A 224,231-nucleotide genomic window follows, 5' to 3' on the forward strand; every position below is an offset into this window, starting at 1 on the left:
TACAGTGGTAATATGCAGCTGGCCCTATAAATCATACAGCACTCTGACTATACAATCAATCCACAGCTCAGCGTTGACTCAATCTGTCACCTCCGTGCTGCACGACAACACATCCCAACGTAGCGGCAGTGGAAGTTCTGTTTGTGTGCAGTTTGTAAAGTTCACATCAATATTCACAACTGCAATAAAGCACTTCTATCATGCGTTCGGTTATTAGTGTAAAAGTCATTCTCACGTTTGTATGATAGCTCTTGGCCCTTTACGTGGTTTGAATGCGCTCGAGCTAAGTTGCTTTGCCGCAATCTACCAAATGAATGTAATGTAATGTCAAGTCAATTTACAGGGGTGTCCTAATGGCCGAGTGCATTCACGCATTCCATAATTGCAACGTCCACACTTTGATTTCAGGGCCAGAGACCTTTGTGTTCCTCTCCCTCCCTCCCTCCCTCCCTCCCTCTGTCTAATCGAGCAAACTTTCAGGTAACAAAATCCTGAAGTACAAAAGTCACTTTCAAAGTTGTGGTGAGTCCTAACCCCGGTCACCTCGGTGATGTCACTGGAGGTAACAGACAGGAGTATTAGGTCTAATGACATTACAGGAGGTGTGGGATCCAGCGTTTTTGGAGCATGACCTATATTACATCATTTTTGACCATTAATCAAGTCTCCCAACTTTATGGAAGAGTGAGTACTTTAACATTAAAATTCAAGTAGTCCAATATCTAGGTGGTCTGCATTTGCCTCTACTTTTTTTTGTCTGAGGCAACAACTACTTAATACATTCCATGTAAAAACCAAATAGATATCTAACGCATTTATTCAGATTAGGGTTAAACTACCGAGCTACATTCATCCTGCCGTCCATACAGCTGTGTGACAGTGAAGTATCGATGGCTATCTATCATGCAAACGTTGATAAATGGGACAAACATTTAGTTTAAGGTGGCTCTACAAATCTAGTCACTGAGGCAAAAACCTAAATCTTTTGAGCTCAGCTTTTGTGATGAGTTGTAGGCTGGCTTTGCGAGGTTGCTTTAAATTAATCCGTGGTGTAAATGCTCCGAGCGAGATGTTAGAATCGTTCCCTTACTCTCCAAAGTAAGAGCCATAAAACTCTGGCAGCACTGTTACAAACCTGACCATAAGTCTGTCAGACGTAAATCTTTATTCACAACACAACTCCCAATAAAAAACCCTAACTCAATTTGCTTTGCATCTCTCAAACAATGCTGACAGCAGACAGCAAGAAAACAACTTTGAAGAACTCCGACTTCAATAGGGTTGGAATTTGACACAAAATTACAAAACAAACAATATCATTCAAACTGCATTCAAATGTATTTAACACGTTGCTTGAATATTAAACAAAGTTTTCTCCCATAATTCCAGTTAAACTTTACAGCTAAGTGTTAAGGCGGGTCCACACCTCACCGACTGCCCGACTCGCGTCGGTAAATGAAGTCGGGCTACTTAATATGGCCGACTCGAATGGCGGATTACACATTTGAATCGGCTGAAATGAACGCCGACGTGGGCCGATTCGAGCGACCACACCAAGGAGACTCATGTCACGGACGCCGACTCTCTCAAAGACGCCGATTTTCGGTCCGGTGTGGACCCGCCTTTAAGCTAATTGCATTGATAGCGACGGTAGCAACGCTGTGGTGTACAGCTAAATGAACATCATGCTGTATTGAAGAAGACTTTGAAATCAACAGTTGAGACCATAAACTCATGTTGACTATGTTTACTGGGATAATAAATCAAGTGAGACGTATAAATTATGAGAAAATCAACTGGCAGACAAGTCAGTGAACAAAGAGAATAAACAAGTGGAAGACATTTGTGAGGAGACGGTGAAGACTTGTGTATCAGGCTGCTGTCTGGCTCAGTGTGACCGTCTGCTCCGCTAATGACAGGATGCCGACATTACTGCTCCACGCGAGATTTGATTGGCCGTACTGAAGTAAGGTCTCCTACGCATCCTGTTAAATTAGGCAAAACTACTTGTGCTACTCCACCAGCTAATGCTGACTTCATTAGATAACAAGACATCGGCCATCGAAACCTTCCACTTCCCAAAACTATAGTGACTCTGATCTGGAAGCCAACTTTTCTTTCCCGGAGAACTCAAGCCCCAGTGTTTCCATTCGTTTAACAGCCACCTATCCCCATGTGGACATTCCTTAAACACAATGTGTGTCTGTTTGCCTGCCTACGACAGAGTCGGAGAGGGGAGGTGAACATCAGACGGAGAATAACACAGGAACTATTGATACCGAGCCTTTCAAAATGTGGTTTAATTCTGCCCACGGTAACACGACCCTTTGGAAAGTCAGCTGTCAGCGAGGAAACACTGCGGCGGAGATTGCCAACGCGGTACTGTTCTCTGCCCTCGGGACGGTTCTAGAGGAGAACGCAGCGCTAATGGATCGCAGCACACAAGCTTGGACTCAGTCAAACTGTGCAGCCGCTCTGGTTTGAAATATTCAAGCCAACGCTCTCGCCCGTCTATTAATATTTACTTCCGCAATCGCTACACACAGTCTGCTCGCGGCGCTCTGGGGACGCATGTGACTTTGTTGGCTCGCCGAGAATCAAGATGGCTGCGAGAAAAAACAAAAGGTACAGTATTTGTAGTCCATTCAGTCAGATACAGTAGATGCTGAATGGTTTACACTAGTCTTTGGGTAGTTTTCTTTTTGTTTTTTATTAGCATTTTTTTTAACAGTAAATACACAATATACTCAACAAACACAATATCCAACAAAAAACAAAAAGTGAACAACATAAAATGACAACAAATACACATAAAAATAAGACTATAGCTATGACAATAAGTCGCAAATCGTATATTACAGTTTCCAAGGTAACAAATCATGCTGCAGGAGAACACAATGTCACATGTTCATCCACAACAGAAAAAAATATAAAAAATAAGAGCTTTACTTATGTTATATATATATATATATATATATATATATATATATATATATATATATATATATATATATATATAATCCATTTCTTCCATCTTTCTTCAAGTAAATGCATTTGATTTCTAATCCTTATGGAGTCATTTTTCAACCAGCTTCTTGTGTTAACTATTGCTTCCCTCATCGTTAGACACAAGTGGAAGTCTTTCTTCTGAATTTCATCTGAACAGCATGTTATTGCATTAAAAGGTGCCAGAATGGATTCTGACTTTACAGATACAGTATTGGCTCAAAAGTCCGGAATAGGAATCCAGTTTTGAACTGTAACTCCCAGACTCTGAAAACGGAGGCTCCGGGTTACCTGGCAGCACTTTTGGACTGCCGTTCTCACTCCCATTATGCTGACATGGGTGACAGATGCCAGCTCTCCTGCCAAAGGCCGCATCACTCCTTGCACCCCCCCCTCCCACCCTACTGCCAACCACTCATTACTGCTGCTGAAAATGCAGCACACATGAATCACGCCACAGCTGTCACAGCTCCCTGGCCCCAACCTAATTAAACAATTAGGGCATTTGGTTAACAATCCGTCACCGTCAAAGGACAATGTACGCTAAACGGAGCCAGTCATACGGCGGTGCGGAGAGCGAGCGGAAATGAGTTCAGATGATAGGAGTCCGGGAGAAAAGAGGTCAAACGTGTGGGCTCCTTTTTTGACAATCTGACAATCTGACAATGTGACAATGTGACAATGTGACAGTGATGTTGCCGCGAAGAACCAAACTAATGGCTGGGATGTTGAACGGGATGAAAGCATTGTCACATCTGAAGTAAGTCTTAAACTATTTGCACACTGTTCCAACCACTAGAAAATTGATGTAAAAAAATGGGGGACACAGATTTCTGAAGAGGAACAGACTGTTTGAAATAAAACCCTTTTAGACAAGAAAGAAGAGGGCAATCTTCCTCGTTAGTCAATACACTCAGAGTCAACATTGTGCCTTACAAATGAGAGAAACAGTTACACCTAAGCAGCCAAAATGTGCCCGGATGGTATAAGGGAAGGTCACATGGTCACCAAAACCATCTAGTTCCTTCCTGCCGGGAACACAGAGGTCTACAACAAAGAGCGTGTGCTTCCGACTGAGGGGTCAGGAGATACTCTAACTTGAAAATTGAAATGCTGGACTGGTGGGAAGGTCGCCGAAAATCAATATGTTTCTTTTTGTCAGGAGCTCGAATGTACATGGCACATTTTGGACCAATCAAACCGCAAGTTTTTTTGGAAATATCCTCGTCACGGTCAAATAAAACACAGAAAGGCTGAGCCGCTGCTCCCTGACTGAATAAATCCAATAACACAGACATGCCATTTGACATAAAAAGAAGAGGAAAAAAACGCTTTGCAATTATTTGGTGTGACTTTCAGTTCAAGACAGTTACGAGGGTTTTAACCAGACTGTTGCACTGACTACATGGACTCGAACCCAGTGACCCATGTTTCCCTGTGTGTAGGTCACTAGAGGTAGAGAGTGGGAGAGAATGAGAATGACTACGGAGGCAGAGTGGCAAGCAGCGATGGTGTGGGAGGGCGAGAGACAGTCAGGGAGAGAGAGGGAGAGAGTGAGAAAGACACAGATACAGACAGAGAGAGATTTTTTTTTATTTTTTTTTTTACTGCAAACAGGCCTGGGGGGATTTAATCACAGTAAAACACTGAACTCTTATTGGGGGTATCAAAACATTTTATGGGAGCAGCTGTGCCAAACTGTAGCACCACAACTGTGTCCCAGTCCAAGATAAATCAGCCGGAGTCCTCCAGACTCACCTTATGTGCCTCATTTAAAACCCAAACTGTGCAGCCGGCAAGTAATGCTTTGCCGTACATGAAGAATCAGTTACAGCCTAGAACGGCGTGGGTAAATACTACCTCATTTACTGAAATCAAGTTTATTTACAGCCCAAAGAACAACGGTAGAATCTACGATGACATCCTCTGTCCGTAGACTCTCCATTGGGATCAGGAAAGACTCCTCGTGTAAATGAAGAATATGGATTTAATGGAGATAACCTTCTCTCCACCACCGCGAAGACCTGGAAGGAAGACGGACTACACGAAAAGAAACAAAACTCAAGGGCCGTCCATGCAAAGTGAGAGCGACGCAAAGGGTGAGGCTGAAGATCCTGATCCAAAATGTCTGGAATGAGGCTCAGACAGTCACGAGAAAACGAGAGTGAGGCGTCCCAGAGGCACGGAAGTCTGCAACGAAAAAACTCCAACAGCAATATGGCTTTTCAGAATCATTGTTATGGTTACAGTAGATTGTTCACAGATCTCACTGTGAACGATTTTCAGTGGACAAAGAAAAACTGTTCACAGTGCGTTGGGAAGATTATCAATGGTGACACTTTTCTAGAATTGCTGAATTCTTTGCTGCACATCTTTCTTTTTTTTCTTTTTTTTTTTTAAATGCTGTGAGCACAAAAGCAGGTGGCAGTTTCTTCATTTCTGGGCGAATAAAACCCAAAATGACCCTGACCCTTTAAACTGTAGTGTTACCAACGCTCGTGCCATTTGAGCGCTGTCGCTACTCTCTAAAACGATGGCATCGCGTTAACATTCTGTGCTTACGACAAACCGCATTCGCAATAGATAAGTAAAATTTCCAACACTAACCCGAAGCTTCCAACAAGGTTCCAGGGCCAAACTTCAGATGGACAGATATGAAATGAGCAACAGATGGCCAGAATTGATGAGGAGAGGAAAACGACACTATTGAGTGGAGCCGAAGAGGCGTTTGGGCGGCGTTCAGCCCTCTTGTCTCCCTCATAATAAACCATTCATTTCAGCGCTCAGAGGAGAGCGCTCCTTATAAAACACAAGAGCCAATATCTGCTCATCGCGGAGAGATTAGCCACAGATCATACATCCTTATGACTATATATGGTCCACTCTGTGTTGTGTAGGGAATGATTCACCCGGCACAGTTTGGCTCTGTGGAAGCTCACAGCAGAGACCATGAGGAGACCCGTTACCTAGCAACCGCTGTGATTGTCTCATGCTTCAGGTGTAACTTCCGCGAAGAAGGTAGCCCCATGTGAACCGAGCAGGCACTACGCTATTTGAAACCCTGTTATTCTTGTATATCAAGAAAACAGCGGAGAACAAAAGGATGCCGAACGCACACACGCACACACACACACACACACACACACACACACACACACACACTGTAAAAAAAAAAACGAAGCAGCTGGTGAGCTCCAAGGTTTAAGAGAGAATATCATGAAGCTCAAGCGGTTCTCCCTGGTATCACATTGACTCATCAATCAGGCTTAACTGAGTCTCTCCCTCCACACGTTCACATTCCGTGATCAATGTTGTAATTAATCAAACAGCACCCGATCAATCTTATTGCTTACTGTAAGCTTCACACCAGACATCTTTACAACAAAGCAACAGTCATTTAGGCAGGAACATGTAATATGCTTCCCTCCCTCTGTACTCGTGTAACATTCAAAATAGAGAATTCTATAATGTATTTAGTAAACACATCTCTGTGCTTTAGGAATAGTCAGGGATCTGCACCACATTTTGCAAACGCAGGCCTTTAATGTAGTTAAAGCTGTATTTCTCTGCGACCTTGAGTACCCATCACTAAATGTTCAACAATCCTTTGTTAAAGTTTTGGACAAAACATCCATTTAAATGTATCTATTTGAGTTAAACGGTCGTAAATGGAGCTAATCGGTTTCCTCGGGACTGTGTAGGTGTTGTTTGGTCAGCGTTGATTGACAGCCGCCCAGCAATAGAAGCAGACAACAACCCAACTGTCATCACATTCTCTATTATTACATCTAAAAAAACAAAACAATGAGTGTCCTGCTTACATCGGAGGGACGTCCTTGGTAGTCTTGCAGTTGGAAAAACATCTGAGTAAAAATTCCTTTATTAAATAAGAATAAAACAACCTTACTGGGCCCTCCAATGTGAAACTAGTAATAATGGACCCCTAAATGTCTTAGCTGCTGCCGTATCCTTGAAGAGCGCTTGATTCGTTTACATCAGCATTACAAACACCTAGCCCAGCATTTCCTACACCTATATATATATATATATATATATATATAAAACCTGAAACCTGTCTTCACTGCGACATCTTTCTCATACCCATAATGCAAGATTCACACATTTACTGCATATCTATCTGCAATCTAACCTTGCGTTGACGCCTTATATTGTGACCACCACCATCTGCCTCAAACACTTCTCCTCTCCTCAGCTATATTTCCATACAATAAGCAGCCATGTCTGATTCCCGGGAGGATTCTGCTCCCAGTAGCTCCAGGTGTACTTCGGCCAAGAGTTTGTTCAACATTTTAGTGAAGCGGGTTCTAGACGGAACAACTATAGGCTCCCAGGAGAGGAAGGATATAGAGAGAGAGAGGGATTTTGAAGGGGTACTTCCAGGGTTGAGGACCAAGACCTGGGAAACACTGCCATCTATTGATTCTACTTCCTGCCTGCTGTAACGCCGCCGCCGCGGTGCTGGTGGGGGTTTAACACTCATCCCACAGTCGACACAACCTTTCTCTCCACGGCCATCACGTATGTACGTGTCTCCCCGCGTGTTATTCCTCGCAGACACAAGCCTCACTCAATATTTAGAAACTTCCTGCAAATACTGTAATGCGGCTTCGCTGAGCATTGATGAATATTGATGAGTAGCTGGAGGTATATGCAGTCTACACCTGTCAGAAAAGGTTGACTTACTTCTTTTTTTGTGCTGTTCTTTGTTTATTGTGGATTATTACTATTTCATGAAGGTGTTTTTTAGCCATTCACCATCTGTTATGTGTTACATTTTGTGTTTTGTGTCTATGCGATGCCTTGATACATACAATTTTCCAATCTGGTGTACATTTAAGTATGTATTCTCTTCTATGAAGGTAACGTGGGTCTAATTTATCCATCTCATAATTGTATGTGGCAGCATTAAGATTCAAATCTTTTCATGTAACTGTTTTACAGGGCTAGTTCTGCTCATTTCATAGCAATATACTGTATATTACTATTTCTAAACACTGTTTAAACAATAAAAATAATCTGTATAACACCCATTAATGTAGTTGTACGTCGGTGTTAGCACATTTTAAAGTATTAAGTAATGCATAGTATTCATCGACGGTTCTAAATACCCTATGAAGACGTATTCATTGTTCATTATTACAACTGTGTGTCTGTGTTAGCCAGCATCTGATTCTACACCAGCCTCCACCTATGGGTGCACACAGGAGGAGTTATAGTTGTTGACAAATACATTCGTACGCACTTAATTCTGCTAACAACTACTTAGAATGTGTGGATTTCCAAAAACCTGCACCACGACTCACCTCAACTGACCCTAAATCAGATTTTAAGTCTGTAATGTTGCTGTAAACAGAACTCTATAGGATACAATCACCGATTCAACAGCCTTGTAGTGATATAATTTTTTGCCTATTTTGGAATGAGAGAGTTTTTTAATGAATCCAAAGAATAAAACAGTTAAATGATGGAGATAGGATCGTTTTAGCAGGTCAGCTCCTCCTTTTAAAGACCTTGAGCAAAATGTGTCATCAATGCAAAAGCACACAGTGACTGCACCTCTTGAATTATCGCCGTGACGATCCACTACTGCATCACGAGGTTTAGAGGGCCTTTCAATCCGACAGCTGTACACTCAACTCTCGTGGGAGCGTGGACTCGCAGAGCGGCTCTGACATCACGGCGGTCTGTAGGAGTCTGTGACAAGATCACATGAGCGTATTCACCAGCACCGTGGTTGATATTCACAGTGAAAGACAACCGTCAATGCCCAACTGCTCACAATGCTAATGCGTGACGCATCTCTGGCAGTTTGTATGCCGGTGCAACCGTGCATCATAGTTCACATCGGGTAGCCGTTACATACAAGGTGGTAATGGCGCAGTTGGGACTTGAGCCACCGCCATGTAAAGACGCAGTGCTCTCCACACAGATTGTTGAACATAGAATACAAATTCATATTGCAGGTTTGTGTCTGATCTTCTGAAACGTATCACCATCATGGAAACACCACCTGTTTTTAGCTTTACAACCATGTATATTTCAGATGGGTTCTTAAAGGGTGTATTTAGTCTAAGCAGTAGGTTTTTTTTCACAACCTGGCAACATAGAATTTTCTTTCATCAATAGCTTATAATGGATATGTACTCATTGGATGGAAATTATGAAGGTTGCCTCACTATAAAGTAGTAGCAACGTGTCTTATGTCTGCTTTTTTAGACTGAAAACCTTTATGTTCACCATAGCGTTCTGCTAAATCTTTTAACGTCTGCACTGTTTTTTATTATTGCAAATATCTTTTTATTCTTCTTGTCTTTCCGTAATGCATTTTAATTTTGCCTTTATTTTCTTTAAATTCTATTTTTTCAATTTATTGTATGACATGTTATGATGTGAAGCACTTTGAGTCTGCCTTGTATATGAAATGTGCTATACAAATAAAGCCTTCATTTTGCATTAAAAGACAAAAATATACGCATTTAGCATCAAGTATTTTCACCATTCTAGCATCATGGACACTGAAATGTGAGTGCTCTCTGGCAAGGCAGCATGTGCAGTCCTTGGGATGGGTTGGTACATGCAGCTCCTCCCAGCGACGAGGCCACAGGGCCTGAGATTCCTCTGAGGAGGAACAGGACGTCTTGGATGAGATCAGGCCCGAGCAATGCCTTGCTCTGACACGTGTCAGCCTCCATTAGTTTTTGCTTTTCAATGCAATGACCTCTCCGACTGTATTCTACCGGTACCGGCTCTGACAGATTAACAGTGCTATTAATGTCTCGAGGTTGTTTTTGGCCTCTGGACAGGAGTCAGAGATGATGTTATTGATCAGAGATGTGTGTCTCTCTCCTGTCAGAGCTTCTCAGTGAGAGAGGTGTGTTTCATGTCAGGTCGAGGCCAGAGGCTGTACTGGCATACAAGCATGGTGGTGGTTTGAAGGTGGATGATTTGACAGAAAACAGATGTAATAAATGCCTCGATGTTGTCTTACAGTTATTGCAAACTCGCTGACTTAAATGAAACGATCTACTTTAATTGGTTTTCTTCTTCTTCTTTTTTTTTACCAGACATTCAGCTCCCTCTTCCTGCAGTCTGCTCATCCCTGCAAGCCGACTCGACTGTGCTGCATCCTGGACTTTCCCCTGACGGTAGAGAGATTACTTTTCCTCTCCAGTCATCCCCACTTTCCTTTTGGAGTCTGAAAATTCATCTCTTCATGAAATACCTCGTCATCCTCACCTCGCTGAATCATTTCCCCACACTCTAGCCTCTTCCTCCTATACGCTCCAATTTATTCCTCAAAACAGAATCCCTTCCTCTTCTCCTTTGCGGTTCTTTTTTTATTTCTATTCCCGTTGCCTCTCTCCCACATTAATATTATTATGAGGTCGCTGTAGAGGAAGTATGACGCTGAATCATGCCCTCCATGCTGATGGTTAATAAGGTGGTGTGGGGTTTGGTGGGCATTATTCTGATGCATCCCTTTAACAAGTCAGCTGAAGCCTCTTTACCTGAAGTATATGTAAAAAAGAAATCCAATGGTACAGATATTTAATATGCAAAATAACCCAATTTCTAGTGAGCAGTGCAGCTGCAGGGAACGGTAGGTGTAAGAGCCCCATCTAGTGGTCAGACATGCAAAGTGGTGTTGAAAAGTACTGTTATAATAATAATTTTTTCATTCATCTAAGGTTGCCAACCACATTTATTACTTTTTGCCCCAAACTAATTGGTTGGGTTTTTAGAATTCCAATTTGAAAGATATAAATGCACAATAATAATCTGCTACAATTGCAGTCACTCCAAAAAATAAATAAATGAGCCTGGTAAAAGTTCAGCTCCATGCAGTTTATTATAAAATTATTAAAAAAATAGACTCACAGACTTCAATTATGACCAAAAGTGAGGAGAATGAGACTGAAACCATTTCTTCTGTAAGCTCCACATTAACAGTTTTAGCCAAAACATGTCAAATAATCCACGTCTCTGATGCCACAGTATATTGGAAATGGACTGAGGGATCCATGCTGTTACTATATATCTAAATACTACTGGCAAGACGGGGTGATGCAGCCTCTGCTCACTTGCAGCATCATGCTAGCTGAGCTGGCAGCCATAGCGGGTACTCTACCTTTAACAGAATGTGAGAGAACTGGGTCATTGTGGGGAAACCTGGCCTCTCAGAGTCACCGCTGCCAAACGGTGTAAAACCTGAAGTGACCTGCTGTAATTCAATTTGTCTGGAAAGGAGTGCTGGGTTCATTTTTCATTTCATCAGGTTTCTAACTGTGGCTGGCCCACATTGTCTGGCACCTGTAATACACTTGTCTTTGATCACACCGAGGCTTATGAATCCTCGCTGTGTGCTTTTTGTTGCTGTGGGCAAACTACCTGGTAAAGAATAAAAGTAGAAAATGTAGCCTGGTTGGTCATTTTCTGTCGTGGAGATTTACTTGATTACAGTGACTCGTTTGAAAGTCATGAAAATCAGACAATATAGTCCTATTTCAAGCTGGTTGGATCTATGGAAAGTAGCCAAACCTTCAATATTATGACAAACATGAGACAAAAATGTATTCTGTTAGAACCGGACCTTCAGTCATGTGGGAAACTGCTGACTTTTACGTCAAAACTCAAGGGAGTTTTCGTTGTTTTAATTGCAGTTTGTGCTTTGGTGATTTGTTATTTTTTATTTCCTTTCTACATACACATAACACAGGAGTCAGAATCGCCTAAATCCTGGTACTTTACAATCCTGCTAATTGGCTTTTGTCCTGTGGATTTCCTCTGCACCACTCTGAGAATCACCACCTTGTTATAGTGAAGAGGTTCCCATGGCCCTGTGATCCTGGGAGCAGTGTTGTCAGCAGCCACTCCTGTGATGGTTTCTGAAGGTGATGTGGTCTCCAGGTGAGGGCCAGACTACAAGCATGCCGGCCCCCCTCACAGAGCCAAGCCCAGGCAGGTGACGCTGGGAGAGTACCGCTCCATAGTTGTGCTTTTGGGTGACGAGTTGACTAAGAAACTTGGCTGGATCTGAACATATGTGGTGTTGTAATACAGGACTTCTTCTATCTGACTTCTGCTGTTGTTAAAAAGTAAGGATCTTCATAATCTCACATAATACCAGAACATCAAATAGCAAAGATCACCTCTGTAGTGTGGTCGTCAACACTTGGTGTGTTGAGTCAAAGGAGGATGTTGCCATACCCCAGACTGAGGAGCAACCTATACTCCGTCTATATGTGCATTCTGGACTTTTTACTACATTCTACAAGGTGTTTCATGCAGGGTGCTACTGCGATATGTGATTCCTGGGTCGTTGACATGTAGCCACCCAGTCTTGTGTAACTGTAGTAATAGCTGTGTCATTGCCTTTGGGCTCCATGGGGAGCAACGTTGTCACCAATTCTGTTTGTGATTTTCACGGGCAGAATCTCAAGGTGCAGCCAGGAGTGGAGAGTATCTGGCTGGGTGACCTCAGGGTTGCATGGCTGCTTTCTGACAATAATATAGTTATATTGCCTTCATATATATATATATAAACATATAAAAATATACTGAAGCCAAATCAGCTCTTCACTGTTACATGATTCCCCACAAGTCTTTCTTAAAACTGTCTGAGGTTTGCTCCTCTGAACAATCATCTTTGACACCTCACCTTTTTAGTTGCAAATTTTCACACAGCCATCATTTTATATTCTGCTATATATTCTGGGTTTATATATCATAGCAAATGCAAAATCAGTTGGGTGTTCAGCAGTGAACACCAGAGGGCGTTGGAGTATTTTTTATTTTTTTTAAATTCTCTTTCAACTTCACTAGATCAGACAGAAATTACTTTGAGAAGCAAAGAGAATGTAAAATTGCGACTGCTCTCGGTTGTGGAGAAGGTCAATTCCAAGTGAATAAAAGGTGCTCTTGAAGTCAAAATAGTCAACTGGAGTCAAAGGGAAGCCTCTGGGCTTACTTCAGGCGCACTCCCACTGAGCCAAGGATTAAGTTGAAATATCTTTAGTTTAGGGCATATCAAAGGTTAAAAAGCACGATCAGAGAACAGGTCTTCCTGTCCCAGAGGAAGACCCGTGCCCCGGGGCTTCCTGGGGGCATGAGTCCAGAAATGAAATGTAATAGTATATTCATAAAGCTTGTGATTTTAGCAGCTTTGTAACTGATCACATTTGCATTGTTTCCTTAAGAGTGGATTGTTTTTGCTAAGTGATTTTCATACAAATGCTTGAGGAGAATTATGTCCCAAATCCCTCATAAACTGCATTCTATTAGTCGCTGAGCAAAGGTACTAGAAGAATCAGTCAGAGGAGGCTTAAGCCTTATCACCAACCCGATTGTTATTTTAAATTAAGAGAGTGGGATTCTTAGCGACGAGGGATTTTCTGCTTTGTCATTCTGTACAGGATTTCCCTCCGCCGGGGGAAGAGTGTTTCCTATTTGCTTTCTGCCGAGTGACTTCCTCAGGCTGCTCAGACAATACATCTAACACAGCTGGGTTTCACTGAAGAATCCCCAGGATGTTTCCACAAACTCTTTGGTGGTATTTATATAGATTTGAATGAAATGAGTGAATAAAAAAAAATGAAAGCATTAAAAAGAAACTTGGACAATGGACAGATGAAATTTCTCTTTACTCAAAAACTAGTTTCCTTCCTCAAATACACAATCTGTAATGACGAACCACCAAAATACAAGAATCCCACCTGGTATCTCTCCTACATTGACTGATACCTATTCATGTTTATTACCTCTGATTTACTGATATTTATGCTAGGCTTGTTTTTGGTTTATTGATACTGTGTGATTTTATATTGTTTTGTATTTTTTATCGTTGTTTAGTTTGTGTGCACACCAGAAAGACTATCAGACATTTGATGGAAGCAAATTGGGTTAAAAATTAATATTAAAAAAATGTACTAAAACTAAAACGTTACAGTTGTTCATTTAAGGGTGTTGTTAAAGGTTTATTTACGTTGGTCATGTTTGTAAAAACAGGGTAAAAGTGTCTTGTATTTTAAATTCAGGTTTAGAAAGTGCTGGTTTGGTCACTTATGAGAGAGCTCTTCTATGTGACTTGTGGATTTTATAGTCACAAAGTTACTGATTGGCCTTTAGAAAATGTTCCTGTCCCTAATGAGTGCTTGTAAAATATGACAGATAGACCTTTGCTGCAGCTTCCAGCAGGAACCCACCAGGTGGTGAGAGGAACCAGGTATTGACCTTTATAATCCAGCCTCACTATTTGCTGAACTCTGCCGCCTAAGACACAAACAAATCAAACTCGTACGTATACAGTGTATTATTCTATGTCTTCTATCTTTGAGTGTAATTCATCTCTCTTATCAGCTGGCTCTTCAAACACTTTTCTTTAGTAATGAAAACATGAAACCGACTAAATAATGTGTAACAGTTTAGTCATAAATAATAGCTCAATTTTGCCCGGATACATGTAATCTATAAATTACAAAAAAATGCTTAAATTTGATGGTGTATCTGACACATCTTAAAGGTGCAGTGTGTACAGAACAACAGCACCACTGTGTGAAAGATGCTGTAAAGGCCAACTTGTTCATTTAATTTTAATTTTAATTGTGTTAAGCTCGCCATATCGTTCTGCACCTATTTGCTTCAAATCATATTGATGATATCATATAAATAAATACAAATAAAAAAACAACTTTGGACTAAAGTCTGCCATATGAATGACGTTAAACGTAATATTAATAGTCATTATTTCACATTGACTAATGACTGTAGGGGTATGTATCATATCCAAGAAAAACCTTTTATGTTATTGTTACAGTTTGAACACATTCAGGTCAGGGACGGCGCGTGCAAACTTCATTGTTTACGTCGTGAATATATTAGCTGAATGGGAGGGGCTTTAGGACCCGGGGGCGGGCGGGGCTCCCTCCTCCTCTCTCCCATCATCCACTGGTTTGACAGCTCGGGCGAGCGACCAGTCAGAGGAAGGATGCGAGGTGGAGGAGGAGGCGGCCTGCGGTCTTCGGTCCCAACTTTTGTAAATGCCAAGTTGCCAACCGGCAGCAACGTCTGTCAGGCACAGCTGCTGCTCACGGGCAACGTGTAGCTTAGAGCTAGCGCCCTCCTGCTGTCAACCAATCAATCAATCAATCGGATTCATTCGCGTGAGTGACGTCTCGGCGTTTGGACTTGTGGTGCTGTGCGCGCGGACTGGAAGTGGAGGCTGGGAACGCGCGCGCGTGTGTGTCCTCCCTTCCCTCCCGCTGCCGGGACGCATCGACATTGATGCACTCTGAGAGAAAAGTTGCGTTGCTGTTTTTAAACCGGGCGACATGTCGCTGAGCAGAAGCATCGAGTTCGAACACTTCGAGGAGCGCGAGAAGCCGCACCGGACCCCGAGGACCAACTCGGGCTCCGGGTCCCAGTCGGGCTTACGAGGCAACGGTCTGGTCCCGAGCCCGGCGCACAGCGCGCACTGTAGCTTCTACCGCACGCGCACCCTGCAGTCGCTCACGTCCGAGAAGAAAGCCAGGAAGGTGCGCTTCTACCGCAATGGAGACCGGTACTTCAAAGGGCTGGTGTACGCGGTGTCCGGGGACCGGTTCCGGTCTCTGGACGCTCTGCTCATGGAGCTCACAAGGTCCCTGTCGGACAATGTCAACCTTCCTCAAGGAGTCCGGACGCTGTACGCGCTGGACGGAGGCAGGAGGATCACCAGCCTGGATGACTTGGTAGAGGGTAAGGGATTTAACAACCAGCAACTCACGTGACCAAAAATAATGATTTCAGTGATTGAAAAAGTGCATTGATTCAGACATGTGATTGATTTTTATAAAAGCTAGGTTTTGGCTTAATGGGCTGTGCAGATACACACTGATGTAACCTCAGGCCTTATGGCAGAAGTTTAAAAGGTTACTCATATTCACACTGTAAAGGGATGCTGATGCTGTATATATTGCTTCATCCTTCATCTCTCCTTGTGCTTCAATCCATCAAATTATCTCTATAGGACATTACGGTATGATGGCTGCAGAGCATCACTGACATAACTGCTCTGACATGTTTGACCCACTGCCTTGCATGCAGAAACGCAGACCCCCTCCCCTCCCCTTCCTCTGTGCTGCTTTAGTTCTGCAGGCTGCTGCTAATGCACATCGGTGTCCATTGATCCCAGCTGGACTCTTTCACTAGCTCCCCTTCTTTAGTGTGTGTGTGTGTGTTTGGAAGATGAGTGTGTGCAGGCTTGAATGTTCCTCGTGTATCGGCCTCTTAAGTGCGATCCTAGCTGGGAGTGAATGCGTGATGAATGTGAATGCTGTTGCCAGGTTCCATTGACTGCTCTCTTAAATTGATCTCACCCTCGGGGCTTGAAAGATGGGAGTTTCTCCCTCCCCCCCCCCATCCTGTATCTGTGCAGTGCTTGAAGTGTAGCCGTGAAATAGTGTTTAATACTGGAAATGTGATTTTTAAAAAGTTGGAAAAATACGATAAAGGCATTATTTACGGGATGAATTAAAGTGGAATTTAAAATGTAATAGTGAATGTCCCCAACACACACAGATATCAATTTTGTCATTTTGGCAAGAAGCTGGAGGACAGTTCATAAACAAATTTAGCTTACTGCCTTAGCATAAAAGTTAACAATATTATTTTTAAGTTTTAAAACATCCTGTCAAAGGCAGTCACTGCAGTCTCTTTCACTTTCTGACGCGTTCATCGTCACCCTGCAGGGACACTGACCTCTCAGTAATAGGTTAATCTCCATGTTCAGCCCTGGTGTGTGTCTGTCTGCACCATGACCTGTCTGCAATCCTATTTAACAGGAGAGGTCATGGCTCTGCACACACACACACACACACACACACACACACACACATGCACACACACGCACACACACACACACTCAGGAGGATCCACCGACCTCTCACTGCAGTCATTATTCTGGTATACTGGTCTATTTTCATCTCACATGCTCCTAAAACTTTGTGCTCCACTCGTTTCCTCTGCCCCATCCCCTGAGTGACCGGGGAAGATTTAGGCCAGCGCCTGATCTGAATTCTGCAGCAATTTCAGCAAAAGTTGTTTTTGGTGCATTGGATGTAATACAAAGGGTTCTGCCACTGATCTTCATCACCTGCATGTGCAGGAGGAGAGTGTTGCTGTGTGAGGATCAGGGGCATACAGATTCTTTAGCAACTCATTTTGTCAGCACTTTCATTGTTTTTAAGGGTCGAGTCACTTGTACCTTTGAGTATTGTCAGGGAATGCAGATTATTGTTTTGAATTTAAGTTTTTAGATGCCTGCAGCTGATGTCATGGAAAAGTGGGAAAATCACTTTTTGGGAAGCTTCATATGACACGAACATGAGACTTGCTGCTTCTCCTAAAGAAGGATGGATGGAATTTGGTGATAAAAAGACTGAGAAATTACCTAAAACTATCAGCAACAATGTGTTTTCCTTCAGAAACAATGCCTCCAGATGCTTTGGATAATTCATGGACCTCAGTTTTTTTCCATTTCTGACCTTCATTGCAAAATACTGCTGTTGATTTTTCTGAGTAACCGGGATTTTGTTTCTGGAAAGTCCCAATGACGGACTTGTAGAATTAGGTTTCTTTTTAATCCAACTGTATTGTTGGAGTTTCCAAGACACATATCTGAAAATCTCAGCTGATGACATGAGGAGTACACTCCACTGCAGGTGGTCCGAGCACCAGTGTCTTGTTCTTGTTTACTCGGCCATCTAATGGACAGACAGAGGGAACGTTTCTGCACAGCTCAGCAGTCTGCGTCTGCTGGTTGGAGCCTGCTGGGGCTCTTTTGTGTGGAAACCCAACAAGCACCGTTCACATGTGTGTCCCTCATGGCTGGATGGGATTACTTAGCCAAGCAGTCAACTGTTGGGGGTTTTCACGTAGCAGGGGAAGTAGCCGCGCCAAGCCGCAAGTGGCCTCCAGCAGTCGAGCCGCGCTGGCAAGGTGCGAGTGTGTTTTCCAGCGCTCAGCACGGCAAGGTAAAGCTGTTTACCTGGATGAAGTGTCGGAGGTGTGTGCTCGACACAAACCACGGGAACAACCTGTCGTCTGAGGCCCGTACAGCTCATTGTGGCTGTTTGTGTTTGTACGACTCCCCACTGGAACATTTAAACTGGACTGCTGACGACGTAGAATAGGTCCATATGCTTTTAATGAGCACTGGTTGCATCAGCAGCAACATACCACAGCTTCAAAACAACCGAAAGCAGAAGTAAACAGTAAATAAATAGGCCGATATCTGCTGTGCTGGTGGAAAACCAAACAGAGAGGTAGCAGATCCTGAACTGGATTCAGAAAGAGCTTTGTAGTTTACAGTGTGGGGTACATCGCATGCTGACATAGAGATTCTAGTGGAGGTGGCAGGCCAAAGGGTGTATGAGCACCATCTGGTGACATGAAGGTTCAAAGAGGATGAGTATCCAACCATGACATAATCAAGGCTATTCTCTCAGACTTTAAAAAGCTTCCTCCACAGCCACAGAAGACGTAATACTCCTCATAAACTCGTGAATTGATCTTTGTACATAAAAGCTCTGTCTCTTTAAAAAATGATACAGCCCTTTTGGGATCCATATCCCCATCTGTGTCCCAAATCACTCACTTCTCACTATAAAGTCCACTATAGTTGTAAGTGAGAATTATTATACCTCGTATAGTGGACCCCAAAGCATCCCGATACGACTGATGGTCACTAACCGGTCATTATATACCATCATGCATTGCGCTGACGGAAAAAAATGAGAGCTTAATACAACAAATTACCATACAATATGTATTTATTACAAAAAAATAACAAGGCGTTTTTAATGGAGCAGCTCAGTGCTGCCGCTAACAGCCAGATACGATGTTGCTTCAGTCTTTACTCCCATAAATATCATTGTAATAATGCCTCCAGGGTTGGCTGACCATTAAACTCTTTGTTTGGATGAGTTTTAAACCCTTTTAATTTAGATTATCTGTAATGATTAAACTCACAGGTTTAGGAGCCACTCTGCCAGGGGTGTGGCTGCAGGCTAACACTGAGCTGCATCATGAATACATGCTTGATGGATAGATTGTTAGTGCCATTCACACATTTGTCATTTTATTTTTGTATAATCTTTGCTAAGTGATTAAGACCATCAAACATGTCCAATGACCGTCTATAAGATCTGGTTCATGTCTGCTCAGAGACACACTGGTCCAATTTTCCTTTACTACAGTGGTGAATATTATGTCAGCGGAGTAAAAGGTCGCGAACTCTGGGAATATCATCGGATCACGGGGTCACCTCACTGCTTTGGTGATGAGAAGTTTTATGTTGCTTTAATATAAACATTGTTTAATGATTCCCATGCTAGTGCTTGGGCTTCGGGATTAGTCACAGATGTGAAACCACTCCAGCTGCTGCACCGGTTAGACAGCTCTGTTCAGGCTCATCTGTCGTCCACGCGAGAGCAGCAGTGGCGGCTGGTTGGGCCTCCCATCACATTACCCGGGGATGTTGCACCTGAGATCTCTGCACCTCGGGGGAATAGACTTGTCACCAGTCACCATCTGAGGGCGTTTCAGTATTCTGTCACCGTCCCTCGGATGAATAACAGCCCCAGTTATGTGATGCTTTAGTTTTTTGGCGGTAGCTCACATCCCCCAGCTGTGTCCTAGCCTTTTAATTAGCCTTTGGTTAATTGCAGGCTTAATAAACCAGGTATCATGGGACACGCTGTCTCATATGGCCTTCTTTCCCTTTTTCTTGACACACATCAGATTCATAGATTGTATTTGATACTGTCAGTGAAATTGAAGTGCCAAAATTTACTGAAACCTTACCCAGAAGTTGTAAACAAATACATTTATGGTATATCTAGAATGCTTTTTATTCCCCGGCCAGCCTCGGTGTCATACAGTTCTCCCGTCACCCAGAGATACAGTCTATTTGTGCATGCCATTGTTGTCTTCTTTTCCCACTCACCCTGCAAATATCTTCACTGAGAGACATATATTTGTTTATTTACTGTAAATGTTCTATTGTTGGAAATATGTACTTGGTTATTTATAATTACCCAGTTGTCTATAAGGGGTAGGGTTAAATAAGCTTTTGCTTTTTCTTTCTTCTTTCCGGACATGATAATGTATTATTGTTTTTATTGCTTTAACTTACTCACATATTTTATATCAAACCTTCATGCATTCATATCTAGGATATTTGCTAGAACATAATTTACAGTATATTAAGTAGAAGTATGTGGAGTGTCTGCTAAGCACAAGATGAATTCTGAGATTCCACATATTTGAATTCTTCACATCGTGTTATAAATATGCATAGCGACCGCCCCGTTGGCTTGAAACACGGCTGTCGCAATTGAATGCTGCTATTAGGGCCGATGCTCGACCTTCAAAGCCGACTCCACACATTCTTGCTGCGGTATCCGTTCATCGTCCTCGTCACATGACTTTGTTCTTAAGGGGGAAACGTCTGCGTGTTAACCGTTGGAATGGAATGCTGGCAGATAAAACGAAATGCTTTGCTTTGGAGGAAGGCCAGTGCAGCAGCTCAACAGCTGAAAGGGAGGGAGCGAGGGCGGCGTCACACCGGCCTGGCCTCTCAATGTGCCTTTTTGTTTCAACGGAGGAATGTTAACTCTTTCTCTGTGCCGATGAGTCGGCTATGCTACATGACATATATGTCAGGTGGATGTTTCTGGTTTTGATGGTCAAATCTGATTTCTTTCCCCAGGTGAGAGTTACGTGTGTGCTTCCAATGAGCCCTTCAGACGCGTGGACTACACCAAGAACGTCAACCCCAACTGGGCGGTGGGCTGCAAGACGGGCACGTCGCGCTCCCTCTCCTCCCTCAACCTGCTGAAGGGCGAGCTGCAGCGCGAGTCCAAGGACTTCATCAAGCCCAAGCTGGTCACGGTGATCCGCAGCGGCGTCAAACCCCGCAAGGCGGTGCGCATCCTGCTCAACAAGAAGACGGCGCACTCCTTCGACCAGGTGCTCACCGACATCACGGAGGCCATCAAGCTGGACTCCGGCGCCGTGAGGAGACTGTACACTCTGGAGGGCAAGCAGGTGAGCCCTGTTGTGATGCACGCTTTTGTCGTTGTACTTTCAAGGACGGGGCGATGGTTGACGCTCCGGTAACCGCCGAGCCAACTGGTGCCGGAGCAGCAGGAGGAGGGAGTGAACCGTGTTGTTTTCAGAGAGATGAGGTGACGTGCTTATGAAAACCAGATGGAACTGCTTGGCTGAACTTTTTAGCCAAATGTTTTATCTCCAAAAAGCACTGCAAGGCTTCAGCTGTGTCAGCAGTCTAGGTAATTACACCCCATTTAATCATCCATACATAATTACACGCCATGATTATTTCAACAAGACACTAATGAATACACTCAGGCTTTTAGCCATATCCATCAGTATAGTTTCCTCCCTAACTTACACCCCCCCTCCCCCCCATTTAGCCATGTGAGACTGTTTTAGCTATAATCCTATCCATCTGGGACCATCTATATAGTAATAATTCTCAATGCAGGTCCCTGGTGTTGTGAGATTGAACACATGGTGCCCCTAATCAAAAAGATTTATATGACGTCGTCTCAGCTGGGAGAGGTCTGGAATAATCTCCATAGAATTATTTAACTTTAAAGTGGTTTAAAGTAAGTAACAAAACAAAAGAACAGGGTCAAAATAAACAATACTTAAAGATATGGGGTTAGGGATGATGCATTTAAAAAATCATCACACGAAAGTAAGTCTACATAAATGAAGTCCATGAAGACATTTTTGTAAAGTTTGAGCTGGAACGGGAAGGTCGGGTACCTGACACCTTACACTGTTGGGTTGGTAATAAAGTAAATTGATGTGGTTTTCAGCCGTTTCAGAAGTTAAGCAAAGATCGTAAACAGACCGATGACAGATTTAAGGTGTTTAAGGATGTCTGCCAAGAACACGCAACATGGAAGTGGTCTGAATCATGTTGTCTAGACTAGTGAATTAGTGATTAGTTGCTCCTGAACATTAGCTGTTATTGCACAAATAATATTATGTTCATTCATAAAATCCAGAAAACATAGCAGGCCAAAAAGAGAGTGGATACTTTATTTTTGCTTCGATTTTTAGAAATGTTGATTATCGATAAAACAAATACCCTGATTTTATTATTAATAATCACTAATTGGGGTTTTAGGGTTACTTTAAACAGTCTTTACAGGTTTAGTTACGTAGCTTTAACCACCGGATGTGATAAACGACAATCTCCTGTCATCAAATGTTCAAACATCTCCCGTCTGACACCCACACCAGCTGATGTTTGCTTCCTGTGAGCCGACAGGAAGCTTTCTAGGCTGACAGTCCCGACAAATGACTCAGCACAGTCACCTGTGACAGGGCCAGCGCAGCATCCTTCCTGTCTAGTCAGCACTGTACAGGAACACCGTTTCTACTGACTTGGGATTATGATGTAGTATGCAGTACCTCATCTTTATTTACATGATCATAGCTCAGTTTCCTGTGGTGTGACGGTCAAGAAGCCAATAGCAAAGACGGTTATCTTCTAAGGCTTGTAATTAGTTGAATTATTGAGGAGGAGATACTACTTTTCATCTTTGTTTACAGTAAAGTAACCAATTATACAAGAGTTGGGTGTGGGAGGCATGACTTCACACATCTAAGATGGCCAATAACGGGACTAAAATATCGCCGTCCACAGCTGTGCACATTCATACATCTCGTAAGAATCCGGTTGGATTCTCCCCCGTCATTAATTCAGGCCCATATCTGTCACATAAACCCTTCATGTGTCTCTATTTCCAGCTCTTAGTAAATTCCAACCAGATCAGCTGTGCACAGCAGCTGTTCTCTCCAAGCATTTCACGCTCTGCGTCGCCGTAATGAATGTCGCGATGGACTTTATGGGGTGCATTTAATGACTGTGACTTCCGCTGCTTGTGATACGTTTGCGAAGCCCACCGTGTCTGACTATCCAGATGTTGCCCCTGTCGAGTCGACGTCTTGACTCATCGTTTGAAGTGAGAGGAGCCGACGGACTGAGAGGGAGCACCCTTCCTTTTAACCTCCTTTTCTAGAGAGATACTTTCCCTGCCAGGCAGATACAGGCTTGTTAAAAGGCTGTAAAGTCTCTGGGAATGAACTTGTCAAATGAAAATAAACCCCCCAAAAAGATGAGCTCCAGATCCGTCATGATGGAGTGTCTTTCAGTGTAGTTTTTACTTTTCTCAAAATCTCAAACCACGCATGAACGTAGGCCTGTTGACGTTCTATTATTGGATGGAAGATGGATGCGAGCCAGTTCATCCGCCAACATAACACCAACGTGTGTGGTACACTGAAATCAGTCAGTCTTTGTATTTAAAATCACAAATCAGTCATTTTGAGTAGTGATTTAGGGCATGTGGCTCTTTAATACAGTTCAGGTGACACATTACATCGATTGAGCTTCCTCAGACGTTTTCTATTGATAAGCACATCACCATAGTTTACTTGTTTAGCTTCCTTTTGGTCCACGACTCATTTCACCTGCTGGAAAATCAATCAGTCCATCCATCACTGTAAAGTTCTCCACCGTTGTATGGACATTTATTGTTTTCTGCCAGCAGATATCATGTTGGAAATATTCAGAATTATTGTATTGAATTCTTTTTAACTTTCACTAAATTCACACTCGCCCTTAAATTCCAGCCACAGGACAGAGTGAGTGTTCTTGCCATAATATCCGATTCACTTGGACTATTTCAGACCCGTCTTACTCTATTGGCTTCAACAGGACGGTCTCAGAATTGAATTAAGAGTCTAATTCGAACGGTTTAGTCCATTAAGCCTGTAACGTGATCCCGAGACCAGAGCTGGACACCTGACAATATCCTCCATGATCAAATAATTCAATGTTGAGTGCGTTCTTTAAAATGGGCTGAAGCCCCTAAATTCCCACTGCAAGATAAATTATTACATCCAACAGCATTTTCAATGTTTTATGTATTCATCAATGTTCACAAATCATGAAATGATGCTTGAAATACTGTGTAGGGTATTAGTGCTTTGTTTAAGGTGTATATTATCAAATAGACATTTTATTAAATGAGCATAAAAAAAAGCTTTACTTTTCTCTTTAAAAAGTAAAGCTCTTCACTCAGTCACTTACACACACACACACACACACACACACACACACACACACAGACACACACACACACACACACACACACACACACACACACAGACACACACACACACACACACACACACACACACACACACACACACACAGACACACACACACACACACACACACACACACACACGAACACACACACACACACACACACACACACACACACACACACACACACACACACACACACACACACACACTCTCCAAACGCCTTCCAGCAGCAGCCATCTGCTCCTCCAAAAATCAAATCACAGGTCCCAGCCCCCCTCCCGCTGATGCACGCACACACTCAGAGGCCCCCCGCCGGGCCCCCGGCCACCACCGGATAATTAGACCTATAAGCTGGAAGGCAGGGTTAAAGTGCAGCTGTCAGGTGTGTGTGTGTGTGTTTGTGTGTTTGGGCACAATACATCTCTGTCCACTCTCCTCCCTTGATTCAAAGATGCTCCTCAGACTGAATGTTAATTGTTGATCGTGGTGATCGGGGCCAGCAGAATCAGCTGCTGCTTTTCAGAGAAACCCCTGTTTTACATCTCAAAGCTGAAGGGCGGCTGGAAAATAGGATTTTCCTATTTTGTATTGTCTAATCGAGGCATTCATTCATTTGGAGAAGAGTTAGCGGTCCAGAACTTGCTAGGTTGTCTTTTTTTTTATTTTATTTTTTTATTATACTGTAGTAATGGAAGGTCCATCTGATAACACAAAAGGAGGAAGTTTGGAGGCTCATTTCCAACCTCCACAGCTGGCCAATTACAGCTTGTTACAGTAATGGTCGGACACAACCTCCCCCCGATATGACCTTACAAAGCCTCAACGAGCAGTTCTGACGATCCCTCTGTACACTCGATTATCCAAGTACTGACCACAACCAATAAGCTGCATCTGACCTGTCCACACGTCGTCACATCGACACCCCCATCGGCTCTTTGACTGAGAAATTGTTGACAAAAGACAGAAGGTGGGAAGGGCAGAAGAAGGGGGTGCTTCCTCACAACCCCACTATTTCTCCCACTGTGCAGAGCAGCTGACAGCCGCTTCTGTTTGCCATCGTCGCATACAAAACCCTTCAGTTCAGGAAATGTCCACACACTCAGGCTATGTTCACATTATAAGCATGCGTGGCCCATTTCATGATCAGATCCAGAGTCTGCTCCATCAAGAGACAGTCTATGAACAGATAACTGGGGTTCCATTTAGTGGCGTTTGTTTTTTTACACCAACTGGATCCTGTCCAGGGTTTCTGACCGCCTTTTACCCAAAATGTAGCCTCAAACGCCTCAAACCCCCTCTGACCCAGACATGTTATAAGTGTCAGTCAGCGTGTGGCGCTGCTATTTAAAACATTAGAGGTCGATGTGGTACAGAGCAATAAGCGGAAATAAGAGGAATAAATACATAGTTGGGTGGTGTGAGGGAATAATCAATACTTTAGTCTGACATTCAGGGAAGGTGACATCTTCAATGCAAAAATGACACAACTCATGATAAATGGAAAAATAAGTATTAATTCAGGGATGTATTATTCCACAATAAATTGTTATTTTTAATAAATCTCCAAATTAAAGTGTTTTTATGACTAATTTATAAAAATCAGCGAGGTGAGGTGTCCATCCAAGTATTCTGATGTACATTTAGTAGTAGAAACCTCACAATAACTCTACCACCTTGATCCTACAAGTCCTGCAATTTGAAAAAAGTGTTTCTGTTATATTTGGAAGACAAAGTCTGCAAAGTTGCTTTTAGCCAGCGTTCATCCTGTGGTTGAATAAGAGCTTGTCACACTCAATTTTATCATCAATTACTGTAAATTTTAATTGGCATCACGTGAGCATTCATCAAGTAATTCTTTTTTTTTTTCCAGAAAACACACGTGTATACATAAGTTTACAAGTTGAACATTGATTTTCTATCTAAAAATGCTGAGATACGTTTGCCTTTCACGAGCCTTTTCACTCGGTGATGTTATCAGGTTGACAGCCAGTCTGCCCATTAACCAGCGGCTGCAGACAGACCTGGGCCAGTTATGCTGCGAGGCTGTGAGGGCAGAAATGCTCGTCTCTCCGAAATCTATAAAGGCCTTTTCACTTCAGCAAGCTGAGGAATGAAAGAGGAAATGGAAGTCTGCTCTGATAATTGGACAGGATGCTCAAATGCAATGTCTTTGTTTGTGCACGGCTTTCCATTAGTTAAGTGGGCGGAGTGTATCCTCCATGATGCATTGAAGACAGTAATATATCTTTAAAAATCTACATAATAAGTAGCAACATTGTCAGTGTTTTTCTTTGAATAGATGTAAGTGCATTAGAGCTTGTTCATGCTCACAGTGTGCATTACAGAACTTGACGGTCACTTGCAGCAGTTCATCAGGGCATGAAACGAGAGAAACTCCACTCCCTGATTAGATGACAGTAACGTATATGGATAGGGAATGGAAAAAAATACAGACCAGAACATCCATTATCCATATTGACGTTCCCCTGTCTGTGAGCATGCACCGTGATAGCAGAGACAAAGAATCCATAACTTTTTACTCACCAACAAAATGCACTTAAATGTGTTTTTGCACCTAGAAAACACTTGTCTGTGTTTGTGTCAATCTCATGTGATTGAATTGAAAATAGCTCAAAATCTTCAGGTGGAAAAATAGACTCTGCGTAGGACGCCCAACTCACATAGACTGAATTGCCCTAAAAGAAGACACCAAAACACTTATAAATAAATAAAACCAGCTTCATATCCACGATTAATTATTCAAGTGGGTTCAACTTTATAAAGGCCTTCAAAGAGATACACCAGCATATGCAGAAGCACAACAACATATGAAAACAAATCAATGAAGCCATAGAAAAGCACCCAACTAAAGATCATTAATAACTTAGTAGATGGATAACAAGAGGGGATAAAGGATGTAAATCCTGTTGCTTTTCCAAATAGATTGATGTCCTGAAGGCAGCGGTGAAAACATTCTCTATAATATCTCCTCATTTTGGCTTGGCATGTTCGTCAGGTTCCTTGTTTTTTGTCGGTGTCGAAAGAAACTATTTAGCAACCTGATGCGAAAGGTTGTTTATTTAATATGATGAACTGTAAGAATGAAGCTTATGTTTCATTGGAATGAGTAACTTAAGAGTAACTCTTTGCTTGGACGACCCGTTCTCACTTCCAAGGCGTTAAATACTGCAGCACGGTCATTCCGCCTTGGCATCTGACACCGAAGCTCTTATTGCATCCAAGTGTGTGTTTTTGACGCAGGGAGGGGAGGACGAGTCAAATAAACACAAGACTTTGGTCCAATGTGTTCTGCTCTCCGTGATGTGAAACTCCATGAACCTGTGAAGACGGAACTTTATTTTGAAAAGACACGATACGAGTTGGATGCATTGGACTGAGGAGGCGTTGTTGGAACATAAGAAGTACTCAAAGTAGTGATGAGATACCATTTTTATTTGTGAATACAGCAGTAAGAATACAGCTTTGATTACCAACACGTCATAAACACAATGGCTCATGCTGCATGGGTTTCTGGGTTTTGGGGGCACACACATTAGCATGAGAGGGGAGGAGGATGTTGGTTAGCTTGACACTGATGAACTGTGGCATCCTTTCAGATGACACGCTTCTAACGATGCCGTCTTCTGGTCCCTGATACTATATTCCTAGGCAGGATGGTGAAACATGCTGGCAGTTACAGACAGATTAGTCAGAACCGTCTCCCCGTGCGACGAGCTCGGGGTCACGGCCAGACACCGTTTTCATCTGATTGTCAGGCATGAGCTGTTTTCAGGGCCAAGTCTGGATTAAACGCCGCCATTTAGGTCAACAGCCATGAAATCTGCATTCCCAGTCCACGTATTGTTCTGTGCTGAATTAGCATACGGCACCAGCTGACACCAGCGCAATGACGCCAATCAGCCCGGAATATTCTCAGATGTGTTCAGTGAGATGATGTTGAAATGCCGATTCAAGCTTTTACCTTCTGGATTCTCACTGCCAGCACTGCATGTGAGTGCTGCACCGTTAGCTGCCAGCCACCGGCTCAGCCGACGGCATGTTGAGAGCCATGTGGAGAGATAGATATGCTATGAAATCAGGTATTGAGAACATTTTTCATCTATCAAAATTCCACTATGCAATGTTTTTTCCCCTTTTGTTCTGTAGTTTTTCTATTACCCAGTGTCTCAGAACATGGGGTACATTACACGTACTGTGTACTTTATTACTTTTTTAAGCTCAACAATCAGAGACTTAAGCTCTGTAAGTCAAAAAGATGAAATGTTGGCGCAACATTGTCACTATCCTTAAAATCTAGAAAGTCCTAGCAGATGGTGCACACACACACACACACACACACACACACACACACACACACAACCAGTTCTTTCCCCCCTTACAAACACACTTCATCGTATTTATAAAGCAAAAGTGTCTGACCCACGTTTCACAAGTGCTGGCATGATACCGTGCAATGACGAACGGCAGGAAAACAAAAGCCGGCAGACGACAAAGAGGGGGAGGGGTCGGGGCATTGTGTGCTGTGTGATCTCAACTAGTTGTTTTGTTTGTCCAAGCCTGGCTCGCATCCATTCTTTGCAGCAGGCCTTTCACTCTCCCTACAGGAGAGTTGACATCATGATACTCACACACCAGCCCACACACACTATTGTTTGTCCGCTTGGGTTTGAGCCCAGGTCGCCTCAGCAACTTCTGTCAGGTTGCTGTGATGGATATTTTTGCACAGGGCGGATCAGGAGCTGCATGTCTGAGTGATCCTGACAACTGTAGCAGGTCTCTGATGCCGACGGTGGGGTTTCCGTTTGCACATCAAACGGTGTCTTTTTTTAGTTGTTTGAGATGTCCTGGCCTAACAAAAGTTTTGGTGTTTATTTATTGGACAGTTTTCCTTCTTTGTTTATTATTCATTCATGTGAAGAGTGGAAACATGGAATGCTAGTTATCATTCCGAGAGATATTAACGTGGGTCTTTAGAGACTTCTGCCAGACATTTTTGAGCGTTATTGCCTCGTAGCCACTTTGCAGTAATGTTGGCTTTTTAATTGAAGAATGTTATGTGAACTGGCAACAAAAACAACAACAACATTTTATGCATCTCTTGTGGCTCCCTGAGCACCCGAGCAATTCTGCAAGTCTCACTTTCTAAATGAGCTGGGTAATCTACTGAGGCTCATTTCAGCTAGAAAGTTGTGTGTGTGTGTGTTAGGGTTTTACACTCTCCAACAGCTCCATTTGCGTATATGCTCATGCACATGAAAGCAGCCGGTGGTTATGTACAGTACTGTCTCTCTGTCTGCGTATGAATATGACTTGGAGGAGAGTGAGAGCCAGACAGCTGTGAAATGTGGCTGGTGTGAGACAGAGTTCATACGCTGCCTTGGGGTTTCCCTCACATCGGTTGACAAATGTAGGGAACTGACAATTTCAAGGATTTTGTTCTGAAGTACATTTGCCTTTCAGTATCAGAACCATGCGTCTCCACCGGGAGGATCATGCGACCGTTCGTCTGTGAGTGAGTGAGAGTACGCCTCTCTGTCTGTCTCCAGCTAATCTTGCATTGCGCTGCAGCAGACTGCATTATATTCTGCTTTCTCACACCGTTTTATTGCTTGCTTTTACTGCCATCGATTACCTGCCCACACCTCACCCACTACTCTTAAGGGGCCACAAGTGATAACAGCTGAGTGCATCTCCGACCCTCCATCCACAACTCTGCCCCCCCCACCCTTATATTGCACGGTGTGTTTGGCTAACGACTAGCAGACACAAGAACTGCCAGTACACACTAACACCCTCTCAGACGCTGCTAAGCGGGCAGCTTGGAGAGTTTAATTTTGTTTTTGGCCATATTGTATGACTTGACTTCAAGACGTCGTAGTCTTAATGACGCATGTGTCAAACAAAAACCTTTCATTAATAGTCTCTCAGCAGGGGGGGTTAGCCAATCGTAGGTTGTGTTCAATGCACAATAAAGCAGTGGTTGCACTGAACCTTTCTAGTTTATCAGTAATGGTCTGTTGGTTCCTCTAATGTGGTTGCTATTTTAGAGATTGAAAGCAAAAAAAAAGCAAGTATTTAATAGATAATGAAGCTAATGTAGTGAATCCAGAGTTGGGAGTTAATGATGGGCTTAGATTTCTCATTGCTCATTTTTTTTTTGTGCTGCCGCCTTGTCTTGGCTGTTACACGTGTCTGAGATTTATTGCCTTAATCCAACGGAGATAAACCTTCTCGGGAGGAAGAGTTCAAACGGCGTTAAGAACCGGGTTGGCTTTAGCTTAAGCGTCGCCCACTTTAATAGGCATCTAGCCGTCTGCATGTTCTCAAGTAAGTAGCAGTGTGAGAGTGAGAGTTAAAGCCTGTGAATGAATGAAGAACGCACATCTAGTTGACCATGAACGGCTCTTTTGTTTTGTGACATTAAGAGTAGCAGACTTTGTTTTCAGGGTGATGAGAAGCACTCAGGGGTTTGGAAGTAAATAGGGTTGATGGTACCAAATGATTAGCGTGATCATTGTCCTGGAGATTCAGCCATTTACCGCCTTTTTCCACTGAGCTAAATCCTTAACTCCCGCTGTGACATTTGCTTCTGGAACAAAGCCCTTACTAAAGAGCAACCCTCTTATATTTGTTGAATCACATATTGGGGTTATTTTCACGTTCAATAGACGGATCCCCTTCTGTTACTTTCGTATGCACACACACTTGAAGCCCTCGGCTTGTGTTTCCTCTGTTGCCGAGCGAAGCAGGGCAGAAAGTACAGCGGGAGACGAGGGTGGCACAGACTGATGGTGAGGGCAGGAGAAGGTCAGACATATGAGAGGGGAGGGGGGTTGTCGCATCTCGTAGGGCAAATTTCAGTTTAGCCCCTCAAGAAACTTCTCCCAGCCAATACAGAACCCCCACAAACGGTTCGCTTCACTGATTGGTCGAGACGAGCCCGAGCAGGACGGGGCTGGACAGTTTGTCCTGGCAGTGGTTGACAAGCACAAAGAGAAACAAGGACAATGCAGTCTGACATAAATGCACTCCTTTACTTCTTTGCTCCAAATAATCTGCTGCAGGGAGTTTGGCATTTTTCAGGAAAACTTTTATACTTTGACTTTGCAGAACCTTTTCCAACAGGGACGTAATAATGATTTATCAAACAATTTATTCTTTATTCTACCTTTAGATATATACAACTATTTCAATTAGGGAATTCAAATGGTGCAGTTTATTTAAAGTGCATTTAATTTCATAGACATTGTCATTCAACATAATTCCTCAACCTCTGGGCCTCCTTTACTTCCTGCCTGTTTTAAACATCTATATGGGCACCATTTGTCTCCATTTCCCTGAATTTCTCTGGACATCTCCGGCTAGCTGAAAAGTACTTTATCACAGGCCGCAGCAGTGCTAGCCTTGCAGAGAGAGAGGTGTGTGTAGAGGAGAAAGTAAATGAGAATACAGCCGAGGGCCTTCTCGACAAAATCATATTCCAGTTCCTTTTCTCCCCAATAACCTGATGCCTCAGGTGGTGCTGGGACAAGCCTGTCCTCGGGCAACGAAGAGAGCCTGGCCTGCTGGAGCATGCAGGTGTACAACTTAGTTTAGTCAACGTGTGTGTCATTATTTATTAGGTGAAAATGCAGAGCCTTGTTTGGAATCATCTGACAATCATCAGAGTTACATGACTTGACATTTTGGGAGATACTAGGGGTGGGTAAAAATATCGATACGGCAATATATCGTGATACTTTGCTGCCCAATACAATATCGGTTTTTCAACTCCAAAGATCGATTTAAAAAACAATGTCATGTTTAGACGCGTTGTGAATGCAGTACTTTATCCTTTTTCATTTTTTCATTTGTCCTCTGATCAATATCATCTGATGTACATTTACAGGTACTTGTGTTTTCCTCTTTATTTATATTGAAATATCATGATATCGTGACCAAAGTATCGTGATACGTATCGTATCGTGAGGTTCTTGCCAATACTCACCCCTATGAGATACGCTCATTTATTTTCTTTTTTCTAGTGGTTGAATGAGGAAATCAATACCACATTTTGTTTGATCCCACATAGAAACATTGAATATAAATCACATGGAAGAAATATAAAATACAAAATTCATCACTTTGTTTTATATATTAGTGTTAAAAAATGACTGTATAGTTTATGCTTTATTTTATATTTTAAGTATGAGCAACAGTTTCTATTTAATTTATTGTCGCTGTATAATTAACATTTTAAGAATAAATATTAGGCAACCAGGGACTCGCTAAAGTTGCGGTGCCTGACTTATAAATAACTGGTACATAAAACAGCAAATTGACTTTTTTTACACTTAATGTTTTGTCTGGATCCAGGAAACTAAAAAATAAGTGAGCTTTAGAGGTGCATGTAGGCAGATTTAGTAACCGTCTCATTTCCAGTCTTTGTGCTAAGCTAAGCTAACAGACTGCTGGCTGGCCCGCTATGTTTAGCAAATCTATATCTAATCTAAATCTCTGCCAGAAAGTAATTAAGTGCATGTCCGTCCCTTTGAGGTCTGACTCTGAGGAAACTGCTCACTTCAGCAGTCACCTGTGTTGCTGTCTCATGTTGTCCTCTAACAAATGACCACCGCTCTACAACAACGCCTCCGCTGAGTGGATGGAAAAATACAGGGGAGTGTTCCCATCGATGTCTACATCAGAGGAAGTGGTGCGGGGAGTCGGGGTCAATGACAAAGGTCATCTCCCTTCTGCATTATTTGTTTTATATACAAATGAGTGCCGGAGCCAACGTGTGGGGCGACATATAATCAAATTAGCTGGTGAGTCTGTCATGGTGTCCTTGCCCAGCGGAGCCGACCGTCATCATGGTGCTGTAGTAGGAACTCACCAACATCAGCATTAATGTGTCCAAAACAAAAGAGATGCACGTATATTTCATTAATTATTACACCATTAGAAATATCTCTGCACTTTTACTGATGACAAGCTTTCCTCGACATGGAGGCCATGAAATACTGCCTTTGATTATTCATGAGCGTGTCATGGATACTGCGTCCTGTTTCATTTTTAATAGACACCGTGTGAATGTAGGACATGCAGCAGTGTCATGTGAAGTGTCTCGTTTATTATTAACATACTCGGGCCTCTTGTAATCATATGTATTTGTAGGTTTTAAATACTTCACCGTTACTCATTTTACTGTGGGGATTGTTTGTGCTCTTTAGTAGGCGTCATTTAGCTTTTCCGGACCACCAGTTCTTCTGATACCCATCTTATGCACACACACACACACACACACACACACACACACACAACACACACACACAGAGTTTCCCCCACTGTTTCCGCCCCCAATCACCCCTAGAGGATCCATCTGCCCACAATCTTATGCCATCTTGTGCTCCTCCTCCTTACTCTTGTTTCAAGTGTGTGTATCTGTGTGTGTGTGTGTCTTTGTGTGTCTTTGTGTGCGTTTCCATGCATACAGTACATAATCCTGGCAGTTTGTGCTGCATTTGTGTGTGTGAGTGGGATAATGAATGGATCTCTTGCTCCTTTGTCTTCCTACTTGTCCACCTACAGCAACAGAGGGATTGTGTGTGTTGTGTGTGTGTGTGTGTGTGTGTGTGTGTGTGTGTGTGTGTGTGTGTGTGTGTGTGTGTGTGTGTGTGTGTGTGTGTGTGTGTGTGTGTGTGTGTGTGTGTGTGTGTGTGTGTGTGTGTGTGTGTGTGTGTGTGTGTGGTGCTGTGCATAAAATGAAAAATGCTCTGAGCTGCAGAGAAAATGGCGATCACATTAAGAGACCCTCTGAAAGCTCTGACCCTGCATGTAAACTCTCATGACCTCTAGCTACTAAGCTACTAAGAGTGACCGCCACATCTGAATATCTAACCAAGTTAATGAGCATGATCTCCTCCTGAACATCCTCCATCTTCTCCTCACCCCTTCTTCTTCTTCCAGATTATCTGCCTGCAGGACTTCTTCGGGGACGATGAGGTGTTCATAGCGTGCGGCCCGGAGAAGCACCGCTATGCCCAGGACGACTTTGTGTTGGATCACAGTGGTAAGGCTTCCACAGCCTTTATGACTGGTAGGCCTGACTAAGACTAACTAAACACCATTCTGTGTGTGTGTGTGTGTGTGTGTGTGTGTGTGTGTGTGTGTCCTCTCACCATTCTCCCGTCACTCGTGCATGCAACATGCTTTTCCTTTAGGAAGTTGACAGCAGGATACACACACATTCTTGGGCGTGAGGAAACCAGGCTGCCCTCCTGTCTGAGTGGAATTTCATTCTTGTGCTTCTGTGAATGCCTTTGTGTTCATTTGCGTTGTACAAACGGTTTATTATGCACGTCCCCTGATGAGGATCGACCCTTTTATCTTGTAGAAAAACACACAAGGCAGGATGTGAGCTCCTTTAAACCAGCAGATCCATTCACTGTCAGAGCTCTGGAGGACTTAAGCCAACACTGTGGGAGGATAGTTTATTATAGTAAGGGTCCAAAGTATTGACAGTATTGGTCTCCTTCGTCCTCTCACAAGGGCAGGCTGGACCCTACAGTGACTCACTATCGCCCCTCAAGGAACAAGTGGTATTACAAGACAGGACCGACTGTTTAGCATGCTCATTTAAAAGAGTCTGCAAAACAATATATATACACGTCTGTGACATCAACAACCTCTTTACATTCTGGTCATATATGATGTCAGTTCCATTTTTTTTTATGTTTTTAAACAAAAATTCAGGCCATATCTTACACATTACAACTTCAGCTGTTAACTGAGGATGAGTGATGTTGTATTCGGTCGTATTCGGAAATAGTTTGGAGCTTTTGTCCCACTTACACTCCCGTGCTCCACTTTTAAGAAATAGGTCTTTGAGAGAACAAAAAAAAAGTGTTACTCTCTGCTGAAGGTACAAAAGCTGCTGTTCCTTTTGCAAAATGGGACCATGACACATGACACACTCTCCTGTTGAGACATGGAAAGAATAATGTGTGAGAGATCATGCAAAAAGGCACAACAATGTATGTTGTAATGGTGTAATCAGGAAAAAAAACAGATCATAAATCTTCTTTTCTCCTCTAGAATGTTTCTTGTTGTACAGAAAGGTTTGGTTTAATGGGTTTCTATCAGCCGCTTTGTAATCAGTCAGTGAAATATGTATCTGGTGATAAATAGCATTGGGGAGGTATTAGAATGCACTGTGGGTGTTTTTTTTATAATGTGTCTGTCATCCCATAATACCTCTCACCGCCGCCACCCTCATTAATACAAACATGACAAGTTTAACACAACATCTTATAAAAAAACACCGTCCTCGTGTATTCATGGTGTTCAGTGATCAATTCTCCCTAATTGCTTTATTCCAGAGGAAAACACAAGCTGTGAAATTGCTTTGCTCCGGCAGTAAGAGACATCGCTTGAGTTTTTATTTTTAACAAATCAACAATGACTGTCATTTATTTTTGCCAGCTGCTGTAAATACTGCAGGTGATTCGGTGTCGGGGGGCTCTTTATCAGACAAGATGTGCTATTGTCAGGTCATTTACAAATCATTTGATATTCAACAAAATACTAGTATACTTGATTTTAGAGAGCAATTGTACGCATATTAAATCCATTTCTTTTTATGGCGAAATATCCCATTTTTCCTTATAGTTCTAGGGGGAATTATTCAAAATTACATTTTTGTGGACCTTCTTTTTTGATTACCGGCATGTCGTGTTATGTGCCTGTAGAGACTAGTCATGTGTCTCATGTTGAAAGTTACCTGCTCATGTTTGTAGTCTTGATTATTCATCCTTTAATCTGGTTTTTGAAGCGTTTCTTGTACGGCATCTTAGTTTAGAGAATATTTAACAATGGAGACGTTTGGCTTCCTGTCAGAAGAAAACCAGGTCATAGAACAGAGTATAGTGTTTATATCGGTTCAGAAACGTCAGGTGTTGTTGTGGTATTGGGACCGATAATGCTGAATCTTTTTAACCTTATTTGACTAAACACCATTGTGTGACTGTGCTGCTTTCCAGGGTCGTTTCTCTGCTGCAGCAGCTTGCTGGGCATAAGCGTGTCACATTAACTCTGCCCGGGAAAAAAGAGCAGCTCTGTGTTTAGAGGAAGGGTAATATATGCGATGGTGACCCTGAGCCTGTTCTCCCCGTAGAATGCAGAGTGCTGAAGACGTCGCACGCCCGCTCCGCTACTCCGAACCGGACCACTAAGAGCCCCGGACTTTCACGACGCAGCAAGTCCCCCGGTGCAGGTCAGAACCACGACTGTAACGCATAGATCTGTTTACTATCTCTTCAGTGGAGCATCTGAAAGGTCAAATTATTACATTAAATGTGTAGAAATGCCTTTCATCTGATGCCAAAGTGACATTCAGGTCATTTCTGGGTGACGGGCTGCGTAACAGCCTTTTTTTTTTATTTAGCAGCCTCAACCTGAACCCTGAGTTGTGACAGAATGACTTGGCAATTTGTGCGGTGCAGTGAGAGATGGTGACATTCTGCTGAGTAATGAGTTTTCCACAAACCATTACACCAGCTTAAGGAAGAGTTTACAGTCCTGTGGAAATACCAAACATCTACAATGTCATGGTATGTGATTTTTATGTGATGACGTCTGCCTGACTAATCGTTATTTCTGTTTCCGCCCGCTGCAGCAAGACAGCATGTCCACTACTCCACCAGCCAGTCTCCAATCAAGTCTCCAGGTGAGGCTCTTGATGATGTCACACAGTTTACCTCATCAGACACCTGCCATATCCGTTCACTATCTGTCCAAAACCGGATCGGACATTCAGTCATGGTCCGCAGATTCTGAAATGATGTTGTTTAATCAGATTTGTTTTGTCGCCTCCCAAGAGATCATAGTGTCCATCTTTCTAACACTTCTTCTTAACAGGAAAGGTCTAAAAATAAAGTGTTATTAATGCTAAGATTTCCTGCTTATATGGTAAATATCACACATCCTCAAAGTTACATGCAAACGTGCAACAGTTTAGCATGTTAACAAGTCGTGCATATATAAGATTTTTGACAGCTACAATATCTTCCATTTGCCATAAAGAAATACATGAACAAATAATGAGTTCATTACTGGCAGTCACATCTTAATTACATTCAAGAATGAGAAAGAATATTATAATTTGGAGCGTATCTGCATCACAGGGCGGAAACACAAATCATTTTACATTTTTTATTTTTTAGAATATTGCAAAACGGGGCATCTTTCCCTCCTTTCCTCTCGCCCAGACAAGACGTCGGGGGGGCAACGGTTAAATCTACCTAATTTAATGCCATCTGCTCCAGAATCCACTGATTCAACGCCATGAACTGATTAGACTCTTCAGCTGTGTTAAGCCTCCTCATCTGTAACAGCTGAGGTGCTCACAAGTTCAACTACACTTTTAAAGCTGATGCCATGTTTGAGATTTCCCTAAGTAGCTCTTCAAAAGCATCTTCATAAAAAACACAAGATAGACACCCTGAAGAAATGGGGAAAAAAACCTCCGATTGCTTGTTTGTTGAGTTGCGTGAGATGATTTATCCTCGGCTCAGATGTGTTTATGCAGATGAAGTGAAACCAAGAGAGAGGTTGGCAGGAATAGTCTGTTCTTGAGAGAATGAATCACTGAGGCAATAAAAGCTCCCTCGTCCCTGCTGCGGTCCTTGTGTCACACAATAAAGTTTATTATGGATAAGTGTTGCATCCTAATAGAGAGGAATCAACAGCTGTGTGTCTCTGATTGTAGTTGTGACGCTGTGAGTGTCGGGAGCTGCTGTTTGTTGTTTCTTTGTTGTGGAGATCATTATTATAGTTTTTCAGTTTAACAGATGGCAAAAATGTTGATTGTGAAACCTTAAAAACACACAAAAGAAACAGAAAAAGTTAAAAAGCAGTTGTAACACCAGTTGCTTGCAGGTCACTCAACCAGCCTTTTACTACAACTTTCTATGACATGCTATACTTTTTATGGTAATATTTATTGCATACTACACGATGACTTTCATGACGTACGATATTGCACTGTTTTATGACTTTGTTATGACTCTATGGCATGCTGATGGCAGTATCTGCACATGCATGTGTGTGTATATTGTACGAACCTCGTCAAACAACTATTGTACTCACAATCATAATAAATCTTTTTGCATATTTACTTCCTGTTTTTCTCCACATAGTAAACAGCGTCTCAAGCAGCCAGATCTCAACTCCAAAGTCCACCAAGTCCTCCACCCCGTCTCCCACCAGCCCCCGACCCATCTCCAGTTTTAAGGTGAGGTATATCACGTTCATTTGCATGCCTGTTTTCATTGGTTAATGCATTTTATCTGACCTGGATCCACACAAACTCTTCAGTAGGACAACTGGAGCCCGACCATACCCGTCGATGTCCATGTTTGGAGACAAGATGCCAGCCGTCTTATGTCCAAACATGTTGCCCCGAGCTGCAGCTCTATGATGTGTTTTTGGTCGAGTTAGGGACACTAATCTGATTTATTGATGGATTCTTCTGTAAGCTCCGTGTTAGTCCCAAACTACAGAGTGTCTAACTGCTGCAGCCAGCTGGCAAACCTCCTCCACATCGCCACCGTCCCTCTCTAAGCCCAGTCAAAGACTTTTCTATCCACATTCATCTGCAGGATCCAAGACTCCTTCAGATGAAGACGCAGATATTTTGAAAAATAGGATTTCAGTGACACAGTCGCTAACTCAGCCAAATAAAGCCACCTAAAGACAGTATAGGGGGGAAAAGCTTTTCTATGTATCCAGTTGTAAAAAGAGACTTTGAAGGTGTTCCATTCCTACTTTTCAACTAAATAATAGATCCTCACTGTAAGGTGATGTGCATTATGGTGCAGAACACTACTGTGCATAACGGAGAAGATCAGCGGTCTTATTTTAATGCTGCATTTGTAAATCATAAATCTCCCTGTCGTGGGACTAATCAAGAATAATCTTACCTTATTTATGGCCGACATTTAAAAAAAATATCACCATAAGATGTTGAAATTGCCGCCGCTGTGCTCCGCAGAAACGATGCTCTTAAGGAATGAATCATTCATTTGGAGCCATAACGGGTTTTATGTGCAGTGATGAGAAGTGGATAATGGAGGAGGCGATATGTTCCAGGAGCTCTGGCACCTTGTCCGTTCTGAAGGGCGAGCTTCATTTAGCCCTCGGTCACCATTTCAATCATGTGATTATTCTACTGGTTGCACGGCCGATAGTGTAACGTCAAAACCACATGAATTCCATATTCTATGAGTTTGGTGGGTGTAGGGCTGTTCGATTTTGCCCAAAAATAAAATCCAGATTTTCTTCTCTCAAAATCCGATTTTTGATTATTTTGTGAAATGACAAAAGGCAAAGAAATTATTTCAAATATGCTGTTTTTTATTGAACATTTTGCAAATAATGTCCCCATTGGGATTTGAGTGCAAACCTTGCTCTTATTAAACATAAAATCCCTCAAGGGATTAATATAAAGAACAATTAATGAACTTTTGCCATCTGGCTTTGCTCCATGTTATCTTCTTGTAAACAAAAAAAAAACAATCCCTTTGGGATTAAGAGGAAAACCTCACTTTCACATGTATCTTAAAGTTGTTAAGGCGTGTCCATTAAACAAAAATTAATGAATAAAGTGCAGAACTTTAACTTTTTTAAAAATCGATTTTCACGTTTTTAACATCGTCCTAACTACATAATCACGATTACGATTTAAAATCAATTAATCGAACAGGCCTAGGTGGAAGCTTCAAATCCCTAAAGTTGCCATGGTGATGTATCTATGGGTTACGTCTGAGGCCAGGCGCTCATTGTTTTTGTTGTTGCGTCCTGCAGGTCCCGCCGTCGCAGCACATCGAGTCGTCAAATGTAAATGGCTCGTTGAACAACCACCAGGAGCAAACGAGTCCGGAGGGTACGTCCTCTCCTTTCTCCTTCCCTCTCCTTCAGCTGACCTGCCAACGGAGACACCACCTCACCCTTACCCTCACCCTCACCCTCACCCTCTAACATGGAGACATTACATCGACTACTCCATCAAATTGATCTTCATCTTTTCCCATCCGGGGCACATTTTACAATTTGCTTACCCAACCAAAGTGTCCAAGAGTAATCCTCGAGTGGAGGATTAACAGCATGAGCAGATACCTATCTAATGATTTTAGGAAATAATATTACTGCTCCGTTCACTAATGACCCCAGGTGGACCAGGTTAGCTGTGCATCTTGTGTTGCACAGCGTGTGGTCCCTTACTTCAGTCTTGAGAACTGGTTTCTGCCGGTTAGTATCTGTTGCCCGTGGTAACCGCTGTCTCCCTTCAGCAGTTAACGGGAACCGCTACCCGCCTACCACCACCATCTTGGAAAAATACAAGATCGGCAAGGTCATCGGAGACGGCAACTTCGCTGTGGTCAAAGAGTGCGTGGAGAGGTAGGAGGAACACGGTGATGGCACCGCAGGGGGGGCAGCTTAATGAGACGGGCATCACGTGTGGTAACCGCCCCATCGGGGTTTCTAAGTCCTGATCACAGGCGTTGTGGAGACGTAAATATCCCAAGGATTAATCCCAGCGGTGATTTCACTTCATTAGCCTTTTAATCTCTGAGTCAACGCACTGCTCAGGCAGAGATTATGATGATGAGGAGGCTGTGTTCTCATAATCTGATGCTGCGTCCTAGAGAGTACTTTGAGGGTGTTGCAGGGACAGTGCAAGTATTTCTTACCCGTATCCCCACAATAACCTAATGTCCACTTCCAGTTCTAGCTCTCTGAGTCGGCCCTCAGTCAGCGTCTTATGGTCTAGAATGGAGAACATGCAGCATAGTTGAGTTATTGTGTTTGTAAAGGTGCAGAATGAAAATCTCTCCTGTGAGCACGACATTTGAGTTACACACACTGTTCTATTGACGGCCCTGTACTCTTTCTGTTCAGGTCTACGGGAAAAGAGTTTGCACTGAAGATCATCGACAAGACCAAGTGCAGTGGAAAGGTCTCTTTTTTTCTCCCTCCCTTTTCTTCTTTGTGTAAAGGAAAGGAAAGGTCATATGTTCCACTGTGCATCACAAACACCCACACACATTCAGATTCAATCCACAAGCGTCTGATGAGCATGACTGCCTCGGTTTAAACCCCCGTGTACCGGAGCGTGCATCACCTTGGCTCATCTGTCTCGTTGTTTCCAGGAGCACCTCATCGAGAACGAGGTTGCGGTGCTGCGGAAGGTGAAACACCCCAACATCATCATGCTGATGGAGGAGGTGGACACTCCATCTGAACTCTACCTGGTCATGGAGCTGGTCAAGGTACAGCAGAGGCTAATAGGGGGGGCGGTGTTAGTGCACAGTGGACGTTTCTCTGTGCCGTCTGAGCTTGTTTTTTATCGATGTTGACGCAGGGAGGAGATTTATTTGATGCCATCACCTCCTCGGCCAAATACACGGAGAGAGACGCCGGGGTCATGGTGTATAATCTGGCCGGGGCTCTGAAGTACCTGCACAGCATGAACATCGTCCACAGGGACATTAAACCCGAGAACTTGCTGGTAAATATTTACACCGGAGTCTTTTTCCGACAAGTCCAGCTGCTCAGTGGGCTTTAACTGGGCGTGTGTTGTGTTTTTAAGGTCTTTGAGTATCCAGATGGCACCAAGTCGGTGAAACTGGGGGACTTCGGCTTGGCCACAGTGGTGGAGGGACCTCTGTATACCGTGTGTGGAACTCCTACGTATGTGGCTCCAGAAATCATCTCTGAGTCTGGGTAAGCTTGATTTTTATTGTTATTATTGTATATATTTTTATTGTGGGTGGGGGCTTTCCATACTTTAGATCTTTAGTTTTCACTTGTGAAGGTGCTAATTCTAGAGAAACATCTAGAGGTGTGCCTCTGTGATACCAGTGTTTTGTAATTAGCTGATTAGAGGCAGACGGGTATTTTTTTTTTGACATAAATGCGTATTGTGGTATAAGTACCTCCATGTCATTGTTGTAGACAGATTGAAAACTATTGTTTTCTGTCCAGTCAGTCAGCCATCTGTCTGTTTGTCTGTAAGCTATTTAGCTGCAGTTAATCCTTAACTGACCCTTTGTCCCTCTCTTCCCACAGTTATGGTCTGAAGGTGGATATCTGGGCTGCAGGCGTCATCACATACATCCTCCTGTGTGGCTTCCCTCCCTTTAGAAGGTACTCCTCCACGTTCACTCCTGGATATTATGTGCATGATATTAAGTTCAGTCACGTTATCATTATCTTACCTGGACTAACAGTGATGAGTCATCATGTTATGGATTCCCTCATAGTGTGGGAGGGATTTGACTTAATGTGTTTCATCCATAGTGCTTCACAGTTATTAGAATAAGCACATAATTAAAGGTTAAGTTACAGGTGAGGCTGTTTAGGATTATTTAAGGTGAAGTTCAGGTGAGAGTTTGTGTGTCTCTTTCTGTTTAGTGACAGTAACCTGCAGGAGGACCTGTTTGACCAGATCCTTCTGGGGCGACTGGACTTTCCAACCCCTTACTGGGACAACATCACCGACTCAGCCAAGGTTGGGACCGCACACGCACACACGCACGCACACACGCACACACACACACACACACACACACACACACACACACACACACACACACACACACACACACACACACACACACACACACACACACACACACACACACACACACACACACACACACACACACACACGATAAGTAGGAAGACAAGGGCACACAAAAGATATTCATTCATCACTCTTAATGACATTACACTGGATTTCCTGGAGGATTTCGCTCACCAACGCGTGGTTTAATCCAAACCCTTATATAACTGGAATTAGGCTGGAAAATATTTTTGCAATAAACTTTCACACAATCCAGGTACCTGAGGTGGAGTTTAAAAAAAAAGTTTTATCTTTGATGTCGTCCTAAACTGCGTTTTCTTGCAGGAGCTGATTGGAAAGATGCTGCAGGTCAACGCGGAGGCTCGCTTCACAGCTCAAGACATCCTCTCCCACCCTTGGGTCACGGTATCTCACAGCCTCCTGTTCTCTCTCTGTGTACGTGGAGCTTCTTGACCCACCTTCTTGGCCTGATTGGGTGTGTATGTGTGTGTGTGTGCAGGACGACGCCGTCATCGAGAACAACATGAAGATGGAGGTCTCAGGTAAACTGAAGACGCACTTTAACACCGTGCCGAAGCACAACAACACCACGGCCGGCGTGTCCGTCATCATGGTAAGCAACGTTTGATTCTGAGATTTAGAGGGAAATCCTTTTGACACGGGTTTAATCGTAATCGACGAGGTGTCTGAAGCAGCTTGGGCCCTTTTCCAAACATTCACTGCATGGCGGTGAAAGTCTGACCCAAATACAGATTGAACTCCTTCTTATTCACTTCATATGAATCTTACACCCACTTAATCGCCCGGCTGAGAATATCTGACCTCAATCATCGTCCAAGAGGACGTTAGAGACGCAACAACGTGTGCTGCTGCAAACATGACATGATTTTAGATCAAAAAGAATAAGCTCATTCCTGTAGCGGTCACATCCTTCCTTACTTGTCTGTTCCAAGTCTCGCATCATTTCCTGTTGTGCAGTTTGACTTCCTCCACTCCTCATCTCATCGGGGTCACACCACCCATCAGTCCAACTCTCTTCAGTCTGTCTGAACGCAGGGAAGGGGTCGCAGGGAACGTGTCTGAACTAGAAATGACATTCGATCTTCGCTGCAAAGAGCCTCATTTCTTGTTGTAAATCTCATTTGACAGTTTGAGGTGTAAAACGCGGACCCTGGCCTCGGCCCTTCCTCCTCCTCTCCATCCTCTTCCTCCTCCCTCCTCCTCACCCCTCCCTCACACCCGACCCAGGACCAAAGGGGACGCCTGGAGCTGAGAGCCGGGTACACACTTCACCCCCTCCTCCTCCTCCTGCTCCCTTCATCCTCTCAAGCCATCGCCCTTCCCTTCACCCCCTCCATCTAGAACGACTCCCCCTTGCTCTCCCTTTCCCTTCCTTCCTGTCTCTCTCTCAGGCCCTCTGCCCCTCTTCTCCAACGCCAGCTGCAGTAACTGCTTCCGTAACCAAGCTGATGTGGACCTCACTCACCCAACATGCACTCTGTCCTCACCCCTCTTGTTGTCATACTCATCATTCTGCTCCCTCCATGTTTATCAATCACAAACTTCTACGGGTGTGAAAATAAGCGTCTGTGTTTTGAAGGATGTGTTTGTTTAATCACGTTGCCGTCGAGGGTATTTAGCATGTTTACAGAGCTAATGCAAGCTAACGCAAGAGCATTTTCATTTGCCTCCCTCTCTGCTGTTTGAATGGGATGTTATTCAGAAAAGCTCCTTAAAATCAACTTTCTGTAATCTCAGCACTGTTCCATGTTCATAGTACTCTGCTGCCACCTTGTGGAAAAGAATAAGAACTGTGCTGGCAGAATTATGTAGCTTCAATTCGCAGAGATGGATGCAAACCAATGTGGCTTTATTGCCTTGGATACAGTATGCCCTGCCCAGTTTAAAGGACAAGGCTGACGTTATTCTATATTTATTCTTGTCAACAAATCCGACTAAAAGTCAAAACCTACATGTATGTATCTCAGTACTTTCTGTGACACTCAGCCAAAAAGACATTTGGCTCCTGTGGAAGATATAATCAATGAACTTGGGGAACAAAGCCAGGAGGGAAATTCTTCAAAATATTTTTGTTAAACTTCAACATATTGCAATTACCTTTTTTAAAAAAAAGTCATAGTGTAGTATATCAAAATAAGTGAGAAAAAAAATAGTACGTTGAAAAAAGTCAGTATAGTACGTTGAAAAAGTGAGAAAAAAAAGTCAGTATAGTATGTTGAAAAAAGTCAGTATAGTATGTTGAAAAAAGTCAGTATAGTATGTTGAAAAAAGTCAGTATAGTATGTTGAAAAAAGTCAGTATAGTACGTTGAAAAAGTGAGAAAAAAGTCAGTATAGTATGTTGAAAAAAGTCAGTATAGTATGTTGAAAAAAGTCAGTATAGTACGTTGAAAAAGTGAGAAAAAAGTCAGTATAGTATGTTGAAAAAAGTCAGTATAGTACGTTGAAAAAGTGAGAAAAAAGTCAGTATAGTATGTTGAAAAAGTCAGCATGTCAACGGTGATGTGATTGGTTGTTGGTGGTTAAAGGTCACTGTGACCTCACAAAACATGTTTTTTTTAGCCATGACTCAGCTATTCCTTTGCTACTTGCTACAATTTCTATGTTTCTACTGGTATAAAATAATTGATGACCTGGTCAGACGTGGATGTAATCTGCAGCTCGACTGGTTAGCGGAGGCAAACAACCACCAGACGGTAATTAGTTCTAAAAGGCTCAAATAAAAATAGCTGCTGTGCACGTTTTCAGTAAATATTACTCAAACTGAGAGAAAATTGAAATAGCTTTTGTTCAGGACTTTTCAACAGGGGATTAATTCAATAGAGCTCTATGACTCAGGAGAATAAGCTCTATCAGGCTAAACAGGCAAATATTAATTATTGGGTTTTATTCTTTTCGTGAATTTTGTTGACAATAAAAAATATGTAATAACGTTAATCCTATCTTTTAAACTAGAATAATAAAAAACCCTCCTTTCCAGTGCGATGTTTGATACTAACAGACCTGCGTTTCTACCCTGAATTAGTCACTTATAGAAAGACGATTTGTTCCAGCTCAGCCTTCTCAAATCCAAAAGCTTCATTTGGTCCAAACCGAGCTCCAATGATCTGAAACGTGTGATTAGCGCTGAGCTGGAACAACAGCCGTCCGCAGGCCGCCATGCTTGTTGTGTTGACTTGGTTTTGTGAAGCTGTGAGTAAGACTAGTCTCCCTTTTTGCTTCTCCCCTCTCCCTGCATTACGTCCCTCCGAATTAGCTCCAAGGCAATGGTATGTACTAACACCTAACGCTACGCCTCGTTTCAGCTCAAGGGCAAATGAGGAACCTGATATCTACTAGTTTTCTGTCCCACGTTTGAACACATCATTGGCTTCACTCGAGACAAAAGCGACGCGCTGAAAGTGAACGGTTCCTTTCTCATTTGCCCTTTTCTCTGCACGTAACATTGGCAGAGATGATCTGAAGGAAGAAAATACTCGTTATGTTTGATCACCTTTCAGTTATTTATGTCCATTTCCATTAGCTTCTTTCATCGTGTGTTGTTCATTCATAGAGATCAGTAAAAAAAGACAGCAGTTAAAGATTGTAGGGATAAATAGAAAACTAGAGCTAATTCAAAGGAAATCACTTATCAATTACTATGTAGAGGATCTCTCTGTGTTCTGATTGGTATTTGGTTGGATTCAGTATGAAGCTGATGGTCTTTGTTTCTCCAGAGGACCCCTCTAGATAAGGAGACCCTCCAGCTACGTCCACCTCCTCCACCAGCATCGGCCGACCACAGAGTCCCATCAGCCCTTCCAGTCAAACCAGCCTCACCCACAAAGTCCGGACCGGCTTCTCCCAACAAACGGGCGGCACGCGCCAAAGAACCCAAACCCACCACGCTAGCGTCGCCCACTAAGACCAAACCTCTCAAGGCACCCAAGGGTGCTGCTACTGCTACATCCCCCTGCTCCGTCCCTCCTCCTGCTCCCATCTTGCTCCACTCCTCCCCCTCTGCTGAGACTCTCCCCGTCGCCTCCTTGCCCGTTTCCTCCGATCCTGAATTAGGAACATCGCCCTCCGCTGCTCCCTGCTTTGCTCTTGAGACTCCCTCCCCCTGTGCTCCTCCTGCTGTTTTCACCTCCTGCCCTTCCCCATCACCTCCCACCCAAACCTCCTCCTCCTCCTCTCCGATCAAAGAGGCAACATCCCCATCTTCCTCTCCCACAAAACAGGCCCCGCTGTCCCCCGTCTCCCCCGTCAAACCTGTCGTATTCTTCCCCTTCTCTTCCCCAACCAAAGGAGAACCTCCCTCCCCGTCTCCCATCCACCCAACCCTGTTTCCCTCTCCTCCCTCTACACCTCCCAGGTCGACGAGCCCGCCCTCTCCCGCTGGCCCTCCCTCTCCCAGCCCTCTACCTGCCGAGGAGCTCACGGAGGAGCTTTAAACCTCCTCCTCACATGCGTGTCAGAGAACGTGGGATGAGGAGGTGGCGTCTGCACCTCGAGCGTTTCAGCTGTAAACTGAGCCAATGACTGCTGCGTCCGAATACAAGGCATTTTCTAAGAGTCTGTCCACTGTATATATGTGTGTATTTATTAATGGAGGATGTGGAGAAAGGGAATGACGTGAATGCATCACCGTTACGAGTGGTTTCGTCTGTAGAAGTCATGCATTATTAGATCACTTTCATGTGAATTATTTTATTTATTATCCCATTCTGTAAATAGTTATCCATTATAAACACACTCTTATTGCTTTAGTATCTCAGCATATCAGACATCTGAGCTTGCTAACCTAGCGACCTGTAGTGTGATCCAACTGTAACCGTCAGTCATAGACCTCTGACTCCTACCAAGTGTTACTATACAGCACGATGGGTTGATCAAATAAAGGTTTTAACGAGTAGCTAATAACGAGTAAGGCCACGCTTTGTTTTACAGCTTCAGCTCCACTGGGAATCATGCTGCTGTTTACATTCAGTCTTCATCCAAATTACAGACCTTTATAAGATATCGTGGACGTTTCTGTCGCCACCAAAATACAACGGAGGATATTTTTTGTTTGTGGCTCTTGCAAGATATTTTAAATGATTCCAAAAATCTATATCTAAGTTTACGTTTCCAATTTATTTTGTGAGGATCTCTATGAAAAACTGTGAGATCTGCATTTCTCCGGCGTTACCATGACAACGAGACCCTTTAACACGACATCCAGTGCATCTTGTAATTAGTCAGTTTGGTAGATTCCTTTGTGACGTTCATCCACATACTGTGTTGTTCTATGTGAACACTAGTTGTACATGCTGTGACGAACCGTCGGCGTCCACCTGAAACTTGAAGGTTTGTTTTTTTTTGCCTGCGTGCGTCTGGGCAGCTGATGGCCTGAATGAATAACTGCTGTGTAAGAAAATAGATCCAACAAGCATGAAACCAAATTGCAGGTTTGTTTTCGAAAAACTGGGAACTACTTTCTGCTACAGAGAAAGAGACATAAAATGGGTTTTTATGTTTGGTTTGTGGGTTGCATGAGATTGTTTCTTGGTTTTTGATCTGTTGGATTTCTATGAATGAATGTGTTGTCAAGGTGACGGGTTTGTGCCTAACCATTAGCTAACAGCTCATAACTTAACGATGCCTTTATCAACTCCAGCTCGGCTGATAAATGTGGTTCCAAGTCGTGCATCAGACTCAGATCTGAGTGATTTTTTTGTAGTTTGGTAGCCGTTAACCTCGCAGCGTTTCATCCCAGCTGGTTACTACGACGACGATCTCAACATGCCGGTTTACCGTCAGGACTTCCAGCTGCATGCATCCTCCATTCCCAGAGCCTTCACACAAACACAGTCAAGTTGGTACATCATGTCATTTAGCTTCCTCTTATGTATACGTAGTTAAAAGTAGACTTTCATATGCAGTTTGTAAACGGGACATTTGTATGAAAAGACGGTTTTCAAAACAGGTTTATCGCCTGTCAAACTGAAGCAATGGTTTTTATGAGTGGCTGCTTTTAATATCCTACTGTTTGGAAATAGAATAACAAAAATGCAATAAAGACTTCACATGAATGTTTACTTGTCAATATTTGTGTGTGAGTGAGATGGCAGCAGTTGGCCACATCATATTGTTAAAAAAAAGGTCATGCTATAGCATGTCGAAAATTCACGAAAAAGTCAGTCAGAATATATTCATAAAAAAATATTTAAAATTGTTAAAGAGTCATAAAAATCGCTTGACGCGCCTAGTCTCAGTGTAGTGAGTCCAAAACAGCCATAAAAAGCCATGATCAATTTTTTCAGGAAAAAAAAAGTCATATATAGCATGTCGAAAAAAAAAGTGAAAAATCGACAAAATTCATAAAATGTTGTAAAAATGATGTAAAAGTCCTAACATATGCTTCTATATCGCGTGTCAATCAAAATCTGAGTGTAGTGAGTGCAAAATAGTTATAAAAAGGCTTAGTCATATTCCCCCCCCCCCCCCCCCCCAAAAAAAAAGTCATACTATAGCACGTTGAAAATTCACGAAAAAGTCAGTCAGGATATATTCATAAAAAAATATTTAAAATTGTTAAAAAGGCATAAAAATCGCTCATCTCGCTTGACGCGCCTAGTCTCAGTGTAGTGAGTCCAAAACAGCCATAAAAAGCCATGGTCAACTTTTTCAGGGAAAAAAAAAGTCTTACTATATATAGCATGTCGAAAAAAAAGTGAAAAATCGACTAAATTCATAAAATGTTGTAAAAATGATGTAAAAGTCCTCACATATGCTTCTATATCGCGTGTCAATCAAAATCTGAGTGTAGTGAGTGCAAAACAGTCATAAATAGGCTTATTCATGGCAGGCAGGTGGTTGAGTGGTTAGAGTGCATGCCATTTACCCATGTCTGCATATATGCAGCAGCCTCAGGTTCGAATCCCGGCTGGAGATCCTTTGATACATGTCACATCCCCCTCTCTCTCCCATGTGAAAAGTGCGGAGTTCAACAGCACCACCACGTCACGTCGTAACGGCATTCAGGCAGCTGCGATGACAACTGTCACTGATCTGGGTTCATTAACAGACTGTACTGTCCGTACGTAAACGTCACTCATGTGAGCCCGCTTTTAGTGTATGCTCGACACAGAGACAGCAGGCTACTAGTTTGTAAGCTACCTGGCTCTAGCAGTTAGCGTTAGCAGCTTATAGTCACTCACGTTAAGTTAACGTTAGTAAGCTGGTCAAATTTATCATGGATACATTTGTTTTTAAACGTCGTCGGACGGAACAACAGATGGCGGTGGCGGGCGTGTTGGATCAAACTACGGACGCACCGTTGACACCTGCAGGGGAAGATGACCACTCGGGTCCCGGCTGTTAACGTAACTATTCACGTTTCACTGTCTCTGTCTCTCTCTCTCACTGTGTGCGTGATTATAGCTGCGGGAGGGTGTTGTCAGCGCCGCCGCCAGGATTCAATTTCAATGTACGCACAGAAACGGCAAATACAACAACAAATGGAAAAATACTTTTTTAAGACAACATCTAATGTTTTCAGTATCAGTGAAATCAGTAGTGTATATCATGGTGATAGGCCCCGGTGCAAATCGTTTTTTTCTCCATCCCCGACCTAAACACAAGCGCGTAATTGCGCACACACGCGCGATCGTCCTCTCAAATGCGGCTGCATCCGGCCCGGTTCAGCAGCATCAAATTTTTTTTCCCACCTTCAAAAAAAGTCCTCCCAGTGCGTACTGGATTCCTGCTGGCAGCGCCACTGGGTGTTGTTATATATTCACATTGAAATTCTGACATTGATTTGAGCCCCACCGTCGTATGAGTTTCTATGAATGAATGTGTTGTCAAGGTGACGGGTTTGTGCCTAACCATTAGCTAACAGCTCATAACTTAACGATGCCTTTATCAACTCCAGCTCGGCTGATAAATGTGGTTCCAAGTCGTGCATCAGACTCAGATCTGAGTGATTTTTTTGTAGTTTCGTAGCCGTTAACCGTCACAGCGTTTCATCCCAGCTGGTTACTACGACGACGAGCTCAACAGCTGCATGCATCCTCCATTCCCAGAGCCTTCACACAAACACAGTCAAGTTGGTACATCATGTCATTTAGCTTCCTCTTATGTATACGTAGTTAAAAGTAGACTTTCATATGCAGTTTGTAAACGGGACATTTGTATGAAAAGACGGTTTTCAAAACCGGTTTATCGCCTGTCAAACTGGAGCAATGGTTTTTATGAGTGGCTGCTTTTAATATCCTACTGTTTGGAAATAGAATAACAAAAATGCAATAAAGACTTCACATGAATGTTTGCTTGTCAATATTTGTGTGTGAGTGAGATGGCAGCAGTTGGCCACTAGAGGGTGCTGTGCATTCGTAGTCATTCCTCGTGAGAAGGACGATTAAAGTTATAAAATTCCATTTTATTGTCAGAACTCAGCACACAAAACACTCAAATGATTGCAAAAAAAAAATATTGGATGATAGATAACAGCAGTTCTTGTATAGCTGGAGATGCAAACCACATCAAAAGCACAAACATTAAAGGAATGTTTCCCCCCAAAAATCAAAGAGACACAAGTGGACGTTTATCTTAGCGAGGACAAGAGGACTATGTCTCCGTGACGTTTTAGTGCTGAATCACATGATCATAATCGCTCATCCTGTGATGAATAAAGGAGAAACTGAAATATAGAAAGTCCTTCCCGTCATTGCTCATCTCACTCTGCTGGTAGAGGACACAGGACTCAAAGAGGACTTTAAAGACGAGGCTCCTGCTGCCATGAGCCTTTCCTTACTCAGTCTTTCCATCACAGACAAAAAAATAATATGAACCGTTTACTTATTCAGTCATTTATGAAAGAAATGTAAAAGCAAAACCTCTTTGACATGGTTTTCCTGACATCCTCCTCCACATAAAGCTCATCTTTAACATCGCTGAGAGGGACGCTGGAAGTATTGAAGGATAGGCCTGCACCAAGGTGTTGTATATGAGTAGTGAGCCATGCACAGAAACGCAATCTCTTAGTAAGCACGGGGGTAAAGAGGGAATGGACACTTTAAATATGGAGGACTACATTTAAACAGAATATATAGATATTTATATATATGTATTTTCCCTCTTAGTTTATCCTTCTGTCCAATACATTAATTATTTATTGAAACATTTCCTATATACTGGCTGTGTTGCCAAAAAAGCAAAGTTAAAAGTGAATGATTGCTTAATAATTATTCCCCACGTACACACCTAGAGGAAGAAAGAAAATCACTCACCCTAAATTACACAAATATTTGGATTTTTAAGTCACGAGAAAAGGTTCTCACTAGTTCCCCACAAACCCAGCTTTTATTTTCCGGAGGAGATGAAAATAGACTCTTACAGCTAAAAATAGATCTGTTTTTAACCGTACAGTAACATAACCCCCACCCTGTGATTTATATGAAAGATTTCTATCTGATCTACAAAATATAGCAATGCCCTTTTTAAAAATAGTTTTGATTCTTCTACTACGACAGGACAGTTTTCTTCTTCTTTTGTTTTTTTTTTTTCCATTGAGGTACATTCAGGACATCAGGATAGAGACAGAATAGTGCCTTTGACCAGAGTTCACACTTGCAGCCGTTTGGATCTCCGTCGGTGTCCGACGTCGACGTCGTCGTCGTCGTCGAGTTGCTGCCGTTGTCGAGTTGCTGCCGTTGCCGGCTCAGTACCTGGTCTGGTACTCGTGGTGCCATCTGTTGAAGTCGTTGTAGAAGAGCACGATGCTTCCAGAGGCCATGCCGGTTATGATGCACCTTGGAGGAATGAGGAGGAAGAGTTTAGTGTTTTTTTTTACTGTGAAATCCAATTTAATACGAGGTATCTCTAACGAAACATGTACTTTAACAACTGCCAGAATGTTCTCTTTACTCCTTCATATTTACCTGAACTATAGTTACTTTATAGCTTTAGATTTTACATACAGAACACGTAATCAGCTGTTAAATATGATGAAACTACAGCATGAAGTAATTATTATCTGCTTCCCCTACAGCAGTAAAATACGTTTTAATGCACCAGAAACTAATCTTATCCTGTAATGACACAAAAGGACTGCGGCTAAAATCGGTTTTGTCTCAAAAAAAATAAGAAATGGAGGGAAAATACCATCACAATCTCTGCAACAAAAACTTTTATATCAGTGTACTTTAATATCTTTTTTCGGACTGTTGATTGAGAGAGAATCCTCACATTTTGGAGGAACAAACCAGGCATTAATACTTTAATTATGTTACATGTTACATTACCAGTCTAAGACATCGCAGTGCAAAAAGGACACATTATTGTTTTGATAGTAAGTCCCACTTTTTACATGCTGCTGTCACGATCCTCTAAAAAAATTATGTGTTTTATAAAAACGATGACCTTCAGCAGTAAAATGACATTAGATTCTTCCTCTCGGAGAGATATGGTACAGTGGCGTCCTTTGTTACCTTTGGTCATGTGACATGGTCATGGAGCGGATCCCTGCGTCGCAGCCCGGGTAGGTGAACAGCTGTTTGAGGTCGTGGACCTGCCAGACTGACACCACGCCTCCATCCCCGCCGGTCAGCAGATACTGGCCGTCCCGGCTCAGATACATGGCCTGGAAGGAGGAAGTGTTTCTCATCAATCACCACAGCTTTTAGCGTCATGTCACATGTGAAATAGAAGTATGTTGCAAACAAAAAAAACTTCATCATTCAACATCAACCTGGAACAACATGCATACATAGCCTCTGAATAGGCCTGCTGATCTGGGACCAGACCCTCTCTTGTGTCTGCGAGGTCATGTGACCCGAGGAAAGCCCCCCAGGTCAGCGCCGGAGGCTTTCTGTACACAAGCTCAACGAGGATGACTCCCCACAGCGAAAGGCTCGGAGATTTACTCGTCTCATCTGCTTTTCCTGCAAACTGTAACAGCCGAACGGTTCCCCCGGGGCTCGGCCGAGCACAAATCAAGCCTCGTGTTGCAGTCTATCGAGTGAAACTGAAAGAGTCGGAGCATCAATCAGCCAGCAGCCGTAGCCGATGAAATGACGAGGTCTAAAAGCAGCAAAATGACACTAATTTAGAGCTTTTCCTCCTCTGTGGTTTTATGACACCGAACCGGTCCGTCTCCGTCCGCTTCGCTGAGATCCTTCAGTCAGACGCAGCATGTGTGTTGAATCAGGTTCAGAGTCATTTTCAGGAACTTGACTTGGTGAAGGAAAACATAAATAAGCCTTCAACAGTGATGTGCAGCGGATGGACGTGGACAGATCGCAGCCTAAATTAGGCAAATGTTTTGCATAAAAAATGTGGAATTTCCGAGCAAACCGACTTAAACGAGTTCTGTTTCTCATTCTGACCGCGCACGTCAGATACACAAAGCCCTGCGCGTGAGGGCGGGAGACCCCGGGAATCAATCCAGCCTAATTGCCGCGTTAAGATGGCGGGGAGTGGAGCGTGACTGGTTGGATGGCGGCGGCGTGGCTCTGTCGCAGTAACCGTCTTGTGTATCAACAGAGTTAATCTGACAGCGATGATGAAGATGAAGCTCCGTTCAGCCGTGATCGATGCCGTTAAAGACCGAAGTGAACAAGAACGCGGGGAAACATCGGGACTCACGACACCTACTACTTCAACTCAACATTTAAAAGCAGCGTGGGTTGATTTTTGGCCACTGGGGGGCAGCAGAAGGCGACGCACAACTTTATAAGAACACGTTAACAAAGTTATTTATTCATACGACCAGCAGAAATAATATTAATGTCCACGTGTTAAATAGAAGTCCTTTAAACTGCTAAATGCTTCACTGTGTTAGCTCGTTGCTAACCCCGCCTGCTGTTTGATGCTAAGAAAGTAGCACGCGGTGGATTCACGGAGCTTTTTTTGGAGAAAATAAACGATGCAGGAGCTGAGAGGGAACTAAAATAGAGAAGCTGAGTAACGTTAAACAAAAACAATGAGCAGAAACGCCTTCTTTGTTAGTCATTAAATCCTGATAATATAAATATATAAACATATTCACTGGTGCAGCTTTAAATGTGATGATTTTAATAAGAACTCACAGCACGTTGTGTATTAACAACATTCTGCAAGAACAGACGACAAACAATAATATGGAAAAGAATATAATAAGATATAATAAATTACCTAAATGTAAATAATAAGAGTTACTGTGTCCCACTAACGGAGTCCTGAGAGGTTTTTATATTTATTACATTTAATTTGAGGCATCATAATGTCACATTTTGTTCAACCAACTCAAGCTTTTACTTAGAGAATATTTAAAGTAAATATTTCTATTCAGCTGCATTTCAGAAAGCCAAATGTACTTTTTATACTTGACTACTTTTTAATATTTATCCAACATCTATAGAAACTTTATAGCTTCAGACTTTACATCATCAAAACTACAGCATGAAAGATAGAATCTGCTTCACCTCCAACATTAAAATATTGTTTACATATTAATGCATCCTTTTTTGTGTTGCAGTCAGTGATGATATAAAAAGGCAGCTTTAAATTTGACGAGTGTATTTAATAAGCACAGCTTGTTGTGTAGCAACGTGGACAGATGATATAGTGGCGCTCTCCCCCGGTTTACTGCGTGGGATTAATGTACCTGCGTGTCTCCTAATGGAGCCCGTGACCTGCCTGGAGCCCAGCAGGAGGCCGCAGCGCTGGCAGACATGTCAGCCGGCCAGGTAGGAGGCTGCAGACAGACCTTATAAATCAGCCCTTCGCCACTGGGCGGCCAAACAAGATGGCCGACGGCTCTGCGGGAGCTAAGATGGCTACCCGGGCTCGGATGACTAAAAAAATGACTCCAGCAGAAACACGTGCACTTTTAATGCCCATTTTTCCTCCTCCTTTTGGGGGGAGCGGCGGGCGGATGGCGAGGCCGGGGAAGGTAAGACGCTGGATTTATGGTGCCGTTAATCCCCCCGTTACACGGACGAAGACAGCGGAGGAACCGCGGGAGTGGCTCCACGGCCTGAGTTATACCCGCACTTAAAAGGCCGTAATCCATCCAGTATGGCTCCTGTCACTCGATTCTGCTATTAGACGAGGATGCCGACTGTTAGCCTGTCATCTAACCTCTGACTCCAGACCTTTAGAAATTTACAGTGCAAATATTCTCCTCCTCTCTCCGCCGTTCTAAGTGGATGCTGCCGGCCAGGACAAACACTTATTTATCCCGGAGTCCAACCGCGCGGAGGCTCCGAGGGCCGGGGAGATTGATTCTGGTATGAACACAAGTGCACTAAATACTGCTGGAGTCTCAGACCTAGAGGGGGGGGGGGGGGGGGGGGTCTCACAGCCTCACAGCCTCGCTCCGAGATGTTAGGACTTCTCTAATGCCGTCTGACATGGCTGGAATTTACAACAGCAGAGGAGAGCTGACAAGGCCGGCAGCGGCACCGATATCCAAGTCACAGCTTCGCCGCTTTGCAAGGAACTCTGGGAAACTCCACACGCATCTAAAACCATCATTAGTTTCTCTTAAAGCAACAATAAAGTATTCCAGCGAACCTGGACGCTTGCATCTTTTCCCTGTGATGTTCAAGACAATCCATCAGCGTTTGTCCGCGTGTGCTCATTAAATCACGTCTTCTACACGGTATATTCGCGGGCTTAGTGTAGGAGCGGGCCGCCTGGACAGTGTGGAGGCCTGGACCGGGAGGTAATGGGAAACAGGCGTGCGGCTGTCTGTCAGAGCCGGCTTACATTTCCCAGGCCAAACCGGAAACAAAAGGTCGGGGAACCAAAGGCAGTAGCCGCTATCTCGTGTCACTCTAACCGCCGGGGAGGAAATGTGGGAAATGGGGAATGTGTCGTCTTGTGCTGCAGGGTAGTTAATGGTGTCGGTGTCCAGAGCTGACCACTCCCCTGGAATGTTCTCTACCACCGTCGCCGAGGCAATCGGACCTGACATCGCGGGCCGCGGATCAAAAGGAGCGTTTCCTCGCCGCGTGCGTGTGAAAGGGGATAAAGGAGACGTGAAGCGGCGGTTTGCCTCGAGGCGTGCAGACCTTTTACTTCCTCAGATCTCAACCCGTAAGAAAGCCTTTAATCAGACGGTCGGCACTGATGTGGTGCAGACGCACACGTGCACGCCCCCCCGTGCACGCTCACGCAGGTATCACGTTTCCTCACCTTGATGCTGTCCTCCACCTCCATGTGTCCGAGCAGTTTGCCGTTGATGCTGAAGTGACAGAAGAGTCCCCTGTCGTAGTAGATCACGCAGTGTCCTTCGGTGGACGACTGGATGAGACGGGGCCGCAGGCAGCGCTCGGGGCCCTCCAGGGTCCGCAGCAGGTCCCCATTCATGGAATGGATCAGACAAGGACCCTCTGAAATACACAACAATAACTCAAGTTAGGGAAGCGGGGAGGAAACGGGCTCGGTTATTCAATCTGTCTGAAAGGAAACACCTTCTCCACACTTGTGTTTACTTGGGAACTAAAATCTTGGTGTCATCAAAGGAAATTCTGTAATATTGCAAAGAAAACCGTGTGGAAGACAGAGATGTCAGGCTACATGTTATAACATGGACATCCATTGATCATCTTTACATGTAATTTTCCCTCCCTTCTCTCACTGGAGTGTGTGATGATGGTCATCTCTAGTTAAACACTTCATGTCCTGTATTGTGTTTCTTTCCCTCCGTTTGTCCTTGAATACGAACGTATACGTCGGGATCCGTCTCACCTTTGCAGCCGCTGATGACGAGGCCGAGCTCGGCACACACACTTGCACACGTGACCTCACAGTCGTGGCCCGTTAGGATGGCCCGCGGCGTGACGAACTCTGCTGCAGGACACAAACAACACAGTGCTTATTATATACAGACAACAGAGACACACAAGGAATCATCAAATACCACTTTCAGTCACTAGAGGGAGCAACATGCAACACATTGGAATGGACAAGTGAATGCTGAGGAATAAGTTTGGCATTAGAGGATGAAAGCAGTCGATTTAGTTAAAAAAAAAAACATTTTGAACAAGCGTATAAAAGCCCAAATAAACAGCAATGAATGAAATTAAATCCATGATGATTTCAGCTCAGAAGGAAATGTTTTTATACGTTTCTATGTGGCTGCAGCCGTACTGTAGTTAGTTACACAGCCTCTCCTCTCATTCACTCCCCCTCTCTAGCACTTGTCTATCTTTAACCCCCCCCCTTCACTGGATCCAGATGTTTCTACACTATACAGAGAGAGAGAGAGAGAGACAGATGGAAGGAGGGTAAGACACGGTCCAGGTCATGAAGCTTGTGTGATTTTGTTTTGGTTCGAGTTGTCAGGGCAACAAAACGCCAAAATAAAATGCTCCTTTACTTCTCCGTCTCTGAGCTAATATGTGGAAAACATAACATTTATATATAATAATAATATAACACTAGTTTGTTTTTGTTGTTGTTTTTCTTGCGGTGACTGTATTATAAAAGTTTAAAACTAATACTTCAATCAAAACATGATTCTACCAATGACACTCAGGAACAAACCTTAAGAAAACAAATATATTAAGATATAAAGTATATATAAATGGACAGATAATGTAAATGTATTGTGATTCCTCTGGAGTTACTAGGCAACCAGGGTGTGAGCAAAAATATTTGGCAAAAAGTCTGTTTTCTCACACAATATCTTCATTCTTACATTAAGTGTTTTGAGTAGTTTTTGGAAAAGGTCGTGTAATTCCTCGTTGACTGAGCTTCACTAATAACACAGCTTCACTAATAAGACTCCCAGAAGCCACAGCTGCTGTTAAACCTTAATTCGATGAGGCAGGAAGGGTTTCAAACCTACAATTTAAAGTTCATAATAACACTTTTTTTCCCGTTGCAGTTTATCGTTTTAACTCCCGCCGTCTGGCTCTTCTGCCCAAACTCTGGTCACGCCAGGTCGGCAGCCTAAACATCTACATTTCATTTAGTTAACTGGCTAACATCGTCAGCGTCACTAAAAGCTGAATTATGACCTACAAGCTGGTGGATTAAAGCATGATGTTGGATTGTGCTCGGAGAAGATCAATAAAGCTGATATATTGGTGTATCAGTTAACCTTTCCAGCCTCGACCTGCCATTTGGTTTGAATTAGCGCCACATCTGATTACAATCTCATACCTGTATACGACTAAAGCTGGGACACTGAGGAGGGTATCGGCTATCTGGACATGTGTGGACAAGGTGTGTGTGTGTGTGTGTGTGTGTGTGTGTGTGTGTGTGTGTGTGTGTGTGTGTGTGTGTGTGTGTCTGCATAGAGAAACTGGATCCAAAAGCCAGCTCCATTTCAGATCCTGTTCAAAAATAGCCACATGAGTGATGTGCAGAGCATTTGGGTAGCTGTTTAGCTACGAAGCTAATGTCTAAGAATAGAGTTATAAGAATATTACGATATATTAAGTATTTTAGTGTAAATAATCAGGTTTTAGTCATTAATGTTCAGTATTTTAGGACATTTGTTGCTCAAAAGCTCAAATTTGCTAAAGGAATAATAAAGATTCCAGATTTGATAGGATATTTATAAATGTTGTTAAATGTTTATAAATATAGATAATGGTATATATGGTGGTGTGTGAATATTTACACAAGCTGTCAAACATCAGTGTCCATGTCATTTAAATCAAAAAGTATAATTCATTATTACTACACTACTACTAAACAGACGTCTCTATGAGCCGGTGTCCCCTCTGTGACCAGCAGGTGGCGCTGGTGTCTGCAGAATCTCTCTGCGTCTGCAGCAGGAACCAAGTGTGTGCAGGTCAATGTGTACATGTGCAGATCAGCCATTCAGAGGCTTTGTGTCGAGCTTATGAAGTGTTTGGGATGTTCGCAGAGCATTATCCATGAGAAGGAATGTGTGTGTGTGTGTGTGTGTGTGTGTGTGTGTGTGTGTGTGTGTGTGTGTGTGTGTGTGTGTGTACGCATGTGCTCTCATTCCCGTAGATGGAGACTTTAGCTGGAAAGTGTTTCGTTCTTGGAAGGGGAATAAAGAAAAGTGTGCTGTCTGTATGTGTTTTGTCAGTGTGTGTGTGTGTGTGTGTGCATGTGTGTGTGTGTGTATGTGTGTGCATGTGTGTGTGTGTGTGTGTGTGTCTGGGAGAGCCTCCTGCGGTTCGGAGCAATGGAGCATCACATTGTGGCGGTGAGGGTTTGGGATGACGACTGCAGTTCAGTAACTGGAGGTTATACCGACACACACACACACACACACACACACACACACACACACACACACACACACACACACACACACACACACACACACACACACACACACACACACACACACACACACACACACACACACACACACACACACACCTACATGTACAGCACATGCATCTGGATGAACACACACGACCCCTTCAGGCATGCAATTATTAATACCACGAAACAATACAGTCTTGGAAAATAGCAGTTAAAGCACTAAACACAGGACGGATATCATGATTTGTGTCGGTGAATCTAAATCCTCACGTAACCTCCCAACATGCTTTGTTTGAAGAAAATGGGAATTAATGATTTAAAAAAGGTTCTTAAAGAAGGTCAGCTAACAGAAAATAATCTAAGTGGGGAAAGTGCTTCATTTAAAATGGCCCTTTTTTTATCATCATGTTCTTATCGTTAGGTTCACCGTTGAGTGAAATTAAAGCCACCAAACAGAGAAAAACAGGAAATAAACTGAAAACAGAGAATGGAGATCTGGTTTATGTTCAACTCAAACATCTGAGAGTCGCTGTGATTTCACTTGTGGCAATAAGAAGATTTTTTCTGTTCTGGATTCTCCCACATGTGTGTGTGTGTGTGTGTATGAGGTAAGTGACAAACAATCATCCGCGTCTCCAAAAGCCAACGTGCTTTATTAACCATTTGTCATAAATTTCAGCCCATTTGTAATGGATCACTTAACAACATGTACGCCAATCTAAGCTGACCAAATTAGCACCGGGCAGGCTGAGCAGTGTGTAGCGCGAGGCTTTGATCATGGCTAATGCCATATGTTATGGTAACGGAGGAGAGGCCCATGACATTTTTCACTTTTATCGACTAGCGTGACCCCGCGACCCTCGGATGGTGGTGAACTTTCATGTGCTGGCCGACGACCCCCAACATCACATTTAGCATCTCTAAGTGGCCCTCACTTTCACTCACATTAAAGACAGATTCCCTCACACACACACACACACACACACACACACACACACACACACACACACACACACACACACACACACAGAATATCTGGTCTCACACACACAATCTCAAACACATTATGGAAAGCTGTTCCTGCTGCAACAGCGCCGCGAAATCCAATCTGTATGCAGGAGGCCTGGCCTGGTCACACGAAACTAGTTGTTACTCTACAGAGGGAGGCCGTAAATCACACAGTCACAACTGTCGGGGAGAGAGAGAGCACTCACAGAATGTGTGTGTGTGTGTGTGTGTGTGTGTGTACTTACTGCCCGGGCTTTCTCCGATGCTGTTGTACTTGCCGTTCCAGTACCACAGCAGCAGGGTGGCATCTCTGGAGCCCGACAGGATGTAGCAGTCGCCTCCGATGTAGGACTCGGAGCGAGCCAGACACGTCACCACGTCACGATGCCCGAACACGATCTGAGTCAGCTTGCCTGCAAAAAGTAGGCAAATAAACGCACGAGAATCAGCATTCTGATCATCTGTAGACGAGACGGGAATACGGCATTTATAAATACAGAATATCAGCTGCAGAATAAAATGCTGCACTTAAGTAGCAAAAAACCCCAGTATGAATGTACTGCTGCGATGTTTGTTGATCATCTGTCTGCTTGGCTAGTAGCTGAGATCCACACGAGATCAGACATCCACTAATTCCCAGACGAGCATAAATATTTGCCCCGACTCCATGTGTATATATAAAGAGGCTAATTGCTGTCAGATTTCCAGACCACAGCTCCACTGTCTAGCTGTCTTAATCCTCATTACGCTCCTCACACTGACCTCTGCAGTCAAACCCGTGGATAGTTTTTGCAACACATGACATTTTCTGCCCGGGTGTCAAAAATCACTGCGAGTCCCAACAATTAAGCTGCATCTCGGCACAAAAGACTGTTCTTGAAACCCAGCGGGTCGCCGACTCAAGTTCCGAGGAGGGAAGGAGACATCAAAGATGTAAAATGTTTGACATCTCTATAAACACTGGAAATAAGTAATGATGGCTGCAGCAATAATGGCTACCATGCAGCTCTTCTTGAACACACACACACAGACGGAATAAATTGGATGTGTGTGCACGCAGGCGTACGAGGCGGTGTGTTGAGTGCACGTGTACCAATCAGGCCTTGTAATTGATAAAACCCCTCCGTTCTTTAACCTGGGGGCTTCGGGGAGCTCGGCGGCAGCTGTTGAGTGTGTGCGATTAAACCGTGTTCACGTTCCAGTCGCACACCTCGGTGGCAGTCGCACAATAGAGCCATCTCCGTGCTCCGCGGCCCTCCTTCCCTCCCCTCCCTCCATCAAACACAGGGAGGCCCCCGGCCCCGGCACGCAGAAATTGAATCGGGAGTGTGTTGTGTTGGATGTGTGCAGCGTTGTGAATGGGCCATCGGGAGGGAGAGAGAGTGCAGAGATGACGCTTCAGACAGTTTCATTTAGGACCCCTGACCTGATGGCGCCTCTGTGGGAGTGTGTGCGTACAGCAGGAATATCTGGATCGCACGTGTGCATGCAAGTAGTAGCAGAAAGTCAGGGGTATTCAGGCAGAGACAATCACACTGTGGAGGACTGGACGCTCTATGTGCAGACATATACAGGGAGACTGATGTAAACATTATTTATGCAATAGATTTTACCATCGTTTACAGGTTATATAATAGAAGAAATCACTGAAGTACACTTAATCAAAACACCTGCAAACAGAGATTTGTGCTTTCAAGCATGCCTTGAACTGTGGCTAGTAACTATATATATATATATATATTACTTGTTTAGAGTCATAGCAGTTTTTCTGGTACAGCTACAAAGTAAAGCAACCCATCTGGCTCACAGCAAACAGCTGAGACTATATTGTTTACACCTCTGAGAATCGAACTAGCGGCTGCTAGAGGCTGAAATGTTCACAGCACTCTTTAATACAAGACAAAATAAAAAAAACACACACACTGATGATTTTTTTGTGTCTTTCTTCAGAGTGTTAACAGCAGTGGAGCGAAACACATAAGAGGTTTGTCCTGAGGATGGTGCTAGAGGAAAGGCCAAGGTGTTTAATGACATTAAGACGTGTGTTCCTCCCACAGCATGAATGCATTCATCACATCTCATGGCCGTTTTTTGCTTCAGAGACATCTTATGTTCAGAGATGACATTTTGGCTTCAGGGCAAAAAGTGGAAAGTTGTTATAAAGTGTCTAAATGACAGAGAGGTCCTCCTCTGGGGAGCAGGAATGTCCTCGGTAGGATCCAAGGCCATGTGCATATTAGGGTTTAATATTAGTGCAAGAATTAAATTTGATATAAATCCACCCTGACGTTGCTCATTATGTGCCAGGCAACGAGTTTTACAGTAAAATCATTGTGTTTTTATTTATTCTCTGCTGAGAGTGAGACATTAAATACTAAAGATCTGTACGTACAGCATGTAAATGATTTAAATATCCCGCTCCTAAAGAAGCTGCAGTGTGTGTTGTGATCCTGATGATATGAAGGCCGAGGGGGTAAAGCGGACAGTAAATATAAAGTACCTGAGTCCGTGGAGTAGACCCGGAAGCTCTTGTCCCAGAAGCCGCACAGGAGGATGAAGCGGTTGTCGGCGGTGATGACGAAACACTGCGAGCTGATCTGAATGCTTTGATCCAGCAGGTCTGAGATCTGCCGGCGGTGACTGCCCACGTTACTGGCTGGGGAGGGACATGAAGGAAATAAAATACAGATGTAAACAAACCTCAGAGTGTGAAGAAGATTTGTGAGGGAATTCATAAAACACGGTGGACGTTTACGGGACTTCGCGTTGTCCGTGAGAGTGGAGGAGTTATGAAGGAGCAAACGCAGCACACCACTTCAGATTCATCTTTAAGCTTTAAGCTTTAATCATTAAGCTTGTATAGAAAGCTAATTTAGTATTCTCTCTTCCACAAGTGGTCCGTTGTGAAGTATTTCTTATTTGCTGGGGTCACCGTCGCTGGAAAACAGGTGTCGGAGAAGATCGCCCGCACGGAAAAACTGAGAAAGTCCAGCATAGCTGCTCCCAACGATATTTCAACCCTTTTTTTTTTTTTTACATTTCCCGAAGCCGTAGTCGGCTCAACACTCATCCTCAATTTAGTGTGTTTAGCTCAGACTTCTCCTGGAATGCAAACAGTGTAAATATATTAGTGACAAGCACAGAAACACCCTCTACCTCCCCTGAAACGCACGCCATGCATTATTTATGCTTTAGTCGTTAGAAACGTTGACAAAAATGTGGGAGAGGGTGAAAAAAACACAATGTCGAGGAAAATATTAAAGATGTATTAAAACATGTAATATAAACACTGATGCACACACAAGGATTTCTTTTATCCAGCGAGGCGTGAAGGGGACGCACTGTACAGATAAAGATGAATGTGTGACTAAATAAATTATTTTCAGTAGTGTTGGGAGAAAGGGATGGTCTGCTGAGAGTAAGAGTGACCCCTCCCCCCCTGCAGAGGGCGACTGCGAAGGCGAAGACGAAGGTGGAGCAGATAGAAGTGGCTCGTCTCCCCGGCTGCACCGCTGCATCCCATACATCACCGCCGCTCGGCACTCCTCTCCCGCTCATCAACAAGTCGTGAAGGATGAGAGGCGCCCATATTGTCCTGACAGCCGTCCGCCGTGCATTCTCAATCACACATTATTACCACATTCATATTCATTCCCATTGACACGCGTCCTTTCCCTCCGCTCAAATTAAACCAAAGAGGATGCAGAAGAGGGGAGGGAGGGAAGGGGACGACGGGGAGAGGGAGAGAGAGAGGGGGGGGGAGTTGATGATGAAATGCCGGCCTAGGCCACAGCTCATTGCATTCCAATTTGCATGCAAATGGTTTAGTGTGAGAGCAGGGCCTATATCATGAGGAGTGAACCGGGGCAGAGGCTGAGAAACAACTCTAATCTACTGTCCAGGGACACGACACTGAGTCACCAAGACGCCAGCCATTCATACAAAAAATAACTATTTCATGCACACATATATATATATATATATATATATATATAGCTCACACTATGCAGAGAACATGCATGTGTGTGGAGTCGTCCTACAGTCATGAATGACAGCGTACCTATCAGAGGGTCGATTTCCACAGGAAGTTGGTACTGCTGGTCCTGCACCGTTGAGCTCTGATGACCTGACAAGAAGAAGACAGATTGGATTAATATTGTAATCGTATGGCCTTGTGAAGTAGACGCCGGCGTCCGCTTCATTATAACCGCGCTGGAAATTATAACCATAAAGTCACAGTGTCACCCGCTGGCCCAAGAGTTCTCCACATTACACATCAATTATGTGTCAAAGTGCTGCCGAGGCCACGGAGAATGTGACTCTTTATGTGAACTCCACGCAACAAAAAGTATTTCTTTGCTCGACCGAAACTCTATGAACGGATATCAGCGTATGAATGTTGAATCTACAACGGAACTAGATATTAGTGACAGAATCTAGTCTATGATCACGTTTCAGCAGGATTCAACGATTCCACTGAGAAATGCCTTCAGTTCCAGTATTAGGTGGTAACACACCATCGCCACCATTGTTGTTTTGAACATTCGCCTCTCTGTGACGTCTCACACACAGCTAAGCCCCGCCCACAGCTGCCAGGATGCTGATTGGTCTGAGCTTACTGGAGACGAATGCATGATTCTATTTCATGTGATATGTGATCCCTCGATTCTCACATGATCATGTGACCATCACTGTTATCGTCTGATGATTATTTGTTAGAATGACTGATAATGATGATCAAATTGCTCATTTTTGCTGGATCAATAGTCCAAAACCCAATAATAATCGATTTACAAATATATAAAACAGAGTTAAATCAAACGTTTGAGAAGCCGACCATTGCAACCATTACCCAAAGTGTTCATCTATGTTAAAAGTAAAAAATTAAACGTGAATAATAACGCCTGCAAGCGTTCCAACATGCTCGTGAACAAATTGATCATGTTTATTGTTGAAAAGAGAATTTACAGTGAGCACATTTTACATTCTTATCTCCTCTCACAGCCACACGGAGACATTAATGAACTACTTCTGGACGCCTCACGTCTTGTTTATTACACCAGCTCACTAAACCAATTAGGTTCATCAGTCGGGTCTGTGGTGCGCATGGATGACGCTGTGATCGCTCTTCCATCCTCGTAAAATTCACACATATCAAATTTAATGTTTCTCCCGGAGGCCGGATCGGACACTTGAGTAAATAAGGTTGGGTGAAGTGAGAGGCTGATGTATGGAGGTGGACGTGGGACCAAACGCTGGCTGCTGCATGTGTCACATTCGATACTGCGATCCGGGAGACACAGTCAACTGTCTCCCGGATCAACGTCCATCTATAGAGAGGAGATTCTTGACTCGGATACATCAGACTCCCGGTATGGAGGGAAATGTGAAAACGAGCAGAGGGAGTAAAAGATTCCCTGCATCCTGCAACCTTGAGGGTCATTTGATGCACAATCACAATGGCGTAAAATCTAATTAATTCAATTAAACGCACCTGTTAAGCCGTGCCACTTGTTGACGGCGAAGATGCGGTTGGCGGTGACGGTGATGATGGCGGGCGCCGTCAGACCGGCCTGGGTGTTGGCCGCCACGTGGGTCACGGGAGAGTTGGACGGGAACTTCAGCACCATGATGACGTCCTGCTGCATCTGCTCCGTGAACATCATCGGCGTCTGCAGGAGAAGATACTGTTCAGGAACCCGGGACGGACAACGGGGACGGCGGGGGAAGAGATCGGAGACGGGCAGCGAAGACGGAAAGAAAGAGGGAGGGAAGCCGCCGGCGTTAGCGAGGAGAAAGAAGAGAGGGAGAGGGAGGACAAGAGGACAGAGAAAAGGTTAGGAAGCTTGAGCAGAACGGCACGAAGCAGCAATTAGGTAGTGCAGGTTTGACACAGAGTCAGACAGGAGATCGCTTTTCAAACAGCAGGAAAAAGAGGAATGTAAAGAATCTCAAAGAGGAAGAAGCATTTTTTATATTTTTCAACTGGAATAAAAAAAAGAAAGTTCCAAAAGATTCTCAGAAAATGTGTGAAATGTGAGTTTGGGTGAAGCTTGATTTTGTGACATCACAACTACTTTGGAAGCCAATCATGGTTCAGTATTCAACTTAAAATAAAATGTAATATCCTCCAGGCCACAAACACTACATACACACAGTTTATAGTCTGGTATATAGTGAAGGGGTCCGCCATGACTCTACAGTAGCCCAGAACCAAAACAAACACCGTCTCTAGAGAGGGCCAACGTAGCTCTCTGACACGCTTGGAAAGGGGAGGGGTCTGCAACCTCACCACTAGATGCCACTAAATCTTACACACTGTTCCTTTAAAACGATGAATCACTCATCAAGAATGCAGTCGATTCATTTTCTGTCAACTGACTGAATATAAAAATCAAATATTCATTTCAGCGCTACTTTATTATGTTTTACTACTTTATGCTTTTACTCATTACGTATCAAATATGCATGAAGTCGATGTTGCATTCGATGGAACGTGTAACTCATACGTACACAGCGCAGGAAGCAGACTACGGTGCAGTCATAACAAAAACGGAAATTCATTGAGCCATCAGATGGTTCCCTTGGTTACGCAGGAGCTCGTATAGAAACATTCGGGACGTGTTTGTACTAAAGCAGCGCTAACACGGAGCCGTTTCCCTCCTCGCGTGTAACGAAGAGAACATCGGTGTTAACATCAGGAAGAGACCCGAGTAAATCCGGTGCGTCTGACAGCGAACCAGACGCACTGACAGTATCATTACCAGCGGCATGGCCGACACTGACAACACACTCGCATGAGGGAGGGAGGAGGGAAGGTAGAGTAGAGGGAGGGAGCACATGCAAAGACAACAGGGCACTCTGAAGGAACACAGAGGGTTAGAAACGGGTTTGAATTACGGCGTCTGAATATTATGTTTGAAAACCATATATGTGGTGGAGTAAAAATATAAACACATTTCATAGGAATTTCATAGGTTCAAAGCCGTGGGCTGAGTCTGTATGAGTGCATGTGTGCGCTGGGTGGTGGTCTACAGCCAGCTGTCAGCGCCACAGGGACACCACGCTAATAGGGACTCATGGGGCCTTGGTCCATCACACACCGACTGCACTCGCTGGCCCTTAAAAAGCCGTCACTTCACTGCTGCCGTTCTTTGCTCCTCCGCTCGCAGCTCAGGTAGAGAAAAGTCTGGCTCGGACCCAGGTTTCCAGCGCAAAAGCACACCGCTTACTAAACACACGGGCACGCAAACGCTTGTGATCTTTCCCTTTCACACACACCTCCCTAATGATGAGAGGGGAGATGCTTTCAAAAGCCCACGACTTCATTTTCCCACAGTCGTAGACGGACGGAGAGGAGGTAAACGGAGGATGAAAAGAGTCAAAACATTAAGTGGAAGAGTTGCATGAAGCAAAGCAGAGTGCTCATGGGAAGTCAGACGGCATTAAAGGGCAGCGTGACGGTGGACGCCGCGGCCCAGTTAGCTACCGACCCCGTTATATTATAGTACACATTATAGTATTTTCAGACTGAAGGATTAGACTTAAAGTGGTTTTATGTGGGTTTCAAAAACGATGTGTTTGCCTGCACTGTGTGTGCATCACTCACCACTTGCATGGCTGAGCTTCGGGGTGGGTGTGGCTCGATGAGCAACTGGCAGGGGGTCTGTCCGAAACTCCTGATTTGAGACTCCACAGCCTGAGGGGGGGGGGGGGGGGGGGGGGAACAGAAGAGGAAGTCATTATTTCATCGTTGTGCCTCAGAGTTTAACAGCCAAATACAAGTTGCATAACGTAACAATAACGCCTCGGTAAAGAGGTGTGAAAAGATCATTTTACACATCATACTAAGGCCGGGCAATTTGGAAGACGTTTTCTATCACCTCAAAATTGCAAGATAATGTCAAACAGTAACGTTGAGATTATTGGATAGAAGATTACATGGTGTGTGTTTGGCCTGAAAAAAACACTCACATTGTTTATTTACATCAGAGATATTAAAAGGACAGATACCTCTGTAACTAAGACAAAAAACAACTTCTACTATCTCAGTTTATATAACATCATATATCATATAATATCATAAAACTCAACAATTCCAGAGTCTCAACAAAAATAAAACAAAGATGAATACGAAGGTCAACGCAGCGTGGGGAAAACGCACTGCTGTTCATGCACACATGTCATTCATATAAACATACTTTCTCACTGTTTGACACACTCACACACACACACACACACACTTACACACCGAACACACACACACAGCAATTTATCCTCCCCAACCACACACAGGATCGGAGGAGGGCTGGGACAGGCGGGCTTGTAGGCTGGTTAGGTGGTGTTAATGAAGAGGTATAGGACCATAAATGTCAGAGCAGACGCCGGCCGAGCGGCCTCTGGACATCATCACACAGCTCACTGTCAGGCCAACTAGCACGGGATGGAGCACGCCGACGTTTCCCAGCATGCTACACCGCCACACACATCATCCACGCCTGTGTTTCCATTTGGATTCATCCGTTTATTAGCTTTTAAAGTGGTTAATAGTTAAATAGTGAAAATGACACGGACCAAAACGCTGATTATGTCCGACCAACAGTCCAAACTTTACAATGACATAAAAAAAGCTCCCATAGGAAGCAGAAATTCATCAAATCAATACAAAACATTTGAAAAAATTAAAATAAAAACATGTAAAAAATAAAGGAAAAAAAGAATACAATAAGAGGTGTCCGTGGGAATTTGAACATCACCATAGAGTCCAAAAGATAGTTAATTAAAAGAACGTCGAGAGAGAAAATGGCAAACCCAACCGGATGACAGACCTGTCAGTATGTTGCTGTGCACGATGACTGGCTGTGTGGGAGTGACAGCTTGTGTGTGTGTGTGTGTGTGTGTGTGTGTGTGTGTGTGTGTGTGTGTGCAGGCTGAGACGTTTGAGCCTGACTTGGCGAGGCCTGTGAGAATGAGCTCATGGTTGAGGCCTGCATATGGTATTTCCATGAGAAAAAAGGTTGGGAAGCTAGTCTGCTCGTAGCCATTGTCTGAGACTAACCAGAGACCAGAGAGGCGTAGGGAAGGAGCCGCTTCAACTGTCTATTACTGCTGAGAATCACCCAAAAAGTTATTCTACAGTTCAGAAAGATGCTTTCAAATCAATCATTTGTGTAGACTTTCTTCATTCTGGCAGCACTTTGTTTTTGCTTCGCCTCCTTTATTCGTTCAATAATCGGTTTTGCTTTTTTGAGCAGAATCATGTGTTAAAAATGGTAGAAATTTAGATACATGATAAGTTCTCTCTATGAGAGGCGAGATGAAATTACTTGATTGCCTAAAAGTAAAGTCAGCTGTGAGGTTGGTGTGCTGACTCAACAGATTGGAAACCTTTCCAAGAGATCTAAAAAGCGTCTCCTTGTTGGCAGGAGTGTCTGTGGTTCTACATGTACCGTCTGTTGACCTGAAGACATGCATGTGTGAACGCAGGCTAGCTCTGATCGCTGTGTAACACACATTAACATGTTTTAAATAGAAGCCATTCTGTTCATTCAATGACATCAGAGAGCACCTTAGCGCATGACCTCATCACTGATCCTGACAGAGACCCTTAACACGTCCCATCCCATCCCCGGTTAGCTGCTAGTGAGAGGACCTCAGTGCATCATTCAAGGTCAGAGTGGCTTCCCACTCCTCTGCCTACGCGGCGCAGCATTTTGCTTAAGCTAATGTGAGGAAGAGACTCCGTAAAGCCACTCAACCTATCTTCATTAAGTCCAGCGCTGACATTTACGAGGCTGTGGAACATTGGAAAGTGGCCGAGTCTAGGTCAGCATGTCCTACCCCCCTATATGCCAATGCAATGCTCAGGTGATTATATGAGGGGCCATCCGCAAGGCCAATCTCTTTTGGGTGCGCCGGCCCGTGTCTGATGAAGGTTTTCTATATTCTATACATTTAAATGGCCGAGACGCCCTCGGCTCGGATGTCCCGACCCGCCCTTTGATTTACTCAGCCACTTGACAAGACGGATCTCCATGTAAAACACGCTGCTTTTATGCAAATGGCCCGCTCACTCTATGAATATAATAAAGGGAATAACTACAACGGCCTTGCGTTGTTGACAAGCGGCATTGTGGGATACTCTGTATGGTTTTATGTTCATTCTGTAAAGAAATGTGACACACTCTCCAAAGAAAACAGCCCAGCGGGCCTTGTGTTTGGTGTCAAAGCAGGTTCACTCGCGTGGGTACATTTCCCGTCTTCTGCCGAATTACGCAAACGCTGTACGATTCAGACGTGGGTTCTGCGTTTTGTCGCAGGAGTGAGAGGCAGTGGGGTTTTCCATAATCACATGTGAAAGAGGGGAAGCCCTGTACAACGACGAGGAGGCAACGCAGGATGTGTTTGTCTTTATGCACCGAGAGGCAACGCAGATGTGTGTGTGTGTGTGTGTGTGTGTGTGTGTGTGTGTGTGTGAGAGAGAGAGAGTACGTTTTGACTTGCGGTGGAGGCAGGACAGGAAGTAATCATGGGTTTTTTTGAAAAACACAGCAGTGGCCTCCACAACATTCCCTAATCTGTGCTGAGATATTCCAAACTCGCTCCCAGAACAGATACGTACACACAACCGTGTGCATTTATGCTGATGAGCACACATAAATATACAAGAGTACACACACGCCGATGGATGCATGCATACATACACAAGTGTATGTACAAACACACCGAGGTACAAGTGTGTGTGTGTGTGTGTGTGTGGGGCAGGGAAACAGAACTCTCCCCAGTCTCCTGCCCGACCCAAACACAAACCCACAAACACACACATCTGTGACCCCGTCCTGACGATGAACAGCCACCGGGCCGGTCCCAGAGCAGCCCGGCCCAGACCACAGCTCGGGCTCAAACTGTTGTCACTCAGTAATGACAGACTCTGGGGACGTTTTCAGACCCAAAGCCTTCAGTGTCAAAGCTGCCGTAGGCCTCAGCCACCCCCAGCGCCCGCCGTGACGAGGGCCAGGCCTGGAACTCTGTTTCCACCTTCTGCACAGACAGGCACGCTTCCTTCCGTACAAACAGGGCTGAAGGAGAGCCTTGGCTTGGCTCACAGCGACAAACACTGCTTTGGTTTATTTAACTAATTAAAACGCTCAGACTGCGGGGGTGTTTTTTTTTTTTTTTTTTGGAGAAGTGAAAGCCAGCAGATTGGACTCCCAGCATCAGAGGGGGGAGGAGAAAACAACAAACTGGCTTTTCATCTCTGGGGAGTGGAACAAACTTTGCTGCTTTACAAATATTTTACACATGAATGCTGGAAAATATTTATTCAATCCAAATAAACAGATATTTTTGGGGATCATGTAAACAAACAACCCTATGTTTTTCATAAAAGTCACACTGTATAGTCGATGCCTCCTGTGTAATAAGTTAACACGGCTTCATTTAAATGGAGAAACAACACTTTTAACACCAATCTTATTTGTGTCGGCCTAGTTTATTTACTATATCTATTCTTAATGTCCAAAAAATATTTTTTTATTTATTATGTATTAAAAATAAGAACTCAAGACCATATATTCTGAAGCACGCATGTTCCTGCAGTCATAAGGAAGAGCTGCTTTGTAATCCCTGTGCATGTGTGTGGATTAATCGAGCCCACTGTCACTGGAGCAGTTTGGCAGGAATAGTGGTCGACCAGCGGTCTCATTTTGTGGCTGTATTATCCGGAAGAATGGGTTGAGTGTGGAAATAGCTGGTGCTTCCAGGTAATGAATCTGCATGTGTGTGTGTGTGTGTGTGTGTATGTGTGTGTGTGTGTGTGTGTAGCTAAAGGCCAAAGCACATCTGGATGGGAATTAGGGTGAATGGGGTGATAAATCAATGATCTACCCCCGGTGTCCGTGATGCTGCAACCACTGAGCATGAAGGGCAGCAGAACAGTGGAGGCAAAAGGCTGCTCCCTCGCTCGCTACACCCTGAACTCATCTCCATTCAGACATCCATGCTATGACGACCTAAAGGATAGATCTATATGGTGCGTTACAACTTGGTTTTGTCCAGATAATCAGACCTACTTTCATAAGAAACAAGTTGGAATAAAATGGAATGATCAGTTAGGAGAAATCCTGTTTAAAGCTCTGAGAATAAAAAATAGAGTGTGTGCTCCTTTTTTGCAAAACAACTTGTCAAACAAAAGGGCTGATGGGAGCGGGGTCAAGCTGCTGGCGAGCTGCCTTCTGCACCAGATTGGTGAAGTTGTCAGTGTTTGGCTGTGGGCGAGCTAGCTGAGCTTGTTACTTCTTTTCAGGTCTGTGTTTTGTGCGGTTGCTTTCCGGCAGGCCAGTGTAGCCTCGTGTGTGTGTGTGTGTGTGTGTGTGTGTGTGTGTGTGTGTGTGCAGCTCAAAGCGAGGCGGGATGAATAATGAATGGAAGCCAAGGAGGAGGCTTTAAGGCGTTAAAGTGGAACACTTGGTGGAGTGCTTTCAGAGGTATCACACAGGGGGAAACGCTTTGCTCAGCAATACCTGGTGGTAGACTGTTAGCTTAGCTCTCCCCCACGCCATCCTGCAACCAATCTAACATGGCTGATGGCATCAACAATATCACCGCCATACAGATGCACTGAATGGACGGCAGCTTTTATAACATAGTCAGATTAAGCATCCATTTGAGAACGCTCAAGTGTACTTACTGTAATATGCTGTGTTTTTTTCCCCTGACTCAGCATGATCTGCCAAGGGAGTTAAATCAGCAGTACGTACAGCAAATGCATATTAAAATGTGTATGTGGTGTGTGTTTCTCTCTTCATTTAAGACTTAAAACACATTCTTATAGCCTAGACTTCCTGTGAGCTTTTCTTCCCGCACCATTCATTTTCATCTTAAATGTAGAAATGTGTTCATTTTTATGAATTAATGGTCGTTTTAACCCTGTAAAACCTTTGTATTATTGTTATGACTGTATCAGCCTCACCTCTCGGAGCATGGGGTCGCTGATGGAGCTGAGGTTGACTGCACCTTCGTAGGTCAGATAGTAGAACACATTCAGGGCTCTGGTGGCTTCGGGTCCCTGCTGCTTGTAGCCGAAGATCAGATCGATCCACTGGTGGAGCTGGCAGGACACGAACTCGCTCTCCAGAGCCTGCGAATGAAGGGGAGCACAGGAGTGATGCACAACAATTACACGCCGCACTATAACCAAATGCTACAAGTTCCTCATCCCATTACTGAGCAGCAGTTATCACTAATGCCCCCCTCAAAGACGAATCCCCTCAGAGGAAAGCAGAATATCCGTCTAATTGCTCCTGTGACGGAATCTGCCAATGATTTCTATAATGAGTAAAAAAAAGCGGCGTAAATCCATATCTGATCATATGGGAACATCAAAACATTAGAGAACTCTTGCAGTTCATTAGGGAGCCATTCCAGCCGCCGTCTTTGTTCTTCCCTCCGCTGCTCCTGGGCGGATACGAGCACAGTGTTGCTCTCCTGCAGACGCACCGCCATAACGCTGAGATACAAGCCCTTTCCTCTCCTCATTAGCCGCCAAAGGAGGGAAAAAACATTTATGGTTTCCTCATAAAAACAGGCAATTGTGTTAATTTGTGTAAAGCTGTCGCCTCACAAAAGCCCTCTAAACACGACCAAATTAGAATGAGGCAGCCCTTGATTGTCATTGCTGCCTTGTGTCACATTAATTTGTGACAAAACATTAGCCTGTGCTTCACTTAAATGGCAATTTATATCATTTAGATTTTTACTGCAGAGACCAACACATCCCTCACTTAAATGTGACTTTCTGACAGCTCATCCTGCATCTAATTCCTCCCGACTCTCTTAATTACAACTTTCAATCAGGGAGGAGAGCCGGCGTTAAAAGACGGAGACTTGAAGTATGATAATGGTTTTAGTGAACTTGAGTATGGACGTCTTGTGCCGTCACAGATTCATAATCTGAACTGATGAGAAGCGTAACAATATAAGCGCCGTGGGTAATACAAGGAGAGGAACCATAACATTGGATATGAAAAGGAAAGGGAATAACATGCCAATTTTGTTATCAACCGAATCATGTCTTTAGCCTCGTGCAGAAGGAGTGGAATTATTTGCACATTTGAAAACTGATTTGTGTCCATAACTGTCTAAAGTCTTGCTGATGATAAAAAAAAATATCAATAGAAAAACATAATGCCTATTTTATGTCCTAGCTGCACTCTCTGGTGCTGAGAAATAAAGCCAACATGGAAGTGTCAAAAGCTGCAGTTCCTCAAAGGACCACTTGAGGCTCCTCATAGAGCCCCAATGTTAAATCCCCGACTTCACAGCAGGAATAAACAAATTTGCAGACTGGTAGAAAAAAGGTTTTGGTCTCTAGAGCTAAAATCCCTGTTCATGACACCTGCTCAGGTGCTCTGAGGTTGAATTCCTTAAAAACTCACCGTTATGTCAAGGCTTAAAGTTAGACGTAATTAAGGGCGTGGCCTCTTTGAGAGACAGGCGGGTGCTGTCGTAGGCGACACCAAGATGGGCGGAGTCACCCATGTTGAGCTTAACTACGGCTCTTCAGAAACCTACATATGATGTCACGGAGTAAATAAATATTACAATGTACATATTGATGTACTTTTGACTGAGTTTTTATTGCATATCAGCCTATAAGATCCAACTGGGATGAAAGTGTTTTTGTCCATCCAAGTAAACTCATTGACAGTCACTCTGCAGCATCAAAAATCATCAAGTTACAAAAGCTAAAACATCATAAGTTCATGCCAATTATACTCATTAACACTTCGACTCAATCACTGCTGACAGATACAGAGAAAATCAGCAGATGGAGAGATCTAGTCATTTCCACTTTGTTAACGACTGGACACTACGGGGTGATGATACAACTAAACTCAGCTAACATTCAGTATTTAGATGAAACAATGCCTCTGGAGTCTGACGTTCTAGACTTGGTGTCCGTCTTGTAGCAATCGGTTTTATTAATATTACATTATAAGCCAGGGACACCCTCTTTATTTAAACTCACTATAATAGCAGGCAGACAGGGGTTCAGTTGTGTGTGTGTGTGTGTGTGTGTGTGTGTGTGTGTGTGAGAGAGAGAGAGAGATCAGTTCATTATGTGCCTGGATTGACCTTTGACGGGCCCTGCTCCCCTGTTTCTCAAACTAAAGCCGGGCCTGATGGGCATTTAATGTGCACTGCAATCTACTGTCAATCAGCACGCGGAAACAAAGAGCAGCCATGTTGTTGCAGCTCCCTCTCCCGAGGCCCGCCTTTATGGAAATCACTCGCTGGTACCAACTGGAGAGGGAGAGACGGAATAAGTAAGAGTGTGTGTGTGTGTGTGTGTGTGTGTGTGTGTGTGTGTGTGTGTGTGTGTGTGTGTGTGTAAGTGTAACTGTATTTGTTTGGTCTTTCTGACAAAAGGCTCAGCAGGACTGTGAGACTGAAGTCTAGGAGTGGGAATTTAACCGCAGCAGATATCAGATATTCAAAAGAATATCAACCTCCGCCTGAGGGGATACAGGAAAGTGCCGTGAGCGTGGATCTTCAAAGCTCTTTCAAGAAGAAGAAAAAAAAATGCACAGTGTTATCTCACGACTCAGACAACAATCGGGATGAGATGGAAGTGGAAACAGAGCGATGGTCTGAAAGAAAGGATCAAATGTGGTCTGTTTATTGGAGAAGTTTTGACTTGCTACCGAGTTATATTTCGGAGATACCTTAAAAAAAAGGTATCAAATACAGGCATATCAAACGTGACTGAAAATAGTCCTCAACAGATACACTAGTTCCTCTGTTTGTGTCGCTCAGCTGCTTCGAGAAATGACTTTCTAATAGAGCCCGACCGATTTATCGGCGGGTCGATATTAGGCATTTTCCAAACTATCGGTATCGGCATTTATAATGGCCGATAAATGAATATTTTAAAAATTAAATAAAAACGTAAGAAACACCCTGATAGAACTTAACAGAATTTGTCTCCAGTCTTGTTCGAAGTTATATTTATGAAGCTTACCAAGTCTTTTAATACTGGTAACTTTGTGTTTGGTTGTTGTTGTTATTGTGTTTTTGTTCAGGACTTTAAGTTTTATATCTTAAGTTTGTATTTTTATACATTTTATTTATCAGAATTTTAATATATTTTGATGTTCCGTTGTGACAATAAAATAAACAAGTTTATTTTTAAACCGCATTATCATATTATTTTAGTGAAGACTCATAAATAACTACAAATAACCAATGTTAGGGAAATCTGTTAATGTTTTGTTACGCGTTTCTGAAATAAAAAAGAAAAATATTGGCCGATATATCGGAATATCGGATTTTTAAAACATTTGTATCGGTATCGGCCTTCAAAGTCCTTTATCGGTCGGGCTCTACTTTCTAATGAAATTGCCGTTTTCAAATATGAGTTTCATACCTGGAAGTTAGTTTTTGTGGTATTAGCTTAAAAACAATATCATACTATGTCGACGACATACTTTTCTATTATAAACACTTGTTTTACAGTGAAATATCCGGCTACTTGAGGGGCAGAAAAGGGGCGTGTCCAGACGAAGCCATTAACAAGGTTTCAGGTGAGCAGGTGTGGAGACGTCTGCTTCTGGAGTTCCACACTGTGGAGGCGGCGTGGCAGAAGGTTGGGGCAGATAGCGGATTCCTGAGGTGGGATCTGCTGCCACTTCAAGAGAAGCATGCGGGATTATTGATGGGCCAATTAGCAGCCAGTGTGTGTGTCATCCCCGTCCACAGGGGACTCTCTGATAATTAATGAATAATTTAGCATGCCTTTATGTAAATGCTGATAGGGGGTAGAAGTCACTGGAATCCCACATTTCTATTGTTATGGATTTGACAAAGTACACCTTTGAAGCACAGGGGGTCCCCTTTGTTGTGACTTTTCCAATAGCGACAATAATTTGGAATATTCTCCTATGTATGAAAATGTAATCCTTTAACTTAATCCGTTTTTTGCCCTTCAAAGCAACCGCGTAATTAAATATATTTCTAATGTCTCTTCTTGAATGCGATGCTTGCTTTGGCTCTGATAATTAACGTGCCTTTACCGTCTCACATTACTTTAATTCTTTCTTTTTTCAGAAACATCTGTAGCTGGAGTGTGAATTTAAAGCCTCAAGAACGCCACAAAAACATTCAAACGGGGACAGTTTGACTACGTGTCTGTCAACGTGTTACTCTTTAGAGGCAGATAGACTCGGAGACATGCTATCCTTATTTGAGACATCAGACCGGAGACACCAAATGATTGCAATTAAGCAGCTGGTGGACATTAAACCGGGATTACTCAGGAGTCCTGAGGAGCCAAACCCCGAACCGTCTGATCTCAGCTACTCCACACGGCCTCATCTTGGAATGCTTTTCTGCAAGTGGGTGTGATTTATTTTCACCCCTTTTCCTCTTTGCTCGAGATTTCTTTTAGCCATTCCTTTCCCTCAGAAGTCAAAGTGTGCATGCTACAGGTCTGCAGGAGTTGCACCGGGGCCTATCAGTTAGGTTTCTGTGCCTCGCTGTGGTTTGCGGTCAGCTTTATGGTCTGGATTGAGCTGGATTTCACTTCGGGCTTTAACGAGGTGACACTGAATGCTCTCCTCCTTCCCTCATTGGCCCTAAAAAACCCTTTTAAGGACTTATGGAGAGCTGTCTGTAAGGATGTTAAAATGTCACTTAACAAATCAATCCGCTCATTTGCATGCCAACGGTGACACACACACACATGTGCCCGTGTGTGTGTGTGTGTGTGTGTGTCACCGATGGTGTGGGTGTGTAATGGAATACACATGTTTATGCAAAGTGTTGTCAGCGGCGGACTGTTTTCTTTTGTATCGATTACGGATGAATAAAGCAAACACTTGTCAGCTTTGTATATAGTAAAACGACTGTTTAAGACCGAGCTGTCTAAAACATCCTGTAAACCAGATTCGGAGTGTGTGACAGTGAAACATTGTGCACTTTCACATGAAAGAAATTACGCAGCCTAACCACAGAAGGGCTACGTTCTGTTTAGTCCTCTTGTATCCTTATTGTGCGTTTTATTAAATCCCACCGAGTGCTGCCAAGTACGACACACATCATCGGTCTGTTCTCCTCACCTTAACACGAGTTTATTATCTCTCCTTTTCGATTCTCTTTTCTTCCTCCAAGTTCAACAGCCTCCTTTTATTTTCCCCTTTCTACTTATTCGCTCACTCTAAGCACAGCTCCCTCCCTCCCTCCCTCCTGCTCTTACTTCCAGTCATCTGATCCTTTGGATCAACTCCTCTGGAGTTGCCTTGCCCCGAGGTTGACAAGCACTCTGATTAAAGGGCTTATTAGCTCGCTGTAAATGAGAAGCCGATTGTCATTTTGAAGCAGGCAGAGGAAGCCTGTTGCCAGCCAGGGGAGGGAGAGAGAGAGAGAGAGAGAGAGAGAGAGAGAGAGAGAGAGAGAGAGAGAGCCTCCCCCCAACATGGAAGAGGAAAGAAGGAAAAAAGAAAAGCAACGGGGTGACGTAAGGAATGAGAGCCTCGGAGCAGCCGCACAGCTAACAAACCATTTCCTTTATTCCCATATTCACACACACCGGGAACCCCAGATGGGTTGTGTGCATTGCTTCAGCCCCCCCCCCCCCTCCCCCTTCCTGCTCTGCTAATTAGATAGGTCACAACTGTGAGAGTTCTGGCTACGGGTCAACGGAGGCACTCGCTGGCAAGTGGAACCTGAAACTCTAACCCCGACTCCCTCACTCACACCGCCCCGTCTCTCTTATTATCCCTCACCCGCTTGAAAAGCCAGAATATCATGTTATGGGGGGGTGAAAAGAGGCAGAATGAGCAGTGATTGGGGAAAGTATCTCTCCAAAACAAACATGTCATGGTGGATTTGGTCTCAGTCAGACAAATGGTGGCGTGTAGACAATTTACAGCACAGACAATGGAGTAAACGATGCTGATTGAGAAGTAAATGGATGAAACGGTGCCGACTCAAACCCAGAAGGCAGTCACGCTGGAGTTGTCTTCTCTTTTTAGTTATATTTGATCATGACAAAGAGTAATCTGTAGAAGTGGAAATATAAATAAAATACTGGAGAAAACGACTGCTCTTTAACAACCGTCTCCTATGATCTCAACAACAGCTAACAAGCACCTGCAGAGGGTCCGACCATCTGCCCGCCTCCGTACAGACAGGCTAACAAGCTAGCCGATACATCACCAGGGCCACAAGGAACAGCCACAATAGGATGAAGTGGGCAAACGCTAAGTCAACAGTCGGAGCTGATTAAACACTGAAGAGGAGGCTTCAGAGCTATTTGGATAGCTGTTGAGAGCAGCGTAGTCCTGGATGATTATAGAGTCTGCTGGAGGACTGGACGTCTCTCCGTCTGGATGAAGGTGGAGGCGATGAGGATGAATGACTCAGCTCCAGTGTACTTACCCCTCCAGGAGAGAGTTATTAGGGGGTTGGCCTAAGTGGAGCCGCAGCATGTTGCATCTCAAATAATTCCAAACTACAAATGTGAGATTTCACTGCTTTTCTTGGTCTTGCACGACAGAAAATGTTATATTTCAGGGTATTTTTCTAACCGATTATGAATAAAAAATGTGCAGATGTCACCTTGTACTCCTTAATATTGTGATATATTATATATATATATATAATATATTTTTTTTTAAATAAAGGTGCATTAATATGTTTGTGTTAATATGTTTTTAATTGCAGCCTTGATAATGTCAGTAATAAATACATTCTAGTTGTACATAAATGTTAAAAACAAAGAGTTAATGTGATCTCATAAAGGGCGAGGGAATAAATAAATAGAATTTATCAACTTCCTGTCGTAACTACAAGTAATCCAAATAGTTGTTTGTGAAGTTTTAGTTTTTATTGCTTTTGCATCACGTATTTGTATTTTAAATTATCCATTAATCTGTAACATTTCGATATCAGAAAACATCCTGATAAATATGATAATGCTCTTTCTACCACGTAGCAAAGCTCTTCTATGATGTAAACTTGCAGTTACGCGCTTATTGATAGAGGGTTGTACATTATGTGCATTTCTGTGTCGCCTTGCAGAAATCTATAAAAAACAAGAGCTGCTGTTAATACTCGACTGGACACATTAGCTTGGGAGGCAACGACAAATGCTTAAATACAGCAAAGATGAAAACACAAGGCATCCAGTGGCGGAGTGAAGGAGTATGAAAATAGACTAATACTGCAAAAAACAAAAAAGCATCTCAGGAGACCTATGCAGAAGTCAAATGAGAGAGTGGAGGAGTGCAGGAAAAGGGAGAAGGACAACATTAGTGAGTGAGTATGTCAGCAGCAGTAGATCATCCCATTTCTCAGGCTCTCATCGGCCTCCTCCATTACGTCATTGAAGAGGAGGACGAAGAAGAGGAGGAGGAGGGGGGGGGACAGCTCGTAAAACACTGAGCACACAGTAAACATGTCTGCCCTTATGCATGACAATACCCCTACAGTGAGCGCTGTGTGACATTAGCCAGATAACCTCCCGTTCCCATCCGACAACAAGGCCTTCAGACGAGACACCGGGGGAATAGATTAGCGCCGGGCTAACATGCTAAACTGTGTTCTGTTACATGAGGCCTAGACGACATTAAGATTTTCACTCACTCAGTCATTCACAAGTGCTTAAGTATATCTTAGTGGTTAGTGACTGGTCCTCGCAGTGGTTTACCTCAGCTCACACATGAGTTCCCGCGGGGATAAAGCGTGCAGGCTGGTGGGAACGGCACTATGTGCGTCCCATCAGACGGCGCGGTGCAGATGAGAGGCGAGCGTAAACAGCCGTGATCTTTGACTTGGTGTAGCTGGTGGTCTGAGCCGGGGACCAGCGAGGCCGGCTGTGTGACCTTCGTCTTCTGTACGCAGCTCTGCCTCGCATTTTGTACAGCCGCTGGACAATTCTGCTTTATGACACGCACATATTTTATGTTTTGAGCAGCAGCCTTGTCTAATCATCTTATCAGGTGGCACCCCAAAACACCCTTTCACCTTCCTTGATCATAACCCGGCAGGATAATGGACTTGTCTGCCATGTTGACACAGTCTCGGTACGTGTGAACGGCTGTCAGCGTATAAAAGTGACAAACTTCAGAAAAGGCCTTTCAAAGACTCTGATAGTGTGAGTAGTATACGGGGCTTTAGGGGGGGGTAAAGGTATTAATATGACATATGTCTGTTAGCACCGAGCGGGAGATGTTTCCCTCCGCAGGCGGGATTATTGTGGGGTGACCACATTAACAGCTGTAGGATCAAGCGTGCGGGTCCGTGAAGGAGATCACTCAGAATCTGAATTAGCGGAGTGGATTCAGAGAGAGCTTCTGTCTGAAGTTCAAAGCTGCATGAGGTAAGTTTGGGACCATTAGGGAGCAAAAGAGAAGAAACATGAAACAAAAACTCATTTTAGTTGTCGTAGATTGAAAAACACACTTGTGAAGCAGAACAACGAGCAGAGAGCTTCTTAGACTGATAAAGTCTGGTGTTGAGTCCCAGTGGGAGCAGCAGTGATAACCATTACACACAACAGGGAGGATTTGATTCACTATATCGTGTCCAAATTGCACCAAATCCAACAGTGTACTCCCTTGGATCCCCAGCAAGACACTCCCCAACTGGGAAGAAGCTCACATCAACGGTTGTTAGATACGCAAAGGTCATACAGGCAAACTGCTTCATAGTGGTCAGATCCTTTTCCAGGAAAGGTTTATTCAATGAAGATTGCAGTTTGGGCAAATGTCAAACTCCAATGTGTATCATACTAACATATGACACCTCTATTATTCCACTCATATGGAGATTCACGCACACAACGGCGGCATCACGGACTCTTATTGTGGTTCCTTAAGGCTCAGAATTCTACCTACAGCAGCAGCAGGACTATTCTCTATAATATACTTCATAGCATACCACTCAAGGGAGTCCAGTGTCCCACATCCAAAGAGCAGGAAGAGGCGGGTGCTTACAGTGAGGGTTTACCACCTGTGGAGGTGACCCGTGGTCAAACCCTCTCAGCATCCACTTCTGACCCATCGCTCAGTCGGCTCGGCCCATTCGACAAGAGGAGAGTCTCACTCATTCTGCGAGGGCCAGTTCAACTGATGCCTCTGTCAGGGCTCTGAGTGAGCAGTTGCTTTATAAGGGGGGGGGGGGGGGGAAGTAATGTGCTGCCTGTGTTTCCCATGTGTGTGGTTCACAGGTCTGTCAGCAGCACTACGAGAGCACAGATGACTGAAGGGAACCAAACATGTGAACTACGGAGGGGCAAAAGGGCCCTGAAGGGTTCAAATGGGTTGGATGGTGATCGCAACCCACCCAGCACAGAAGGATCAGTTATGATTGGACGAATCACTGATGGGAAGAATAAAGATACCTGTTGCTCTGGCGGAAGATGTTAAAAAAAGTGAACTCCCATCATTTATTTGTTTGATTACAAATATTTAATTATTGGTGTTATAGCTTAAAATAAATTAAAAGCATAGATTTAATGTGTAAATCACAGCACAAATCTTAACTACGATTATCGCTGCAGTCTGAACACATGGCAGGACAGGTAAACAAGCACACACACACACACACACACACACACACACACGATCACCTGCTATGGCACTAATGGTTAGCAGACGCGAGGAGTGAGAGGTGGTCATATATAGTGGAATGTCAGAGAGGGCTGACAGTGCCCAGAGACATGTAGTTATCTGGTGGAGGAGGGATCAAGTTCTTAACCTCTCCCTCGACCCCCTGGTAAAAACAACAAGAAGCCCCTGATCTCTGCGGCATGCCGCCTTAAGACCCGCTGTCTCTGCGCGTATACGTGTGTGTGTGTGTGTGTGTGTGCGATGGCTTAAGAAAAAGGGAGTGTGCCTTTACAAGCAGGCATTTAAGTTTACTGTAGACACTTTGGTGTGGTGAAGGTGCACGCTTGACTTATGGAGGTGCTTCGCCTCCAGAAGGTCTGTCTACAATCCAACGGGTTCCGAAACCCACGGTTTTTCCTTCCAGCCTCCAGTGTTGTGTGAGCCAGAGGTTAAACAACAAATCCGCGTGGGCACACACTTGCACTTAATGCGTTACCACGCAACACACTCCCTCGCTAAACGTTAGCGATGAACTATGACACCTCCAGAGCCGGAGCAACATAAACCAGACTACAGCTGATGTAATATTTATATCTTCTGCTGGATTTCTGCTTTTTTCTCCTCTCTTTTATTTTTTTTTTATTATAACCAGCCATGCACCCCCTTTATCCACAACAGCAACACCAAAAAAAAAAAAAACTCGCCGTTTTGCACAACAGCACAATCCTTTACTGTGAGAGGCTTTTAATGGCCTTTTCCAGATTGGGCCCTAATTAGCTGTTAATCATCTAGGGCTCATAACCAGAGTGGAGACAGCAGGCATGTGTGTGTTGGTGAGCGCGCGTGCATTCTGCGTGTGTTTGCGTGTTCTCCCCTGCTGTCGATCCTTGTGTTGCGAGGCCATTAGCCGCAGACATGCTAAAGAGAGCCAAACAGCCCATTAACTCCTTCAGTCGGACTCTCTCTCCTCCGCCGTGCTCATCTCTCTCCCAACAGTGCCACAGTTGCCAGCTGACACCCCCTAATGCCAGCTATCTGTCATGACCAGAGACCTGTCCACCCACACATCCCTCCCTCTACCTTGTCCGTGGCCCATTTCCCCCTTTTATTCCTCCTTTCCTCCCTCCTGTACTCCGTCTCTCTGCACAACCGAGTCTTTTAAAGAGGAAATGTTACAGTTATCTCACAAAACACACAACCCACATGCAGTTTTTTGCATGACAAATTAACACGACTATGTCTGACCACCATGGGAACCAACATCTTCCAAGTCTTGTAACAGAATCATGAACTGAGGCTCATTGATCAGCACGTTGACAAACTAACAGTTCATGCCTATGTGGTTATGAAGCAGATATTATTATAACACTATACTTATTAAACACCAGCTAGCTACTCCTTCCTTTTTTTCCCCTCCACAGAGCCGGTTATGTTTCCGTGCACCTCCACCTGCCTGCTGGGCTCAGCTGCTCGCCGGATCAATAGCTCAATTTGCACACAGTAGAGAAAGAAAAACCGCAGACTGAAACCGTATCAGCCCGAGAGCGGTAACTAGCAGGTAGCTGTGCATGAGCGTGGACCGTTTGGATAAGTCTAAATTGCCTCCGCAGTGCTAAATTGGGCACAAAGGAAAGGAGCAGAGGAAATTGAGGGAGCAGAGGTAGATGAGACTGCCGCACTTAAACTGGCAATGAAAAGCCGCTTTGTGCTCGCAGCAGCACAAAGCACATTAACACACGGACGCTTCAAGTGGCTTCCTCCGGCGTTACTGCTTTGACTGATTTTTAGTGTATGCGGTAATATTATCCAAATTAGGAATATACTAAAGGATGAGTATGTTCTACTTCTGTATATTAAATATTTACACAGGAGAGCAGCGTGTCAGATCTACTGCAAAGAGAATGGTAGACCAGTAGTACAATGACAGAGATGCAAATAACAATTAGTCATCAATTCATCTTTTAATCCTTTTTTTATCTAATTCACCAGTTAGTCTATTAAATGTCTGAAATCTACAAAGAAAGCCATCACACGTTCTGAGATCCTGTGGTATTATCAGATTACTTTCTTTTTACAGTCCAAAAGACAGCAATTATAAGAGATAGAAAAGCAACAAATCCTATTTTAGAAGATATCACTTCTTTTTTAAATTGTTTCAGCATTTAATGACTGCAGCCATGTCTCCAAGTTCTCTTTACAGGAGGATCAAAAAAGCATCAAGTCCTTGGCTTGGCAGCTAGATGTCAGTATTATAGCTCACTGGAAGTGATTCGGGGGGTTTGATTTTATTGTTTTGTTTATATGCTGATGTTTAAATACACTCATACTTCATATAATTTCTCTTGAACAAACAGCTAAAATAAATACAAATATTTTGATTTAAAAAAATAAAAAATAATATTCCTTCTTTAGCCCAAATTCAACACTGGAAAGCAGCAACACCACATGCTTACCCGACACATCCACCTTGGCCTCGGCCACGCTGACAGCCACAGAGGGAGAAGTGTGTGATTAATGATAGGGGCCTGGTCATATCAGCAGGCTGGTTAACAGACCCCACCACAGGACTACACAGGTCACAGAGCACACCCAGCCTCATCAGCACTCATTACTACTGTGGGCACACATCACACAGGAAGCTCGCTTCATCCCAAACATTGTGGCCCGCAAATTAAATTCAATTAAAGCATCAAAAATCAGAAATTATTCGCATTACGACCTATGATTTGGTTTTGTATATCCTTGTTTTCTTCCTGAATTTTAACCTGTTTATGCAGAAAACCACAGACAAGGACAGCGTGGCCTTTGAGTATCAGCACAACTAAACTAAAGTCAAGAAGCTTTTGTAGTTGAAAGAGTAAAAGTACCAATGACAAACTATTCCTGGAGAAATAATAAATCTATCTGGTGCTTTTTGACCTTCTAGAGCAGAGCAAGGTAATCTGATCCAAAGAGTTATCTTAGTTTTACAGCCCAGTGTGTGTGTGTGTGTGTGTGTGTGTGTGTGTGTAAGAAGAGAGAGCATCTACAATGAAAATATGACGGTAAGTCTGACAACATCCGAGATGCATATACACTGAATATTTCTGCTTTGGGCTGCGCGGGCGGGAAGGGGGGATCAGAAACAGGATACTGCATCATCTCCCTACACACACACACAGACACACACACACACAGACACACACACACACAGACACACACACACACAGACACACACACACACAGACAGACACACACACAGACAGACACACACACACACACAGACACACACAGACACACACAGACACACACAGACACACACAGACACACACACACACACACACACACACACCAGATTTGTGAGGACAGAGTGCGAGCAGACAGAGAGAGGGCGAGATGGAGAGGGATAGGAGGTGATGTGATGTTGGATCACTTTGCCAACACGGCAATGCGAGAGCCGGGGCATGTCGGAGTAGCGGGAGGCTCGGGTAACAGGAAGAGCTGCGAGATGATCAGGAAATAACACTGTCTCTTTGAATTAGCTTTTCCAGCTAAAATAGGAGAGGCAGAAACCTCTGGACTTCAGTGTGTCTGGGTCATGTGACATACGAGTCAGAGGCAGGAATGTGCGAGGGCATTTACAATGTGGACTTATAGATATTATGAGTAATGTTTGTATTAACACACACGCAGATGAACGTGCATTCGTCTGGCCGTGTTTCCTACCAGGCGATTGATGCGGACGAACTCCTCCGGGCTCTTGGCCCACGGTGGCAGCTCCACGTTGGAGACCACGGTGCTGTCCTCCATCACTCCCAGGTTGTAACTGTTGGCGTTGACAAACATCTCGGGGAGGTAGTAGAACTCTGGGATCAGCTCCTGCATGGAAACAACACAGAGACACAGTCTTAAATAGACTGAAGAATACCTCTGAAACTACGGAAAGCTCGGGGAAATCACCCGCCAGCCCTGGAACCAGGGTCGGATTTGGAAAGGTGTGATCTGAAAACGTCTAAAAGTATTAAGCTGAAGAAATAGGTTGAATCAGAAGAAAAACAGACATATATAATATTCTGAACTGGAAATGATTTAGTGATTGCTTTGTGTGTATGACTGTTACAAAAGTTGAGCAGTGGAGTTTACCAAATTGTACAATTATTCATGGTAATTACATTTCTGACTGCTTGTCTGCCGCCGGCGTTTGTGCTTTGGCCGCTATAGAAGATGTCAAAAACGTCTGAGCGTGCACTCGGTTGTGGTTTCTCCCTACTCACTACTCGTTTGCTTCGTCTCTATCTCAGCAGCAGATAAAGTTCCCCTCCTCCCACCTCCTCCCACAACAACAGGAAAACTCATAGCCGGCCAAATTCTTTCCTAACTATGATGATTTTATTTGGCTGTCCCAAACAACAAAAAGTATTTTCAATCGGAGGGGAAATGCAGTTATGACATGAGATGTAAGCCCATGTGTTTAGCCATTCGTCATTCTTAACAAAGCAGAACTTGCCACACTGACTGTAAACACTGAGATTGAGTTTGAGCTGAAAAACAAGGAAATACATCCATACGTTCCTTCAGGCTTAAACGGTGACGTTATTGTTGTGAGTTTGTCTCGCTGATTCTGAATAAATAGAAAAAACAAAAAGAGCATGGCATGTATATGCTAATGTACGTGTTTTCCTATCATCTTAATATGTACTTAATAACACAAAACAACTTAAAGTACAATAACAGCAATTTTCAGTCGAATAAAATTATATTATCTCTCCTTATTTCATGGTATTCCTTTTGGGGTTTCGATGGTAGCCCAGCTGTCTGCGAACAAAGCTTGTGTGTCTACACGCGATGACTGGAGCTCTCAAGAAAGAGACAAAGATACAAATATGTTGACAGTGTGACATCGGAGCTCCGCAAGCATCAAGCTGACGAACGAGCAGCAACGATGACAGCGTGGCAGCATCCGAATACTGCATGCTCCAACCTGAGCCGAGTAGCAGGTTTGGGCTACAGACGTCCAAGAGCCTGGTCACATGATCCCTAAACGTTACAACTATACTCAAACAATAACATGACCTTTTCTCTTTTTTTTTTTAAAGATTAGCTGCACAATGCATCCACCCTCTCATCAATGGGGTGAAAACATCCAATCAAATGAGCAAGCAAACACGCAGGTTTAAAACAACACGGCACTTCCTCACTTCTGAAATCTCTTCACTCCACAAAAACCCGACCTAAAACTAAAAGGTCAACCTCTTAACGAGGCCTCCGGCTCACCCAGGTTCACTGGCTGCAGCCTGCTGTAAATTTGAGCTGGAGGTGGCAGGATGCACGCACACACACACACATACACACACACACACACCCTAACAAAACCTTGAGGGCTTCGCTCCCTAACACTCCAGCCTGCCTTGCATGGACCATTATGTGCAGTGGCCCCTTTGCTCCGGCCTGGTCAGAGGCCAGCCCCTCTGATCCCCAATCCTGTCCTGTCATGGGTCACTGGAAGGGGCTCTGGCCCCTGGGCTCCTCTGCTACACTTCCACTGTTGCTACCTCTAACCCCTCCGCTCCTCTCTCTCCCCCTTCTGATGCCTTCGGGCGGAGGCTAGGGGTCAAAGGATTGGGGACTGGAGGTCATGCTAGCGTCACCCAGGCTAGAGACACATTGAATCTGGGTGTTGTAACCCATTATCACCCCTTCTTTACCAGCGGGGTATGAAAACACTGAGGCTTTTTGCCCTCTGGCAGGGACAGAGGGTTGCTATCAATGGCTCCAATGCTAAAGCTAAATGGCATACTTAGCATACTAAATTGATACATCTCGTCCCTAATTCCTCTTTTGCCTGAACATGAATGTGTGCGTCCGAGTGGATGAAGTCGATGGACTCTCATTCAAAATATGCTAAAAATCCAAACTGAACATGGAAACAAAGTGATCTGGTCCAGATTTCCCCCTTTATTTTGATGTGAGGCTGAGCTCTCACAGTTTGATCCACACTGACAGGTCTAGACCGGGAGAGCAAACGAGGGCTCGCGTTGGGCTTTCGCAATCAAGCGTTGGCCAGCGACGTGGTAACACAATCCATATGTTTTATCGGCGGGATGAGAGGGGGGTGGTAAACGCAATCAAGCGTTAAAAAAAAAAAAAAACCCAACACCACTGCTGCCCCCCCTCCACCCATCCAGTGACCCGGTGCCAGGAGACCAAGCACAACCCAGCTTTGACATAGAATGTCTGACTGTACTCGTAAATGTTTTAGGAGTGCAGTTAAAGTGTGCACTGGGGGTTCGAGGGCCTTCAGTATGAGAATGACCTGTGTTGTTACAGGGCAGATCCAACAGCTCCGTAGTGTTTGGGGGCCCGGTGGGCAGGGACTCAAGTCCAGGTTATAGCTGGCTGAATCTGAGACAGACGGCTGGGACAGATGAGGATTAGTCCAACGCTTTGATCAGAAGACCAGGAAGCTTTCATTGCAGAGGGACAATGATTACTAGTGACTGGCCATTACTCTTTTGAAACCTTTTTCTTCTGTGTCTGTAAAGATGCTGGGCGGGGATTTATCCTCTTGGAGTGCTCAGTTCTTTATCTCTTCTAATTTCTAACCTTCTTACAAAGTGTGTGAGTACCTTAACATCAGAGGTGTCTCTCTGGCAGTTCCTCCAGGCCCGGGACACTGAGGAGAAGGTGCGGTCAGCGTGGTCGAACTTCCCTCCTTGGAAGTTTAGGAAAAACGTGGTGAAGGGTTCCTGTTGATGAGGAAAGATATGCTTTAAAACGGAGCTCTGGGTTCTGCTGGACTGAACGTCTCTATTGCCATAAAAACATGCGGTAAAAGACAGATTTGAACCAGAATCTACTCTTTTTACACTCCCCCAACAAACTGGAATCCCAAAATGAATAACTGGAATAATCCCAGTGAGCTACTAAAGCCAATACACTCATGTTACTGATGCATTTCTAATCATGTATAATCTTGTTAGGGCGGATCAATAGCTGTCTCTCTGACGCAATGGGCCCCAAGTGACACGGACACAATATGACCGGGCCACAGCCACAAACTAATACTGTAGATGGCTAATTAAGTTGGGCCCGAAATGACGTACGCCTCATTTGTTTAAAAGGCGTGAGGGTTTAACCACATTGTGTCTCATTGTGTAGTTAAAACAACAGGACGGGATTACACTGGAAGGTCGAGAGTAAACACATCATACATCAAAAACAGCTCACACTGGATGCACAAGCAGTTTTCAGTGATGAGTCGTAAGTGAGGGTTTCTGGTAAAGTGGCTTTAGAGTAAGCCTGCTAATGATGTGCAGGGATCAATGACGTAACTCTACTGGGAGTCGCTGAGGCAGTGAGCTACTGGGACAATAACGTCGGAGAAACTTAGGAACGTCCCTCTCCCTCGAGTGCAGTAGGAAAAGATTGATGGCGTCCATTCAACCAAAAGGCACCGAAACAAGAGGTGCACAATGTATGCATACACGCTTCAAAAACACATATCTGATTTTTTTTCCATTTAATTGCACAGTTATTGTAGTTGTTTTAATATTATACCACATACAACATACAGTAGAATTAATTATATGCAACAATAAATACGGGGCGATGCGGGTGTTGCAATATTTAGCATACATATACTCTCAATTTGATATGAATGCATTTGTTTCTGGGAAATAAGCGTCTAGTTAAGAATGAATTAATGATAATATTAAACTCCAAAGGGAAACAATGAACACAAATTTAAAAATACATTATAAATAGTTTGACGTATAAGATATATGCATACTGCTATAGCTATACTTTAAAAAACTTCCACCTATACATGGAAAAGGAATATATTGTTACACACATGCATCCAAAAAATGATATCTCTGTATGGGTGAGCCACTTTAATAAAGGCTGTTTAATATATCCTTGCTCACTGTTCTAAGATGGAGCGTCTGGACTTCCTCTTATCGATGGAGGCTCAGGGGAGAACGATGAGTCTATCATGGTTTTCTTGGCTGCAGTTTAACCAATAAATGTGATTTTTCTAGGGGCTGCATATCATTATTTTTATGACAAGCAGCAACTAAGAATGCTGCAAAAAACTTTATATATATATATATGATGTATCTTTATATATAGACAGCACTTACGATACGCAGCAGCCACATCATGGTGAAGCTGGAGGTGGAATAGTGGGTACCGTAGTGGAACTTCGGCACCTGATCGTCCTCCCACGACTCATATCGGTCTGAAAAGAACGCCGCCCTCTTGGGGTTCAGAGCACCAATGGGCTGTGGAGAAATTCAAACGTAAAACATGTTTTGTCAACAAGTGGAGAAATAAACCTTTAACTGCTGCGTGACGTGACATGACAGTAACAAACATGTGGGCTTGATAACCAGGAGGAACGTAGGAAAGGACTGCTGTGGATACATTCTCCGACCACTCTTTGCAGACTAACCAAGGCAAATGAAGCTGGTAACCTTTGTGCAATTTCAAATGAATATTAGATGATGTTTCCCTTCAGACAGAGATCAATCCTTTCCCACAGAGTGCTTTTTAGAGGCTGTGAAACAGAGCCCCTGCAGCTGTAGTCTGTCAGAGAAAACTAATGCACTCCAATGAAAGAGTGCCTACGAGGAATATCAATAACAAGGCAGCGGGTTCCTTTAATTTCAGATTTTATTAATCTGTAACTAATACACTGGTCACCAGCCCTATTTGGAGTCTAGAAAAAAAAATAGTTAGGTTGCATTAATTTTCCATCGCTCTGCAAAACCAATAACCCCTCGCTGCTCGGCAATTATTTAAATACTCATTTATAGAAATCACTTTCAGGCTGGTTCAATTTTTATTAGTCTTCTGCTGGCTGTGCCTCGTTCCCTCAAACCCCCCCTTCATATCACACACACACACACACACACACACACACACACACACACACAGCCAGCGGATCAATGGTAATGGAATGATGGCCTTTTGAGGATGAGGGCCTAGCAGGGCGTGGATCAATTGGATCTCTTTCATATCATAGGGTGTCTGTCACAGCAAGACTCATCCAGGGCCCGGCCCGGATATCGATCCGCGCAATGGTTACTGTTTTGTGTCGGTGCAATGGGGCGTGCTTGTGTTCATGTATTTGGGTGGAGTGGGAGGGATGCATGCAGGATTACTGCTCTGTTTTTCAGTTTGGTGTGTAGATATATTTTTGTCATTTTGCAGCGAGTGTGTGCAGATTTACACGGCGAACAAAAAAAAGAAAAGAAAAAAGCCTCGTGCCACCAAACTGTGTAGCTGTGCGTTGACAGTGATACACTGCGGGCTTCCTCAGGGCCACTGGGGGGTGGGTGAGTACACACAGTGAATTATACATCAGGCCCATTGCTCTGATTTATAGCCCTAATAACAGTCGGCTCATTAAAAAAAGAAAAGGGAGAGGAGGCATATAAAATAAAAAAAGACTGAAAGTGCCACAGTGACAGAGCGAGAGGGAGAATTGTGTGTGTGAGTGTGTGTGTGTGGGGGGGAGGGGCTGTTGGTTTGCACGAGCCCGACATTGTTTACTGCTGTAAATTACTGTGGGGCTGGCGCTCTCGGCTTACAGTAGCTACAACAGCGCGGCGGTGACGGCGCCGTACATCAGGGCAGAGCGCCCCGGCATTGTGCTGATGGAACGCCTGCTGCCGCCCCGCCACACATTGGCCTAATATGTTTGTGGCGAAGAATGGCTCTCTGATGAGGACTCGGATAAATGAACCAATCTCGTAGTTTTAATTAGAGTAGAGAGGACGAAGATGAGCCGGCGCTTCGGAGGGGAAAGAGTCGGAGAAATTAATCTTGGATTAGTTCTAATCACTTCTTCATCAACAGTGGAGAGGGTGATGGTGTTGCAAAAGCCATTTAAAGCTGCTGTGAGAAACATGTCACGAGAAATAATTGTAGCTACCAAAACTGGACCTGTTTTCTCCTCCATTTATGATCGCACTTATCTTTAAAACAGCCAAACAGCTGCTTCATGCAGGGACAAGAGTCAGAATATGACAGGATATACTAACTAACTAATAATAAAGATTATACAGAAAGCTTCCTGCACTACCTTCTATCCTCCACGATGAATTGATCCAATAAGACGCCCAAATGATCCTCAGGTTGTGAGCACATATAAACACGTGCATGTTTACTCAAAAGAGAAAACACCGCCTCACACAACAACGTGGATCTCCCGTCCAACTATTAAACGAACATCATCCAGTGCTACTTTGCTTTTAAAACAATAATGGCTCACCGGTGATGAAGTATAATGGCATACCGGCGATTTGAGCATCACTTGGGCTTTGAGTCATAAATCAAAAGAGCCTTTTGAAAGGAGTGTTTATGTATAATGTCCTATTTAAACAGTGAAAATGGTGTGGAGGGCCTGGGGGATAAACATATGGGGCGCGTATGGTGAAATCAATACACCATTAGCTGATGTGGCTTTGAGTAGTAGGTTACAGCACAAAGGTAGAGGGGACGCTCGATAAATCCTCACTATTTCTGTTGCTATGTAAATGTAGACTACCTAATCTCCGGTTCGGGGGTTAACAATTCTTTTAATTGTGTGCTGTGCTTCATTAAAGCGCTACGGCAACAGGAATGCTATTTCAGCTTCGGTAGAATTATATGACCCCATTGACCAGTTCCAACCGTCCTCCAGATATCTATATGCTGGACAAGTGTATTGTTTGTGGGGGGGATGTGTGCAGAAGGGCAGAGGAGAGTTACAACACTTGCAGTCGGGTCTAGTGTGGGCTTATCGTGACTACAATGTTATCTCGGGGGTCGACGTTTGATGTCAGGTTGAGGTTAGAGTTTATGATAAGAAAGTCCCCGGGGTCAGAACGGCTCTGGCAGCGGGGAACATAAATTCTGTGTGGCCTCTGTGGTGCTGGGGATGATGACAGTGTGTGACACACACACACACACACACGTTCATGGCAATTTGGCTTCTCAATGTCACTGGAGGTTTCTCAGATGACCCGTTTCAATACGAGACGACCAACTAACATGACATACAGTAAAAGGGGGTGAAGAAGAGGGATGTAGATGGCGAGGAAGGAGAGGCAAACGGGAGGAGGAACTAAGAAATGTGTTGAATGACACGCAGCAAAAAAAAAAAAAACATCAAAGCTCAAAAAACATTAGGGTGCAAAGAAATGAAACGTGGAGCATAAAAGAGTGCCGAGGCAGAAATGGGGAGGGGGTGGGATTGATTTGGGGGGCTGCTTGCCCTTTTCCAGACACTGCAGTCTGCCACGGTCCAGTAGTCATACACTGATACCACACGTGTGTCAACAACATGAATAAAACAGATGTAATAAAGATTGCCCTCCCCTCCTCCCTGCTGTTATTCTGCTCTCTGAGGAGAGAAGAAGTGCAAGGATAGCAAATAATGTTGTTCTCTGCTCCCCTTTCTTTCCCTCTCAGATTGTCTCTCTGTTTCTCCTCCTTTCACCCATCGCCCCTTCATTGGCTCCGGGGCCACTGGGCTCGGATGTGCACACACAGGCTGAGCCGTCCAAACTCCAGGGGAGTGCAAAGGAACGAGCTGGGAAGCTGAGGGAGGGCTGCATTGTTTGTGTGTGTGTGTGTTTGGCCAGTACAACTGTCACATTTCAGCCTACTGGGCAACATGAAGCCAGATAAACAGAAGAATTATGCAGCTTCAAACAGAGGGGGAAAGCTACACTGGGAGGGATAAAAAAAAAACCAGAGGATGGAGACACAGAGGAGCAGATGGGAGGTGAAAGCAGGACCGTGGAGAACCGCAGGGAAAGGTGTTGACTGAGGAGTGTTTGAGTCTGTATGACAGGGCGGCGTGAAAGAATGGAAGTGTGAGAGGATGGCTCACGTGTTTGTAGTGGATGTGCTGTATCGGACTGGATGATAGCAGGAGTTTAATATATAGTTTAATGCATTTTAATGAATGTTTGACTGTCACACCCGAATTTGTAGCATCGGAATTATGAGTTAAGATTCACTACATCAATGGAATCAACGCCGTCGGTGAATTAGCTTGCAGAGGCAAAGTAAAGTTGCATTGCGATTCTGTGGGGAGTTCAACCTGGCTTCAAAATCCTCAAATTTCTCAACATTGATTAACTGGAAACTTCTGTAATCTCTGACTTTTAGAGTAATAAACAGAACCAGAGGCAACACTGGAGGTAGCTATTAAATTAGCTCCGTGACAGGAGATATATGTCAGACAAAAGCACTGTATAAAATGTTTTTTTTAAATGTCAACAGGGACGACAACACAGAGGCCCCCTGCAGCAAAAACTCAACTTTGCCAAAAATGCATCATTATGGAAAATGCTGTATTCGATTGTTGTAAACATACATTCCTATTGGGTTACTTAACAAAAGCACATACATCCAGATGAGGGGTGAGTATTGGCAAGAACCTCACGATACGATACGTATCATGATACTTTGGTCACGATACGATACATATCACGATACTTTGGTCACAATACGATACATATCACCATATCACGATATTGTGATATAAATAAAGATGAAAACACAAGTACCTGTATATGTACATCAGATGATATTGATCAGAGGACAAATTGAGTCAAAACTATTTCATTCAAAACAGCCTCTCCATTTTATTAATTCCCATGAAATTCACTGGAATAAATATTGAAATTTTTTATAAATCGATCTTTGGAGTTGAAAAATCAATATTGTATTGGGCAGCAAAGTATCATGATATATTGCCGTATCGATATTTTTACCCACCCCTAATCCAGACAATAAATACTGATAAATGCCGGTGCAGAACAGAAATAGCATGGAAAACCACAAGCTTCAAGCTCTTCTTCATTTCTATTTGACTCCATTATTCTTCATCTTTTACTTTGTAACAGAAATCATAATGCAACCATTACTTACAATAGTCCAGACGAAAGATAAAAGCCCTTCAGCAGTAAGAAATCTCAAATCTCACAGTATTCTAAACTATTAAAACTCCTGGTTGCATCACAGAAAGCTGGAGTTCCTGAATATTTGATTGGTTCGCCCCAAAACTACAGCAACTTCCCCACACCATCACAGCCCCCTGGGTTTGTATTTAACACAATGCTATTTTTCATTTCAACCCTCCTCACTGTAATAACTTCCCTTCTGTCTCACTAGACGAGCACCTCCACCTCTCCATCACCCTGCGTGAACATGGGATGCTCTCAGGACCCAAACAAATGCCCTCCAATGGAACTCTGAAACGCATTCCCTCCAGCACATCCCTGTCCATTAACGCATGCCTTTTTGTTTCCATGGCTGATTTATTCAGTCATTCTGGTTCCAGCAGCTCGACAGTCGCTCAATCATTTCACTCGGAAGCTAATCCTCTGTCCTCCCACCACTGGACAACATTACCCACGGCTGAGGTTTTTGAGCCTTTTTTTCCCCTCCTGTGTGTGTGTCTGTCTGTGGAAAAGAAAGGGAGTTCACGCAAGTAAATAACTGCATGTCTACTTACAACATGGGGGAGAATATTTTAAGGCGTTTCAGCGATGAGAGTGTGTGTATTTATGTGCCGGGGAGCATCTCAGGGCAGGTCCCATTGTTTTAAGCCCAATCATGTGATGGCTGTACCTGCTAGGGAGTATTACTTCACTTCCCGGGGTGTTGCAGAAGGTCAGACTTGAAAGAATTCAATTATGAAGTTTGAATTATGGACAGGAGATGATAGCTAAAGCAGAAAATGGGAGTCACAAAGAGAAGAGCAAGTGCAGTTTAAATCTGCTCAGACAGCAGCGACGCAGGGCTGTCTCAACTAACACAAGTTAGCAACTAATCACACAGCTGATATGCAATGTATATCACTCACACACTTGGGAACTGTCACAGTGTTACCCCAAGGAATCCGGATTTCACCACATACAGTAGATTAATAGGCAATTCCAAAGAGAGACAAAAAGAAAAAATAAATAAAACAAAGTGGAATAATATCAACAATACTGACAATAACCAAGGTAAATCGAAATAAAACTAAAAATAGGTTTCATACAAGTTCACCTTCCATATTCAGTCCAGTGTCCAGTGGTGTCCATCTTTCTATATAAAGATCTCTCTGTAATACTTTGTTCTTTAAATACTTTTTAGATTGTCAACCACTCAACAAAGTTGCGTTGGATCCTGTTTAAACCATCTTGTTGTAATTGCTTCTTTGTTGCTGTTTATATTTGTAATACATCCTTTTCCTTCTGTGGAATATATACGGTTTTATGCAGTAACTTTTAGTCTTCCAACACCTAAATAACCAAATTATTGATCAATTGATCGAGGACAGAGCTACATCTGTGTAGAGATAGCAATCAGCCACCAGTGATTAAAGAGCTGGTGCACTAAAATATGATCAATGGCAATTACAAGGCAACTAAATGGACTTTAGAAACTACACCCCCCCACACACACACACACACACACACACCAAATATTTCCTCTCCCCTCTGTGCTCTTTAGGAATAAGAGACAACGATGACGGCTCGAGTGTCTTACCTTGGACAGATCTCTGAAGTTGCTGGGCAGAGTGAGGTCAAGTTCCTCCGAGTCGTAATTGGTGATAACCCAGGGGAAGACCGGGTACTGGTTTAGGTCATTATAGGTCCGACCTGGAGGACAGAAGGAAAGTGAGAAAAGAGACCGTGACAAAGATATGGTATCAAGTACCAGAAACAAAAGCTCAGAATCCCCTTCCTCTACGCCCCAACCCGTCCTCACCAGAGATGGTGTTGAGAAAGATGAGGTAATCAAAGTTGGAGATCTCGCGGCGTTGCCAGCGCTGGGTCATGTTGGACGCCTTGAATAGTTGCTTTGGTGTGGCCAGAGAGATGCGTCTGCAAAGAAAGAGACGATCTAAACACTTGTAGCCATTAAAGTCTTCCTCGCCTTGGTAACACATACAATAATTAATTAATTGGAAAAAAAGTAAAACAGAGACAGAGTCAGTCACCACATCACAGGAACAGCAATTAGCAGACAGAGGGAAAAAACCTTGAGCTTATTAGAGTTCTGCAACACCAATGTCATTATATGAAATATCTTCTGAACTTACAGGCTTGCTAATTAAGAAGACAAATATGCAATAAATTGGTTTGAGTACAGATATGTGCTAGCATGTGCGCACACACAGAGCCCAGGGCATGATGTATGCAGTAGGACGAAAACAAATGACCCCCAATCCAATTAAAACAAAGGAAAATGATGGAATTAATCACTGTCAGGGTGTGAGATTATAGTCATTAGGCCTCTCAAAGGTGAAAATACGACTGGAAACACAAGCGTGCCACGAGACAAACTAGTCTTTATGTTCTCTATGGTCACTGATATTCTCTATGTACGTTTCTAGATTATCTCTGGTAGATCACATCACGATTAAATGGAAACATATAGAGAGGAGAAAAGACAGAAGGTGGTCGATATTGGTTTTAAAAGCAGTCGGGTTGTTTCCAATTATGAGCGACATCGTTAAAGGGATAACGAAGTGCGGTTGCCTGATTATTGGTGTGGCACTCTGGACAGGAAATAACATGCTGAGCTCTCTGTATAAGGTGTGTGTGTGTGTGTGTGTGTGTGTGTGTGTGTGTGTGCACTCACCTGTACAGCTGTTCAGGAGAGACGAGGTGTAACCTGGCCTGCAAACTAGCTTGATTAATGAGCCCAACACAAACACACACATTCTGTGTCCGTGTGTGTGCATTTTATATATATATATATATATATATATATATATATATATTCCTAGCTCTGATTACACAGCCGTCAGTGCTCATTGTTTCAGTCGCTACATGCTGTTTTTTTTGTTTCCCTGATATTGAGATATAATATTATTTTCCATAGATGCTTAATCTTCCCGTCTCGTACCTCGACTCCCCCAAATATTCACGTTTCCCACCAGACACCATCTGTCACAGCTCAGATTAAAACAATAAACCTTTCACAAGATGCAGAGTGAAACTGAAACAAATCCCTGAGGAAAAGATTCATATTTTACTTTGGATTTGGTTCATACTCTCCAGTGTTGGAGAAACAAACTATTACTATGTATGTTTTTACCTACAACACAACACACTCATTAGGTGTATTACTTCCTTTCCCCTTGTTACCCTAAATTAAGCGTTTAAGGAAAGAACGTGACATATGCTTTATGTATTGTAAAGTCCTTTGGGGCAAATTTGTGATTTCTGGCTATATAAATAAAACTTAATTGTTCACCCTTCACAAATTAATGTATCAAACTAAAAACTGTGGCACGCTGCATCAGGTAATTACAGTGGACCATAAAGGCACCACACAGCCAGACTTCCTGTGGACTTTCTCTCCGTTTCCATAGGAACGTATACTGGGAACACACATGCCAGCAGATGGGTTGGGTTTTGGCTTCAGCACTTACGGACCGAGCAGGCATGAAGTGAGTGAAGGTGAGGGAGGGTGAGGGAGGGTAAGGGAGGGTAAGGGAGAGTGAGGGAGGGGGAGGGAGGGTGAGGGAGGGTGTGTGCCCTGCAGGCTTACAAGCAACTACTTGCTTCACACTGATGGAAATAAATAAATGAACTGGACTGTGTTTGTGTGAAGCCAATTATGTTTTTGAGGGTGGGGGGTTGAAGTTGACCAAGGGAGGGAGAAAACCTTGTTTGGACGTCGTAACAACAATGTGAACGTTTGGTAATCCTGAACTCCCTCCGACATCCACAACCTTTCACTGGCTTTAATATTCTGATCTGTACAGAATATATGTATTTCTGTGCTTGGCTGTGTCTCACCTGGTCTGTGGAAGGCCAAAGTTCGTGCCCACCCCGACGCGAGGAAGACTGTGGACGACCTTCTTGACCGTGGCGGCATCGGGGAAGTTGAACATGACTGCCGCTGTAGACGAGAAACATCCATTTATTACGACAAGGATTATCTTCATTTGCTTTTATGGCATAAACTCATCACACTGCCACTCAAATCATGATGAGAACATCTCCATTATCACTACACCAGGAAATGTGGATTTAAATTAGATTCAGTTCATCTAAAGAATACACAATGTATAGAATCAGGACATTTTGCTGCTGTTTTTTGTTTTTAATTAAAAAAACTAAGATAGCATAATAATATAAGGCTGTACGTTTCCATGTGAAGGTTATAGAAGGAGCAGAAGTACAACTAGACTGTGAGTGCCCTGTTACTGTTACAAACAGACTAATATGACTAATTAAGCCCTTATGTATACCCATCAGTGGTTGTTTTCACATTCTAAGGTCACAATCAGGTGCCGTCTTACTTCTGTTGGCCATGAAGATTTCCAGAGCCGTATTCTGCAGTAGGTAGCGTCTGGAAAAGATGGCTCGGATCTCTGTGAACAGCCATTTTCCATGAAGACCTTCTGTATAGGCTAGAATCTGAGAGCAAGGAAGGAGAGGGGGGGGGGGGGGGGGGAAGGAAATTATAAAAAGAGAAAGAGAGAGAAGGACATAAGAGATGGGAGGAAGGGAAGGGAAGAGGAGCAGACAGAAGGCCGGGTTAGTTCATTTTTCACACAGTGATGTCCCGACGGCCTGAGCAGCACGATTAATGTCTTATATTGATCAGCCTCAATGAAAAAGAGATCCCTTCAGCAGGAGAATGGGCGCTATTCAGCTGGAAGGAGTGAAGGAAGTGTTCAGTTCACTAAATGATAATCCATATTACAACATACAGGTGACTTTTCAGAAACATGTATATCCATCTTTAGCCATCTATATCCATCTATACATATATGCATATGGAGAACAGACAGAGTGTTTAAAGGTTTGATGTGACATGAATGAGGTCAAGAGCCTATTTTATGCTCAGCATCCGAGGAGACACTACATTTCCACACTGACACAGGGGTCAACAATATTATGTTTGCTACCTCCAGATTTAAAAAATGAGCTTAATCTGTCCCCACGGAGACTCGGGCGGCTGTCAGAGTGACTTGTCCTGATGGCTGCAGACCCAGATGCTCGGCCCCGCCCCTGTTATTCGCACTCCTACTAATCCAGCGTTTAGATTTTTCTACTAACCTACTTAGCACTGCTTTGTTAACTAGGCTTCGGTTTCAACCTTTTAGCTTCAAAGGCGTTCGCCGACAAGGAGCGCACAGGGATGCGGTGGAAAGGTAAAAAAAGAAAGAAGAAGGGGGACACTTCAGGTTGTCAGAGGACAGTTCAGAGGCGGCATTATTAATCAAAAATATTCAAATGTGAGCCGGCGCGCTAGGTCTAGTGTTAAGTTAAAGGAGCTCATTAAAGGCCGTGGAGGAAGGAGGCAGCAGAGGGGACCAGCTGAGGCCTTCCCCAGCCAGCTGAGGACAGACTCTCCTCCGCTGACTCTATGAGGAATAAGATCTGGCTGCATCACCGACTCACTTCAAAGTCTCTGGAGTTCAATTAAATGTGGATTAGTGGCTTGGAGAAGCTGGCTGGGGCTGCCAGTGCCTGCCTCCTATCTTCCTTAACGGGGGCTCAGGATGACTATAGGAGTCACCGGCAGCCTGTAGACAAGCCATTACCAGGATGCAGCCGAGCACTACAGCAAAACAGTTTATTATCAGTCAGGAAGGCTAAAATACTTTAAAAAGAAATCCTCAGGTTCATTACAACTATTTGCACTAAGTTAGTGTAACAGCCATTCTTTCTATTACTTATATTATATTATATTTTTTTATTGTATTTAGAAAGCTTATTTATTAAAGAGTTAATTAGGAACTGAATTAAACATTCTCTATTTGACAACACGCAAAATATGGATATGTCTTTTGAGATATGGTCGTATTATATTATTATTTTTAAGTCATATAATAGATACATAAAAATTAATTGAAATGTTTTAATATGAGGACATTTTCCACGTTTTTTTTTTTTTTTTTGAAAGCTACATTTTGTAACAGGGCCATAATGAATCACATCGTCTCATTTCTCCCTTACAAGCTTGACTTTTGATGACAAATAGGCGAAGACGCCTGATTACTTTTCTGCACCGACAGACATGATGGCTATCAAATAACCGTGCCAAGAAGCCCACACAAATTGAAGTGCGTCATCTTCATTCATTTATTTCTTTTTAAATCAGCTTCTCTGCTTGTATCTGATCATAAATGAAATCCCTGTTTTTCAGGTGAACGATGAGCGAACGCTTGGAGGGTAACCTTTCACCTCCAAAAGGGAGCGGTTGACTCATCTCATCCCCAGGAGTACACTCATACAGCTCCAGATGGATGTCAGGAACATGCCAGGGATGCCTGCAGTGATAAAGTTGCAGTCTCTGATTCCAGATAGATATGACAGTAGCGGAGGCAGCCAGATATCATATTTGTGCCCGGACCGATGAATCTCCTGGAACGCTGTAAATAGCACCCTGTGTTCCCCGAGATCATTGTCCCCATCGGCGGCGCCCTTCCCTCGCAGATGAAAAAGCTGAGCGGGTGACAAGAAGCGTGACAAACTATCGGCGCTGTAATGTTCTCCCCCCGTTACGACCACGTCTGGACAGATTACAATAGTGTGGAAGTCCAATCCTCCGTGAGGAAGAGTGAGAGTGGATCAGAGAGATGAGAACGCCACAGAAGCTGAAGAAGAATTTTTTACACCACATTTATATTTTACGATCTGAACAAAGTTTCAGTTTAAAAACGATAAAAACAAAATGATGGAGGTCGGAGGAGACAGTAGATGCAGGACAGGGAGCATAAAAAAGGATCAAAAGCTCATACGTCAACACGACCGGCTGGGAATAAAGCAGTTTTATTGATGTTCCATTTCAAGTGGAACATTATCCACGGATTCAGGTCTGGCGTGTCCCCGAGATCAATTTCAAAGCGTCACGCGAGAGGACACAGCCAAACAGAAAACAAAGGAACTAGTCTTGATTGCAAACGCTTTCTCCCCGTCTCTCCCTCCTCCTCTTTCAACCTGTTTGTGCTGCCGGGCTGCTGCTCATTTCTGAAGCACTGTCGTTTGTCTCTGTCAAGATGCCCAAAAGACTCGGGAATGAAGAGGGACACATGAAGAGGGGCCGGGGCCGGCTGTGGAACCACGCATGCACAGAGAAACCGTCACCGCCGGGTCTCGCCAGTAAACCTCCTTCACCAACCACCGCCTCGACGGGAACGTGGGCAAAGTCAGGAGTGGCGACATCGTGACACCGCAGATGAAATTTCATAGAAAGCGCACTCAATTAGTGGAGAGTTGGAGGAGCAACAAACTATCAGCAGCGTTGGTTCAAGATAGATGAGGCTCTCAACTCCGCTGTCGCCAGGCGGAGGCTGTGTGTGTTTGGGGGCTGATAAGACACTCGAGGTGAAGCACACACAAGCCACCGCCAATTACTAATAAAGTAAATGCGAATTTGGGACAAAATATTTCTTGAAAAATCAGTTTCAACACCAACACGGGCGATATAAATAAATAAACTGCACATAAATGGGGTTTGATAAGTGGCGTGTGCATATTTGCTCGTTGTGTTTAATGTGCTGCTGCATCGTTGAAGGAAAATGAGGTGATTGAAGTTCAATTTGTTGCCTGTTATTAAGTATTTCCGCATGGCTGCCTCAGTTAAAGGATAATGGATGAGGGATTTATTATTACCTTTTGGTCAAATGAAGTGGTGTGGGAGATAAGGTGATGAAATTAATGAGCGGGAGGAAGAGTGGTGATCCATCAACATCAAAAGACGGAGACGAGGGACAAGCGGTGTTGGGAGAACTAGTTAGAATTCATACAAAATAAATACATTTTTTTTTTAAAAACTGTGGACTTATCAGCATGTAGCGGTTGCTTTTCATTTCCCCATGAAAAACACAAACTGACTTTTAAATACACACAATGGACCAAGGCTGCAGACTTCACTTAAATGAGACTCTACTTTTCTTGTTCAAGCAACCCGCTACGTATAGTTACATCAGAGCTATGCCGTTTGTGACTCTTCCTCACTCGACTGACCGCAGGATCGAGCCATCGCCAACAAGCGAGACGCTGACGCAGCAGTTTTACTGCAAGCGGCAAACGAGAAAGAAATCACAAACACAAGCTGACATTTAAGGGCTTTTTGATCCTCTCGCCTGGTGCATCCACAAACGTATACTTTACATGTCTCATAATCCTACCCTCTGTATTCCTTACCCATAGTCCTCCTCTTCTCCACCCCCTCCTCCACCCCCACCATCCTCTGTTCCACGCTGGTAAACGAGGCCTTGTCACTCCCCATCAGTAAATGAGTTCATCGGACTAACGAGCAAGCAAAGGGCCCCGACATCACTAACAAGGGTCTGTTGGCTGCCTGTGCCTCTGGACCAATCAGGACCCTCATCACCGTTGACACAAAGCCTCCAAGAGCCCTCTGGAGCCAATTAAGACAGATTTTGCTTTTGAGATTGAGTGATGGCCAGAAAAAAAAATAGATCGGGAGGAGGGAGTAGGAGGGACGGAGAGTACTGTACCGGAAAGAGGGACGGAGAGAGGCGTCAATATATTTGTTGGTAAAGATGCACCTCGTGGTTCAATCAGATTACAGGTCGACGTGTGTGGTTGGGGAGTCGCTGCTTGGAGGCCGAGCTCGGGGTGAAAACAGGCGAGTCATTCAAGAGGAAATCAATGCTCGCTCACCGTAAGAACCTGGAATCATATGACTTTGAGACAGTGCAGCCACATGACTCTACTTTCACACTCCAGCAGTTCTCCTGTAGCCTTTGTGCCTCAGCAAGAGCGTGATTTCACCAGCCGGCCTCGACGCCGCCTCCGTTTAAGTCATGTGACTGTTGAGCTGTGGCAGCGGCGTCGCAGGGCGAGCAGCAATACTCAAATGTAGAAAAAGTTCTAGACCTTAATGAAGACAAATGAGCAGCCAAAAATCACTTTTTGAAAAATTCTTTGGGAAATGTTTACCTCATTGATGATGAAAAGATTGATACCACCTTCATTGGTCATTTTTATACTCTGGTTTTGGTACCGATTAAAAAAATGTAGCTCGTTAATTAATACGTTTTGTAAGTGCATTTTGTTACCTTTGAACAAAGCCAGTGGTAGCAGTCATGCTAAGCTATGCTAATTAGCTGAATATTGATATTAATAATAACAAAAATAATGTACTTGATTGGTCCTCTTGGGGAAATTATTTTCTTTCATTCCGTTATTTTTTCTTGATTAACACAAACAAACGCACACATGCATCAGCGGTTCAATTCCTAGCTCAAGGGCACCTCAGCAGCTCCGAGGATGTGAACTGGCAGCTCTACAGCTTCACACCTGGTCCGTGCAGGACCTGAACCGGCTCCAAAAGCCAAGTCCCTCCAGACGGAGAGTGGTATTTATCTTCTAATCTAATTCTGAGCAAATAAGTGAATAAGCAGATTTCCCAAAATGTCAAACTTATGTTTTAATAACAATAATAAGCAGTCCCAAAAGTATATTCTCCATTATTCATAGCATGTTTCTACAAGTAAGAGCAGACAATGCTGACAGGATATTGGATGCATTATCAACAGGCTTCAATAAAAGTAGCCAAGACAGCCACAAATGTTCAACCAGCATGTAACTAATTCAAGATGTAATCAGTGGTCACATGTAAGACCTGTTTGCCTGCAGGGAAGTCAAACAAACTACAAGGTAAAAAGAAATAAACACAACTAAGAAGCTGTGCTGGAGTGTGAGAGAACTAAAGCAAAAATAAACAAGCCCAGCTTGCAGCAAGCGCAGGTTATGAAACCTCAAGGCTCAAAGCACTCGGTCCTAAACGTCCCCCCCGTAAGAGTTTGCACTCGCTGAAGAAAGTCCCCTTTGAGAGGATCAGTGGGGCCACTTAGTCTGAATTCAGCCTAATGAGGATTAAACCCCTCTTTCGGCCCTATTCAGTGTTTGCTAACAGGTTAGCCTTTTCTCCTTCCCTTTCCTCCACTGCTTAGCCTTTTTGAAGTGGGAACAATGAGAGGTCTGTGTGGATTTAGGGAAATGCTGCAGTGGTCGCCGGGTTAATTGGTAGAGAAGTTAAGATTCAGTGAATTAACTCATTAAACATTCAGCCTTTGGGCATTAAGCGATAAGGACCAAAGCCTCGGAAGGCCCCCGACACAATATGAGATACTGGAGCGGCAACACTAAACACTAATGGTGTCAGTAGAAGGCAAACACACAAACATGGAATTCATTAATTACAATATGACATAACCTCAGTAAATAAGCCTTTTTCAACACAAAAGTGTTGTATTTTGGCTGAGATAGCATTCTCAGATGCCAAAGTATATACTATGGCTCTGCCTGTTATATATATTCAAGATCAGGGCTTCCTATTTTTTTACCCCATCACAGCTTAGACCGGGCCCACAAAGGGCAGAGTTAGAGGCTCAAAGGTGATGGGGAACAAAGGCTGGATAAGGCCACATGAGAGAAGGGAAGAGGGCTGTGAAATGCAGCAGACGTCCCCAAATCGAGGAGATCCTCTCCGCTGTCTTTGCGTTATCCCGATGCACGTTGGAAACCTTTAACTGGGACATAGTGCACAATATAAAAAGCACTCCTCAGACACCGGTAGCTACACACGGTATAAGACCTTCATAGTGCTGCAGGGCACCTGCACTGAAAGGGCTTAAATACATTCCTTGGTTCGTCATGCTCATCAGCAAACACTCGCACATCAGGAAAAGAGTAAAAGACTATATATGCTTTTCACCGACATTCAGAAAATCAATGAGACAGCCCAGAGCTGCCGCTGAAGCGCAGGAGGTGTTTTTAGCCCCGCTGCTATTGGCCCTCCACTCCCCCTATAAGCCGCCACGGCAAACATCACACAGGTTAAGATCGCTGACCGGCTCCTATCGCATTCTCCCCGCTTTCCTTCAATCTCTCATTTTGCCATTTAGTGATGGATAGGCTTTTTTGAGGGGGGGGGGGTTTGGTGCGGGGCTTCGCTGAAGTAAATTCTTTTCTAATCCGGCTATTGTCACCAGCTTAAGTGGGTGTGGGGTGAAAAGTACACCCTCTCTTGGGGAGTTGGGGTTTGGTTGTCCCGACTAAAAGAAGAGGGAGAGAATGGGTCTCAAAGGAATGGCTGCGGAGACTTTGGAGGATTGGAAGGTGACTCAATTGGAGCTACAGGTTTATCAGAGACGAGCGTTTTGAGTTACGACTGTAATACAGTGGATTCAATGACTGAGATTCTTCATTACTCTGAAGGCAGATCCATTGAGAAGCAATTCAACTAGTACAGCAGGATTCACGTAGATGTGTTTGGTAGATAACTATCTATTATCTATGCCCTTTGTGGTTGTAGAGAAGATACTTCCTGATTGTTTGGGGGATGGAGTTTATCCATCAGAGGCTAGAGGGTGTCGTATATACAGACTGTAATTTCTGCCTTTCAGCTACATATATTAAACTGACTTGACATGACTAAAGGCAGAAATTATTGATTTCTTTAGGCAGAACAAGCTCTAAAAGCAAACTTTGACATATCACCTTATAAAGTTGGTAAACATAAATGTAAAATAAAGTTATATACACATCCAGTAAACATTGAACAGTATTATTATTAATTTGCAGTTGTGCTTTGGCCACATGATGAATGGAAGTTTAATATTGGGTCTCCTAGAAGCTCATTTTTGGTCTGAAAATCTCCGTCTCTCACACTGCGGAATGTTAACAGGCTTCAGCCAGTTTCAGTCCACAATGTAGTGCTGGGCGGACAGTGAGCAGTGTGTTTATAATAGAATACACAATGACCCGCCTGCTGCATTTGGAAAGGATGCTGATTAAAGAGGGGTGAGAACTCAACGTTTAAAAGCAAAACAATTAGCTGAAAGAAGCTAAAACAGAGTTGGTGATAATTATGTAGCTCACTATAATTACAATTTGAAGCGCATCATCTTTTATCGTTATTGCAATCAGCGGTTTAGAGAAGTTAGGCCATGAAAGGTGTATTTACTCTTCGATTTGACTTCATCATCTGTTCATTCAAACGGCATCCATTCCTCCAGTCTTGCGTCTCCGGAGCCGAAACAAAGCTCGGTTGTGCTGATGTCTGCTACAAAAGGAGTCTTGGATGAGTAAGTAATCTGCAGAATGTCCCCATGGATGCGCCATTTCAACCAGACTGGATGGGTCATTAACCATAATGGCGATGGAGGCAGAAGAATTCAGCGATGTAACATTCTGCTCTCTGAGATGTCTTTACACAGAGGACGCATCAATGCTATCTTCTTTCTTTATTAAATCCAATACATCTGGTTAGAATCACTCTTGATTTCTTGAGAATTAACAGCTATGATACACATGATATCCTGTCATTGTACCTTTGTATTTATGAGGCATTCTACAATTAGAAACACAGATAAAAGGAAGCCCAACAAGGCACATATTTTCTGGAAGTCTTCGACATGTGGATCTAGTTTTATCATCTGAAATGCAGCGCGGACCTTTCTGACAAAACAAGACCACATTTACAATTCCAATTTCCAAAAAGCCGGGCCGGGCATCGATCTTTCAATTGGAGCTGGGTGTTTCTCTGACCTCGGCTGAATAAGCGAGGCTTGTGTGAACAGCAGGTACACAGGTGCTGATTGTAATATCAGTAGCCTACCAGGCAGACTGGCATCCATAAACAGGTCTATCCATCAGGCTGGTGTGTTGCCTTTGACACTCCGTGTCAGAGGCAGACGAAGGGAATAAATGATGGAGAGAGGGGATCAATCAAAGGGAGGGAGGGGAGGCACCTGCCCCCCTGACTGCCCCAGTCAAGCCCAGAGATGGAGCATGATGGAGGGGCTAGGCTCAGGTGCAAAGAGGGGGTGGCAGCTCTTTGTCTGGAGGTGCTTGGTTAAGTGTGGGCCAGGTCTCGGGCCGTGGTCGTGTTAAGGTCCAAAGTCAGGTCACAAACAGGGGGATAGAGGGAGGCCACGCATGTTTATAAGTGAGGAGAGACGGGCTTGTTGTTTGGGTGCTTGCGTCTGAGGGGAGAGCAGTTGAAAGGGAGACATTAGTCATCATTAGGTGGCAGGATGACAGTGTCTAATGGTTCTTTATGTGATTGCCAATGTGGCAATCGTCTTTCCTCGACCTGTCCTACCTGGTTACCGTCGCTGCAGAGGTTCATCAGGCTGCTCTGCACACGGTTCACCTCTCATCGAGGGTAAAAAAAAAAAAGAAGGTCTAACAAGGTATAATGTCTGCCATGCTAACCATCTTAGCTGAGCATGTTAGCACGCTAGCATTTGTTCATTTGAACCAAAAGTACAGCCGAGGCTGAAGAGAATGTCATTTGTTTTGAAGAAGCAAAATATTGGATACATTCAAATGTTGGCCTGATGATGGCGCTACATTTAAAAAAAGTTAAAGGGACAATTCGTCTGAAAATCATAAATAAATATTTTTCATCTTACCGTACTTTTCTGGTAATAAATCTAGGTTGTTTTGGTGTTGGGTTGGCTCGTTTTTAGCCTCAGAGACGTCTGCCTTCTCTACGATATAACCGACTATATTACATATATTGCTCGAAGCACAAAAAAGTCAACAGTAATCTTTCTGTGTCAGTCTGAGAATGGCCAAACACCAGAGGATATCTGACAAATAAAGAGTACAACAGATACGGGCCAGAAGCAAAAAGGATGAGTCAGTATCTTGGTTGCTTCAAAGCTCTGAGGCCCATTATTAACATGTCTTCCTCCATCATTCTTAAACACCCAACATCTGGCCAGGAGACCGCTGACCTCATCCCTACAGAATGAGTTAATCATCGCTGATATAACCTCACTCAAACAACTGGAGTGTAATATGAGAGACTATATCACGACCATCAATGTGGTCTGAGGGTCAGAAGTGAGAGGAGGTAGTGTGCATATGCATTTCCCGTTAGGGAGGCAGAGAGAGCGATAGATAAAGAGACCGTAAAGAAGGTAACGTGACTTTACGGCTCTACTGGGGAACAGAAACTCACTTCAGGAAGCCTTAAACCTTTATTTGGACTCATCTCCTCTAATTGGCTTAAATAATTTGTAATTGTTTGCACATGTCTTTACGTCGAGCTCGGACTGTGACTTGACATAAGCGGCGAGGCAAATCGAGGGGAGCGGCATGATAATAATTGGGTTTCCTGATGACTGGATGGGTCAAAGTGGGCTGTGGGGAATGATGCTGGAGATTAAACTGACCCTGGATGTTTAGGATTCCAGGAAATGGGGAAAATCCTAGAGGAACACGTGACGGCCCTGATGCTAACGAGTCCGTCTCCCGTTAAGGAAATGGTCTTGTGTCTCACAGGTGCTATAATTACTGTACCTGGCAAGCGAGGGGGAAGGGGGGCAGACAGTGAAAGAGTGAAGGAAAGAGGGGAAAGAAAGAGAGAAGGTCATCCCAACCCATCACTCCGCCCGCTGTTGTTGTGGTGCGGCTGAGCGATTTATTGACCATCCCAGGATGCACTCTGTCAGAGCGGACAAGGAGAGCGGCGGGAACGCGTGGCGGAGCGGCATGAAGGAGAGGGACGAGGGAGCGAAGGAGGCCGATATGAATGAGTGAGAGAGAGGGCATCCGTTTCCTTGGGCTCATAGATAATGACATACCTGCTTGGGCTGTCCGTTAGTCTTATAGCACACACTACTTAGGCTCTAACTGGAAAATCAATAGGCTCCTCTCTCGGAGACCCCTCGCTGCCATGGCTCTTTGTGATTGGCAGCAGCAGCCGAAGGTCGTCCCTGGTGACCATGAGAGTTTGGCGGAGCAAGCGGGAGGAGGAGGAGGAGGAGAGGGGTGCGGGCCCGGCAGTTTGACACTCTAGGGGGAGCTTAACGATATGGGACTGGTTGCTACATAACACCAGGGTGGTTTTCTTTGACTGAGTGACCGTCCATTCAGCCACTCCGGCTCGCCCCAAGGAGCCGTCACCACCCCGCTAATTAGTGTTACCAATGTCTTTTCAATGGGGGGTTCATCATTGCATAGTCCCATGTTGGACACTGACCTTTAGGGACAATTTACTGATATTCTTCCCCAAATACTTTTTCTGTCTGGCCTTTGGCTGAAACCTTTTTTTGGAAACTGTGGATTCAGACCAACTTGCATCAATTACAGTGAGTGTTGCATACAAGAAAACCAGGGGGTTGGAATTCTAACACGGCCTGATATTTACATTTAAATATACTTATTGCATCAGTTATACTGTATATCGATGCAACATACTATTGCATGATTTTTTAAAGTCATTTAAACATGCTTTGCTAGTCCAATAAAATGACCTGTTGACATTAAGATGCAATTTTAATAAATAAATTATTTTTTCTCCATCCATTGGTTTTTCCCTAAATGTGTCCCAGCAGCAAACTTTACACTAATACTATAAATAATAAGTAAACATCATGTACTTTATTTTATACCGACATGAGTACACAAGTTGTGAGCAAACCTATACCTACAACTTTGAAAAAACTTATTTTGTATTTCTTTATCTGTTGCTTAGACAGTCACACCATCCTCTTCAATATTTTTCATTTTTTGTTCTTGCCGTTAGCAGCTTTTTTATTTTCCGTGTGTGATGGATTGACTTTAATGTGCATTCCTGCTTTTTTTTTCTAGTATATATATATATTTTTGCCACTGTGAATAAACTACATACTCAAACCACAGTTAGAGTGAGTAAATAGTTTGCTACCAGGACACAGGAATAGTTTATAGCACACTCAAGAGTGCAACAGAGAGCTATGGGACGGTTCCTCCAATCAGATTAATGCTGCCATTTCTTTTAACCAATCAGCTGCAAGCAAAGCGAATTTCACTTCCTCATTCATGCAATATTAGTAGTCTCTAGAACTGGCTGTGCAACAATAACTCCACATGCAATATTGATGGCTTGCGTCTAAACACAGAGAGGGAGCTGCTAAACACGCACACAAGTACATACACACATCTGCTCCTCGACTTCATCGGTTCTGCTATCTGCCGAGCAGATGCAGGGGCCTTCCGGGCAATTAGTTGCCTGCGATGATTTTCTTTGAGCCCTTTATGGGGGGAGCAGCTGGGTCCGTCGGGGTTTGGGGAGGCAGCAAACAAAAATGTGTGAACAAAAGCATGAAAAAAAACATGTGCCCATGACGCTGGATGTGTGCGAGGTTTTGTTAGGTAGTGAGACGCTTTCCCCAGCACCTATCGTGTTTCCAGAGGAAGGAAAAGGCAAAAAGAACACTACCTAAAAATGCTTGGACACCGCCCTCCCCCCTCCCTTATCACTTGGAATTACAAAGTACACCAGCTCACGAAGACACAGCGAGGAAACTGTTGCACATTCTGCTTCAACACACCCGTTCTTTCTATTGTCTTCTTCAAATATCATGCCGACGAGCAGCCATTACATTTAGAGATGCATTACGAGCACCAAGGTCGGTGTTAATGTGGCTTTCTGCAGCTATGTTGTGAATCACATCAGGAGACTCGCAATCCAGATTAAAGATTCAACAAGTAGATCGACCACAAACATTTTACATTCACCATAAAACGACCAAATATGTTGGTACGTAGGTTGTTTTGCTAATTGTGAACCGCGTTAAGGAAAGAGCAGAGTGCACACAGCAATGAGCCACCTGGGGGTACTCAGCGTAATCTGGTAGGAGAGCGGAGGGAAAAGAAGAATAAAAGACGGACGGAGCAAGGACAGAAGAAGAGGAAAAACAAAAGATAAGAGGCATTGAGGTTAGTCATCAGCTGGCAGAGATTTGCACAGGCATGGACACTGTTTTGTGCTGGTGAGGGGATCACTGTGGAGTCGTCACACAGACTCAGATCAAAGAGCTCTCTGACAGGCCCCTGATCTTCCCTCCAGTCAATATAAACCAGGGGGGAACTCTTTAGGATCCATTCGGAACGTTTTCAGGAGATAAAGGGCACAAAGAAGTAGCAGTGGATGAATAAGTGAGGTGACTTTTGTCATTAAATATTTATAAATACTCTTACTATGGGGTGAAATCATGGGAAAACATACATATAAATACATTACAAAAACAAGATAATATTCCAAATACTCCTAAAAGTTGCTCCCAGATGTCCTTTTCCACCTATGAACGGTACGGCACATGAAACTTACACACACATGCAGTTTACTGAGGTCCTTCAATTTAAACGGGCAGAATGGACAGGGTGAATTAAATCCTCTGTTTCCAGTCCTTTCTAAATTGTAATACAAAATGAATACGGACGCTGAGATTCACAGATGCGCCAAAACAGATTCACGACGTCTCTATAAAAGCCTGCGTGGTCATTAAACTACTGTTAGCACGTCCTTCATAATATTTGGACACTTGCTCTCCAAGTAGCGTCAATTCATCTCTCTGGAGCGGTGAGCTTGATAACAAACAGTCACGGAGAAAATCAAAGAGCCGGACAATTATTAATCATTTATTGTCCGTCTGCTAAATAACGTTTCATTTGCGCATGATAGGGAGCGAAGGAACGCCAAATGTCAGTTAAACGTTTCTTTAAAATTTCCCAATAAGTCGAGGCTGCCAAGTGAGCTGTTGCTCGTCTTGCCACAGTTCTCTCCACACTCCGTTTCCAGGGAGAAAATCCAAAAAGAAGCTGCGTGTTCATTTAGTGGCTTGTGCATTAAATTCACATGAGAAAGAAGCAACTTATGTTTCCCTGTGAATGTTTTTCCTCTGTGGAGACTCAGAGGTAATTTTATTATTCTAGATGGGCAAACAAACCCTGCAGAGTCGAACCTGTGCAGAATATTACATCCTTGTCAAACGGTTTAAAATACAATATATAAAAAGAACAAATATGATGCAATCCCATGTAAATCTGATTTAATGCCTTTTAACTTGTTGACATCGGCTCAAATATTCAGCAGGTCCTCCAAACTGAACTGAATAATAAATTCTACATTGTTTTATCATAACTTACTCGACACTCCTTAAAGTCTCATCATGGCTTGCAAAAAAAAGGCAACATGATGAAGTCCAGAAGATGTGGTAACTATGGGTGGGGGGGGGTCATTCATCTTTGCCTTTTCTGAAATGTTTGTGGCTCACTTCCCTCGCATACTTGGCTACTCCATATCAGTAAATGGGTTTCTGGAAATCACGGCTGAATCAATAGTCTCCATTATGTTGAATTATTTCTGTAACAAGTGTCATGCATATTTTATTTGCATAGAAATAGCCCGGTCGTCTGAAATGAGGTTGCAGAGAAAATATGGCGACATTTTTTCCATAAGGCACCTATAGGCGAACTTATCCTCTCATATATAGGCCGATTTCTTTTTCTAAAATTACAGGAATTTTTGAACGACATAGACATTATGTCGCCATGCTATGTGGAATGAATAAGTGACGGGTTTGGAAATTAAAAGGCGTATTTAGCTGAAGTCTGGAGAGCAGAAAATGCCCAATTAGCGCCGTGTAATTTTGCGCCAAACGTCCAGAACGAGCGCGACCTCGTTAAGTGCGGACGCGTGTTAAAAGGCTGCAAACAGGCAGCAACAACACTCCGCACAAACATTTCACACTGCGGGTTTTTTTATATAAATATATATTTATTCCCAGCATGCCTCCATGTCTGAATGTGTCTCGCGCCGCAGCCGCGTGTCTGCGGGAGAAAGTAATGGCTTCTTCAGCCCTCCAACATGAAGTCTGGGTGACAACGCGACTTCAATTACAACGTCGGAGAGACCCGCGCTTCAATTATTCAGCATGGACAAGGTTCCCGGCGATGAACCCGCGGGCAAAGCAGTGCGCGCGTGAGCGCGTGCGCGTGTGTGTGTGAGAGAGAGAGAAGCCGCGGACACACGCCTAGTTTACAATTATTTGACCCGATCCAAAATATCGACTGTGAACATTAAATGTTCAACAAAATGTAAATATATTATATTATTTAAAGCTCATCAGGTGGATCTCAGTGACGTTCATTTGTCTGATGTTTTCACTCATAATTCAAGCTCGTCTGAGCCTATAAGCTGCAGGTGCACGCGACACATTCACCATTTTAAATACGCATTAACATAATTATAAAAAAAACACATTCAACAGCATTTTATAGTTTAGAAAAATACATATAATTTCACAGGGATATGATATAAACACAATCACCAACAATGATTTCCCCCTGAATAAACATAGAACTGGTCTTAAATAGGGAGAGTTAGTTAAAATAAGACTGGCATGAGTTGAGTTCGGTTTTTCCAGTTTTTAATTTAATTTACGAATAATGTCAGCCGACCTCGTCGTAGAAGTCTAACTGAAAGAAGAGCAAAGCCAGATGTAGGTTATACATATTCAGACTTTGCGTGACAGAAGTGGGACATGCTGCGTAATGCATGAGAACAAATGAGACTCGCTGTCAATGAAAAGAGAGAGAAAAACGCTTCGATTACAGCTTTTCAAAGAGGAGGAAGAAAAACACACAAAAAATACATTGAATTAAAAACGCAGAGAGGGGATAAAAGGAGACTTATCTGCAGGATAGTCTAAAGTTAGAGGCTGTCACTCACACTTTGCCTACACTCCTAATCCGCAGAACATTTACGCGCAAAGAATGGAGGAAAAAAAGCGTTTCTGCTGGATGTCTCCGAGGGTGCACACCGGAGTCTACCCGCATACACCTACTGGTTTGCGTGTTTTTTTCTCTCCTCCCCTGTGCCGAACTGGTGGAGCAGCGGACACTGGAGCCTCCGCGCGCGCCCCGATGCTCGCCGAGGCGGACTGGAGCTCCTCGCGCTCTGATTGGCTGGCCGCACTGACAGCTCCTGCACATGATTGCAGGGGGAGAAGCCCGGCCCCCTTTTCACTCTTGCTAAAGGAACCATTCATAAAGTACACGAGTCCAGCTCACAGCTGAGTGTGGACGAAATAGTGAGCGGGGGCAGAGAGGAGAGAAATACGGAGAGAGGAGATGAGTGCAGAAGATGTTTTTAACCTTTAGCGTCTGCAGCCCTGGACACGGATGGTGACCTCACAGCCCTCCACCTCCCCCCCCCAGCAGAACCTGAATATGAATCTACCTAGCGGTGCTGGAAGTGCTCATGACTTGGACTGATATTTAGCAGGCTAATACCAGTAGCATCCCTATCCGTTTCCTCCTCCTCGCACTGACGTCCATCCGCTGCGAGAAAAAAAAAGCCAAACAACTTTCTTTCTTTTTTCTCTCTTTTTTTTTGTGATCACACACTTTTTTTTCCTGCACGGGGAAGCGTTTTGCCTCTGGCGTGACCGGTAAGCGTTGGATCCGTCAACTTACTGCGACTCCCCGGTGTACAGCCCGGACCTCTGCCCGAACATGATCGCGACGCAGGCGAAGCTGGTTTACCAGCTCAACAAATACCACAACGAGCGGTGCCAAGCGCGCAAAGCGGCCATTGCGAAGACCATACGGGAGGTTTGCAAAGTGGTGTCGGATGTCCTGAAGGAGGTGGAGGTGCAGGAGCCCCGCTTCATCAGCTCCCTCAGCGAGATCGACGCGCGCTACGAGGGGATGGAGGTCATCTCCCCCAACGAGTTCGAGGTGGTGCTCTACCTCAACCAGATGGGGGTGTTCAACTTCGTGGACGACGGCTCCTTGCCCGGCTGCGCGGTGCTGAAGCTGAGCGACGGCCGCAAACGGAGCATGTCGCTGTGGGTCGAGTTCATCACCGCCTCGGGCTACCTATCGGCCCGCAAGATCCGCTCCAGGTTTCAGACCCTGGTGGCGCAGGCCGTGGATAAGTGCAGCTACCGCGACGTGGTGAAGATGGTGGCGGACACCAGCGAGGTCAGGCTGCGGATCAGGGAGAGGTACGTGGTGCAGATCACCCCGGCGTTCAAGTGCACCGGGATCTGGCCTCGGAGCGCGGCGCAGTGGCCCATGCCCCACATCCCCTGGCCCGGTCCGAACCGGGTGGCGGAAGTGAAAGCCGAGGGGTTCAACCTCCTCTCCAAGGAGTGCTACTCGTTGACGGGGAAGCAGAGCTCGGCGGAGAGCGACGCCTGGGTGCTGCAGTTCAGCGAGGCCGAGAACCGGCTGCTCATGGCCGGCTGCAGGAAGAAGTGTCTGTCCGTGCTGAAGACGCTGCGGGACCGCCACCTGGAGCTGCCGGGCCAGCCGCTGCAAAACTACCACATGAAGACCCTGCTGCTGTACGAGTGCGAGAAGCACCCGAGGGAGACCGACTGGGACGAGTCCTGCCTCGGGGACCGACTGAACGGCATCCTGCTGCAGCTCATCTCCTGTCTGCAGTGCCGCAGATGTCCCCACTACTTCTTGCCAAACTTGGACTTGTTTCAGGGAAAGCCTCACTCGGCCCTGGAGGCTGCTGCGAAGCAGACGTGGAGACTAGCGAGGGAAATCCTCACCAATGCTAAAAGCTTGGACAAACTATAAAGCGAGTGTTGGACAGAGCCGTGGGACATTTTTTGGGATAAAGCTTCAGAGGATGACAAAGACGATTCTGCAACTGATTCTCCGAGCAATGTGAAAAAAGTAAAAAAAAATCAGTAAGAAAAAAAAAATGCAGCGAGCAAAACAAGAATTTTTTCTTTTTTTTTTTTTAAACTGAGCAATTTGGTCTCTTCCAGAGAGAAAGTCAAGGTACATTTTCAGACAAATGTAATAACCTTCAGTTGTCTTCTTTAAATGTTTTCACGAAGTGAATAACTTTTATTTAAATATATGCACAAAATCGTCAAGTGAAAGAATAAAAAAAAAAAAAAAATGTAGCGTGCCAAGTTCAATTCTTTTTCATTATGTGACTCAAAAAGAAATGTTAATAAAAATGTTGCAAATTAAATTACAACTTGGCCTCGTGTCTTGACGTGTTTTGACAGCTCACGTGACAGACATCTGTTGCATTTTGATTTTTTTTTTTTTTTGTCTGATGAAGAGAATCATTTAAAGGGATTTTTTTTGAGGAGAAAGGGCTGACCTGGGATCAACACTGGGAAAATATTTTTTTTTATTTATTTAAATGAACAGTCGTCTTTAGGCCCGTCCGTTATTCTTCACACTGACAGACTGAAGGATCTCAGGATGAATGTAAATCAGCGGACTGTGTTAATATTCAGGCCTGGGAGCATCTTTAACGGGGCCTACAGCAAAACCGAAGCCTTAATCTGGTTATCGTCGTTTACGTGACACACACTTATTAATTAGTTTGCGTTAATAGAGGCTAATGTGAAAATTAAAATCAATGCGGACGTGGTTGAAATGATCCTCTTTAAATTAGATGTTTAAAAACAAATAATTTCACGCGGCGTTAAAGTGAACCGACGACCACCTGTGGGTCAGCAGTTAACACGGAGCCACCAATATTAGTCCAAACGTTACACTCTATTACTCCTCAACCCGAGCACTATTTATCTGCAATTTATTATTATAATTATTATTATTAAATATATGTTGAAAAAATGAGGGTGATCATTACTAATGGGAAGGCCACGTGCAGATATGTTAGCCATAATGAAAGTTTGATTTTTTATTTATTATGAAAAACAAAGACTATATTATCACCACAATATAAAATGGTGTCGTGGGGTTATATTTACTTTTTGAAATATTCATCAAGAAAAATATTTATATATAATTAAAAAACTATATTTGAATTCCCATTTCAATTCAAATACAGTCATAATGCAAGATACGACCTTAAATGCTCATTTTAAACAACACGTGCAGATATTTTGGATAAAACTCGGGCTACTGGTTTTGTACTTTTTTTATTTTTTTTTAACCAGCAATGGAGGAGAGACGAGCCTCAACACGCTGACAGTCCGAGACGTGATCGATGGAGCTCCAGTGTCTTACCTTCGGATCGATGGCCTTGAAGCCCGGCTCGTCTTCATCCACCTCGAAGTAGAGCTCGGAGGCGGTGATGGACAGGGTCCCCCTCACCACCGCGGCCGGAGCCACCAGCTGGGCGCCGGTGCTCAAGTTCACCGGGCCTGCGGGGAGGACAGACAAGAGAGACACGCCGGTCAGAGAAACGAGCGCCTCCGCGGAGGAAAACACGCAGCAAGGTAAACCCAGAACAGGGCCTTCGATCCTCCATGCGGTTAGTGGATAAATACAGCTGACACGTGGGGGAGATTACGAAGATAACCATCGCGTGTGAGGCTGCTTCTCACACACACACAAATATGTTTATAATATGCATTATTGTTGTATATTCAAACTGCTACAGTGCATTTTTGTTCATAAAATGTATAATCTACAATTAATCGACACACATAATAGAAACGTGGATGTCTACCGTGATATAATAACATATTTAAAAGGCAAAGTGTCCTAAAACTCGCACTTCTTTTTTTATAAAAGTGTTCAACTTTGCCAGTCAGAACGCGTTGACTGCGGACGTCTGGCCGAGGCTCGGTTTAATCTCTCATCAATCTTAATTTATGCCAGCGTGACAATGAGAGGCGGCATCGAGGGAGCTGCGCGTGCAAAGCTCCGCGCGCCTCTGCGCTCACACGAGGCCATTGTGTTTGCAGATGTGCGCCGCGGAGGAAGGAGGCTCGCAGCCCGGCTTGATTTCCCCGAGCGCCCCGCTCTCGGAAAACCGATGGGATAAACAGAGATATTCATTTTCTCTGCATCTCCCGCGAGTACTGACACGGAGTTGAAATAACATGTTTTTTTGGGGGGAAGGAGGGGGGGGGCTCCATTCAAAAACATTCAAGTCCACCTGAAGCAGACAGCTGCTTAGAGGAGAAGCTCTGCTCTCCTCTCAGTAAACACGTCACTTTATTAGACAGGATCCGACGTTTAATCCTATTGTCCTCCAGTCGCGTTATTTTAATAGCGCTCTGAGCCCCATTAATGCAGCTCAGTCTGCTGAGAAAAAAAATAAGGATTACACGCAATCCGATTAGCGGACTTTATGATATTTAATTAGGCTTTCCTTGAATATCAGACGAATCAAAAGCAACAAAAGGGGGTCTGACACCATCGTGAGTATGAAATGCAAAATAAGGTTGTGTTGAAGGCTAACAGGCTGGTGAAGGGAGGGGGGATCAGATAATGTCCTATTCCAGCATTATCCTGGGATAAACTCAGCTACTGCTGGTTAAAATGTGTGTGTGTGTGTGTGTGTGTGTGTGTGTGTGTGTGTGTGTGTGTGTGTGTGTGTGTGTGTGTGTGTGTGGAGGAGCTGTGTTCTCTCCAGCAGCATTTAGCATATGAAGGCACAATGAGAGCAGAGGTATAACGCTGTGTAAGGCTTTCATTAAGTCGGTTTTCCTGGTAAACGAGGGCTCCTCAGTGCTGAACGCATGTAAACAACACACTGAGATATCAAAGCAAAACGGTAAACATCATATGGGATAAATCTATGAGGTCCTGTGGGAGAGATACGGTGCATCATATCTGCAAAGTGGACCTTGTGGGCTGTTGTTGAGTTCTGAACGTGACAATGTTGTGTATTTGGTCTGAGCTGCAGGACAAACAGCAAGAAGACGAGGCGTTTCTTTACCTGTTAAGTTCTCCAGGTCCTTGTCCTCCAAGGATGACAGAGTTTCATCGTCTCCGTCGAGTAACGTGTCACTTTCTGAGTTCTGGTTCCCCAGAGCCTGACTCCTGATGGACTGCTTGCCTTTGAGAACGTCCTCTTCAGACGCTGGAGGATTGGGGGGGGAGGAAAAGAGGCGTTTTTTAATTTTATTTTGCCTTTAATACATAACATACACAATGTTATGCATGACATTACATTTATTTTACACTGTAGTGTAGCTTAACACAATAAACATGTTTAACTTTGTTGCAGTTTTCAAGGCTTTCAAAAAATCGCATCTGAGCAAAATTGTATTTTTTGAAGTGAAACCAAACACCCGACTCAGCAAACTAAAAGCAAACCGTCACTAACTGTAAACAATGGCAGCGGAAAAGTTATTTCAAGATCGACTAATAAGCGGTTGTGTTCTAATTTGAGCTGTCAGCTTCGTCTCCACTGCCTCGGTTTAAACCAACGCACTAGTGGCGCAGTAGCAAATAAAAACTAAGGAGCGTAGAAAATTAGATTAGATTATAATCTAATTTTTATTTTTACAACGAATAAAACACATTCATTTGAGTAAAACATTATTTTTATGTTTTTGTCAGCCACTAAAGGGTATAAATATGTGAAAAAAGGCCTGTTTTATAACATGTAGTGGGTTCTGCCTCTAATAAAACCATTTACAAAGTTGACAAGCGCTGCCGTTTAACCTACATTCAGTTAAACTTCAGTCCTGGAGGACAAACAAGGAGCAGCAGGAGGCTGCAGACTGACATCATGATAACCCTAAATGCATCAAAACAAACACCAACTCCAACAGAGATTATCTGAAACAAAAGACGTCGGTCTTGATCTCAACTCGACATGACTTGAGGTTCCAAATGGATTATTTAAGAAAAATGGTAATCTGCAAACATTTACAGAGCCCTGCATTCCCTCGTGGTGCCGGGTAAAGATCCACAGACACAAGTCCACGGCACCAAGTCCTCCCTCTTTGTAAACATAGCTGGCAGTGTTTTCTAATCCGGCGTTCTGGTCAAAGCAACGCAGGTTTAATCCGGCGAGACGCCGAACACATACCGAGTGGATTTCCCCCCCCCCATCATCACCTGAGGGGAGATCGATTGCACTTCCTAAAAATGCACGGCCGCATCATGTGGCGATACGCTTTGAAACTGCTAGAGGAGCCCGGATAAAAAATCTCTTGTCATGGAAAATATGCAGCTCACTGATATTTAGAATGGTCTTCCTGTAATTAAGCCTCCCTGGAGGATTCTTTAGTTAGCAGCACCGAAATTACTACCAGCTCCTCTAATACGTACCACATGCCATTGTATTCACACCAAGCGAGTGGACAGGGGGGGGACTTATCGTGGGCTCAAAACACAGAGATGTATTTGAACTTCTGTGCATTTCACTGTAAACATCCTCGTATCGCATGCTACCAACTTACAGTGTCGAGCTGATCCGGGCTCCTTCTCCTTAGTCCGAGTTATTAATAGTTCCCCATGACACACACTGAAGTAAGGGCAACAAAAATACTGACCACTCAGAGACTATGAGAACAGCAAGAAAAGCTATTTTCACCGGAGTCATGTCGCACGTAAAAAAAGAAATGTGCACATAAGTGACAGGCTACGTGCTAACTTCTCACTCTGTTCTCAAAGTGGGTACTGTTTATTTTTTTTTCTTCTTTTAATTTGACAACTCTGAGGTTTTGGTGGTGTGTGTGTGTGTGTGTGTGTGTGTGTGTGTGTGTGTGTGTGTGTGTGTGTGTGTGTGTGTGTGGATTTAAAATAAAAAATGTGTGTGGAATTAACTGAAATTAAGGGTTGTGAGTAATTCCAATAGCAAAGGGAATGAAAAAAAATAAAATAAAATATCTAGACGCAAACTCACAACGTTCATTCCATTTTTAAAATGTAATTTCAATTAAAGCGTAATTTTCAAAGATTACAGCAATAAACGGTCCATGCAGAGAGTGGACGTGCCACACCTAGCGGGGCACTTCAAGCCCATCACTCATCACGCGGCGAGCAGAAAACGTGCATTCAATCCCAACAGGTTACACTTTTTTCCAGGAGCCCCATTTCCCCCGACTGAGAGGTTCAACTACCTGCTTATACAACCCAAGGCATGCATGGTCACAGCAATTAAATTGTCAAAATTAACAAATTTGTTTTTAACGGGAGCGTAGCCAGGAGTGTGGTCATGAGGCGAGTATTGATTACCAGAACAGAGACATTAGTCTTCAGGTATTTACTCTGCCACCTCTGCTACACGGGCCCTGGACCAGACCAAATCAATCCCCAGAAAAGATGGTTCTTTCCAGGCATAAATACAGAACAGCCTACTCAAGCCTACTGGCAGCCACACACACACACACACACACACACACACACACACACACACACACACACACACACACACACACACACACACACACACACACACACACACACACACACACACACACACACACACACACACACACACACACACTCTCCTGTGGAAATCATCTTGGCGCTGTATGAATGATAACGGTTGTCTATACCCTTGACTCAGAAATGCATATTTTCTCCGTTTGACTGAAAAGAAACTCTTCTTTAAAAAAGAAAAAAAAAGGGAAAACTAACACCTTGTTACAATCGATCGCTCGGGTAAAAATGCTAAATATTTTCCATTCTACTAATTTTCTGATCAAGCGTGAGATCTGAAAAGTGCAGCCACAAGAAGCTAGAAAATTAGGGTAAATTCAGGCTTGATCTTATACTAAATATTTTCTTAGGGGGGGGTGAGGCTGCATCTCCCCCCCTCTCTGCATCTGATGAATATAATTACAGCCAGATATGACCTTTGTGCTCTGTTTGAAAACTCAGCCCTGCATTCTCATCTTGAGCTGCACTTCCGTAACAAATGTCGGGTCGACTAAAACAAGACGAAAGGTTACATCAGAAAATGGATGCCGGCAGGCTTCAATGTCAAAGAGTTATTTTAATGATATATTCCCGTACTTTAGCCGGCCAGTATAATCTCTGGAGGTAGCGTACCCTCGCCACAACTGGCTGCTGGCTATTTTTACACAGACTTGACTTTGAAACCAAATGTTTGCAGGAATTTGTATTTTTTTTCTTCTTCTTCTTCTTCCCAGTGAAGAGTACATGTAGCACATACGCTGGAATAGTTTTAAATAAAATTGAATACCAAAGCAAAATACCTGAACGAGCGAATCAAAGAACGCCTCCGACACATTTTCATCAGATAAAAAGGAAGTCAATGACGGCGCATAAGTGATGTGTCTGTTCTCCGTCATGAACTAGCTGAAGAGGGGGGGGGGGGAATTAAGATGGAAAACAAAGTCAAATTCTGCAGAAGAACGGCGAGCAGCTGGCCTCGGTCTCCAGCTGCCTCCACGCTGCAGCCATTACTGCAGGACCACAAGTCTCCCAGGATCCCGGGATCCCCAACACTTATTGCTTTTAGATCACAATGCTATCGACTCCTGTCACACCTGCCGTTCGTCTTGAGGTCACATTTAAGGGGGACTCCCGCAGGTGACACATTGAGGACAATTCTTTTTGGTCCACGAAAAGGCCGTCTATAGGAGCGTGGAGCCGGTCGGGCTGGTGAACGGAGGCCCAGCACCACCATGATTGCAAACCCTGGTGTGTGCTGGAGTGGTTTTTTGCAGAAATGAGGGATTACATGCACTCTAGGAGAGAAATGTGACTCCTGGTGTTAATGCAGGGACATGTGTCATTTAGATATTGTGGTCATAAGCGACTGCTGGGAACGTTAACTCCTTCTCAGAATAGGTGGGTTCAGAATCGGCACCTGTCTTTACAGAAACAGTGAATTGATTGGACCCATTTAAATACTAAAGGGGGAATAAATCAATGCTGTCCGTTTAAAGGAGAATTCTGCACTTTGGGTAATAGACGAGTATTGACAACGTTTCTCCATACATGAGATTTTCCCACATTTTAAAGAGGCTCAATGTAGATTCTTTCTTCAAGGAGGTTTGGTCGACTGAAATCTGTGTTTCACTAGTATATTATTTAAGCTTAAGGACCAATACAACTTATGTTAAACATACAGTTTCATCAACGGCCTCCCACTTGACATCAAAGAAGCTACATCCATTGCAATGTTTAAGTCCCGTCTTAAAACTCACCTCTTTACCCCAAATTTTGGTTGAAACTAATTCTTCATTGTTTTATCATTTTCCTCTGATGTTTTTATTATTGTTCTATAATCTGTTATTATTGTAAATTGATTTATTGGAAAGTGTATCGAGACCATGTACCATGGTGATTTTGCACTTTAAATAATAAATTGATTGATCTTAATTATACAAAACATTTCATTCGGACTAGAAATGATGCATATTTTGCTCGAACATATTAACCCAAAACACCTCCTCATTCAAAGCTAGAGAACAAAATAGAGGACGAATGCTACTTACCGCTGACATCAGGCACTGTAACGCAGCAAAGAAAAAAAAGAATGCACAAAAATTCACATTTCATCTCATCCACAGCACACTCAGTTCACAAACGTCCCACGAACAGAGGAGTCGCCTAATGGGTGCCAGAGTTTAGAATCACCTTTGTGAAATTCAAATGAGGGTGCCATTTTACTGTGTCTTGTGGTACAATAAATCTTTTATTGCAACGGGAAGACTAATTTTTATTACCATGTACCTGGCGCTACCACCGAGTGAGTGGGGGGGGGAAAGGGAGTGCAGACAAACGGGAACACGGCTGACGGGACTGACCGTGATCCGCCGCCGCTCTGAGCGTGGCCTCGGAGTGAGCGGATCCCGAGGGGTTCCTGATGAAGCGACGTCGTCGCCTTAAATCGTCCTCCCAGTAGTCCAGGCGCCAGAACTCCCTCGGCCGGCTGCAGCGAGACAGAGGTAGCACATGTGTTAGCAATTACCAGCCAGCATGGTATAGCAGCCCAGCATTAGCACTCGGGCCCAGCGAACATAAAGCAAGCATTGTGTTTGGTGTTTTTAGGTTTTTCTCTCAGAATCACTTTTTTTTTTTTAGACAACAAGCGAACACCAAATCATTGTACTTGACAACGATTGTCTCCATCTTAGAGGGAAAGGTGGTGCCTTTTTTACCCCCCTCCCTCACTAACTACATCACGGTGGAATGAGCAAATGACAGCGTGATCATTTTCCACACACTTGTGTGGCACATGCCTCCATTCTAGGCTCATTTCAGGCCCAGCAGGACGCCTCTTTCAGGGCTCACGGCTAGCAGGATCAGGCCATTACAAACGACGAGGAGGGGGTGGATAGCATTACCAATATTAATCAATGTCCACACAACCCATTCCTCTTTCACATCTACATCTCCCTTTACCACGCATGGTCAGTAAATCATTCTTGCTCTCGAGGAAAAGAAAGTGTTAACTTTTAATGAGGAGTCATCGCCACATAACACCACCTGTCTGTACTGAAATATCACTTCTATCTTTGAAACAATCTTAAATATTCATCACCCATGGCACGAAGGCATAAGAAAATCATTTTTCTCATCACACAAACAGTTGTTACTTTTCCAGTTTAAAGGGTTTTTAATTTAATTCCGTATGAAAATCCATTTCTTTGAAATGTAAAAGGAGCTCAGGCGTTCATGATTAACAACTCAGGTGAGGAGGGAAAAACAACATGCACTTGGTTCGTCAGCGAGACTTAATCCTGACTGTCTGGCTCGAGTCAAATAGTCATTTTACTCTAAATGTTCTCATGAGAAAAAATACTCTGGGGGAGTAAGAAAATCATAGCGTAAGGCTCGTCCTGGAGTTCAGTTCATCGTAGATGTTCCTCAAAGCCACAGCAACAATTTCCATGGTTTCTGGAAACTGTAAATATCTTTAGTTCTGCTGGGTTGTGTGAATATCCGCTCTCATGAAACATACAGGACATTTAGAGATGTGCTAGCTACTATTTAGGAGCAAAATATTTCATATTCTTTATATTTTATATTCTCACAGATTAACCTTTTTGAAAAGTAGAAAAAAAAAAAACAAGAAAAAGAAAAAAGCTGACGACAAGAAGATTTAAACGATACTAAATATTTCTAAACCAATAAAAACAGAACCATGAGCAGGTTATTCATAAGTGGCTGCAGTGCATCCTGTGAAGGTGTAGGAAGACACAGTTTATGGTTTCAGTGGCATAAACTGTAGGACGGGAGGAGCCCTCCATACTTTATGTGATCTACTCCTGAACGCTGCTCTGGCCGGGGGCTCCTCACAAATCTTCACTCCAACACCACTGATCACACGGGGGCCTCTAAAGGGGAAAGGAGCTTAACTCCTGAAAATAAATACAATTTCCAAGCGGGTCCTTTAGAACCCTGCATGGCCCGGCTAATGAAAAACATTGATTATTTGATTTATCTGGACAAAAAAAACAAAAAAAATCCCAAAAGGCTGGATGACGGGTAGAGAAGACAACTTCAATATGAGATGTTTGGGAAATTAAAATGGCATGAATGGGGAATGGGAATGGGGTTGGAAAAGACACAAGGGACGCGGGTCTGTGCAGGACCAGATTTCTCACCAGTGACAAAGACCCTGCTCCGTGTTTGCATGTGATAGTCTCCCAACGCAAATGGCCACTTCATCATCCTGCCTGCAACGGTATTCATCTATGAAAATAATTATCAAGGTTGTGCACGGCACACAGCCCTGAATCGGGACGCACTCGTCTCTCATCTCATGGAAGAGGGAGGGGTGGGGTGGGGGGGGGTTAGTCTGTCTGATTCACACAATACACATTAATCCATCAGGAGGGGAACCATTGGCTGGAGTAATTAGTCAAAGCATGGAGGGGGGGGGGGAGGTCCGCCAGTCATATTCATCCAGCGCAGGATGAACCGGCGACAATGGAGGCCCTAATGATGGGGTGAAGGAAGAGGTGGACGCACGATGAAAGATACCTCGTCATCAATCCCCGATGAGAGCGCCGGCGTAACAAGAATGGAGATGTACACCCCCCCCCCCCTCCATACCGCACACTGAGCGTGTTTCCACAAACATGATAAATTATTCAGAGCTCATCCATCCTCCGAGAGCATCCTTGGCAGAATTTACCGAGGCGCCATTCTTCAAAATAACAACAATTAAAATAACAAAAGGGCCGGCGTTGTGCGGCGGCTCACGCCAACCACTTGTGTAATTAGTAATTAGTCCGGTCATAAAAGGTGTCTGGAAGGCCGGCTCGTTAAGCCTGAAGGGGACCGTTGTCTGATGATGAAAGACAATCCGACAGGAGAGTCGATTCCTTCAAATCCGGGGGCAACGACTTGGAGCCTTGCATGTGCTAGCTGTAGTTTGTGTGTACTAAAGAGAATTTGTTGGGCCGTTCTAATGTAGACCACATTGGCTACTGATGAAACGGACTCCGGAAGAGTTTTATGTGAAGTAGTAAATAGTAATTACCTTCTTTTTTTTCCTCTCTCTCTCTCTTTTGGATGCTCTTCAGGTCTCTGTAGTTGTAAATTTGAGGACGTTTACCTACAGGATGAATGGTGAAGCTCAAGTTTCTCCTTCTATGTGGCCCTGATGCTCTCTCTCTCTCTCTCTCTCTCTCTAATCAGGTAACAAAACAGTTAATACCTTCAATTTAATAAAGTAAAAAATAAGACATCAACACGCTGCTAGGAGATACTGGTCGGCTCATTCAGAGCTACGATTATTTGTCCATTTGCTTCCTTAACAGAGCAGACGACCAGCAGCTCTGGATGATGAGGTGAAATACATATAAATTATTTATTTATTTAATTGTGAGTGTCCAGATAGAGAGCTGGCTCAGTGACATACATTAACAATGTCCTCTACAATAAACTAGCCCTGACACATGGGTGCACATGTGTTTACAAGAACGTATAAATGACTAAAATCCCTTTGTTTGAATGACTACAGTTATTAAAGTCAGTATTCTAGTCAGTTTAAAGTCGATAATACCAAAAGCCAGAATGCTACCATTAAAACAAAAATAAAAAAAATGGAAATGTATATATATTTTCTTCTTATGTTAATTTTACACATGATTCCCTGTATTTTTCATCCTTTGTTGTATTGACTATTACAGTTTCCTGCTCCACCGACCGGATTTCCCTCGGGAGGTATTAAGGTTTAATCTTATCCTAAATATAATAGTAATCTGGCATTAACAAAACCTGAAAATAAACATTCCTGCATCCACTTCCAAGTCTCCTCTGTTAATCATCACATATTAATGGGATCATCAAACACGACCACTTTCAACGTTTTAATAGATTCTCTCATGAAAGTTTCAAAGCTGCTTCCGTGGGACAATCGTTCCGTTTGCTGACGAGGACAAACGACACCCATCCATCAAGATTCAATCACACGGGGTTGTTTCAAAGGCAGGCGGAGCCGTTTTTCACTTATTCCAGTCTTTAAAAGTTTGTTTTTAAACGGATACTAGAAACGGATATCAGAACAAGAAAGCATCCAAACTCCTTCTCGGCTATTTTTTTTATTATTTCATTTCAATTCAGCTTTCTGGGAAAGATGAAATGTACCTCGGGTGGATATGTAGAGGTAGAGAAAACATTTCCTTTATTTATTCTCCTTTAAAGCATTCAATGTTATGTAAATGATAACATGACCTTTATCATAGCAAGCAGGACACGCAGAGTGAATACGCCTTCATATATCACGACAAGCGGCTGCACTTTGGCACAAACTGTCATTCATAACCTTTCGGCTAAATTAATTTGGGTACAGTCAATGAGACCTGCATATGCAGAAGAGATTTCTCTCCTTTTTTTTTTTTATTAATGCCGGTTCCTATTGGCAGCCCTCAAATTGCTCAAACATTGCCGCTATCCCCGAGATCATTTTGCTTTGATTTGCATAAACCATGTGTTTAGAAGAAACGGGGAGAGCAGGAATAGATTGAGGATTTGTCATGTTGAGGACTGGTTGCTTGAGCGCTGGGCTCTTTGTCAAACGGTGGCAGCGATCACATCGACGGTATCTCCAGACTCAAATTAAAATGGAACCGGACCGAATACCTTTCCCGCTGAAATTGTTTGGCATGATTAAGTCCTGCCGCCGGAGTGATTTTCTACATGTGCATTAATGCTTATCCTTCCCAATGAGGTTCACAGGAGACCATACACACGTGTGTGTATGTTAATTCACCTCGGCTAATGTTGTTTACGAGATTCTTTACCAGAGGTAACGGCGAGGTCACACACCCGGCAACGCTTCCATCTTCCTCCTCTAAATGACAGCCCACGTGTAACTCTGCTCATCCTTATTATTAATCCCACGATCGAGTCATTCAAACATGGATGTTAATATCGGGATCCAACACTGAACCACATCTCTAGAAACATATTTAATAGAAGAGTATGCACTTGAATAGAGAGAAGAAAAAAAAGAACACTACCAATTTAAATCTTACATACGAGCCGAGGAATTCAGCACGGCTGAAACCAAAGCCGTGTTCATTTACAGCCCTTGCTTTTATCACACTCTTGTTAACTCCCCTTTCACCGAGTTTGTTGGGAACACACAAGAGTGCACGCTCATTACCAAGACAACATAAGCATCTACCACTCCTCCCAATTAACTCCAATTTATCCAAGAGCTTTCAAAAAGCCATCTGAATGAAGAAAAAACGGGGGGACTGATATTGCATCTCTGCAACATCACCGGCTTGTGAGGATCAAAGCACTCCCATGGGTGGGAGGCAAGGGCTTCAGACTCCCCACAATGCAGTGCAGCCAGATGAAATAATGCAAATCGAGACCTAATTACCGCCAGCTTAGTGCGCAGCTTCCAATTAGCAGCAATTACACTCAGTGTAAATTCACCAACAGAAAGCCAGGCCATTACACACTAATGATATCAGGTTTCATGGGAGGTAAAAGCAAAAGTGTTGTGTTTAGGAAGGTAGTAAATATTGACCAAAGACGGGGGAAATCAAATGAATAATGTTGCGCTCGAGTTCACTGTTTAATGTTAAAACAGATTCCGCTGGCTCGCCTTATCAAAATGATCTCAGCGTCAACTCCATAATAAATAATATATACAGACTTCTCATGCCGCAGCGCTGAAGTGGTACCATCTGTATTTTTGATGAAGGGTCACATTTTTCCTGTGATTTTGACAACGTGCATTTAAGGCCATTTATCACCACTCCTGCGAGGTAATGAGGGCATCCACTGGACCAGAGTTGCATAATTCTGCCATTACTGGCCCATTGTAATAATCTTCTGACCTCTACCTTTCAGAGCTGATCTTGAATGCTGTGACAAATCTGAACAAATACCCGCCGTTTTCAACACACCCCGAAAGAAAAACACGGCGGGCGAAGCTCAAGGTCAGCTGGGATTGGGGGTCGAAGGAAGGCTGTTTTTTTGTGTTTGTGTGTGTGTGTGTGTGAAGGGGGGGGCTTCCCATGTTTAACCTTTACCACCTAAAATGTCAGAGCCAGTTTCACATCCAAACACACAAAAATATTTAAAAAGAACATTTTTAAAATGCAATAAATTCCATTTCTGATTTTGAAACTATGCAAAATCGGTAAATAAATAAAGTGTTTGCAGTTTCCCTTGAACCGTCTACACCAGTGTGTGGTGCTTCCTGCTCCAGCGTCGATGCAGGACGGCGAGGGCTCGGCAATCTCATCTAGCGAGGCTGTCTGCTATTCATGAGCGCCTCCTCCCCTCCCTCCATCATGCCGCCGGGCCCATTATACAGCACTTATAGCACAGTGTGCACGCGTGTGTCAAGTGCAACAATTCCATTGCAAGGTGATTGAGACGATCATATAAACAGAAGTCTGGCTAACTATAATGGCCGTGTAGTTATCTGTTCATTTGAGAAAATACATAAACAGGGGAAAAAAAGAAAAGAAAAGGCATCAGGGCTGCAGCGTCGCTCTTGAATTTTAAATACGTTTCTGTCGGGGATTTATCATGTTGCTCATATTGCAAGTTTTGTATACTAGAAAGAATTATTATTCTATTTTCTATTAGAAAACATTTCCTTTCCTCTACTGAGTTTATCAAAAGTTGTTTTTTGCAGAAAAATCCCTCTCCTTTAACCACATCTGTCCCTTATCAATATCAAGTCTTAACGTTGCAGATCTTACACACTGAACTCCGCTGGTCTGATCCTCTTCGGGTGGTGCTGAACTTGAACGCAGACACAGGGACGAGGAGGGATGTAGGGGGGGGGTTTAAAGTAAATCTATACAGCCGAGAACACAAGCTGAAGATCTATGAGGAAAGGATGATCGCTGGTATTTTATGTTGCCGTCTTCCTGCTTGAGTTGCACAAGGAAGCTGGATTCGAAAGATAAAGGCCATTTTTTTGGCAAATGGTGAAAGTAGCAAAATAAATGACCTGCTGGTACTGTGGTGTAATTACACCGGCTGGAAGCATACCAATCTATCACCAGGACGGAGGAGGAGGGGGGGTGACACGCTGCAAAGGGGTTAGTCAAAGGAGATAGCCTATGACTAACTACTGGCCCGGACAATCAATACTCTGCAGATATTGCATCCAGGGAGAAAGGAGTGAAAAAAAAAAACAAAGCCCTAAAAACTTCCCAAATGGCTTTTCATTCAGATATTGATCAGCACCCTTTTATCATGACCTTGCTCCACCAAGGCCATATACTTTCTTAAGGGTATATAAAAGTCATAAATCTGAGAGTTGCTACAGAGTCACACTGCGCTGTGAGCAGCGAGGCAGCGAGGCAGGATGGTGTAATTGGTCTTTCTGGGATGGCGGCCCTCCTTCATGCTTCATAACAAGGATTCCATTACATTTCAGAGCTGCGAGGGAGCGGACGAACAACACCGACGGCGTAAAAAATACTAAGCGGGTGGAGAGATGTAAAAGGGGTTGAGGGGAAATCGGTTAAACTGAAAACCTCCTTTTTTTCCCCTCAGTGACCGTAGCGGCCCGTCACTGTGTCATTATACTACTTAGGGCTTCAGCTCGCCACCAAGGATACTCGTACCCCAGAGGGTTCTTCTGTAGCTGAGGAGGCTACATGGAGAGTTTAGAGGCGGCTGAGCTCATTTGAGGAAAATTAAATAATGTGGTAAAAAAAATACACATATTTGTATGTTTAATGGCTAAAAAAGCACATAAATAAGATAGATAGATAGATAGATAGATAGATAGATAGATAGATAGATAGATAGATAGATACATTTTTTTATAAATAGCAGTATAACTGATAAATTAACAGCTGTGATGCGCCTAAATGTTAAAAACAAGCTTAAAGTTGCATAAAAAAGTAGAATTGTCCACCTTCTACTAAAAAATATATATAAATATGCAAACTTATTGACCAATTCTACTGAAAAAAATGTAAATTGTTTGTATCAGCAAACTCCCCTAGTAATTATTAATTGCGACAACTGACAAAAGCCATTCAAATGAACATATTTGGTACAAAAACATTTAAAAATAAAATCTCTAAATTATTAGATTTTTTTTTAAAGCATTCAATCAATATTCAACAATAATTCAAAAGCACTAGTTTGAACTGAACCACTTGCCGTTTTTTCTCTCCTGTCATTTGCAATGATCCACTGGGTGTAATTCTCTGGGTCTCGGTCTAACCTGCAACACTTAACCAGGCTAACATATGGACATCATCAGCTGTTAATATGTTCTGCCGTGACACTTTGTTACTATTCCTTACAGCCCCAGCCACTGTACTGTATATACAGCCGAGGTAAATGTTATCACTAAGGCTATATTCTATTCCATATCCATGAGCCAGACTGCACGGTGGGGCCGGCGTGGCACGTTATTTTATGTAACTGATGGAACGTCAAACTTCAACAGTCTCTCTCCCCCCCGAGACTGAAGGAACATCCTTTTCGTCCCCCGTCACGACTTCTCTGTCCCGGACACATGTCACCGAGGATGATTAATGAGCTTTCCTGCATTAAACCCCTTTAAGGACTTTGGCGTTGAACATAAGTTAAGGGAGGGCTCGCGTTGCTCCGTGCACTATGTTTACGCTGTATGTTTATGACTGCATCAAGGCAGATGGATGACCACAACTCCAGCCACCAGCTAATTGGTTTTGAAGTAGTCTGGACTTGGGACTAAAGGAAACAACCGTCCTGGGATGAGACGGGAGCTGTGGACGGATACAGCTGCCGCGGCTCAGCACACGGCGGGTCGTGTTTGTGTTTAGGCTGCAAGTATTTATAAGCAAACCAAAAGCTATTATCATAAATGAGCAGTTAAGTACTGTACAATGTAATGGACTTTTTTTTTCAATGTAAAGAAAGGCTCATTTATGGGAGATTATCTACTTGAAATATGATTTAACAGCCATCCAGACTTGTTAAATGTAGAAAATAGTTTGAAACAAAAGCTGCAGAAATTACACAATTTGGAAAATGTGGTGCATAAATCTGAATGAGGACAGATGGGGGAAGCAGCTACGCTGTTAATTCTATCCCCAAATACAAGAAAAGGCAACGTGATGGGCAGATAAAGGATCACTCATCGCTATGGTTTCGTGTACGTCGCAGCGAGAGGAAAGGATGCTTCAGTAACAAACCTCTCTCCCTGTCTGTCTCTCTCCCCGTCTGTCTTCCTGCCCCTCTCGTGTCGTGCATTTCCGAGACTCGGTATACTCTAAACAGTTACGTTCTTGTTCCCTATGGTTAGAATCTCAACTGACGTGCCGGCATCCCATTTCCTTTTTCAGCCCTGCGTGCCGAGCAGCGGCTGCAGCCGCGACGTACAGCGTGTCCATGAAGCACACACGCGAGGCAGCGGCGACATTGTGCAGGCCTCGGCTTTAACACATGCATTACATTCAGTATTATGGATCATAATTGTGATTTAAGTCTGGAAGGAAAGCGTACCAGTGGAGATGAATCGGGCGGCCGCAGTTTCTCATGCAATCATTTATTTAAACAATAAATGCTATGTTAACATGAATGTCCTCGCTGTAGTGAGCGAAACTCCACGGTGTGTTCAGAGTGTAATTCCGGAATTAGGTGGGAGGTGATAACAAGGCATGGACAATGGGAAGAAGCTGCAATTATGTGGTCAATTCATTTATTACTTTATAAACTAAAAATGTAATAAAATTAAAAAATGGGTTAACGATAAAATTAAAAATATACATATATTGTTTTCTGTAACTAGTTATTTGAATTGAGAGAATGTTGTTGAAGTGCTTACAGTTGAGTTCGAGGAAGCGACGACATATTTCAGTGCAACGTAGGAATATCTGAGTCTGATTAGTTGTGGGATTGTTGGCTTACGTTGCCAGGGAGACGCCACTGTCCATCAAATCTGACTTTATGGCATCAACAATACTGTCAAGTCAATAAACTGGGATTTGGGGTTTTAACATACGTTTTTTTTTTTTTTTTAAATCAAACTTTTTAAACTTAATTTTAGTTGTAGATTATTTAGTCATGAATATTTGATTTTATAGAGAATATTTTATATCTGAAAACAAATCTTTTGGGGGGGTTTAATAACACATTTGATGTTTTAAATGTATCAATTAACCATTTAATTTGATTGGAGTGATTCCAGGTTCTTTTAGGATTTCACTGGTTTCTATGTTTTACATGACTGAAGACTGAATAACCAGGGTATTATACAGATTTGAAGCCGTTGAGTTGAGCTGTAAAAAATAATTGTGATTCACGACATTCGGACTAAACCATGAATTGACAAGAATAATGAAAACGTAGAGAAAATAATCATCGTTGTATTCCTAATTGGAGAGAATGGTTATGTATGGAAGAGAGGTATTGTAGAATATATATATATATATATATATATATGCGTGGCATACTATACTGTAAAGATGAAACAATTAGTCAATTAATTGCTTAGTCAATTAAAATCAAATTAATAAACAACAACTTTAAAAACATTAATTGTGTCATTAGAATAAACACTCACTAGTTCCATTTTTGGAATTGTGATTATCTCTTTTCTCACTTTTCTCTGTTTTCTATCCTATTTAAATAATTTCAGGCTTTGGACTTTTGGTGAGACAAGACAAGCAAATCTAAGATTCTGCGTTGGGCTAAATACAATTTTGTAATTTTTTTCTCGATAGTATAACATGAAAACCTAAACAATAAATAAATTAATTGTAATTAAATCAATAAGCACAAGATTCATTCATAAAGAACAGAATAGTGCATATAGATTGTATAATAGTGCTTGCTCTGCATTTACTCTATTAATGCATCACATACAGTGCTGTATATAATGGGGATGTTATGGAAAGAAAACTATATTTCCTTTACTAAAATAAGAACAAATAGCGACAACACAGACCCCTCCACGGTTTATTGTGTACATTTCACACCATCTTCTGTTATCATTAGTGGATAAAAAGCAAAACCCTGTTTCTAACTGTGAACGTTCTGCTCTGGCTTCTCTCCCTCAATAGTGCGCTGGTCAAATGATATAGCACAAGATAAAATAGTAATGCTAATATCAATAGTTTGTCCATTACAGGTCAGCTAACTGTCCGGCGGAACAGTTACAAAGCTGTTCCTTTTCGATCTCGCAAGGCCGATCAATACGGGGGCATACTGTTTCAATTTTGCCGGCATTGATTTTCTCTATAACACTCCAACCCTAAAGCATTCGTCTTTCTGAAGGAAGGAAGATTTGATTTACTGAAGAAAGATTGGAGTGCACATCACAAAGATTTTTTGCCGGGCGGGAGTGTGACACGCCAAAAGATGGATGTCCCTTGGCTGGGAAGCCTCTAGCCTAAGGGCGTCCATTAGAGCAGTGGTGCTGCAGAAAATGAGCTGCTTATATGAGGGAGGAGGAGCAGAGGGAGAGGAGTTGCTGCTGGAGGTGTGTGTGTGTGTGTGTGTGTGTGTGTGTGTGTGTGTGTGTGTGTGTGTGTGTGTGTGTGTGTGTGTGGGTGGACTCGCTGTACTAACTGGTGAGGATTGTTAGAAATAAACAATGGAGAGGATGGATGCTGATGCTTGAAAGAAAAGAAGAAGTAGGAGAACACCTAAACCTCTACATCTTCAATAATGTTCCCGTTTGCCTCAAACACACCGGCGACATGAGTAGACTGTCAACAACGCCTCTGGAAGAAAAAAACAAAACAAGTGTTCACCCTGCTTCTACATCACACGGCCACCTTCCCTTTTTACTTCCCCCCCGTTTTCTGCATCCAGAGTGAATTTCCATGGTACATTAGTCAGCCTATTAGAATGCAATAAAGAGACGGTATGAGCGGAGGAAAAAGAGGAGAGCGGCGAGGGTCCCCGGAGACTGCGAGTTGGCGTTCTCCATCATCTCTGCCCTCATCTCCCCTCTCTGTCCGTCGACTTTGTCTGGGTGTCGTATACATGAAAGATGATTCCTGACCCAAATAAACACTGCAGCAGTCTGGATGCCCAGTGGACCCGAGCTCAAAGGAAAAGGAGGGGGGGAGAAAAAACTGGAGGGATGAGGGGAGAAAAAAATGACATGTGCCAGTTGTTTCATTTGTGGCTATCTTGGTAGGTGTTCATTTCCTCCCCCCCCCCCCCCCCCCCCCCCCCCGCCTTAAAAAGACAGCAGGCTGGCATGTGGTACACCTGAGTCTCACGGCAGTGGGACAGAAACGTATGGATGAACAGGTAGCCGCCGTATCCGACTGTGGATTTGTCTTTGTCTTGACACGAGATGACAGACAAGGGCACAAAAACGATAGATGCTGCCTCCGTCTGCTGGGAGGAATCCTCGCTGGATGCTCCGTGATACGACTGAAGGAGCAGTGAGAGAAAAAGGAGAAAAGAAATTACGTGTTTCAAGGAAGAGAGAGAGAGAACCGCAGACGAAGCAGGGGAATGGAAAAAGGAAAATCACCTAACACCTCTTCCCTCCAGAGGCCAGCGCTGCTGTAAGCTGGATATTAAGACACAAATTGCATTCAGGCGGGTCACACCGTGTCAGAAGATATTAGATGCCTGCCGTGAGGAAACAACAATTCCCATCAGCTTGTGAGAAAATAATATTTTCATTTTCAGACTCTTTATTGAATGGAAACTTCGGGGAATACGGTTTTATGGCGTGTGAGCAGGCGGGCTTTGGGTTTTTACACCCGAGCAACAAAAGGTCGTAATCATAGCCGCGTATTGTCTTTGTGTTCTTGGATTTCATTTTCACAGCTGGTAAAAGCATCGCGCGGACCCCTCCTTCCCCTACCGTTTCTGTTTACAGGCGGCGGCGTTGCTGCATCACACGTCGTGTTGTTGTATGTGTGCAATTAGGGAAGGAACATCTCTTAAATGAGGGCGCCTGCAGGCACGCAGGTGTGCTTTTGAGTATTTTGTTTTCCCCCCTCTGTGTCCATCTTTTCCTTGTTCTTTTCCGGGGGTTTTGCAGCACCAGATGTTTTCTCCCGTGCCCGCAGACCACGGGGCTCTGGTGCGAAGCTGCACCACCTGACCTTCACAGTAATTGACCAAAAATATTGATGTAATGGCACGGGACTGATTGTGATTTATTAAAAGAGCGCTGCACTCCAAGGCCCAGTGCCAATGGCTCCCTGCGCCCATCGGCAGCCATTAAGAAAACCATCAATAGTGCAACGGCATAAAGGGCCAGTAATGGGGGGACTTTTCTGGCCGGGGCTCGTAGAACACAATCTCCATAGTAAATAGCCTTGTGTGAGTACACATGGAGACGAATAGGGGGGGGAATAAGAAGAAGAGAGACGGAAGGAGGAGCAGAGGCAAGGAGACGGTATCAAGGAGAGAAAAATATGACAAATAACACACCATATCCTGAGAAGAAAAAAACCGAAAAGGAAAACAAAGGCAAGCCAGAGATAGACTCCTGATCCAATAGCAAACTAACCCTCGCCAGACGAGTCTCTGGAGAGTTGGCTCAGCCTAACAAGCGCGAGCCAGCAGCCGTCTCTCTCCAGCTCACCATTACCCACTACCTGCACAAACAGCCATCATTAGGGAATAGCCGCATTGGATCGTGCTGCCTGTTTGGTGAAACAAACACAGAGGATAGGGTTCCCTCTGTTTTCCTAATGGGAGCGGAGCTGTTTAAATGGCTTTCATCTCTCCCTCCAGTCAATGCATCATTCAACCCACAGCTGACATTTTCACCTCTGCAAATCTAATTTAATCAAAGCCATGAGTATCGGGGGATGAGGAAGATTATGATGAGATTAAAACCATTACAGTGGTTTGAATATTTTTTCCCCAAGGCTGAGAAAAAAATGACATGCTATGAACACGGCTCGTTACTAAACAGGTGGACCCTCTTGATTTTCTAGACATCGCTCACTTAGTGGCGAAATAATGGAATGTATTATTTGTCGTTTGTGAATTTACAAAAAATAGATGTACATCACATGTGTGTGATGCTGAGCAGAAAACCTCCCTACCCAAGATTTGCTTCCACCATTGATGAATTCTAGAACATTTTACAAGCTGAAGTCTAACAACACAAGAACTGAATCATGTAAAAACGTCCTGGACGAACAGGGTTTGGCTCTCTGGGGTTTTACCTGAAGGACGAGCTCCCCCAGGCTCCGTGTTTGTCAGTCAGGATGTTGACTATCTTCTGGACGAGCTGCGTGGCGGTCACGTGGTCGCGGTACTTGGCCGCTCGGATCAGGTGGTCGCACATCTTCTCCTCGTCTCGCTTCTCCGCGGCGTACTGAGCACAGTTGGACTGGGAGGGAAAGGGGAAAAGACGGATGAGTGTGTACATTGCGAAAAACAAATGTGAACACTGAATTAAGCGGCGTAGAAATGATCATTTCTGCATCGTGTAGATCGTATGCGTCAAAAGCAGAACGTAAAATACAGACAGTGTTTCCACACTATAGAAACTCTACTCTGAGTGGAACCAAATGAAAAGCAAAGGGTCATTTCTGTCCTCGTGTCATGTTGATTAATAACAGTGGACACGTATTTACTAATGCCCTGCGGCACACCAAATCACACGATACCCACAATGCACAAGGAGGACATTTTTCTCTGTCGGAATTTGTTATCAGAATGGGCCTTTGAACTCGGCAGCGATGGGAAAAGTAGAAACACCTCCTGAAACTAACGGCTGTAATTTGAAACAGCGTGCCGATTTCCATCCCGCTCCAGAATCAAACTCATGCCGATCGCACGGCTTTACTTTAAAAGCATCGTTTCAAAGTTAGATTCTTATTGAAGGTGAGCATGGGAGAAGAAAAAAAGCTGGGAATAGTAACCATATACATGCATTTATATTTTCCTCTGCGTGTTCTCAGAACAGCAACTCAAGCAAATGCCTGCACTTTTAAGAAGAAAGCTTAATGCGGCTTCATATTCCCGTCCTCATCTCATTAACCTTAAACTAACCCACTGGTATTAAGCCGAATGCAACCTGCTTTCCCGAAAGTTACCAGTAAAGCGCTTTATAATGGGTCCTCCTCTTCAATTTGAACGACAACATTTCATATCTGACAGAAAATCTATAGGTATAAATCAAATTAGAGGGCCTTTTTTCTGCAGGCCGCCGGGCCTTAATTATCCATCTATGTCTCTTTGTGTGGCATTAAAGCGGGCCGTGACCTTCCAGCGTGCCGACCTGGGAAACGGCAACACAAAAGGCAGCAACGGGAGAGAAATCTCCAAGTGTTTCAAATGTTCAAACAGCACACGCTCCGCTTGGCTGTGTGTGTGTTTGTGTTGCATGTCCATTAATCTTGATCAGTGGCACTGAAGGCGAGCAGGAGTTGGGACCAGCGAAAAAAGCTGGAAGGGAGGAAGAGAGAACGAGGATGTTGTTGAAAACCCTATAATTAATCAAATTATTGCATAAGATGCTCGTTCAACTTTAAACAAAAAAACAATGTGGAAACAGAGAAACGCTTCCCAGCGTACAAATTATTATAGAAATGAGTCAATTTTGCCAAAATAAATGCTCATGTGGATTTCCGTCCTTTTGAGCAGATATTAGTACGCCTATAAAGTCCGTTTCCATCTGCCCCCGTCTGAGACATGTAAAGTCTGCAGTACTAATCAACAGTGCTGGGTTCAAACTCATAACCATAAACAAACACTTCATCACCTGTGTGTTGAGCCTGCCCAAACACCCAAACCCTCCATGCTGTAATGGGATTTTCTCATATCCCAAGCCAAAGTCGACTACGGGAGAAAAAAGGCCAAATTCACAGACTGGACCCTAAAACAACAACCCAAAGAGCTGAACGCACCAGCAGTGCCGTTAAAAAGCCGACGTTGGGTCGGCTTGTAAGTGGAAAAGACAAGTCACCGTTAATTCCTGGGGTCATTCCCTAGATGTGAAGTCAGAGAGTACACCGGGGTATTATGAAGGACTTGTTATGTTATTACGAAGGTTGAAGGGAATAACTAAATCTCCCAGTTGGCATCATCCTGCATTTAAAAACAGACACAAAAAAAGAGCATTTGGGGTATTTTCAAACAAACTGTTCTTTCTTTCCTTTCAAGGAATGCAGAGGAAACATAAGAAGCAACTTTAAAAAAGCATCTGAATTAGAAACATGCCTCTTTTGGAGCGACTAAAGTGGCCAGTGTGCATATTTTGACAAGAAAACCACCAGAAAAAGACACGCTCGGAGACGAGCACTTATATTTACCGAGTTAAAAGCGGCTGAAAGGAAAAAGGCCTCTGGGAGCGCCTCACCTAACCGGCCACCGGGGGCACCAATCCCTGGCAGCCAGACCGTTATGACTTGCGACACCGTAATCATGGGCAGCACCTTCCATTACACGGGCCGGCTGACAGGGTCGCCCCGACGCGAGCGCCCGGCTCTGCCAGAGGAGACAGCTTGGTGAGGACCAAATGATAATGGCTGGCATTAATCGAGTCAATTACACTGAGTCGTGTCTCCCGCAATTCATCAGCGGTTCAAATAAATAGCTATGGATGCGTGTTGGACTTTTGGGGGAGGAAACGGGGCTGCTGGGGGGAGAGAGAGCAGTAATCACCTCGGAAACCACATAATGGAGAAGATGGCAGCTCGCACGTACAAAGACAACGCTTGGAATCCCGGTGCGTTTTAATGATATTACTGTTTGAGAGAATCAAACTGTGTTGTGGTCATCGCTGCCTCTTGCCGTGCCGATTCTCCAAATAAGAAGCCGGGAGCAGATGAGCTCCACAGCGGTGGTGTTGTAACACAGCCTTATCTAAACGCTGTGGTTGTTGTCAGATGATGCCTCGGCTCCGCTCCTCTCCTCCGCCGGGTCGAGAGGGTTAACCAGTATAATGGGCTGGAGAACGGAGGCTCATTACAACATATCAGCCCTATGTTTATCAATTAGAGTGACAGAGAAAAGGCCTGGTGGCGTTCAAGCCTTCAACGCACCGCGGCTGACAGAACCAGAGTCTCAGGGTTCTGTCGGAGAACGAGGAGGAAGAAACAAAAAAACCCGTGTTATTAAAAAAGAGTTTGATTTGCAATCGCTTGACATTGGTGGCACATCGGGGCTCGGCGCTCTCCGAGGCCGGGCTATCGCTCCGCGAGAATCTCCAATTTCTCACATCCGTCGACAAGCACTCCCAGAGGGTTTCATTTACAAAACGGGGCAGAGAAACCGTCCACAGGAAGGCGAGACATCAGGCTTGTCCTTGTCTTGTATCAGAGAATGCAAATACACCACAAATAAATTCCTCCTGGAACACAGTGGAGGTCTAGCGAGACAAGAGGATGAAATGAGAAAAGGGAGGGTGGGGGGTCGCTAAACAAAAGTAGATGCTGAACCGGTCCGCCGATTGGTTTCAAAGAGATTCTCTTGCACTTGATCTCTTGGCCTCGAGTTTTCAAATTGCAACATAAAATGTCACCAGGGGAATTCAGACAATGGGCTCGGGGAAGAGGAGGGGGAGAAAAATGAGGGCTTAAAAGTACAATGGCGAACAAAAGTCACCAAATGACAATGCCTGACAGCCACTTCAATTCTGAAATGATGCCCCTGTCATGCCGCGCTCCCAAGTATTGATTTTTTTCCCCTCCCCTTCTCTTGGAGCACAGGAGGGAGAAAAAAAAATCTAATCCAGTTGAAACAGATCCCTGCTGCTGGCACAGCCCGTTGCTAGCGGCCATCAAGGTTAACGCAGGCGCAACACTTATCAAAGTATCTCTCCTCCTCCTCCTCCTCCTCCTCCTCCTCCTCCTCCTCCTCCTCCTCACAGTCTGTGGCTGATCTTTAATGGACTGGTCACTATGCTCGGCCGGCAGCCTCTTCATCTCTTCTAGCCAGAAAAACCTCCTCGTTGTCTGCAAAATAAAAAACGCACCCCGCTCTCACTACATCAGTCTGCGTTGCTGCCATCGTTTTTTCCCGCGTCGGCTTCAAGGTCACGCCACGTGAAAAATCATACTGTCGTCTGGAGGTGAAAAATAGTCAAACGGAGAAAGGATGCGACCGGATGAGAAATACACATCCTCTGAAACGTCGCCTGAAAACACAAATACAGTGTCTCTGAGCTCAGGCTGGAATTTAAAAAAAACAACGCTATGATATTTATACAGAAAAACTGAATGTTCTCAACAACAATAAAAGCGAAAACACAGCTGTACTCTGCATATAACAAGAATAAGATTGTGAATTTCACCTTCAGGAAAAAGAACAAGAGAACGCTCTCTCGCTGAATAAAGAGCGTGTCAAAGGAAACTGGATTAAAGTTACAGCATATCTCAGCTGGTGGAGGAGCTACCTGGGGACTTCATTACGCAGACAAGTCTGCAGGACTGAGACTAGCGTCCCCCAACCATCTCCTGTAACCCACTTCTTCTTCTTCCTCTCTACCTCCTGAGTGAAACTATAAAATAATAAGCCGAGGCGGGACACACAGCGATGCTGAAAGATGCCAACTCGCTGTGCGTTTTGACAATAAAGTATTATGTATTGCCGGATCCACTGCTGTCCAGTCTCCGCTGTGTGTGAAGTGTCACCCTGTATCCTGATGGTTGTGCCACAGCGCCATCACAGATGCCCCCCCCCCCTCCCTCTCATTCTGTTGACAGCAGTTCTGCCCGTGATGAGCCGCCCGGGCATCCAGCCCCGCTGACACGCTACACCGCCGTCGCCGACAACTACATGACAGCGAGCTACAGTTGGTGGCAGCCGTCAGTCGGCCCGGCTGCTGGGAATGATGTGGTGTAAATAGCCTTTGGAAGTCGCGGTTCTCTACTATTCCTGGATGTGTTTGAGTAACCTTTGATCGGCACATTGTTTCCATTTTAACAAATAAAATCCATTCTTCTGATCGGGTTTTTGTGGACTCATCTGCCTGCGTTTATATCTAAAAATCAACATTTACCGTAACAGTCCGAGTGACGTCAGCTCCGGATGTAACTTCAGCTATTAAAGTGCATCCTCTCTGCCGCGCCTGGCTCTGTGATGCACACGTTCCCAGAGACCGGTGCCATGATAATACAACATAATGAGCATCAGCTCAATGTTAATGTCATTAACGTTGGGGGGGAAAGGCACCGGATCGTTTTACAAGCTCAGCAGAGGGAAGACAATGACGCCAAGCACTAATTAGCTGCTATCGTCTGGCTTTCACGGGATCTCTCAGACAGTCGATTCAATTACTCCGTATAACAGCAGAAGATGAATCAAGGGGGATATATATATATATATATATATATATATAAAAAAAGGAAAAGGATGGAACAGAAGGGAAGGGTAAGGAAGAATAGAAATGACTTGGGTCTTGCTCACTCTTCTCTATCTGGACCTTCTTATCTGCCCTTGTGCCCCTGAGCCCACCACATTTCATCCCTAATGAACAGCCCCATAAAAAACAGGGAGTTCGATTTCTCCTCCTTTCTATCTCTCGGGCTCCCCCTCTCCTTCCTGCTCCCCTAGAAGATATCAGAGTCCATCATTTGCTGCGCTGGGCGGCAGCATCCGATCTGCAGATCTCCTTCACATTAAGGATCCTTTTAGATAGAGAACCCTAAAAGGTAATTGGATTTCCTCCTAGTTATCTTCATCTGTTTCACCCTAAGCCCACTGTAATAACTTACTCTCCGGGCCAAAGATAACTCAATCCTGTCCCACAGAGAGCCAGTGAGAGTGTGAGTGAGAAACAGGGAGCATACGTTATGTCTCGGAGGCAAACGGGTATCTAAATCCTCCATCGCTGCTTCTGAGGATATGAACTCTGACAAGGAGCAAACATAAATTTGTTTTTATGTGTTGAATCATTCTCTATCCGGGTGTCTTGGGTTTTTGCTGCTGCCGTTAAACCAAAGCTCTTCAGGACAGTACGGCGAGGGAGCATGCAGATTATGCTCTGGCAGTTGATGCTGCATGACTTAGCAAACACTTCCAGCGTGACAAAGTGACACCCAAATGAGTCATTCCGGGGGCCTATTTTGAGGTTTATTTTCTCACAAAGCAGTCACGGCAACACAACACCGGCAGACAACGTTCTCAAAAGAACTGGGACATAGCGGAAAATGATTTCAAACGCCTCCACCCCCGTCCTCGGGGGGGATGTTTCATTGGCCTGTTATTTTTATTGTGGCAGTGCAAAATGAAACCGTTGGCTCTAGCAGGCTCAAGCAGAGCTTGTAGGGAGGCAAAAATCAATACGGCAATATCAGAGCAAGACTTATCAGGGCTTCACTTCTCCTCAGAGGTCACAGAGGAGCAACTGCACTTAAGTGGGGAATTCAATTGTGAAACATAGTTTGGGGGACGAGCCACGCCGGGTATCTGATTAGGGACAGCTGGGAGATTGCAGAAGGTAGAGGAAGTTCACCAAAATACAACTAAAAGAAAGTTATAGCTTTTGTGTTTGTTGTGTGTTTGCTGTTTATTGAGTGACAATTGGAGTAACCGATAGTGGCGCTTCCTTTGAAATAACGATGTCTGACGCCATTACACTGCATGCGTTTCTCTACTCATATAGGCCGACAGTCTCTTATATATACTTCATTTAATGTGACTGGGAAGCAGGGTGGATAACGAGCTCACAAAGTAGAACAACTACGTAGTAAATCAGCAGATACCTCATCCTTGCATCTGCACGCTCTTACCAAACATGCATCAAAGATCCTAAATGTTGGTAATCAGACAAGCAACTGCTAAAAGCTTATGTATGGACTTTAATTCTGTCAGTTAAACAGCTTATTGCTAGGTCCAACTCCTGGCATCTAGACTTATAAATGGGTTATTATGGGTTTTGTTTTTAGTAACCTTCGTACAGAAGATTTGGCAAGAATAAATCTAGGAATATGCACAAACAAGACTGATAACAACAACAAAACAGAAAAAATCTGCTGGATTTGGAGAGTTTGGGACAGTCAGGATGTTATGTGCAAACTGCCAAACTTCTATATGCAAGGTTAGGAATCAGAGACGAAAGCCTGGGAGAGAAATGGAGAAGGGATCATTTGGGCCTGTCGTGTGGCTGCCAAGTCCACCAATGGCTGCATTCTGTACATACACTTTTTTTTCCCTATTGTACACCTTTTCACTAGAAGGAAATGTCGGTTTAAATCGACCTAGTTGGAGTAAATCCCGCTCCCTCAGTCTGAGTGGATAATAATAAGGTGAGATCAGATAATACTGGAGCAGAGAGAGCAACGGGGGTTCACAAGAACAGGATGACGGTTACACGGAGAAGCAGCCAAACTGAGAAAGAGAGCAAAACATAGCAATCAAAGACCAGACTTTGATGTGCGAGAGTTGTGCCCCCAGCCCCCTTGATTGACTTTCAACGCTCTTGAGGGATTTTACTTTACCCGAATGCGTGCGAGACCCTTCATTGAACCTTTAAAAAAGCATCACATTTTACTGCAAAGTGGGGGCCGAGGGCTGAGGCGGTGGGTTTACACACAGTCGGCCCTTCAGGCCAGCACCTCTCAGGTCTGTCTGCAGATTTTAGTGCTGGCAGGTTCCTGAGAAATGAGGGGGGGGGGGAGGGAGGGGAGGGAAGAGAGGGGAGGATGCCATATTCCTGTCACTTGCAAAATACACCCCCAGCGGGAGTATAACGGGCAGGATCTCAGCAGAAAGGGGATTTTGGTGAGATCGAGAAAGCAGAGGGGGTTAGTGTAGCAGAGTTGGACTGGGAAAAGGGGCAACTAAGGGTGCCCATGGGTCAGGATGGAGTTGGCTGGGGCAGTTGGATGTGAATGGCAACATTTGTGCCTGGTGGGAAGAGGAAGAGGAGGAGGGGGGGAGTTATGCTTCAGGGGCAAGCCTGCAGTCCGACGGAGAGGCACGGGGATAAATTAACACTACACAATGTTTGGTTAGGGATGCGTGCCAAGCTTGATCTCCAGCCTCAAACTACTTCAGTGTGTACGCAAGTCTGTGTGTTTTTCGCGTGTGTGTTCATGATTAGCACACATTTAAAGCAAACATTTACCCTCTGGGTTTACTGCGACAGATCCGCAAGCTTGATGGACACGTTTGGAGTAGTCTTTGGATCCGCTCCTCCATGCTCTCGCCGACTGTTAACCCTTCCTTGTTTTCATTAAATACGTTCCCCGACAAAGCATACAGTAGGAATATCAAACTATTCAAACGTTTATATCACAGGAGGCTTGCAATGGGCCTAAAGCTACAACTAGACTTTGTTGTCCAAGCTCAGGGAGACCAGAGTTCCTGTGGATCTCACAGGGGGAAATGTGATATGACAGATTGTGCTTAGTTAACGGTTTTTTTCTCGCTACCAAAAAGAAAAAGTCTGCACTGGAATCCTTCATTCGCTTGATCATCCTTCATTCTTCCAACGTACAATTAAAGTTCAAATTTGTCATTTTTCTTTATCGATATATCTTTATATCCGTCTTCATGGTTGAGTGTGGCAAAACATGCTTTAGACACGTTTCTGTTGAGGTTTGTCAGGTTGCACACGCAGCTCGACATCAGAAAAAATAGATATATTTTATGCAACGTCATCGCCTGGTCATGCAAATCACACGGCCCCTGCATACCAGCAATAGTGACACAGCAAAAAAAAACTTCACTAATGTAACAATTACATGACTTTGCAGAAAAATGTATTTTTAAAAAGTGAAATTGCAAAATACTGTTACTGTTGCAATAGCAGGCTTCAATCCCATAAACTGTAAAAATCTATATATTTAGGATACATTTAATAATGTTGTTTATTACATATTGAGATATATACGTGTGTGGTTGCCTTACCTCAAACTCTGCATGTTTATGGATGTCTTCGGCCCGTTGTCGGCTAAGGATAAACTCGGCTTCGTTGGCCACGCGAACCAGGTGGTCCTTCATGGTGTGACTCAGCAACCTAGCGGGAGGGAAGACGGACATCAGCTCACTGGAATACCACATAATATTGATATGGATTTTCACATTATGGATATGGGTGTCCGTTTACTTCCGTCATAGAGGGGAAACGTCAGGCAGATGCTTGGCAACGTGGTAACATCTGTTTAATACTGTGATATCTGGTGACCCAGAGGAGGAACAGCCATGTAATACCCATAAAATGGTGAAAAAGAACCGTGAAAAATAAGCAGAACATCTAATTTGGAAACCAAACCAAACCAGATAGATCCTCTAACTGGGGTGCAGGTGCTAATTGATTTGTTAATGATATGCATCTGACAAGAGGGAGGATCTCTGCCCGTGTCGCTACACATGTAGTCTACCTCCCTCTTCTTATCAGTGTTGATGAAACATGCATGTTGGAGTGAGTGTGCACATGTGTGTGTGTGTGTGTCTAAGAAACCTCTCTACAGCCCTAAAGGTCAGGACTGTGCAAAGTGGAACAATAACAGACCAGGGGCCAGAGGGGGGGGAGGCAGGCTGGGACCGACTGTGGGGTGGGGGTTTAGAGGCCACGGCATGACTGTAACCTAAGCCTGCTGTTTCAGCACAGGGCAGCAGGGGAGCGGAGGTGCTGGGGCCTCTGCAGCCTCCACGGCCCTGTCGAGGCCCCGCTATCAATAACCAGCCACTGCCCTTCTTTATGGTGCTGCGTATATATGGACAAAACAGACACCTCTTCAGACAGTATGGATAGAAAATAGTAAAACGTTCAGGAATAAGCAATATAATGAAGAGTTTCTGCAGGGTTCACAGAGTTAGATGTAATACTTTTATGAGCACATATAAAAAAACATCTGTTTGATGTTCATACTGGCCACGTGTGAAGAAAAAGCATTATCTTCCCTCATAATATGATTCATTCAACTAATATGACTTGGATTATATGACTTTTTTTGTAAATGTTTTTCACTACTGTAGCTGTGTACACACACACACACACACACACACTTTTAATACTTTCCGAGGATTTTTTTTAGGAAACTGAATTCAGTGTTTTTTTAAAGACCTGTAAACCTGTTTTATGAAGCTGATATGCCTCTGGGAACACATTCCCACAGACCATCAGAGAACATTAACCTAATCAGGGTGGACTGCCTGTGTATCAAAATCAAATAAATAAAGTGATCATCAGTTTGGATTGTTAGGGAAGATGATGTTCAACTAATCATGTTTTTAATCATGTTTAAAGTCAGGGTTGGTAATCTTTAATTTTGTTGAAAATAAATGAAATCAATAAATGAAATGTGTTGACATAAAAGAAATCTGGTGTCTGTGGCTGTTGCAAGACGACGGGCAACCTGCTGACTGTAGTTGCAACCGATTGCTGGCTTAACAGCTGGGAGAGCTAACAAGAGTTTGGCTGCATTCATAATAATAATGATATAAAGATTTTAGGGGAGAAGCTTTGGAGGGAGTGTTGCCTACTAGATTTAGTAGCTTTTGGATCTAGTGCTGCAAGCTGCTTTCATTGGGAAATAGTTGGGCTTTTTCAGTTGGATAATTAAAAAAAATCTTGTTTAATCTTGCTAGTTTGTCAAGATATCCAACTCTAAACGAGACACACGTTTGCATACAGATGCATGAACTTAAATCTAGTAACCCTGACTTGAGTTCTGGTTGTGCTCCTGTCCTCCACAAAGACGTCTGAGGACCACGGCCTCCTGCTCGTCTCATTAGCATCACTGTGGATTAGCCTCTGGTAATTCGAACAGCCGAGGATCAATAACGGAAGGCGTGGGTCTCTAAATCTTAAATTGATGAGTTGTAAGAGAAGTGATGTGGGAATGAGAGTCTTATTAGGAAGAGACGGGGAAGCTCGTATGTCGGGATAATGACAAATAGCCCAAAAAAAACAAAAGACAGCTGCAGACAGAGGAGATGATTACAGGCAGATAAAGGCTCAGCCAGAAAGGTATAAACTGACGGAGGGAGAGCAGGAAATCAAGAGCCATTTCCCAAGTGTCACAGAGGAACCGGTGATCAGAGCCCCTGTCACCTTCTACCTAACCTCCCTCCTTTCCCCACAATCCCCCGGGATGAGCACGTATTGAACGGAGCCTTGAACTCGAGGAGCTTCCATCCTCACTCTCCCAAGCTCTTCTAACCCCCCCCATCATTGATTGTTGTCCGGGATCTTGAATAGCCACCCTATCACATGGGCCTTAGGGATCTTAGGGGGGTCGTGATGTGATCCAGGAATGGTGAAATTGGAAAGTGGCTGGAGGTTGGAGAGATAATGAAGAAATGCCACTGCAGGGAGAGAGGACAGCACTTAGCATGTCGGCGTCACCCACCGGCCTTCGTTGACCAACTCGATGAAGGCGAGGCCCGCGTTCTTCTGGATGGAGTTCTGCCATTCCTGCAGGGGAACACACAATATCAGTGACGGCTCTGAAATCACTTTGAGCCGTAGGGAGCACATTTTAGACGAGGGTCGGTGTATTTCTGATCACATTGCTTGTTTAAGAGGGACAATGAATACAATATTGTCACAAATATTTGGGAAAATGTGGATGCAGATGATTAAAGTTGTGCCGATACTTTTAAAAGATATGATTTAGATTAGATTTCCCAGTGTTTTATATAAATATTCTTATCAGCCAACAGTCCAAAAACCCAAAGATATTCAGTTTCTAATAATATAAAAACGGAGGACAGAAGGAAAACGTAACATTACTTAAAAGATGAATATATTTTCATATTAGTTGCAGATTACTTTTGATTAATTAGTCCACTCCTGTTTGAAACATATACGATTCATAAATAGACCCTGTAGAAAGCCGTTCTTGGGTACATGGGTTCCGTCTTTAAGCTCCCGAATGTCAAATGAAACATTTCAAAAAACGCCCACCGAGCGTACAGGCTTCATAATCAGCTGGCAAACGGGTGGAAAGGAGTGAAAGAGCCGTGTTGAGAGTGCATTTATCATAAGTAAACACACAAATTTCCTCCTCTTTGACTAACGTTATGGTTCAAGGTGTCAGTCTAAACAATCCGACCGCAGCCGCGCGCGACTTCAAATCCTCAATTTGGACGGGACAACGAGAGAGAAGGCAAACCCAGCGGTCATCGTCTCTCATGTTCTGTTCAATATTTCAACACCTTCAACACAACCGTCAAAAGAATAATAAAGCAACAAGGTCATGGGGCCTGTCTGAACCTCACCCCCCCTTCTTTCCTCTCTGGGGAGACGGGGAAATATGCGTGAAAAAACCTCAGGTTAGACCCGAACTACCAACCTACTCTTTAAAAAAAAAAAAAAAAAAAGCCATACATTCAAAATTCAGCTTTTATTCAAATATGTCACTAAATGTGTAAAATCAGTAGTGGTGAAAATAATCATGATCCATTTTTTTTTTTTAACTCTTAAAGAAATTCTCCAACAAGAGATTTTAATCGACTCGGAGCTGACAAATGAAGTGCGTACGTGCATCCAAGCATCAACCTTTTAAACTCTGCTGTCATCGTCTCTGCAGCTGATAGAGGAAGCTGTGTGTTTATGTAGCGACCGGTCTTTCAGTAAACCCAGAGAGCCCACAGGGACGAGGATATCAAGCGCCGCGAGGAAGGAAAGATCAATTTACAAGAATTCCTAAAAAAAACAAAACACATCCAAACATTATTTGTACGTATGTGATGATTTTCAAAAACCATACGGTCGTTCCCTTTTAGCGCCGCAAACAAAACCAAAAAAACATCGGAACCAATCAGGCGGCGAGGCCGAGAGAAAGCGACCTGCGCACCAACTCACACAGACAACAACCCAACACTTAACCTCCATTTCAAAACCGCTTTCTGTTCCGCGGGACCAGATTGGCATTGACTGTGTTTACAGTACATTCCGACTAAAGGGGGCACAAAGGGAATACAAGTCCGAAGGCTTGGCGGGAGTGGAAACAGGGTTTTGGAGCCGAGTCCTGGCAGGAGGGGGGGGGTTTTTGTGTGGCTGGGGCTCGCTTTAGAGGAAGTGTGTGAGAGCAGCCTTGGGGCCTTCTAGTTGAAGCATGGACTGTAGGTTGAAGGACATTAAGCATGAGTGTTAGCCTGTGGCTGTGGGGATATCCCAGACCGGGCCAGACTGCTCTTTTTCTGGATTTCAAATAAACACCACAGGAAGTGAGGCCGTAAATAGAGTCGTCCTCTCCGGAGAACTCGAAAAACAGTGACATTTCATTCCCTTCATGGGATTTCTTTAGAAAAAAAATGATGTCTTAGAATTTAAATGCAAACTGAGAAAAGCTTTCTTCAGGAGAAATTAAATGATTATCGCAAAACCGCAGCTTGGAGACGCTTTGGTTGTAAATTAGGTTTGAGGAAACGGCGAAGAGGCCTATTGGCGTTTGGTGGACGCAGACAAAAGGTGCTCGCAAGACTAATGGTGTCATTACGGGCTAAGAAATGGCTCCTCTAGTTGAATTAAAAAAGCAATGACCCCGATCTGAGGGACATCTCGCGGTGACAAAAAGGAAACAGAGACAGGTCAGTGATAGAATATTGGATTTCGGCTGCCCTGGTCATCGGTGTCATAGCTTTTATGGCGACCACAGCGCTGCTGATGAGAGGATACAAGCAGCCATTTGTGACCTCTCACCTTTAACCTGACCTCCTAACAGATGATGGGACGGAGGGAGAGGGCTGTCCTTTGATCGAAAAGCCGATGTTTTCATACAGATAGAAGCTGCTACGTGTCGTTACCTGTTTTTTATTTTTTTATTCTCACGTGTACGAATGAAACTTTGAATCTTTTCCTGGAAAAAAACGCCCCCCGTCTCATTGCGAAGTCGCTACGACAGCTCTGTTTGGTCTGCGCTCCGCGATGATGGCATTGAGTCTAAACACACACGCCATGCACTTCCGTCATTACAGCTGATTATCCATAATCAACATCTAAATTTACCGCTACCCCACGAGTGAGAAAACACAGACCTCCTGAGCGAGAAAAAAAAAAAGCGCCTTTCAAACATCGGGCTCGCCACAACACAAGGAAAACATTTTCCAAACGCAGAAAGAAACGTCCCGACTCCCTCCCCGAAATAATAAATAAGTCGGTTGTGCTTTTCGGCGGCATCACTCATAATCACAAGTATTTGTTGATTTGAAAGGCAACGGGAACACAACTTTAGATGAGACGACAAACACATAAATCCTCATGTCAAATGTGGCAGCGTAACAGAGGAGGGGTTACAGAGGCGGAGAGCTACTGAGTTTCTTCTTCTTTTGAAAACTTTAACAGCTAAATGTATACGAGTTTGATTACAGAGCGACACAGAACAAGACAAAGCAGATGGAAACCAAATGCACTCATTAAACATTAAACATAACAGAAATAAGTCAAATAATTCTGTCAATAACTGCTTTAAAATGAACGCAAAAAGGCGGTGGTGTGTCTTGCCATTTTTAATCAAACCTTTGTGTGTTGACCACAAAAAAAGAACAGACAAGGAAATAATCCTTTGAAGCTGCGTGACCTAAATGTTTCCGAACAGTGACCTCAAATCAACAATGACCAAAGAGAGAAAAGAGCCCATGTGTGCAGATGAAGGAGACGAAATAAAAAAAATATATATTTTCACCATAAACCATCACGTGTTATTCATCATCGTCCTCCTGACTGATTAAAGCAGAAGTTGAGCAGTTTGTTGTTTATTCAGGCTGTTGTGTGTGAAGAACATGTGCTCGTTTGTGAGTTTGAATAACTTAACACCAGTGTTTCTCTCAGCGGCACACATGTCGCCGCTCAGATGCTATCCGTTCAGAGGAAAACACACTCATATTGGTGTTTAGTGATCAAATCCACAACTGAGGGAATATTTACTGGTGTCTAAATATTTATACGGCAGAGTCTCAAAGAGCTTCGTGGACTCACACTTTACCAGTGATGGGAAGAATGGAAAATAACAGGACCCAACACTCCCAACATCCCCAAACAGACGAACCAAAAACGTGTTATAACACTTGAGCTGTTGCATGAACGGTATCTTTAAGTGGAATACATTTATGTATTTCATAAGGCGACCATATATCATAAAATCATTTTTTTTTTTTTTTTTTCAATCTCATCTTGTAGCAAATATTTTATTAGGTTCCTTTAGTTTAACGTCAGTGGGTTTTAATGGTGTCGGGGAAGAAGAACACTTAAACACTGTGCAGCTGTTTCACTTCCAAGTGGAACAGATGTTCAGTCCCAACACTGCAAACACAGAGGCGGCCCGCAGGGTGTGGCCATTTTGATTCTGCAGCAAAGACTAAAACGTCGGGGATAGTTTCACTTTTAGTGTCGGAGCGCGGCTAGAGAATACCAACAGCCAATCAGTAAACAGGGTCCTTCAGAGCTGCTTCAATGCAGCCTGATAGCAAATATTTAATCGGCCCTGTAGCAGCAAATTGTTGGCGTTTTCACCTGAAATAGAAAACCAGCTTTTGGAAGTAGAACCAGGACTCCCCTAACTGGTCACATTCACAAGAGTAGCATGTTAATTATGCCCTCAGTTGACTTTCTATATCACAAATCTGCACATCTGCCACATATACTGCAGATAATGGTTGTTAAAGTACGACAGTGCAACTCTGGATTCTGTGTATGTACGAGCAGGGATGACAATAAATCACGTCCAAAGTTTTGTACTTAGCTTTTACCAGATCAAAAAAAAAAAAAGCAGGGAAGTGAATTTCCACTCCAGATCTGAGCAAAAAGGAGCCAGGACACGATTTTATCAGCGGGATGGCTGAGGGAGGATAGCGGGGGGAGAAACATAAGAATACATTCCAAGGTCTTATAACTTGGGAGCTGTCAGGTAAGAAAACATTACATTAACCGTGCCTGTCAGGAGGAGTGGGCTCTGTCGGGGAGAATCATTTATTTGAAGCACGATTATACGTTGGGTGTAAATAACCGACCCTGCCACTTGAGGCCCTCCAGTCCCCGAGCCACTTGAAGCCGGCTCACAGTAAAACCGGCTGGGAGCCAAATTAAAAGCCACTCAATTCTTTCTTTTTTTTTTTTAAAAAAAAAGGAGTCTCCAGTCTGATTCTCCCCTCTCAGCTAGACTTCACTTCCTGTCAGGAAGTCCCCCCTTGACCCCCTCCTCCTCCACCAAACACACCCCGCCGCCCACTCTCCTGCTGCATAGCTGGCAACGATAGGGAGCCTGCAGGATTAAGTGCCAGTTGGTGTTACGGTGTTTTCTCTGCGTCTCGCAGGATAGCACCTTTTTCAAAAAGAACATGACACGATCCTCTGAAGCAGGGAGTGATGGCGGGGACAGCGAGCCGCGTGGCGCGGGTGGAGAGCGGAGGACGGGGCGAGGGCAACCGGGGAGAGAGAGGGAGGAGGGGAGGAGAAACACTTTGATTTGCACTGATCTTGAACCTTGTGTGCCTGTTTAACTGCACGGTGGGGTGTGGGTCTGACTGGGAGGAAAATAATGGGGAAAGTATTTCTGTCCCCCGGTTTCATCACATTCCTCGCCAGTTCTCTCACCTCTCTCGGCTCCCCGAGCGGCTCATACAACACCGACTGCTCTTGATCCATCAAAGCCTCACTTACGGGGGGAAAGAGAAGAAATGTTTCCACCGACAGATATAAATGACTAGTTAGAGATTCCAACATCTCAACTTTGAAAAAAGGCAACAAAAAAAAAAATCAACTTGTGGATACTTGACATTAAAAAGTAGCCGTTTTCGTATTATTTTCAGCTTCCAACTGGTTCCCTCGTTTCTCGGATTATGTTATTGATTTGGTGCAGCATGATGACCGTGCACTCCTGACCTGTCCCCTGACTGCAGGGGTTTAAACTTCGAGGCCTCCGCCACTCTTACTTCTAACCTGGAGGTCAGAGGGTCAAGGGTCAGGAGGAAGTGTTTGGGGAAGTCAATGTCCTTCTCCCTGCTGACTGGGAGAGAGAGAGTTGCCCATCTGTTAAACAGGTTAACTTTGGTGAGACTGGCTGGGAACATATGATAATGTGTGCTCATTGGATTAGCGAGATAGCATTGATGTTATTGAATTACTATTAAAGGATTATCTGCATCATTGGTTCCAACAAAACACTGTTTGCTTAGAACAGAGATGGTGTATTTGCCAGCTAATGAAGTTCAATAAACCACTTAGTTGAAAATATCTTTCAACACACAAACACTTAATATGTAATTCCTGACTACAGGAAACGTAATCTCACTTATTCCTAATTCTATAAAACAGCTAGTTTTTCCTGTAATATTTATAACGTGCACCATCACAGTTTAGCGTGTTAGCATGCTAGCTAGCAATGGTTGGTTAGCAATAAAAACAAAGTACAGATGAAGCTGATGGGAATAGCATTCGCTTTACAGGTATTCATAAATAAACCAATGTTTAGGACACATTCAAATTATGCTGGGAGTGATTCAGCCTCTGGGGAACATGAATGTCTATATAAAATCGATTGATTCATTATTGTGTTGGGATGTTTCAGTCCCGAGCACCGTGATGGACTGACTGGCGGTACAACATCGACAGGTTAGCAAGGCTTAAAACTCAGCAGCAGCAGCATCACTTTTCCCTGTTTCTCTGATGGTCACCTCAACGTTCTCACTCTCATAGTTTAGTTACTTCTTCAGAGAGAAATCACCATCTTTTAATACAAAATGTTCACAGTGAGGACCATATCTGCTGCTGCTAAACATTGTGATTGCTAAAAATGTGATTTTTCAATACTGGAAGAACCACAAATACAAAGTCCATTGATCAGCATTGGACTGACCCTTTAAGAGTTAAATACAAGACACAAGGAGCACTACTTTGTGCCGTCCTTCCTATCTGGGCTTGACCACCGTAATGAAACCAGAGCCCATCCACCCCACAGCTCTCTCCCTCTCCCTCGCTCTCCCTTCCTTCCACTCCATGTACAGGATGCATTTCTGATAAATGGCAGAAGGATGGATGGGCTGACAGAGGGGCCGGACAATAATGGCTGATCTACAGGACACAAATGCAGCTACTGAGGAGATTTATGGGCCTCTGCTCATGGCGGAGTGTCCAGTAACCCTAGAGATGATTTCTCAAAGCCCTGGATGGACGGCAGCGAGCTCAAAAGGGAAAAGCTCCTTCTCGTGTCCCGGCGCATTATTTATTTATCAGATGTTTTGGGTGGAAGCCACTTCAAGAAGCGTGGCCAGGAAGACAACACGCTGGCCGTAAACATGACCGAGACGGGAGAAAACAAGTGTGAGAGTGAGAGCGAAAGTGTCGAGGCGAATCAGGGGCACAGGAAGTGCAGTTCCTTACATGAACATTATTCATAAGAGAAAACTTAGATGATATTCATGTAATATTCAGAAGCTACTTTGAGGAAACCATCACATTTGATTACCCAGAGGGGCCATGATGTCCTGATAATAACCTTATAAAAATATCTTCTCCATTCACTTGAAATCATATAATAAAGTAGCACAAAAGCATCACATATTAATCCGAGTTCAACTTATAATGGCATAACAGGAGAAATGCCAAAATGCTCCTTTAGTGTTTGTTTTTCTTGTAATCTAATTATTATCTAATACCAAGTATGCATTATAATAGTCACTTTGATAATTAAATGTTTGTAAAAAAAAAAAAAAAATTGGCAGAAATGTATAAATCCCAGCTATATGCAGTTTTGCTTTGCTTCATCTTATATGATAGTAAACTGTTTTATTATTTTGGTTTTAAAGTTGCTTAAATAAAACAAGCATTCTAAATAAATCACCTCAAGCTCTGGGAAATTCATTTTCACTATTTTCTGACATTTTGGAGAGAAAACGATTCATTTAAAAAATTGATAATATAAATTATTTCCAAACGAAAAGGTTAGTTTAGCATTTAAACACCTTGAACAACACGACCAGACACCGATAAGCTAAGTGGCTCTTTCTGCTGTTTTGCACAGCACGTTTGTTGCAGCTACAGTATATAATCATTAATCCTCACTTTGTATATTCAGCAGTCGTCAAAGATCAATATTCCGGCGGAGAACAAGGCAGCGTGCCACCCCAACAGTTAATGTCTGATCAAAATGGTCCTTTAATTGGGAGCACGGTTGTAGTTGTTTAGAAATGGGGCACTATCAAACAGCGGTTTACAATCCCCTCCTCAATGCCACGCTGATGTGGCCGCCAATGCAACTTTCATGGGATCCCTGATTAAAAACTGCTCTGCGGTCCCTAGCCTCCTGACCCTTCACCCCGGCTCCACTCCATCTCAAAGCGCCAGAAATTAATTAAAATTTCACACAGAGAGATGGTATCGCATCTCCGATGAAGTAGTGGGGGAGGAGAAAAAAAAATCAATCAAAATCATCTCCATCTATTCCCCTCCGCTGGTCGGCTTGAAGGCAGGAAGGAGTAAGATGGCCACAGAGGCACTTCCTGTGGGAGGATTGAGGACTTCCTGCGCCGGAGGGCCCAGCAAACTTTGCTAAATAATGTCATCAATCACGGCGCCGGTTCTCTCTCTCATTGCCCCACAAGGAGAACAAACACACAAATAATTACACAAAGTCATTTAGCCCAGAGGAAAGTCTGTCCCCCCCCCCCCAGTGAAAAGGAGAATATCGCCTCTACCACCCCCCCACCTCCCCCCCCTTACACAACAATAAAATTACATTTGCATTAGCTGTGAGAGAATTTGGTTGGATGATTTATTGAAGCAATCAACACTCGGCTGGCCAATCCCTGTTCCTCTCCGAGTGTGTGTGTGTGTGTGTGTGTGTGTGTGTGTGTGTGTGTGTGTGTGTGTGTGTGTGTGTGTGTGTGTGTGTGTTGGGGAGATTGGGTGGGGTAGCTCGGAGCTGAGAGAAAAGGAAGAAATAGCTTGGGCTGGGGACCAAAGGGGGAAGCGAGGCATGAGCTGTGCAGCGGAGCAATCACCAAGATTCTGCCTTTGATTAGATTAGCATTAAACAACACCCTGACAGATATGACAAATAGGTGCATTAGAGCCTGTCATTCTTCCCTCTTTGGTTTTTCTATCTAGCTTTCACTCCTGCTATTCCTGCGTCTCTGAGCAGCGCCGGGCTCGCATTCCCTCCATGTGTCCCACTCGCACAAATCTATGCGCGGCCCCCTGACAACCAAACAGATGTGTAATCTGACTGTATTACCTTTTTAGAGAAGAGGCGAAGTGAATAATGGGAACCAAACAGAGTCGGGGTTAAAAGGGGGAGAAGGTGGAAGGGGGGGAAAAAAGCCAGATGACAGGTGCTATTTCTTTAGAAAATAAAGCTGATAAAAAACAAATATTAAAAAAAAAAAGAGAAGAGAATTGCCGAGCGCCGTGGTGAGAGAGGTGTCATTAATCAGACGTGTTTTTGTATTATTGGATATCTTTGTTTTTTCATGAGGTGCTTTAAATGGTAAAGATGCAAACAAACAGGGCCAGAGGAGAGTTATTATCTGGCGTCCTTGTCACCGGATGTGTGTGTATGAGGGCAACTGCTGGTGTGTGTTACACTACCACAATGAGTGCTTCTACCCCGAATAAACACACCGTTTATGGGATGCATTTACACATAAGAAACTAAACAGCCTTCAGTAGCTTTAGTGTGTCACTCTTAATGCTAATAAGCCATCCTGGAGTGATCTATTGACATCCCCGATCATTGATCTTCCCACGCCTGCTTATGATCCCTGAATTAGTATTCATGAATCCGGCAGCAGCTAAATAAACTTGGCAACAACACACCCACAGGACAACAGATAGAGGAGGGATAATCAATGCAAAGCACCATCAAATCTACATTATCCCTCCTCATCAGTTTGGCCAGGCCACGAGGGCCGGCGCCCGGGTCAGAGGTGAGGCGGACAGGTTGACCACCCTTGACCCTCAAAACCGATATTTGCGGTCAGAGATGCCTTCTCTCCGGTTTCTCGGCCCTCGCTCGGGGACGGTGGAGGGGTGGGGGTGCACGTGGGAAGGTGTAGCGGGGAAGATAAGGCGCTGGATGGCTCACTGTCTCCACTCGGGGCTGTGGATTTACTGCACTCAAGGTGAGTCTGATAAATCAGATCGATGGGAAGGCGGAGGACGGGCGAGTAAGAAAAGATATAGATGCCAGACTTGCCTGTGAACACAGAAGCATGACGAGCTCCACCACGGAGCTGCTGGCCTTCATGCACACCAGGCCTGGAGAAACACGGAGGAAACAGAGTCAGAACGCACATTTGACAAATCGGCCATTATTTGGGTTTTTATTGCGTAAAACCTTGACGAGCGGAAACGGATGGCCTAACCTTGTGCCATCTGCAAGAGACAAGATAGTATTGATGGGCCTAATGAGTGGACATGATGTTACTGTAAACTAATACATATTTGGGCCTTGTATTACAGGCCCGACTTAGCCAGCATATGTCCCATTGATCCCTAAGGCGGGCCCTGGGCTTTCAGAGGGCAGGGGGCCACCAGAGCGTCCAGAGTCTGCAGCACATGCACAGACGGGGAGGAGGCAGAGAAGCCTTTGGTCTTTCAGTTGCTCTTCATATGACACAGATACACATGCAGACACACACACACACACACACACACACACTCCTCCCCCTGCCTTCCCTTCAACCCCCCCCCCCCTAGCTATCAATCAACTTTCCATTTTGTTTGGTGGCAGCAGACATCCCAAACACTGCTATTAGTGGCTTGGCCTATGACCTGGCCCCTAGAAACCTACAGCACAGCTACCAGCTCTCGTCTCAACGCACACTCATCACACTATTAGATTAACAGCGGCCCCGGATGTGTTACTGCATTTGGTATTTGGGACTCACTCGTGCCCTCAATGAGGAGCTCCTGTCCGTGGCTGCCCAGCAGGGTCCGAGAGAGGAAGGGGGCAAAGTCCACGAAGATCTCCCGCAGCAGAGGAGCCGCCTTCTCCAGAGCATGCTCCAGACGCTCGGAGATGCTGCATGGAGGTGATCCGAACACACAAAGACAAACAGTGCCTCATAAGTAAAATCAAATTGGCACGCAACTCAAACACACATCCAGGAAATGCCAAATTTAAAAATATAACATCCGTAAAATATCGTTTTTTAATGTGAAGGAAAATTAAAATCAGGACAAAGCAACAATCAGTGGATACGCATTAATAACTGATGCTTATGTGCATAAAAAAAGCTGACAGTGTATGTGCTTGTGTGTGTGTGTGTGTGTGTGCATGTGTGTATGAAAGCGGGAGAAAAGAAGATGAATCACCTCATATTGGGGGCTGTGTTCTGGGTCACAGGGGAGAGTGGGGGGACAGATGGCAGGCTAGCGCTGCCTGGAACCTGGCCGCCTGCTGCAGGGAGAAACCAAAGAACTCTGTTATTAGTCTGGATGTTGGACAAGAATAAGACGCTACACACACACACACACACACACACACACACACACAGTAATACATTATACGACCAGGGTAGCACCATAAACCTGCGCTGAAACATGCATCTTATGAAATAACACAATGGCCTCCATTCAAATGTATAGAACAGGGGGATTTATGGTCAAATGGGCAAGTGGGGGTACGAGTATCATTTTATGGCGAGATAGTGGATGATGTACTCCGAGCACAATACGTCTTCCTTATCAATTGACTATTCAGGAGGTTTTCATGATGGAAACCTCTAAATTGTGCGTTGATAGGGGAGGTTAACGTTTCACTGTCACATGCAGTCATACTTTAAAACGCGTTTTGTTTGTTAATATAGCAGCCATATATCAATGTGCACAATATTAAATATGTGTTAGAAATTAGGTAGGTACACCTGTGTAAGAATGTGAGATGTTAAAATAAATAAATAAATGTCTGGTATCTTTTCAAATTGTTTTTACTCATGAAGTCATTACATACCAATTTACCCCTCTGGGCTGTTTTTGTGACCGTTTCATTATACAACTAAAAGGTGCTTTACGACTTCATTCTGGAGACAGAGGCACACAAGGTACAAAGTCCATGTTTGATTGATCTGGTAGTAAATTCACTTCCCTGTGGCTCATAAATAAGCTAATGCCCAGCTGAATATGGAGGAGGGGGATTCCTCTGGTGTTTTTTTCGCGGGCTTGTTTTTCCAGCCAGGACGGTCTCCAAGCAGGGATAACTCTTAAGCAATGACAGACAGTGTAATGTGGGCTGGAATGTGTGTGTGTGTGTGTGTGTGTGTGTGTGTGTGCGCATGTAAGGTGTTAAGCAGCGCCATGTGGGCCTGGTGAGAGTATCCCTCTCGAGCTGAAGTAGCTCCTTCAAACAAAGAGGAGTAAATGAACGTCTCCATTAGTCCTCCCACTGCCCCACTAAAACACACTCACAAAGCGTATTTACTCAACACTGCTCACTGACACAAAGCACCCCGTGCATACAGCTTTAACAATTATCATTATTCACCCACACACACACACACACACACACACACACACACACACACACACACACACACACACACACACACACACACACACACACACACACACACACACACACACACACACTGATTTTACAGCGAATGCACCATCTCCTAAAACACATAAACCCCTTTCTCATGTCACTCCCTCCCCTCTTAAACACACAGACTCCTCAGTGGAAAAACATTACACTTTTATACACACTCACACATGCAGAAAGGTGACAAAAAAAATAACAGCTGGCCGTCCAATCATTATTTACTGTCAGTGCTGAATCAGTGAACGGAGAGTTAGTGTGCTCATAAAGTTGCAATAAAAAAAAAAAAGGTATGAATTTATTATTTTATTCTCTCTTTAATTCTTCCTTGTAGCAGAAATCCCCGTAGAACCAAAGTCCAAATGTATAATACTACAAAAAGTACCAGCATTTTACATTTATATTAAATTTTTTAAATTTTATATGTTTATTTTCAGCGAATGTACGGTTTTATTGTGATTTCGGATTTTTATTTGATTATATAAAACCAAGGGGACAGCTGCTACAGCAATTACAAATTAATAAGTGTACATATTGTTTCATGCCGTCCCCTCAGCCTTCAGTTACTGGATTACATCGTCTACTAGACACACACATATTTTTTATAGCGGGCTCATCCAGGTTACTACATATCTGCCTTTCTAATATTTGAGTGTTTGTTTACTCACAAGCTGCAGAGACTGCAGAGGTGCTCTCGGAGACGTCGCCTGACGACACTATGGCGACGCCGTCGATGGGCGTCCCTGCAGACACGGACGCCGCAGTGGCTGCTGGGACGGCGGTGGAAGTGCCCGGAGACGGTGCCATGCCAGCTTTCTTGGGTGCAACGACGACACTCCTGCAGAGAGACGAGACAGATCATTCAATGGTCAGCTTGATGGAACAATTGTATGAAAAAGGCTGACGGGTGCCGACTCACAGCGAACCCTATAAGACTTTAAGGAACGCAGTGAGACTGGAACAACACCAGCTCAGTCATAAATCCTTTGGACTGGGAGAGTAATTATGAGACCACTTTACTGGCACTTCAAAATAGTCACAGTCGTCTGACAACAAACCAAGCAGCTACCTGCAGCTGTCTCTCATCTGGAATAATCACATTGTTGTTCCCTTAGAATAAAACTGCTTTGGGAAGGAATATTTCATTTTGCTTGCTGACAGTCTTGGGCATCACAGCATGTATTGTAGGGGAAACATGCACGGGATATTTCTCTACAAACAACTGAAGCCCACTGTTGTTTTTTCCTGCTTAAACCTGAACTTTTTGCAAGTGAAAGGAATCCCTCTGAAGCACACAGCAGGCCCGGTACTCTCCATACCCAGATACCGCCAAAATGATAAGTTATACGATAAGATTATGGTGTGTGTATTCCAAAAGTAATTGTTTATTTCCAAACCTTTCTGAGGAATATATTTCAACAGAAACGTTGCTCTTTAAACAAAATATGCCAAACTTCTAAAGGCATCAAGGTTTAATGTTCTCTTCAGACGAGCAGCTGTACAACAGCTTGGCATAAATAAAATACAGTCTAAACTTCGCCAAGTATTCAAAAAGTATCAAGCTTTGATATGCAGTGAAGTTGAGGTAAAAATTTGACATTCACCTTAAATTCCTAAAAACAACGTTTCATGTGTTGAGCACCGATCCCCGACCACTGACAGCCAGCTTTCATTTCCAAACACAGTTATCTACTCAGTGATAATGCTGCGTCTTTAGATGTCTCCCTGGTAAAGTCACAGGAAGTGTTTCTCGTAGCGATGTGGTACGACTGAGTGGAGTTCAATTCCCATCCGGCGGACAGCAGATGGGAGGAGAGCAGCATGCAGATAAGCTGTCAGTTCAGACCAGGGCCCTGACAGACCACTGGCCGTATCAAGGAGAGCCCTGGCCCTGCTTATCAGTGCTGACACAGGGGAAGCAGGCTCTAATCACCGGCTACTGCTCCCGCTCAGCAACACAAACCAATGCAGGCTCACCAAGATATGCAAGCATGCATCAAATGTGCAAATAAATGAATGCAGGTAAAAGGAGCAACACACATTCCTGCACATTCCCAGAGTCGGACACACACACACACACGAGAGGATAGTTGGGTCTGGCTCCCTGCGGTCCAGACAGATACCTGGCTGCAGAATCAAACGCTGCTCTCACGTTGATTTAAGGCAGGTGACGGGATTAAAAGTTACTGTTAAAAGTTCAACACTGACATCTGACCTTTGCTTCAAGTAGATGTTTGATTTAGGAATAATAGAGCTGCGCGCGGAGGCCAGTGGCTTGAAATGCAAACTCATGCTGAAAAGGTTTCGGCCGGCACAGAGCGGAGATAAAAGTTTCTGCCAACTTTTCCCCTGCTCTGATAAAGAGAGGGCTGGATGCTGCTATCAGGGAACAAGGGCGGCGCTGACGTGAAGCACCCCAGGTGTCAACAGCAGGGGAGGGAGACGGAGACGCCCCCGCTGGGTGCAGCAGACTCTGTGTGTGTGTGTGTCCGAAAACTATTTGAATATATGCATATGAGTGTTAGAAATAAATGCAGGAGTGCACAAGTGTGTGCGTGCGAGTGTGCCAGTGAACATGTCCGTGTACGTGTTTGGCCTTCCATCTGTTCCCCAGCAAAGGCCCAGTGAATTATTCAGCAGGTCATTAGCCACACTTATCATGAGTGGGCCGCCCCAGTCGATTAATCAGCCGTCAGCGGCCCCACTCAACCCACAAACAGGAGCCCAGGGCAGAGAGAGAGAGAGGGGGGGGGGGGGAGAGAGGGGGATAGAGAGAGAGAGAGAGAGAGAGAGAGAGAGAGAGAGAGAGAGAGAGAGAGAGTGCTGAGGCTGAATTATTTAAAGGCTTTAACTTACAATGGATAAGTGCAGTAAACACTGTGATTCCAGTAATCTCTGCTATTTCAGGCAAAACGTGTGTGTGTGTGTGTGTGTGTGTGTGTGTGTGTGTGTGTGTGTGTGTGTGTGAGAAGAGTGGTAACAGAGCCGACTCATGTGAGGAAGAGGAGCACACACCCCAGCAGAGCTTTGATCTCCCCCTTCACCCTCGCTCCATGCAACCTTGTGAATGTTCAAGATGTCATTCGTCGAGACACACACACACACACACACACACACACACACACACACACACACACACACACACACACACACACACACACACACACACACACACACACACACACACACACACACACACACACACACACACACACACACACACACACACACACACACACACACACACACACACACACACACACACACACGGTGTGTGTAGACACTGCGTTCAAATCACGGCATCTAAAGCTGTGATTGGATAATGACGGCCGGTGTGGGAGGGGCATTAACTTGATGACATCAGTGATTAATGAGTGGAGCGACCAGGACCTGAGGGTATGAGAATAGCAGAATCTCAATGATTCTCATGTGTTTGTGAGCGTGTGAACACGAGGAGGTCAGACTGCAGGTAGTATGCATGCAGGGTGTTTGCATCAGCAATGCATTGGTTGGAGGTCACGTATTTAGAACAAAGGGCAGCCAGACATTTTTAATTTTGTCCAAAGTGGCGAAAAAAGTTTTTGGTTCATTTGATACCTTTTGCAATATGTTGATATGTATCGACATACTCATGTATGTGTATTTATATATGTATATGGTACTTGTAAGCCCGGGAGTACAGGATACGAATACCAAAGTAATACGATAATGTACATGTGATAGAGCCATTTATATCAGCGGTGCTAATAATGGCTATTTTTTATATGGAGACATAGTAACATAGTACAATGAATGTTATATAGGTTGCATTCTAAATGTGCTATGGGCCTTATTTTTCCTCCATTCAAGTGTTTTTATGCAGTTTTCTCTGTAGTTTGATTCTTTAATACTGTGGTTTGCTTTCCGGGGAGATTCACAGTTGGACATTTCCTTCCAATAATGTATCATTATGGTAATTGTTGTGCTTTCAAGTTTTTTGCTCTAGCAGATATCTTCCTCACACGTTTTTCATAATAACCTCTGAGGGATTATGGCCAATAATGTTTATGTTTAGTGTTTTGCAAAAAGGTGTGAAGGAAAACACTTCTTCTACACACCTGTACTTTCAGCATGATTAGTACCTCTGTGTGTGTGAAACAGGTGTGCATTCCTCCTCTCTCATCCTGAAAGTGTTCACATAAATAAATACTGGCTAATGTATACTGTAGACATTTTTCCTCTTGCCTCTATAAATATAAAAAATATTATACGTAAAACAAAATAATATTTATCAGGCACATATAAATGCCTGATTATTACAGCCACAAAGTCAACAGGAGGTCACAAGACAGCAGATTAGTTTGATGAAGGATCACGAGAGAGCTCGACTCAGGTGCATCACAGAAAGTCAACCTGTTGTACTCCGTGCTGAACGCTTCCCCCCTTAATCTTCTGAGATTTAAAAAAAGGGAGCCAAAGCGCTCTTTCAGCGGTGTTTGTGTCCGACATGCTCAGCCTCTTCCTAAGCAGCACATTAACAACACTTCAGCATCAACACAACTCATCTGTATATCAACTCTCACATGCATGCGGGGTCTGCTGCCAGGAATGCAAACAACCGCACCATGTATATCCCAACGGCTAACAGTCACATATTCTGCCGAACCATGCCGTCTAAATCATCGGCTTGTACAATGACACTGTTTAGTTCTGGTTAGTGTCAGCAAATATTTGCAGACTGGCTGTCATAACAGGGGCATGGCTGAGAAATGGATGGGAGAAATCCAGCAGGTCTCCACTAGTAAATAAATCAGTAGGGATACTTCACCCCCCTGACCAACCCCTCCCCCACCGGGTTTTATCTGGGAGATCCCAGCTCCTTTCATACCCTGGTCTCGTAAATCCAGCCTTCTGGGTAAGTGGAAAGTTGCTATGTTCTGGCAGGAGATGTCAATGTGGAAACCCGGCTCTGGCTTGTACTGGTGTCGCTGGGAGACTTACTGGTGTGAGTGGGAGATGCTGAGCAGCGATAGAGTCATTACAACAAGATGATAAACACAGACCATGTCTGCATGCGTGGTAGGTAGAATTGGTTAAGGACTAAAGACACCGGGCTGATAGAGAGGGGTAGCCTCGGGAGATAAGAGAATAAATATAGGTGTAAATAGACTGATAAGGATAGGAACGGTAGTTTTGACTGAGGATCACCAAAATAATGTGGCATCTTAGCAGTGACCAAGGAAAAATGCCAAACATTTGCTGCTTGCTTTATGATATTGTGATGAAATTTGATAGATTCAATTGAAAAAAGACAGATTAAAGGTGATATTCTGTATTTTATTGTACGAAACAAACCTGCTTAGTATTGTCCACGTATCTAAAGCCTCACATAGTGTATTCCTCTGTGCCACAGACCTGTTATTGTCCAAAAACTATTAATATACATCAATGAGCCACACCTTTAGACTATGTGTAATGCTTCTTTATAACTATGAACATGGGCAGTGTAGCCTAATTCTACATTAATCTCACATACACTGCCCAACTGTGCCCAAGAAATAATTTAGCCCTTCCAAAAATGTTTAAATATATATTTGTGATCCCTTCCTGCAGATTTACGTCCTCAGTAGGAACCAACGAGCTTTGGCTGAGAGCCAAGCAGGGTTGGGAAGTTGGAATTTATTGAAAAAATGACTTATGCACTGTTGGTTTGGGTGTTTTTTTCATGGGATTAGCTAACAAAACAATACAAAAAATAACAATATTGGCAGCCGTATCCTTGAGCTGATAATACAATAAATATTAGTAGCAGCCCTACGATGTGTTCATGTGTGAACACCCTCAGAGGGCCTTTTATTTCCTTTTAAAAAGGGGAGCCGCGGTTACGTTTGCCGTCTGTGCCTGGGCTGGATGCCTCGCATGAAGAGGCTCCCATAGGCACGGAGCGAGCTGTTAGTCTATGTTCTCCAGCTCTCCTGACGTCCTCTCTCTTCCTACCGAGTGTGCTCAGCGGACAGGAGCCAGTCTAATCCCCCTGATATGAGGAGCGCCCTGAGACCTGACAAAGCATTCCACAGATAAAGACACGCGATCACAGAGATGCCGTGGAATTCCCACAGTCGGGGGTAGGCAGACTGACTGAGTGTGTTTGTGAGAGCGAGACAGAAAACGGAGAAAATGTTTTCTTCAGTACATGAGATCCTTGACTTGACATCACCCCCATGGAGACTTCTCCCATCTCCCCCCCACCCTCCCCTCTCTGCCGTTTGTGAACCTCTGTCTCAGAATCAACGCTCCAAATGCAAACCAGACCGGTGACCAGTCTCTCTCACCTGGGCCCGTCTGCGGCTTCAATACCAGGCTCTGCTTTTGAAGACGTACTCCTGACTGTTTTCCCCTGCACCTCCAGGGTTAATGCAAATTATACAGCTTTTATGCCAGAAAAGAAAAAAGCAGGGGGGATAGCGCTTCAAATGTTAAGACGGGGAGAGAGACGGGCAGCGGGAGAGATGAAAAAGAAGGTTGTTAAATATCAGTGACATGGTGAAAAGAAACAGCGTTCCTAGCCGCGTCTTCATCCCAGACATGACTCCCGTTTTCCTGAAGACAGGTTCTTTGTAAGGCGCTTTGCTCGGGATGAGGAGCTCCAATCGACAGCTCAAAAACAAACAACAATGGGAGCAGGGAGGAAAGAGTCAGAGACCAAGGTTCCCCCCCAGTTCAAAAGGGTTTCTGTTACAGAATGCTTTTTCATGATCCACCTCCTCTGAGGATACCCAGCTGAGACGTCTTCAAGGTCTGATTTTCAAAAGTCCCCTGCAGTTATGTTTGGATAAATGGTATGAAAACTGTCAACTGTGAAGCCTGAGAATCACAAGCGTATTTGCACCATATGGGCTCTTGAGATACTGATGAAGCTGTCAGCTCTGCTCCCGAGGAAACATTTTCCCCCACAATCATAAGAGTATGGTTTATGTGCGTGTCTAGCCGTGTGTTAACCCGAGTCCTCACCGATCAAAGGAGCGGAACTGCAGCGATGATTCTCTGGCCGGGTCGCCCAGACCTCCGAGGAACGCCGGTGGCAGCAGACTTGGGTCCACCATGATATCATCAGCCGGAGCGCTGACTAGGCTTCGCAGAATGTCCTTCACGTTCTTGCCCTTTGAATCGGCGGGCAGAGACGGTCTGACCTCGGATGACAGCGTAGACAGGGCCTCCGAGATGGCGTCTGGACCGTGAGTCGCGCCGGAGGACGACAGGTCCGCCTCGCTGGCTGCGGTTGAGGTGTGGTCGTCGCCGATGCCGGAATCGTACCGCCGGAGAGAGACGCCATTCTCCACTTCTGGTCCAGCAGAAATGGCACCGCTATCTAAGAAGACACAAATACAAAATGTAAGTGAGCAAATTTAAGTTTAATTGCAGTTCCCAACCTTGAAGTTAGGACTCCCACAATGGGTCATGAGAAACATGGAAATTAAATTTTAATTAGCCTCTAAAAATGATTCAAATGAAGAACCTAAAAAGGGGTTTTAAGCACTAAGATTTGTATTTAGGGGTCAAAAGCAGAAAGGCATGACAGATTGCAGTATCATCTTCCTCTGCAGATGAATACTTTGATGATTTCTCTCTGGAGCTGCTGTATACCTGTGCTCCTGGCAGACTGGGATCGTTGGGGGTGTTTCTTGTCATTGTGGGGCTCCAAGATGTCGCGGTACTTCGACACCATGAGGACTGAGATGAAGTAGACAACGGCAAGTGCCAGAAACTGAGCCTGCTTACTGTCCTCCTGGAACAAACAAAACACACTAAACAATCCGTGTCTTCTTCAGAAAGCAGCGTGCAAATGGAGTTTTATTTCCCTGTACGACTCACGATATCTCTGAAGACGACAGCCCTGAGGCGGTTGATGTCCATGTCCTGAAGGAGCCGGTCCAGGTCTCTGATTGGAGACAGCCCACCTGTCACCGCATCAACAGGACTCTGTATCGCATGAAAATCAAACCGTTACCACATGAATTCTATTATAGTCTCACAGAAAAGTGCAAGCAGCATATGCTTACACCAACAAGGATCTTTATTAATCCATGTGCACTTCCAAGGAGCCGGCTACGGTTTCACACTACAGGGAAGCGATCCCTCCTGGGATCATGTCCTTAACATAATGGCTTTTCTGCAGAGTCCCTGCATTATAGATCAGCTTTAACACCCGGTTCAGGGAAGAGCAACACGACTTTACTGGAAGTCGCTGTATCAAATCAAAGGGGGCAATGACAACAGGCCTCGTCTAGTGTCAGAAATAGCAACCGGCTTGGTAATATAATAAGAAGTGAGCTAATGCAATAGCACTGGTTTGTTGGTGGTGAGCAGCACAAAGGACAGAGTCGTGGAACAGTGGATTACTGAGCTTTGCATTTAGTATTTGAAGTGAAACAATTGTACACATTTAAGCAGCGGAGGATGTGTAGATGATGAAGATGATTTTGGGCGACTTGCCTGCGCGGCTGCAGACATGGCTGCTCCGAGCGCAGTGCTGGGCATGGCGGTGTAGCCGCGTGCTGAGGCTTCTGCTCCATGCTTAAATTGGGCTTGCTGACACTCCAGGCAGTTCCTCACTGCCATAGCACACACTGGGGAGGGATGGAGAGAGAGATATATTATGTGACATCATATAAATAAAGTTACATGTCAAAGCATCATGGTAACAAGAGATGGCACTCAAAGCTGGAGAAAAACAAAAGAAAATAGAGAAATCTCTGCCGGTAAACTGAGAAAACCACAGCAGGAGCAGAGAGAGACAAAAACAAAGAGGAGAAGAAGTGGGGCCATGACAAGGTCAGCGCTCCGGCCAACTCTGGCAGCATCGTTCACTCTTCCCTGCTCCACCTCTCCTCCCAAGGTCACAGTATAAGGGTGTGCTCTTGAATCACATCTACTGTGTGCAGCTCCCGTAATAAATGACACTGCTGGGGGGCGTGCGCGTGCTGACTCGGCAGCAAGATATGGCCTTTGTCGCGAAAGAAAATCTTGTGGTCCGACAACTTTATGTGGGTTCAAAACTGGCACATTTACCATTTGTAATCTAATGTGGCCCTCGTCTGTCGGAGCCCCTCCCAACCCCCACCGTTCTGTACTTGACAACTGACAAATGTTAACTCTGAGCCATTTAGATTACGAAGGAGGGAATTATTCCGTCTGGAAACGGGCTCGCTTTTTCCATTAGGACTACTCTTTCATACGACCATTTATAAAAAGAGAGGGGGAGGGAGGGGCGGAGATGCTAAAACCTTGTTACAGTCTTCCAAAATCAGATTAGGTGCCAGCAATGGGGAGCGCATACCTCATCAAATATTCATTTCATAACGGCTGCTTTCTAAAAACGGGACCTGTAGTACGCTGGCGTCACTTTCCAGCAAAACCGCAACAGCGGCGGCGATAGTTGGATAATATTGGAGATTTGAAGTGGTCTTTGTATCGTAAGTTTGCCTTTTTGAAAGCCTTTTTGTTTGCAACCTTCACTGTAATGAGCATATAAAAGCAAAAGCTTACATAAGTGGAACAAAGCATGAAGAAATTATTTAAAAATCAGTCTGGAAAGTAATGCAATACTTCCACGCGGTGTGTGTGTGTGTGTGTGTGTGTGTGTGTGTGTGTGTGTGTGTGTGTGTGTGTGTGTGTGTGTGTGCTGTGTTTGCTGTAAAAGGTGCACCGCTTTACAATGAATAATGTAAGAATTTCAATATCTTTTATTCAGCTAGAGCGTGGCTTCGGCTGCTGTCAGAGGAAACTGTAATAGCCTGGAACAGAAGGCAGAAAAAGGCCTCGGGCTACGCTGCGGTACAGTGCAGCCAAGGCCATTATGTAGAACTCACTATATCATGATAGCAGCCATTTTAGAGTGTTGCCATGCAGCGGGGTTATAATAACAAGATAAGAAAGTGCCGATACGAGCGGAGTGGGAAAAGGCGAGAGCGGCGGCCGGAGATGGAGGGGAAGACGGCAGAAGAGAAAGAGAGAATCCAGAAGGGAGGGTCAAAAAGGCTACAGGGAGCCATGACTGAGGCTAATGCAAGAAGCTACCGCCGGCTGATATGAGGCGGATCGAAGAAGAGCGGAGGACAGAGGGCTTGGAGAGAAAATAAATTAAACGAGAGGACAAAGACGAGGGAAAGAATGCATGAGATTTAAAGCAAATCAGCACTCGAGCCCGTTCAAATAAAAGATGGACCCGGTGACGGCGATCAGTGTGCGTACCGAGGCGAAGGCACTGTCGCAGGATGCCCCCCGATGACATGTTCTTCTCAGCTTCTATCTCAGTGAAGTTGAGGGAGCTGGCGAAGATGAGGACGTCCACGAGGTTGATGAGGCGCTGCAGGAAGGTGACCGAAGCCTCCAGCGTCAAGCCTTGAGACGGTTCAATGTTCTCCAGTTCGTGCTGGAGACAAAAACATTAACAGTTATTAATCAGTTATTAAAGCATAAGTTACCGTAGGAGTTAAAAGAGAAAATGTAAATGTGATTAAATTGCTCATTCAGTATAGATTAAGCTTTTAAACGCTATTGCCTTTATGGTACCTATGAGATTAATCCTGCTTTTTATGAATAATAAAAATACGCTGAAGGAAAAGCAGGAAAGGAAACGTGCTTGTACTCTGAACAAGAAAACAGATTAGTCAAGATCCTCCTGATTGTTTTGGAAACACTAAAAACCCTTTTTATAGTTACTTTATAATTACAAGAACATACAAAAACAAATAGTAATCAAAGACTCAAAAACAGAACTACAAATGAAGCAATTAAGCATGAGAAAAATACATTAATTAAGATGTAATGTAGGTATGGAATATATGTAAGAACTACACTGATGACTGACAATCCTGATAGGAAAAAAAACAATTCCTTTCATCCTGTTTTTATCTGGTTATAGACACACAACTGAATTACAAGTTGAACCTCAACCCGTTTCTGAGATGGGACGCTAAAAGTCATCGACGGCAGCAAAGAACCACGATAGAGCCGAGATCAGACAACACAAAAACAAACTAACAATGTTAGGAGGCAGCCGACTGTGGGCTAATGTGATTGGGGAAAGGTCAATGCGGATGGATAACTTCCTGCGGTCGGAGTCATCAACTACATGTACAGCCAGGGTTAAGCACACACGGAGACTCACAGAGGAGGAGGTGGCCGCAGAGAGCAGAGGTAAGATGCCTCCACAAGCCATGACGAGGTTGTCCACCACCTGGGAGATGAGGTGAATGCTGTTGTGGACAAACACCACGTTCTCACTGCTGTTCACAAAGTCCAGAACCGTCTTCGTGGAGTGACTGAGAGGCAGAGGAGAGAATAAAGAGGAATTCATAACAAAACACAAAGGAGAATATAACAAGTAAAGAAATAAAAGTCAAGAAACACTAATATAGAATAGGAAAAAAGGTTCTAAAGATATGAAATACTGTGAAAATATGTAGAGAATATATTGTGTGGTATTTTACAAAGTTGCCTTAAGATCAGACTGGTCTTCGTTGCCGTAAAATGCTAATATTCCTGGATATAAATATCTTTATAAAACATATTCTGTGCTGTGGTCTACACCTCAATGGGGCTTGGAATTCAAAGTATCCCCAGAGACTTGATTTTCAGTTTAATGCAACATAAAGTAGTGCTTTGTGCAAAAGAGTACGGCTTCGACAAATATTTCATACAATAGCTATTTTTGCTGTTAAATATGCAAAGAGAAATTCCTCATTTTGAATAACATAGTTATAAAGTGAAGGAAGCATCATTACATTTATAAATCTACCCGGTAACAAAACAAAGACGTGTGGAGGACTATTTCAGGCACCACTCGATGAGGAGAAGGCTTGAGAGATGAGATCTCCTGTCTGCTCCTCAGAGGCACACAAAGCCAATAAATCTCTATCCCATTAATCAATTAAGAAAATAATTGTTGACTGAAGCGAAGTCGGAGCGGATGGCTGCCCTACCTCCTCCACATCTGGACGTCCGTCTCGATGGAGAAGAGCAGGTCAGCGAGGAGGCGTTGGTGCATGTGTGACCATCGGAACTCTGGGATACGAAACATGGTGGAACGAGGGGCCGAAGAGCTGCTGCTGGTGGTCTCTCTCTGCTGGCCTGAAGACCCTCCTCCTGCTGCTGCTGCTGCTGCTGGCTGGCCTGTGCTGGTTTCCTACACAGAGACATAAGGGTTATAACTGAAACTCATTAGTTCTGTACAACAACTTAGTGAAAGAGCATAAAAAAACAATGCGTACTGCTGTAGAGGTCTCCTTTAATTCAAGTCTCTCCGTGTCTAAGGCCACATTGGACACATCCAGTCGGGCAATTTTGATCTCTTTGGTTTTTGAGTCGGCACTCTTCTGGGCGGCAGAGCTGGAGGCGTCCTCTTCAGCGGTGCCGGGGGTCTCTGAAGGCTGGCTGGGTGAGGTGGTGTGTGATGTCGATGCGACCTCCTGGACCGTAGGGGGCGGTGTGGTATCGGAGGGCTGCTGCTCCGCGGAGGGAGACTCTTCATCTTTCACTGGTTCTTTTGACAGTTCGGTCAGACTTTGTTCAGGTGTGTCTGCTGGAGGAGAACCAGACTCCTGTTTCTGCTCAGTTCCACTCTCTTCTTCCATTCCAACCTGCTTCTCATCTTCGTCTTTCTTCGTCTCGTTGACTTCCTGATCAGATTCCTTGCCTTCCTCCTTTTTCCCAGCGTCCCCTTCCTCTCCGGCAGCAGCTGAAGCAAAGCAGGACTCCTCTTGGCTGCTATCAGCTTCGCTACGTTGGACCTGGTCACTGAGCGAGGACACGTCAACCAGGTCCTCGTTGAAGACGGAGGCTCCACCTAGCACGCTGGCCTCCAGCACGCTAGCCTCCACCATGCTACCCTCCACCATGCTGCCCTCCACCACGCTACCCTCCATCACGCTGTCCTCCAGACAGGCCGCGGCCTCGGGGGACGCCTGCTCAACATTACCTTCTTCTGCAACCACTTGCACGTCTGCATCTGCTTCATTCAAAGAGTCTTCTGTCATGGAGTTTGATGAGTCGCCTGTGATAACTTCATCTTTTACAGGTGTTTGTGCATCATCGCTCGCGGCCGTCGTCGTAGAGTCTCTGGGCTCTTCCATTGCTTTTGTGTCGGTTCCAGCCTGCTCGCTGACTGTTTGTAGATCATCAGTGTTCTTGTCAGTGGGTTCCTGCTCGTTGGTCTCTTCACTCTGTTCCTCTGCATCATTTTTTGGTGTCACAGTAGCTTCGGCCTCTTTTCCATCACCTGAGCCCTCATTGGAGGACTCCTGAACCAGCTTCTGCTCTTCCTCCTCCTCCTCCTCTTCTGCCCCGGCCAGGATGTTGGACATGGTGATGGATGCATGTCCCCTTCCGCCCCTGGCCTCCGGTGGACTGGAGGTGACGGTGGAACTAGATGCCGAGTCGGGGGACTTCTGGGACGGCTCGTCCACGGTGAGCTCAATGACGGTGGAAGGGGCCGTTTCCTCCCCAGGTGACCCGTTGACACACCCCATGGTCGCCGAGCTTTGGCTGACACCAGAGATGGTTCTCAGCGTGCTCAGGGAGCTCGCAGACTCCTGACGCTGGTACTCTCGGAACATTCGGGACAGATTCTCTTTGTGCTGCTCGAAGGTGACCTGCAAACACAAAAAGAGTATACGCTCAGATGTTTGAAACACTCTCCGGTCTTCGAGTCAATTCTTAAATCCAATTCAGATCATTCAGATTTATGACAACGTGGGTCTTACTTTTGCAGTTTTTGCCATTATTTCAGTGGCTTAGAATAACATTTTACTTAGCAAAGTAAGTGCAGAGATATTGACATTGCTACAATGAGGTCTGACGGGCAAGAAGCGAGTTGTAACACGATCAAACAAACCATGGGGTTAAAGTGGAAACGGGGACTACCACAAAAATTTGGCTAACCTGGGGGTTCGTTTAAAACCTCAAACCGCTCCTTTTCTTGCTCCATACTGTGTTCCCAGTAAAAATCATAACAACAATGAGGTTGAAAAATCCCCACCACCACGTTAGTTAATGATGCATCTCCTACACCTACTAGACAATACCGTTTTAACAATTACTTCATGATGTATCAGTAGTTAAAGATAGAATTTACAACACATGCCATCGCATATTTTCCCATCTCTAGAGTCTATCTTTTACTTAATTATCTCACTGTGAGTGACATTATCCCCCGACACCCTGTTTCATCTGGAAACGTTACATTATGGAAGCAAAATATTCACAGAATGCTCTTTAGTTGTGAGCTTCTTACTTCGTCTAACCGCTGGGACCGTTTGTGGATAACGGTGCCACATTTAGAACTTTTCCCACTCTCTTATGCGCAGCTGCCCACGGCCTATTAACCTCCATCCGTCTTCTTACATCTGATACGGGTAGACTAGACTGCTAGTCTATATCGACAGTGGTCTGCAGTGGCATTTGAGGAAGAGCCCATCCATGTAAGCAGTCATAGATTAGCGGTAGATACTATTAGTGTGTGTCTGCTAGCTGTGCTGAGTGCGTGTCCAGCATCGGCAAATCCTCCCACGCCTAATTTAAGACCCTGCATTAATCACTGGGCTTGGAGGACAGAAAGTCAAAGATGGGCTGATGGGAGAGGGGGGGACTAGACCCACTTTGGTGCTTTTTCACCTGAGGGTATTTGGACTGAAGGAGAGAGAGAGAGAACCAAAAAGAAAGAAATGAGAGAAAGCCAGAGATCAAAAGAAAGAAAGATAATAAGAAATTGCACATGAGGAAGAGGAAAAACGTGAGTCATGGAGAGCGGAAGAAAAGAAAGGGAGCGAAAGAAGCTGATTATTTGTAATTAATTAGGCGTTATTGTTCTAAATTAGCCCGCTACACGGCTGCTCATTAATCTTCTGTAGTGGGAGGCAGTGATTGGTAATCCATAGCTGCTTTCAGAGTGCACCGCCTGTTCTAAATGCGCCGGTAGTCCGTCTCTCTCTCTCTCTCTCTCTTCCTCCCTCTTTTCCAGTGATCACACAGCAAGACCTTCTACCCCATTAGTTTGAGCTTAATTTGACATTTAGCATTTTTTAGCAATTAAAAAGGCTGCATTTAGAGCGCGGCGCTGTGGAAATTATGCCGGGAGAGGGGGGCGCAGAACATCACGTCATAGATTCAGGATGCAGTCCGTACATTAAGATGATGTATGCCGGCCTTAAATGGGGCTCTGTAACAGATCCAGTTACCATTAGACAGAAGTAGTATATGTCTCTGTGGTTTTTAAGAGAGCGTTTAGCCTCGCTACAATATATAGAAACTGCCTTGGGTGGCTAAGACATCAGTGCTGATCTAATCTAATTTCTTTCTACTCTGTGACTCGGCCTGGCCTCAGTGGGGTATGGGAAAATGTTATGGTAATGTACAAAAACATGGTGGGCTTTTCTAATGTGACAGGTAACATGGTATTAACTGGACGCAGTGCGGCCGGATCGTACACGAGCGGGAAATGCTCTGAAAGGGGACGCACCATCGTAAATAAGAAGACCTTGCGATACTTTAAGAGGGCAGGTTTCTGTAGTTTCACTTCCAACAATACGTTTGATAAATTGAATATATCAGAACCAGAAAAAAAATATCTCTTCCCTGCAGTCAAACAAGACCTGAGATCACATTTCCACAACAATCTATACAGAACCCTCCCATTGTCCCTGGGTCTGTGCTGCTGAGGCCCCACACCACAGCTTGTTTGGTGAGGGTCAGTGTGGCAGAGCGCTGATCTTGGGAGACCCCCGCGGTAGGAGCCTGGGAGTCCCCATTTAGATAAATAGATAGGGAGCGACCACAAAACAAAGGGGAAATGGGGAGGGCAGCATGGCTCTAATCGGATTAGCTAAATGCAATTCCTCCTCCAAAATCAATGTCATCTGCTACTGCGGTGCTGGCTGGGTGGTTTTGTGCTCTTGTTCACAATATCTTCCTTTCTCACTCGCTGTAAAAACATTTTTCTTCCTAGTTTTCTCCTCCCAACTGATCCAGTGATATGCATACAGCCTTTATCTGTAATTTCCATCACAACCATAGGAGGACAAGCTCGCACAAAAAGGTCCTTCAGGGTACCGTCGAATAAAATGCTTTTAAAACAACCATAATAGAGGTTCATTGTTTTCACATTTATTTTAAGAAAGATAAAAGATCAAGTGCATGGATACTAGTATTGTTAATTGCCTTCTACTTGATAGTATAGGCAACACTCGATGGCTATTATCTAGCGATGTCTATTCATTGTTCTCACTTTCTCCTCCTTTTGTCCACATGTCAATGTATCTATCCGGAGCTCAGCGTGAGTGTAATGTCTCAATAACCCCACCGGGGGAAAACCGGCATGGCCAAACTATTCTGCATGTCACCATGAACAGAAAACAGGTGATTCGCTACAACGAGACTTCTTGCAAATACGCTTCACTTCTAAACATAATTACCAACTCATGATGTATTATATTATATTTTGTCAATGATCCGTTGGCTCATTTCATCTCACATTTGTCTTTGTACTAAAACGTCTGACAGGTATAATGAAGTTAGCTGACAGTGGGAGTCTGAAGGACGGAGGGACCTTCACGCCTCCGATCTCTCCCTCTCTCTTTTGGAGATCTCCTTCTCCTCAAACTGATTTGTGTGCAGAGATAGACGGGGGGCACCTTGGGTGGGTGCGTGGGCTGGGAGTGGGAGGGCTGTCGTGTCAGCGTGCCCACCTGCAGGAACATCTGTCTTTTCAGAAAGACAGCTATGCAGATGCAACAACTTCCTAATAACTGACACACACACACACAAGTCCATGCTTTGTCAGGAGACAATTAAATTAAATTAAAAGAAACTCACTTTACAGTTGGGCGGTGACAAAACTCATCGGAGCCAATCAAAATGCACAAATCAAGCCTCTCTATGGTTGTCAGAGAGGTTAATCTACACATCTTTACACCTACAGATTGGTATGACTGTACGATAACTTAAAATATTTGACATATCTGTATGGTTGCTGGTTATGCTCAAGAAAAATGAGTCAAGCTTTAAGTTGTGTAGCCAGAAATGTGATCAAAGGGCCTGAACTATTGACAGAGATAGGAAATGAATGCTTTTATACTGTTAAACCTCTATTTTTATAATAAAAAACAACTAAGAAGGCACTCAAAGAACAAAGATCTCCGACATAAGTGAAAAAATATATATATGTATATCCACTCTGTGATTCCTATTCAAATTTAAATGGGTTCTTCCACCTGGTTTCATGACAATCAGACCAGTAGTTCCACACCTCCTTGGAGATGATTATGAAAAGTGAGGCGATACAAAGCCACGATGATGCATTCATAAAGAAAATGCAGTACAAAGACACCTCTACTAGCCAGGTGAAAACATGCATTCAGCATGAGGTATATTATCTCTATAGACGTCAAACCGACAAATTTACTACAATTTACAAAAGGCAAGCTAATTCATGAAGTCTATGTATAGGAGAAGTGTGAGAATATGTATTTGTGAATGCATATATGCACTTATCAAGAGGCTCCCAGCGGGCTGGTTGTATTTATGAGGCCTTGTTTCTCTGATTGCTCTCGCACGGTTCCGATGAATATTCAATGGGCCTCGGAAAGAAGGGCTTCCTAGAGCCCAAGAGAAAAGGAGGGCAAAGAGAAAATGTGCCTTGTAACACACACACTCCCACAGAAACAGAAACACACACACACACACAGAAACACACACACACACACACACACACACACACACAGCCCTGCAGCGGTGGGAGGAGAGAGCAACAGTGACAAACAGCTTTGGTGCTACAAAGGTGGCAGGAAATCTATCAAACGGGACAATAAAATTGCAATTGAGTTTCTTTAGCTTTTTTTTTTATAGCAGATGCATGTATCTTGGTGGAAAGCACCCGCTGCAACTATCCAAGTCACAGGAGGGGTCCCTGCACTGCACTGCACTGCGCATGCATTTGTGTATCTCACATCTTACAAGTGCATGGGTTTATTCACACACTCTGTATGTGTGAAATTCAGTTGTTGGACGAGTGCTGGGCATCGCAACTAGAGCCGAGAAGAAACGGCATTTATCTTGTGCAATTATAGGAAAAAAAGGCAATTACAGCCTGTCGTGTAGGAAGAACACCGGGTTTTTGTTGCAAAGTGAGACTCAAACACGCTGCAGCTATATGAATGAAGATGAAACAAGGGCTGAGGGTGAAGCTAAATGCTTATGGATAAAATGTACATGAAAGCCAATAATTCGGAATAATATTTTATTTAGAGTAATGATGACTTCATTATATAATTTTCCACCCCAACACTGTCCAGAGTGCAATGGGACAGTTTCATTTAAGATGTATATTCAATGGAAGGATAATACAAAAATATGTAAATATTAAATGAGAAAACAGTGACGTATGTCCCACGATGTGACCCTCTTACATCAAATAGAGCCTTTGACTGCCAATGTGAAAAATTTCCTTGGACATTCATTTCTACGCATTTTATTGTATTTTCACCGTCAGTTAGTTCTACGGTTATCCAGAGGTGTGAAGAGCCACACACACACACACACACACACACACACACACACACACACACACACACACACACACACACACACACACACACACACACACACACACACACACACACACACACACACACACACACACACACACACACACACAACCTTTCATTGATCATCTTCCCAGGCAGTCTGTCTGTGCCCCCTACTGGCCGCCAGCGCTCACAGCAGCCCACTCTGCAGCGGAGCGTCTCATATCACAAGTACTTCTTTAAGTCAGCCTTCAATCTGCCAGGCTTAAAAAACCCCCAGACCACAATCTGACACCAACCTCAATTACTTCACTGCTTTGGAACAGAGTAGCGTAATGCGATATCAACAGTGAATTTCTAAAGCAGTATTTTGAATTTGGCTGTGCGACGTGAAAGAGAGAGAAGCTATACATAAATAAAGAGTGGAGGGGCTGGTGGACTCATTCCCATTGGAATATGCTGCGAGTAGCTTTTAAATTAAAATCACCGTATGGCTTCCATAGCTTAATCTGATGGGCACTGAGAGGCCAGGTTCAATTACTGCGCTAGCCTACACTGCGAGTCAGAAGGTCGGATGATAATGCTCTCTAATTTCTCGTTTGATGGATCGCATTATCTCTGATGAAAACTTAACATATGGGTGACAGAGCTGACGGCTCTGACTGAATCCTGCTGTCCGTTTAGCTGCAATCAAACTGAGGAGGAGGGCTACGGTTACAGTAATGTGGTCAATGTTTAGGCTGACGATACCGAAGCAAGATGTGGGTGTGTGTGTGTGTGTGTGCAAGTGTGTGTGTTTACTATGGAGAGAGGAAAGGAAGAGAAACAGCACAAAAAAAACAACAACTGTAAAAATGAAACAGATGAGGAGATAGAAGAAGATCCACAGAGAAAGATAAACAAAGATGTGTCTGACCCCGAGTGTGTGTGTGTGTGGATATAATGAGCGCTCTGACCTTGGAGTGGGTGATGGACAGGGTGTCCACCCAGACGCGCCAGCCGCCCCACTCGTATTTGATGGCGTGGTACAGCAGGATGCGGAAGATGGCGTACACCATCTCCGTGATTTTCTGCTCCTCGCTGTTTTGCGGGTTGATGAAGCACAGCGAGAGCATCCACTCCTGCCACACCGAGCACTGCAGCAGACTCCTGGAACAACAAGAAGCACATGTAGTCGGCATGTAAACGCCGTGTGTGTGTGTGTGATGTAGCTCGGCGTCTCGGGAAAGTCAAATTCTTACCTGCGGTTCTCTCGGCTGTTATTGAACAGTTTGATCATGTCTGACAGGAAGACCTTGCGCACCTCCATGCTCTCGGGGGATGGGGGAGAGGTCTTCAGCAGAGCAGCTATCACCTTCAGAATCTCTAGAAACATGAACAGAAACAGTCTGTTTGAGGTTTGAGGTCAAACACATTTACAGTAAATCGCATGAGAAAATATTAAAATGCTTCTTAATGTGTTCAGAATGCATGGCTGCGTTGTCCATGTTGAAATAAAATCCATCATACTGTAGCCAGTTGGATTTTTAAGGATTATAATTTCGGGATTTGGAAGCATCGAGCGTTCTTGCTTGGAAGTGAAATTCGCTTTTTGCGGCCCGCAGACGGAGAAACTGCACGAATCAACAACTAAATCGTACATTGGTCTCAACATGTGCAAATCATTGTGTCACAAACTATCTGAACTCCCAGCTGTATGCACCTGAAAATCGGTGCCTGTGGCAAGAAAAACAAAACAGCGGAGGATAGAAGAGAGTCAGAGCCATTGATCTTTATCGCGCTGTAATGGCTTTGGTATTGTTTCAAATGAGAGAGCCGGAGTCGCGGGCCCTTCTGCGAGGCTTGGCTTTGGTTAAACCAAAGAGACTGACTGTTTAGATGAATTATCTAGACAATGTCAGTGTCCATTTACTCTGAGTAGAGAGACGGCGGGGCTTGGATTTCACTTGTCTTTTCAGACCTTGGCGCTAACCGATGCCCCCTTGCCCCGGCAGACGGTTGTGTTGTTTCTACGCCTTAGTCACTCAAATTATGAGTCGCTGAACCTTTACCGCCAGAAAATTACCCCAGCATGTAGCGGGAATGAGGATGGAGGGATGGCGTATTCGCCGTCTTTTTTCCATTTGCTCTTGGTTCCCTTCCCTTGAGTTAATTTGAGGGAAACGGTACTTCCTCGGTTTGTTTGATTGGCTCTGACGTTACTAAAGACTGCAATCAGGGGGCCATTTTGGGAGTTTGTCGCAGATTAAATCAAGAGAATGCACGGCAAAGGAGAAACAGACCACCACTCTATGTTCCACAGAATGTGCTCACATGTACAAACCCATACAAGGTTTCTATGATGTATACCGCCTGTCTAGGATGGTTGGGCAGGAGAGTTTTTAACACAACAAAGGCTTAAGATAATCAATGTGTGACTACAGCAAGACCCTGTCAGATTAAGGCTGGTTGGAAGTAAACCTGGGTTGTGATTACACCGAGTGCTTGGATTTCAACCTGATTAAAGCCGTTTTGCAAGCGTGTGCACAAAGGTGCATGTGTGTGTGTGTGTGTGTGTGTGTGTGTGTGTGTGTGTGTGTGTGTGTGTGTGTGTGTGTGTGTGTGTGTGTGGAAAGACCAGTATAATAAGGGAAGGAGATGTTTTGTTTTCTTAGCTGAAATGAATACTTAACATTCCAACATATGAAAGATTTTGTGAGCCGACGTAAAATTGGAGGTAAGTAACGGCCTGAGAATATGAGATGGGAACGCTGATCAAAGCCTGTCGCTCTTCCAGTTTATTAATTTGCAGCATGAAAAATGAGCCCACTCTGTCTGCTAGTAATGATGTACTGGTAGAAGAAAGAAAATATTCATAAAAATATTGAGTGAGTTTAGTGATACACTACATACACATAGATATGCATGAGTACGTGTGCATTTAAATACACTTTTTTCCTTCTAAGTCATAAATAATATAACTAAATCTATGTTTAATTATATGTTGTGAACAATAAAAATATTTAAATCATATTTTCGACGAACAAAATACATTATTTAAAACGAAAAAGTTTTGCGGTAAAATATTTAAATAATAAATAAAGAAAATTGCATTAATTTCCTCTGCACAACGTACATACAAATGCTGTAACAATATATTATTTGAGCAAATGCATTGAAGCAATAAACTTCCACTTCATTGCAAAAACATATTTGATTAAATGCATACACAAACTTTCATTTATCATTCTTTATGTGCAAATTAATCTCAACAAAACAGGATTCCGACTTCTAATAAAACCGGCAGATCCGTGTATATTTGTCAAAGTGTTTCCACCGTCCTCGTGCTCGGATTATGCGCGACATCCGAGGTTCAGTTGTATGAATTTAGCCTCTGGCTGGGAAATTTATGTCGTTCATTTGTTTGACTGTATATAGCGATCGCACGGCTCCGTGGGGAATATCCTCCAGTGCAGTATGGAGCGATAGGTATGTAGAGGGTACGCTGCAGGGGATGATTTAGGAGAGGAGCGCGGCGCAGAGGAGGCACTTACGTGGGTTGAGAATCTTCACAGTGGAGTCGGGGTCCGGATGCTGTTTATGGATCACTTGAGTGCAGATCTGCTCTGTGAGAATCTACCGGGGGGACGCAGAAGGGATTCAAGTCATAAATATCCACATCGGCCTTAACAATAACAGAGACACAAACCGCACTATGGATACACAACGCCATGTATACGTTTCACCCTTGCATACTATATGGCTGAATAATTGTCAAATCAAGTTTCTGCAGGTGGTCAGCCGTACAATTCACATTTCAACTTACTCATTAAATTGTCAGGTTGAATAATACAAGAATATAAAAAAATACAGAGAATTAGACAAAGACCAGGGCGGTTAAAAAGGCAACAAAATAAATACTGGCATGCAGTTATTGCATTATTGTATATGTATGAGGCTCATTTCAGTGTAAGCACAGGCCGGACTGTGTGAGTCTGCAGGACTCACCTCAAAGAGTACGTTGTAGGTTGTCATGGAGAACTGGCTGCAGTTCAGCATCAGGCGCTCAGTGAGCAGTGAGAAAAGGCCATGACTCAGCATGACCTCAGGTTTCCTCCTGATCAGGGTATTAGGAGGTCAAAGGTCAGTAAACATCGGTTTTTGCTAGTCCACTGTTACATTGTACATTTTGAGAAATCTGGAGTTTCTGATGTAGCTGTATAAATCAGCTGATCTCCAGCTGAGATGAAGGATAGTCATCTCTGCAGTTCTTCACAAAAAAAAGAAAAACTCTTTTCATCAACGCTCGTCTTTGATCATGGATCAGCCGGATTTTTAGTTGTAGCTCAGCTAAAAAATATGGACTATTTCTTGCAACTGGATCACAATGAACCGTTGCCAAGACGGGGCCAAAGTTGTTTCTTGTACTTTTACTTCAGCAAAGTGTCAAGTACACTACACACTATAAAGTCGTAGTTATTAGTGACAGTTAAGCGATGAACAACCTAATATATGACCAGATTCTCGTCATGCTTTACCAATCAAAACAACACTAGATAATATGGAGGAAATAGTTTTAGTAAGAGTGTTTTAATAGGAGCAACACTGAATCACTAGACAAAAAAAAAACTCATGAATGAGACAAACATCTAAAGATATCCAAAATTATAGTAAAGAAGAGGTGGTTAAATGCACAAAGATGTATTTAGATTTATTTTGACAGTGATGACTGCAGCTGGGCAGAGATTTAATATTAACTGAACCCGTTTCGATTGTTATTTAAATGTAGATTTTTCACACTTTAATCATTTACAGTTGTTCTGTCATTATAAAAGAATCTGGAGGAATCAAGATTTTGTCTTTTAAAAATGATAACTACATAAATACAGAATAACTAGCATAAGTCTATGGAGAATAAGTCAATGAGACATTTAATCAATAAATCAGACCCATCAAAATTGAATTCTCTTTCAGTTATTAATCACTTTATTACTACTAGTGCTGTGTTCTTTTATATATAATTTGGCAGAATTTGACTTAAACAGACATAACGGAAATTTTCCGTAAACTCCAGCTTAGTTTGTGAGTGTACTTACTTCGTTGGCAAGTACTTCAGGAAGTAGCCCAATACTTTGAGTGTCTGCACTCTTATTCCTTCACTTTTTGAGGCCAAAAGCTTGTAAATCACACTGTGAAGAAAACAAATTAAATTAAGACCTGACACACTTAGAGGGATTAGATTTGTATTACTAGAGAACAGCATGTATCGTGTTATATGTGCTTCAAATGGAATTTGATCGGCTTTTAATTAAAAACAGACACAGAATCCACAGTCAAAAGTGCATTAAAACTACAGTGACATAAGACTGAAGCTATGAAATTTAACATAATTTGACCATTTTTAATGTGAGTAAAAACCACGAGTACATCAGCAGATAAACAGTTATTACCGAATCCCGTTGCGCTGGTCGAAGGCGTGGACCATGGGCCCCGGATGCTCAGACATGAGAGCCACCAACAACTGCAGGACATCCATGAGATTGTCATCCTGTGGGACGGAGAAGAAGGAACTTGAGGCTATTTTTGTGTTAAACGGAGAACAGTGGGAATGATACGGCATCTAGTGAGTCCGCTTTCGAGATAATATCTTAAATCATGAGGAATTCTTCAGCTTAAAAAGGTAAATATATGGGCGTATCATGCATTTGCTATGTATTCTTGTAACGTTTAATAGTAGCAGTAGCCGTGATAATGTGAGAAGGAAAACAGTACATAAAGTTGAAAAACTGGATTACATCACAAGCATCTGAACCAAAGAATTACAATGTGTGCTCTATAAAAAGAAGCGCCGCTACATGTCGGTGCCTTTTCCAGGCAATGTTGTAATACACTACAATACATACATTGTTATTCTTACAAGGTTCACTGCGTTACTGACTGATTCATTTGTTATGCATCACTCCACTGTAAACAAAACCACTTCTGTCAGGACGTCTAACTGGCAGACTCGGAGAGCTAACGAGGAACAGTGATGCTGCCTTACAAAAGAAGGAATTGTTTGCTCTCGCTCTGCATTTCAGACGCCGTCAGTCTAACTGCTACAGTGGTGTTAGGTTGCCATCTGGTGGTGAGGCGCTGCATGGACAGCAGTACGCATTGCCTACCTCGTGCATGGTAAGGAGGTAGTTGAGGATACTCTGTAGCTCGTCTTCCTTCACTCCATGATCCTAGAATGTAATTGCACAGATTATTTCACATTAGGGTTCACTAGGTTTGACTCCACTGCCCTAAACATCCGAGCAAAGCTCTCACACTGGCTTTGGGAGAGGAGATGCCTAATAAACAGACTATGGACAAACAGTATATAAAATCAATCACAGTTAAATATGACCAGATATAATCTTGGTATAATCTGGAAGAAGACCGAATGCTTTGCAAAGATATTTTACACTAAAGAAGAAAGAAATCCAGAATAATGTGAATATGACGAACAAACAGGGAAGGACATCAACTGCTCATTTCACATGACAAGATGAGGAGAACAGGAGAATTTCAAGGAGTATTAGCACAATTAAAAACCCTGGGCCTAATCTATTTTCACATCACAATATGTTTTTGGATGAACTGTCCTTTTAAGTGGTTTTATAAAGGAGGAAAAAACATTACGAAAGCAAACAAGCTGATTACATGTTGCATCCAATCATCAAAAACCTGGTCTTTCCTCATTACATAGATGTAATTTATGATGACTTTCCATCATAAATAATATTTTCATGAAAAAAAAACAACTGCTGCATATTATTTAACATTAGATATATCTAATGAAGGCAAAAGGCTTTAATCACACAGCTGACATCCACACAGAATTGTGGGTTCGCCACACTCGAATAAACAGTAGCTGTTTGCTGTTAAGCGTGTTGTTGCTGCCATGGGCAATCAGACTGTAACTCCACTGCAATCAGACAACACCAGCAACTATATATAAAAGAAGCATAAATCTGCCACTGGTACACATACTTTTGGCAAACCAAAGTGCCAAATTCCTCAAGTGAGTCAATACCAGTTTATTTTGGTTGGGGGAGTGGACTGAGGGGGCTTTGGCGTCATGAACATACCTTCATTATGAGCTGCTTGACAAATAACAACAGAAAGGCTCGCAAGGAAAGAATCTCCTTATGGTTTGGCCGCGGGCCATCTGAAAACCCAAAGGGAAAACAAAAGCTGTTGACAGTGGCGGATAAATCACAGTTCAGGAGGATTAAGCAAGAAATTCTTATAAATTATTTTAAAAAGAAAAGATTTGTCACTTGATGGACTTACAGTGTTTTTACCTAAACGTCCATATTTCGGTGTACATCTACCTTTACATGTACAATCTCTACACATATTTGAAAGGAGAGCTGGAAGGTGTGCCAGTAAACTGTATAACATTAGGGTATATTTCTGCATTCAGCGTGCATCCTCACCTTGACCTTTAGGTGCGACTCCACTGCGGTCCTGGGGGTTGGTAACCCAGTAGTAGTACTTCAGTGTGTGCATGACCTGCAGCACAGTGCCCACCCTGCGGATGGTGTTGTAGATGGTCACTGTGCTGATGAACTCGGTTGCCAGGTAAGTGTACAGTGTCAGTTGCACCTGCAAAAGATAAAGTAAGCATGAAAACACACAAACGCTTGCTCATTTGAGAGGAATCATCCGGTTTTAGTGTGTCCTAACTTCTAAGCCCCCAAGGGTTGTAGGCAAGACGTTTAAATAGCAGGCACTGAGTCACAGGTGGAGGGAAAACCTTGAACTCTGAGCTGAACGCTGAAAATAAAACCCAAGAGAGGGCGATGACAGCTGTGCTGTGTGAGTGTGCACATCTGTATGTAGTAACCGATATGCGTGTGTCCGTCCCATCTACATGTGTATATCTCCATCTTTACAAATGCCAACCAAATGCATGAGTATGTGCTGCTGTGCATGTATGTGTAAAGTGTGTATTGGTGTTACCTTGGCGGGGGCATGGATCCAGATGGCCGGGTTGAACAGAATGTGGTCGCACAGCTGCTTGAGCAGCAAGATGCCATTCTGCAAGTTGCTAAGGTATCGGGAAAAGGCCAGCACGATGTCCAGGACGGGCCGCGTCACATGCACCTTGGAGGACTGGAGGACGGACAGGTGTGGAGACAGAAAGTGGCACAACGGGAGAGGGCGGCGCGTCAGCGAGAGGAGCCAAAGGCGTGGAAAGTGTGAATGAACGCAGAAAAGGGGAGGGAGAGGACAAGTGCAGAGAAGGATGAGGAGGAGCTCCACTTCTGCCTAACGAGCACACACGCCAGCTGTGACCTCCAAATATAGCTGAGGGGAAACAAATATGTGTTGGTGTGTGCCTCGTGTGAGTGTGTTTGTGGCGTTAAAGGGATCAAGATCAGCCTTATTACTGCTCCGGGTTCATTACGCACAGCTACCGGTACGGGGAGACGGCTCTCTCGTGTATTCCTTTGCCAGCTGAGCCCCATTCGCGATTATCTCACCTTCTCCAAAGTGTAGCCGATGACGAGGAAGCCTTTGCAGGCCAGGACCTGCTCTTGCATAGCCACGGAGTTCTTCAAGAGCTCCATCACAAAGGACAGCAAAGTGCAGCTAAGAAGCCCACGGACAGACAGACAGTGACAAAGAGAGAGATCGAGTCAGACAGTGACAATAATCTATGTAAGCTGCTGACAAAGCCCCGACTGTGAAGGGCATATCCCGCATGAAATGTGATTGAATGAGGGTGTCGTGTCCCCATTGTGTTAGGAGGACGGATTCTAGTTAGCATCACCTTGAGGGCAGCGCATACAGCGACGTTGCAAAATCACGAGCAAGATGGCATCACAGCTTTCAAGCTCAGCATTGTGTCAAAAGTTGCAAATAAACAAAATAATGTGCAACTTTTAAGCTTTTAAAAAAATCACTGCGGGCCTCTTTTTGACAGGAATATCTAATTGTTACAGGCAGGCATAAACAACTGTTGACATACAGCATGGTTGCATGCAAAGCCAGCGGTAATGGACAGAAAATAAGCCATATAATGCTATTGATATTGTAAATGTTATTTTAGATTAACAAAATGTTATTTCAGAGAAGCACATTTTCTGTTCACCATTTAGATCCAACATCCAATATCACTGATTAGTTAGATAACATACTGCTCCTAGACAGTAATCTAAAGGCATAATAAGGTGAATACATTTTTACATATTTTATTTCTAAAGTGGAATATTTAAAAAAGGGGGAATCCAGCAGTTTAGTATCACACCTGCATAAAGCCTGAGGACTCGAGACAGAATAAAAAAAAGAGAAGGTCAAAACAAAAAGCAGCAGAGGCCGAGACATCATTTAGTCCCAACGGGAAAAGCTCCAGAAAAACTAGACACTACATTTCCCATGATGCAGCTTGATATATTTTTCTCCCTGCCCAGTAAATATCCCCATTTATCAAACTACTACAGTTTTTAATGCAGGGTTTCCTTTGAAGTTGTCTCAACACCAACCTGAAATAACCCCAATGACATCACCAGAAGACAATATACTACAGATAATAAGTAACTGATCTTTACCTGTAAAATTAATGGAGTACCTTTAAAGCACTTTCCTCTTCATACAATTAAGATGAGTTATCTTTGATAGGTTGCAATAGTACGTCAAAGTACCAGCCTTCATATTTATGCTTAGTCGGTTGCATACGATGGCTCGATGCACAATTTAAAATCCTGACTAGTGAAGAATTACAGTGTGTGTGTGTGTGTGTGTGTGTGTGTGTGTGTGTGTGTGTGTGTGTGGTTACCAAACAGAGGTGTCCAGCTCATGGCTGGAGGGCTGGCAATAATCCAGCTGTGCAAACAGAGGGAAGAGGACTTGCACGCCTCCAATAGAGTGGATGCCACTCTGGACTGAGTGAGTCACCACGGCCTTCACGTCCTACCGACACAAACACACACACACGGCCAACATTCACATTGGGGTCGCACAGATATTTGCTCTGCTAATTGCATTGCATGCTAATCATTTAAAGTCTTTGCATGTAGGTGCACAGTCACAACCAAACAAAATGGTGATATGGTGACCTTTTTGAATGTTGTCGACTTGTGAAAATGAGGAAATAGTGATTTATAGTAGTCTGGTGCATCCGTTGGTGTCTGTGTTGTTGTATTGTACATCAACAGTGGCTTGGCATTTTCATCTCTATAGGATTGGAATTTTTGAGCATGGAATAGCAAAGCTGAAAATATAGGTCACCTATTCATTCATATTTCACACTGTGTGTGTGTGTGTGTGTGTGTGTGTGTGTGTGTGTGTGTGTGTGTGTGTGTGTGTGTGTGTGTGTGTGTGCGAGAGAATGATGACCTTTTGGCCGGTCCTCACATTGGGACAGACCTTTAAATGCCTGTTTGAGGGTTCAAACTTGGGGTGTGTGTGTGTGTGTGTGTGTGTGTGTGTGTATATGTGTATATGTGTGTGTGTGTGTGTGTGTGTGTGTGTGTGTGTGTGTGTGTGTGTGTGTGTGTGTGTGTGTGTGTGTGTGTGTGTGTGTGTGTGTGTGTGTGTGTGTGTTACACAGTTCACCACTAACATCTAACAGGAAAATGCACGACTACACCTGCGTAGTTCCAAACTAAGAGAAGGCCGATTCCATAGTTAGCGCTCTAGCATGGCATTTTTCAGCAGCTGCAGCTGTCTGGCTAGTTCAACACACTCACACTTCCACCCTAATGAGGACATCAAAATGAAAAGATGCCAGCTGGACCACTTTTATTATCGCAGATGAGGAAAGAAACAGTACAGTGTGGCACATATGGAACAGCGGGAGGAAAGGGGCGCACAGGTGGTGAAGTGAATTTGCTTAAATGTCAGCATGGTGACTTCGGTTTATATTTTAATAATGGCGACTAGTTATATCAACACCATGGGGAATGGCTATAAAAGCAAAACTGTCATTTTAAAAGGCATAATTACCTGCAGCATGAGTGCGTGGGGCGAGTGGACAAATATGGAGGCGTTGTCCTTTGGGGAGGACTCAAGGCAGAGCTGGGCATCTGTGGCCCGAGGGTTATAAGCGAAGGCAATACTAGAGGACAGCTTGCCATCATACAGCAAGGTCTTATGATGCTCCGCAAACAGCAAGTCACTCTCCGCCTTGTACTTGAACGTGCCCTGAGAAGAAAGGAGAAGGGTAGAGTCATGACACATTAAAGAGCCCACGGACGTCCTTGGACTGTGACCATGTTTCAGTCATACTAATGAGGGGCAACCTTTGGTGTTTTTATTGTATGTCAGTCTGTGTGTCGCTGTCTAATCGCTTGTGTTTTTGTATATCGCTCCAAAAGTATAAAACGAAAGGAAAATGTTGGGTTTAAAATACCAGGTTTACGCGTGACTTTTCCATATGTTGTTGCCATACACACAGAAAACGTGGCAGAGCATCTGTTGTCACGTTTTCTAGGTCATCTCACTTATTTGCTGATGGAATCTTGCAGAGCAGAACATCCTGGACTGAACCAGGTAAATCCAATGCATTAGACAATGGGAAGTTTATCCAACCATGCTAAATTCTCCTTCGTTCGTTTCAGGATGCTCCACCATACATGAAACCAACACAGATTTCAGCTTGTTATTTTTTTTAACACTATAATAATGCATCATTTATCGATTATAGACATTAAGATGAGTAACGCTATATTGTTTAATTGTTGTTTTTCTTTTGATTTGAAGTATTTGGGCTGCATCCTTACAAATAAAGTTATTATTGTGACTATTTATAACTGTATGCCTCAATAATGCTTCTAATGGCACAGACATGTCAGGGTTTATGCCTCCCCACCTGGTAACCCGGTCCCAGCTGATAGATAGCCAGGATCTGAGCTGCACTGAGAGCCTCTCCAAACAGGTAAACTGCCCCCATCTGTCCACAGAACACGCGGTTGGCATCTGCTGTTTCAGACGATCCCAAGAAGCACTTGTCAAACGTCTGCAGGTAGAAGAACAACAAAAACACAAAGACAATTAAAGATGAAGCGAAGGGAGGGTGTTAAGGAAGGAAGACGGGACGGAAGGATAAAAAAAAAAAGAGACCAGAAATAGCCAGAAAGAACAGAGGGAAAAAGGCATATTCATGTTAACACGAGCTATAATTGGCAACACACAGCCTCAAACTCTAAGTATACTGTGGCAAACACGATAATGTCCCATCTTCCTCCGGTCACGGTCAGTGAGACGCAAGTGTCGGGAATGATGAGGTCACATCTCAATCTAGATGCTAATTTGCTTGTGGATATACTGACACATCTAGAGGATTAAAACGACACTGTGGACGCCGTTTCATTCCTAACTAAATTTGATTCAAGAATCTCATAACTCAGCATGACAGAAAGCAATCCTGGCGACTGTGACAGAGTTCATATGGTGATGCGTGAGAGGAGCAGGGGGTGTTTTTTCGACTATACCATCCATGCTAAAAGATGAAAAGAATGGTTTCAACCCTCGAGCCCTCTGAAAGCAAAGACTGAGATTAGATGTGTCTGCTGGAGAGGGTTGCTTTTCGAGTTTTTGGTACATGCTCCTGCACCAATATACGATTCTGAAATTGATATTTGACAGAACATCTATTAAATGCATGCATTGTGAATGTAAAATCTTGCCACAGGTTGTTAAAGTACACACAATACACACTCGTCCATAGAAACGGCCTTCATAGAGGCAAAGTTGGCGCTGGGATATATGCTTTTTCACTTTCTTGCCAAGTGTTAGATTGGAATAACGACACCGCTCCTGGGTCTGTATGCTTAATATGAAGCTACAGTTTGCATTAAGCATGGAAACAGGTGGAAACTACGGAAGCCCTAAAAGGGTCATGCATACATACATTTTATTTCCTCTGTTTTCCCGTGATAACAAGATCATTTTGATCCGTTTTCCCGTGATAATGAGATCATTTTGATCCATTTTCTTGTGATAACAAGATCATTTCTACATTTTCTTGTGACAAGGAGATAATTTTCCTCTGTTTTCCCGTGATAACGAGATAATTTTGATCCGTTTTCCTGTGATAACGAGATAATTCCTACGTTTTCTCGTGATAACTACATAATTTTCCTCTGTTTTCCCGTGATAACTACATAATTTTGATCAGTTTTCTTAACGAGATCATTCCTACGTTTTCTCGTGATAACTAGATAATTTTCCTCTGGAAGAGGAAATAAAATGTATGTAATGTATGACCCTTTAGGGCTTCCATAGAAAACTAGACCAGCTCTATTCAAAGTTAATGGTTTGGTAAAAACAACACAAAGTTGTGGAGTAAAGTGCTGGACTCCATAGCTGGGTTGCAGTGACTTCCGCTGTCTTTATACCTCTAAGCTAACTGCTAATATTTGCCCTACAGATTAGAGTTCATCCAACTCTCAGCAAGAAAAGAAAATAATTTAAACATTTTTAACCAAATATCCATGTGAATATATTCAGAAATTCAGATGGAAATCCTGAACTTGTGCGGTGCCCCCTACTGGGTGATTTGCATAAGATTTTGCATCCAAGTTTCCAATTGTTGCTACTTACGTCACTGGTGTTGACGAACCAGGCGATGTCCCCAAAGGAAGCCAGTTCCCCGTTCACATAGCAGCTAATCTCGCTGTTTTTCCAGCGGTTGTAGACGTGAACAAGCGTCACCATGTACCACTGCAGCAACAACAACAAGCACACGCTCACATTGGGAAACTGCTACTGCACATCTGGAGCATCAATCACACAATAAGAAAACATCTGCATGTGGTGAGAATCTTGAAGCATGCTTCCCTCATGTTTCAGGACTCAGTCCCCCTCGAGCTACGATCCCACCGACTCAGGCTTGTGGTTTTGTCCTCAACGTTACAACCAGTGAAATGGGTTACCGATGTTACCACGGTGAAATAGGTTATTATAGATGGAATTAAAAATAGAGTGAAATATCAACTCAAATGAGTTCTGGGTCCTCATGAGGTTTATTGAGGTAAGATGGTGCCTTCATGCCCCGGGGGAAGCAGGAGGATGTGTCAAATTGTCCACTGCGATGGTCTTCAGTGTGTGCCGTGCCTGGAAGGGACTGGGGAGGGCTGGATAATCCCTCTCTCCCGTCGCCCTCATTCCTCCTAGTTTTGCTTCTCCCCAGAGTCAGGTAAGATGTGGCGGTTTTCTTACAACAAGGTCTGGATTTATTGTGTGCACACGCGCGTTTGAGTGTGTGCAAGTGATTGATTTGGTGTGTGCCGACATATGATTTCTGTGATCCATCTACAGAGACATTTCCAGGCTTCATCTTTTCATGTGCACATACTGTATATATATATATATTTTTGTTCCTTTCATACCTTCTGTGGCTTGAAGTCGTACTTTACACAGTGCTGGAATCCTTTCCCCTTCGATTTTAATGAGGTCACTATCAAACAGCCACCAACAAAGTGCGCAGAGTATCCCATGCCTTTATTGGTGCGAAAACTGCAAAAGGAAGGAAAGGGAAAGTGCAAACACACGGCTTTAGTGAGGCTGCGCCCTTTCATGCTGACGATATTCAAGAGCAACATGGCTTATAGTGTCCAATATGGTATAAATACTTTAAAAGGGTCCCAAATGGATAAAGATAACAAACATCGTTTCTCAACTTCACAGGCTCTTCCCATCATTCTACATGTCCTGGGGAGACGGAGCCCCTGCCTGTGATTTAGTGAATTCATCTCTTTTTAAAAAGGGCACAGGGCCTGAAGAGGAACCTTTATTACAGATTCTCTCAAGCAGCTCGTCGGTCATCCGGCTTGGTTATCATTTCCACAGAAGCCCAAACAGATCCTCGTTGTATAAATTAGATTTTTGACAGAAATTAATTATCGGTCGAAATGAAGATCAACCAACCCTCAGTTCCTCAGAGAGGAAGCGAAGGAGGGAGAGACAGGAAAGATGGAGGGAGAAGCACAACCGTTTTTCATCTACGAGGCTGGAGGCTGCACCTCTAAAGCACAGTTTTGGGATTCAAATGCACTTAAGATCACATTTGGGTTATACTGCGAACACATGCATATGTTCACACTTAAATCGCACTATAAATGTGCACTCCTTCCTCCAGCCATTTCTACAGGCTATATATAGTATGTTCAAACTGAATTATTCACATTTAAATGTCAAACAAAGGTTTTGATGGCATGGTTACCTACCAGTATAGGTAAGGCTTGTCTTTGTCTACATTGATGTTGTTGAGCGGATCCATGCGGAGCCATGTGTGGAATGTAAACCCATTCTGGTACGGCCATTTTGCTATAGGAGGCAGAGCTATAGCCTGGGAGGAAAAACAACAGAAAACAGGACACGTCAGTGAGTTGTGGGTCCGGGCCAACTGTGGAATTATTAAAAGGAACCATTGAGCATTTCATAATAAATTAAATAATCGTTTGTTAGTACAATAGGTCAGCTTGAAAGCAGAGAAACTTAAGTCACAAGTTCATAAAGTGTCTGGGCCAAAACTGTTACATAAATAATGGTTTTGTGTGCAGCAGGGCAACACAACCAGATGAAGAGACACATTCACTTTTTAAATTCACTGCTGGCAAACACAGAGAAGCACTGATAGAGTTTAAATCAACCAAACCAGAGCCAAACCCACATGGCAGACCAGTACACTTGAATGTCAGAAGGTGGAAACCAGGTACACTATGTACACTAAAGCAACAGTCAGTGGTGCATTTACACAGCTTCCTGTGATCCACATTTACACAATGAAAAGATGAAAAGTTAATAAATATTACTGTGACAATAGTCAGTTTCTTCTTTACTCCCACAGATGCATCAAAAACACATTAAATAGATTATTAGCGGTTTGCTTTAATTACATTTACCGTTTAGCATGAATGCTCAAAGAAATGTTATGATGTAAAAAAAAAGCCTGACAGGATTCTGAATGAACACACTGCGATGCCACATCATACCCTGCGGCAGGAAGAAGAAAAAAAACAGCACCCCTTTTAATAAAAGTGGTCGAATGATGCAGGCATGAGCAAAGCCATGTTTTTGTAAAGTTACAGTACAATGAACACTAAGACTGGAGTGATATTAAAAGCAGAACTCAGACAAATGTAACATTGTTATTGAAATGACTGAACTTTTCAGATATTTAAATTTGGTTCCTGCAGCAATTCACTGGTAATCTCCGGTTCTGTGACGTGCATTTTATTGTGTTTTGTTCAATGAGTCCACTCAACGCTCGTCATCATGTGCCATTCTCCAACCAAAACCTATTCAGGTTTGTTCGGGACACAAATGAACACATTATGCATCGACAGAAGGACAAGAAAAAAGGACACGGCCTGATTTTCGATGATGCTGATGCAAAGGAACAAGGTTCTGAATAAACTAACGTTTTAGGGAAGGTACAACTGAAATTCTCAAAGCATGATTTGAATAGTCCTGCCACAATGTGATACATTTAGACCACTCATTTCCTATAGACGTTACAACATTTCAACAAGAGAGCAATATCCCTTCAGGCTTCAAAAAAGGCCTGTGTTGTAATGGCAGACTAGGAAATAACTAAGAGAATGTGTAAAGCTTATCAATTAGAGGGAAACTGCATGGGTCAGTGAATGGCTGGCTAACAGGTAATCAGCTTAGAAAGCACTTACTATAAAACAATTCAGGAGAGCTCATCATGTAATATCCTCTCTTTCTCCCTCTTAGTCTGTGATAGAATGTCTTTATACTGCACATTTTGGGAAGGCAGTAATTCTCTTGGCTTGTATTTGCATTAACATTTAGAGGGAATCTTGCTGCTTGCCTCTAAATTCATACCAGGAAGTTGCAAAGTTCTGTCATTCTGCAGTGTAATGGTTGACATGATGTCGGATACTCACGGCTGCGTTTTTCCCTGGAAAGCTGAAGAAAGAGTCGGGGCCGTTCCTGTGAGCCATGTACTTCAGAACTGACAAAAGCTTAACTGCATGACGGGGCTGAGGAACAAATACAAAAACATGCACGGATCATTTTTACACAGCCCATAGTGTTGATGTTCAAGCAGTGAGAAGCAGTTACACCCCTTAACGTTTATGCATGCAGCCACAAAAGATTAAAAGCAAGTACGGCTTTGGTTCCGCTTGTGCTAAATTTACCTCTTTTGACTCATCAGACTTTGACACCCAGAGAGAATTACTCAGCATCTGCTTTTACTTCATAATAGAATTGTCTACAAGCACTGTGCACTGCAAAGTACACCCATCAAACACACGGAACAAATCATTCTCACGCAGAATTCCGATGTTGGAGCTGGATGTTGTGCGAGTGATAAAAGTGATGATTTATTTTTATGATTTCCAACAAAAGGTTTTGGTTTATGGTGCTCAGTACCAGAGCACTTTGTGGGAGTGGTGGCGAGAGCCGAGGTGAAATTCAGAAGCATAAAAGCAACTTGCCCTATTTCTTTGACAACTTGATTAGAGTCGGTGATTGACAGGTTACTATCCTTCCCTTCCATCTCCCCCTCTGTGCCACCGGCCCTGCCTGGATGTACCAACTTATCTTCTGTTCACCTATCATACATCTGTGGCTATTCCCTCATAGACACAAACATGCATGCACACACACACACACACACACACACACAGCTCAGGCAGTCTATCTTTAGAAAACTGTGTGTGTAACAGCCAAGTCTTATAAATATTAACTGAAAAAGAATAACTCGAGTTCAGAGCGTTTTCTCCAACAACAATGAGGTCGTGCTGCTCTGGATCCAAGAACACTGCGGAGAAGTAATCTGCTTTCACGTGATTTATCTGGTCCCTGTGACCAGGGCTCTGGCCTGTGGGATGGCAGCAGTTGAAGTGTTGCCTGCACATTCCTCATGCTGGTCCCAGACAACCAAGACAGATCACCGTGGCGTGCCTCTGACTCACCCACTGGCCTTTCTCCCCTTGCAGTTTGCTGAAGAAGAGCTTCAGCTCTTTCACTGTGATGCTGTAGCTGGCCAGCACGCCCAACGTGTCCACCAGTAGGTCTGCGAGACAAACACACAGAATCACACGAGGGTTAAACATGGACATTACGACAAAAACACAAATGGATTACTCTAAAAAGGTGAGACGACTTTAAATCCAGGAGGTATATGATGTCATTATTTTCATATAGATCCAAGACATAATTATTTCTTGACATTTTGACCTTCTGAACATTACAGTGAAGCTACAGCTAGAAGAAGCTAAGAAGATATTTAAATAAAATTAGGGTCAGCAAGACCCAAGTAAAAAAAAACGAAAGAAAAAAGGAAGACTTAAAATAGAGAACACACACTTGGAGTCCCAGCTACTCTGCAAATCTAAGGCATGACTGACTGATGATGTGTCACGGTGACAGATCTATGACTAGTGTGAACATACACAACCCTTGCTTTAAATCAGAGGATGTGAAGAGGGGGAAGAGACGTCTGCAAATCTACTGTACATGCAATAAAAGAAAATAAAAAAGGTAAAAGTTGGGGCGTCCCACTGGCCGAGTTTAAGGCATCGATCATACACTAACATAAACTCCTACATCCCCGGTTGAAAGCCCAGAAGAGGACCATTGTTGCATGTCATTCCTCACGTCTCTCTCCACTTCCTGTCAGCTTTGGATCGCCGAAAGTGATAAAACGCACAAAATAAACAGTGTGTCATCTTAAAGCTTAATATAAAGAGGCATTTTAAGTGGTTAATGGCAATCAAATGGTTGCATCATAGCATTTGTACAGTGGTGAATATCACTATAAACATCACTTTCACTGCCTAGTTACTGCCGGGCTGTTTCATCCTTGCCTGACTGCACAAACCCTCCAGGCCAGCGCTGTTCTCGCTGGCAAAAGTTCACTGAGCCGAACACTGTAGGATTAATTCAGACTAATTTGCAGATGGGCAAATGACTAGACTGAAGTATGACTTAGTCTGCTTCCACTGCAACACAGCACAGTGTCGGCAATGAGGGGGGATGAAACCATGCGTTTATGGTATACAAGAGGAGTGGAAAGCAAGCTTTACAACTGGTTTCTTTATTTGTAATAGTCCAGTGATTCCTGAACATGCAGTTCATCTTCCACACAAAAAAAAGGCTCATTAAGAAAACACCTTTCAGTCGATATGACCTCAAAATTATACTGCAGTATTTTCGGGGGGTTATGTGGTTGACTATTATATCATGGTATTACAAAATTAAAATGGGATACTCCAATAAAAAATGTTTTAAAGAATGAATGCATTTATGGGCTCCAAATAATAATAATAAAATAATAATTAAAATTATGTATAGACCTACATTTAGCCTTCCCCATCATGTAAATGTAATGGGATCCGTTCAGTTAGTAGCCTAGTAACAGCAGTGATGCTTTTTTGACTTGTGAGTGAACTGTGTTGCTGAGCAACCTGCATCTCCACCCCACCCCCACCCCCACAAACAGTTTTAGCATTTCAAAGTGTTTCCACCCACTTTTCAAGTCAAAATGAGTATGACATTCAAATTAAAAGAATTTATCTTTGAAGAAACCGAACGCTGACACTGCCTTTTACATCTGAACCCACAGGAAGAAAAGAGTTTCAAAATACGCAGCGTTGATGCTGCTGGACTGTCTACAGACACGTGGACCCTGAGCACAGCGCTCGGCTGCAGGCGGCACCTCGAGATGTGTGATGCTCATTTTTTTTTTTGTCCGTGTGCTCACTACATGCATACGAGTTGCAGCAGTGTGGCTGCTCTAGGCTGTTCACATGGGCGCCAAACTGAAAGCAAGAGGTTCCACAACAAAACCGCGGCACCCTGCAAGTTACCATAATGTTCTAATGGTGTGGGAGTGATGTAGGTCGAGTGTTTCATCTCCCTCCGTGGTTGCACAGGTGACAGTGATGAAACTTGTATACCGCCCACCCCAAAGTCTTGGTCAAGCACCGTTCAGCATTGAGTACTAGCTGAAAAACTGAATTAATATAAATGGCTTCAGCTGAAAAACAACAAACACTTCTTTCATTACCTGCGATCATGCTGTCGGTGGTGGATATACGCTGGAGCACCTGCTGGATGAGCCCCACATCAGTGCACGCCTGCAGGTTGCGGACGCTCTTCTTGAGGATGGCGGTGAAGATGCTCCAGACCTCGGCCTGACAGGTGGGCTCACATTTGTCCAGCAGCTCCACCATGCACACGATGCTCTCGGGTTCTTGGATGATGAAGTTCATCTCGAGGTCAAACTGGCCGCCGACCAGCTGAAAGGAGCGATACATAGATGGAAGAGAAGAAAGGGGGGGATGAGAGAGAAAGTGTTTCAGTCAATAAAGTGAATAAATTAAACAAACAATAAAAGAAACAGCAACCAATTCCTCTTTTATCACCAGCAGCAAAACATAACCAAGAGTTTCAAAAAGGCAAAATGTATGTATGTCTGTTCACACACTCCACTACAGATGATTAATCATGCATCAGAGCTACTTCTAGCCAAGTGGATTAAAGGTCAGGGGAGGGACACAGGTCTCCGTCAGTCTATTTGTATATCTGTTTGTCTGACAGTGGATTCAACTGCTTACAGCTCGCTTGGAGACACTGTGATAAACCCCTCAGCAAAACAAAAGTACCAAACAAGAAGCCATGTCGGTTAAACCGAGACGCCCAGATAGAGCCAAACAGTGAGAAGTGTATTTAGAGGTCTTTTGTTCCTGAAGGCCCTCCAACACTAACAGCATCTGACACAGCCTGGCAGACAGATTATATTAGGTTTTACTTATGAGATACAAGAAAACAAACACTGTTTTTACTCTACATGTGATGTGATGCTCCTCCTCGTGTCCATATTAAACCAGCAGGAATGTGCTTTATTTTGTGTTGGGAGAATAAAAACACATTTTCAGAAACAGCCAATTACACGCGCCCGTATCTCGAATCAAAGACACAAAAATTGTATTCATGGCAGCATGAGAGAAAGTAAATGTGTGCCTCCCACCACGTAAGTCAGCCTTAACAGTGATTTCCAGTGAAAGCTCGTTGGAGAGCTGGCGAGGCTCGTCTTATTGCACAGGAGTGATGTTCTTTGTGTGCGGAAATAAATTGCACGAGCCATAAATGTCATTATTTGTCATTTCTTAATAGTTGTGATGACGGTTTTATTATTGAACCCTGCCTAATAGAAAAAGATAAGGAAAATAACAATGTTGATGTCAAATTAATAATGTGAGTGAGGCTGTCATGTTGAGAAGCAAGGAGGTGTGACTGGACACACAAAAAATGAGCGTGATAGTTGTAGTCGGCCATTAGACAGGCTGGATGGGAAAACAATGCGATTTGGTGCGGGGAATGGAAACTGTCCCATTAAAATGAGTGAGGTCGGATTAACTGCGCGTGTGTGTGTGTGTGTGTGTGTGTGTGTGTGTGTGTGTGTGTGTGTGTGTGTGTGTGTGTGTGTGTGTGTGTGTGTTGAGTATAAGATAGGGGAGGAGGGGAGATTGGGGTAAAGCTGCTGCCATAACATCCTTAAAGACGGAGGATAAAGTGATAACACTGACAAACACGTCACCTATTGTCTGTTTAACCTCCTCTCACAGATATTCTCTTTTCTTTATTCCATGTCAAGTATCAACATTAGAACAATGATGCTATCCATCACCTTACACCAAGTCTAATTCCCTTATCCTTCACCTACGAAGTCTCGTTTTTTTTATATAATATATCATTCACAATTATTACAAATACAACGAGCCAAAATATATTAAGTCAAGTTCATTTAAAATGTCTATCTAAATAAATCTGGGTTCAAGATCTATTGGGAGGTCATGTTTAAAACATGACCTCAATAGATCTTGAACTAAAATGTATTTTACAAAGAAATCTACATTCTGAAATGGACAGAAAAACAAGCTGAAAATACAGAATGATTTATTTTCTGCACAAAAAATCCTTACATATATTTTCTCCCTTATATATATATATATATATATATATATATATATATATATATCTTTCCATGCAGAGAGTTTTGCTTTTATGTGAGATTGCTGCTGCCAGCTCAGAACAAAGGAGGTGAAAGGAATTGTGGGTGCAAATTAGGTTTGCAAACAGCCAACTTGTACAATAAAAAAAAAAGACAAACAAAATAATTTTAGTCAAAATAACCACCAACCACCTGTTAACACAATAAGCCCATGTTAAAACAATAACTCCTACACCAATTAATGCCCTGTATTCATCCCCTCTTTTTTTGGTCACTTAGCAAGTCGATGATGAATGGACACAGCTCTCCACAGAGGACCATTTATTAACTTGGGGAATAGATTGCAGCCAGGTCTGCCATTAATGGATGCTGGCTGCCATTTTGCCACAGTAACAGTTGATTTATGAACCTGACATCCGTGTGTGACTCATCCATCCATCAGTCAGCTGACCAAGGAGACTGAGAGAACACACACACACAGACACACACACACACACACACACACACACAAATCAGAAAAGTTTTAAGACAAATTGATTATCATTATCTCATGGTGTGTGGTCCTTTTGATAGTCAATCTTGAAAGACCCCCTAGCTCTACATGAGTTATGTGTGGTCATCCATATTTAAAATCGGAGCTAAAATGATGTGATTCTTTTATTCTTTTTTCCCCCGAACTTTAAAAAAAAAAGAATTTTAAATACCAAATGTTTGATGGAAAATAACGCCAAAAAACTCCAGGAACTCCAAAGAGGCAGTGATCATTATTTTATAAAATACTTGACTGAAAACCCAAACAATGACTCAACATTCTGCAGAGTGAGGAGGAGGAGGAAAAAACAACCTTCTCATATGCAATTTTGACACCATGTGTGAAATACTGATCGCTGAGCTGACTGGAGGAGAGGAGGAATTCGCAAACAATAATAAACGACTACGGGATGTAATCTGCTCATGTGTGTGTGTTTCTTAATGACTGAAGGACAAATAAAGACCTGGAAAGTCTGACGTTGTCTCTTATAACAGAATCTGTTGGTTAATTCAACATCAAAACAGCATTATAGTCTGTAAGACTAAAGTCTCTCTCCTAAAGAGTCCATGGGGCAGATTTTTGCCAAATACTATCCAAATATTAAAATCCAGATCAAAGCTACAGTATAGAGGCGAGAGGTTTCCCCTCACAAGTAAATGGAATAGCGCAGTAAGCAAACTTTCTTCAGTTCTGCATTTTATGATAGGATTGAGTCGGTGGACGTAAAAGATTAACAGTCACATAGAAATGGGCTCCGATTACCTGGAAACGGCTTAACCAACTGTGCCAGTCCAACCACAATACAAGTGTTCTACTGGTATGAAAACCCCACAGCAGCTGGTTATCTCCGTGATGTTACCGGGTACGAAATATAGCAATAAACTGTGATACTCGACACTCGTCTGTGATACGTCACCTTGATGCAAATTAAAATAGCAGAGTGAGAACATTTAATGTGTCAAAGAGGTTTACAATATTTCGATTTCTCACAAATCGTTCGATTCTATTCATTTCCATTGCTCCGTTTCAGGAGCAGGTGTGAAGGGTTGCCAGCTTCATGCTTCGGCTACAGCCAAGGAGAGCTCTGCGGCTAAAAGCAAAGCGTCTTCATGGCAGCTAGACACCAGACCCCTGGCTGGGTAACCTAGCCTGGCTGCGTTCCCCTGAGGCCTGCCTGAATTAATCATGGCTGAGCAGCCAGGCAGCCACTGGGCCGTAACACAAAGCACAAACAGGCTTCTGTGGTCTCCATGGAGAGCAACACGGGAGCAGGGCTAAATGGTACACAATTCATATCTTTTGCCCGAGCTCGACTTGTTTTTCCGGGAGACAAACGGCGGCCGTAGGATTCTTGGAAAGCCGAGATATGAAATCAAATGTCAATAATGACAAAGCCCGACATGAGATCAATGTTTCTACCACATTTCAGCAACCTTGTTAGATTAAAAACCTGCCAGCTGCGTTCACTGGCTGCATAACGGGGATTTGAAGAAGAATTGTCATGATATGTTTCCATCCACAAAAACTTGAACCCAAGAAATACATTTAAAAGAAGACAAATTATAAAAAATGCTTTAAGCTTGTTTGAACAGGAAAAGTTGTCATATTAAAAGAAGGAAACACAGTAAAGCCGTGGAAAATGGATTGATGGACTTTTTAAAATAAATTTAAAGCAAATATTTATATCCAGATTAGTAGTCTAGTGCGAATCACAAGACCACACATTTTGGCAGTGAGCAAGAAACACAGACTGAGAATAGAACAAGTACAAAAAGAGCAGAGCTATTTGAGTTCTGAGCAACACAAAGCAGACCTCTAAATCATTACAGCCAGCCATGTGATGCTGAGGAGAGAAAAGCAACAAATGATGCCCACTTTGTACCTAAGGGGAGGAAATTAACCAGATAAAAGTAACAGGCAGGAACACTGCTGCTGCCAAGGCACGACTGCAGGGTGATGAGACCTTCCATCCATTTTGTGTGTGTGTGTGTGTGTGTGTGTGTGTGTGTGTGTGTGTGTCCGTGTTTATGTTCGTCCTTCAGTTTGCTCCCTAATGAAACTGCAATTAATTCTGTGGGTGAAATCATTTGAATATAAAGTAATTTGCTTGCAGGAGACGACGGCGGAGACGAACAATAGAAGAACTCCCGTGACAAATTTGCGCTCACGTCTAAGCGTGTCTCCAGTTTGTCACATGGCTCGTATCGGGCTTTTGAATGGCTCTGAATAATCAGAACACAGAACATTTATCACTTGATATCATCCGTCAGTTCGGGAGGGGTTCGACGCGACGATGAGTCTGGGTGTAATATCCGATTTATCTCATTTGAAGAGCATTTTCTGTGGTGACGTCAGTGTATGTAAATGTCATTTTAAGGCTACGTTGAATTAGCTCTTTACACAAGGACTGGAAAAGGTCAGCTTATGTGTATGCATGTATTACTAAGCACGACAAGCCGGTTTGACAACGAGTTTCAAGGCAACCAAATACTCAAATGTGCCGTCAGAGTGACCACGCTTTCACCACCACTGGCCTACTTTTTCAACAGCTCTTCTAACAGGATCCTTTTAACGAGCTATCTTGTCAAACCAAAGGCAGTTCCAGCTTAGTCTTTCACGAGAGCCACCCCCCCTCCCTCTCAACAGGGCACCGAAACATCCATCACAGTGACCCAAAACATGAATCGTGATATGACAACAGTTTATAATCCTGCGCTCCTCGCCGCTGATGAAAACTCACATTTCCAACATACTGATGTGAGATGTCGAAATGGCTCCGGCGGATAAATCCCTCAAATCCCTCCAGTGCGAGCACTGATATGAGGGAATGAGCTTCTGATGGTGCAGATGAGAGGAAATAGCGGGACAGAACGCGTGCATTACATCATGCCGTGGTTGCAGTGTGTTGATAATGTCGTTACAATAGACAACACTTCACGTGAAGTGGTACCAACATTCAGAATACAGTTTATGTATGCAAGATTAATCAGATTTGGGCAAATACTTGGAATGGAGTGGCGGTGATGAACATGGTGCACAAATTCATTTCACAGATTGAAACCAGTGAAGAGATTTTCACTACAGGACTGTTTTTAACTCCTCGAGTCCAACAGACCCGTTCATATGTCAAGTCTGATCCCACGTCCAAGAGTTTTCCTCCTGTTAAAATGATAGCGCCCCCCCCAGGTGGTTAGGGATAAGGTTGAGGTAGGGGGAAACACAGAGGGGCAAACGGTATTTGACAAAACAGCCCCTGTGGCGTCGTTATATAGTTGCAATGATCTCCATATATGCATGCATATTCGTCTCCAGCTTACAGAATACGCAATAAAGTCTTAAAAATATAACCTTCCTAAATAAACTTCCGCTTTTTTTTTTTGGTATGCTGGAAACCAGAAATTCCAAGCTTCGTAAAGCACCTAAACGCACCATGACCGCAGCATCTGCTACTAACAGGGAAACAAAGCAGTCAAACTTCAAATTTCACAGACTGTCGAAAATGTTTTCCCCAAAATATTTCACCAAGGCATGCTAGTTTCACCAAGCCCCCAGGAAGAGCAATCATTATGAATATTAATCAGTATTCATCGTGTTTGTTACTATTTCAGTGTGTTAGGAGATGGGATTTATAGTGTTTTCTGCCATAATGTGACACACAATAGGCTGGTGGGATTTCCTCCTAATGGCTAAATTGTGTGGCAGCAGGAAAAGGAAGTCTACCAACTTCCAGTGTAAGCAAACACACACTGCAGAGTAGAGAACAAAAACCTGAAAATAAAAAGTGGGATGACGGTGAACATGTAGAGTTGAGCAATTGCTCGTGGTTTTGGCAGTATTTCAGTTTATTTTTATGACTAACTAGTACTGAAAAGGAAAGTACATCTCGAGATGAGATAACGCAAAATAATCCTAAAATATTATCGACCAAGTTTTATCTGCTTGCTTTCTGCACACTCCCTTCGTGCTACTTGTAATATAATGCTGCAAAAATGACTCCTAAAAATCTAGAAATGAGTCAGCATTTTTGCACTTCCGGTCCCCCCGCCTGGCCCGTCGTTAGAGCCTCGTTGTGTATTCTCTCACTCATGTGACCGTGTTGGATTTCATTTTTTTTTTTTTTTTTTGTAAATTCTGCCGGTTGCATTCATGCATAAAAAAAATCAGTGTGGGGTTCTTGCTGAACAAAACAGAGCTTATTTTCTGCAATAATCCAAAATGCAAATGGCAAAATGCCATTGGCCTTTTGACGGAGGAACCAGTGAGATGCCAACTTCCCGAGACTGGCCTACAAATACGTCATCCCTGCAGCCCTCAATAACACAACACATGGATTGCAACCACTTTGTCCGTCTTGTTATACAGCTTGTTCCTGTTGTTGAAAACAGTCGTCTAACATCAAACCGACATCCAGCCTGGTGGATGAGCCAGCCGCTCTACATCCGTCAAAGTAGGAGTACAAGGTAAAGTGGTGACAATTATGCACGCGGTGACCATGGAATACACTGGTTTAATAATCACAGCTAGACCGTTTTTTAAAAACCTGACTCATTTCATATACAACATGTTTTTCCAAATACACTTCATGAATACTTGACACCATGGGGGCACCAAATAATCTTTTCGTGTTGGAAGATAACACTGAGAAGTAAATTCTTGTTAAACTATGTTGGAGCTCTTATTGTTAGATGAATTTGAAGATTCATCTGAAACTGTTGAGTACATTTTCTCTCGTCTGCTTCCATTACAATGCGAGGCCGACGATGACGGAGAGGAGAGGTACAGTAGGTGGAGAGAGATATTTTAAAAGCCGGACCACCTAAGAATATCTTCTGAGGGGCAACCTTCCAAGCTTTTGTTTTAAAAACAATGACAGTCATTTTTACACTACATTAAACATGATAATGCCCAGGCAGTAGTCTAATCAAGACACCGTTTCCGTTTGGATTTATCCACAACATGCAGAAAACAGGATACAACTAACCTGCATAAACCTGTTTTTAAGATTATATTAAATAGAATTATTTCATGCAATCACATTATTTATGTTAAATTATGCCATCTGCACAGTTTGATGGGAGAGACTAATATCCACAACAATAAAAAGGAAAGCCGCTACCATACTTAGGATCCACCATACATTTCAACCATTCATTATGCTACCATCCCCCAAAATAGAACTTCCTCATAAACTGGACTAAATTCTCCTTCACAGTCCACTGCACTGCCCTAACCAGGAGGGGGGATGTGTAATCTTTAACAACAGTTTGTCACATATTAGTCCATCAACACACACACACACATAGATAAAGTACATGCACTTGGATGACTTCTTGAACTAAAGCAAGAAGCTGTGTTTTGACTATTTTCAAGGCATAGCGAAGCATTACGCCAGGAGGTGAAAAGCAGACCTCTTTAAGATTTGTACTATCTGGCAATTTGGCTTCTGTTGTCAACATACGGAAAAGGCTGGTCAGGAAATGGTCCTCATTAGACATCAGAGTCCAGGGTTCAGGGAAATCTTTTCCAAAGCAACTTTCCCTAAAGTAGTCTGCTTCTGGAATGAGAGCAAGACTCAAACATGATCTAGTGACTACACGGCTTTCTACGTGAAAATTACGTGATCTCTGTCTGGAATAAGATGCCCAGTGTTAACAAAATCCATGCTGAAGAATGTTTTTTCTCTGTTAATGTGAGGCGATTGCCAGAGAGCAGACATGGAAAGAAGTGATTTGACAAACAGAGAATCTCACTGTTTGACACAGCAACACCTATAATTTTAGTTTGCATAGTGGCAGTAAATAGGAAGATTGGCTCTGGTGGAACATGTTAAAAATAGCAGCTGGATCAGGGAGCTGAAGAAGGAAAGAGATAAACATCCAGCCTGCCCTCGTGCATGGAGGAGTGAAGTGAGAATATCAACGTGGACCCCACCCTTAAGCAGTCATTTCGATCTAAAGGGTACTACCCTGTAAAGTTTTCAGTTGAAACAACCATTTTTCTTCACATTCAACAATTTGTACCAAATGTACTCTCAAGGTTTTCCTGAAACTAATACGATGCTTCTCCAGCAGTATTTGGAGTAAACAATTCCCTCCAATTTTCCCCAGACAGTGTTGTGGAAGGGAAGTAATAAAAAAAGAGTTAACTTTGTAGTGAAAAGACCTTTCATGTATAAATCAAGCCAATGTTAGCCATTAGACTACGCTTGTAGGACGATATAATGCCCCAGAAATAATAATAACAATAAAATAATTATAACTGTAATTGTAAGACTTTTTAGGACCATGTTAGACCAAATGCAACCATTGTTTAGGCCATTATCTACTTAAGAGATGTGTCAAGAGACCAGTTGTGACAGAATCTGGGCAGCTTAGCACCTCAGTTAAACAATTTCCTGGAGGAAACCCTGAATGGGGAACCAGGAAACCGTCTGCAGCATAATTCATCACATTGTTTCTCCTCCATTCCTGTGGTTTGTACACAACTTTGTCACAGCAGCTTCCTCAATCTATTTCCATAAAGTCTCAAAGTTCTCAAAAGCTACTGAATACAGCGCTGCGTGCAGCGAAGGCTAGTTTAAAACCAGTCAATCATTGGGCCATTTAGGGCGGCATCGACTAATTAATTAAATGATTAAAATGTATTGTTAAAAAAAATGTCATCACATTTAATAATTGATTAGTTCAGTCAATGTTATGATGCAGGCACGCGCTGTGGGAATGTGTCCGTGGGCAGTAAGCCAGCCAGTACCACGCCTGGTGTAGCACACATGATGAATTACAGGAAATTAAGCCGCTCCTTCATCTCCGGAGTAGAAATGTTAAAAGTGGTGAGGTGGAGACCAAGGATACAATGGAAAATAATACGTACAATAACATGTTCTGATTTTAAAACTTGTGATGGACTGACCGATCCAATGTGAACCCTGCCTACGCCCCTATCAGAGATACACTGGAATGTAAATGTTATCGTTACGGAGCATGCATGCATGGCAACGCGATTTTCATGCTATATTGAAATGAAATGAATACAGTTGCAGCATACAGGGTAAGACAAACATAGTGCACCAAAACCAGAAAAGGATAAGTGATCTGTGGGCCTAAAACATGAAGAAAATATAGAGAGAACTTGGGGACAAAAAGCCATGTTTTTGGAGGTTTCAGATAAGGAGACAGTTGCCTCTGGGACTCTAAAACTTCCTGTTGAACCTTGATGACTTGGGCATAATTCAATGAAACATCCATGATGTAAACTGCCAAATTGATAACCCCAGTGATGTTCCAGCATGAGCACACGCGACCTTTTAACATTTACTTTGCGAGGCTTGTGACCAGGTGCTCCCTGTCTGATGGGCCTGTAGCTCTATGATGGCGTTGCCTGATGTTGCCACGGTCTGACTGTTTATGGGCTACCGCATCATTCTTTTGACATCTCAAAAAGTACTTCTGGATTTATGTTTGCAACGTAAAAGTCCCCAACATTTGCTGGTTTCATCATCTAAAATGCGAGGATTTTTATGTACGTTACAAAACAGTTGGGGTCTAACGAACGACAACAACATTTGTCAGATCAAGTATCCTGAAAATGTTTCAGTGCAACATAAAATATCCAGTATCCAAACTCAACAAACAGCTACTCCCTCCGCTACATGTTACTCATAGATCACACAGTAAATAAGCTATCTATCCATCTATGCCTGTGGCCTACAACGCTGTTCATAATGGTTCCGCCGGATTCAAATTAATAGATGTTATGATAGAAGTACAGCTTCCATAAAAGGTTTATCATAATGCGTTCCCTTCTGCTATGTTTCAATTTAACAACATGCTTCCAATACAAAGTGTTAACCATGGTGCATTAGTTCCACAAAACCGCACTAATCCCATCAAGAGTGCACGACGACACACGTGCATTTTATGGTCATCGCTCACCTTCGCCACTACATTCAACTCCCTAAGGGTCGTGGACATTGCTGCATGTTCCAATCACAGGTAATGATCAGGAGACAGTAAACCTGATTTATCAGTTGTTTTATTTACTGTTTGTGGCTCAACAGCCTTATAAATACCAGAAATACTGCCTCATCTGTGGCTCCCGCAGGTGATTTAATAGCTGGGTGTGGATTGCATCAACTCATACCCAAGTTCATTAATTTAAGCTATGCACACTCCTCCACAACCTTTCCTCCTCCTCCTCATCATCACTCTCCTGCTGCAGAACCTGGTGCTTGGAATGCAAACAAACCAAAAGACAAACTTTCACAGGGGGCCAAACAGTGGTGCAAACTTATGTGCGACTATTAGAGAAATTACCTCCACTGAGCAAGTTTACCTCATTTGAACTAGCCAGACCTCACCCAATATTAAGTATAAGTTCTGTCTGGAAGAATAAAACATTAACTTGTGTTTACTCACAACACTCTTGATGGATATCTGGAAAACCAGAGTGTGTCATGCTGAATTTTTTGTAATTTGTAATGTCACGGACAATGTCATGGACTGGTGTGCGGTCTGAATGGATAGTTTGCTGTCCTGGAAAAGTTGCAGTGTCATTAAAACAGTTTTGCCAGTGGAAGAAAATGTCGTCATTCACAGTTTATGACAAAGATGTAACGCTACACGTATCACTGCAATCAATTGCAATGTATGTCTTAATGCTAGCTGAGCAAACAAAAGCAGGATTCTTGATTTAGCAACTCAATGTTTTCAACATTTAATGAAATTGGAAGTGTGCCAGCTAAGCTTTGCGGTTTACTCAAGGCAAAAAGAAGAAGCAAACAATGCCACTTTGAACTCAATTCCTGTTTTAGTGGCTGAGATTGCAGCAATACTATGGCACTTAGGAAGTGAGGAACTTCCTTTTGTGGTCTGAGAGCCATCGAGCAAAATTGGCAGGCGGTAGTTATGGCTGCAATGCACAGATCCCTAAGAAAGTTTAACTGTACTTGAAGACTTAAAGTGATGGTTCGGAGTAAAATGCACCCTAGGTAATTTCCACCATGCCATCCAGCCAAATACCCCCTCAGAAGCATTTTTAGCGATGGTCAACATTGGTCAAGATAGGGCTATCAGCCGTATCTTGAATCATGTAAAGTTTGGTAACATTCCATGCATTATTAGTGGGGTAATTTACGAGATATACAAGATGTACCATCGCACCAGTACTAAGCCATTCGGTGTTACATTCGATTGTGCGGTGGTTATTTATGGACTGCATCTCTTATGTGTGGTCTTTGCTCTCTACAGGTTGCATGCCAGACCTTGGCAACAGATTGCTGATGCAGGGAGCGTGAAAGCAGGTCAAGGGTAGAGGAAACATCTAGGGGTTGGCAGTCACGTTCAGCCAGGTTATTTTTCCAGCTTTGGACAACCAACACAAACTGTGCAGTGGAGATACAGGCCTCTAATGTTATGCATGTTTCCGCATTATTTTAGGTTTCTTAGATTAATAAAATAGACGTGTATTTCTGGGTTTGTACAGCAGCCTTGACTAGATCCACAGCCCTGTAATGTTATGCATGTTTCAGCATTATTTTAGGTTTCTTAGATTAAATAAAATAGACGTGTATTTCTGGGTTTGTACAGCAGCCTTGACTAGATCCACAGCCCTGTAATTTACCTAGACCTTTAGACATAGAGGCGACGGGGATCAAACATTAGCTTGGTCAACGAATTAGTTGTGCAGGTAAGCTATTGTTTCTTCTGTTATCTATGCATTTATGTTATTAAGCCTAATTCAGCACCATGCATTGTCCATAGTACATAGCAAGGTACAATAGTAATTTTGTCAAATTAATGTTTACATTGCGATATCTCCATTTGGTACAGAGCCAGATTATATAAGCCATCAATCTTTGCCATTTAGACACACACCTGATTTTCCAGTCCGGGCAGAAGTTTGGATTGTTGTGCCACCTGGACAGAGATACACCTTAAACATGAACCTTACCTCAACAGAACCCGGCTGAACTCGGCAGCCCTATCACACACGCATGGCTAAGTAATAAATAAGCATGGAGATATTTTGATAAACTAAATTACAAAACACCTAAGGGATAGGGGGGGAAGCAGACGATCTCTTAAGGCGAGTAGAATGGTGCAGTCTAATTCATGGCTATGAAAGGACTTCAGAATATGCCACAGGCTGCAACTACAACATTTCCTTAAAAGCATGGAGCAAAACAGCCTAAATGGTCGCTATTGCTTTATGCCAAATATCCTTGCCGGGCCAAAGGGAGCTACGAACTTAATGGTGACTGCGTGTAAGCTGTCACAATGATGAGGGGTCTGTATCATCAGAGTTTGTAGCACTGCTAAAAAGGTCAATGGGAACAAAATTATTGTGTGCAAATGAGTTGCAAATTACAGCAATTACATTTGCTAAAATCATAATTTATTTGAATAAAGGTTACAGGAGTCAAGAGAGGTTGGACATCAAACCCTACACTGAAAGAAAGTATTGTATAATAACTTACGACACTTAATTCAAAACCATTACGGCAATATGATGTCATATCATTGGAAATAATATAATAATAAGCATAACTCTTGGGCCGTGCTGCATCATGCAGAAGACCGTGTGACATTTGCCAGATTCCCAATTCTATCACAGTGAGCCTTCAACAGCCTTTTCTTCACAAGAGACGTCCAAACGATGTATATCTTCATGTAATATTTACAGGTGTGTTTAATCATCAAATGTATGCATAATTAATCTGCCTAAAACCAAGGGGGGGAAAAGGTAGAAGACAGCGATACAGAAAGCAGAGAGGAAAAATGTTTTGGGATTAAGGCACGGTGCATTAAACCTGTTACAAGCTCCTATGATCACTAACAATTATATTGTGTTTTCCTTTGAGAGATCTCCCCCACGGGAACCGAGGTGAGCCAACACCTAAAGGCTTTAACATAACATCTCCAACAAAAAGGAGCAGCGTTTCATATTATGTTTTAATATTCACACCTTATCTAACATCCAACACTGGAACCTTGCTGGCAGGCAAGCAGTATTTGCATATCATTACACCCCCTACTGTGAGGAGAAGATAGGGGACTGGGAGGTTAACGCTGCTCCCCTTTAAGCCAAAAGCTCTGCTGTAGTGTTCCAACGTGTCACTTTAACCACTATGTTAGCACATTAGGGTGGCAGAAGTTACAGTGCTGGCAAGGCGGGTGCATAAGTGTAACCAGTAGGCATTAGTCAAACACGTGTGCATGCTTCAAAATATCTTGCCTAAAAACAGGCAGCATCAGATGGAGAGAAAATATTTGAGACTGGTTAATTACTTAAAGCTCAACAATTTAACAAATGTTTGAAAAGCAAACTTGAAGTTGCATGCTTTGAATAGAGAAGGGAGTCTGCTGTTTGCAGAGAGAGTGTGCACTCAAGAAGTACGGCTTCATTGTTTGACTGAAAGAAAAAAATACAATACAACATTTTCTCGTTTTCTAAAGGTTTGCTCTCTCAGAATATTTATTTCCACTGCTTTAAAACCAACCTTGTAAGTAAAGAACAGACAAGATTTCTATGTCTATCGTGACTTCTCTCTCCCAGAACGTAACACCTGACTTTGGAAAGCATCGTGTCGAGTAGAAAATGTATTACGTTTCCATGTTGCCACACAAAGCAATTAGTCTAAAAGTGAGCGCACCGAAATCACACAAATTCATAATTAGAAGCAGGCTCATTGGGCTGAAACATACATACCGGTATACAATTAAACTAATTGATTATTGTGCCGTCTCACAATGCTGTGACAGCTTGCGCACAATAACCCTAACCCTCCAACAACATCGTCAAGGTCTCATTGCAATTAGGAGGGAAAGACAAAACAACAATTAAAATCAAATTGCCATGTGGAGCAAGTTTTCAAGTTATGCGTTGTTCAAGACATTTCAGGGCCCCTTAGTTGACACATCTTTCAAACATCGCTGGATCCCGAGGCCATCTGCTTGTTTGTCAGCACACAGCAGATGAGGACGCATGATGGGGTATATTATCTGATCTGCTTGGGGGCTAAATAATGACAAACTATGCTGGTAAGCAGAAAACGGACATTCAGCCGCAGCTAAACTGCATGCTGGCTTGTCAAACCTGTGTGACAAGCATCCAGTTGGTTTTACTGCTGCAACTGTAAACATGTATTGTAATTAAATGCCCTTTTAAAACAAGACTCAGTTTCTACCCACAAGCCATTAGGCTGCTGAATGACCGTCGCACATAAAACTCTGTGAACTGTATATTTGCACCATGTTCATTCATCTATTTATATCCATATCTTCATATTTGCACTATATTCATATCTTCTCTGAGCCTATACAAAAGTGCTGCTCAACTGCACAGTTCTTTTGTACATATTTTTACACATTTATACCTTCAGTTTTTGGTATATATTTACATGTTTTTCTATCATATTTTCTATTTGAGGTCATCGTGTGAAGGGAAAATGCAAAATAAGAATGTCATTGCTCAGTGTGAACTGTGTTTTTACCGTGTGTGCGTGTCAAACTAGCATTGAAGATAATATTAGGAAATAAAGCAAATCGGGCACTTAAGACTATACACAGTGATGCTTATTTAGACAACAGCCCCCCAAGTGCTTTCAGCGACAGTGGAGACAGTGGAGGGAAAGGTGTGACCGTGGAATTGGGCTGATGCGACAGATAACAGAGAGAAGCAGATAGGGTTTCATTCATGTGTCAGATTAGAGGGCTCTTTGTTACTGCCAGAGGGCAAAGCATGCCTGGAGAGAGGACAAGGATCGCCCTCGCTCCCCTACCACTTGTGTTATTGTGTGCCACTGAAGGGATAGTTTGTGCGTTTGTTGCATTCCTGTCGACATCATATGCACATACTTGTAGGCAGGGAATTAAAAAGAAGCTGCCATGTTGTTCCTCTCATAACTCCAGTTATTGTGCTGGTTATTGATTTTAATTCCTTCTTTCCACGTAGGGATTTAACAGGAAAATATTTGCATCGTTAAAAACCTTGGCACATGCAACTAAAACCATCTCTGGGGGTTAATGAGTGCATTATATTTAATAATTACTTTTACTATACTGTATTTCCCTATTTAACTGCTGAGTTATTCCAGCAAAAAATAGCTTCTGCTGATCTGCTGATACCAAAAGTAAAGCGAGAGAAATCAATTTCACGATCCTTAAAACCTGATACATTATAAATTCAGAGCAAAGCTGCTTTGCATGATTCTCCCCTGCAGTGGTGTGTAAGAAAAGGTACTCAGTGGGCTATTTTAAGAAACACTGGGAAGATGTAGTTTGGAACAATTAATTTCACTTATGACAGCCAACATCTCAAAGGAGGATCCTCTGTGTCAACATCAGTAAAACGGATGATGAAGAGGGCAACAACACACCCATCAAGCAGATACTGTGCATATCCAACCAAAGAATGACAACTTTAAATATTTCTCAACAAATACAATAAACCAGTTATAAGACGTTCAGAAAACCTGAAATTCAGAACAAAGCAAGGCGTCTACTTTTCCTGTAGTTGCCACTTCCGAAGGGAACTAAATACAGGCTCATAGCATGAAATATTTACAGACGTGACACGTAGCAGGACCATCCAGATATAGCTACAGCCTAATTTGGGGGATTTTCATTGTTGATTGATTATTGTATTGACTAGTTGTTTGGTCTCCAAAAATGGTGAAGAAATGTCAATGTCAAAGCCCAAGATGACGTCATCAAATATCTCACTTTGACCATGACTTAAAAGATAATCATTTTACCGTCACAGAGAGGTGAAGAAATCAGACAAATATTAATTTATCAGTGAATTATTTCATTTGTGTTACTCAAACCAATTAATTGATTAGATGGCGATTAATTTAATAGCAGAAAACTAATTGATTCATCTTTGCAAATTGCACTTAAACTGGCAAAAAACAATCGGTGGTTCAAGAAATGAGAACATAGAAAAAAAAAAAATTTAAAACATGAACTTGTCCTTAAAAAAATGATGCCAGGCCTGAAACTAAAGGGCTCTGTGAATGACTGTTACGTAGTTAATCATCATCAGAGTGTTGAAATCCAAAGAGTCCTGGAACAGAACAAAATCTCTTTGTTACGGCCTTTCAGCATCGCACATTAATAGAAACAAATAATGAGATGAATGCAACCATGTGCATAGATAGATTCGGTTTCCCAGCCAACTATAGGACCCTGACTTCAGGTAAAGCCAAAGTTACATTCCACACAGAGTCTCCCATCTCCTGTGTCACCGAACAAAAGAGCCATGAGCGCCAAAGTTTTACATTCGTCAATGGTTTACAGAGAAGCTACTGTGTGAAAGCTAGAATTATAATCTTAAAGATATCTTTTGTTTTCCTTTTGAAAGGGGTCGGCCAATATTATAACAGTCATCTCCAATGCTTAATAAAAGTGCACGAGTTTAACCATTCTATAGTTATAGACTCATCAGAAGGGCCCTAATGCTCTAATCTTTGCGTTCCCTTTTGTTTCCGTGTTAATGTTTTAACGTTGATTCTGCCACTTAACACAGAAGCTGGTGCTGGGAGCGCTCATCATGCATCATCTTTGTCTCATCCATTAGTATCCAACGTAAGGAGATGTTATTTTAGCATGTATTAAATAAGGAAACTGTCTTTGCATGAACATGCACTTTCAATGCGCCTGCTAGCTAAACCCGCCGTAGTGTTAAAAGAAAATGACAACAGGAGATAGATGCATCAGACAGCTGCAAACAACACAAGTGAGAAACCAACAACCCACTCAGCAGCTCTCTGCAGCTTTCAGCATATTGTTTTGGTTAGCCAAATGAAGAGACCAAAACAATGCTGCTTCCTGTAAAACTGTGGGTACTTGCAGCACAGGAGCTCACACCAAGTGACTGTATGTTGCTACCTGCCTTTAAAAAGATCAAGTAAACTATAGTGAGTCAAGGCAGCAAGCAACAGGTCTCCAATGGCTTCTCTGGGCTGCTCATCACTACTTTAGTGCGGTTCAAGAAGCGTACTGTATAATCAGTTTGTGTGAACTTGGCAGCTGTAATCTGCTGCCCACAATGCCACTGGTTTTATCTGACACGGTTTTGATTTTTGGGTGGCCACAAACTGAACAGTCAGACAGGAAGCTAGGTCTTTGATTGAGTGTAGAATATGCTTATTGCTGATTGGCTTAACAGGGTGAAAGGCTTTTTATTACCAAACTGTGCAGCCCTATGTTAAACTTGTGTAAAAAAAATGTTTCCATTAAGTATTTTTGCTGAAAAACCCTGTGTGGATGGACTTACTTTACATTCTGCACAGCAAAAATGGCAAGCTTACTGGGAGAGGTGTAAACCTGCCATTTATTTTAATCAGCCAGCAGGGGAGGAGGGGGGTCTAGATACATCTCGAGGTGGTACTACTGCGCTTATGCTTGGTTTCAAATGCATGAAAAAATAAATTAAATGAAGAAAAAAAAGGTTTCCGTGCACTAGCTCAACTTTTGATATTGTCAACTTAGACAGTTAACCATGACAAGGCAGAATATGAAAGACTAGTGAATGTGTGGCTTTTGGTTCAGGATATTAAACCACACAGAAACACACCTACTGTAGAAAACTAAAGATATGAGGCAAAAACAGGCAAGGCCGCGTAATAACCTTCCTCTTCTGTTCAAAACACAAGCCCATGTGTGTCGCAAGTTATCACAACCACCGTTTTAGGTCACACTAGCATATTTTAAGATATACCCACCTGGGGAAACTGTGTTGCATTCGAGCAAATACAGTGGAGGATTCGTGCATTGGGAAGGCTGCAAATGAGATACTGCTAAAGGGGGAGACTCTGGCCTCTGTGGTAAATCACATTATCACCCAATTGAAGGAGCCGAGGATGTGAGAGGGTATGAGAGCCAGAGTGTGGAGGGTGGTGAGCGTAATGAAATGCACGGTGCCATCGCTCAAAGCACTAAAATGACACAGACCATGCTAAACATGGAGTCCCAAGGGCACAGCCAGAGCGTCACACTGATATTTCTGTCAAAAACATATACCTGGCTGTCTCTTCGCCTCAAGAAAATACAAAAAGAAAAAGAAAAAAACAGTAATTAGCAATCTCTCTTTAGAGTTTGTTACCTCCTTGTGACATTAATCAGATTTTCTGCTTCATACATCACGGCAGTCACGTTTGTCTGACTCCGATTATGAAAATATCAAACTTGGGGAGGGGGAATTGTGACCAAGGTCGCAAGAAATTAGTGAAATCCCTGGCCCTTATTTTCAAAATATGCATCCTCTCATTCATTGGTATGCAATGAGCAAAACATTTTGCACCGAGACTCTTCCGAGGAACCGTGTCACTGCGAAACAGCTCAATGCTACAGCTGAGGCGCTTAGTTGATAATCAATTCAATATTTGCTGGTTCCAGCATCTCAAATGTGAGGATTTACTGCTGCGCCGGGAACATTTTTGGAAATTGATTTTTAAACGAAAACCCAATATATTTCCATTTGCATCGCAGGCTTGGCAAGAAGAAATGTATCTAGTAGCTATAGTTACCATCTACAAATACTTTTGATCTGTGTATTGGGGTTTTTTGTTGTTTTTTAAGTCTTTAAGCGAGGAGAAGTGTACTCATTACCTCGCTATGGGGGTTGGTGTTGGAGCAAAACTTGACTACAGACATGGAGGATGAGCCTCCCTTTTTCTAAAAGGACTCTATTGTGTTGCCACAGTGACAAAGCAGTTCTGCAGGTTCCACTTCGACATCGTTCCCCTTTTCCCGAACGCCCAGGCAGCCAAACTACATTTGAGCATTCTCTAAACTTCCTTGTTACCGGCAGGTTCATTCATTCTCAGACAGGTGCTGCACGGTTTATAACTCAGGCGGCAAAAAGGGGCTATCAGTGCTGCAGACAAAGGTGGAAAAGGACTTTAGGGCGGCCAACAGGTAGTAGGCAGTAAAGGCACACACACACACTGCCTGACCTGGATATGTCACGTACACACACACATAAAAATGCCAGCTGACTACTTCAACAGCCATGATCATTCTCCTGACATAGCAACCTCTCTTATGTAATTAAAGCTCTTTGTGTGAATCTAATAATTACATGCTATATATACACACACAGACCCAATTAGAGCATGATTCTTATTTTAAAGCAAATGAGATGACAAGCTTGTAACGAGAAACTGTAACCAGCTAAATGCTGCAGGCGAAGCTATTTCAGATGCAATAAATAAAGAATAGTTCACATGATAATAATGAAAGTAATCTCTCATAAGACTCATGGAAGTTTCTCAATGTGTGTTGCTCACAAGTCACAGTAAAACCACTGGTTCTAAAGTATTCTATCATTTTGGATTGCAACGTTATGCAGACGAGGATGATGTCAGACTTTGTTTGTTTTTCTTTGCAAAACGTTGAGATGTCACCGTCAGTGCTGCGGTGTGTGACAGCGTGCTATTCTAAAGGCCTGTCCTGAGCTCTCAGTAATCAGCTTACCAGGTTGAACACCGTCTCCACGATGTCTCGGTTGGAAACTTCCCCAACTCCCACCAGGCCGGCGAGCACGGCGAATTTCATCTTGATCCCCCGGATGGGCACCGCGGGGTTCAGCGCCATGGCGCCCGGTCTCCCATCCTCTCCATCCCCCGGCTGCGCAGCGCCGCCCGCGGTCTCCTCGCTAGCCATTTAGCCTCTCTCAACAAAAAAAGAAAAAAAGAAAAAAAAGGAAAGAAGGACAGGTGGTGATTCACAGGTAAGGCACCTGTTCACCTCCAGTTGGTGACAGTGCCGCCGACGTCGGGGGAAGAAATAAAAGAGGGCTCTTATCTCCCCTTCGGCTGAGTTGTTGACAGTCTGCAGGCACACAAACCCAACGTTTTCCTCCCCATCCAAAGCTGTTTAGCGGAAAAAATAAATTAAATAAAAAAAGACGCAAATGTTAGCCGTTGACACCGCGGGACGAGATATATGGTCGCCGCTTCACTCCACCGTGAACTATTCCTCTCTTTTCCCCCCCTGGTCCGTAACTTGATCCCGGTCGGGTTCTGGATTAACGCCGTTAAAAGCTGCAGGTAACAAGGGGGGGGTGGGGGCGCAGTCCCGTTTACCTGCCTCTCCTCCGCTCGGTCGTAATGGCAGTCGAGGTGACTTTAAAGCCGCACAGTGAGTGGAAGTTGCTATTGTCACCGAGACACTTGACAGGTACCGCGAAAGGCAAAAAAAAAACTCACAAAACTGTGTAGGGGGGGAGAGGAAAAGGGGGGAGAGGTAAGTCCGTCCAGCAGCTTCCGAACGACGGGCGTCCGCTCGGTTCCTCCCGGGTAAAACTCCCGAGACTTGCTTCAAATGTCAGCGTTAACCCAGCTGCGCTGCATTCTCTTCCTGATTTACCCCGGTAGCTTCAGCTCGTCAGCGCCATGACAGTGGTAGCTCGTGAATGAGTGGCGCATGCGCGGTGGGCGGCGGTCTATTCAGCTCGTTGGCAGGTGTGTGTGTGAGTGTGAGTGTGAGTGTGCGCCGCTCAGGTGGCTTTTTCCAGCAGGACACGCTGGGATTCAGTTCTTCCTATTCATTTAGAGCGATTTACTCGGGTTCAATGTGGATATACTTTACTTTATACTTCTACTCCAATGCATTTCAGAGGGGATATTAAACTACATATTACATATTTAGACAGTAATAGTTACTAGTTACTTTTCACATAAAAATAGCATACGCAAGTAGTATGAGATGCATGATTGTACTACTAACCTCTAAAAAAAGTATCTAAAATTGGCTCCACTTTGACAAACTTGAACATTAAAATGCTCTTGTGGCCAAAACAGATTAATGTAGTATTTTTATAACACTTGGAAAGGAGCCGTGCTGCATAATGAGTGCTTTTACTTTTGCTACTTCACAGTAAGTATGTTGCTGATAGTAATTCTGGACTTTTACTGAATTTTCAATCCAGGACATTTACTTAATGGAGTGTTTTTAAATCATATTTATAATTTTACTTATCTGAGTACTTCTTCCACCACTGGTATTAGCATTTTATACTACTGATTCCATTAGATATAACCTATTGTATGTTTTGCTGCACTACATTTATCTCACTTTGACTATTTAACATTAAAAAATGTTTTATGGGTTTGTATAATGTGATGCATTGGTCTAAAGTACTGAATGGGTGGTAGTTTTACTACCAGGTCTACTACATTATGTACCTGAAAGCATCTGAAGAAATTCAGGAAATCTTTCATGAAAGGACAGGGAGGAAAAAAATATATTTTCGGGTGTTTCTAACATTTTTTCACATAATCTGTCATTGTGTCTTCTTTATATTATGTCTCCTGACACTGTATACGCACCAAATCACCAAGACAAATTCCTTGCATGTGCAAACCTACCGTTTCTATTCTAATTCTGAATAAATCCTCATACGGTAGTGGTGGCTAAAAACACCTCAGATAGAAATACCATAAATAATATATCAGTACAATACTGTACCATACTGCGAGCCAAGCCAAGTAATATGTCGAACAAGCAGCTTTACGCTGTGAACAGAAGGGGGGGGGTTGAAATGTATTAAGAACTTTGCTTTTCTGCAGCACAACAGCACATTGACAGATGTCTGTGTCCCAAAGGCAGTTGAAACCCAACATTAAAGCAAAGTGACAGCTCTGCTTTGCTTGCCTTTTCAAACCGCCACCAACAAGCCGTGCCATGTGAGACGTCTGAATGGATGACAGGTCCCAGCTTCATGTCTATTACTGCATGAAGGGAAATCCAATTAAAACCTGGACGTTTTAATCCGTATGTATGTGTGTAACAACGCCATGACATTTAAAGTGTTTGTCTTCCTTCTCTGCTCACGCCGGCGACTTCATATTCGCTCGTCAGGATGGGCTGGGCGACTATAGTTGCCACAGAGGCAGCTGGCGTCACCGTTGCCACTGACCTCCCAGTAAAGCTGAGCCCTCGGGGACCCTGGGAGTCGTGGAAGCCAGCAGCACCGCCCAAGAGACGCAGGCTTCGTCTCTGATGTAATGACCTGAAAGCAGCACGCTGCAGCCCAAAGGAAGACCTTTTTTTAAAATGCGGCCTTAAAAAGCTCTCACTGACCTTTGGGATTGAATCCGTTCTTTATTATTTTTCTAACTGGGCTTTATAGAGATAACGAGACTCCGAACTCAAGACATTCAGTGGCATTTTACTGAAATCTTCTTTTACTCTCTAGACGCCATCCTCCTCAAAACTCCCTACGGAGGGAGAAGATTATCATATCTGCGGATGATTCAGTCCGAAT

General features: G+C 43.5%; 3 protein-coding genes across 10 annotated transcripts; 2 read left to right on the forward strand and 1 right to left on the reverse strand.

Moving 5' to 3' along the window:
* The first annotated feature begins 14,998 nt into the window (after window positions 1-14,998).
* dclk2a (doublecortin-like kinase 2a) lies at window positions 14,999-48,662 on the forward strand. 6 transcript variants are annotated; one of them, XM_084005734.1, is made up of 18 exons: window positions 14,999-15,759; window positions 20,774-21,111; window positions 34,184-34,313; window positions 36,390-36,488; window positions 36,891-36,941; window positions 38,413-38,507; window positions 40,079-40,157; window positions 40,564-40,672; window positions 41,174-41,231; window positions 41,425-41,544; window positions 41,637-41,783; window positions 41,865-41,998; window positions 42,344-42,421; window positions 42,689-42,785; window positions 43,185-43,265; window positions 43,360-43,473; window positions 46,137-46,149; window positions 46,597-46,762. In XM_084005734.1, exons 1-18 carry the CDS (start codon window positions 15,354-15,356, stop codon window positions 46,611-46,613), a joined length of 2,166 nt encoding a protein of 721 aa, XP_083861860.1. In that variant the 5' UTR covers window positions 14,999-15,353; the 3' UTR covers window positions 46,614-46,762. The 6 variants fall into 6 exon arrangements, with proteins under 6 accessions (XP_083861860.1, XP_083861861.1, XP_083861862.1 ...); XM_084005735.1 differs by lacking the exon at window positions 46,137-46,149 and having other exon boundaries at window positions 43,360-43,464; window positions 46,575-46,762; XM_084005736.1 differs by lacking the exons at window positions 46,137-46,149; window positions 46,597-46,762 and adding an exon at window positions 44,010-44,137.
* Window positions 48,663-51,263: 2,601 nt separating this feature from the next.
* Window positions 51,264-222,344, reverse strand: lrba (LPS-responsive vesicle trafficking, beach and anchor containing). Of its 3 annotated transcripts, none has more exons than XM_084005725.1 (56): window positions 221,438-222,344; window positions 201,482-201,713; window positions 199,386-199,486; window positions 198,351-198,446; window positions 196,662-196,783; window positions 195,825-195,951; window positions 195,037-195,156; window positions 193,304-193,450; window positions 192,439-192,636; window positions 191,270-191,403; window positions 189,975-190,083; window positions 189,451-189,603; window positions 188,925-189,093; window positions 188,574-188,653; window positions 187,623-187,685; window positions 186,909-187,006; window positions 186,555-186,647; window positions 185,467-185,575; window positions 185,013-185,094; window positions 182,721-182,844; window positions 182,436-182,628; window positions 175,174-176,553; window positions 174,886-175,088; window positions 174,072-174,225; window positions 173,153-173,333; window positions 171,395-171,528; window positions 170,774-170,881; window positions 170,546-170,684; window positions 169,913-170,270; window positions 163,591-163,760; window positions 161,701-161,785; window positions 161,274-161,407; window positions 160,580-160,641; window positions 150,797-150,861; window positions 148,350-148,458; window positions 139,712-139,878; window positions 125,930-126,054; window positions 121,132-121,275; window positions 119,469-119,605; window positions 100,988-101,105; window positions 100,482-100,584; window positions 98,440-98,555; window positions 98,218-98,330; window positions 91,824-91,964; window positions 90,309-90,428; window positions 87,409-87,561; window positions 74,064-74,231; window positions 68,703-68,792; window positions 66,588-66,780; window positions 65,154-65,219; window positions 63,594-63,749; window positions 61,339-61,506; window positions 57,581-57,682; window positions 57,026-57,222; window positions 53,335-53,486; window positions 51,264-52,656 (listed from the first exon to the last, which is right to left on the reverse strand). In XM_084005725.1, the coding sequence occupies exons 1-56, from the start codon at window positions 221,624-221,626 to the stop codon at window positions 52,566-52,568; spliced, it is 8,841 nt and encodes a 2,946-aa protein (XP_083861851.1). In that variant the 5' UTR covers window positions 221,627-222,344; the 3' UTR covers window positions 51,264-52,565. The 3 variants fall into 3 exon arrangements, with proteins under 3 accessions (XP_083861851.1, XP_083861850.1, XP_083861852.1); XM_084005724.1 differs by having other exon boundaries at window positions 170,546-170,687; XM_084005726.1 differs by having other exon boundaries at window positions 66,588-66,765; window positions 170,546-170,687; window positions 221,438-222,343.
* On the forward strand, window positions 116,523-118,399 carry mab21l2 (mab-21-like 2). The gene has a single exon (XM_084005753.1). The coding sequence runs from the start codon at window positions 116,970-116,972 to the stop codon at window positions 118,047-118,049; it is 1,080 nt and encodes a 359-aa protein (XP_083861879.1). The 5' UTR covers window positions 116,523-116,969; the 3' UTR covers window positions 118,050-118,399.
* Window positions 222,345-224,231: the final 1,887 nt, after the last annotated feature.

The sequence above is a fragment of the Eutrigla gurnardus genome (genome assembly GCF_963514095.1).
Source record: "Eutrigla gurnardus genome assembly, chromosome: 3".
NCBI classification, from domain to species: domain Eukaryota; kingdom Metazoa; phylum Chordata; class Actinopteri; order Perciformes; family Triglidae; genus Eutrigla; species Eutrigla gurnardus.

Coding starts and splice junctions, on each gene's coding strand:
- lrba (XM_084005724.1), bottom strand. CDS start 221,626: ATGGCTAGCGAGGAGACCGCGGGCGGCGCTGCGCAGCCGGGGGATGGA. Junction 121,276..125,929: donor CAGAGCGGCGGCGGATCACG/GTCAGTCCCGTC, acceptor CCAATCCTCCAG/CGTCTGAAGAGGACGTTCTC. Junction 68,793..74,063: donor GCGACCCCATGCTCCGAGAG/GTGAGGCTGATA, acceptor CCCCCCCCTCAG/GCTGTGGAGTCTCAAATCAG.
- mab21l2 (XM_084005753.1), top strand. CDS start 116,970: ATGATCGCGACGCAGGCGAAGCTGGTTTACCAGCTCAACAAATACCAC.
- dclk2a (XM_084005731.1), top strand. CDS start 15,354: ATGTCGCTGAGCAGAAGCATCGAGTTCGAACACTTCGAGGAGCGCGAG. Junction 41,545..41,636: donor TGGTCATGGAGCTGGTCAAG/GTACAGCAGAGG, acceptor ATGTTGACGCAG/GGAGGAGATTTATTTGATGC. Junction 43,266..43,359: donor TCTCCCACCCTTGGGTCACG/GTATCTCACAGC, acceptor GTGTGTGTGCAG/GACGACGCCGTCATCGAGAA.